Genomic DNA, 236,935 nt, shown 5'->3' with positions numbered 1-236,935 from the left:
GACAGAGAGCGTAGGGAAGAAGTGAATCTAATCCAACCACATCCCCACGAGTTGCACGCTTCCAATTAACAACTGCTTGGTTTATCAGTCTCCAACGGGTGATTGCTGTTTTTAATCATTTTCTTTCTCTACACGTTTTTTCCCCTCCCTCCACTCTATCAGTTCTTCCCACTCTTATCATCTAACCCCCTCCCCGTGCTGTCTCGCTTCCCACCCCATCTCCGTTGAGCGCTGCCTCTGTTTCATCGTTGTTCTCGGGGAGCTGTTCTCTCACGCTGAGTCCAACATTAAAGCCGCGTCTGACTATAAAATAAAAACTTTGATGTGTGACTTAAAAACCTGCCTGCAGTTATTTCTCGACCACTGACGCAGCACCTTCCACAGTGAATTATCGCACAAAAGTGAATGAAACTCCGAAGCTATTGTGTGATGGAGACACAACACCTGAAAAACAGGAGAAAAGAGCAGAGACCCGTGCACTGACCCACGGTATTAGGTAAAGCTTGAGTCTGTGGCTCTCGCCTGTTCTCCTGACTCATCTGGAAATGTAAGGCGTCTGTGGCCCTTTACAAACATCTCCCCTTTCAGCTGCCTTTGTTAGTCTGATTGATTTGAAGACCTGAAATGTGCCTGTCACCCTGATCGATCTGTCCATTTCACATAGGGAGGGTGGAGTTATCCCTCCACCCGTTGGCATGGTAATAAATGGGGGCTGACAGGCAGGTGACGGAGCAGCAGTTATGGCTTCTTTAATTTACCCGACGCCTCACACTGACAGAGACTCATAACAAGGTGACACGGCGCAGTAATGGTTACGCTCAGTCACCTCTTGTCGGGCAGAGAGATGAGAGTGGGGGCGGAGGTGTATGATTTGTGTGGATTTGGTTCGTGTGGCGTTCGCTGATTCGATGCCGCTGCCTCTCCTCCCTCTGGTCAAGGTGTTATTGAGAGCGGAACCATTATCTCTGTCGATGAGGTCGCCCGCTGCCTCACTAACGGGAGCAGAGCAGCCACACCAATCCCCGCGAGCTCAGCAGTGTGTCTGGGTGGGTCGTTGCTAGCCACATCCTCCTGGGTGGGCCATAACTCATCCTCATATGGGGATAGGGCCTTATCTCAGTCCCCCTCCGCAGGCCTGCCCCTCGCCTGCTCTGTCTTGGGGAAAAGATTTTCTGGTGCCCCGGTGTGTGAGTTATAGTTGGGGTTAAGGTGACTGAATGGGCCCGTCTTTCTGGGTTGTCTCCGTGAATTTATGTCTGTGTGGGCAGAGGAATGTGGAGCTGCACGCGTGCACTGTGATCCTAAGATTTATTCATCATGCAAACACCCCTAAGTTGTGTATGCCTCTATTCTATGAGGTAAAACATTATTGTCACAAGTTATTCAATCATGTGAAGGGCATCGTTACAGTTACATCTGAGGGTCGTACCCCACCACCACCACCTCTGCATGCACATGCACACTCCCCTCACCCACCTACCCTATCCTCACCGCCTCTCTCTGTCATCTGGGCCTATCAATCAAAAATGTATTAAGTCCGGAGTCGGGGCCGATCAAAGGCAGAATTCCTGGGAGGAGAGCAGATAAGGCCTATCTCATTAATAAGTGCTTTACCATCGTAGGGGCCTGCGCGCCTCGCCACACCCAGCCTGCCTTCCTTTGATATCTAATTATCCATCCGTTTCATTCTGTCAGAGAGGGAGGAGAGGGATGACTCAGTGTCATCACAAGCAAAATACTGTTGCGCGCGCGTGTGTCTGCATGTATCAAGATACGGGCAAGGGGCTGCACCAAAACACTGTGACATGCAGCAAATCCAAACATGCAGAGAGTGGCACATGTAAACAAATGCAAATAAGATGTTCTTGCAGAAGTGGCTGGGCCCGTGTTTGTACGGCACCCCTCCTGAAAAGCTGTCACGCATACAGTGTGAGCCTGAGATGGAGAGAGGGATCTGTTTTTCAAACTGTTATTCCAAGAGCCAATCGCTGCTTAGAAGTGGCTTACAGACCTACCTTTTAACAATCTCTAGGAGCAATGGCTTCTCCAAAGAGCTGAGGAGGGATAAGGTTGTTGTGGGTGAGGAGAGAAACAAGACATTAAAACATCAAGGTAAGATATGGAGGGGAGGGGACAATGGGAGGAGGTTCAGGGGTTAAGAGGATTTTTTAAGAAACACTGGGTAAAGACCAATGGACAAAAGAAGAAGAAGAAATGAAGAAGGAAGGGAGAGGCAGACAGGAGAAATGAGAGAATGGGAATTGGGAGGGAGAGAAAGAGCAGGGCATTCTTTTCCCTCCTCTCCTTGGTTTTCTGTAAGAGTAGCTCAGGAAGATAAGGCTAAAAGGTCCGTCAGTCTGTTGTGGAACAATTCGTTCTGTGTCTCTCTCTCAAGATACTGCCTTTCTCTCTGTCTAATGGCACAACTCAGATTTCTAGCGATGCCTCTTGTGATATGGCTCATCTCTGGTGGCACAGTTTACTGACATCACTTGTCCAATACAATATAGTCCCCTGCAATAAAGGAACAAACCAGCCTCGAGTCTAATGTGACAGAAAAATTCTTAAAACACTTTGGGCTGTATCTCTTTAAAGAAAAGCCCTTTATTATAGCTAATATTCAAACCAGTGTCATTTATTGATATAAAGAAAGACTATTCAAAGGCACAATAAAGGGCTGAAATTATGTCTTCATTCAACCAAGCTGTTTAAACCCTCGTCCCTAATCGCTCAAAGCAGAGCTCGGAGACAAACACAAACCAAGGAGGATTTAGAAGAACAAAACCAACACAAAACACAGGCCCACGTGCCTAACAAAGACTCCAAAGTCTGCCTCCCATCCCATGTCCTGTTTTAAAAAGAGACCTTCATCTCTTGCTGTTCCTGTTATGAAGAGACTTTCTTCAAGGAGGCGTGTCAAAGACATGGGTCACAATGTTTACAAAGACGACTTTTAATCCAGTCAGAGCATCCCCACAGCTTTTATTTCCTGTTTCATGGGATTAAAATTAAATGAAATATATTAAAACAAAATTAATTTATGGCTGAAAAACATTTTTTTTTTCCAGTTTTAAAGGTTTTAAAGACTGAGCGGAAATCTACAAAGGTAATAATTAGCCAAAGAAGTACATTAGTTTCAATTCTATTTTGCATTTTTCCAAAGAATTTCTAATGCGAGTCCAGAAAACAATGTAAGACAGTCTTTGAATATTATTCAAAAAGACATCAAAAACTCTCAGTTTTGGTTTTCCCTGATCAACAAAAGTGACTTTCCCCATCCAATGTTAACACACCACTTTAAAAAAAATCTGTTTTTATATGAAACAAACCAAGAGCAAAGGAACAAACAAAAAGTACAAAAAAGATACACACAGACACACACACACACACACACACACACACACACACACACACACACACACACACACACACACACACCCTGCATCAGTACTCAATAAAGATACATATTAACACAATCCACTCCCTAGGACCTATGCCTTATGCATTGCTTAAAAAAAACCTAGGTGAAGTCTCTACGTTTGCCTCTGTCAATGAAAGTTAGTGTCTCCAGACGAAACAAGGCATAAATGGATTCACCATCATATTGACGGCGAATCTGAATTCTTTCAACACAGTCCCAACAGTCTGGTCTTTGAATTCAGCTTTTTTTTTTTTTTTTTTAAATACTCCAAGAAAATAGAGTTTGGGGCATAACTGGACTTTTATATATGTATATTTACATGTTAGCATACATCTCCAAAATATTAACAGGAAAGATGTAGCTCGACAGCAGTCATATACGTTTGCATCAACGCCTTGTACTGACAGTTTAAATATTCTGTGTATCATCTGTTTTTTTACTTTTTGCCTTTACTACATAGTCAAGTGAAGATGAAACAGGGAAAAGGGGAAACAAACGGGCAGCAAAGGGCTTTGGGTCAGGCGCAAACCGGGGAAGCTGCATTTAGCCTTGTAGCATATGGTCACCTACTCAACCTGTGAGCCAAACCAGGACCTTGTTTTTTTCGTTTTAAAACAGGCATACAGTGGGGCAAAAAAGTATTTAGTCAGCCACCGATTGTGCAAGTTCCCCCACCTAAAATGATGACAGAGGTCAGTAATTTGCACCAGAGGTACACTTCAACTGTGAGAGACAGAATGTGAAAAAAAAAATCCAAGAATCCACATGGTAGGATTTGTAAAGAATTTATTCGTAAATCAGGGTGGAAAATAAGTATTTGGTCAATAACAAAAATACAACTCAATACTTTGTAACATAACCTTTGTTGGCAATAACAGAGGTCAAACGTTTACTATAGGTCTTTACCAGGTTTGCACACACAGTAGCTGGTATTTTGGCCCATTCCTCCATGCAGATCTTCTCGAGAGCAGTGATGTTTTGGGGCTGTCGCCGAGCAACACGGACTTTCAACTCCCGCCACAGATTTTCTATGGGGTTGAGGTCTGGAGACTGGCTAGGCCACTCCAGGACTTTCAAATGCTTCTTACGGAGCCACTCCTTTGTTGCCCGGGCGGTGTGTTTTGGATCATTGTCATGTTGGAAGACCCAGCCTCGTTTCATCTTCAAAGTTCTCACTGATGGAAGGAGGTTTTGGCTCAAAATCTCACGATACATGGCCCCATTCATTCTGTCCTTAACACGGATCAGTCGTCCTGTCCCCTTGGCAGAAAAACAGCCCCATAGCATGATGTTTCCACCCCCATGCTTCACAGTAGGTATGGTGTTCTTGGGATGCAACTCAGTATTCTTCTTCCTCCAAACACGACGAGTTGAGTTTATACCAAAAAGTTCTACTTTGGTTTCATCTGACCACATGACATTCTCCCAATCCTCTGCTGTATCATCCATGTGCTCTCTGGCAAACTTCAGACGGGCCTGGACATGCACTGGCTTCAGCAGCGGAACACGTCTGGCACTGCGGGATTTGATTCCCTGCCGTTGTAGTGTGTTACTGATGGTGACCTTTGTTACTTTGGTCCCAGCTCTCTGCAGGTCATTCACCAGGTCCCCCCGTGTGGTTCTGGGATCTTTGCTCACCGTTCTCATGATCAGTTTGACCCCACGGGATGAGATCTTGCGTGGAGCCCCAGATCGAGGGAGATTATCAGTGGTCTTGTATGTCTTCCATTTTCTGATGATTGCTCCCACAGTTGATTTTTTCACACCAAGCTGCTTGCCTATTGTAGATTCACTCTTCCCAGTCTGGTGCAGGTCTACAATACTTTTCCTGGTGTCCTTCGAAAGCTCTTTGGTCTTGGCCATGGCGGAGTTTGGAGTCTGACTGTTTGAGGCTGTGGACAGGTGTCTTTTATACAGATGATGAGTTCAAACAGGTGCCATTCATACAGGTAATGAGTGGGGGACAGAAAAGCTTCTTACAGAAGACGTTACAGGTCTGTGAGAGCCAGAGATTTTCCTTGTTTGAGGTGACCAAATACTTATTTTCCACCCTGATTTACGAATAAATTCTTTACAAATCCTACCATGTGAATTCATGGATTTTCTTTTCACATTCTGTCTCTCACAGTTGAAGTGTACCTCTGGTGCAAATTACTGACCTCTGTCATCATTTTAAGTGGGGGAACTTGCACAATCGGTGGCTGACTAAATACTTTTTTGCCCCACTGTATGTCTGTGAAGGTTCTCAGTCATCTAGGTCATTGTAGTCTAAGTAGCTTGGAAAGAAAAGTGTCTGGACTTCCTTAACTTTCCTTGAAGACGTTTCCCATCTCATCTGAGAAGCTTCTTCCAATCGCTTAATTATCCTGTGATTATTCATTAGGATACATAGCTAATATCCCATAATACTTACACATGTCCTCTCCGTAATTTCCTTAAGTGCTGATGACAGTATGCACATTACGTGTTTATTCTTTAAGAGCATAATGAGAATATTATTTTAGCTGTAAATACTTGAAGAAGTGTTTCTTTTGAATTTGATATCTCTGAGACAATTGGTCAAAGTTGTCTTAGAAAACTACCTAAAGGTGCATTTTGTGCCAGGTATAAACTGTTTATCACCCCAGATAGGTGTAAACTGGGACAATGAAGGTCTGTCAATCATATGTTTCTGTGCAGCATGCCAGACTGTAAATGTATTTTTAAAGAAAGCATCCATGGTAGATTTTAATTCTAGTCTTACCCAGGCTGCGGTAGTGTTGTATGGAAATAGTATCATGCTGAAGTCAGCTGGGCACCCATTTAGCTCTCACAGGGCAAGTATAATAACCTAAGGCCAGGTCCAGGTTTCCTAATGTTCCATATGAGCCGACTAAATAATCTTTTATAGTTACTATAAAACATTTTTAGTAGCAGCAATGGGATTGTTTGAAAATAATGCGGGGATTTAGACATAATAGTCATTTTTAATATATTTATACATCCAACAATGGAAATACAAGAATTTGTCCTGTTACAATTTCTTTTGTGCATATTTGCCCCACTTGACATCACATCACATCACATCATGAAACAAATGTTAATGTTAGACAATGACAGCCTGAGTAAATGCAAAATGCAGTTTTAAATGAAAAACTAATCGCCCCTAAACTAAACTGGTTGTGCCGCTCTTGGCAGTGAGAACGGTTCTATCAATAACAGCAAGTTATCCATGTCCTGAAGCAGCAAAGCAGCCAGATATAAAGGGACTCAAACCCTCCAAGACGTTCACCTTTTATCTCGTCAGTCCACAGAAGTTTTCACTAAAAGTCTTCGGGATTATCAAGATGTTTTCTGGCAAACGTACGTTCTGAGATCTTTTGATCTACCTCACAGTCGAATCAGGATTTCCCTCTTGTCATCATTTAAAAACTACATGTTTTATTTAATTGTGTTATCTTTGCTAATATTACATTTTTTGGATGGTCTTAAAAATTTAAGTGTGACAAATGTACAGAATGTACAGATCAGTAAGCGTCCAATTATTTTTGCATTTTGATTAGTCAGAAAAGATATGATATAATCTGCAAATACAGAAATGTGATGCTGCCCTAAAATTGTGGAATCCTCGCCTTTTTGCACAAAGCTTTGTTGATAATCGTTTATTAGCTGGGGAGCTTCTGTGCAGATAACTACAAAGTATTCTAAGGATTTTTGTGTTAAATCCAATTTAAACTAATTGGTCTATATGATGAACATTCAGTTGGGGATTTATTTGGTTTTAATATGAGGGTTATTAGAGCTAATCTTAATGAATCTCAAAGAGTTCCTCTATCAAGGGACTCCTCATACCTATCAAGATAAGGGCTAGTGTATCATATTTGATCCATACAAATATTTTAATATAAACATTACTGTCACAGTCTGGCGAGGGCAGACTGTATGAATTGAAAAAAGGACCCAAAATGCAGACTCCAAGGAACAGGGAAAAAAACTTGAATTTTAACAAAAAGCGAGCCGTTTAATACGGCTGGTAAAAAAGGTCCAAACAAAGGGCAAGGCAAACTGAAGCAAAATTAACACAAACCTAAACTGGGAAATCTAAACAAACAATAAGCAAAACCTAGACAAGGAACTTGGAAGCATGGCATAGCATAGGAAACATGGTGTGGACAACAGACAACCTGACAATGACACACTGAAAACAGAGGACTTAAATACACAGGAGGTGATTAGGGGAAGTGGAAACACATGGAGGAACAGCTGACACTAATCTGACATAACGAGACAAAGGAAGCAAAGTTGACTACACTGACATAGGACACAGACCTTCAAAATAAAACAGGAAACATGAGACACAGACAAGACAATATAACCTTGACACAACTTAAGACACGCAGCATGAAACACATAGGGTGAGGGAAACTTAAATACAGGGGAAGAAAACACAAGGAGTCTAATAACCAAATTCACCTGCTTGCTGCTACTACTGCACATTCACCCAGTGTATATACTATATGTATGTATATATATATATAATGTTCTTCCTCTACACTTGTTCCTCCTCTGATAATGATGGCAGCTGTAGCCGGTCAAGAAATGCATTCTGATGTATATAGTGACATATGAAAATATATAACTGTATCATTTATCTATCCAGGATCCATCCCAAACTACCAGACACAGTCGTTATACTACTTACTGTTAGCTCAGCTTGGATTGTCTTTAACATCAAAGCGAACAATTTTCCAGCCTTTTCCCTCTTGGACATAGTAGGCTTGATTGACCCGCATTAAACTTTTAGCCACTTTGTCAGCTGTTAGTTTGTCATAATTGTCTCTAAGAATTAACACAGCAGTTAATCAGTGGATAATCAGCTGCTCTCTGTCTCACTCACTCTCTCACTAACCCTCTCTGTTTCTGACCTGTTGTGTATCTGCCTGAGGGTTTGAATAACTGTCTGGTGCCAGGCTGCCTCACCCCAAAGGCCTTGTGGGAGATGAAGAAGAGGTCAGCAGAGGTGTGGGGGAGTGTTTTTGGTGTGTGTTAATGTGCGTGTGTGAAAGTGCATGTGCTTGACTGATGCAGTTCATATACCCCGGATAGACAGAGAGAAGGAACGGAAGAAAAGGGTAGTGTTTCACTGACAAGACATGGGAATAGGTGGAAAATGAGATGACTGTACACAGTCATGGAAGCTAGAACGTTTCATAAGTAGTAAAAAAATAGGTACCAAACCATTATTATACACTCACATTTGTTCTCAAAGCTAAGCAAAGCTAAAAGGAGTTTTGATAATTATAAATTATTACATAACACACTCAAGACACAAATGCGGCTGCAACCACAGCTCATCCTTTCACCTTGAATGGTGACTGGGTGTGAGAGAACACATCTGACCCACATGCACATGAAAGCGAAGTCAGTTCACTGGTATGAACCTCTGATAGAGCTCCAGGGTTGCCTACCTGGGTGGCAGTGTGCCTTGCCCAATATCCGCGAATGAAAAAGTCTGGTTGTGATTTGGTTCAGCAGACACCAAGCGAGAGCAGAATCTTCCTTCACTTTCTTTTCTTTTTTTTATTCCCAGGATGCCTTGGCTAACGTGGGGTAGGAAGGGGTGACAGAGAGGTCAGGGGGGCTCCAGTTGACTGTGCCCGGAGGGGGAATCCTGGGGAGGGATAGTAGAATAGTAGGTGGGTGGATGGGTGGCGGGGTGGGGGTATCCCTCAGGAGCTTGGCCCCTCCCAAAACAAAACAAATAAACAGAGTGGTCCTCTGATCTAATCTGGCTCTAAATCTGCCCTCCAAACAGGCTGCCTGGAAAGGCTGCGACGCCGGACAGCGGCTTGTCGTATCTTTTACAGCAACTTTAAAGTAGCACGACCACAGCGCTTTACAGGCTCTTATCACTGTGATTTTACAGTGAAGCCGAGGAAAACACGTTTACACTGATGCAGTTATGTAATCAGTGTAAACATGAAGGGTACCTGCAATATTCTCCAAAGACGCACTGTATGTTTGACTCAACTATTACCGCAGACACCTAGATTGAATTCACTGACATTCAGTCATGTAGGATTATTTCCTGAGCTACTGCCTGAGAAAGCTCAGTGTTTGGCTCTTTAAATTCCCGCTCCAAACACTGCTTGTTTTTCTGTGTTTTGAAGCTTTGCTACAGTTTAGACTGTGGACTAAACTTCTCACTGTCTAACTGCTACCCCAACACAGCGTTAAACCAATTCCTCCTCCTTAGCCGAGCGCCCACCAATCCCAGCGCGGCGTTCTGTCAGCTGACCAGTGAGAAAAGATAAGGGTGAGATTAGACCAATCAGGGGTCAGGCTGAGGTTATCACAACCACTCCAAAACTAAAACAGATGGAGAACGGAGCGCAGCACAACTCAACATCTACTGTCAGACTCATATTTGTAGGCCATGTATTCTCTCGCTCTGCTGGACTGGAAGAATGTCAGGCTTAGTTTTGGTTTTGAATTCTGGGTCATGTTGCTTTAGCAAAAGTCAGAGGCATACGATACGATACATGATAAGATTTGTAAGTCCTACACAGTAGTTAAACCTCTGCATAGCTGCACTTACATACAGATGCACATTGAGGCAAGGTTTCATCAAGTAAAATGTTAAAGTAATCATTTGTGATGCCCAAAACTCCCCTCAAGGGAGCAGAAATAAAAACGTGTCCAGTTTGGCTTGAACATCTCTTCTGTCGTCTGTCAGTCTGCTTGTGCCTTTCCCCCCTACTTTGTCTATTTTTGCATAATTGTTTGCTTATTTTCTTCATTATCTCAGCATCTGGAATTCAACTCCCTGCAGTGATAAACATTAGGCCCCTCTCAGTCTCTTTCTCCTTCCTTCTCTCTCCAAATCCTTGCACCTAGATCAGATGTAATTGTGATTAACAACGCTGTGACAAGAGGACACAAGACTTTCGTCACGACGGAAAAGCAAGCAAACAAACAAACACGATGAGATAAAATAGCAAAAATATGTTCAACATCTTATCACAGATGCTAACTGTTTCCGTATGCGAGGAGGAGGAGGGGAGGCGGCGGCCATGGAGAGGAGCGGAGCGGTGCACGTGAGGGAGTGAAAGAGGAACTTGAGAATATCCTCCCTGTGCCTTTGGCCTGCGCCTGACTTCAGAGCTAAGCCCGCTCTCAAGAGAAGGTCAACACCAGGTTCAACTTTTCACCTCGGCAGCCTGAGAGAACACACTAAATACCAAGGATTACACCAAGGTGCGCCGCAATATCGCCCAGCCTTCCAGGGCAATTCAGAACTGACCTACACAGCCCATTTAAAGAAAGGAAATGCATTTTGAGTATAAAATGTCTACTGCTATAGGGTTAGATGCACTTAAGCGTATGAGCTCAAACAGCATTCATAAAATAAGCACAGAAATAAAAGTATTATTTCATTACATGTGTCACATTTAGCCAGGTAGACAGTCTACAGTCAGGAGTCACGCCTTGTCCTTTATGATCTATATGTGGTTACGCACATGTGTGCTGGTACAGCAATGTCAGCGCAAGTCAGGTGTAACCGCACCGACAGACAGACAGACGGGCAGTCGGCCGGCTGGCGTCAGCAGCCACACGCCTGTCACAACACACTGCACGGCAAGAAGTCACATACCGCAGCGCCCACACTGCGTGCGCACAATGAGCGCTCAGTCTCCCGCATCACGCACCAGCGGCAGCAGCAATGTGAAATATTCACACGGGGACAAAAGGTGGAGAGACGGGTGGGCGAGGGGGGAAGACCTGCGAGGGGAGGACGGAGAACATAGTTTAAGAAGATCAAGTTCAGAATGGAAAGAAGTGACAAGAAGTAATAACGTGACAAACTCGGGAGATTTCAGAGAGATGCCATGTTGTGTGACTGAGGCAGGCATTCTTGCGTGTTCGTGGTTTGTGTACAATGAGGAAGAAAAGTTCATGAGGGAGAGATGATTAACGATAAAATAAGTAAGATGTACATTGATGAGTAAAGAAAAGGACAATGCAACTATTTTTACTTCCATGATTTTCAGTAATAATCAACTTCTGCCTGAAGCAATTAGTTACAAGTCGTATAGAACACAAAGCCTCCTATATGTGAGGATTTTCTGCTAGTCTCTCTTTTTCAGAGTTAACTGAATGTTTCTTGATGGGAATGAATTATTTCATTTACATCTTTAGTTTGGGCTTTGTCATTATAGCACAGGTGACAGGTAACTGATTAATCAAAATCCCAATCAACAGATTAGGCATCACCAATCAAATTAAAAACTTTTTTCTATTTTGCATGGAAAATTTGCCTTCTTCTTTAAAATATAATATCTATGCTACAATAAAATGTGAAAATAATTGTACATCTGTACATGAGAAACTGCAAAGCTCACTCAGGAAACTGCTGTATGCAAGCCTGAGTACAGAGCCTGAATTTACAGATACTACATGTTTGAAGTTCTCCTGCACTCTAGTGGAGGACCAGGAGATCTACACTTTAACCCTGCTGCTGCTCCACAAACTCCTTGTTAAAACCTCCTTTAATTCAGATTGACTTGATGTTAGTGACCTTGTGGAGATCTGTGAGACGAATGGCAAAGATATTAATATCAGCCATGTGTGAAGAAGTCACTCGGGCATTTTCTGCAACAACGGCCAAACAGAGTACAGGAGTGGGCCCTCTGAAGCTACTGCCCACACTGTGAGCCGTGGACATCTGGCGTTGATCAGCAAAGCTTACACTAACACATACATACAAAGAGATGGACACACATAGGCAAACACTTCTGCAAAGAACCCCCTTCAGAAAATCCCTCTCAACTCCTGAACTTCCGACATGACCTGAGTCAACACACTTGCCCTGGACCTGTTGGTGCACACACTGTGTAATAGGAGCTGGAGAGTTGTAACAGTACAAGGAGTTTTCACACCCTTCATACAAGTTTGCACAGCTATTCTTGGTAGTATATCACTTGGACTTCTATTCTCTGTGGCTAGCCAAACCTCAGTCCAAACCACCGGGGTTTTCCCTGCTCAGAATGTGCCTTTGGGGGGGGATTGAGTATGCATGTACGCACAACTGGTCAGTGCACTGTAAAGGTAATCAGTCTGTGTTACCGTATTTAACTAAAATCCATGCATTTTTCTGTTATTTCTGACCACTTTAAAAACAAAATTGTCTGTAAAGCTTGAGTAAATGAAACCCCAATTAAAAATAATTTTATTATAATGCTGAAAATTTTACTTTGGCTCTGGCTGAAACTTATTTGAAGGACAATTTAAAAAAGAATCCTTTGTGCAGTAAAGACCCCGACCAGGACCCTAAATTACCGTTGGCCTCATTAGGAGCAGGGATTGGTCCCCAAGAGGACCACTGGCTCTGACGGGATCTGTTTTTATACTGGATAAGGTCCCAAAGACACAAAGAAAACAAAACCGCGTAGACACACAAACACAATATATTTCAGGCTCACTGCGTTGGGGCAACTACAGCACCAAACCACCAATGCATGCAATAACATACAACAAAACTGTGGCTGTGATTGTTAATAAGACAACTACATTTCAAAGTGAACATCCTGATAGCTCAACATGTCCTGAACCTTTCTGCTAAAAATGTTTCCACTGTGTAGTAAATGCCATGCAGTGAAAGTCAGATAAACAAATAAAATTTCAATATTAGACACATAACCAGAGTAAATACAAATTGCTGTTTATAAATGATGATGTCATTTATTAAGGGATAAAAGCTATGAAATCTATCTGGCCCTGTGTGAAAAAGCAAATCCCCCCTAAACCTAATAACTGGTTGTGCCACTCTTGGCACTAAGAACAGCAATGAAGCATTTGTGATAACTGGCCAAAGGTCTTTCACATCACTGTTGAAGAATTTTGGACCACTGTTCTTCACAGATTTATTTAATTGAGCCACATTAGGAGATTCAAGTATAAAAGGCCCGTTTAAGGTCATGCTAAAACACCTTAGTCCTGCTGCTTAACCCGCGGGTGCTTGAACTTCAGCACATGAACTGATTCCAGACATTTTTCCATTGAGATTTTCTTGCAGAGAACAAAATTCATGGTTCCATCGATTACAGCAAGTAGTCCAGGTCCTGAAGCTGAAAAAAGCCCTGTTTTATCACACTACCGTCACTATCTTTGACTGTTGGTTAGTTTTACACCAGATTCAACAGGACTTAAATCAGAAAGTTGAACTTCAAGGTGCCTTAAAGCAAATGTGAGCCATGCCTTTGTGTTCTCTTTGGTCAGCAGTGGTTTTCTCCTTGGACCTCTCCCACGGATGACATTTTTGCCCAGTCTCTCTTATTTGTGGATAATGGCTCTCACCGTGGTTCACTGGAGTCCCAAAGCCTTAAAAATGGCCTCGTAACCTTTTCCTGACTGATAGACGTGAATGATTTTGGCATTATGTGCTGGTTTTTGAGATCTGTAAGCCTACTTTGTCAGACTGGTTCTATTTAAGTAATTTCTTGACTCAACAAGTCTGAAAGTAATCAGGCCTGGGTGTGGCACACCTTTCTTTTGAACAGACCTCTGCTCAGGTGGAGTTCTGTATGGAGTTAAATAATATTGCCAAAGAAATTGTATTTCTATCCACCGGCTATCTAGACTAGGCCAACTAAAAATCCCATTTATATTCGGTTTTGTCCAAACAAACAAACACAAGGTTTTCTAATTATGTGTCAGTGACCGCAGGTATGTTCACTGTATCTGCGCTGTAAGGGCTTTCTAAAGGATATAGCTTCGATTATTTATGACAAAATAATATTAACTAAAGAAACATCTGTAGTCAGTGAGAGGTGATACAATTTTGAACTGTTGTCACTGCCTCCTTTGTGTTTTTTTCTGTTAGATGTTTGTCTCTCTCTCTCTCTCTCTCTCTCTCTCACACACACACACACACACACACACACACACACACACACACACACTATACAGCGTGATAACCATTTTGCTGTTTTGCAGTCTTGGAAGAATGACGTACCTCATATCCGCGCGTTTAAATCAGGTCTGCCCCATGTTACCTGCCTCAGGTGAGTACCGTGTTCAGTGGGACACTGCCTGTAAACAAATGGCTGTACTTGCTGAAGGTGTTTGTAAGGGTAGCCTGCACCGCAGGGCTCTGGCCTACACATAAGGCAATATTTATTTCAATGTGACGTCGTTATAATCTTTCCTAAAACAATTCAAAACCGAGTAAACATAACAAAGTAATTCTGGGTTGTTTATGAGATGTGATATTAAGCATATAAAACACGTAAACAAGACGTTCGTGCATTAGCATCTTATAAGCTAGTGACCAATTGGACCGTTCGCTTTTTTCTTTGTAACTGAAGGCACAGGTTTACCTGAGCTGTTTTTCATCGTCTCTCCATGTTTGTTCATTTCAAAGTATTTCCACTGCTCCTCATCTCTCTCTGTAGTATCTCACTAAATATGATTGTCCCATTGTGAGTGGTGTATATATCTTTGACTTCCAGTTGGTGGCGCAGTCGCACGTTTATATGAGCTACTAATGATGAGTTGAACGTGTTGCTGCGCTGATTTACTGAGGACACATGTAAACGATCAGCTGTCGTTAGTACGTCCAACAGTGCTTTGTCAGCATACAATCACAGGTTGTTTTGAGGCTGAAAGTTTTTACTGAGGATGCATGACGTCAACGAATTTAGAAAAGTTATATAGATATGGTTTTTATCAAATGTGAAAACATCAAGTCACTGTAACGAGTTAGTCATTGTTTAATTAAAAAAAATGTTTTTAAGTGCACGAGTAGTTACAATGATGCATCTACTACTTACCAAGCACAACTCTGAATAATAATAATAATAATAATAATGATAATTTGCACGATTTACACAATTTACACAAACACATCCTTTCACGAAAAGTTAAAAGTTTCGCAATTTAGCATCGTCAAGTTTAGTTTAAACTTACAAAAGACCATCTTGATCCTTTTTGCCATATTCAATAATCAGAGCCATAAAACATGAAAGTCTTGATCGTGCCAGATGTGTGTGACACATTTCATAACTTTTTAAGCTTTCCAAACCCCACCACTTCACATTGCAGCGAGCCAGAAGGGCAAAGATTCAGGATTTTACTTAATACATTTTACACCAACATACATTTTCTTATAGAAACTGTATCACAAACTCTTTATTACTGGTTGAATAAAGGGAATTAGTGTAGACAGCTTGAGCTAGGAAATTAATAAAGCAATTAAGGTAATGTTATTCAACCAACAGCAGCCTTTTAAAGGAACGTTTTAAAAAGATTAAAAGATTTAATAATTGATAAAATTATAATGTTAATTATATTATGATAAAAAATTGGAGGATATGCCCTCTGAATAGGGCTGGGCCATATTATACCGTTCACGGTAATACCGGTATAATGTTAGGCAACGATAGGAAAATGAAATATCGCGATAGAATGGGAGTAAAACGCGCATGCGCAGTGCCTTTGTTTTCATACGCACATGGCCGATTGTTGAGTGAAACAGATGAACCAGAATTGGTTTGTAAAAATGGTGCAACTTCAGTGATGTGGAACTGGTTTGGTGTTTGTCCGTCAGATACACAACAAAGCACATTTTTTTGCAGAACATGCAAGCGGCCGTTGTTATTGTCATATTTGTCGGACTAAGATGCTCTTAAATCTGGGAGTAATCTGGGTCCTAAACTCCGTATTCTTCAGGTCAAACAACACTGCAGCATCACTTAGAGTTAAAAACTGTCTAAATTCTTTCATCTTTAATAAAACGATCAGCATTGCTGCTTTACCAGGTGTAACTATAAAGTTTAACTTCCAGGCATCCATGAAAACAAAAGTTATTACATTTAACGGAGTTAGAAGTTAGCAGGAAGCTAGCGGAAGTTAGCTCGCTAGTTTCGCTAGTTACCTAAGCATGATATTGCATGTTCTGACTGAGAGATTTCTGAAAAAAATCAAACGTACAGCTCTGCTATCACTTCCAACATAAATGAAGACAGGAAACTAAACAGCAGTGACGTTTGTAGGGTTACTGAAGTTGGGCTAGCTGGTATATAATGATGTGCTACGTGATCGCTAGCGACACAGCTATGTTAGCATAACATAAACAGTGAAGCTGGAGGACGAACACTAACACTTTTCCACTTATAAAAGTTAACGTGAAGGTTCTTCATGGTTAGAAACAAATGCAATCGCATGGCAGGATGCTGTAAACGGACCAAACTTCAGTCAGGAGAACAACTGAGATAATCCATCCACAATACGAGGTTAGTCATTAATATACTGCAACAACATGGGAATAGAGCAGCTGCAGAGAATTCAACATTAATGAATCAATGGTACAGAAGTGGAGGAAGCAAGAAGAATGAGTTTAATAAAGTTTGATTTATCTGACTGCTTTGTTTCGCTTAATGTGCCTTATAATCCTGTGCACCTTATGGTCCGAAAAATGCGTACTGCACACTGCAGTTTAATGTTGCAAAGCACCTCTTTTTAACCATATAACCATATTATACGTGGTTATGCTCAGGATATGTCAGCCCATTTCTACTGGAAATGCCTTTTGGTTAAACTTTCAGCAAGGAATTTGCATTTGCACTGTTACATTTTTATAAAGCTTTAATGTACATAAAAACCAGCTTCTTGTTTAAGTGAAAATAAATGGAAGGTTGTCTTTTTGCGCTAGTAATGTTGTGGAGTTGTATTTTGTCTCGCATCAATTATATCGTCGGTTATATCGTTATCGCAAATTTTCAAATATATATCGTGATAAATATTTTTGGCCATATCACCCTGCTCTACCTCTGAAGTCTGAGAACTACTGCTTTAAAGTCAAAACTAACTTTCCAAATATTTCTAAAAAGGACTGTCATGAACCAAGCAGCCAGGAACACACAGGCACAAATGTAATCTTCAAAAAAAAAAAAAAAGGGTTTTATTATGCCTCAAAAAGGACAAGATGATTCCAAAAATTCAAAATGACAAAAAATAAACTTTTTTTAAGAACCAAGTGGGCCCATAAAAGAGGTTAACTTAACAAAACTCAACTCAAAAGTCACTTAACAAAACATAACTCAACAAACTGACCTGCCCAAATGAGAAACAGCTCCAGTTATATAGCAAATGAATAAACCATTATATACACCAAAGGTGAAAACTAGAGATAACAGCTAACCATCATTCAAGAAGAACCCCATTCCCCCTACATGATCACAATAGATGGTCCAGTCCATTCTATTGGCTTTTGCATTTAAACCAGCTCCATCCTCAGCCTCCTCTTTCAGCCAAACCAGGAAGGACTGGAGCGGAGGCCAGGTAACTCAGAAAGAACAGAAATATAATTAATATAACACATACCCATATAAAATAACAAACTGCAAAACAGAGCCTATGCCACCCTTTGGACTATAGCCTAGTGCCGTCATGCATTACAGGTAAACTCAAAATATCAAAAGTTAACTTATGATCACAGAAGCTTTAGAGCATAATGTAAACATAAGACAAAAAGATCAAATGAATATTACCCAAGTATTTCAATTGTGTGGTTGCATGCAGCCATCACAAGGACAACCCTACCCAGTGGTCCTGTTACACGTATAACCCCAGAAGATCACAATTTATCTGAGTTCTACACTGAAATGGAAAATGTATGTGTATGGGTGCATCAGGTCAGACAGGTACTGCAGGGCCAGGGCATTGAGGGTTTTTTAAGTGAGAAAAAGGATATAAGTAATGCGTGATGTGACCAGGAATCAATGGAAATTTATGAGGGTGGGGGTGATGTGTTCCCAGAGCTTGGTGCATGTTAGAAGCCTAGCAGCTTACCTGCTGCTTTCTGGCAGGTAGCTCCATGCCCTCCTGGGTTTTAAATGCACCTTAGAACACACATGCATCAACACTACAATGAGCGGGTGGAGGGAGGTTTGGAGTCTTCTCTCACCCCCATTCTCTGCGACCTGCTGGAGCGGGGGGGCTAGGAGGAGGAGTTGGCCGTCCGACTGCGGTCTGGAGTGTGGGGCCTTCCTGCTGCTGCGGAGTCGGGGCGGTCTGCCTCCCCCCACCGCAGGGAAAAGGGTAACACCACCTGGGTCTGGGTGCAGCTCCCCCTCCAGGGGCAAGGGTACCTAGACCCGGTTCGTAGAGTACGCTTGGGGAGTGTGATCGTGTGTACAGCGTCTCTTTATGTCTGTCTCCACGTTGGTTGAGTGTGGAGTAAGTGCATATGAGAGCATGAGGGTGGGAATGGATGTTTGTATATGTGTGTGCCTGTATTGTGTGTCTATATGTGTCTATATGTCAGGTTGGGTGTCAGGCGCCACCTCTCTGGGGACATCTTAGGCCCTCCAAGGTTTGGAGGCCTATCTCCACCTACCACCACTTCCCCTGCCAGTGGCGGACTCCCTCAGATATCGGTGCGTTGGTGGTTCTTTGTGTCTGGGGATGGGCGTCCAGGTACACACCGGCTCACTCCTTGGCGGCCGCTTATCGGGGCCTGGAGCCTGGGGCTCGCTCGGGCCACTTCGGAGGTGGAGTGCCCCTGGCCTCTCGGCCTGGGGCTCGGTCACTCAGGCACGGCTGGCTGCCGGCGGAGCTCACGGGCGCGTCACTGCAACTCCCCCTGGCTTCTGCTCCGCGGCTGCTGAGTGAGCCCTCATCTGGGACTCTCCTCAGCTCTTTCTGGGACAGTGGCGCGGCTGCCCCTCTGGTGGTCTTCCTTGGTCTCTTGTGTTCTGGGGGCCTCTGGATGTCTGGAGTTTTGATCTCCTCCACACCTGCTTCATGCCCTGGAGGACGGGGCTGTGGCCCCCCCACACCCTCTAGCAGATCATTACATGAAGGAACCTTTAAAAAAAAGGTCCATGCTCACAGGTGTACACACGGGTGATCACACCCACAAACTACACCCTTTCTGGCTCCTACCTCAAAGCACACTGTGTTCTGTTGATCTTATGTGCTGCACAATAATGTTTAATATTTAGTATTTACTGTCATATTCCCATATATCATTGTGATGCTGTTTATTCTATTACTCTTGTTCTCTTCTGCTTGTTTTCTTTTTTCTTTCTCAAATCAAATCAAATTCAAATTTATTTGTCACGTACACAGTCATACACAGTACGATATGTAGTGAAATGCTTGGACAACTGCTCGTGACCTAAAGAGAACAAAAAAGGAAAAGGCTATGAATAAGATAGGAAATAAATATGAAAAATTAAAAAGGGTAAATTTAACTAGGAAGGAATAAAATATAAATTAAGGTTAAAAATGAAATAACTGTACAACACAAATTAGAATGAAGGGTGATCCAGGTGATTGATATATGCATTTTTTTCTCTACCCATTCTGTTGGTTTATGTTTTTTGCCCTTCTCCCCCGTCCCTCTTCTCAGCTGTTTCTCTTTCCCTCTTTCTTTCTCCCCTTCTTTCCCCCAGTCAAGTCTGTCCCGTATTCAGTAAGTGAAAATAAAATAAACAATAAAAGGTGAATCAAATAGACCATTACGGCAAGGCTGGGATGGTCAATTTGGTAAAGTAAATCCGTTGGGCATCTTTCTTTGCCTTTAGACAACAATTCTGAAGGCAAAAGAGCCAAACGGGACAGGCAAAAAAAAAAAAAAAAAAAAAAAAAAAAGCCTAGCAGCTGAGTTTCTGGACATACTGGAGCCTGTCCAGGACTCCAGGACCTCACTGCAATAATCCAGCCAGTTGGTGAAAAAGTCATGGATGAGGGTCTCTGCTCATCAGGTGACATTTCATTTATATGAGACTGGAATGGAAGTGTGAAACTCAAAATTGTCACCCAGATTGTGAACTTCTGGGGATAGTAGGATGTGGCGACCGACTATGTCAGTGAGTAGATCGCCAATCTTCGGGAGTACGGCTTTGAAGGCCACAACAATAAGTTCTGTTTTATTACTGTTGAGCTTGACTAGGTTAGATGACATCTGTGTTATAATTGCAGCTGACATGACCAAACTCAGCCTGCTAACCAGTTTTTCAACAGCTGAAGCACAGAAAATGTGAACACTGTGTGCCATTCTCAAGTCTAATATCTTTTTTTTTTTTTATGCTGACAGGGAGCACTTTTTTAAAAAGCAAAATATTTATTTAATTCCAAGAAAGCATGGAGAAATGAATGCAGTATGTCATATATGCAGACTATTCAGAAAGCTTTACCTGCCATGTTATTTGTGTCATCATTAAATCTCTTGACTCACACACTGTCATTGTGTGAGTAAAGCAAACTATCTCACTGATGCTGTTTGACTAAATAACATTTAGCAGGAGAGGTTCGATTACACTCTGTAATGCCAGACGGACACAAACACGTACACTCAAAATATACTGTAACGTGATATGCTTGCATTAATATAAACATGCACTTGCTTTCAGTTTTTGCATGTGTCACTTTGAAATAGAAAACACCCAGCGACTCACTACAATGGCTTCTCATCACACACCACCCAGAGCATGTAAATCTACCCTGCAGCTCCCAGTGCAATGCTGATCGCACTTTGCGTTTTCAAATAGCCGTAAAAAGGTCTGACACGGTGTAGTCTGAGGCTGTTCCATCGATCAGGCCTCTTCCCTCGTTGTCAACAAACCAGCAGGCGATGCTTTCTCCATTCTTCACATCCTTGTTGAAGTCTTTTTGCCAGTGTCTACAGAATATATAGATGTTTTTTTTCAAGGATGATTTGCACATACATGAAAGGAAACTAACTTTAAGGCTGAGTGAATATTATGCACACTTCTAAAATTTAAGAAGTCGCCTTACCTTGTCACATTCAGCCTTTGCCCCTTCACGTACATGGTGGCATCCAGTTTCTCCTGGCCTTCACCTGGATGCAGGTCTGTCAGCTCAAACACAACCCCACGGTAGAACTGACCTGCAGGAAAATAGCTTGTGACATCTTTTGTTTCTGTTTTAAGAATTAGTTTTTAGTAAAAACAAAAGAGCTACACCAGGTGTGTCGAACTCCAGGCCTCGAGGGCCGGTGTCCTGCAGTTTTTATATCTCACCCTAGGTCAGCACACCTGAATGAAATGATTAGTTCATTACCAGGCCTCTGGATAACTTCAAGACATGTTGAGGAGGTCATTTAGCCTTTACGGTGTGTTGTCTTGTATCAAGGTTACATCTAAAACCTGCAGGACACCGGCCCTCGAGGCCTGGAGTTCGACACCTGTGAGCTACACAGTCACTTTATTACTATATCAAAGCTTCTTGCAGTTTAATACCTAGCAGACCATGAACTGAAGCAGACAAGTGCTGGCTGTCCAGAGTGTAGAAACCCAGGTAGTCTTGGTGGTCGTGGCGTCTCTTCCAAACCTTTGTGTGTCGGATGACCCTGAATTTCACTGAGTGCCTCAGCGTCACTGTCAGACTGCAGTTTTTAACTAGGTTGAGCTCCATACTTGGTCAGAGGCATCCAAGTTGGAAAACACATGAAAAAATGAAGGAAACAAACTAACGTCATTTGCAAATGTGATTAAAGTACATATAGTAATTAGTGGGACTGAAAAATGGTTTAAAATATTTAATAATTTCAACTTTACGCATGTGTTTTGCCTGGGGATTTTACTCACTTGGCATCTCTGAGTGAGGTGGCATCAGACCACAGCAGCTTGACCTGCTTGTCATTGTAGAAAACAGAGATATCCTGAATGCTCACATCCAGTCTCACCCCCAGGTTCTGATGTGTGATACCAAAACGGCCAAAGTAGGTGTTCACGTTACCATCCAGAGCAACTTTCTTCTTGCTAATTATTTGGCCATTCACCACAAAGCCTGAAATGAGGGAGGATAATGAATTTGGAAAATTTGAAAAAAGAAAATTCTCCCATTAGAACGAGTCCTTCAGTATCTTCTTGATGCATGCTCAATCGTCCAGGTAAGTAAATCCCCAAAGTTTGATTCTGTTCATCTGGACGTAGTGGGAGAAATGTTTCATCTCTCATCCAAGTGACTCAGCTGACTGCAGGTTTCCCCAATCTTATAAACAGTACATTTGCATAATGACTGAAACCAGCCCACTGAAGGAACAATAGGCTGGGAGGTCAGTTCCTTGATCATTACAGTAGTGCTAGTTTCAGTTGTTATGCAAATGTACCATTTATGAGACTGGAGAAACCTGCAGTCAGCTGAGACTGAAGAAGTCACTTGGATGAGAGATGAACCGTTTCTCCCACTGAAAACGCTACCTCCAGATGAACAGAATCAAAGTTTGGGGAGTCCTTCAGAAAGACTCAGGACAGACCTGATTTGGGGTCTCTGACCAGACTGAAAATGGTTCCTGGTTTGTCGTTGATGTTGAAGCACAGAGCGTCGTTTTTATCTGGAAGCTCTATCATAAAATGGGGATCTCCATCAACTGCAGCAAGTAAGTCTAGAAAAAAAAGGTATATCTGAGTAAAAAGCTAATTTAATTATTGAGCTGACAGGTGTGTTATTATAATAAAACAGAGTCTGCACCAACAGTAAAACTATCTTACCTGCCCTTATGACAGCAGTGTACAGCCTGGTTTTTCAGAATTAAATGTTTTCAGTTAAATACACTTACTTAACATTTTATTAGGTACATCTTGGTAGTACGAGGCTGGACCCCACTTAGGTACATCTTGGTAGTACGAGGCTGGACCCCACTTACCTTGAAAGCAGCCTTAATTCTTTGTGAAACGTGTTAAACAAGGCTCTGGTAACAGTTCTCAGACATTTTGGCCCAAATTGACATACCATGACCCCATTAATACATTAGTATTACTAATATTGTAACATTGTATTTGATATGGCAGATGTCTTAAATAATGACGGTCAAAACATTCACAACTCCTGAGTTTCTTGAGTCTTCTATGAATGTTTTCATTAACTGTATAAGGAAGCTGTAATGCTTACCTATTATAATAGCATGAAATGAAACAAAAACAAAACAAAACACTGAAACCACCTGTCAACTATTTAAGTCCGTAAAAATGTTACATATGAAACACTTACCATCAATTACACGCGAGCCGACAGCAGGCGATGCATGTGCACCTGCTAAAAGCACAGTTTCCTTCATATGCATTGTGCAAGTCAGATAAGATAAGAAAGGCTTTACTTTACCCAGATTTGGGAAATTCTTCTCTTATAGCAGTTTAAAAAGTAAATGAAAACACATTAAATTCCATTCAAAGACTTCCCATACCCATGTGTCTTTCTGCTTGCTGTCGCTGGCCTGTAAAATAGGAAAGAAATGAAAAAGAAAAAGTTAATTTTGCCAAAGTGATGGGAGAAGAATGTTTCTGCTAATTTAATAAGCGGTGGATTTTCTTTCTCCTACTTTCAGTCAGCTTGTCAGCAATGAAAGAGCGATCAGCTCCATTCTCGTTTTCAGGCTTGGTGACCACCAAGGATGTGAGAGGGGTGACAAAGTTATACTTCAGAGACAGGTTCAGAGCCTTGGCTTCTATATTTCCTCTCTCCTCTTTAGTACTGAGAGCACTGGAAGAGAGACAGAGGACAAGATGGACATGACGTTAATAATTTATTATGATGTATAACATAATGTTTAACGGAAAAAAAAATCACCATCAATAAAATTTCTGCACGGTAACAGAAAAATTTCCCCATGAACCAACCTGTTCTCCAGCTGCTGCTGGATGGTGAGGTAGGCCCACATACGCTCAATGAAATCTCCAAAAATGTACCCCTTTTCTGGGTACACTGTCTGCCAGTCAGCCACACTGGCCTTTCCCTGTGCCACAAAGTTCTCTTCAGACTTGTTAAAAAGGAAAGATTAAATGACAGACATTATTCTGTGCAGCCACTCAATTTTTTTTTTTTTTTTTTTTTTTAGCAAGCTGACATCAGCATGCTAATATTGTTTCAGATAATTACGTTTCATAGATATTCAATTATTAGAATCTGAGATGGTGTCGACAGTGTTTTCCAAATCTGCAGAGTAACTGCAGCATCTAAAGTTTGTTCAACTTGCTGGCTAAATAACTCAGCTTACAGTAAAGTACATAAATATCACATGAGCTTTGAAAATGGGCCTTTATCCCATCATCCATCTTAACACATTTTATGACTTTAGCATTAAACATTTTTCTTATTCCATATATTTATTTATTCTTTAAGTCTTTAACGTAGGGTCTTTACCTTACAATATAAAGTGTCTTGAACTGACTATTGTTGTGATTTGTCGCTATATCATCATTAATTGAATTGAACACCACACACAGATTTGTTTTCATTTTAGTTTAAAGAGTTGAAGTTCATGAAGCACTTACAGTTGGTAAGGTGGGTAGATATATGCTGGTAGGAACGTAGTACTAACTTTGTCATAGTTGTTTAAGGTATTTACACAGATCTGATCTTATAAGCATAAGTATTGTGCTTCACATAAGTATAAAGATGGATGAAAGCCACTAGCTTAGAATCTTAAGTTGAAAGCAGAAAAGAATGAAAAGTAATGAGACTCCACTTGATGTTCGGACTACAACAGTCAATTACAGCTCGGTTCATTTACAGTTCGTGAAATTCCATATTCAGCCACAGTAAGACTGAATAATAAGGCTCATTTGTATGAGCACTAACATAGATCTGAAGTCAAACTCATGTTGTAAAGGAAATACTTTAATAATGTGCTCTCCCTTTTCTCACCCCGTGGGCAAACACTTCCACCGAGAAGTTTTCCACGTCATTTTCCTTCAGCTGACCAGCGACCACGATCTCTGAGCCGTTGAACAGCTGGCTGTAGTGAGTTTTGGTTAAGAAGTCTGTATTCTCTGAATAACGCAGATCCACCTCCAAGAGCAGAGGGCTGGACACTTCCTCGTAGAAACCCTGCAACAAAGACACAAAATTGTTGCCATTTATGTAAGGCACAAACTAGCATTTCTACGCTTGCATTGATTTTCATGTTACAGTCATTAACGTTCTTAATTTCTTGCCTTACCTTGAGTTGAATGGCAGCATCTGAACCCTCAAAAATTCTGCGGGCCACTCCTTTATTTTGCCTGCACATAACATCCAGGAAGGAGTAATCCACATCATTTCCAAATCCAAGACAGAACAGAGACATGATTCCTCCAATAGCAGAAAATACATTCTGCTGGATTAGCTGGGGGCTGGTCACCCCTGCAGACACAAACACACTTACATATGAGCATGCATTAAAAAGCTTCCATTTCCAATGAAATTGTCGAGTTGGGTGTCAGCTTTACATAACAAATCAGTTCCATCTTACTCCCTAACATTGTTAATATTCATTTATATGCTATTATAAATGAGTAAAAAAATGCTGCGGGATACAGGTTCCTCTCGCGTTCTTAGCTCAGGGTGAGCAGGTGGGTGAGCTGGTGGTGGGCCCAGCAGTTGCTTCGTGGCTTCCTCCGGTGAGCACCTGCCAGCCACATGCCGCTCCCACCTAAGGAGTGGGGATGGGTGAGGCAGCAGGCAGCGTCCTGGCTGATTGCAGGCCCCGCCCCACCACCTACCCCCATCGCCTGACTGAGGCCGCTGAGCCTGGCGGCCCTCCCCCTGGGAGCCGGCACGGGCGCCGGAGCAGCCCGGACCCCTGTCTCTCCCTGCTGTCCCATACGTGGATCCACCACAATTTTCAACACACAGAATGTTTAAGATTGTCTCACCACTGTTTGGCATCCCGTCAGTCAGTAGAAAAATCATATCCATACTCCTCTCTGGAACTTTCTTTTCTTTTCTTTCTTTCTTCAGCAAACTAACTGCATCCAGTATAGCACTGTTGATGTTGGTGCCTGAAAAGCAACAATGCTTTGAGTAACATGAAAATCTCATCATGTTCAAACTTTTACTTTACTCTTTTACTTGTTAAGCCTTGACCAAAAGATTGATAATATTCTCTCTATGCAGTATGACTGGATTCTGTTTAATTAGACTATAGCTCTGTACAAAAGTTCTGAAGACGTTTATTAAAGTTCTGAAATGAAAACACCACCTTGATTGTTTAATCTACACAAAACCTAAAAGTGTAAAAAAAAAAATATTACTCTGTTTTCTATGGTATTTTGAGCATGACTCTTTCTTGGCCATGGCAGCTACTTCCTGTAGCTGTCTGTGGTCACTAATCATTGAATTATTCTTTGTCCAGGGTAAAACAATTGTACAGGATAATTGTTTAAGAAATAAATAAAATTAATAAATTTCTCTAATCTACACATGGATAAATTATATATACATACACCTGCGTAATATTGGATTAAATATCACTTAGCAAGTTGCACCTCAACTAGATCCAATTGATAGCCATCAACAAGCTTCTGGCATAATTCTATATCAAATCACTCTTCTTAGCAGAATTGGTACAGTTCGCTTAAATCAGTTGGTTTAGAGGCATAAACCTTTAAAATGTAGCTCACAGATTTTCAATAGGGTTTAGGCTGCGGCTTTAGGAAGTTAGAAAGTTAATTTCAGAAGGTCATTGTTGCCCTGCTACAAATATTTTCCTGTTGGAACACCCGATTGTGTCCAAGTTCAATCATTTAGCAGCTGATCTGAGGTGAAGTTGAAGAGTTTGGAGGTAATCCTGCTTCTTCATTATTCCACCGATGTTGTGCAATGTACCAGTACCTCTTGCAGCAAATATATGATGATCACCCTGCTTGACAGCCTGTTCCGTGTTCTTAGGTTTGAAAGCCTCTCCTTTACTTCTCCAAATATTCTTCTCGTCATTGATATCAGATAGCTCAATCTTTGTCTTGTTTGACCATAAAACTTTTCCCTAAAGAACATCTGACTCGTCCATGTGGACTGCTGCAAATTTCATTTGAGCTTAAAGATGTCGATTTTGGTGCTGGGGTGTCTTTCTTGGTCGGCACCCTCTCAGTCCTTGATAGTGACGGTGGTGTTCCAGCAGTCTCCAGTTCACTGTAGCCTTGAGCCTTTGTGGTTTCTGTGACGTTCCTCAATATTCTGATGAATTTCCTCCCATCTGAAGATGACAGTTTGGGTCTTCTTACCAGTGTTGGTCAAGTAATCATGTTACTTTACTGATTACTTATTTTCAAAAGTAATTAATTACTTAGTTACTTTTTAAAAACATGATTTACAACCTGAATAGGTGATAAAGCGATAGATCATTCAGCCCAATTCTACTTTTTCTGCATAATCCATCATACAAAATGTAATCAAATGGAAAAGTCTCTTTTTAAAACTTGTTTTATTAGTTTTAATCCTTTAGCTTTATGCATCAAGCAAAAATGTAATTATATGCAACATTCTCTGACTGGAAACCTATTTTCAGCACATAAAATATTTTTTTGTGTTTACACTCACTCTTTCAAATATTTGCGAGGAAAACCCAGCAGAAAATAAATAAAATCAAAGACTAGCGGTCCTGTTGCTCTATTTTCACCTGTAAAGCAGGAGTGGTGTAGGCGGAGGTTTACCCTGGTGCAGGTGTGCCGCAGCGGTCAGTTGAAGAATCCGCGAGTTTCTCTGTGAATTTCCCATTACGTCGTTGCGCACTCGGTGCTTGCTTGGAAGTTTAGGGGGTTTTTTTTCGCTGTAAAAAGAAGTTTTCTTCACACGCACAACGGACACTAATGTTTTTGTCACTTTTTATGGAATCAAACTCAAAGTAAGGTCAGTACTTCCACACTTTAAACGCTGCATGCTCATACTCTCTCCGTACTCGATATATTATCCATTGTTGATCTGCACACAGCTGTTGCCACGAATGTCACACTCGCTTAGGTCACTGTCATGAGACATTCTCAAAAAAAATAAAAAAATAACGGTTTGAGTAACACAGTGTTCCTACGGGAAAGTAACGGTAATCTAATTACCGTTTTTGCAATAGTAATCCCTTACTTTACTCGTTACTTGAAAAAAAGTAATCAGATTACAGTAACGCGTTACTGCCCACCTCTGCTTCTTACAGACCTTGGCAAAAAACTTGTGCAATTGAAGTGATGATCTTGGAATCTGCAGTCGCTTAGAAATTGGCCCGAGAGACCTTCCTGATTTGTGTAACTCTACACAATCTTCGCTGAGTTCCTTGTATATTTTCATTGTTCTGAGTATTGTTCAATCCAGTGAGGGATAACAAACTTTTTTTTTTTAAACTGGCAAAGAACTAATCAGTCATGATGACTAACAAGAAGTTAAAAGGTCTTGGCCTTGTCAAAACAAGATTTAAATGGGTGTATGTATACTTTTGCCCCAGTGTGGACTAAAGAAATTCATAAATAAATTAAAACTTGTCTATTTGTTTCATTAAAGTATGCCATACAATCAATCCACACTGGAAAAAGAATAGTTTAGAGAAGTCATTAAAAGCCCAAAATTACCATGAAATTCATGCCCGTGATGACTATGTAAACGTCTGATTACAACTGTACATGTTTAGTGGCAACCTCACACTCAAAACTTGACAAAGTTGCTTGTTTTAGCTATATAACAGTAACAGAGCAGAATGATGCCAGCCTTGTTGTGCAGTTGTCAATGACCCAGAATTTTGCCATTTTTCACTCATTCAATAATGCAGATAATAAGCAGAATAAAGAAAAAAAAAAATCACTGTACATAAAATTCAGCAATACTTACTTCCACTGTCCTGTATTTTCTTTACATAGTCAATGGCGTCAGAAACATTTCTCTTTGTTGCTTTGGTAAGATAATCCTTCCAGTAACTAATCTTACGCTCAAACAGGAGGATACCAAAGTGGTCCTCTTCGTGAAGGTCTTGCAGAATGGCAACCATTGATTCTCGGGTCTTTATATGTTTACAAAACATATATGGAGATGAACACACTGTCATGCATACAGTATGTAATTTGCCTCTAATTAGTCCCCTACCTGTTCAATCTTTGCTCCATGCATCGATCCACTAGTGTCAATTACATACACCACATTCTTTGGGACTCTGGCCAGGTCAGGGGGAGAAAAGAAGTGCACAAAGTATCCATTTACTGCCTGAAGGGAAAGAGTACTTTGGGTTAAGATGAGCAAGGAAATGTATAGCAGACAAATACAGCTAGGGAAGTAAACGTAAGACTAAAAGCAAAATAATGATTGCAGCTTCCAGTTCTATAAATAAAACTGCTGTCTATAAGAGTGTGTTTGAGATCAGTAAAAATTCTGTGCTTTAGCTGAGATAAAGGCTGCTTGTGTGCTGCTTTAAGTTCTGTCTCATCAGCTGACCTGAACTTCCCCCAGGCTTGTTGCTCGTTTCACATCATACTTGATGATGAAATCTCCATTAATTAATGAGCCCTTACAACCTGGACATTTCTGTTGCTGCTCCACTGTTGGTGAGAATGAGATGTGTGCCTGAGAAACAGAAAGGTTTCATTTCACTTTAGATTATTGTAGATATATCCTTTATACCTAAATGCTACATTGTAAAAACACAAGGACAGACATCTTGCCAAAATATCACCTTTGTGTCTGTGACAGTTTTCTCTATCAGAGGGATCAGCTCATTGGTGAGGAACGTTGCAGAAGCCTCAACAAAAGCAATGCCTTGAGGCTCATAGATGTCTGCCTCAATCTGTCACACCATCCATGGAAGTAAATGAAGCATAAAAGAAGAGGTCATTATGGCGTAAAGACTCACTAAGTCAACGCAAGTTCCTTACACAAACTACTTCAGACAGCCCATCATTAATCATCATGAAGAACAATAAAAGTGAAAAGTGAGTTCTACCTGAAACTCCTGCACTGGTTGTTCTACTTTGACTCGGATCAAGATCTCATAACTGCCCAGTGTTCTCTGAAGGAGCTCCTCGTAGATCAGAATGAAAGACACGCTGCTCTGGGCAGCAATGTTTACAGATACAGAAAACATTTCCATCTTTCTTCCAGAAGCCCTGCAATAATAGATATGGATTACATTATTGCAGGTTAAGGGTGGAGGTTGGGATGTTTAATCTTTATCTTATTCCAGTATACTTGACAAGTCCAGCAGTCTTTCCAGAAGAAACAGCCTTCTCATACTGCTCCTTGGCGCTCTCTTTCTCCTTCACCTCTCCAACATACACCTGACCATCAATTTCCCTGTGACCCACGAGGATATGTGTCAACATTAAAGGAGGATGCGCTCTATGATCATTGTCAAAAATGCTGTACTATTGACTGACATGCTAAAGTTGGTGATGAAGGCCATTTTGGGCAACTCTACTTCAAAAAAGATTTCCTGGGATGAGTTCTCCTTGTTTAGCGCCTTGGAAGACATGACCGTGTGTGCGAAACGAGACGACACTGTGCAGGTGATTCGAATGCTTTGCACTTCCACCTTTTGAATAAATGGAAAATGTAATGTGCTGACAGAAAAAGATTATTAGTGTAGTTCAAGAGAATTATTGTTAGGTCTGTCTGGCACAGACCCACCGCTGGAACGAGACAATTTTACTACAACAGCAAAAAGCATTGGACACCAAGCAGAGCTCTTTGTTTGATCTCGTGCACGAGGGAGAGAACTGTGACGAGCGCCATTCCTTCTGCTCGAACCCCAGTCGCTCTCGTCTGCTCCCTCGTAGCACTGCTCTTTATTGTGGTTACATGAATATGCATAAGTTCATTAACATGACGTCTTACACAGGTATACATGTGAACAAAGAGTACCTTGTCTGCGTGTACGTGTGTGTGTGTGTGGTCAAGATGAGACCCTGTGAAGACTCCCCAAAGCTGGTGCCAGGAGTCCAGCGGTCCACCTAAACAAAGGGCTCTTATACTTAAGCAGATACAAAGTAGGTGTCCTCCTATACCATAAATCAGTAAGAGAAGGTACGACCGCTCTCATGACCTTAAGATGTGTGTGTTTGCCAGAGTGCTCCGGGAGGCACGCAAAGTCTTTGCAGACTGCTAAGGATCAGACCTCTATCATTATGCAATCAATTATAAAACTAAGTATATGTGAGCATTTATTTCTAAGCATAAATGACAACCCACATGTTAACCCAACAATTATAAAATTTTACAACAACCAATTTAATAAAAGCACAAGAAAAATTAAAAAGTATTTGCCTCTTTCTTGATTTTTTCATACCGTATTTCTCACACTTACATGCTTCAGATCATGCAGTTTATAAATGATGATTTAATTTATTAAGGGAGACAAAGTTATCAAAGTTATTAAATCCATTTGGCTCCCTACTCTTTCCCTCCTAATCCTAATAACTGGTTGCACCACCCTTGGCAGCACAAACTGGAATCAAGCATTTGTAATAAGTGGCAATGAGTCTGAGCCATTTGGACTTGCTAGTATGTTTCAGATCATTGTCCTGCTGCATAACCCAGGTGTGCTTGAGCTCCAGAGAATGAACTTTGTGATCTTCTGGATGAGTTGTTGATGGCTTCTGGGGTAATTTTGGTCAATTTCTGGATATTGGCTCTCGCCATGGTTCACTGGAGTCCCAAAGCTTTAGAAATAGTTTATAACCCTTTCCAAACTGATAGATGTCACTGACTTTATTTCCCAGCCATTTCTTCAGATTATGGCATGATAATGTCATAGTTTTGTTTAATCTTTCTGCCTGCTTCACTTTGTCAGACCAGTTATACTTTTAGCGATTCCCTGATTCAACAGGTTTGATAGTTATCACACTTGGGTATGGCTAGTGAAATTGAATACAGCTTTCCAACTAATGTTGTTAATTCATGATTTTACTTTTTCACATAAGGCCAAATAAGTTTGGTTTTTACATTAATAAATGAAATCCTCATTTAAAAATTGGATGTTGTATTTATTCTTTGTCTAATAATAAAATTGGTTTGATGATCTGAAACATTTAAGAGTGATAAATATGCCAAAAAAGAAATTAGGAAGAGGCAAGTACTTTTTCACAGCACTGCATAGCCTAGACCAGGTGTGTCAAACTCAAATACACAGTGGGCCAAAATTCAAAACTGGAACAAAGTCGCGAGCTAACGTTAATATTTATTGAAATATATTTATTCCTCCAGATATAAGAATGAATCTTTTCTTATGGACTCAAACACGTTTTGCTGAAAAACTGAATATGGAACAAGCAAAGCTTAATACTAAACAATATATATATTAGCTGTATAATACCAGTAGGCCAGGTCTAATAGTAATTTGGTGTGGCTTCGCGGGCCAAATGTAATTAGCCAGAGTTTGAAACCTATGGCCTAGACCCTAACATTAAAATTGCATGTAGTTTCTTATAAGCAGAGAGTAAATAAATACATTTTCAGTTGGCACCAGGGGGAGGGACAAGTGGGACAAGTGCAGCTGGAAGCGATAAACTTTACTGGAAGTATGGACTTAATTTTGGAAAAAGCTGGTAACACTACTGTAAGTTAGAAGCTATAAGTCATGTTGACCAGGGTCTATTTTTGAAAATTGTCCGCCTCTGTTTCTTACATTTGCAGAGCTTGAACTTCTTTTCTGTAAAAAGAAAATTGATAAATAGTTTCATGAACTAGCAGGGTCAAAACATAAATGAATGACATATAAACAATGCACAGAATGAAGTATCAGCAAATGTGTCTACTTTCATAATTAGACACTGTGACATGAGTACCTTCATCGACCTGATGCCCACGGTTTCTTTGGTTTCCTGGAACACAGCACAGAATGACTGTAATGTTACTAAACAATTAAAAAGATGACTGTAAAAAGACAAGTATAAAAACTGCTTGTATCACCTACAACATGCAACGACACCTCTGCATTGAATTCTCAGAGCTTTATTTTAAACCATGTACCAATTATGCCAATCTGAAAAATTGGTGCTTTTGAAATATTTAATCTCAACTAAAATAACCTTCTCTACGTCTTGTAGAGGTTTTCCAGACACCGCGCTTCTAAAAGATTCTCAGATGTAAATGCAATAGTCACTCCCTGAGTTGTGACTCATGCTCTGTCCTGTATAAACTGAAGAAGTATTGTGCAATACTCAAGCGTATTTATTTTCAAAAATAAAAGCCTAACTCCAGACTACAAGTCTCTGCAAAAATGTGAAACCATGAAAGAAAACAAGACAAGAAACAAAGTTTGTAACGCTCACAATTTGAGTTACAGGTTAGAGTTATGTCTTCAAGTAACTATGTCACTTCTTTCAAAAGAAATGTTTAGATATGACACCACAGTTTTTCCCAATTTTACTCTATTAAGGAATAATGAAAAAAAAGTATGGACTGAAAAAGAAAACATTAAAACAGGAGTCTCTTTACATCCAAAAAGTGTACATAGCTTATTTAAGATACCTGTGTTAGAGCATCTCTCCTGGAAATAACCAGAGCTCCATAGGTCTGAGCTAGAAGACTGATGTAGACACAAGCAGACAGTAGCAGGACTCTCCACACCACAGGCATGTCTGGGAATGCAACAGCCTTTCCCGTGACTGAAAACAAATGTGGAAGGAATTCTTAGCATTTGAGGAGTTTGTTCCTTCAGTGAGACTCCACCCACACTATGGTTGAAAAAGAGGAGGGTTACTCTGCTCCCACAACTGTTTACTAGAATATTGTCCTGTAAATTAGTGTGTGTGACTTCCTTAAAATAGTGTGTGCCAGGGACATTGGGAACACAAGGAAGCGAGTTAAAATTATCCAGTTCCAACTTGCCTATCCAGTGCCTGACTTGTGTGTGGGTGTGAAATTCATATTCTTTACGAAACTTTTACTTTTACAATACTTACTCACAGTTGTCTATTAAATATGGAAATATGACTCATGAAAAAAAGAAAGTAAATGTCAATAGCATGATGCTTGATAACAGCAAACATTTTAACCATGATTTTTAAGAAACTGCGGTTTTCACTTTTTAAGAATCATACGATTTTTAAAAAGTGTTTTCATATTGTGAAAAATCCTGTAAAACAAACTAAACTATAACTTTGATTTGGCGCTATATTAATAAAATTTGCTTGTTTTGAATTATGGGAGAGTTCAGGTAGAAGAAGGTGGAGGAATTATACTCTTAAAGTTATTTACAACAGACAGGCGGTTACATCAGAAAGTCATTTACAATGAAATGTATTCCCCACTTCTGTGTAATCCTTTATTGTAAATGTAAATGTTATTATGAAGTGATCAGACAAAAGAGGGTTTTCAGAGAATACTGTTATGTTCAATGTCTATGCCATATGTCAGAACAAGATCTTGAGTGTGATTACAGTGATGGGTGGGTTCTTTTACATTTTGCGGGAAGACAATTGATTCTAATAATAGGTTACATACATTTTTGAGGTTGTCATTTTTAGCATCTATTTAGGGAAATAAAATAAAAGAGGCCTATAAACCAGATAAAATATGATTAAATCCATTTGCAATCTGAAGAAAAACAAAATAAGAAAGAGTAATAAATATTGAAAAACAAGGCAATAAAGCAATAAAGATCCAGCTTGAAGATAGAAATTGAGTATAGATAACTCTATCTGAACTGTATATGGTGTACTTACCAAAATAATTGTAATCCCATGAATACGACTCCATGGGCGAATCATCATAATCATATTCTTGAACAGGGAGAACAAAAATCCAAATCAACACGAATACAACAAATTGACTTTGTCCCATAAATCTTTTTTGTGATTTATCGTAAAGACCATACAGATATTCATTATCTGAGAGCAATGAAGAGCATTTCCACACATCTTTGGACCAGTTAGTGCAGCAGGACTTGAAATAATAATTAGCAATAATTTAAAGTGGCACCAAATTTAAACTCAAGCAGTCACCAAGTCCTCCTATGTTTGTGAAAGATGCCATGGCATTTTATCTAGTTAACTGTGCCTCTTAATGCAGATCTGTAAATATCAGCAAAGTCAGACGTCATAGCTGGAGCACAATCTATCCTATCTGAACTGTATATGATGTACTTACCAATTGCGGGTGCTGGCTGGTAATGCCGTGGATGCGGCTGCGCAGGTATATAATTATATGCTTTGAACAGGGAGAATAAAATCCAAATCAACACGAATACAACAAATTGACTTTGTCCCATAAATCTTTTTTGTGATTTATCGTTAAAAAAAAAAAATCACTTACTCATTTTTTCAGCCTGCTGTCTTTGCTCTGTGAGAAAAAACAGACAGATAACAGTTTTAAACTGGAGCTCCAGCTTCTGCTTTTATACTTCACTAAAGGGGAATAATATGTGGAAAATGTAAACTCAGTCACCAGTTCTCTTTATGAATGAGCTGCAGCCATGCTTTGCTTTTGTGGTAAAGCTTGACTGCAGCCATTTCAAAGTGACACTTGACAAACACACACAACCACACGCACACACACCCCTCAGATTCATCAGTCAATATAGTTTTTGTCTCTTTAAGAAAAGCCAGTCCAGTGTTTTACATTTTTAAACTCTGTTTTCTCCAGGTACCTTCAGTCAGCTTGTCAGCAATAAGAGGGCTGCTTGTCGAGTCTTCGGTTTCGGGCTTGGTAACAACCATGGATGTGAGAGGGGTGACAAAGCTGTACTGCAGGGACATATCCAGGGCCTTGGCTGTTGTGTTGGCTTTCTCATCTGGTGTACCGCTCTTGCTGCCAGAAGGAAAATATATGTATTACTACAGGGAAATCTATAAAAGAACATCAAATGATTAAAATGAGCGTCCTGGTAAAAGAACAAGTGTCATCAAAGACTATATATCATACCATATTTCTTATGAGAACAATGTGCCTTAGCAGCCAAACTGAACTGATTTAAACTGACCTCTTGTCCAGTAACTGCTGGATAGTGAGGTAGGCCCACAACCGCTCGGTAAAATCTCCAAAGATGTACTCCTCGTCTGGGTAAAAAACATCCCAGTCTGCGGCACTCACTTGACCCTGGACTCTGAAGTCTTCTTCGAGCTTCAGGAGAAACAAAAGATAAAATCCATATGAACCAGAGTAAAACAAATAAATATAGGCTATGTCTACTCAATGTCTCAATGTTTCTGCCATTTCTTTTGTTTTTCTTTTTTTCCTCACCCCCTGTCCAACCACTTCCACCAGGAAGTTGTCAAGGTTGTCGTCAATTAAATGGCCAGCCACAACAATCTCTGTGCCATTAAACAAGTAGCTAAAGTGGCTGGTGGTCAGAGAATCCACTGCATTGTCAGGATAGTGCATGTCCACCTCTAAAAGTAGAGGGCTGGCCACTTCGTCATAGAAACCCTGAAATAAAAGCATACACACACTTTATCACTTTTGCTTATTCCAATTTTCTGTTATAAATTTAGCATGAAATATTGACTACATAATTCATAGGAATATGGCATAACTGCAGTGCTTTAAATGAAGATGTACCAAACATAAAATCAAAGAAAAAATGACAATGTTTGTCTGGCGCCAGAAATCAAACCCACAGAAGGGGTGCCTGAAAGCAGAAGGTTCAGCCTCCCATTCTACTTTAAAATAACCTAGGAACCACAAGTAAGAGAGCTCTAAGTGCCCTACTGAGGTGCTAAATTACTATGAGGTCTTTAAGAGAAGGCGGGGCCTGAGTATTTAAGAGCTTGTATGTGATGTAACAGGGAGCCAATAAAGAGAAGCCAGTCCCAGAGAAATATACTCTCTCTTTTTAGTCAGTACTCTCACTGCAACATTTTGGATCAACTGAAGTCTTTTAGAGAATTTTTTAGAAGTTAGAAATGCATGAACTAGTTTTTCAACATTATTCTGAAACAGGATTTTTGAAATTTCAGAATCAGAATCAGAATCAGAATGGGGTTTATTGCCAAATGTTGAGCAGGTTTACAACATTAGGAAATTGCTGCGGTGCTTCAGTGCAAACATGCTGTCATAAATAGCACTTAAATAGACATGGAAAAAAATAAAAGTAGGGATAAGAATTAAAAGTGCTACGTGGAAAGATATGTGCAAGAGATATACATGAGATATATACATGAGAATAAGAATTAAGAGTGCTACGTTGAAAGATATATACATGAGTGCAGGTGGTGATCAGTGCCAAACATAGAATGATGCAGTGACACAGCGTAGGGTCATGTGTTAGTGGCGGGTACAGTCATATGGTTATTGTTCATGTGTCCAACAGCAGAGGGGAAGAAACTGTTCTTATGGCGAGAGGTTCTGGTGTGAATGGACCGGAGCCTCCTGCCTGAGGGGAGCAGGTCAAACAGACTGTGTCCAGGGTGAGAAGGGTCAGCTGAGATCCGAGCTGCACGCCGCAATGTCCTGGAGGTGTACAGGTCCTGCAAAGATGGGAGTCTGCAGCCAATCACCTTCTCAGCAGAGCGCACAACACGCTGCAGTCTCTGTTTGTCCCTGATAGTGGCTCCAGTGTACCACACGGTGATGGAGGAGGTGAGGATGGACTCGATGATTGCGGTGTAGAATTGTATCATCATCCATGTTGGCAGGGTGAATTTCTTCAGCTGCCTCAGGAAGTACATCCTCTGCTGGGCTTTCTTGATGACGGAGGTGATGGTGGGCTCCCACTTCAGGTCCTGGGTGATGGTGGTACCCAGGAAGCGGAATGAGTCCACAGAGGTGATGGGGGTGTCAGTCAGGATGATGGGGGGGAGTGGAGCTGTGTGCTTCCTGAAGTCCACAATAATCTCCACTGTCTTCTGGGCATTCAGCACCAGGTTGTTGTGGCTGCACCAGGACACCAGACGTTCAACCTCCCTCCTGTAGGCAGACTCGTCCCCGTCCGAGATGAGTCCAATAACGGTGGTGTCATCTGCAAACTTGATTAGCTTGACAGACTGGTGGGTGGAGGTGCAGCAGTTGGTGTACAGGGAGAAGAGCAGAGGAGAAAGAACACAGCCCTGAGGGGAGCCGGTGCTGATGGTCCGGGAGTCCGAGACATTCTTTCCCAGCCTCACATGCTGCTTCCTGTCCGTCAGGAAGTCAGTGATCCACCGGCAGATGGGATCAGGCACATTCATCTGGGAAAGCTTGTCTCGGAGATGGTCTGGAAGGATGGTGTTGAAGGCAGAGCTGAAGTCCACAAACAGGATCCTGGCGTAGGTTCCTGGGGAGTCCAGATGCTGCAGGATGAAGTGTAGGGCCATGTTGATGGCGTCGTCTACAGACCTGTTGGCTCTATATGCAAACTGCAGGGGGTCCAGGAGGGGGGCCGTGAGGGTCCTGAGATGGGAGAGAACTAGGCGCTCAAAAGACTTCATGACCACAGATGTCAGAGCCACGGGTCTGTAGTCATTTAGTCCAGTGATCCTAGGTTTCTTGGGGACAGGGATTATGGTGGAGGACTTGAAGCAGGCAGGCACATGACATGCCTGCAGTGAGGAGTTGAAAATGCCAGAAAACACTGGGGCCAGCTCGTTTGCACAGTGTCTGAGGGTGGCAGGAGACACACCGTCTGGGCCGGGAGCTTTCCGAGTATTCAGGTTCTTAAACTGCTTCCTCACATCTGCTTCATGAATATGAAGAGTTGTGGTGGGAGGAGGTGGTGTGAAATCCTCTTTTGTGTGGGGTGAGGAGGGGGGTGTTGTAGGTGAACGGTTTGAAGGTGGTGATGGCTCTATGTAGGGGGGGGGAGGTGGGGGAATTAGTGTCCAAAGTGTCTCTATTGTTGGGGCCGTTGGAGGTGTGAAGGCTGCCTGATGGCTCGTCAAAACGGCAGTAGAAGTCGTTAAGGGTGTTGGCTAAGAGCAAGTCATCAGTGGAGTGGGGGGTTTTAGGCTTGTAGTTTGTGATATTCCTAAAACCTTTCCACACAGAGGCCGAGTCATTCTCTGAGATCTGCTGCTGCATTTTCTCAGAGTGCTGATGTTTAGCAATGTCCACTTCTTTAGTGAACCTGTACTTGGCCTCTCTGTAGCAGTCCCTGTCTCCGCTTCTGAACGCCTTTCTCTTTTCCAGCCACAGCTTTTTGAGTTTAGGAGTAAACCAGGGTTTGTCATTGTTATAACTCACCCTGGCACAATGCTGTCCTCACAGAAGTGGATATAGGAGGTGACAGTGTCCGTAAACTCGTCCAAGGACCCCAAAGCGCTTTACATATCCAGTCATCCACACATTCACACACTGGTGATGGCAAGCTACATTGTAGCCACAACCACCCTGGGGCGCCAAGACAGAGGCGAGGCTGCCAGACACTGGCGCCACCGGGCCCTCTGACCACCACCAGTAGGCAACGGGTGAAGTGTCTTGCCCAAGGACACAACGACCGAGACTGGCCAAGCCGGGGCTCGAACCGGCAACTTTCCGATTACAAGGCGAACGCCCAACTCTTGAGCCACGATCGCCTCCAAGAAGACTGTTTACTTAGCCTAGCAGGGCGAAGGACACTGTCTCAGCTGAACTCTGGACACGCACACACATACATATACACTGATATGCACACACTCATCCCTCCTCTCTTTCCAAACGCCTTCGATGCTTGTTCCCTCCTGGGAACACGGCGGATCTGAATGGTAGCGCTGGGCAGTGTGGAGATACAGAAATTCTTTTATTGCTGCCATATAATCTGCATCATTATAATTGCATTAATAACATTCTTTACAGCATTATTTCATGTAATAATATTTCTCACAGTATTGATACTGCATTACATTTGTTTATTGAAGATGTCCATTTGAGGATCCTTCTATTATGTTAACTTTTATTACAAGTACGGTTAGAAGTATTTTATACACATTGCATATCTGTGCTTATTTTGAGTTGATGTTCAGTTCATTAAGGGTCTTAAGCTTCACTGGCGTGACTGTCCAGGTGATACATGCTGAGGGAAACTAGAACATAGAAGGATAACTGCAATGCATGCCTACAGTACATATAATACATATAATCTAGGAATGTGTCCGGCCTGAGGCCTCAACTCATTTGGTGTCTTACTATATTTTATTCTACTTGGTAATAGATGATCAGAGTCAATAATTAGCCTCAGAGACCCTGAGGGCTTGAAGTTTATTACCTTGTATGGAAGGTATTATAGAAAAGAGAAGTTCTATGTCTGCTTATAGCTATTAAAGATGTACGATTAACTGTGACTAATGTCTGGAACCTATTTTAATCTGTCATTGACGCCATGGGGGGGCGTGTACCCCACTGCTTTATAAGTAGCCAAAACATGCATTTTGGTCAGAAGACATATGTTGATGTTTTCTCCGGGCTGTTAATAAACTCATCGGTTGATTGCACTTTTCTGGGGCCTCCGTGGTTTGTGACACTGCTCTACATTGATTGATTTCGCGACAGCAGGATGGCTGCTGCGTTTGCTTCAGATTACTCCTCACCCCCCACCCGACCCTGTGGCTTGTCACGTGTTCCATAATGTTGTGCTGTGGACATTTGTGCTTTTTTTCCCCAATTCAATTCAATTTTATTTATATAGCGCCAAATCACAACAAAAGTCGCCTCAAGCCGCTTCATAGATACAGAGAAAAACCCAACAATCATATGACCCCCTATGAGCAAGCACTTTGGCAACAGTGGGAAGGAAAAACTCCCTTTTAACAGGAAGAAACCTCCGGCAGAACCAGGCTCAGGGAGGGGCGGCCATCTGCTGCGACCGGTTGGGGTGAGAGAAGGAAGACAGGATAAAAGACATGCTGTGGAAGAGAGACAGAGGTTAATAACAGATATGATTCAATGCAGAGAGGTCTGTTAACACATAGTGAGTGAGAAAGGTGACTGGAAAGGAAAAACTCAATGCATCATGGGAATCCCCTGGCAGCCTACGTCTATTGCAGCATAACTAAAGGAGGATTCAGGGTCACCTGGTCCAGCCCTAACTACCGTAATTGTCGGGCTATAAGCCGCTACTTTTTGCACAAGCTTTGAACCCTGCGGCTTTTAGTCAGGTGCGGCTTTTCTATGGATTTTCCATGATTTTTGTGATATCGTAAGACGATTTGTTTTGTTTGTTCCGCTGTTGTACGGCACTACGTTGCCTGGCGGAAGGATCGGGGTTCAAGAGTGGTATGTTAGTCACATGTCCGTCCGCCAGGCAACGTAGTGCCGTACGAAGTAGCGCGAAAAACAAACTTCAAAGTAGCGCTACGCATTCAGCGGGAGGCGTGGATGACGAACGGCGATAAACTTGCGAAAAGCAAGTTATGCCCAACTCCACCGGTGGATTCTGACAGCGTGGAAAAGTGCGAAAACATCCACGATCACCAACGGATTTTGAAGGGCTGGACTGCTGCATGATGGAGAGGAGGACACCGCCACGGCCCTTCTGAGGGTGTTCGACTCTGACACTGACAACGAGGATTTCTTTGGTTTTGAAAGTGACAACGAAGGAGAGAAGCGGAGAGTGGATGACGAAGCCATCCTGAGCCTGTTCGTTTCCGACATTGGAGAAGAGGACTTTGGTGGTTTTAGTGCGCAGGAAGAAGAGAAAGATGGTGAATGACTGACTTTTCTTCTTGTTAAAGCTGTGTCACTGCACCTGAACCTAAAAGGTAGTCCGAATCTATTTTTCTGGTGTGCTATAGGTTACTGTTATGTACTACATGTGCAAATATGTACCCATAACTTGTTTTTCAAAATATTAATAAAAGGGGTGTGTCTCCAAACAGCCATCTCTTTCCTGGCAATTCCCTTTGTGCATATTCTCTTATATATGATAAGTCAACATTGAAACACCTGCGGCTTTTAGTCAGGTGCGGCTAATGTATGTACAAAACAGGATTTTCCCCTGATTTTAGCTTGTGCGGCTAATATTCAGGTGCGCTTTGTAGTCCGGGAAATACGGTATATGCTTTAGCAAAAAGGAAAGTTTTAAGCCTAATCTTAAAAGTAGAGATAGTGTCTGTCTCCCGAATCCAAACTGGAAGCTGGTTCCACAGAAGAGGGGCCTGAAATCTGAAGGTTCTCCCTCCCATTCTACTTTTAAATACTCTAGGAACAACAAGTAGGCCTGCAGAGCGAGAGCGAAGTGCTCTAATAGGGTGATATGGTACTACAAGATCATTAAGATAAGATGGGGCCTGATTATTTAAGACCTTGTATGTGAGGAGCAGGATTTTGAATTCTGGATTTAACAGGAAGCCAAAACAGGAGAAATCTGCTCTCTCTTTCTAGTCCCTGTCAGGACTCTTGCTGCAGCATTTTGGATTAACTGAAGGCTTTTCAGCGAGTTTTTTGGACATCCTGATAATAATGAATTGCAGTAGTCCAGCCTGGAAGTAATAAATGCATGAACTAGTTTTTCAGCGTCACTCTGAGACAGGATATTTCTAACTTTAGAGATGTTGCGCAAATGAAAGAACGCAGTCTTACATATTTGTTTAATATGTGCGTTGAAGGACATATCCTGGTCAAAAGTGACTCCAAGGTTCCTCACAGCGTTACTGGAGGCCACGGTAATGCCATCCAGAGTAAGAATCTGGTTAGATACCATATTTCTAAGCTTTTCAGGGCCGAGTACAATAACCTCAGTTTTATCTGAATTAAGAAGCAGAAAGTTAGCAGCCATCCAGGTCTTTATGTCTTTAAGACATTCCTGCAGTTTAACTAATTGGTGTGTGTTATCTGGCTTCATGGACAGATAGAGCTGGGTGTCATCTGCATAGCAGTGAAAATGTATGCTATGTCTTCTAATGATACTGCCTAAGGGAAGCATGTATAATGTAAATAGAATTGGTCCTAGCACTGAACCCTGTGGAACTCCTCAGTGTGTGAAGAGGACTCTCCATTTACATGTACAAATTGGAGTCTATTAGATAGATATGATACAAACCACTGCAGTGCAGTACCTGTAATACCTACAGCATGTTCTAATCGCTCTAATAGGATATTATGGTCGACAGTATCGAATGCTGCACTAAGGTCTAGCAGGACAAGCACAGAGATGAGTCCACTGTCAGAGGCCATAAGAAGATCTTTTGTAACCTTCACTAAAGCTGTTTCTGTGCTGTGCTGAGCTCTGAAACCTGACTGAAACTCTTCAAATAAACCATTCCTCTGCAGATGATCTGTTAGCTGTCTGACAACTACTCTTTCAAGGATTTTTGATATGAAAGGAAAGTTGGAGATTGGCCTATGATTAGCTAAGACTGCTGGGTCTAGAGATGGCTTTTTGAGTAAAGGTTTAACTACAGCCAGCTTGAAGGCCTGTGGTACATAGCCGATTATGTGCCGGGGTGGCTGTAGCTCAGGTGGCAGAGCAGGTCAGCCACTAATCAGAAGGTCGGTGGTTCGATCCCAGGCTGCATGCCAAATATCCTTGGGCAAGATACTAACCCCATGTTTGCCTACTGGTGGTGGTCAGAGGGCCCGGTGGCGCCTGTGTCCGTCAGCCTCGCCTCTGTCAGTGCGCCCCAGGGCAGCTGTGGCTACAATGTAGCTTGCTATCGCCAGTGTGGGAATGTGTGTGAGAATGGGTGAATGACTGAATGTAGTGTAAAGCGCTTTGGGGTCCTATGGACTAGAAAAGCGCTATACAAATGCAGGCCATTTACCATTTACCATTATTAGAGATAGGTTGATCATATTTAAGATCGAAGAATTAATTAATGGCAGGACTTCTTTGAGCAGTTTTGTAGGAATGGGGTCTAAAAGACACATTGATGGTTTGGAGGAAGTAATTATTGAAGTTAACTCAGAAAGATCAACTGGAGAAAAAGAGTAACTTAACATCGATGGTACTAAGAATAGCTGTAGATAATATTACATCTGTGGGATGATTACTGGTAATTTTTTCTCTAATGATAAAAATTTTATTTGTGAAGAAGTTCATGAAGTCATTACTAGTTAACGTTAAAGGGATGGTTGGCTCAAAAGAGCTGACTTTTTGTCAGCCTGGCTACAGTGCTGAAGAGAAACCTAGGGTTGTTCTTATTTTCTTCAATCAGTGACGAATAGTAAGATGTTCTGGCTTTGCGGAGGGCTTTCTTATAAAGCAACAAACTATTTCTCCAGGCTAAATGATGATATTCTAAATTTGTGACACGCCATTTCCTCTCCAGATTACGAGTCATCTGCTTTAGGGTACGTATTTGAGAATTATACCACGGAGTCAGGTACTTCTGATTAGAGACCTTAGTTTTCACAGGAGCTACAGTATCCAGAGTCGTACGTAGTGAGGAGGTAAAATTATTAACAAGATAATCGACCTCTGTTGGAGTAGTATTCAGATAGCTGCTCTGCTCTATGTTGGTACAGGGCATTGAAGATGATAACAGTGGGTGGATTATATTCTTAAACTTAGTTACAGCGCTTTCAGAAAGACATCCACTTTGATAAAGTCTACTCTCCACCGCTGTGTAATCAATTATTGTAAATGTAAATGTTATCAGGAAATGATCAGACAGGAGAGGGTTTTCAGGAAACACTGTTAAATGTTCCGCTTCTATGCCATATGTTAAAACAAGATCTAGAGTGTGATTAAAGTGGTGGGTGGGTTCTTTTACAATGAGAGAAGCCAATTGAGTCTAATAACAGATTAAATGCCATGTTGAGGCTGTCATTTTTAGCATCTACATGGATGTTAAAATCACCCACAATAATTATTTTATCTGAGCTCAGAACTAAATTAGATATAAAGTCTGAGAAATCAGACAGAAACTCTGTGTAAGGCCCAGGTGGACGATAGATGATAACAAGTAAGACTGGTTTCTGAGTTTTACAGCTGGGGTGGACAATGTTAAGCATCAGGCTTTCAAATGAATTAAAAGTCTGTCTTGGTCTTTCATTAATTAATAGGGTGGTGTGAAAAATTGCTGCCACACCGCCCCCTCGGCCTGTGCTTCGAGATTTCTGGTAGTTAGAATGACTCGGGGGTGTTGATTCATTTAAACTAACATAATCATCATGCTGCAACCAGGTTTCTGTAAGGCAGAGTAAATCAATTTGTTGATCAATTATTAAGTCACTTGGAGGAGAGAGACCTAATATTTAATAATCTACATTTCACTGTTTTACTCTTTGGTTCAGATGTGGATACTGTATTGTTCTTTCTTTGTAATTGTTTATGTTTAAGTTGTTTGTTGCTGGTTTTTAGTTTGTTTTTTGTCTTTTTGGGAGCTGACACAGTCTCTATGGAGACGGGTTTTTGGGGGGGGTAGCAGGAGGAGAGAAGCTGCAGAGAGGCGTGTAAGACTGCAACTCTGCTTCCTGGTCCCTTGTGCAGAGGAGTTTTTTTGTTTCCTGTTCTCATGCTGTCCTCCCAGGAGCCCAGCATGAGTGGAGGTCTCTTTTTTTCCCTCTTGTACTTTCCCATTGTAGTGTATATTTCAGTGTTTTTTCTGTAACGCTACCGATCTCCGACCTGTATCCCCATGTGATGCTATTTCACAGCAGGGCAACCTGCACGTGGCGAATAAAGCCTTGATTGATTGATTGATTGATTGATTGATTGACTGATTGATATGAGTGCTTGTGTATAAATACACAAACAATACACATATGCTTTCAATTGTATAATTTAAGTGATCTAGATAGCTCTGTTTTGGAAGTTCAGTTAATGCTAGAAATGCGCATTAGAATTTGTATGTGGTTTTTGTAGTTTGTACGTGTTTTGTCTCTGGGGCCACCGCATATATTTATATATAAACATATATAAATAAACCCACTTTTTTATATTAGTAATTCCTTTTGTGCATAATTTTATATTATTGTTAATAATAAATTAATTAAAGCAACAAAACAACCTGAAGAGCCGGTTCGGAGCTGAAAGAGCCAACTCTTTTTAGTGAGTCAAGCCAAAAGAGCCAGTTCTCTAAAAAGAGCCGGAAATCCCATCACTGCTGCTGCTCTGTACAAGCTGCTGGGGGGCTGTTAACGATGGCCAAGCTATCGTTGCCCACATGGACTACAGGGCTCTGGCTAGCTGCAGGATTTTCAAGGGTCTGGAGCTGGGATTCCAACTCAGTGATTCTGGTTTCCAAAGCTACAAACAGGCTGCATTTATTCTAATTATAATTTGCAGGTGATTTAGCAGAAAGTATGTTTGGATAAAGCACACGAGGTTACACTGTGGAAGAAGTTATTATCTAAAGGTTTCTAAATAAGGGAGCTACACAGATTAGTGTGGAAGAGGAACTCGCACCTGGAGCTGAGCAGCAGCATCTGAAGCTTCAAAGATTCTGCGGGCCAGGCCTTTGTTTTGTTTGCTCATCACATCCAGGAAGGAATAATCCACATCATTTCCAAATCCAAGGCAGTACAGAGACATTTTTCCCCCAATAGCTGTACGCATATTCTCCTGGATCTTGCCAGTGTTGCGCTCTCCTAAAAATGCATGCATGCAACACACAATGATAAAAATGCTAAACGCAATGTAATGTTAAATGCTGAACAAACATAATCTAGCCTATGGTATGTTTGCACTCTACATACTTACCCTCATTTGGCATTCCATCAGTCAGTAATATAATCATATCAGCACTTCTCTCTGGTAGCCTCTCCATCTGTCTGTCTTTGACCAGCATGTGTACAGCAGTCAACACTGCATCATTAATATTGGTTGCTAAAAGAAAAACACAATTCATGTTTTAAAATGCATAAACTATTAATGTTTTTGTGCTGTTAGGTGTTTGTTTTTTTGTTTTGTTTACTTGTTTTTTTGTATTTCTTACCTCCTCTGCTATGTATTCTTTTGATGTAATTCATGGCTTCAGTTATGTTTTCCTTTGTTGCTTTGGTAAGTGAATCCTTCCAGGTTTCAATAACAGAATCAAACAGGATGATGGCAAAGTGGTCGTCTTCATGGACTTGTTGAAGAATGGCCAGCATAGCTTCTCTTGTCTACAAAGAGTCAGAGGATGACGTGTGTCCACATGAACTTTGACATATTAGAAGCACATCAGGGGTCAGAACAACTTCTTACCTGCTCCATCTTTCTTCCATTCATTGATCCACTTATATCAATTACAAAGACCACATTCTTTGGGAGTTTGGGTAATTCAGGAGCAAAGAAGTGCACAAAGTATCCATTTACAATCTGAAGAAGAGACAGATTCCAAAAAGTAATGAATTTTAAAACAATGGTGTAATAAATCACTTTTTCAATTTGATCTTATTCAGTACTTGAAGCTTTCACTGACCTGTATGTCCCCAAGGTTCTTCTCTCGCTTCACATCATAGCTGACAATAAAATCTCCATCAATAAGTGTTCCATCACAACCTGGACACTTCCTCTGCTGCTCCATGGTTGGTGAGAAGGAGATATGCGCCTGAAAAGGGAATAATACATACACAATTATGATCCCAACTGAGATTCAACCGTGCAATAAAATGCAGCACAATAATCAGAAGGTTTATTATTGTATGAAGGTACCTTTCTGTCTGTGACAGTTTTCTCCACCAGAGGGAGCAGCTCATTCGAGAGGAAGGTTGCATGGGCGTCAACATAAGAAATGCCCTGAGGCTCATAGATGTTTGTCACAATCTGTTTCCACAAAGGCAAACATGGAGACAAGAGATCATTTCTAATGTAAATCAGGAAATCACCCTATGGGGGTTAAAATGTCTTAATGCAGGGGTCACCAACCTTTTTGAAAGTGAGAGCTACTTCTTGGGTAGCGATTAATGTGAAGGGCTACCAGTTTGACACACACTTCTCAAATAACAAATTTCCTCAGTTTAACTTAATTATGTGTTATCATTAATAATTAATGATATTCATCTATGTACGGACACTAATTATGTTAATTATTTTTCACCATAATTATAAAGAATGCAAGTAGGAAACAAGGTAGGAAACATAAATATCAATATGCAACGCTTTATTTCTATATATCTCTGCAAGTATTTACATTTTGAAGTGATCACTTCTACAACATTTTCACTTACCACTAACAAATTTTAACAAATCATGCACTGTTACATACATTATTTTTGTATGTATGTAACATACAAAAAATCAACTTTCAAATTTTACAGAACTTTTCACCAAATTGGCAGCATTTTAAAGCAAATTGTCACATGTTACACTTAACAAACACATTTGTTTTTCAATAATTAAATTCAACTTTGACATGACACTGTAATGTTGCCACTGAGAACATCTAATATGGCTTTCTTTGTCTGTTAGTGGGAAACCTGGCATTGCATGCTGTTCACCAGTGTGTTGTAATCTGGGGTATAACTTGACACTGCAACTCTGAGTGAGTCTTGCAGATGTGCATCGGAGAGGCGTGTTCTGTGTTTGTTCTTGATGAAGTTCATGTCAGAAAAGGCTGATTCACAAAGATGGGTTGAACCAAACAGGCTGGCAACCTTCATAGCTGCTGTGCACACACCACTGTACTTTTCTGTGTCAACAAGGCACCAAAAGTTTGGTGCACCCAGATAGGCTTTGAGGTGGACGTCATTTTGCAATGTTACAATTTCGATTTCCACCTGTCCAGCATCCAAGCTGAACATTGAACTTAGTTGCTCAGCAATGCATGTTGTGTCTACATTCATGAAAGGATTGGAAACAAATGAGACACATGGCTCAAGCTGATCAAGGTCACAAAACCTGTTCTCAAACTCTTGACCAAGTCGGTTTATGACTTGAGTGTACTTTTCTGCAACTTTGTCAAAAGTCTCAGATGCAGAAGCATTGTCTTTCAGCACCATCTGCACAGAGGGAAAGTGCAGCACCTTTTTTCTCTGTAAATGCACAGAGAAAATGTTCATCTGGGCTTTAAATCCATTTAAAGCACTTATCATGTCAGCAACAGTCTTACCTTTGCCTTGCAGCTCACAGTTCAAATGGTTCAGTTTCCCAGTAAGGTCTGTTAAAAACGCAAGGTCAAGTGTCCACTCAGTGTCCTCCAGCAGAGATGTGTCTTCCCCTTTGGATTGCATGAACTCCTTGATTTCACCCAAAAGTGACAAAAAACGAAGCAAAATCCGTCCCCTGCTGAGCCATCGGATTTCCGTATGTAGTAGCAGGTCACCATATTCAGCTGACAGCTTCTCCAATAGCACCTTGAATGTTCTGTGCTGTTTAGCTCTGGAGCGGATGCTGTTTATGATCTTCACGACGGGAGTCATGACGTGCTCGAAGCCGATCACGTTTGGGCATAACGCCTGCTGGTGAATGATGCAGTGGTAATGCATGAAGTTTGGGAACTCTGTGTCACCTTTACAGTGAGCGATGAATCCCGTATGTCGGCCGATCATAGCAGGAGCCCCGTCGGTAGTCACTGATACCAGCTTTTCCAACGGTACCTTTTTCTTCGCGAAAAACTCCTTCACCGCGTTATAGATGTCAACTCCCTTCGTAGTTGTCTTTAGCGGCAGTAGTGTCAGAAGTTCTTCTTTTGTGGAGAAACCATCAAATACCATCTGGATAAAGACCATCAGCTGTGCTGTACTGCTGCTGTCGACGGACTCGTCACACTGGATGCTAAACCAACTGCACTTTGCCAGATCCTGATCCAACTGATTGGCCAAGTTCCCGGACATAGCCGACACTCTTCTAACAATTGTAGTTGCCCCCAGCTGGACATCAGAGAGAGTGGAGATTACATCGTTTCCATATTTCTCGTCTTTAAGCACAGTTTTTGCAATTATCATCATTGCTTCTTTGAAATACTCCCAGTCTAAAAATGCCTTCTTTTTCTTAATCATGAAATGTGTAGCTCTAAATGAGGCTTCGGTTGCTTTTTGAGAGTTTTTCACCGGTCTCGTGAAAAAAGACTGCTGTTTGCTCAAACCTGCCTTTAATTCGCGGGCCTTTTCCGCTCGCAGTGTGCTGCCCTTTGGGTAGTTAGCATGGTAGCTTGTGTGACACGTTCGGAAATGTCTCTCCACGTTGTGCCGCTTTGCTGTTGCCACAGTTGCCCCGCAAATGAGACACACGCATGAATCTTTCACAGTGGTAAAAAAGAACTCTTCCTCCCATTAACTGTGAAAATTATGTTTTCTTCCTTTTTTCCGCCATGTTTTCCTCATCTCCTCACCTTTGCCTTTGCTGGTCTTCACGGCAACTGTTTCCGTGGAGACCAGCTAGCACTATAAATATTAGATCATGATCTAATATTTAATAATAAACATTTTTTATATATTATCTCTAACAAATTAACACCAATGCAATTGTGATTAAAAAAAAATAGCAAGAAAAAATAAAAATAGATGCAGCTTACTGGTAAGTTGTTATGGTGAGCTATTTTTAGAACAGGCCCGCGGGTGACTCATGTGGTCCTTGCGGGCGACCTGGTGCCCGCGGGCACCGTGTTGGTGACCCCTGTCTTAATGCATGCTCAATCATCCAGGTAAGGAAATCCCAAAAAGTTCATTTGTGGATTCTGTTAGTGTGGACCTAGCGTTTTTAGAGGGAGAAATGTTTCGTCACTCATCCAAGTGACTTCTTCAATCTCAGCTGATTGCATGTTTGTGCAACCTGGATTCACCTGAAAGTCCTGAACCAGTGTTTTGGGTTTGACTCTGGTCAAAAGCTCATATCGGCCCAGTTTCCTCTGAAGGAGCTCCTCATATGTCAGGACAAAGGTCACGTTGCTTTCAGCTGCAATATTGACAGAGACTGAAAACTTCTCCATCTTTCTTCCAGAAGCCCTGGAAATAACAACAACAAAAATGTCGCAGAGATATCTGAGAGCTGTTCCGGTGAATTTACATGATCTGTGTTTCTGGTTCATCTGGACGACTCACTTGACGAGTCCAGCAGTCTGTCCAGAGGAAACAGCCTTCTCGTACTGTTTCTTAGCTTTCTCTTTGTCCTTCACCTCTCCGACATACACCTGACCCTCGATTTCCCTGTGAGGCACAAAGATGGAGATAGACATGAGGGATGTAAAGCACATAAATGGACACCAAGATAGTGAGAAATTCAGCTTTGGAGCACAGTTGTGAAATGAAGGACTGGCCTATAAAACTGTCAGAATGATTAGAGAGGAAACAGACTAACATGCTGAAGTTTGTGATGAAAGCAGTCTTGGGCAGCTCCACTTCAAAAAAGATTTCCTGTGACGAGCTTGCTTTGTTGAACGCCTTGGAGGTCATGACAGTGTGGGCAAAACAAGAGGTCACAGTGCAGTCCACTGTCACACTGTGCACCTCCACCTGAGACAGAGAGACAGAAGAAAATGTAGGAAGATAAAAATGGGTTTCTCTCTATGAATCTGATTTTTTAATCTGAATTAAATCAACTCTCTCACATGTGTAATGAATCAGCATATAAGAAAAGAGCTGCCCTTTTATTTTCTGTTTAAAACACAATTGTTCCTCTGCTCAGATCTTCACAAAAGCAGCAGGTGTTGCATAAATGTACAATTTATAATCTCTTGACCCTTTTTTTAAACACTCCTTGTTTGTATCACATCACTAAACTGAGCTGAGAGTATTTTACAAATTTTACCTGTGTGCTGTTCATCTGGATGGACTAGCTTAATATGTCCACCTGCTGTTTAAAGGAGTTTGCGTTCTCCTTTCATGTTGCAGCATTGTTTTGGGTGGGATTTTTTTTGCCAAACTGACCTTTGGTAACTCACATATTCCTATTTGTTTATACATTAATGAGGTCTAGTTTATATCAAGTGTAGTGTTTGAATTAAAAAAGCCTTTCAAAGTAATGAAAGGTAGGGCTGTTCGATATAACGATACATATCGGATGACAATATAAAAACATCTATCGTTTCATTTTACGCTGTCGTTTGTTTCGTGGTGTCGCAAAATAAACTGTTGACGGCAATATTTTTTCCATCGTTCTGATGGTCACTTTAGTCAGTGGCGTGTCTAGAAAATTTTTGTTGGGGGGGCCAGGTATGGGCACAGATTTGGAGAAGGGTGGCAGATGTAATTGGCAGATAATGTTAAAAACAATTCTACCAACCATTAACCATAATTCAATAACCCTATAAACCTAATAACCGAATGCGCTTTTAACGCTTATTAGAATGAGATTTTAACCACTACGGTTTTTAGATACTGCGTCGATAAAGTACAAGAGATACAATCAGTGCTTTGTCAGTGTTTATTCAGCATTCAAGGACAGCAATATTTGCATAGTATATTTACTGAGATATAGTGCACATATGTTTTGGGCAAAAACATTATTGAATATTAAAATACGAACATTTTTAACATACAATTGGGCAAATTAGCCAATGCAAAACTTTATCTGCCTGTTAAAAAAAAGAAGATAATCTTCTCACAAACTGGTGTTTGATTTTGAAACAGGAAAAAAGTGGGGAAACAACTGAAAAGACTAACATTTGAATAAAACCTGAAAGCAAGTAAATACTTTCTATGCTGCCTTATGGTAAACTTTGGTAGTATTGATGTATAAAGAACAATACTGGCTGATGATGAAATACAGTCAGCTGGCATGGTGACACTGCCAGTATTAACCTGCAGGGCTGGACTGGGACAAAAAAATCAGCCCGGGCATTTTGACTAGAGACCGGCCCACCATGTATTAAAGCCATAAAGCCTTTGAATGAAAACAAATGCTGTTGTGACAGTGATGTACAGTCTTGTTGGTATATGCATGATTTCTATACATTTTATGCCAGATAAAAACTTTGTTTGCAAGATTCAGATAATTATTTAATAAAAGTGAGACATTTTAAATGAGAATAAGAAAGTAAAGTATTTCTTTGTGCCCCCCTCTCCCTGTTAATGCCCTACCTGGCCCCCTGGAAACACTTTGCTAGATCCGCCCCTGCACAGCTATCAGCTGTCAGCTACTTAGAAAAGGATCCTGGTGTTATTTGTCTCTCAGAAACCGTTCATAACTTCCCTTCAACTCATTCATGTCACCTAAAAGGTAAACCTGTTTCTCCATCACCTGTTCAGCTCTGATGATTCAGTAAGGACATCTCCTGGTTTCATCTTCATGTTTCCCTCTCACCACATATCCAAACCGACATCATGACCAGCAGCTTTACAGCTGTGGCTCCAGCAAACATCAGCTGATACTAGAAATTAATATTAAATAAATTCTAACAACAGCTGATCAAGCTTAAACATGCTGCTGTTGTTTAGCGGGAAATCCGCTGGTTTCCTCTTTCTGGCGCAAAGTGGGCGATAAACAAACAAGAGAGGAAAGCCGATCAGCTGATCATTGATCAGTTTCATGATTGAAGTAGAAACAGGAGAGGGAGGGGGAGAGAATGAGAGAAGAAGAGGCAGCTGTGCAGCAAAGACACAGAATAAATCCAGCTTTGTGTCTTTTTTTTCATTCTAGCTGAAGTACGGGACAAACTGTGTCCCCTCTCAGCTCAATACGAAACATGTAATATTTTCTCTGAATGAGGGACCATTCCATTTTTTAAGGAGCCGTTGGCAACTCTACTAACTAACCTTATGAATAAAATAAAGTTCACTATCAATAACATCATAGCACCCACCCAGCTGTATAGAAACTCCGTCATACTAGCTAGCACGCAGAACGAGTTATTGTAACTGACTGTAAAAAGTCAGCACAACGAAAATAAACTCCACCTAAACTTGGTTTATATCTGACCCAGACAGACTGCAGGTCATAACTTCTTACCTGAAATTCAGTTCACCTGACACTTGGGCCGGCGGCCTCCTCGGGTCTCTCCTCCTCCTGCCTCCCCTTCCCTCATCCACCTGCTGGCCTCTGTGGAAGCTCCGCCATAGCCACCACCAAACAACTGAGTTATTTTTACACATCGGCCAGCATCTGGCCAGCCCACCACCTGTCATTGTTCATGCCATTACAAAAAAAAAAAAAAAAAAGAAAAAGAAAAAAAAGTCATCAGGCCACTGGGTAAATGCCCGGTATGCCTGATGGCCAGTCCAGCTATGTTAACTTGTTAATCTTTTGCCGAAAAATTGTTTTTTGCGGTGCCGGCTCTCCTTCCTTTGCTAACATGATGCTCATAGTGCAGAAGCCGATGCTGCATTCACTTACAATCGGATATCTGAGCTTCACTGTGAAAACATAAATCGTACATTTGATATTTCATTGAATTTTATTGTTTTAGCTTCGGGGTGGCACCTGGGGTGGCCAGCCTGGTTGCCACCCCAGGCCACCCCGCTGGCACGCCACTGACTGTAGTGACTATATTAATTTCTTAAAGTTCTCTCTTTCTCTTATATTTAATATAACCACACTACTGACGGACAAGCGCCTGTTTTTATGCGTTGTCGTTAGCAACAGCGACGGTAACACCTTCGCGTGTCCGCTTGTTTATGTTCCACATAAACCTTTCACAATAAAGCTCAAGATCCTGTTGGGACTTTTCATAAACTGAATCATGTGAAAGAGCAGATTATTTACGGATGAGAAATAAAAAAGAGCCGTCAGGTGCTAAAAAATAAACCTTAGACTCAAACGTTAGAACAGGCTTTTCCCCGCAGCACGCCGTCTAATGAATACAAAGAAAACAGCGGCAGTTACAACTTATGTCTAAAAATGTATCGTTTCATGCATCGGTTAAAACACTCGACTCCAGGTAAAGGACGCGCAGCTGGAAATGCTTCACGCAAGTCGAGCTGCCCGAGATTCACAGAATTTACAGAAAATGTTAAATTTTTGTGATTTATATCGTTATGGGACGATAGAATTCTTATATCGGGATATGAGATTTTGGTCATATCGCACAGCCCTAATGAGAGGCTGTTATAATGAGTTTGCTCATTTGGGGAAAGTAATAGAAGACAGGAGAAATCTTTACAGATTAATCAGCAGCCCCGACACTACACTTTGATCACACAGTTTATTTGGCAGCCATCACTTCAGGTCCCTGTGAGCTTATCCACACATCCCATCGAGAACAACAAGCAGGTTTCTCTCCATGAATCTGATCTGTTAATCTGAATTAAATCAATTATCTCCCATCACCATTATCATCACCAGGAATATGAATGGATACATTTCTTACCATTGCTTCATTTGTACTTCTTTTCTGTAAGAAAAAAGGGCGATAGATTCAGTTCACACATAGTCTCTTTGTCTTAGTGAAAACACCTCATTAGGTTTAAATCACTGTTAAACTGCAGTTTCTAGTACTGCATCATATCAGCTCAACTTCATAACACAGATCACACCATTTTTTAAGACATATCTACTGGTAAACTGACAAATACATAAATATACGATGGAAATGTAGATCTTAGTGCTGCCTTGTTTTTTTTTAATGCGAATCGTTTGCCAAGTACCTGCAGTGATCTGGCAGCTCCTCTTCTTTCCTGAAATACACACACAGGATATTATGGAGAATACATGAAGTAAGTTTTAAGAAAAAACTCAGACAGTTTGTGATTAAGTTTTGCTTTGTTGTTTTAAATTAAATTACAGGACTACTTTCTGAGGACAATGCTGTCAAAATCATACCAAAATGTTTTTTCGGTTTCATATCACAAAAGTGTTTGACGTTACCTGTATGGCTTCATCGTGCCTGGAGATGACCAGAGCTCCTGAGGCTGAGCTGCTCAGCCAGAGGCAGGCGCAGCCCCACAGCAGCAGCAGGCGAACACCCAACAGTCCAGACATGATCAAACTCTGACTGAACACTGGCTGACTTCAGTGCAGAGCAAAACTCTCAGTGTCCTGTGGGAGGGACACGTATCTGTGTGTTTTCCTATATTGACCAGCTGCCCTAAGCTCAGTGTCCAGGAGGCTGTGAGGTGCTGTGAACCACAAAGATAATATTTGCTAGTTTGTGGAAGTCTGGGAGAGTGAATCCAATCGACACTTATTTAAACACTTAGCAAAGTGACAATAAAATCGACATCCATGGTTTCAAGATCAAGAAAGAAATCTGAAAAAGTTGGTTCTGTTCATCTGGACGTAACGTTTTCAGTGGGAGAAACGTTTCATCACTCATCCAAGTGACTTCTTCAGGCTCAGCTGACTGCAGGCTTCCCCAACCATATTGACAGAGACTGAAAACTACAGTGCTTTCTTCCAGAAGCCCTGTAAACAAATAAAAACAAATTAAAAAAGTAAAAACACAACAACAACAACAAGACTATCACACTATCACACATTAACAGCTCCAGTTAATTTGTACAATCTGTCTTTCTGGTTCATCTGGACAACTCACTTGACGAGTCCAGCAGTCTGTCCAGAGGAAACAGCCTTCTCCTACCGTTTCTTAGCTTTCTCTTTCTCCTTCACCTCTCCGACAAACACATGACCCTCAATTTTCCTGTGAGGCACAAAGATGGTGATTGACATGAGGGATGTAAAGCACATAAATTGACTGCATGATAGTGACAAATTCAGCTTTGGAGCACAGTTGTGAAATGAAGGACTGTCCTATAAAAACTGTCAGAATGATTAGAGAGGAAACAGACCAATGTTGTTCCCTAAAACAGGGGAAATAGTGAGGAGAAGTGAAAGAATGGCACGGACACGCAGCTCTCACTCTCACGCGTCTGTATATAGTGACAATACTTTACATAACATTAACGGACAAAAACATATTTTTAACTTGCAGATGTTAGCTGACACAGTCACGAACTTTCCACAGCAATGAAATAATACTTTAAGTACTGCATGTCGTTCAGTAGTTAACTTTTACAGACAGTAACAGAAAAAAATCTTCACACAATATGGCGGAGTAATAGCGAAAACAAGCATACACAGCAACAGAGGTTTTCAGCAAAAACAGTCCGCAATTCACATCTTCCGCTACAACGAACAATGATAATGGGCTAATAAGCAACAGTAACACATGCTGCCACGTTTATACAGATCTGTGCATGGCACTTACTATAAACAGGGGAAATAGTGAGGAGAGCCAGATCTTTGAAGTGAGCGACGCGAAACCGCTCCCAATGGATTTTTATTATTTTTATTTTCCTCACGCTCTCTCTCGCACTTTTTTCCGCTTCTTCTTCTTCTTCTTTTACGTATTATTGGCGGTTGGCAAACAACTGCATGGTGCATTACTGACACCACTGGTATGGAGTGTGGACAGAAATCACGCTAAAAAACAAAACAAAATAAAAACAAACAAAAAAACCCACTTCATATCCTCCCAAACAACCTTCCTTCTCTCAAAAGCTGAAACAATGCCTGATAACATTTATCCCCTGACTCCTTCTGCAGTAACTCTACAAGATCAAGTTTCATATCTATGTTACTGAGATTTTGGACCAACCGTCTCCTCTCTACTGTATAATTCCGACACTGCAAAATAACATGCTCCAAAGTTTCATCTGCTCCACAATAATCACATTTCCCTGAGGCATGTTTCCCTATCAAGAACAGTGTAGAATCCAAACCCGTATGCCCAAATCTCAGTCTTGACACCACCACCACCTCCTCTCGCCTACTCCTTCTTGTGGATCTCCTCACTCCCACCCCCCTTTGAATTTTATATAACCACCTTCCCCTCCTGTCTTCTTCCCACTGTTTCTGCCATCTACCTGCCTAAAATCTTCCACCCACTGCACTGCTAATAGAATCGCTATCATTTCTCCTGTAAACACAGACAATCCATTATTAATCCTCTTCCCAATGTTAACCATAATGTCCGGAATTACTATTGCCACCCCCTCTTGACTAGCTGGATTCTTTGAAGCATCCGTATATACCTGCACATACCCATAATACTGATCTATGAAACCCTGAATTGAGTGTAGACCACCTGCCCCGTCCTTACTCTTCTCAAAGAAAAATCTACAGCTGCTTCAGGAAGTATCCATGGAGGGATTGCAGGCACTCTCCGACATATGTCTAAGTGGTCCAATTTAAGTTCCCTAGCCCTTTCCCCCACCACCCATCCAAAGCTCTTTAACTCCCTCCTGCCCTTCTCTCAGCAAGGTCTAAGTACATCCAATGTAGGGTGACCTGTCCCCTGACCCTGTAAGTTTGCCCAATACGTCAATGTAAGCTGTTCCCTCCTCAACCCTAGTGGCATTTCCCCCATCTCCACCTGCAAGGCTACAGTGGGAGTTGTCCTAAATGCCCCTGTACAAAGTCTCAACACCTGGTACTGAATCAAATCTAGCTTACTAAGAGAAGTGTCTGCTGCCAAATTATATGCCACACAACCATGATCTAACGTTGACTTTATCAATCCAGTGTATATAGCCCTCAGGGACTCCCTATCCGCGCCCCAATCCTTCCCAACCAAACACCTCAAAATGTTCAAAACTTTTTTACACTTATCCATAGTGGTGCAACGGATCAAAAATCTCACGGTTCGGATCGGATCACGGTTTTAAAGTCACGGATCGGATCAATTTTCGGATCAGCAAAAATAAAAAAAAGACAAAAATTCTACTTGCCATTTACTTATTTAAGTATTTTTTGCCTATTAAAAAACATTCAACTGAAGACTCATTCCACGCACTTATATAAAAACAAGTTAAGGTGCAATATGGACATTATGGACCATGCTGGGCAGCCTCTGCATCCTCTGCACAGAGCCATAAACAACCAGAGGCAGTGGCGGTCCTAGCCTGTTTCGCGCCCCGGGCGAACCCCCCCCCCCCGCCCCACACACACACACACACACACACACACACACACACACACACACAAAACATATCAAGGATTATACATTAACATAAAACTGTTGTCGGAACCATAATGAATTTCGCCAGAGACACACACACACACATATGAAGAGAGGGAGAGTATGCATTGTATGCAAACGGCTACCAAACAGCCATCATAATTCATCATACAATGAGAACAGGACGAATCAACAATTAACAAGGACTAATTAATATTAAAATCTGTAACATAATGTATTGTTTGGAATTTAGTCTGTTACTGTTAGTATTTTTACCATTTCTTTTTGGAGCAACTGTAACCCACATAATTTCCTTAGGGATTAATAAAGTATTCTGATTCTGATTGTTTCAGGATGACCTGCCATTATCCAATGACACATCTGCTTACCTGTATCTTTTGCTCGTTTCTCCTCCTCTTGTTTTCCCTTTTTTCTAAACTGAGCACCTGATGGCTTTGAACTTTTCTTTTCTATCTTCCATTGCTTTTAATTTTGCACTCCAGTATGAACACAAATCCCCCAACACGAGGATCACCACAACATAACCTAATAGACCTACACCTTAGTTCACAGATTTGCTTTGTCTAAGGTTTATTTCTGGGATTTCACACAACCTAGGATTCAAATCATGAATACATAATGGACTTGGATTTACATCATTATGAATGAAATGTGCTCTATTTGGAAGCAGCCGGCCCCCTCCCCTTTCGACGGGTTGTGTGTGAGACTTTAAATCATCAAACTGTAAATTATAAATTTTAAATTGTTATTGATCCCTTTACCCCTGGTCCCTAAAGTGTATATTTATTTTCTTACTCTTCTTATATATATTGTTTGTTTACTTGCACTGCTGTAACTGGAGCCTAGTCTCGTCTCTCTATATACTGGACTGTATGTAGCGAAGATGACAATAAAGTTTACTTTGACTTCAGCAGCGAGCAGGTGCACCGAGGGCTAAAGAATTTTGAAAAAACATCGGTGCAAATTATAAGTCTGTATCATAATGTCTGGTGTTTTCGTGTTTGTTGTTTTGTTTTTATTTTGTTTTATTTTGCGAGTTGGTTATTAGATGCTGCTCCAGCCAGCTAGAGAATCCCCCGCCGCCCCGCCCTCTCCTCCCAGTGCCGCAAGCAGCAGGCGCACCTCGCAAACGTGTCGCCCGTATCAAAACCCGCTACTGACCAGAGGAGTCTGTTCAGTGACATGTTGCTTCTCCCAAAGTCAAGGACCAGCAAGTCCTTTGTCCCACACGCCAACAAACTGTTTAACTCCTCGCTGGAGGGGAAACGGGGACAGAGGAGGGGGAACAAGTAGCTGTAGTGCCTTTTCACTGTGCAATAGTTTTTGTTAATATCCAACGGTGTAATAGACTCACAATACTTAAAATGTGCCGTTCCCTTGTATTCTTATTCCTATTTATTCTATTTATCTCTTTTGCATTCTCTGTATTTATAAATGTGTATATATGGTATATTTCTGCTCACATTCTGCAACTTCTGTTGGTGCTGTGCTACTGGAAACTGAATTTCCCGGAGGAACCCACCCGAGGGATAAATAAAGTTTCATCTAATCTAATGTAATCTATAGTGCAGTGCAGGGCTTTGTACCACCCCGCTGTGACGGTCACGTGGCTTTCCGTTGCCCTGGAGCTCCACCCAGGGGCGATTTTAGCCCATTTTTGGGGCATGAATCAAAGCACCCCCAAAGATTTCTTACTTTTTCGACTTTTTTTTTTTGACAATATTTGCTGTTTGTGTGACACACTACTAAAAATATAAAAAGCATACAGTACTTGGTTGAGACGTAACATTTTAACAACAAAAGTATAGATAACCCCCCCTCCCTCCCAAAATGGTTTGTTCCAGCTCTCCCCTACTCTGGCTCTAGCGTCCTTTTTGCCAGAGTGATGGTGGCTGAGACGCAGCTGAGTGGATGTGTAAGTGCCTGGCTTAAAACTAGCTACATTTAACCTTCAGTTACTCTTTATATAGTTAGGAAGGAGTCAGACCATGTTTCTTTTTAGCTGAAAAACATTACACCAGGTAACCTGCAGTGTTGAAAACGTGTTTTCCGACAATGTTGGCTACCCTACAATCCGTCCTGCTCTGTAGTAAAATCAGCGACATTTGACCGTCCTGTTGCTCCCATTGAAATGTATACAGCCTATTTAAAATCTAAAACTTAAAATTGTCCGTAGCCTAAAGTTGTTACCACTGTCCTGTTAGAAATGGATACTAACTAGCTAACTGACTGAATGCCCATTAACCTTATAACTCCTGTTGTGTGTGTGTACAGAGAGACAGCCAGGTTTATAAGGGATATAAGGAAGTTTTTTTCAAAAACAGGAGCCACATTCAAGTAAAAGTGTAAAATCAAATGATCCGTGAATCAGGAATAATGTTGGATCAGTGTTTGAATAATTATATCTTTTATTAGATGTGGTTTGGTTATTTGCCTTTTGGTTGAAAGTACACTGAGAGAGGACTTTTTCATTAGTGATCTTAATAGTATTTTTTTATATTAATGTAATTTTTCATCTAATTGTATGCAATCTATTTGTGTATGATTGTCAGTCCAAAGAGGGAGAGAGGAAAGAGGGGAATGTGAGGGGAAAGTAAGAACCAGGTAAGAAAACAGACAGGGGAACAGTGACAGGCAAAACAGAAACTGTTAAACTGACAAAGAGAAAAAACCTGGAAGTTGTGTTCCCCCTATATTAAAGGTGCTATACAGAATCTGCTAAATAAAAAAAACTGGGTTGAAACATTTTTGACCCTCTTTAACAACATTCCAACATAACATTATCATTGATTGGGGAGATTAAAATTAATGATATATTTTTATGTAGTTCAGCCACAACTCTACTAAAACCTCAGCCAGTAATAGGTAGGCCAACTTTTGGACCGTCCAGTTGTCTGTATGACTGCCGCAGTACTAGGGGTGGATTTTAATAATCAATTCATTGATTAAAATTGATTCTGGCTTGGATAACGTGATATCGATTCATTAAAATCCTGAATCGATTTTTTTTTTTATATAAATGTATTTTTCCCAAAATTCCAGAATCTCAGGTGAAACGTCACAAAATTCTGACAACCACCAAACATTTAAAACAGTAAATGAGAGCAGGTACATGGCTTCTGCACAAAGACGTAAACACAAAGAGCGGACCGCGGATCAGAATCAGTGAGATGTCGCCTTTCTCACCCGACGGCACGGACACGGTCGGGGCTGAAAGCTGACAGCTCGCTGATTCAGATGTTTCGGCGGATCCGCGCTTTGTATTTACGCCCTTTTTGCGCTGATTCTAAAGCTGTTCGTTTTATCTCTCTCCAAACAATATTGACTGAACCAGCAGCAAAAGAAGATCCAAACTAAGCTTCACATAAACATTGTCATACTTTTGCTGTTTTGCTTCCACCACAATAAGATCACACTTCATGCACAGCTCTCTCTCTCTCTGTACTTCAAGAACAGTTTCCCGTCTATCCCCGAAATTTGTTTTCTGCATTATTCATTTGCTTGTTAAGCACAAGACTACCGTTATTTACAGCGCTGTCGGCCGATGTTTTTTTTTTCCTTTTACTTCCGAAAAGAAAACCTAATTTCTGCCGTTCAATACTGAACAAATCTAAACTTTTTAAAATTATGCAAAATACAAAATGCTTAGCCGTGTCTCTAATAAAACCGCTGTAACTTCAGAGGTAATGTTCATATGTTGATTAATGTTTTTCTTTCGTTTTTGATGTACTCCAGAATATTTTTTAAAAATCCCAGGAAAACCACCTTCATGTTTTTCTGTGTTTTATCTTCAGCTACTTTGACACAAAGGCATCTGCTGTGATGCTCACACCTTTGATAAAGTCTCGCAAGTGTCAGCTTCCTTTTTATAGATACAAAAATATGTAAACGTACTGATTTGAATTATAATATTTCTGACTGTCTGAGGCAAAATTTCCCAGATTCAAATTGAATTGAATCAAATCGAATTGAATTGTATCGAATCGAATCGTTGATCGAATCGATTCAGGACCTTGTGAAACGGAATCGAATCAATTCTAGAAATCAGTGACGATACCCAGCCCTACGCAGTACGTACATCACATTTGCACACTATCAGAAAGTGCCAAATGGTGCCCTGGTGGAGTGAGGAGCTGTAAAGAGAAGCAGAGTGCTCTGTTTATATTCTAAAAATGTTTTAAGCTTGTTTCAAAAGATTCTGTACAGCAGCTTTAAATGTTTTCCAAAAGGACACTTACCTTTTCAGTGTTTCTCAAACTTTTTACAGTGTGTACTACCTGATAAAAATGTCAAGCTCTCCCAAGTACCACTATGAAAGCATGAAACTCATAAATCTTACAACACAAAATTAGTATTATTAAATTAGTAAAATTAGTATCTGCAGTAAAGATTTTTTCATACATTGTATACATTGTACCACAGGCAAAGTTGCCTCCATTTTTATAGTTTTTTTTATTAATATTTTGTAATAATTTATTTGTAATAATTTATTCTGTTTTGGGAGTGTTTTTTATGTATCTGTATTATATTATACATACACATTAAAAGTGAATCTCTGTCCAAAAAATGCAGTCAGTTTACTTTTTACTCACTATGAGCATCATTTATTATTCTCCCGCAGTAATTAAGGTTAGGATATGTTTTTTTTTTATTCCAATCCATTCTTCTTTTGCAGCATTTAAATAACCTTTATCAGATTTGATGGTTTTGTTACAGACTTTTCAAATAGGTGTTTTGTTTTTCTTTCACAAATGTGGGATTAAATTGTTAAAATGTACAAAACAGTGATGTCATGTTTTGTGATGAGGACCCAGGCACAGAGAGACTTGATGAATTTATCTTATGATTTAATAAAGAAATTTGCAGACTTGCACAGAGATGGTAAAATTATGATTACTGATAACGGAGAAGAAGACAACAGACGACGAGGACAGGGAGGAACAGGGGTTTAAATGCACCAAGGAGACAGTCATAGAGAACTTGGGACAACTGGAGACATTTAAGGATGCAGGGATTGACAGGGAAGAAGTATCATCGTGACGTGTAAAGTTTATCTTGCCTGGTTGGCTGTAGGGTGGCTGTAGCTCAGGTGGTAGAGCAGGTCATCTACAGATCGGAAGGTTGGTGGTGCGATTCTTGGCTTCCCCCAGTCTGCATGCCAAATATCCTTGGGCAAAATATTAACCCCAAATTGCTCACCGATGCAATGTGTGAATGTTACTTAGAAAGCACCTAGAACAATGTGCTTGTGTGAATGGGTGAATGCACAAGTTGTGTAAAGTGCTTTGAGTGCTCAGAAGAGTAGAAAAGCGCTATATAAGAACCAGTCCATAGTTGGGCAGCTCTCTGGGTGCTCAGCACCCCCAAAGCTCTAATCCTAGAATCGCCCCTGCCCACAGCCATCTTTGAAACATTGTTCAGGCATAACTGTATATATTGCATGACAAAGATGTTAAAAAAGCATAAATAACAGTAGTTGTTAAAAAAATACATTTTATTTGTAGCTCATAAAGGTCGATTTGTACGTATTAAAAAGCATTTGCTTTGATGATCATTACTGCTGCTCAAGTTAATAGAAAGATGCAAAATCTTATTTTGAGTTATTTCATAATGCAGGATTTATGTAAATCAGATTAGTTTTTCTATTTTGTATTTCTTTACAACTACAGTTTTACCACTTGTCAAATGAAGATTATGAGAGTAAAAAGTCAACTCTACAAACACCAAGCTAAACCTTTGTATTCACTGACAAAGGTTCCAAACATTGTGGAGGGAGTGTGTGTGAACAAACATCCACAGTTGTTAGGATGCCTGGGTCGTTGACCCAGGGTTTTGAGTTTATTATATTATTTCTAGTCTTTGGTTTCTTTGAGTTCTGTCTTATGGTTTATGTCTCTGTGTTCTCTAGTTGTTCTGTCTCCCCTGTCAGCTGTATCCCCTTGTCAAGTTCTCGTCTCTGTGTTATGTTTCCTGTTTTACTTTCTAAGTCCGTGTCTCATGTAAATGCATCTGATTTTGCTTCCTTTGTCTCGTTAGTCCTGATTTGCCCCAGCTATGTTTCCCTCCTGTTACCCATTCCCTGATTGCTCCCTCTGTGTATTTAAGCCCTGTGTTTCTCTGTCTCCGTGTCACAATCTACCCTTATCTAGCTGTGTGTTCTGGCTGTGTAAGTGTATTTTGTATTCCTAGTTTTGTTACACTTTTGAGTAGTGATGGGCAGATGAAGCTTCATGACGCACTGAAGCTTTTCATCCAATTGGTTCACCCCAGCGCAAAGTGTCTTGAAGCTTCATTTGCTCTAGTAGGACATCTACTGGATGTAAAAATATTAGTTGGCATGAATTTGAAGACTGTGGCCTTTTGCACACAGCCTGTAAATGTCAACAACAAAAGGAGTGTGTAAAACATCTATATTGTAGTGATGGCAGCATACTTTGTATATTTATACTGGCAGTATGGAAAATGATCATTTGGAAATGCTTAAAATGGAAATGATCATATACAGTGAGGTGAGGTGTGGTTGGGGTGTGGACAGTAGTTGTGCTTTTGTAACGTTGAGGTATTGACAGCTACACACTGAGGCTTTGAGCCTCAGTCCTGCCCACATTTTATTCTGTAAAAACTAAATTTTCACTGCTTTTATGACCTTTTTAGTGGGGAGAACATAGCTAGGATTTAATGATTTAACAAATCTTTTAAATCCTTTGTCCTCCACAATGCTAAATGGCTGGGAGTCCTCCATCACCATGCTAACCAGGTCTTCATCTATTTGAGATTGTTCTCCTGAGGAAAGACAACAACAAAAAAGCACAAATATAAATATCACACACATAACTTATTACACTTGTATAATATTGTTATATCATTTAGTAACATTACGGCATGCTATATTATCATGGCATTTGATGGTTCACCTGGTCTTGCTCCACAATTAGTGTTCCCCCTATTCTCATGCAAAGCTCTGTAGCGCCTAAGCATGGATGAGGTGTTGTTGTTATATCCCAGCCCCCTGGCACATAGCAAACACTTCACCTTGTACAAAAGTAAAGCCGCTTAACATAAATTGTATTGCACCACCAGTATTATGAAAATACATCTTCTGTAGAAATTTACATACCTTGTTGGGAGGAATAAAATCAAAATGTTCCCACACAGGGGAGGACATCCTCCTCTTCTTAGCTGGCTCCATTCTCTCCTGACTTTCTCTCCTCACTCTCATAAACCTCCAAACTGTCTCCAAACTGTCTCCAAACTGTCTCCAAACTCTCACTAACCGCAACTCTCCATCAAACACCTACATTTTGAATGAAGTCTGAGGGGTTTATATCGCTGTCATAGCTCGCGGCAAAGTTCGAACCACTTCATGAACCAGTCACGTGGTAAAGCCGGGCAGCGAGGCTTCGGACGTCATCATTTTCAGCTCCTCCCATAAATCAAGCAAGCCTCGATACGCTCATCGCAGAAACGCCCCCTCAATTACTCGACACAAGCTTTGAAGCCTCGATACAGAATGTCACATCACTACTTTTGAGTTCATGTTCCGCCTCTGAGTGTCTGCACATTGGGTCCTCCTACTACCACTTCTGCCTGCACACAGCCTTCACATAACAGAAGATCGCGACCAGAACATGGACCCCGCAGACTCATTTTCCTCGGAGTTCAACGCCGAGATGATGCGGATGGTGAGTCTGCTCGACCGCATTGCCCAGTCACAGGATTTACGGACTATGGCAGTCGGGCTAAGCGCAGTAGATGCCATCATTCGGCATAACCCTCAGCTTTCTCAGTTTGCTAAGGACACTAAGTTGGATGGCACCATTACTGCCTGGAGAGAGCAAGTCAGGGTTGGTGAGCTTGCTCTCTCACTCACTAAATCTTCCCCATCGCTGCTTCAGCAAGACACACACTCTCCACCTGCCTCTATGCTGCCACGGACTTCCTCTCCTTCCGGGACCTTGTTCACCTGTCCATTCACCTCTTTCCTGGCAGCTATGTGGTCGGAAGATCAGGAGGAGGTCTCCATTTCTTCACCGGTTCCTGTTTCCTTGTCCCGAAGGAAACGGCACCACCGCCACTCCTCTCCCCAGTCATCTGTTCTGCAACCTGGTCCTGCTGGAGGGTCCGAGGAGCCCGTCCGGCCTTCATCTGTTGTTCCCGCTGGGGGTTCTGGAGAACCGCACCAGCCTTTGTTTGCCTCTGCTGGAGGGTCCGAGGGGCCCGCCCAGCCTTCTGCCTCTGCTGGAGGGTCCGAGGGGCCTGTCCAGCCTTCTGTTCCTGCTGGGGGTTCTGGAGAGCTGCACCAGCCTTTGTTCGTCTCCGCTGGAGGGTCCGAGGGGCCCGTCCAGCAACCTGCCTCCGCTGCAGTGCCATCACCTGCGGCTCCCACGCTGTCGCCTGCAGCGCCACCACCTGCGGCTCACGCCGTCGCCTCCCACAGCCTCAGCTACAGCTACAGCTTTAGCTTCGCCTGGTCCAGCCTCAGCTACAGCTTCAGCTTTGCCTGGTCCTGCCTCGCCTGGTCCTGCCTCGCCCTGTCCAGCCTGCACGTCCTCGCCCTGTCCGGCCACCTTCCAGGCCGTTGGCTAGACATTGTTGTTGTTGCGGCCGGCCTCCGGACCTGCCCCGCCGTCGCCGTCCGCACGGTCGGCCCCCTGAACTGTTCGGGCTCCTGTGCTGTTGGCCCCCGGGCCGGCCCCCTGAACCGTTCTGTTTTGGACTCTGTTTTCTTGGGTTCCAGTGTGTTTCTGTTGTTGTTGTTGTTGTTGTTGTTGGGTTTTTTGTTGTTGTTGTTTTGGACTCGTTTTGTTTTTTGGCCCTCTTGGTGCTCTTTTGGTTTGTTTCGATGTGCTCGTTCAAGCCCAAAACACACTAGATTTTTACATTTTCGTTTTTAACATCATGCATCAGCATTGTTTTGGGAAATATTGATTAGATAGTAATAAAATGTTGGCATGTTTACGATGCCTGTTTCACATTTTCATTGCCCAGTTATAGCTCCTACTCTTACCAGTAGCTGAGATTACAGTTATAAAGAGAACTGATTTCATCTTATTGGTGCTGCCCTCAACAACAGTCCCAGTTTCTCATGTACCCCGTTGGGAAAATTAATTGTCCAGCCCTGTTTTGAAAGTGTCTAAGTTAAATACATTTTCCAGTAAATAGGAGGAAACACGAACAGTGTTTGAAACCATGAAAAAGGGACACATATTGACCAATCTTGAGCACATCTTTAATGACTGTTTTGCACATATTTTAATACAAGGAAACACTGAGACAGTCTCCAAGTACTTGACACTGTTGAGATTATTATGTATGCAGCACTATGAATGAAAGCTGTCTTGTGTTGGTTGCTGGTTATTGGTGCTGTAAGTGCCTGCGGATTTGAATATTTATTTAAAAGAATTGCATTTTGATGATTTCAGCAGCTGGTACGGCCGTGTGGCCTCTTCTTAAACAGATTTAAAAAGGCCGGAAACAATGTAGTCTCTCACATGTCCGTCAATGAGGCCAGTCCCATTATTGTGAATGAACCAGCACGGAACATTTTCCCCGTTCTTCACATCGTTCCTGAAATCCCTCTGCCAGCCTCTGTTGACAGAGAGAGATGTTTCATTTAGAAGATTCACACTGCGAGAGCACAAACACAGCAACAACACATTTAAAATTCATTTTGCATGCAAACACTTCCAGACTGAAGTCTTTAGTGTACCTGGTTACATTGAGCTCCTGTCCTTTCACATACATGGTGGCATCTGGTTTCTCTGGGACTTTTCCTGGATGCAAGTGTGCCACCTCATAGTTAATCCCATGATAGAACTGACCTGGAGGATGGTAAACCATTTAAATTATAAAAATATTTGAATTTGGACCCTTTCCAACACTGGTAATTGTAAATTATACCTAAATAATTTGAGTTTTGCTGTATTTGTTTTACTGATGCAAGAGATTAGTGGTCCTATATTGTTGTTAAATATTATTTATTAATAATTGCATTAACATAGAACATGGAAACATCTTCAAAATCATCAGTGATAAACCACAAATTTAGAGAAGAAATGTGTCATGTTGTACCTAGCAGGCCATGAACACCAGGGGACAGGAGGTGACTGTCCAGGGTGTAGAAACCCAAGTAGTCCCGGTGGTATGGGTGCTTCTTCCACACTTTGTGAAGCAAAATCACAAACTTAACTGAATCTCTTAGTGTTACAGTTAGGCTGCGATCCTTGGTCACAAGAAGATCCACACTGTAGGAGAAAGAATAAAAATCAATCATAAGAGCTTGAAAAGAAGGCAGTCTGACTTCTTTCAGTTTCATGGAAATGTTTCATCTCACATCTAAGAAACGTCTTTGATTCAAAAACCAAAAGGTGGAGAGTCCCAGGTATTTAAACCACAGTGAGGGTTGTGCCTTAGGAGGTGATCATTGGCTCATGATTAATCATGCAGAAAATCACATGAGCCAAAGTGTGAAAAAAAGCAGTGGATCATTACCACCAGACCTTTTGAGAGAAACCACTGTGAGACCTTGCCTCACCTGTCATGTGGCATACTCGTAAGACTCCCTGGATGATGGAGAAACTATGTAGACCTTTTTTTTTTTTTTTTTGCTGTGACTTTAACAATGTAATCACTCACTTGGATCCTTTAATGGAGGCTGCGTCAGACCAAAGCAGTTTGACCCATTTGCCATCCTGGAACAGCGAGATGTCCTCAGTGCTCACCTCTAGCCTGACCCCAAGGGTCTGGTGGACAATGCCAAAACGCCAAAAATAGGTGTTTATTTTCCCATCAGGGGGCGTTTTCTTGTCTCCAATAATCTCACCATTCACCAAAATACCTGGAGACAGTGGGATCCAGTCAGTCACATGATATCGGGACTTTCTGGCACATATTGCATAACTCATGTATGAACTGAGGAAAAAAATATCAGTACAAGTTTTCGATCTATAAAATTATACATGAAGAAAAACAACGACGACACTAAGACTGCATTTCCTAAGTCTTAAGACAGCTGTGTACACGGGGCTGACCTGAATTTGAGTCTCTGACCAGGTTGAAAATGGTTCCTGGTTTGTCGTTGATGTTGAAACACAAAGCATCACCTCGGTCTGGTAGCTCTATCATGAAGTGAGGATCTCCATCCACTGCAGGGGCCCCAGAATAGTGTGACAGGAATAAATACATATTGCAGAAAAACACACAAGCAACATGAAGGTCATGACGTTCCACCCATGAAAAGTCCACACTCATGGGTGGAACCACGTCCATATACTTCATTTTAGTTCCAGCTACATAATCTTAAGTGTTGTTGTCAGTGTTTTGAAACACTGATACTGTTTTCAAAGAAAATCTGTCCATCACAGGCTCTATATTAAAGATGGAGATAGTTTCTGGATCCAAAAAGAGAAGCAAATATGGAGATGTCTTAAATCTGCTGTCATTCTTATGGCCAGCAGGGGGAGGCTTGTCAGGGTTTCAAAAAAAAAATTATATTTATCAATATCTTTGGGAAATGGCACACGGTTTCAGTGATCTATTTCCTGACTAATTTATAAACATGGGGTTCATTTTGTAAACTGTCCCCATTAGAATAAAAAGGAATTCAAAAGCAGCATATTAAGAAAGGACTACAAGTGAGCCTTTCCTTACTCAGAGCCAAAAAGATTGCTCTCCTTAATGTTTCATCTGCATCTATCCATTTTAACCAGAGTCTAAACATGTCTTTTCATTCAAAGAAATGGCATCTTTCTGGCATACTATTGAAAACATGCCAACAAAGCTAAAATTTAGATGAAGCCAAAATTAGTCATTATCTGAGAGCAATGAAGAGCATTTCCACACATCTTTGGACCAGTTAGTGCAGAAGGACTTGAAATAATAATTAGCAATAATTTAAAGTGGCACCAAATTTAAAGTGGAGCAGTCACCAAGTCCTATGTTTGTGAAAGATGCCATGGCATTTTATCTAGTTAACTGTGCCTCTTAATGCAGATCTGTAAATATCAGCAAAGTAAGACATCATGGCTGGAGCACAATCTATCCTATCTGAACTGTATATGATGTACTTACCAAAATATGTGGGTGCTGGCTGGTAATGCCGTGGATACGACTGCGCAGGTATATAATTATATGCTTTGAACAGGGAGAATAAAATTCAAATCAACACGAATACAACAAATTGACTTTGTCCCATAAATCTTTTTTGTGATTTATCGTTACAAAAACAATCACTTACTCATTTTTTCAGCCTGCTGTCTTTGCTCTGTGAGAAAAAACAGACAGATAACAGTTTTAAACTGGAGCTCCAGCTTCTGCTTTTATACTTCACTAAAGAGGAATAATATGTGGAAAATGTAAACTCAGTCACCAGTTCTCTTCATGAATGAGCTGCAGCCATGCTTTGCTTTTGTGGTAAAGCTTGACTGCAGCCATTTCAAAGTGACACTTGACAAACACACACAACCACACACACACAACCACACACGCACACGCACACACACACACACACCTCTCCGATTCATCAGTCAATATAGTTTTTGTCTCTTTAAGAAAAGCCAGTCCAGTGTTTTACATTTTTAAACTCTGTTTTCTCCAGGTACCTTCAGTCAGCTTGTCAGCAATAAGAGGGCTGCTTGTCGAGTCTTCGGTTTCGGGCTTGGTAACAACCATGGATGTGAGAGGGGTGACAAAGCTGTACTGCAGGGACATATCCAGGGCCTTGGCTGTTGTGTTGGCTTTCTCATCTGGTGTACCGCTCTTGCTGCCAGAAGGAAAATATATGTATTACTACAGGGAAATCTATAAAAGAACATCAAATGATTAAAATGAGCGTCCTGGTAAAAGAACAAGTGTCATCAAAGACTATATATCATACCATATTTCTTATGAGAACAATGTGCCTTAGCAGCCAAACTGAACTGATTTAAACTGACCTCTTGTCCAGTAACTGCTGGATAGTGAGGTAGGCCCACAACCGCTCGGTAAAATCTCCAAAGATGTACTCCTCGTCTGGGTAAAAAACATCCCAGTCTGCGGCACTCACTTGACCCTGGACTCTGAAGTCTTCTTCGAGCTTCAGGAGAAACAAAAGATAAAATCCATATGAACCAGAGTAAAACAAATAAATATAGGCTATGTCTACTCAATGTCTCAATGTTTCTGCCATTTTTTGTGTTTTTCTTTTTTTCCTCACCCCCTGTCCAACCACTTCCACCAGGAAGTTGTCAAGGTCGTTGTCCATTAAATGACCAGCCACAACAATCTCTGTGCCATTAAACAAGTAGCTAAAGTGGCTGGTGGTCAGAGAATCCACTGCATTGTCAGGATAGTGCATGTCCACCTCTAAAAGTAGAGGGCTGGCCACTTCATCGTAGAAACCCTGAAATAAATACACACACTTTATCACATTTGCATGTTCCAATTTTCTATCGTAAACTCAGCATGAAATAGTGACGCCATGTAATTCATAGGAATATGGCATAACTGCAGTGCTTTAAATGAAAATCTAAGAAATCATGACAATGTCTGGCTGGCTCCTGAAATCAAACCCACAGAAGAGGGCCCTGAAAACTGAAGGGTTTGCCTCCCACTCTTCTTTTAAATAACCTGGGAACCACAAGTAAGAGAACGAAGTGCTCTGTTCAGGTGCTACATTACTTTGTTTTGGTGGTCTTTAAGAGAAGGTGGGATCTGAGTATTTAACACCTTGTATATGAAGATTGAATTTGATTTGGGATGTAACAGGAAGCCAATAAAGAAAAGCCAGTATGGGAGAAATACTTACTGGCTTTTAGTCAGTACTCTCACTGCACCATTTTGGATCAACTGAAGGCTTTTAGTGAGTTTTTTTAGAAGTTAGAAATGCATGAACTAGTTTTTCAACATCATTCTGAAACAGGATGTTTGTAATTTCAGAGATATTGCGAAGATGCAAGAAAACAGTCCTGCATATTTGTTGATTATGCACATTTAAGGACATATCTTGGTTAAAAACAACTATGGCTTTAGGGGTTTTTTTTTCTGCAGCCGAAGTAATTAGTGTGTATTATCTGGCTTCACTGATAGATAAAGCTGGATATCATCTGCATAGAAATGAAAATGAAATGTACACTATGCCTTCTTGTTTTACTGCCTAAGGGAACCATGTATAATATAAACAGAAATGGTCCGAGCACAGAACCCTGCGGAACTCCATAACGAATCTTTGTGAAGAGGATTCCCCATTTACATGAACAAATTAGAGTCTATTAGATAGAATTTATTTAAAACGGTTACACTGCAGTACATTTGACACCTAAAGCATACTCTAATCGCATCTTTTAAGAGCAAAAAACTCTTTTTCCAGGCTCAATGAAGAACTTCTAATTAGTGAGAAACCATGTTCTTCTCCTCTTGAGTAAGGTATGCATTTGTGAGTTATAATAGGGTGTGAGGTACTTCTGATTTGAGGCTATTTTCAGGGAAGCAGTCAGTGGCAGGTTTTGATTTGGGTGACTTGGGCTGTTGACCAGGGCGGTATCGTGGTTGGGACGGCATCATGGCATCTGCAAAAAAAAGTTGCTTGCACCCATCCTGCCTTGACATCATGCCAGCACATTTTGGAGATTGCATAGGCACATGTCTATTTGCGAGGAGTAAGGGTGCCCTCCATTTATGAGGTGCCTGCTCCTTGCTGCACAGGGAGGAGAGGGGTGGAATGGCAGAGTACTCTCTGGCTGGCTAATGCGGCACCTAAAACCAGCTTGCAAAATAAAACTAAATTGAAAACCAAACAAATCAGGGCTGTCAACGTTAACGCCCTCATCACGATTAACACATTTAAAATTTTTAACGCAATTAATCCATCTGGAGCGCAGAATGACTCAAAATCGCTGGCATGTCTCTGTCAACGCATTTCGGTAGTTTGTCCAAGTTTATGTTGTAGGGTTGGGTGTTGATACTGGAGTGCAAAATTACTGATGGAAGATGGAAAAGAAAAGTTCAAAGCCATCAGGTCCTCAGCTTAGAAAAAAAAGAGAAAAGAAGAGAGAAACGAGCAAAAGATACAGGCAAGCAGATGTGTCTTTGGATAATAGCAGGTATTATGTATGACATGTATCCTGAAACAAGATAGCATTCATTAGTAGGGATTGGGACAACTTCTGTTTACCTTTCTTAGCCACTTGGCTATGATCGTAAGCAGTAGGCAGACAGTAGACACTGATGTGGTTTATTGACTCTTTTGGACTGTTTTCAGCACAATATTAATTAGCCATTAATTGGAAGAGCTGTAATGTTGATTTGTCTGCTATTCTCAATGCATGACGAATTATAATGACTGCTTGTTAGCCATTTGCATAGTCTCTCTCTCTCTCACTATATAAAATATTTATCTTGTTAATTTCAGTACGTTTCCATCATCAGTTTTCACAATAAGATATGTTAATGTATAATCCTTAATATGTTTTGTGTGTGTGTGTGTGTGTGTGTGTGTGTGTGTGTGTGTGTGTGTGTGTGTGTGTGTGTGTGTGTGTGTGTGTGTGTGTGTGTGTGTCAGGGGGTGGCAGAGGGAGTGTTTGCCCAGAGCACCAAACAGGCTAGGACTGCCCCAGGGAGCAGTGATGGTAATAATGCCATTAAAATGGTAAATGGCCTGTATTTATATAGCGCTTTACTAGTCCCTAAGGACCCCAAAGCGCTTTACATATCCAGTCATCCACCCATTCACACACACATTCACACACTGGTGATGGCAAGTAATGGTGTTACTTTTTTCAGCAATTAGTAATCTAACTAATTACTATTTCTGTCATTACAATGTCGTTACTGTTACTAAGAAGAAAATGCAGTGCAGACGCCTTACTATTTTTCAACACACAGAAGAAGGCTGAAGCTATGGTGGCCCTGAGAGGCCAAATGGACTGCAACTTCAGAAAACACTTGCAAAAAGAAAAATGCTGCCAAAAGAAAAATGCTGCAAAAAGAAAAACACTTGCAAAAAGAAAAACACTTGCAAAAAGAAAAATGCTGCAAAAAGAAAAACGCTGCAAAAAGAAAAATGCTGCAAAAAGAAAAACGCTGCAAAAAGAAAAACACTTGCAAAAAGAAAAATGCTGCAAAAAGAAAAACACTTGCAAAAAGAAAAACACTTGCAAAAAGAAAAATGCTGCAAAAAGAAAAACGCTGCAAAAAGAAAAATGCTGCAAAAAGAAAAACACTTGCAAAAAGAAAAACACTTGCAAAAAGAAAAATGCTGCAAAAAGAAAAACGATGCAAAAAGAAAAATGCTGCAAAAAGAAAAATGCTGCAAAAAGAAAAACGATGCAAAAAGAAAAATGCTGCAAAAAGAAAAATGCTGCAAAAAGAAAATCGCTGCAAAAAGAAAATCGCTGCAAAAAGAAAAATGCTGCAAAAAGAAAAATGCTGCAAAAAGAAAAACACTGCAAAAAGAAAAACACCTGCAAAAGCACACAAGACACAACGGAAATGTTTCTGGGGAGACAATAACCCGACAGACCAGTTGCACGAACCAAAACATGCTAACAAGTGCACTGGGACTGGGAGACACTTCAAAGAAGTGGAAGCGGGGCGGCCAAAGAGTAAGCTTTTGTAGGTTTTGCTTATAATAACCAGTCCGCTGTAACTGTATGCCAGGCGTTTATTATCAGCCAACATGAACGTCCGTACACTCGTTTTTAGGAAGTACACATAACATCTAGAGAGAACCACAGCGACACCTGCTGGAACTCTCCGTAACGGCAGCAACAGGAGGCAGTATGGACAAACATAACATTGCTGTTATCTACATCCCTCTTTTCAGTTTTTTTTTCTTCTTCTTAATTTTGCACTTTTCAGGCAAACCCAAATCAAACAACACCACCGTGATGGAAGAACTTATCAGGTTATGGATTACACAACAAAATGAGGCTTCAAATATCAAATGAAATTCACAGTAATCATTGTCATAACTGCGACAAATATGCAACAACATAACACGAGATAAAACACATTTCAAAACAGAAAATACAGCACCGGTGTGCTTTTAATCCACGTATTTACTATTCGGTTTAGACACTCTACCAGATCTGGTTCGGTACAAGTTGTCATCAGAGCGTACTTGGCATTTTGTAGGTGTTATCACCTGTTCTGACTGTTTTGTGCCATGTTGTGGTGGGTTGAGTTGAACTGTTTCATGTTTGTTGGTTTGTGTTTCATTAGGTTCAGTTTCATCCGCTCGTCGAGATGAGTCCAGTTCATCTTGTGTTGTAGCGAGCTTTTCGGGTTGAGGCTCGCTCACAGGCAGAAGATGTTGTCTGTTGCGCCTGTATTCTTTTCCACCCGACTCAACGACATATGAGCGAGGTTCAGCACACACTCTACTTACAACTCCAATCTTGTCATGTCCTCTCTGTGTTTGTAGTCTCACCACCTCGTTTGGTGTTAATGGACTGAGCAGCTTGCTGGACTTGTCGTAGTGCTGTTTTTGAGTTTTACGCTTTTTTGTGAGTTGAGTTTTGATAGTGGTTGTCACTTTTGCTGTTGGTGTTAGCAGTTTTTTGCACACAGGAAGGGTTGACCGCGTTCGTCTTGATAGCAGCCTCTGTGCTGGTGAGCCAAGAATGTTGTCTCGTGGCGTGTTGCGTAGATGTAACAGGTTCAAATAGAAATCAGTTCCATCTCTTTTTGATGTTTCAAGGAGTCTTTTAGCACTCCGGACAGCTCTTTCACTGAGTCCATTTGACTGAGGGAACTCAGGGCTGCTTGTGACGTGTATGAACTCCCAGTGTGTGGCAAACTCACGAAAGGTCTGGCTGATAAACTGGGTGCCATTGTCTGAGTACAGTTTCTGTGGTATCCCATGTACTGAGAAGTGGTGTTTGAGTTTGTTAATGACTGAGGCCGATGTTAGGTTTTCAAGTTTATCTATTTCAAACCATCCAGAATATGAATCCACGAGCACAAGGTAGTGGCGATTGTCCCATTCGAATAAGTCTGTGGCTGTGATGGACCAGGGAAGATCAGGAATTTGGTGTAGTTTCAGGGGTTGTTTTTGTTGGTGAGGCTTTAGACTGTTGCAAATGCTGCATGATTTGACTTTGTTCTCAATGTCAGAGTTTATTGTCAGCCAGAATACGCTGTCCCTTGCTCTCCTTTTTGTAGACTCCATGCCTGGATGTCCCTTGTGTAGTTCCTGCAGATAGGTTTCATGTAGTGATGCTGGAACGATGGCTCTGTTGCCTTTCATAATGACATTGTTGTCGATGATTAGTTCATCGTGGTAGCTGAAGAATGGTTTTATTTCTATAGGCACACTACTTGCTTGTTTTGGCCACCCCTGCTGGATGTAGCGAGCAAGTGTCTGTAGGGTAGCGTCCTTCGAGGTGTGTTCGGTGAGCTCTTGTAGGCGTTTTGGTGAGATGAGCTGAAGTGACATTACCTCAAAGTCGCGCCCCTCTTCCTTTAGAGGTTGCTCATCCAGCGTTGGTGTGCGAGAGAGTGTGTCTGCGATGTAAAGGTGTTTGCCTTTCTTGTACACCAGAGTCAAGTTGAACTTTTGTAATCGTAGCATCATGCGCTGTAGCCGTGCCGGGACTGTGTGGAAAGGTTTGTTTTGGATTGTGACCAAAGGCTGATGGTCAGTTTCAATCACCACTGGCTTTCCGTAGATGTAGTCGTAAAACCTGTAACATGCGAACACTACAGCTAGTAACTCCTTCTCTATCTGAGCGTACCATCTCTCCGTTGGAGTTAAAGTTCTTGATGCATATGCCACAGGTTTGTCGTCCTGAAGGCATGCAGCCCCCAGACCATGCTGGGAAGCGTCACATGTGAGAGTCACTGGCTTGTGCATGTCATAGTATTGAAGTACTGGTGGGCTAGTGAGGCATGCTTTAAGTTTGTTGAAAGCATCCTGCTGATGTTGAGTCCAGCTCCACACCACATCCTTGTGAAGCAACTGACGAAGTGGTGCCGACAGTTCACTTAAGTTTGGGATGAACTTGCCCAGGTAGTTGATCATTCCCAGGAAACGTTGGAGAGACGTCTTGTCCTCTGGTGGTGGCATTTCATTGATCGCGGAGATTTTAGTTGGATCTGCTTTTAGTCCTTCGTCAGTGAATATGTGTCCCACGTAGCTCACTTCTTTAAGTCTGAACTTGCACTTTTTCTGATTCAGTTTGAGTTTTACTTGTCTGGCTCGCTCCAGAACCTTTTTTAAATTTTTGTCATGCTCCTCTATTCCTTTGCCTCCCACTATGATGTCATCCACTATCACTGCGCATGGATATCCCATGAATATTTGTTCCATGGCTCTCTGGAAGACTTCAGAAGCGGTGTTGATGCCAAAGGGCATCCTCAGGAATTTGAATCTGCCGAAAGGTGTTGCAAACGTAGTGAGAAGAGATGAGGCAGGATCTAGTTTGATTTGCCAGAAGGAGCTCTTTGCATCCAGAACTGAGAAGATGGTTGCTCCCGACATCTGAGCAGCTACTTCCTCCACAGTTCGCATGGGATGGTGAGGTCGCATTAGTGCCTTGTTCAGATCCCTTGGATCAATGCAGATACGAACATCATCTGTATTCTTTTTGTGTGTTGCGACCATGTTAGATACCCATTCCGTGGGCTCCTCCACTGGTTCAATTACTCCCAGGGCCTGCATTCTTTGAAGTTCCTCTTTAACTCTTTTCTGCATAGGAACAGGAACGCGTCTTGGAGGGTTGACGACAGGTGACATGTTTGGAGTGAGTTTCATTGAGTAAGTTATAGGTAAGTTACTGACTTCATCTTTAAACAGGTCTGTGTATTCATGAAACACTTTCTGCGCCAGTGTCTCATCCTGATCTGTGTCAACCTGGTAGACTTCCTTGCTGAAACTAACCAGTTTCATTCGCACGCTGTCCTTTAATCCGATGATGGGTTGCACATCGTGTTTTACAACTTGGAATTGCAGGTCATATAACTGTCCAGCTAGCTTACACTTGAGAGTAACTGTGCCTGTGGTCTTGATCTTCGTGCCTCCGAAAGCAACAAGATTTACCTGTTTTTGTGACTTGAGTAGGGTTTCGTTGTTGCCGATCTTTCTGTAAGTGTCTAGTGAGATTACGTTACATTTTGCCCCAGTGTCTACTTTTAGTTTGAGGGCCTTATCAGAAACTTTGACTGTGCAGTATCCTTCTTTGTTGTGATTGTTCTCACCCTCCATTGTTAGGTGCTCAATGCAAAATGTCTCATCACTGTCTGGGTCAGCATCCTCTGAAATTTGGTTCACTTGTTTGCCTCTGTGATGTGGTTTTGCTGATCTGCATTGTTTTTTGTAATGATTGTATTTTTTGCAGACGTGACACTGTTGTCCGAAAGCAGGACATTGCTCCCTTTTGGCTGGATGCGAACCACCACAGTTTCTGCAATTTTGAATGTTCGTTAGAGGTTTATTTATTTTCCTTTTGAACTTGCCATGTTTAATCTGTACAGTGTCCACACTAGCAGATGTAATATGCTTTGGTGTAGAGATGGACCGATCCGATATTACGTATCGGTATCGGTCCGATACTGACCTAAATTACTGGATCGGATATCGGAGAAAAATAAAAAATGTAATCCGATCCATTAAATATCACGAAAGCACCTCACAAAACTTGCAACACGCCGTAACTCACCTCAGAACGTTAGCACGTCGGAGCAGTATGCATCACGTGATAGAGCGGCTGTGGCATGCGGGACCTGTCGGTGGTCTGGATAGCATGTGGAGCTTCGCTAGCAACCCGGCATTTCATCTCCGACAAAGTTATCCCGAGAGAGGTGGTCTGGATAGCATGTGGAGCTTCGCTAGCAACCCGGCATTTCATCTCCGACAAAGTTATCCCGAGAGAAGTAAAGCAAGTGTGTAAGTCCATCTCTGAATGTTTGTAAAGCATTCCTGCGTTAAGCTTAACAAGCGACTGCCTCTTCTGGCTGCTACTTCAATCATGAAACTGCTTAATGATCAGCTGATCGGCTTTTCTGTCGCGAGTCCGTGTCTCTGGTTTGTTTTTGGCCCACTTTGCACCAGAAAGAGGAAACCAGCGGCTGAACAACAGCAGCACATTTAAGCTTGATCAGCTGTTGTTAGAATTTATTTATTATTACTTTCTACCCAGGATCTTTTTCTACGTAGCTGACGGCTGGTAACTGTGCAGGGGCGGATCTAGCAAAGTTTAGCCAGGGGGGCCGATAGGGCATTAACAGGGAAAAGGGGGCACAAAGACATACTTTTCTTTCTTATTCTCATTTAAAATGTCGAGCTTTTAATAAATAATTATCCGAATCTTACACCCAAAGTTTTAATTTGATGTAAAATGAATAGAAGTCAATTACTGTATATAGTGACTATTAAGTCTAATATATATACCCTAGTAAGCTATAGTACTTTTTACTTTGGGAAGGTACCATCTGTGCAGTCTGCAATTTTGTTGAAGAAAGATGTTGAATCTATTTAATATTTCTTGAAAAATAATTTATTTCTGTGCATTTTTTTTCACACTGCATCAAATTAAGGTTGATTACGTTGATTAAGCATCATGAGGTGGAGCGTGAGGGGTGGTTCCCTATTTTTTATTTATTTTTGTTGTTGCTGGGAGTTGGAACCCTATTAGTTAGGTTGCTTACTATTTACGCTAAGTACTCTTTAAAATACCAGAATAGGGAGGATGGTGTAGGTTTAAGTTTATTAGATTGATCAGTATTGCTGAACTATGAAATTTTTTTTTTTTTGCATAGGGGTATAACAGAATAGCTTTAGTGTAGTTGTTTTAAACTTGAGTATGAACTTATACAAAATGCAGCAAGATATTTAAAAAAAAAAACAGTTTTGTTGATTAAAAAACACTATATCGGATTCATATCGGTATCGGCAGATATCCAAATTTATGATATCGGTATCGGTATCGGACATAAAAAAGTGGTATCGTGCCATCTCTACTTTGGTGTAGAGAGGGCTTTGCTATGTTGATCTGTGAGCTCGCTTATTTGGCATATACGCACCGCCTTGGCAAGAGTGAGTTCCGTCTCTTTAAGAAGGGAACGTCTGACGCTGTCACTGGTTATACCACATACTAATCTGTCTCTGATTAACTCGTCTTGTAGTGCACCAAAGCTGCAGGTTCTGGCCATGTTCTTTAACGTGCTCACGTATGCTTCAATGGTTTCATCGGGTTTCTGTTGTCTTTTGTTAAAGTTATGCCTCTCCATTATGACATTGGTCTCTGGGTTGCAGATTTCCCTGAACTTTCTCTTTAGGCATGCGGGGTCTTCCCTCGATTCCGCGGCGACTTCTACTATGCCTTCAGCTGATATGACTGCGGGGGCATACGTGAATGATCGCTCTCTTTCAATGGCCTCTGGTCCCGCCAGATTGAGGAGTATATAGGCCTTAGTCTTAGCATTTTTGTCACTGTGGGCAGCGGCCATAAAGATGTCATATTCGCGCTCGAACTTACACCAGTTTTCAGCGACGTTGCCGTCAAAGATGAGAGGATCTGGGCGCCGGAATCCGTCCGCCATGTTGTGCGGTGATTGCTTTTTTCGTCGTCCTTACCGGCTCCGCTTTTCTTCTTGGACTGTGCAGGCTTTCTAATATATCCCACTTCTGACACCATGTAGGTTTTGCTTATAATAACCAGTCCGCTGTAACTGTATGCCAGGCGTTTATTATCAGCCAACATGAACGTCCGTACACTCGTTTTTAGGAAGTACACATAACATCTAGAGAGAACCACAGCGACACCTGCTGAAACTCTCCGTAACGGCAGCAACAGGAGGCAGTATGGACAAACATAACATTGCTGTTATCTACAGCTTTCAAAAGTTAGTTCTGAATATTATGTCACTTATTTATGTGCAAATGTTTAATAATGAAGAACATTAAAACATTACTGTTGGCCACATGCCGGCAAAGTTATGTGACATTAGCGATGTTTGTACTTTTAGCGTTTACTTTGTTTTAAAGCCTATACTTTATACGCCGTTCGATAGTTGACCTTAATCTTACAGAGAATCTGACGATTTTGTGGATAATTAAAGTCAGTCATATATCCACAAACACAACAAGCTGAAAGTCAGTGAATGCTGCTCAGTTTGCGGTCCTGAATATCACGGCACAAGCAGGATTCACTACACTGTTAATGTTAGCTATGTTATATTGCTGCCTCTGTTCGGTGGTGTCGAGCCAAACGGACTTTAACGTGTGTTTGAACGAGCTGACGGTTTACTCGTTAAGCTGAAAGATATATATATATATATATATATATATATATATATATATATATATATATATATATATATATATATATATATAAACCAACACCCAGCACGCCCCTGCGGGCGGTTTATCCTTCAAGCTCGGGTCCTCTACCAGAGGCCTGGGAGCTTGAGGGTCCTGCGCAGTATCTTAGCTGTTCCCAGGACTGCGCTCTTCTGGACAGAGATCTCCGATGTTATTCCCGGGATCTGCTGGAGCCACTCGCCTAGCTTGGGAGTCACCGCACCTAGTGCTCCGATTACCACGGGGACCACCGTTACCTTCACCCTCCACATCCTCTCGAATTCTTCTCTGAGCCCTTGGTATTTCTCCAGCTTCTCGTGTTCCTTCTTCCTGATATTGCTGTCATTCGGAACCGCTACATCGATCACTACGGCCGTCTTCTTCTGTTTGTCTACCACCACTATGTCCGGTTGGTTAGCCACCACCATTTTGTCCGTCTGTATCTGGAAGTCCCACAGGATCTTAGCTCGGTCATTCTCCACCACCCTTGGGGGCATCTCCCATTTTGACCTCGGGACTTCCAGGTTATACTCGGCACAGATGTTCCTGTACACTATGCCGGCCACTTGGTTATGGCGTTCCATGTATGCCTTGCCTGCTAGCATCTTGCACCCTGCTGTTATGTGCTGGATTGTCTCTGGGGCATCTTTACACAGCCTGCACTTGGGGTCTTGCCTGGTGTGATAGACCCCAGCCTCCATGGATCTTGTACTCAGAGCTTGTTCTTGTGCTGCCATGATTAGTGCCTCTGTGCTGTCTTTCAGTCCAACTTTGTCCAGCCACTGGTAGGATTTCTGGATATCAGCCACCTCCTCTATCTGCCGGTGGTACATACCGTGCAGGGGCCTGTCCTTCCATGATGGTTCCTCGTCTCCCTCCTCTTTCTTGGGTTTCTGCTGCCTGAGGTATTCACTGAGCACTCGGTCAGTTGGGGCCATCTTCCCAATGTATTCTTGGATGTTCGTTGTCTCATCCTGGACTGTGGTGCTGACACTCACCAGTCCCCGGCCCCCTTCCTTCCGCTTAGCGTACAGCCTCAGGGTGCTGGACTTGGGGTGAAACCCTCCATGCATGGTAAGGAGCTTTCTTGTCTTTATGTCAGTGGCTTCTATCTCCTCCTTTGGCCAGCCTATTACCCCAGCAGGGTACCTGATCACGGGCAGGGCGTACGTGTTGATGGCCCGGATCTTGTTCTTACCATTCAGCTGACTCCTCAGGACTTGCCTGACCCTCTGCAGGTACTTGGTGGTTGCAGCTTTTCTAGCGGCCTCTTCATGTTTCCCATTCGCCTGCGGGATCCCCAGGTACTTGTAACTGTCCTCTATGTCTGCAATGTTGCCTTCTGGTAGTTCAATCCCCTCAGTTCTGACTACCTTCCCTCTCTTTGTTACCATCCGACTACACTTCTCCAGTCCGAACGACATTCCAATGTCATTGCTGTATAGCCTGGTAGTGTGGATCAGTGAATCGATGTCTCGTTCACTCTTGGCATACAGCTTGATGTCATCCATGTACAGGAGGTGGCTGACAACTGCTCCGTTCCGTAGTCGGTATCCGTAGCCAGTCTTGTTAATGATCTCACTGAGGGGGTTCAGGCCTATGCAGAACAGCAGTGGGGACAGAGCATCTCCTTGGTAGATCCCGCACTTGATGGTGACTTGTGCTATGGGCTTGGAGTTGGCCTCTAGTGTTGTACGCCACATCCCCATTGAGTTCCTGATGAAGGCTCTTAGGGCCCCATTGATCTTGTACAATTCTAGGCATTCCAGTATCCAGCTGTGGGGCATTGAGTCATAGGCCTTCTTGTAATCAATCCAGGCAGTGCACAGGTTGGTCAGTCTGGTCTTGCAGTCTCGGCTGACTGTTCTGTCTACCAGTAGCTGGTGTTTTGCGCCTCTGGTATTCTTGCCAATTCCTTTCTGTGTCCCGCTCATGTATTGACCCATGTGCCTGTTCATCTTAGCCGATATGATGCCTGACAGGAGCTTCCATGTAGTACTGAGGCAGGTTATTGGTCGGTAGTTGGAGGGGACCGGTCCCTTCTTGGGGTCCTTGGGGATCAGGACCATCCGACCTTCGGTTAGCCATTCCGGATGTCTCTCGTTAACTAGCAGCTGGTTCATTTGTGCTGCCAGACGCTCGTGGAGTGCAGTCAGCTTCTTTAGCCAATAGGCGTGAACCATGTCGGGCCCTGGTGCTGTCCAACTCTTCATACTGGAGACCCTTTCTTGGATATCTGCCACTGTGATGGTTACTGGACCCTGTTCAGGGAGGTCGCTGTGGTCTGCCCTCAGATCCACTAGCCACTGAGCATTGCCGTTATGGGTTGTGTCCTTCTCCCATATGCTCTTCCAGTATTGCTCCGTCTCCAGTAGGGCTGAACGATTATGGAAAATAATCTAATTGCGATTTTTTGCCCCAATATTGCGATTGCGATGCGATATGCGATTATTTTTTAAGGTCTTTGTCTTCTGTATTATTAAACAAAGACAAGCAATACATCATATAGTATGGCCAATACTATATTACATTAATTTTAAACTGTTCTTTCCTGGAAGACAGACCTCTGTTATGATGACATGAGGTGATGCATGAATTGATGACTGACATTTTTATTTAACTTCTTCAATCACAACAGTATATTTGAACATACACAATAGTTAATTTTTAGCTTACAAACATCTGAGCATAAAGTGCTGACAAGGAACCCTGGTGTAAACATTAAAATGAAAGTCAGTACAATGTGCAGATTGCAGAAATATACATAAAAAAAATCAGTGGCTTTACCACACTCAGTTTTTCGACATCTGTGAACTACTACAGTCATTCAATTAAAAAATAATATTAAATAAATAAAACTAATAAATAAAAAATACACACATCTTACTGATCTCTGCAGTCAGTAACATTACACATAAAGTGCAAACATAATAGCAATTGTATAAACACACACACAAACACGCCTTTCAAATTTAAAGGCGTGAAATTGGACGGTCTAGCCTTCTGATTAGCGTCACCGCTGTCTCGGTGGAGTTTAATAAACTCGGCCGTCTGCTTCTTGCTATCTAAAATATAACCAGACACTGGTGTAAATTCTCGACTGTCTCATACTTCTGTTTAATAAGTTTTCTGTTTGACGTTTAGTCAGCTGTGTGAAAACCAAGGAGGAACCCACCCGGGGGATTAATAAAGTTTTATTTTATCTAATCTAATAACTTTAATCTCAGCCAAACCGATTTACTCACGAACAAACAAAACACTGAAAAAAGCCCAACAATAACATTTTTAGGTTGTCTAAGTGACTTATATATTACGTTTAACCCGAGCAGCGAAACTCCGCGGTGATCTGAAAATGATGTGCCGGGAGTTGTGCCGTTCTCGGCCGCATCAGTAACCCTCGAGCTCCCGGCTAGCTGTCGAGCTGGTGGGTAGCAGACGCCTCTGAAAACGTCGAAGCACTTTTGCAAATATGGGATATCTTGATAAACCGAGCAGATATTTGATGTTTACACAACTACTTTCTCGCCTGAAAATATGTTAAAAGTTTATTTTGTGACCCTGAAAGATTAGTATGAGTAATTTTAAAACTTAGTAGCGGCCGCCATTGCTGGAAACTGGAGTTTGGCTGGGCCGCGCTATGAATTCTGGGATATGGTAGTAATTTGGACAGCCTTCGGCGCGTCGCTGTGACGTAATCGGTCTACAAATGCGGCCTCAGGAGGATGCAGCCCATGAATTTGGACATGTCCAGAGTATAATCGCAGCCTTTGCGGTTAGAAAATTGCACTTGATCATGTCGCGATATTATCGCAAATGCGATATATCGTTCAGCCCTAGTCTCCAGCCTTGGTGGTGCTGTTCTCTTATTATTATTGTTCCCTTGCCACTGAGAGTACACCTTTGCTGGTTCTGTGGAGAACAGCTGGTTTATTCTCCTGCCTTCTATCTCTCTGGTGTACCTCCTCAAGCGGCTGGCCAAGGCTGTGAGTCTTTGCTTGGCAGTTTCCAAGGCCTCAGGTATGGACAGCTTGCTGTATTTCTTATGCACCTTCTTTGTCGCACCTTTCTGCAACTCCGTTAGTTGGCTAACCTCCCTCCGTGCTACTTTGATCTTGCCCTCTAGCCTCCTTCTCCATGGAGAGTACTGCCCCTTGTGGCTGTTCAACTTGTAGCCAAGCATCTCACTGATCACTGCTGCCGTATTGTAGATCAGCTTGTTAGTGTCGGTAATCGTGGTTGTAGGTATTGTCCGTAGTGCTGCATTAACATCATCTAGCAGACCTTCTGAGGGTACTTCACGTAATCTTGGTAACCGGCTACGGGGGATCCAGGTTTCAAGCTTGGCCATGATCCTATTTTTCAGGTCAGTTCCTCTCGCACTCAACAATCCTTCTCCTATCGCACTTGGGGCTATGTACCCAATCTCGGGTGGGGGTGATGATATCTCCCCCCTGACCTGGCGTCCTGACTCCTCCTTGCCGTAGCATTTGTGTTGTACCTCGTCAATCTCTAGCTGTGAGAGCAGTCCCTTCTTTCGAATGTTGGAACACTGAGCTACTAGTTGTTTCGCCGTCATTGTGGATGTTGGGTATCGAAGAATCCATAGGTCCCTCATCCTATTCATGTAGCCCCTTCCGCCGGGGTTACTTGCGTAGTAGCATTCCAACAACGCCCTGTTTTCGTCTCTTGCCCACCGATGCCTTCTTGTTCCAGTAGCCCACTTTTCGTCAGGGTGCCCTGGTTCCTCCGGGCGACGTCTGAGCCGGCATGCCTTCATATTTATCTGTCTCGCTCATGTCTCACATCAATCACATGACCAATTTAAGATCACATAGAAACAAGATGCTATATACCATATAGCATCTTATATAATGCTATATAAATTGTGTTGATAGGCCAAGTAAAACCAGAGCCAGGATTAAAAAAATTCATAAAAGTCATGATAAAATAAAATATATGTGGTGTTTTCTCCAGAATACTATCGTTGCGTTTACTGTCTAAGGACAGCGCTTGCAAGCACTCTCTGCTTATGATTCCCCCCCCCCCCCCCCCACCTATTGGTGGAAAAATGTACCATGTCGACCAATAAAAAAACTGGTATGGTCACATAGCATTTGGTTCTTTAGGGAGAGGGGGATGTTTTAGGAGTGAAGGCGGTGAGAGAACGAAAGAGAGAGAGAGAGCTTTGAGATGTGAGAGATTTGTGATGTTTAGCGTGTCTGGAGTGTGTAGTTAGTGTGTCGTGTAGTTAGTGTTTAGTGTTTAGTGTAGTCTCCAGGTGGAGTGATACATCTCCTGCTGTCATGCATTGATGTATCAGGCTTGTGAAGTGCTCCTTTATCTTATAGTGGATATGATTATTTTTTGGAGTGGCACAAATAATTTGTGCTGAAAAGAATGACACCAAACAAGGCAAGATAAATACTGTAGTTTTTAAAGGTGAACTGTAGAGGTAAAATAACAGCAATTATACTCTCGCCCCAAGGGGGTTAGACTTTTTTTTTTATTTACACAATAGTTACTTTTCCCAGTAATTAGTTACTTCTATAATATTGCAACTCAGTTACTAACTCAATTACTTTTTGAAGAAATAACTAGTAACTATAACTATTTACTTTTTGAAAGTAACTTGCCCAACACTGCAGGGGAGCCAGAGTATTCAGAGTCATATCCAGTGACAATCTATCAGATAATCAACCTCTGTGAGAGTTTAGGTAGCGGCTCTGCATTGTGTTGGCTAAGAGTCAGGCTTTCAAATGAATTCAAACTGTCTGTGTTGTTGTGGGCTGTTGTGGGCTGTATATATTATCTGAATGGGACAACTAAGGAGAGAGGGGGGTAGGGCAAAGTGCGCTGCAGGAGAGGAGAGGTGTTTGCGTAGATCTGTTTGTTTTCAGATGCAACACACTCAACCTTTTAATGAAGAAACAAATTCAAATATCACTCTGATAACACTGTTAGTGTTGTTATCAATATTATCAATATTTGGATCAGTCCACCCGACTCTAACTGGAAGACAATGGTCGCTGGTGTCTCTAGTTTCACGCATCTCAAAACAGTTGCCAATAACGAGAATATTTTCCTCACCACGTGAGGCAAAATAATTCACACTATGGTTGTTTGGTGAATGGGACAATATGGACTTCCTGCTTACTGTTACCCAGCTGGCCTGATTTATTGGCTACTCTGTACAAACCGCCCGGGGAGGCAGTTAACGATGGCTAAGCCCACATGGACTACAGGGCTCTGGCTAGCTGCAGGATTTTCAAGGGTCTGGAGCTGGGACTCCAACTCAGTGATTCTGGTTTCCAAAGCTACAAACAGGCTGCATTTATTCTAATTATAATTTGCAGGTGATTTAGCAGAAAGTATGCTTGGATAAAGCACACGAGGTTACACTGTGGAAGAAGTTATTATCTAAAGGTTTCTAAATAAGGGAGCTACACAGATTAGTGTGGAAGAGGAACTCGCACCTGGAGCTGAGCAGCAGCATCTGAAGCTTCAAAGATTCTGCGGGCCAGGCCTTTGTTTTGTTTGCTCATCACATCCAGGAAGGAATAATCCACATCATTTCCAAATCCAAGGCAGTACAGAGACATGTTTCCCCCAATAGCTGTACGCATATTCTCCTGGATCTTGCCAGTGTTGCTCTCTCCTACAAATGCATGCATGCAAAACATAAAGAAAAAAATGCTAAATGCAATGTAATGTTAAATGTTAAATGCTGAACAAACATAATCTAGCCTACGGTATGTTTGCACTCTACATACTTACCCTCATTTGGCATTCCATCAGTCAGTAATATAATCATATCAGCACTTCTATCTGGTAGCCTCTCCATCTGTCTGTCTTTGACCAGCATGTTTACAGCAGTCAACACTGCATCATTAATATTGGTTGCTAAAAGAAAAACACAATTCATGTTTTAAAATGCATAAACTATTAATGTTTTTGTGCTGTTAGGTGTTTGTTTTTTTGTTTTGTTTGCTTGGTTTTTGTATTTCTTACTTCCTCTGCTACTCATTCTTCTGATGTAATCCATGGCTTCAGTTATGTTTTCCTTTGTTGCTTTGGTAAGTGAATCCTTCCAGGTTTCAATAACAGAATCAAACAGGATGATGGCAAAGTGGTCGTCTTCATGGACTTGTTGAAGAATGGCCAGCATAGCTTCTCTTGTCTACAAAGAGTCAGAGGATGACGTGTGTCCACGTGAACTTTGACATATTAGAAGCACATCAGGGGTCAGAACAACTTCTTACCTGCTCCATCTTTCTTCCACTCATTGATCCACTTATATCAATTACAAAGACCACATTCTTTGGGAGTTTGGGTAATTCAGGAGCAAAGAAGTGCACAAAGTATCCATTTACAATCTGAAGAAGAGACAGATTCCAAAAAGTAATGAATTTTAAAACAATGGTGTAATAAATCACTTTTTCAATTTGATCTTATTCAGTACTTGAAGCTTTCACTGACCTGTATGTCCCCAAGGTTCTTCTCTCGCTTCACATCATAGCTGACAATAAAATCTCCATCAATAAGTGTTCCATCACAACCTGGACACTTCCTCTGCTGCTCCATGGTTGGTGAGAAGGAGATGTGTGCCTGAAAAGGGAATAATACATACACAATTATGATCCCAACTGAGATTCAACCATGCAATAAAGTGGGGTGCAGTATTTGGAAAGTTTATTATAGATGATCATCAATTGTATGAAGGTACCTTTCTGTCTGTGACAGTTTTCTCCACCAGAGGGAGCAGCTCATTCGAGAGGAAGGTTGCATGGGCGTCAACATAAGAAATGCCCTGAGGCTCATAGATGTTTGTCACAATCTGTTTCCACAAAGGCAAACATGGAGACAAGAGATCATTTCTAATGTAAATCAGGAAATCACCCTATGGGGGTTAAAATGTCTTGATGCATGCTCAATCATCCAGGTAAGGAAATCCCAAAAAGTTGATTTGTGGACTCTGTTCATGTGGATGTAACTGTTTTCAGTGCAAGAAACATTTTGTCACTCATCCAAGTCACTTCATCAGTCTCAGCTGACTGCATGTTTGTCCAACCTTATAAACAGTATCTGGCTGTAGTGCTTTCAGTGGGAGAAATGTTTTGTCAATCATCAAAATGTATCTTTGCACAATAACAAAACGTTTCTCCCACTGAAAGCACTACAGCCAGATACAAAGAATACATTTTTTGGGACACCCTAAGTAGGGAATCTAATCAAACATGGATTCACCTGAAAGTCCTGAACCAGTGTTTTGGGTTTGACTCTGGTCAAAAGCTCATATCGGCCCAGTTTCCTCTGAAGGAGCTCCTCATATGTCAGGACAAAGGTCACGTTGCTTTCAGCTGCAATATTGACAGAGACTGAAAACTTCTCCATCTTTCTTCCAGAAGCCCTGGAAATAACAACAACAAAAATGTCGCAGAGATATCTGACAGCTTCTCCAGTGAATTTACACGATCTGTGTTTCTTGTTCATTTGGACGACTCACTTGACGAGTCCAGCAGTCTGTCCAGAGGAAACAGCCTTCTCGTACTGTTTCTTAGCTTTCTCCTTCTCCTTCACCTCTCCAACATACACCTGACCCTCAATTTCCCTGTGGATGTGAAAGATGGAGATAGACATGAGGGATGTTAAAGCACATAAATTGACACCAAGATAGTGAGAAATTCAGCTTTGGAGCACAGTTGTGAAATGAAGGACTGGCCTATAAAAACTGTCAGAATGATTAGAGAGGAAACAGACTAACATGCTGAAGTTTGTGATGAAAGCAGTCTTGGGCAGCTCCACTTCAAAAAAGATTTCCTGTGACGAGTTTGCTTTGTTGAACGCCTTGGAGGTCATGACAGTGTGGGCAAAACGAGAGGTCACAGTGCAGTCCACTGTCACACTGTGCACCTCCACCTGAGACAGAGACAGAAGGAAATGTAGGAAGATAAAAATGGGTTTCTCTCTATGAATCAGATTTTTTAATCTGAATTAAAACTATTATCTCTCATCACCATTATCATCACCAGGAATATGAATGGATACATTTCTTACCATTACTTCATTTGTACTTCTTTTCTGTAAGAACAAAGGGCGATGGATTCACATTAAAAAATAATAAGGCTGCACTAAGCTCTTAATTTCCACTGCATGTTTATGTAGTTATTGGTTTACCAGCAGATATATCTTTAAAAATAGTGTGATCTGTGTTATGTTGAAGTTGAGCTGTTATGACGCAGTATCAGAAACTGAATTTTAGCAGTGATTAAAAACTAATGAGATGTTTTCACTAATACAAAGAGACTATGTGTGAATAGTTTTCCAAGTACCTGCAGTGATCTGGCAGCTCCTCTTCTTTCCTGAAATACACACACAGGATATTACGGAGATTACACGAAGTAAGTTTTAAGAAAAAGCTTACAAAAAACTCAGACACAGTTGGTGTTTAAGGGTTTTGGGTTAAAAAAAAAAAAATCATAGAACTACTTTCTGAAGTCAGCGCTGTCAAAATCATGCCACAAAGTTATTTCAGTTTCATATCACAAAAGTGTTTGACGTTACCTGTATGGCTTCATCGTGCCTGGAGATGACCAGAGCTCCTGAGGCTGAGCTGCTCAGCCAGAGGCAGGCGCAGCCCCACAGCAGCAGCAGGCGAACACCCAACAGTCCAGACATGACCAAACTCTGACTGAACACTGGCTGACTTCAGTGCAGAGCAAAACTCTCAGTGTCCTGTGGGAGGGACACGTATCTGTGTGTTTTCCTATATTGGTCAGCTGCCCTGAGCTCAATGTCCAGGAGGCTGTGAGGTGGCTGTGAACCGCAAAGATAATATTTGCTAGTTTGTGGATGTTTGGGAGAGTGAATCCAATCGACACTTATTTAAAGACTTAGCAAAGTGACAATAAAATCGACACCAACTGTTTCAAGAAAGTAATCCGAAAAAGTTGATTCTGTTCATCTGGACGTAACGTTTTCAGTGGGAGAAACGTTTCATCACTCATTCAAGTGACTTCTTCAGTCACAGCTGACTGCAGGTTTGTCCAGCCATATAAACAGTACCTTTACACAATGACTCAAACGAGGCCACTAAATGAACAATGGGCTGTGAGGTCAGTTCCTTGATTATTAATATGCAAATTGTCATGACCATTGATCAACAAACACTTTTCAAAGACCATTGATCAAAGACTACAGATTAACGGGCAAGAGTACCATTCACAGAAAGCTGGAGAATGGCTGCAATCACAGCATTGTGAGATGGGGAAAGATGTCTCTAAATCCTTTAGGTTTCTTGGCTGCCGCCTGGAAACTCGAAACTTTATTTTTTACAGGCCTGAGGTCTGGAGACTGGCTAGGTCACTCCAAGATCTTCCACATCTCGTCTTCATTGTTTTGGCTGAAGGAAGGAGGTTCTTGTGTGGGACTTTACTTTACAGTCTTTTTATGCTCTTGGAATTAAAAAGTGAAGACCTGTCAGAAACTACAAGAGGCTTTTTATCATTTCTCATCATCAGCATTTATGTAAAGATGTGTTTGTCATTTAGCCCAGAAACATAAGTAGACATAATCTCCGCAGACAGTAAACTAGATTTTTGTCTGCTTATTTGTTGTGTTGCAATTTTGGCAAACAACTATTGATGTTGGCTCTTCTCTATTCCAGACCTAGCCAGATCTGGTAACTCATTTTGTGGCACTATGCTGACCAACCCCCACATTTCTATTTGTTCACTAGTTAGGGATCAGCGTTTAAAATACAACAAATGAACATTTATTTTTTTGATACTTAGGGAAGGCCTCTGAAAATCTAGAGATTTGTTAACACATAACTTTAAAAGAAAGAGCTTTACAGTCCTGTACAATAATAGAACATCAGGATTTATCACACATTTGTATTTTGGTGCAGATGTGCACATTTGCATTAAAAAACATTTGTTCGAAAGTGTTTTTTTTTTTTTAACTTTTACAATAATTGGATTACAATAAGCAGATTATAATATGTTGAAATAAAAGTCTTAAGGTTGCTTGTCACAGTGAGAGTTTATTTAGGAAAATGCTGAACACAAGTAAAAAAAACAAACATTTTTTTCACAATATATAATCATAGCAATGAACCACATTCATCTGTCTTCAATTAATCTTTCTTACATTTTTCATTAAAGCAGGAAGAAGCACACACTTAAAAGTCTCTGAGTCTGAAGCACAAAGCCAACAGTGTGCATGTTCATCCTGTGCTATTTGTTTGGTTTCAGGTTGCAGTGTGCTTCACTTGCTGAACACACTGGCTCCAGGAGCTTTGGCAGATGTGGGCTGGTCAAGCACGGTCTCCTTTCCTGTCCTCACACCACTGAACACAGATGGAGCAACTTTGCCCGCGCGTTCTGATCACAGAACGAGACAGAGACACAAGACACGTGTCAGAAAAACACTCTCTATTTGTGGCACTTCCTCGATTCATAGTTGAGAATTTGACATTCAAATTTTTAATCAGGCACTTCTTAGTACCAGGCACCAACCCCAAAGGAATACTAATCATTCAACGTCATGTCCAAGTAAGCTGCTATTAAAACTATATCAGACTATGAGGTGTTTGGAGTGTGGACATCTAGTACACTTATATGGATGTGTATGTGTGCAATGTTCGTGAGATAGTGCTGTCGTAGGACTTTTTTTCTGTATTTACTTCTTCATAGAGTCCAATGTCAATGTTTGAAGAAGCTAGAAAATGTCCCTCCACTCACTCCGACAGAAACCATTGGTGATTTATGATCAAGAAAACTACACGAAACACGGGGAACTCATCGTCGGTGTGTCCTTTAAAAGTGATACATGTTTTCGTAGCTTCAGCTCTCCCTGGTGGTCTAGTGGTTAGGATTCGGCGCTCTCACCGCCGCGGCCCGGGTTCGATTCCCGGTCAGGGAACTCGTTTTTTTCCCCCCCCTCTCTCTCTTTTAAACAATCGGACACGAATACAACACAAAGTCAACTAGTCTGTTTTTACGAGATATACATAGTCATGTTTACGGTCTATGCGCCCATGAGTTCATACTTGTTATTCCAGGAAGACATAATGCCTTTGCAGACAGCAAAGACTTTACTCACCACACTCCACCATGACCTCATAGGTCTTACTCTTAACCTCGCCCTTCAGTCCCAGTTTACTGCGGGCTCCTTTGAGGTCCTCTTCCTTCATCGGTGGGCGCTTCTTCTTTTTTACCTCGCCTGGCTACAGTAAAGAAAATAAGGGCAAATAAAACGTATGTGACTCTCTGGTTAAGCGTGGATTCATTGTGTATTCATTTGCTGTATGTGAGGTGATGTAACGTACCTGTGACATGGCTGTTGGTGTTGGTGCTCAGATCCCGCAGACAGTGTAATTGATTTGTTGGTTGTTATTCTGTTGTGTGTGTGTGTCTGTCCCCCAGACATTATATATAGTCCTGTGTCAGCCTGCAGTGAGTCAGTCAGGCCCCCCCTGCCATCGGTTCCACTGCCTGTTGTCACAGTGTATTATTAGGTGTGACGTGAAGGATAGTACAGCTGGAATGGGGTTAACGTTAAGCTTACAGGCCAACAGCTGACAATTTCAAGACACAACAGGAGTGGCAGAAGGCTACACCTCCTCCTCCGGTTAACCCTGCACTCACACCCTCTTTTGAAAATGTCTCTGTAGAGCTTTGCACTTTGGACTACATTAAACTAGTGATCACCACCCAGCAGTACCGCCTTGTAGAGCCAGTTCTTGGGAATCTGCTTACTCAGTTCAATAACTTGATTTAGGCAAGAGGATGTTTCTTGTTGGGATGTCATAAAAAGCATTTTCAGCCAGTTAACCATCAAAATAAGGGCTGGACCAGTAAGAGCCGCCCAAATGTCAATCTGGACCAGTTGTGTTTTCAGTACGCATTCTCTGCCAAATCTGTTCGTATGGACCATTAGGACTTAATATCATGTTACTTTATGCACTCGATCCGGATTGTTTTAAATGCGTTTACACTTTTCTTTTTAGCCTGGAACAAGTAAGCAAACAGTTTAGGCAATATTACTCATTAGACTTGGCATCAGTGTTTAAATTCAAGGTGTGAGCTGTGGGATCATGGAAACACCGACTCATCACTGTTTTAACTCAGTGACACACAGTAAGACTCGTTACTGTTTGTATGTGATTGTTACCCACTTAGAGCAGTCAAAGCAGTTATAGGACTTTTAGCCATCATTTGGATTACCCGTTTGTGCAGATGATGATTATGATGATTATTAAGACTTTTCCCAGTGCGATGTTTAGAGCATCTCATTACGCATGTATGTTTATGCTGGCCCGTTAAATATATCCTTCACCCTTAAACAACTGGCTTGGAGCTCCATCATCAGCATTTAAAACCACAACACTTAAAATATCAAACGCAACAAATTATATGTTTTTGAGCAGAACATGGTACTTACAGTAAAAGTAATAAATAGACAAAAAGTCTTAGACAAAGAGACAAAAGGTGCCTTTTAAATTAAGCTGTTGATCCAACATGTCGTGAACTGTAAAGAGCCCCTAAGAATGGCTCCTGGTGCTTAATTACTGCATGTGTATTTGCTGAAAGCAGATCTATTTCTGGGAACACAATCATTACCGGTCGACTCTGATAAGGAAAGCGTTACCCCTAGTGGTAAACAGCAAGCAATCCCCACAATTAAAGAGATGCTGAAATCATCACCGTGTTGTAATTTTGTTGTTTAAACATGGCTTTAAAAAAACAAAACAAAACAAATGCAGATATCAATGAATATCTTTGAATCTCACTTTTATAAAATAAATACAAAGTTTAAAAGTCAAGGTATGAAAAACAGTTTTGGGATGAACATCATCCCCCTTTGTTTTTTTTAACATAAATGCGTTTACACATTTTATGACGTCACACCGTGGTCCCTTTCAATCCCTGGTGGTCTAGTGGTTAGGATTCGGCGCTCTCACCGCCGCGGCCCGGGTTCGATTCCCGGTCAGGGAACACCTTTTCTCTGCCACAACAGAAAGGTAATCCACTACTTTCATTCTGTATCATACCGTTTATTTGGAAAGCATTTATATGATAACTTATTTCCATCAGATGTTGTTCATGAAGTAGATTAAGCTCTGCAAAATACTAAAGCCCTCTTTGTCCTAGTTCAGCTGACAGTTACCATGACTTCTGCACTGTCCCGTACTTTCCCCTTTTTAAAAACGCACAGTCTTTCCTTCTTTACCAACATGCCAAAAACATCAGAATGAAATCATCAGCAGCACCGTAATCATTGTAGTTTAAGTCACGCCTTTTACTTTAAACAGGACCAGCAGTCACACATATATTCAGGACATGCCAGTTTATATACACACACTAGTGTGTGTGTGTTAAATCACACACACAAGCACACCCTTTCTCTCAGCTGCCTGGTCTGCACTTACTGTTTACAGTTTAGAGGTCTATGTACGTCACATTCTTAAGATTAGAGCCTGCTGGATGGTGCTTCATGCCTGAGGGGTGTACTGCAAAGTGAGATTAGTGGTTTAGAAAACTATGTTGAGCATAAACTCAGAGTTTTGTGTCACTAATGTGACTCCATTACTGGACAGGAGCAGGTTATGTTCTGAGTTTCAGTTTAAAAATTAGCAGAAGTCTCACATTTTCACTTACAGCATGTGTTAAGCGCAATGTAGATGCTATGCTAGGGGAATGTATTTCATTTGTGCAAGTTGTTAAGCTGTATCTTAATAAACCACTGAATGAAGTTCCACATTTTTACTGGAATGTGCATGTACTAATAAGATGATACTAACACAAAGAAAGCCTGGCTGTGTTAAAACTGTCTTCGTAGTATACCCCTCTGGAGATCTCGAGCTCTGCTTAAAACAGTCAAAGAAAACAAAACCGAACCAAAACCAAAAATAAAAAGACTGCTGGTAATTTAACTCAGGCACATTGTTGGAACTACAAAACAAAAACACAACAATAACAAAGGAAAAAAACAAAACAAAAAAACCCCACACATTAGAACGGGGAAAGGCAAAAGCTGAGAAAAATGGGAAATTGTGCAAGAACCTGTTCCCATATTTACTGAAAAAACACTTTTGGGATGAGCATACTCACCTTTTTTGGCCCGAAAGTAAAACACTCAAAACTTAAAAAAAAAAAAAAAAAAAAAGTACATTCAAGGACTAAAACATACAGTCAGAGCACATCAGTAAAAGAGTCAGACATGTTGCAGTCGTTTGCTTACAGAAAAAACAGTGGCTGAGCTGACATTAGAAGGATGCTGCAGTGCAGCGCTTGCAGTCTTACAGGTTCAACAGTTCAAAAGAGACTTCAGATGTCTTTGTTAAAAGAAATGGAAGATTGCTGCAAGGATTAATGTGCTCCATTCGACTAATGTAACATCACGTACAAGATATACGGTAGAGTCAATACAGTGATTCAAAACCTGACATAATGCTCCTGTTAAAGTTAAAGGGTGTGCAATTGTACACACCGTCACAGACACACGTATAACACAGGCCATGGTGGGGCATCTACATGTGACGACAACAGGACAGATGTTAACGTGGAATGAACACAAGGAATACATCTTTTTTTTTTTTGTTTGCTCATTTTTGTTTGTTTGTTTTGGGGGGAGGAGGGTGCACTTCGGAAGGATATCAAATGTAACCCAGTACATCATATTTGGCTCTGCTGGAGCCAGTTCAGTTTTCCTATTACATTAAGGATTTAACAGTAACTTCACTCATTGTTTTTCCCAGTGTCCTGAAACACAACACTCACATCATGAGAGCCATGTTTAAAATAAACAATGATAAAAAAATAAAAAAAAACAAAGGAAAGAAAAATGGTCGACTGCTAAAAAAAAAGTTCATATAGCTGTCCTCCAGGAGCCAATGGTAAAGGAGCTTCAGATACAGTGTATTATTTTGTAATTGAAGGTCACTGATTGAAGGCAATATCACACAATCTGTAGGGGAACGGGGAAATGTACGCAGACTTTTTGATCCTAACAGTAAAGCTAGGCACGCAGGTCAGACAGGGATCCCCATGCGAAGCTTCTTCTTTTTCACCATCTTCACACCAGTGAGTCGACGGACATCGTCTTCATCAGACTCATCCATTTCGTCATCTGCAGAGAAAAGGATCTGAGGAAAACGAAGGAGAGATATATCAAACCTCAAAGGTTAGACGAGGTTAACGGTTACATTTAAAAAACAAACAAACAAACAAACAAACAAACAAACAAACAAACAAAAACAAGAAAAAAAAAAAGATCCACGATGACTGCCATCATCATTATCATGTTGACTCCCAGGTGCACTGTTTACTCTAAAGTGCTTGATCACACAATGGGGATAAACACAGAAATATTTATTTTTATATTTGCCCTCCAGATGTTTTAGAGCCCGTTCCCATAAAAGCACAATCATATTCCAATCTAGCCTCACAACCTCATTGCTGATGTAGCTTTTTTTGTTTTTAACCTTGCTCAAAAAATACATGAAAAGAAAGTCTGTGGGGGGGGGGGGCAGAGTAAAGCACATAAACCTAACAAAGAAGACCTCCCACATAAAACTCGAGCTCCCAAATGAGCATAATACGAAAGCATGATAGCATAATTTTATATTGTCTAATATTCTCACTAAGAAAAAAAAAACAAAAAAAAAAACAGTGGGAATGACTGTTTTATTTTACAAACTAACAAAATCTAAAGCAATAGCACAACTTAATACATGAAAAGATCACAAGCCAGCGAGGAGTCGAATTAAAGTTTCACTTAACAACTGTTTAAAAAGCCAATACATGTCTGCATCATTTCATAATCAACCCCTGCTAATTTTGTATTTTAACATGTGGAAAAGGAAACAAAAAAAAGAAAGACTTTACTGAGTACTACTGTCAATGTAACCCCAGAAAGAAAAAAGAAAAGCTCCGAGCCAGCCAGGAGTCGAACCTAGAATCTTCTGATCCGTAGTCAGACGCGTTATCCATTGCGCCACTGGCCCCATGGTTCAACCACTGTGGCCCATCCCCCACAGTTGTGCCCTGGGTGCAAGGTCCACGTGTAGCAGCAACACTTTCTCAGAAAGGGAAGCTAAACTGCACTGCTGTGACCTTTCATGCTTTCAAAATCCATTTGATGTTGTTTCACAATGTAAACACATCCTAACAGAAGCTGGAGTAAACACTACTTCACAAATAAATAGGAGGGAAAAGATGACTGCGTTAAAGGGGACAAGAAACGCTAGACATTAACAGCCAATTAATTAAAACTCATTGTTGCAGCAAAGACAGCACAAATGTGATCCCCTTAAACTGATTTTTGGTTTTAGTGTCTTTATTTTCCTCTGAGTTATTGATTCTGTTACATCCATGTCAGTGGTTGAGAGCAGTGCTCTATCGTGTAAATTAGCCTTTATATGTGCAGTGTTTCAGGTCCCCTTTAAGGAGAGTTGTTGTGTTTTTCATAAAGAGGAATTTGGAGAGTGATTAAATACTGGACTTGTGGAGGTCTGTGCAACCTCATTAACATAACTATAGTTATTAATAATTACATCTGTGACTGTTAACTGAACTGCACTGTTGCTCATTTGCACACCATGTAGTAACTGCCCACATATGTTCATGTCGGTTTATGCTCAATATTGTGGTCACAAAATGCCCTAAAATCTCTCCACAGAAAAGGTTACAAACTCCTGAATCTTAAAAGCTAGTCATTGTAGCTTTATTTAACGAAGTTATGCTGTAATTTTACTATAGCGTTAAGTAGGTCAGAGAAAATGTATTCATAGTATGACTGTTCTCATCTTATGCAAGAATAACAATAATTGCTTCTATTATTTCAACCAAATCAAAGCAACCCAGAAAATAAAACATATACGAGCCAGCCAGGAGTCGAACCTAGAATCTTCTGATCCGTAGTCAGACGCGTTATCCATTGCGCCACTGGCCCGCAGTGGAATGCAGTGCCTCCCTACAGGAATACATGCGTTTTACTACAGCTCAGCCCATCCCCCACAGTCTATTGCTCTGCTGACTGCATGTGGTATTCAACAGCAACACACAAGAAGAAGGAAGTAACACAAAGCTTGCGTTTGTCAACGCTGCATGACTGCTACAGTGTTCAAATGCCTCAAAAGTAAGCCTGATATTGCTTTGAGATTGAACATACATACATCAAATATATACAAATCTGTAACACTGCACATGAACTTATAAACAACCACCAATTTTACAGGCCAAAAATCATTTCAGTCAAAGGATAATAATATGTGTATTGATTTCTGAGTCCTTGCTAAGATAACATGAAAATAATAATACGCATTTATACTCTGCCCTACTCTACTTGGACCAGCCGGTTGTTGACTTTGTGGCATGTTTCTAACAGCAAAGTTGCTGAGTGCCCTCTGATGAACAAACATTGCAAAGACTATTTCTCCCATGTATCCTTTACTTTACTTTTTAAATTTTAATCTAACAACTGTTTAAAATGCTACACCCTGTCTGGATCATTTCATTTTCCTAATCAACACCTGCTAAGGAAACAAGAACACTGCCCCCCCTTCAAAAAAAAAAAAAAAAACTTCCAGCAAGGGACAACAGTCACTGAGTACTACTGTCAATCTAACACAAAAAGGAAAAGAAAAGAAAAAAAAAAAGCAAAAAAAAAAAAAAAAAGCTACGAGCCAGCCAGGAGTCGAACCTAGAATCTTCTGATCCGTAGTCAGACGCGTTATCCATTGCGCCACTGGCCCACTGCAGAACAAAGGAGCCGCCTACACAAATACGTGTGTGTCCACAACTCTGTGGTATGGTAACAGCATGCGCATAACAGTATAAAATTCCAGAAAATCTAGGGACTATCTCATCAACTTTATTTATAAAGCACTTTAAAACAACCACAGCTGACACAAAGTGCTGTACATTGGAACTGTAAAATAAAATTACATGAGATATAAATAAAGAACAAATAAAAGAAGAGTGAAATCATTAATTAAATAACTACTTCAATTAAAAGAGAAACTAAGTCTCACTGAGGTTAAAAGCCAAGGAATAAAAGTGGGTTTTAAGACGTGATTTAAAAGTGGACAGTGAAGGGGCCTCTCTAACATGCATGGGCAAATTATTCCATAATTTTGGAGCCACAATAGAGAAGACCCTGTCCCCTCTGAGCTTCCTCCTGGATCTCGGTACCTCCAGGAGCAGCTGGTCAGCTGACCTGAGAGACCGACAGGGTATTGTGGGTATGTGGGGATGAAGAAGCTCAGAGAGGTAAGGCGGGGCAAGACTGTGAAGGCATTTAAAAACAAACATAAGAATTTTAAAATTAACTCTAAAAGACACAGGCAGCCAGTGCAGAGAGGCCAGCACGGGGGTTATATGCTCTCTTTTTCGAGTTCCTGTTAGAAGTCGTGCAGCCGCATTTTGAACCAGCTGCAGACGTGAGAGCAATGACTAACTGACCCACACATAAAGTGAGTTACAGTAGTCCAGGCGGGAAGAAATAAAAGCATGGATCACTGTTTCAAGGTGCTGCCTCGAAAGAAAAGATTTTACTCTTGCCAGTCGCCTTAAATGATAAAAACTGGACTTCACCACTGCTCTGATTTGGTTGTCCAATTTAAAATCACTGTCCAACTTAAAACCAAGGTCAGTAACAACAGATTTAAAATAGACTTCCAGGGATCCTAAAACAACAGAGGAGGACTCACAGGGACCACTGGGTCCAAACACCAACACTTCTGTTTTCTTTTCATTAAAATTTAAAAAGTTTAGAGCCAACCAAGCTTTAATGTCATCTAGACATGTCAAGAGAGGTTTTATGGAGATGCCATCCTATCTGTCCTAACATTTGAAAAATGTTATTGAATGAATGATGAATGAATACTGTGTGTGTGTGTGTGGAGAAGAGATATGTAAACACTAGTTTACCAGCTATAAAGTAAACCACTAGTTAGAGGACCACAGTAGCACTGAAACATTTACTGTGTAAATGTCCTGAACAAAAAAATCATTATACACACTTTATTGTACTCTGTTGCTTCCATATATGACTTATTGTCTGGAAATATGGGGTAATGCATATAAAACGAACACTCTTCCTATTTTCAAGTTACAAAAAAGAGCTATAAGAATTATAAACCAATCAAACTATATAGAACCAACTAACATTTTGTTTATTAATCTGAATACCCAGAAATTTTATGATTTAGTTGAATATAAAATGGCACAGATAATGTATAAAGCACAAAATAACTTGCTTTGCCCCAGTACTCAAAAGCCGTTCAAAGTCAGAGAGAGTCAATATGACTTAAGGGGAACAGATTTCTTTAAAAAAAACAAGATAAGGACAAATATAAAGCAGAGATGTGTTTCTGTTAGAGGAGTTAACCTGTGGAATAGTTATGACAGTGATTTAAAAAAGGTGTAGTTCATTTTCCTTGTTTAAAAGTAGAGTATTAGAAAAAAAAAAAAAAAAAAAAAAAAAAAAAAATTATATATATATATATATATATATATATATATATATATATATATATATATATATATATATATATATATATATATATATATATATAATTTTTTTTTCTGAGGTAAGTTGATCTATACACACACACATACATATATATACACACACACACACATACATATATATACACACACACACACACACACACACATATATATATATATATATATATATATATATATATATAAAAACACCCAGCACGCCCCTGCGGGCGGTTTATCCTTCAAGCTCGGGTCCTCTACCAGAGGCCTGGGAGCTTGAGGGTCCTGCGCAGTATCTTAGCTGTTCCCAGGACTGCGCTCTTCTGGACAGAGATCTCCGATGTTGTTCCCGGGATCTGCTGGAGCCACTCGCCTAGCTTGGGAGTCACCGCACCTAGTGCTCCGATTACCACGGGGACCACCGTTACCTTCACCCTCCACATCCTCTCGAGCTCTTCTCTGAGCCCTTGGTATTTCTCCAGCTTCTCGTGTTCCTTCTTCCTGATGTTGCTGTCATTCGGAACCGCTACATCGATCACTACGGCCGTCTTCTTCTGTTTGTCTACCACCACTATGTCCGGTTGGTTAGCCACCACCATTTTGTCCGTCTGTATCTGGAAGTCCCACAGGATCTTAGCTCGGTCATTCTCCACCACCCTTGGGGGCATCTCCCATTTTGACCTCGGGACTTCTAGGTTATACTCGGCACAGATGTTCCTGTACACTATGCCGGCCACTTGGTTATGGCGTTCCATGTATGCCTTGCCTGCTAGCATCTTGCACCCTGCTGTTATGTGCTGGATTGTTTCTGGGGCATCTTTACACAGCCTGCACCTGGGGTCTTGCCTGGTGTGATAGACCCCAGCCTCTATGGATCTTGTACTCAGAGCTTGTTCTTGTGCTGCCATGATTAGTGCCTCTGTGCTGTCTTTCAGTCCAGCTTTGTCCAGCCACTGGTAGGATTTCTGGATATCAGCCACCTCCTCTATCTGCCGGTGGTACATACCGTGCAGGGGCCTGTCCTTCCATGATGGTTCCTCGTCTCCCTCCTCTTTCTTGGGTTTCTGCTGCCTGAGGTATTCACTGAGCACTCGGTCAGTTGGGGCCATCTTCCCAATGTATTCTTGGATGTTCCTTGTCTCATCCTGGACTGTGGTGCTGACACTCACCAGTCCCCGGCCCCCTTCCTTCCGCTTAGCGTACAGCCTCAGGGTGCTGGACTTGGGGTGAAACCCTCCATGCATGGTCAGGAGCTTTCTTGTCTTTATGTCAGTGGCTTCTATCTCCTCCTTTGGCCAGCTTATTACCCCAGCAGGGTACCTGATCACGGGCAGGGCGTATGTGTTGATGGCCCGGATCTTGTTCTTACCATTCAGCTGACTCCTCAGGACTTGCCTGACCCTCTGCAGGTACTTGGTGGTTGCAGCCTTTCTGGCGGCCTCTTCATGGTTCCCATTTGCCTGCGGGATCCCCAGGTACTTGTAACTGTCCTCTATGTCTGCAATGTTGCCTTCTGGTAGTTCAATCCCCTCAGTTCTGACTACCTTCCCTCTCTTTGTTACCATCCGACTACACTTCTCCAGTCCGAACGACATTCCAATGTCATTGCTGTATAGCCTGGTAGTGTGGATCAGTGAATCGATGTCTCGTTCACTCTTGGCATACAGCTTGATGTCATCCATGTACAGGAGGTGGCTGACAACTGCTCCGTTCCGTAGTCGGTATCCGTAGCCAGTCTTGTTAATGATCTCACTGAGGGGGTTCAGGCCTATGCAGAACAGCAGTGGGGACAGAGCATCTCCTTGGTAGATCCCGCACTTGATGGTAACTTGTGCTATGGGCTTGGAGTTGGCCTCTAGTGTTGTACGCCACATCCCCATTGAGTTCCTGATGAAGGCTCTTAGGGTCCCATTGATCTTGTACAATTCTAGGCATTCCAGTATCCAGCTGTGGGGCATTGAGTCATAGGCCTTCTTGTAATCAATCCAGGCAGTGCACAGGTTGGTCAGTCTGGTCTTGCAGTCTCGGCTGATTGTTCTGTCTACCAGTAGCTGGTGTTTTGCACCTCTGGTATTCTTGCCAATTCCTTTCTGTGTCCCGCTCATGTATTGACCCATGTGCCTGTTCATCTTAGCCGATATGATGCCTGACAGGAGCTTCCATGTAGTACTGAGGCAGGTTATTGGTCGGTAGTTGGAGGGGACCGGTCCCTTCTTGGGGTCCTTGGGGATCAGGACCGTCCGGCCTTCAGTTAGCCATTCCGGGTGTCTTTCGTTAACTAGCAGCTGGTTCATTTGTGCTGCCAGACGCTCGTGGAGTGCAGTCAGCTTCTTCAGCCAGTAGGCGTGAACCATGTCGGGCCCTGGTGCTGTCCAACTCTTCATACTAGAGACCCTTTCTTGGATATCTGCCACTGTGATGGTTACTGGACCCTGTTCAGGGAGGTCGCTGTGGTCTGCCCTCAGATCCTCTAGCCACTGAGCATTGCCGTTATGGGTTGTGTCCTTCTCCCATATGCTCTTCCAGTATTGCTCCGTCTCCAGCCTTGGTGGTGCTGTTCTCTTATTGTTCCCTTGCCACTGAGAGTATATATATATATATATATATATATATATATATTCTGCATAGGCCTGAACCCCCTCAGTGAGATCATTAACAAGACTGGCTACGGATACCGACTACGGAACGGAGCAGTTGTCAGCCACCTCCTGTACATGGATGACATCAAGCTGTATGCCAAGAGTGAACGAGACATCGATTTACTGATCCACACTACCAGGCTATACAGCAATGACATTGGAATGTCGTTCGGACTGGAGAACTGTAGTCGGATGGTAACAAAGAGAGGGAAGGTAGTCAGAACTGAGGGGATTGAACTACCAGAAGGCAACATTGCAGACATAGAGGACAGTTACAAGTACCTGGGGATCCCGCAGGCAAATGGGAACCATGAAGAGGCCGCTAGAAAGGCTGCAACCACCAAGTACCTGCAGAGGGTCAGGCAAGTCCTGAGGAGTCAGCTGAATGGTAAGAACAAGATCCAGGCCATCAACACGTACGCCCTGCCCGTGATCAGGTACCCTGCTGGGGTAATAGGCTGGCCAAAGGAGGAGATAGAAGCCACTGACATAAAGACAAGAAAGCTCCTGACCATGCATGGAGGGTTTCACCCCAAGTCCAGCACCCTGAGGCTGTACGCTAAGCGGAAGGAAGGGGGCCGGGAACTGGTGAGTGTCAGCACCACAGTCCAGGATGAGACAAGGAACATCCAAGAATACATTGGGAAGATGGCCCCAACTGACCGAGTGCTCAGTGAATACCTCAGGCAGCAGAAACCCAAGAAAGAGGAGGGAGACGAGGAACCATCATGGAAGGACAAGCCCCTGCACGGTATGTACCACCGGCAGATAGAGGAGGTGGCTGATATCCAGAAATCCTACCAGTGGCTGGACAAAGCTGGACTGAAAGACAGCACAGAGGCACTAATCATGGCAGCACAAGAACAAGCTCTGAGTACAAGATCCATAGAGGCTGGGGTCTATCACACCAGGCAAGACCCCAGGTGCAGGCTGTGTAAAGATGCCCCAGAGACAATCCAGCACATAACAGCAGGGTGCAAGATGCTAGCAGGCAAGGCATACATGGAACGCCATAACCAAGTGGCCGGCATAGTGTACAGGAACATCTGTGCCGAATATAACCTAGAAGTCCCGAGGTCAAAATGGGAGATGCCCCCAAGGGTGGTGGAGAATGACCGAGCTAAGATCCTGTGGGACTTCCAGATACAGACGGACAAAATGGTGGTGGCTAACCAACCGGACATAGTGGTGGTAGACAAACAGAAGAAGACGGCCGTAGTGATCGATGTAGCGGTTCCGAATGACAGCAATATCAGGAAGAAGGAACACGAGAAGCTGGAGAAATACCAAGGGCTCAGAGAAGAGCTCGAGAGGATGTGGAGGGTGAAGGTAACGGTGGTCCCCGTGGTAATCGGAGCACTAGGTGCGGTGACTCCCAAGCTAGGCGAGTGGCTCCAGCAGATCCCGGGAACAACATCGGAGATCTCTGTCCAGAAGAGCGCAGTCCTGGGAACAGCTAAGATACTGCGCAGGACCCTCAAGCTCCCAGGCCTCTGGTAGAGGACCCGAGCTTGAAGGATAAACCGCCCGCAGGGGCGTGCTGGGTGTTTTTATATATATATATATAAATCAAGAATGAAAAGAGCAAAAAAAACAAAAACAAAAACCAAACTCTTGATTCTTTTGCTTTGATGTAGTTACTTATCTTGTTTGTTTTGTTTTTGCTTTGTTTTATTCTTTGCTTCGAGCCCTGTGTACAGGAGCTGCATGCAAAAAGATCTTTTGTTAAAAGGGTTGGGGTAATAAGCAAATGCTTCAGCCAATACCTTTTGATTAGCCTTGTCTCATGCTTTCTTGCTTTGTGGTAATCTTTATTATGTCTTCAATGAGATATTTGAATGCTAATCAATAAAAATCAAATCAATCAAATCAAAAAATGCGATGTACCACTTTTTATTAGGTTTGAGCTCAAAAGAAGATTACTGGGTTAAAAAAAAAAAGAGAGACAGAGAGACACAGATGGACTGAAGAAATGAAAATGGTATGTGTCAGTTGAATCTGTCTCCTTTAGCATTAGCTTTCCAGTTAAACTTACCTCTGACTCCGAGTCATCATGGGAAAGAGCTCTTCTGTATCGCACCTTGCCGTTCCCCCGTGAGTCCTCTTCCCTCTCTTCAAGCTTTGCTTTTGTCCTATGCTTCTTCATTAAGAAATTATCTACTACCCAGAACATTAGGGCCTACGTGACACAGAAAATACAGGTGGATGATTTTTCTACAGAACTGATTCAAGCGGTTTTTAAAAATCCACCAAAACTAGAGAAACAGCTTTTACCTTTGTGTGCATGCAATACAATGGGCACTGATGATTTTGGTAACCAATGACAATGTCTCACTGCACGTTAGTGACACAATATTATCGCAGTACTTCACTCACTTCATTCATGTAATTGTGACTTGTAACATTTTTTGATTTGTTGAGTAACATACATTGTGATTTATCACATTGTTTCAACTACAAACTAGGTCCTCAAATTAAACAATTTTTCTTCCACCCCTGCTAGACATGTAATATTGTTTTTGCAGGAGATGTAAAATTCAGACAAAAAAGAGAAGAAAGATAAGATAAGGGCAGACTTACATTTACGAAGAACGGAACGATGAGCATAACGATGGCCAGTTCCAGGGCAGGATTGTGTATAGGCTTGAGGAGTGCCAGCTGCCACACAAACAAACACAACAAGCACAAATATAATGTTGCACTTAGTGACAGCATTAACTTTTGATGGTTAAACATGCAGCCCATAATATTATTGTACAATGACAATATTATAGTCTTAAATGGGGTCGGGACGGGTCTGTCATATTCAAGCGAAATATAAGCAAATATAAGCAAATGTGCGGCATTTAAGAAAACAAGCTGAATGGAAAACAGCTGCTGCAAATACAAAGGAAAGAAAGAGGAAAGCTGGCAAATCTGCAGACTGTATAGTATGCATAGATAGGTATCAATGAGGCATCATCCCTGTGCTGTAAATCGCGGTTACTACAATTACAGCAGTATTACCGTTAAATTAACGTGTTGCAGATAAACAACCTTTTATTTCTATTTATTTATTTATTTTAGCTGTAACCCCGTGGTTTTAGACCATTATTTCACGCACAGACTAAAATGAAAATTACTGTTACTTTAACCGGACACAAAACCACAGAACTACTAAATTTTTTTTAAATAAAAGAGGCGAAGACGCCAAAAGATGCTCTCCCACCTTGGATGTGCTCTGCTAGCTAGCACGTTAACGCTGCTGTTATTCGGTGAAATCTGGAGAAAAGGCCACATTTTTACCTCACTGCCGTAACGACACTTTACTCTGAAGGCTTTTTTTTTTCTTTCCCGACAAGAAGAACTTTTCTATCATGTATAGAAGTTGTCAACGACCGACTCTCATAGTGAGACGAGGGAAAGGCGGATCCCGCACGTAATTTGCGTAGCTTACGTAGTCACCGCATGGCCTGAGGTGCGTTCATCCCCCCCCAACACTGAGGTCTCAAATAATCAGTGCGCCACAATTGCTAAAGTACAGCACAACAAACTGTTTTGGGCATGAAAAAACTGTCTTTGGAGGCCCAGTGGTTAGGAATTAATGCTTTCAGTGCCCCTGGGTCAAGTCCAGCAGGGGAATGAATGCAATAGTTTCTCAATTAAATGCAAGCTGCACCCTGGGCCAGGAACAACTGCTGCTCACACCACACAGACTCTGAAAACATCTGCAGAGCCAACAAAGGTAGTACTGAAGAACCCAGAGTGAAGTTAAACCCGAGTGTACACTAACCCCAGTCAAACTGCCAGAGGCTGACCTTCAGCAGGTAACAAACACAGTGATGGATTACAGACTCTTTTTCTAATGCTGCAATATTAAAATCACAGTTAAGTGCTCTTTGGACAACTTGCTTGGCTGTTAGCTTTGTGCTCATACTGAAACACCCAAAGAAAGATGCTGTGTGTCCTCATCATTTGTGAGATTAATTTAATTATTAAATGGTAATTATGTAAGTGTATATCTCAATGTGAAAGTAAAACTGTTAGTAGCATAACAAAATACCTTCTCCAGGGAATACTTAAAAATATAAATCATTACTTACAAATGCTTTTGAGTAATGACTCAGAAAATGCTGTTTAAGTGTGCCTTATTGTATACACAGTGATGTAGGACCAAGGTTATTATTGTTAAATATAACTAAATAAAACCTGAAACTATATAAATATAAAAACTACACATTTGAAAAAACTAAACTAAAATATAGCACAAAATTTGTATTTGTTGGATTGGTAAAAAAAAATTAAATTAAAAGTTGCTTCATGAGGTTTAATATATTATTTACTGAGACTTGATGTCGACAACACTGAGTCAACTGCTTTCAAAAAGTGTTGTTTGTTTTTTTTAAATATCTGTACTGATTTTTGTAGATCTTACCACTGATATATGCCCTCCAAACAATAATTAATAAAGACTAAGACTGAAATTAACATGAATTAAACTAAAACATTTCCAAAAAACTAAACTGAAACTCTGGAAACTAGCTGAACCTAAACTAAATTGTAGAAATTACAAAAATATAATAACTCTCTATAACCATGCTTTACTGTATTTACACAAGTTCTCTGGGCATCATCTTTGTGTACTAAACTTCCCAAATTACTCCTAAACAAACTAGCACAACACCCACCAAAACGTTCAGGTGTAGAAAACAAGACCAGAGCAGCATGCCGAGTGAGAGGCAGGGCTGACCCGTGTAAAGTGAATTTACCTCGCATGTATAGTATGATCATGTACGAAAAACACACTCTTCTACTGACCTGCTTCCACTGGGGGATGAGGAGGACCAACATGATAAGGACTTTCTCAAACATCATGATGAGAATGTAGAGGATACACTGCCCCAGCCACGCTGTGCACTGCACTGGCTCTCCTGGGGAGACAGATGATTGTCTAAAACCATGATTATGTATTTCACATATATACACACACACACACACACACACACACACACACACACACACACACACACATATATATAGTACAAAAATATTAGATGTCACTGCTTTGGTGTTACATAATTGCCAACAGAACAAAGTAAGGCATTGAAAGGGTAGGAAATGGCACTGAAGCGCTATAATAGCAAGGGCAGCTACTGCCCTCCACTGGACATCACAGGCACTGTCCTCACCGTATTCTCCAAAACGCAGGGAGTCCCATTGCCTCCATTCTACAATAGCACTGACGGCTCTTACCCCTGCATAGATCAGCAACATGCCCAGAGAAGCATCTAACAAGAAATTAATGAGGTATCTGGAGGGAAAATGGAAAATTAATGTGAACTGAGTGTCTACAAAGTTAAATTATCTTCATTTTAAAAAGATTACTCTGATTTATCAGAGACATCCAAATACTCACAATGAGCAGGGATCCTCCTCTGTGAGGTCCGACAAATAGACATTAGCAAAGTGGATGAAGAGCATCCCAATTGCCTGTTTTGAGGTGTCCAGAAACCTGCACATACACGCTTACGTTACTTCCAAGGCACTCCAGTGGGTCTCATGCGGTTTCTTTGCATAGAAATTTATTTAGCGCTGGCTCGATTCCCTTACCAGATCTTCCAGGGTCTCCTCTCATGTTTGGGCTCCCTGAAGCGCTTCACTGTAGAGGAAAGAGAGTGCCACACAGATAGTGGGATTTTGCAAACAGAGTTGCACACATTCAAGCATTCTCTCTTGTTTTCATTAAACAAAGTTACCCAACCCTCCTCTGAGCCATCAAACCTCCAGTGAGCATTTTATTGCTTTCGTATATGAATACCGGTTTATTCTAAGACTCTTGCCGTCGTTGCCCTGATATCAGTCAATTAAGTGAACAAGCGAGAAATCAAAGAGTTTCTAATCAAGCTGACATGAAACTACTAGCTATGAGAGTTTAAGTGAAAGGGAATGGATGCTTCTTTCAAAATGTCGCAAAGGGAGAGAATCAATAAATCAGTGTTAGAAGGAAAACTGTTCATCTAGTCTGCCCAATTTAAAGATACATGAAATAAAGTGGTACAAATTAAGCTATTAGTGAACTGTTTGCTAAGCACTCCTGCTGGGTAACAAACACTAAAGCCACTGTATGTGTGCATCGGTGTGACTGTTATTCTGGGAAGCAATCTGCTTCACTCAAGTCTTTGCTTTATGGCTCCATCATGGAAAGTGGACATCAAACTACCTCACTTTTGTAAACTTAAACTAAATGTTGTTGTTGCTCTGTCCAAATATATACTGAGGGCTGCTTTTTACGGAAAACGATGAGCTCAGTTTGTGCTCCGAACGAGTGTGACTTCATAACCAACACACCCCACTTACAGCTGGGTGTGATGTGAAGGCAGACAGAGGCCTCTGCTTCCTCCTTCTGCCCAGAAAAAAAAACAAAAAAAAAACTACTCACTGCTGCGAGGCTGCTGAGCCACATAAAACTAAGGCTTCTCTCATTAGGTCACACAGCTGCCAGTTTGGTGCCAGACACTGGCTGAACCCAATCTTCTGTGCCAGCGTTTCCTTGTCTGTGTTTATGGACATTTGCCTGCCAATTTCTAATGTAAAGCTACCTTAGCCTGAGGTGTAAAAAGAAAAGTTTTACAGTCTGTCCACATGGAGAAGTAAAAGAAGATGAGCTTAATGACAACAAGCAACTAGAGACAATCTAGCGAACAGTCTCATGCTGCAGTAGGTGTCACCAAGATGACATTTAGCCATCACGAGACAAGGACAGCCAAAGAAAAAAGAAAAACTAGATATAGTGTTGCACTACAATCTATGTTGACTACATAAGACAGCATGTTTGATAAGGTTTACTACATGTTTTGTGTGTGTGTGTGTGTGTGTGTGTGTGTGTGTGTGTGTGTGTGTGTGTGTGTGTGTGTGTGTGTGTGTGTGTGTGTGTGTGAGAGATGCATTTATAAAACTTTTCAGGTGTGTAGCTGAGATCAAACTAAACGTCCAGTCTGAAGAGGTGAAGTGAACCATGAGTGCTCAGTAAAGGACACTAAAAGAAGGCAATCAATGGGGTTGTCCTGCCATTTCATACCCATGCCCCACATTTTAAAGTATTACATTACTGTAAGTATTATTTCAGTATTTCTAACTCCCAGTATGAGAGCTCTCTGAGTTATAAAGACATTTATACTTCGGTGCGCTCTTAACATCAGACCCATTAGGAAGGACCCTCATCATGAAATTAAATACAATGCTCATTATGAATGCAACCTTGAAACAAGATTGGTTCAGGTCTGGGTTAATGATGACTGCCACCGGTTTGTGTTGACCAGGAAGGTGCTGTTAGAAACTATGCTACTGCTGCAGACAAATGAGAGGAATGTTGTTGGACTCTGCACCATTGCACATATTATTGTCTGTGTCATGTTGCAATTGTGCGTCTGTTCTGTTTACATTGAGAGCTTATGTCAATAAAGCTAATTCTGATTGTGATTCTGAGGTTGTGAGAAGAACAGAGAATGTTTACAGATGTAGAGAAGAGGGACATGCACAGAGGCGAGTTAAAGGGTGAGACAGAGGCAGGTGATCCAGTGTGGCAACCCCTAAACAACTGAAAGAAGTAGTGTTTTGAAAACTCAGTGATACTTCAGTTTTCAAATCCTATTTAAGATGGTCTCTCTAAATAGTTTATTAAATAAATAAATAAATAAATAAATAAATAAATAAAATAATAATAATAATAATAATAATAATAATAATAATAATAATAAGATGATTTCTACTTCTGAAATCCATATATGCTAGTTGAGACAAAGAAACCTCATTAGTAGCTGTTACTGTGAAGCACCTACAGGATATATAGAGTGACCATCACTTGAGATACAGCACTTTATTTAAAAAACATATTCTGAAACAGTTTTCTATCTGCACATCACCCAATCAAAAGAAAGCAACATTTTATATCTTTCTTCCCCACTGCGATTGCTTCCTCAACTGACTGCCAAGCAGAAATGTGAAAACTACAGCAACATCCAAACAAAGTCATTTTCATTTATTTTTGCAAAGTTCAGCAGTATATGGAGTACATGCAGCATGAGAGGTCAAATGTGCCAGGAAATGCAGAGAGGAAGTATTTTTTTTTTTTTTTTTAAATGATCAACACAGCCAAAAAAGCCCCAACAAGTGACTCTAATTGGTATGCTGTTACAGTGAAGTGAAACCCCTGCATTTAGATTTACACATATTAATGTCGTTTGTCTGGCTCTGTATAGATTTACCTCAACCCTCCCAGCTGAAATCAATATCACATTTGATTATCAGAGTGTTGCTATTGGATGATACCCGCTTACATCAGCAGCTGGTGTCAGATATCTGACACAGCAGAGCATTAGCCATACTTACACATGAGCGTGCTGAAAGCCATCACAGCGAGAAGACCTTGCAGGAAGATCCCAAAGGAGTCCATCAAGGCGCCGTTCTCGCACCCCCGGTTATTGGGATCTGGTGTCGGTGTAGAAGACACCGATGTATTGGTAAGAGACACCGCGGGCATCCCTGCTCCTCCTGGACCAGCCAGTGCCACCTCTCCGTGATGGGACAGCATGTTGACCCCGCTTGCTGCAGCCATGGGACAGAAGATCTGGACGTGACTAATTAATAAAGTGAAGAAAAGCAGCAGCAGCCGCTCGGACCCAGTTCTGTTGCGAAGTTGCCGGTCAGCTAATCGATACGCTAAGCAGGACAGTCTTCGGTGAAAGATGGTGACATCCTCTCCATTGAAAGCTCGCACTCATTCTCCTGCTTCAGGCATCCATAGCTTCTTTGTCACTGGACAAGTGAAGCCGTCGGCGCTGGAAGTTGCAACGACGTATAGCGTGGTCCCAACTGAGCCGTGTACACAGTTTAAAACGGCAATGCAACACTAAAAAAAAAAAGCTAGTTTAAAGGTACACGCACACAGTGGAGCAAACACTTCCTAGGTCGACCTGGAATCTTCTAATCTGGGAACTAACATCGGCAACAAACATAAGCCCGGCTAAACAGCAAGTGTTTAACGCGTTATACGGACATGTCAGCCACTCGGAGGTAAATTTCAATTGATGGGGAAACCGTCCACCGTCTAGCGACTGAGGTGCTGCTATCGTTATCTACCTAGCTAGCCTCGGAGCGAACTACTGAGTTCAGTTAAGCAAAAGCTTTCAGACAAAGTTATACTTCCTGTAAGGTTTAAAACGGCGCATGTACCGGCATCTCGTGACAGTCGCGCACAATACCAGCTTGTCTGTTTAAAAAGTACAGAAAAATAAATGTGAATAACTGCAGGTCACAGCTCCCGTCTCTTATCCAGCTGCTTCCCCTGCCCAGCAGTGCCCACTCATGTTGACAGACGCTGGGTCACGTGGCGCGCACGTAGCCACAAAGTGCATGCCGGGAAAGGAGGAACAAACACGAGCCGCATAAAAAGTGTTGTTCAGCTTTTATTGCAGTGTTGTCTTTAAATAGCAGTGATAATAATCTTCAAACGAGGCCTGTGCTATTGTTCTGAGCACAAGGGAACTACGAGAAAATTAGTAAACACATAAACATCACACAAACTGAAGAACGTTACATCAAATCGCACGACACGGACTGAAAAAAACGAGGGGAGAAACGACTTACAAAAGCATGTTAAGAGTATCATCTTGCTTTAAAACTGCTAATTTCATTTAGCATTAGCAATTAAAATAACCCATTGCTGTTAAAAATGTTTTTATCAACTGTAGCTAAACTGACTCGCATCATATACCCAATATTGCAAAGTTTAGACCTATTCTGTGCAAATATATCATGTTGTTTGGGCATTTACACATATGCACAAAGACGATTTTTTTCCCCCCTTTCAAATCACCCTGTTGCACTAGAAGATATTTGAATATGTACACTATATACAGACATGCACGTGTCATAATTGCATACCACCATGTAGTGCATGGTTTTGCTTGTGCTTGCAGTACAAAATCATTTCACATATTGAGACTTAAACCAGAGAGCCATAGTCTCTTAAGATCAAGACCCCATTTTACATTAAACATACAAATTTGGCATAAAGTATTCCATCTTAAAACTAGCAACGGATCTTGATATACATGTTGCATGTTTAAAATAAAATCTAATGCAGTCCCTGCAATGACTCAAACTATCGCTTCACAACTGGGCAGCAGACTCTTTGCATCGTCTAGTTTGATTTCTGAAGAAACGATTACTCTTTTTCTTTAACTAATACACCGAAATACATTTTTGAAGACACTTTAAATATTCTCCACAGAAGTCACCAGATCAGAAGGCAGTTAATCTCACTTATTACTTAGTGAGATTATTACTTACTTATCCCATAGTATTACAATTTAAAAGCTTTGATCCTGTGGTATTGCCCTAAGCGGACTGCAAAGTATGATTAAATAGAACAAGAGTTCTAGAAGTGGCGCTAAGTCACTTTTTAAGTGGGTAAGAAAAGGGGGAAAAAACAAACAAACAAACAAAAAAAAACAGGTTCACAACACTCTGAAGATACAAATTAGTCAAACAGCATTAATTAAAATAGATACAGAAACCAAGCTCTTTTCTTTTTTAAACCTAAAGCAAGTCCTTGGTGATGGTTTATTTTGATGTCAAAATATGTTGAATTTAAGGAATTTATACTTATGTGTCTTTACATTTATTTGTGCCATCAAAGAGCCACAAGTTCCTTCCTTTGGGTCTTCTACTTTCTCAGCTGTCTTTCCCCCTCCCCAAGGATCAAGAAATGTTGCTTCGTCTATCATGTCCACGCAGGTTGTGGAATAGGAAGGATTCTAAATGAGGTCCAGTGTTAGGGGGGAACCCCACCCCCCTAAAAAAAAAAAAAACAACCCATTGATTTTGAATGGATTAACACACAGAACAGGGTGCAGTCACATCCCACATCTGGTCCCCCGTCAGCTACGTAGCAAACTGCTGATAAAATGCCAGCTTGACCCGCTCGATGTGGTGGCACAGCTTGATGGCCGGTCCCAGCTTCAGGTCCATACACTCTTGCACTGTCGGGAGGTTCAGCAGCAGCAGCGCCTGTCCGTCAATCTCCTGCCAACACACGAGTTCATGTGAGATGCATTCTATATATAGCTTGTTTTTGGGTTAACACACAAGAAATGTTAAAATGTTTCAATTTCTAACCATGGATACAGTACAAGTGTATATATACACTTATTGCACTGAAGCAGAGTGAGCTCTTATCCCTAATGGCCACGGCCATTAAGTCTGAGTATTTTTCATACCTGATCCAAGAAAATCCTCGCAAGAGGCGCACAGTCAGTGGTCCTGATAAAACGAACCACATCAGTAACGCTCCACTCCAGGGGGCTGGTATCCAAACAGAGTTTCTGAGGAGGCTCAGCTTTTGGCGTCTACAAACACATAGACAGTGTGAGTCAGACAGACTGAGATTTCCCTGCCAAAGACGAAAGGCTCGCAGCTCATTTTAACCCTTGCAATTGATGCTGAGACGGGTAGCAGACCTAAACCTTTCATTAAAGAAATAATAGCTGTGTAAAAGCAGTAAAAGGTCACAGTCAAACAGCCATTGGAGACATTTTTGTTTCTTTCAAGCAGCATAATGGGACAGACCGTAATGCGGCAGAAACACCTTTTAAAATGTTACTAAAATGGAAATGTTAGAAAGCACAAGACATTTATTTAGAGTGCAACTGGAGGGGCAGAGCGCAGAACAAGTGGAAAATCTTTGTGAACCTGCTGAGTATTAATTACAGATACACTGCTTGGAAACATAATTAGAAATATTGCAAAGCTCCTCTCTGTAATTTTCATCACCTTTGGTGAAGGGGGGCGGTTCTCATCATCAGAGAACGAGGGGGAGCGGGGTTTCCGGCGTCTGCGTGTCGGCCTGGGAGTCGCCGGCGGGGAAGGGGACGGTGTGGTGGGCTGAGATTTCCCAATTGACTGCTCTGAATCATCCTGGAGATCGTCCTGCATCTCAGAGCCAGAGTCTTCACTCAGGGAGTCATCCTCATCTAAATCTTCCTCCTCCCCACTGCCCTGTGAGCAAAAGGATGACAAGCGGTCACTTCACACAGTTCGTTTAACCTAAAGCTTAATGCAGAAGTAACATGAGTTCTGGGGTACCTGTGGAGAGCCGGCAGGTGTGTTGTCAACGGAAGCTGATGAGCGTCTCTTTTTATGGACAAAGAGCTGCTTCCTCCTCTTCCTCCTCCGCCCCCTTCTTTTCACTCCAGCATCCAGATTAGTTTGGCCTCCAGGTGGACGACCAACACGTTTACTCTTCTTCTTTCCATAGTAATATGCTGATGGTAAAACAACAAACCTGTTGTGTCATTATCATGTTGCATCTGGCATGTCTTATAGACTTGAATACACCACTGAAACAGATGGATATTAATCTGACTCTAATGCTTGTATTCTTAAACGCTCTCTATAAGAAAAGCACTGATAAACAGGCTGTTCAGTAGGTCTGAATGAGATGAAAAAAGAGAAAGCATAATCATTTGTCTGTTGCTATTGAATTGCATCAGTTAACCACAACACTGTGATGCAGCTGCAGTAAACATATCAGCAAATCTGTGGCTTTGTGCTTCAAAAAAAAGAAAAAAAAAGAAAAAAGTTTTACACAAGATCAAAGAGGCCAACCCTGACACCAATTTTCTACCAACTCTGTGTGCTCACTGAATACCCGCTAAGCCAAAAGGTTATTGCAAAATAAATAAATAAATTTCTCAGAATATTCACATTCAAGGCACAGATCATTTCTATTCACGAGCTACACAAATGAACTGAAGGTGAATAAGCTTTGGGCAAAATGAGAACAAGTTATGGAGCCATGAGAGCACCATAAAAAAGAAAATTGTAAAAGGAAAAAAAATATTCAGAAATTACCAAATTAAAAAAAAAAAAAAAATTTATATAAAAATAAAAATATATCACTTAATTAAAATCTCTAAATACCTACATTTCCATATACAAGTTTTTATATATATATATATATATATAAAAAAAAACAAAACAAAACAAAACACATTTGCAAAAACAAACTGCCCCAAGAGATGGCAGACAAAAGAGGAGGAGACATGCACAGAACACACAATAATATTATTTTGGAGTGCAAAACCTCTTTAGTAGACAACTATGGAGCTCCACACATAACAAACAGATAATGAAAAGTAACATTAATCCTATTAAATTTAATATATGCGTTCTGAGACTTCTACAATTTTCAAAACATTAATTTCTAGCAATTATGTCATGGTTGGGGCTTTAGAGGTTTACACGTGCCACCACAATGCTGAGCATGTATTACAAATATTGGTTGGAAATGTTAGACATTCCGTATCACGTCTGCAATGGCGTTCCTTTTCCTGATGAACGCCACTGTATTCACAGTCTTTCAAATGCCAAATGCTGTCAGTTACAGAAACACGTTCTACTGGATTTCCACTGTATCACTGCATGATCTGAGTCTTTTATTAGCCGGGTAACGTCCAGATTGCACATATACTTTCTAATTCAATTAGAAATCTGTTGAGTTTTCTAATTGCATCTCAAAAAGTTTATAACAGCTGATCAACAAATACAAAGATTTCTAAGATATTATACATGAATATCAGAGGTTGTTTATATTGCCTCTCTAGCTATTTAAACAAACACTTCAGATGAAATGAGAAATAATTTTAAGTCTCAATGACCTGTTTGCCACCTACTGTATTTGGTCTTGGTGAGGACAGAGCAGTTCTCTGAGCAGTGCTCCAGAACCATGCGAGGTCCAAACAGGTTCGGGCAGCACTCTAACTTAATGCAGGTTTTCCTGCAGAAGTCTGCCACACGGTCTGCAGTACGGACTATTTCCACGGTGGCCCGGTAGCTCTTTCCCTTGTACCTGATGTTTAAAGAAAAGCAATGGTAAATGTGACTAATTTTCCACAAAGTGCTGGGCTGGAAAAAAAGTTTCAGTTACTCAAAACCAAAACCGCTTCGATATGTAATCTAACAAGATCTCGCCTTACAGAAACCTAGATGCTATCATCTTATTCACCACTTTACTGAAGTATTAGTGGGTTGCCCCTGATTCCGGTGTGAATACACCCATGTCTGTACCTATTTGTGCTTTAAGTACACTTTTAAACCAGCTTGTTCTGTCAAATATGCCAGCTGGAAGCACTTGTTCTATTCCTACAGGTTCTTCTGAAGAACTGAGTATTTTGAGTGAAGAATTAAATGACGCGTCTCCTCACTTTGCTTTGAGTGTCTCTCCATGGCCCTGCCAGCGGCTCTCCTGGTCCAGCTGCAGCTCTCTCAGCACACGGCTGGGCTTGTAGGCCGAGTTTATCAGCAGAGTCAATACCTGGAGACGAGATGAAAACGATGAAAAGAATTTGTTATTTTATACTTTAGTAGCACTATGTGTTTTCTCTTAACATCAAAAATCCCTAATCAGCCTGAGACAAGATTTTTGCTGTACAGTATAACATTGTTGTTAACTAATAGGCATAATTTCACTAGTTTCTGAGGAAACACAACGAGCTGAACAATTTCAGAACCTGGGTCTAGCTGTGCTATACAGTGCTTTGGGTGAAATCCTAACTTGATTATACTCACAGTGACAAAGCTGCCACCTTTAATTTGGCATTTACATTTGCAGTGTTCAGTATGACAATTTAGGACATTGCTAACACTGACTAATTTGCACAAAAGAAAGATGTAACGCAGAACAATGGCTACTGCACACGTTTTGAAGGATTCTATTTCTGGAAGTGAATTCCTTATTCATTTTCTCCATTAAACAAAAAATAAAAAAATGAAAAAATCCTTGTACCAAGAGTTTCAAGCCTTGAACCAATCCAACCAGCTACGAGGTGAAACATGACAATAAAAATAAAAAAATAAAATAGAAATAGAAAAGAGGCCAGGCACAAGACTGTGCAGATAATTACTTTTACTGGTGAAAGAATTATTAATCCCATAACCCCTGATTCCACAGCAAATTACTTCCTGACCCTTGAGTGCTAAGTGTCCATTTTTTATATGGCTGGACATTTAGTAGTCTGTGTTGTGTATATGTAGTAAACTACAGCATAGTTGCATGGTTATTGGTAGAGTGATTTATTCCTGACTGTAATCACCGCTCTCACAGTTTCTGAAGTTTGGTGTTCTGGCATTTGGTGGGGTTTAAACATTGCTATGGTAACAGCAACCTCCACCAATCAGAGTCATCACTGTTTTGATTGAGGATTGTGGGTAAAGTAGTTCCACAGCATCACAATAAAAGATGTTTCTGTTAAAACAAGGCGGATATACATGCAGACTTGTGGTTTCCATTGAAACACTTTCCGGCATTTCATAATGCTGTAGCTTGTCCTAAATCTGCTTTGGATGTTTGCAACTTTATGGCTCATAATAAAAATCTCTATGGAGAATATGGATGGGATTTTTACTTCTGGAACGCATTCGCTTTGTTGATATTTGGTCATATAACAATGTTTTGGATATCAAAATGGCTAAAATATCTGACATGTCACCAGCTGACCAAGCCTTCTCACCTCTTTGAGCACGAGGACGCAGTTTCCAGGGCCGATGAACTGAGGCAGCTCAGCGATGCGTCCCTTGTTAAGGTAGGGCCCTGAGAAACAGCGGTGGTTGAAGTAGATCTTGGGACAACAGTATTTCCCGTTGCCCTGCCCTGCACACGTTCACACAAGAACATATATATGATGGAACCACCACAGTAGATAAGCAGCAGACCGAACATAATATATAGGGTCTTAAAAACTGATCAGACAAACTGACCTGTCTCCGACTGGTTTGTTATCTGCTGCTTGACAGTGTCAGGTGATGAAGACTTGGGGGGAGTTCTGCTGTAAAAGGATGAAAATTAAATGAGATGTTGAAAGGCTGTTGAGCTTAGTCCACTTTACCACCAATCACACACCCCACCCCTCCTCTCATACTTACTGTTTCTCTGGCTGCACCACAGCAATCTTCTTTTCTTTCTCAACTGAAAAGCAAGGAGAGATTAACGTGTGCCCGGATGCACTGATTTTCATTGCTATTTATTCCAACGTCACGATAAAATGAAGATCGTATTTTGTTTCTATTTGTGTTCTTAGTAAAAGGCTTATTCAAGCTGCTGGGTAACCACCACTACCATGAAACTCTACAATGATGAGTCATGTTGTATACCTGAGGGCTTAATAGGGTAGACAAGTGGATAGCCATTTGTCTCACACCAGCTGACAGGAAATATATCGAGTGAGTCCACATGAACTATCAGCTCTGGCATGGGCTGCTTTAGACCTGCAAGAATACACACACACACACACACACACACACACACACACACACACACACACACACACACACACACACACACACACACACACACACACACACACTCTTTATCAGACATGAAACTGCTTCTTTTAAAATGAAAGATTATTTTCAAAATAGAAGAATAGAATAGGCTTTTGTTGTCATTGCACATGTACAACTAAAGTGTGGGTGCTCCACACCAACTGTACATGGAATAAAAATATAAATAGTAGGACAACAAAAATAAATAATAGACAAGAGGAGTACATACAAAACAGGAGGAAGGCACACAATAGAGAGGCACAAATGAACTTTGCCTTTTGCGTAATTAGCTGCAAATTTGTTTTCTGCTGCCATTCAAATACTATGTCAGCATTTTCTTCTTAAAACAGCAGAAAAAAAACTGTGCATATTGTAATTGTTCATTTGAATCCATCTACTAAAGTTTCAGTAGTCATCTCACCTTCAAGGCTCAGCCAAATGTATTGCCCTTTGACCCGGGTGACTGTGGCCACGTGAATGTTCTCAGGTGATAGTGGGTTGACAGCCTCTAGTTTCATGGCCTCTTTGAAGCTGTGCTCACACTGCTCCTGGGAGGTAAACAGAGAGAGCTGTTTCACGGCGAGGGAGGATGGCTGATGGTTAGTTTTTGTGAAATTTGTCCATTAGGAAAACAACATGCTGAGTCTCCCGTAAAAAGCAAGAGAAGTCACAGTGGGTCACCTGCTCTACAACCCCATTACACAGTTGGGATACATTTCATCACTGGTATCCGATTATGCCGTCAGTCACATGGCTAAACTGAAAAGTGTAATTTCTCATATTTGGTCATTTATGACAGGCAAAAGGGAAAAAACAGAATAAGCAATGACACAATCAAGGAAAACCAATATTTCCACTATTTGTTATCTTTTTTATCTTCGCTTCCTGCAGTCTCTCTCAAAACTATATCAGAAAAATGTTTTATTGAACTATTTTCTCCCCTTTCCTCAAATTTTTAACTTAGCCTAGTTTTTAGATGCACCATCATGTAAATAAACAACATTATTTTATTTAAACTCAATTCATAAAAAAAAAAAAAAAAACTAACAAACAAACAAATAACCCTCAATTCAGAAGCATGAATAAATAGTGAGACCCAAGTTTTTCTTTTTTCTTTTAATCATTATTTTTCTGGTCAGTAATCTGCAAGACAGATGGCTAAAAAAAAAAGAAAGAAAGAAAAGAAAAAAGGTTTACTTACAGTTGGGAAGCAATGTTGAGGAGCAGCTTCAGCTTCACACTGTTTCAGGTAGTCTGCCCAGTCAAAGTCTGGACCCTGGTATCCTGTGCATGATACAATAAACACCAACAAGAGAAGGAAATAAGGCAATTTAGAGAGAAAGCAAGACAGCACAAACAATCTCACCACTGTTATCATGAACTGTCTGATTTCAAGTTGTCAAAAAGTGATAAGTGACAGAACAAACCTGGTGGGGGGCTGAGTGGGAGCCCGTTTTTGAGGCTCCACTGAGCAGGGAAGATCCCCGGACTGTCTCTGTGACACAGGAAGGATCGCCCAGCACTCTCTGACTCCTCAATATCACAAAGGTTGTCCATTGTCACCAGGAAGTACTGCTCATTATACACCTGGAATATACAACACCGGACCCAGAGACTGTCAGATGTTTTATCTTGTAGTCACACTGAGCTGGTTGAGTTTTTAGCAATTTAGCATTTCTAATATGATCTATTGTTTCAGGCACATGTAAGCATGTTGGATAAACATTTTTTAACGGAATAAAGACATTTTTAACTGAATAAAGACAGCATGGACACTCTGGGTGCTTTGTGAGGCTCCCCCAAAGTCCTCTGGTTTACATGTCCTTCCCTCTGCTTATATTATTTTATGCCAGTGGGCTTATTTTAAAAAACCAAACAGAAACACTCAGATTTTTTAGCTCTGATAGAGCAGAGCAGCCACACTTCTGTGTAAAAAGATCAACCTTTTCACAAGTTAGAACCTGCTGCCCAAGATGCTGCAGAACACGTTGCAGTGATGAGTCACTTTCACATATAATTTAAACACTGGAACTCGATCTGATAAAATTTAAGTTTCTTCCCTGTACGCAGGTTTGCAGACGTGAGTAAACGAGGGGCCATTAGCTGTGCTTAGCAGAAAAGCAGGGAGAGCCCATCATCAAAGCAGACCATTTTCTTAGGAATCTACTGTAGAGAAATATTTAGCATTTTTTAAATGACAGCATTTTGTGCTGTTAAAATTTGAGATTATTTCACATACAAATATTAAAGTAAAATGGCATCGCTGCCCAACTCAAGCTAACTACAAGGAAGCTTTCATTCTGGCATATGAAACTCTGTTGTTACATTTGGCTGCATCCCCGGTGTCTGAAGAGGAAAGACTGAGAATAGTGCAATAATAATAATAATAATAATAATAATAATAACAACAACAGTGTATTGAATTGTTTTCACACTGCACATATAACAATAAAAAGATAAAAGTAGTGCTGAGCTGATGAAAAAATGATTGATTATTGATTGTGTTACATATATTGTTGTAACATATAAAGAAAATAATGATTAAGAATAGTACATAGTTTAAAGCGTTTTCTATTTCCTGCTCTGAAATAGAAAGTGGATGGCAAGCCAATAACTCGCTGTAAGTTGAGTTTCACTGCAGTATGATAGCAAATAAATTCTCAGTAAACAGAAGCAAAACTGAGCACAGAAGACACAGATTTAATGGGAAATTCCGTTACCCTGGTGACAGTTGCAGGCCTGATGGAAATGGGAGCAGCAGGGTCAACAGCTTCTAGTTTCATCCCTTCTTTGAAACAATGAGCAGAGATGGCAGGTTGATCCTGAGACAAACAAACGCTTGTATGAAGAGCCATTTCCAAAAGCCTTGGTCTTAAAAATCTTTCAGCACCCGATTTGGAGAATGTCGCTTTCAGTTAAGCATAAATATCAAATGTTAACTCGTGAATAAACAGAGGAATGTTCTGCTCGGGAAGAACAAATAAAGAGCGCAGTTGACCGTACCTTAGTTAACTCTGCAGTCAGAGCTTCATCCTGAGGCAGGTCACTGATCCTCTGTCTCACGTCCTCCCACTCCTCCTCTGTCCGCAGACCTAACAGATCTGAAACAAAGACCAACTGTTAAAGATAACTGTGGTAATGTTTGATTATCAAGGGCATGCTTTTGAATTTGACTAAATAAACACAAAGTATAAAGCAGTACTTGGTAAAACACAGCCTGTATGTCAGCTTGGTCTGTAGCTGGACCTTTAAAAAGTTGCTCCCAGTTAATTAAACAAGGGAAGCAAAAAAAAAAAAAAAATCGATGTCGCTCTCCACAATGTTGCAACCACAAAACAGAAACTTCTTATCACAGGATATTGGACTCCAGACAGAAATTAAATGGCTGAAATCAAATTACTGCTTTTGAAAAAAAAAATACAATAAAAACATCTTACGAAGAAGAAAAAGTAATCTAAAAAGATCTAATTAACTCCTTTTACTAACATTGTTCTGTATCTGAGCTATAAAAAGACTTTTGGTGGTACTAGAAGACAGATCAGTAAGGATAGAGCAACAGCCTCCAGTGCCAACAAACTGTATCCACTTCAAAAGTATTAGCAGTGATCTATCAAATCCTGCATGGAAAATTAATTTCAAGGTCTAGCAGGAAGTACTGAGAAGTTTTGTTGCTGGGCCAGTGTATAGAAAAATAATAGAATTACACTTGATAATTAAAATGCATTCATATAGTTCGTCCACGTGTCCTTTCTTCTAAACTGTCACTAATGCATGCAATGGCACTTTGCTCAGAAACCTATAGATGAAGAAGAAAGGAACTTCCTTTACTTCTGGAAATAAAACCTGTCCCATGTCGATGCCACTGACCTGAAGGAGGCCTGAGGGTGCAGCCGTGCTCTTTGGCCCAGCCGGGTGGGTGTAGGCGTGGGTGGAGATAAAAGAGCCAGAGAGTTGCGGGTGTGTCTGGGAGACCCTCTGTGCCTATAAGCCGCAGTTTCAACCTTCCTCCGACATTTTCCTCCACCTCAGCAGCCCAGGCCAGCCCCGGGTCAACGCTATCCTGGAGCTCCACGTAGCAGCCCGCACACAGGAGCTCCACTGGGTCTCTGCCACGCTGGGGCTGGAAAGGGGCCAGGAGTGGTAAATGGCAAGGCCATAGCACACTAACACAAACACACATGAACACACGCCTAGACAAGGAGAGGAATTTGCAGTGGAGAGAATGCACTGCATGGCTAAGTGGCAGAACTGAAGCACGGTGACTGAAAGCTAACTAATGGATGTGAAGAATTTCACAGGCTGCTCCTACAGTGTATTTGCTTCCAGCAGCACATCATTCATGGTGTAAACAAAAGCTCAGAGCCTTGTGTTTTGTATACTTCAGACTTCAGCAGATAAAATCTTATTTAGTTCAAGCTGAGATGTATTCTAATGTTGATTTTTTTATTATGGCTCTTAGAGATATAAATCTAAACTTAAAATACAGATAGGAAAATACAAATAACTAAGTAGCAACAGTGATGAATGCAATATCATTAAAATTTAAAAGCAATTCATCTCTAACAACTGCCTTATTTCTGTGCCCGTTTCCTATCATAAACACTCAAAATATTCAGAGATACTATATTGTGAATACAGACCCCAAAGTAGAAAATCAATGCAGCAATCTGATACTGAGAGTTCACAAAGACGGAAAAGGATAGAGGAAGATCAGGGGAAAAAATTATTGGAACACATTTCCACAGTAATCAGAAGTTACAGAATAAGCCAAGAACCACTTGTACAAAAAGAACTTTAAAAGAAGACTTGGCACAGAGTTTTTGAGTAGAAATGAGATGCTCTGCAACAGCTCAGACAGTGTGAAGCACGCTGTGCTGATGTCAGCTTTTATGGATACCAGCCAAGAAAAAAAAAATTCCCCTGCTTGCTCTTTGGCACAAAATTAAAAGATTAAACTGTGCTAAAGTGCACAAAAAAGCCTTATTAATAATAGAAGCGCATTCTTTGATCAGATGAGACACAAGATAAATTTGTTCAGATGGTTTCCAGCATGGCTGGCATGATCCTGGCCAAGAGTACCACAGTGAAACCAAAGTTCTGACCGCGAAGCAAGGGAGGTGAGAGTGTGATATGGGGCTGCGTGAGGCAAAGTCTGTTTGGGATGACATTTATAGATGAATGCCTGTGGATACACTGCAACACTGGTTGATAGGTTTTACATAATATTTGCAGGAGAGACATTTTCTAGCTTGACAACAATCAAAGGCAAACTGGCCAAAATGTAACAAATAAAATAATCACAGAAAGAGTTGACAGAAGAGGTAAATGTGGATGTCACAAAGGTAGAAGAGAAACTCTGCGAGCAAAGCACAGCTTAAAAAAAAGAAAAGTCTCTGAAGGATGGCATTTCTCCACAAAAACTGGAATTGTCCATGTTGAGGGAGTCTGGCATCAGAAATGAAGACAGAAAAGCTAAGAAGTGGGAAAAAGGAAGAAAGACACTGACTTCTGCTGCTTTAAATTCCTTCTGCTGGGCCTGAATTTTAATATAGTAAATCTAATTTGTTACTTTGTAATTTGGAATAAGCTCTAATATTACCCCATTACTTTCAAAGGTAAGTCAAATATTGAGAGAGGATCTCCTCTCGGCTGCTCCCTTTATCGGTTATCACAGCTGATCACCTGCCTCCGTCTCTCCACATCCCTGGCAGCTCTATCTTCAACATCCCTTCCCTAATATATCCACAATTCCTCAACTGCCCGTCTAATGTGAGAGAATGTAACTTGTAATTATCTGACATTTAAGTGATTTGACACATGGGAGTGCACAGTGTGTGCCGTAAATTTGCCCTGATAGAGGAGACTGTTGTTGGCACGGGTGGGTACCGAAATGCCAAAAGCTAACACCCCACCCTGGGTGTGAGTAGCCTTTTGGAAGGACAGCTGCTTCCTTCCCCTGCCTTACCAATTCCAGCAGGCTGGCAGGCGCGCTGCACTCCTCAGCCAAGGCCTTTTCCAGCAAAGCCTCCCAGTCCTGATGCTTCTCACGCACACCTGAGGTGGATGATTCACACACACCATTTAGTTTATTAACCAAAAAAGCTGGTGGTCTTTAGCATTACACACATCCCAATTCTAATTTTTCCTCACACAGCTGCTTTGAAGCATCACATCAATTATAAAACAGAAAAAAAAAAATACTAGCGGGATCATATACTGAAGGTGAGATGTTATCTTAATCAAACTTTCATCTGTGTCATCTACCACATCCCATAATGGTAAATCAAGTATTTGGTTTTGTTTTGTTATGTTTTCTGTTTATACACACAAGTATCAAGGTTTTTTTTAATCTCCATTAATGTAAAAAATGCACAAGAAAAAAGTTAATTTCCTTCAGTGTTTCGCCTACCCATTTTGTGGGAAATCTATTTTTCATGAAGCGAGAACATCAGAAGGGAAACCCCAGTGTTTCACCTTTGGGCAACTGTGCCAGCAGCACATCAGGGGAACAGAAATATTCATTACTTAAATCTAACTGATGAACAAAAGTCCAATTGCCTAGTTGAGTTCCAACATTAAATTACATTTTGGCATGAAAGAAAACCCCCCAAAATCTTACATTGTCTCTGCAGAGCTCTCTCCATTTAAAAGACAGAAAGGTTACTTGACTGTGATTTATGAGATCAGTCAGCTCTAACTATGCGTCCCACAATTCAAAAATCACGATGCCAATCCCAGCAGCGCCTCACCTTCAGGGGGCCTCATTGTCTTGTCGTGCTGCCGGCTCCAACCCAAAGGGTGGAGGTCTGCCGTCATGATGTCACACCAGAAGTCTGCACGGCGGTCATCCTGGTATCCCTCGTAACGTAAAAGCAGCAGCTGTCCACATGTGGTGATGATGTTTGCCACCCAATAAGGGCTGTCAGGCTCAGAGCGCACACATACCTCCAGCTTCATGCCTGGAGTCAGCCCTGTCTGCAGGCCCTGGTCCACCTGAGGGGAGAACGGAAAACAGGAGCTCAAATCAACATAAGAGAAAAGACTTTTATTCTATTGGTTTTCATCCTAAATAAATCTACCTACCAGCTTTCAGCTTAAGTAACATGGGTTAAAACACTAGTTTTATGAGAGAACACAAGGACTCTCCAATTGTTTGATACAAGTAACGTATCCAGAGAACACAGGGTTGGATTAGGTTTCTTTAAAATGAGCACAAAGCACATGGAAATATTTAGTCATATAATCCACTGGATTGCAAAGAACATGTGGTCAGATTTCTTTGGATTACTTCAAAACCTGACCCACAGTTTTCCTCAACATCTCCAAACCTTTTCAATGCATTTTGCATATTACAGCTGGTCAAATCAAAACAACCTAAAAAAAAAGGCGCTGCAGTATGGACTGCCCATATGTGAGGCACATGTTTGTAATTAGTTAATAGAATTAACAAGAGTTACTATGAAAAAGGGTTTAATTTTCACTCACATTTACTTGCTTTGGTTATCTGACAACAGAATAACTTAAGTTGCGCCTATACAGGAAGTAACTTGTAACAATGTAACAGCTAGAGCCAACTTTACACTAGTCGGGAAAGAAAAAAATGGTGACAGTGGTGACTCTGTTGTTACTACAAAAAGAACATTCAGACATGGTGCTGACTGCTTGTTTTCCTCATTCTATGCCTTCTAGCACATTAATGAAACACCATATGGGCAGTTTAAAAACTTCAATTTAAATTTTAATATGACATTTGACCCCACCAGTCTCTCTGAAGACTTTACACAGAAGCTATGTAATTCATCATAAATAGCTAGCACAAGTTTATCCAGAAATGTGTGTAAGCTGTCAAGGTTGTCGACACCCACATGTTTGAAGCTGTGATGGGGCACAGCCACGGCTTCAGTCTCCTCCAGGTAATCATCCCAGTTAAAGTCAGGAGCATCCTGAGCAGAGTCTCCATCTGGAATGCAAACGCATTTTTCTTCATGAACCTGCTTTCCAGCATTTTGTCCTACACAGGAATGCACAAATATCCACGGGTCACTTGCAGTTTTATATATATTTTTGGGTTGTTGTTTTTTTGGGTTTTTTTTTTCCATATTTATTTTGAGCACAGTCCTTGTAGCTAACCATTTCTTGTAGGAATGTTTTTTGTTGTTTGTTGAGTCACTTAACAGCAAGCATTAAAGATAACAACTGGAACACAAGGGATGATGTAGTGCTGTGTCTACGTACTAGCAAGAAACCAATTTAAATGGGGCCTTTGTTACTAGTAGCCTGTTGCAAAAATGCATACAGGAAAGGAGGTCCAACAGTGAATGTCTGCATCCATCTGTAAAACATGATGGAGGTTCTGTCATAGTGTGGGACTGCATTTCAACCACTGGTGTTGGGCAACTATCAAAATTGCTGAAAAACCGCTTACTGGAAAAAGCTTCATTTTTCAGCAATGACAAAGATCCCAAACACACTGCCAGTGCAGTAAACTGGATAGCACCTGGGCAGAAAAACCATATCAGTCATGGATTGGCCCGGACCTCAGCGTGGGATCATCACGAAAGATTAAAAGTCAGCCAACATCCAAAGAGCTTTGAATCCCCTTCAAGAAGCACAGTTATTAAAGCTTTTGTATTTTCTAACTAGTTTCTGTTTCTATTTCGTTTTGACTTTCTGTTTTCAATTCAGTTCAAGTACATTTCCAGAGTGGGCTTGTTTGTGTCACTTAGTTTTTATTGTTGGAAAATTATCGGTTTGCTGTTTCATTTTCATTAGTTTCAGTTTTTTTACGTATTATGTATGGAAGGCACATGTCAGGCATAAGTAAAATCAAAAACTAATACAGAACTTTTTAAAAGCAATTGACTCGCAGACAAGTCTCAATAAACATTTCCATGACAAATATTGCCTACTGACAAAGACTAAAACTAAGGATATTTCTATATTTGAATTTGAATTTAGTTTGTTTTCCAAATTCACACAATTGGTTCGGTTAATTTTCTGTTCTACAAATGTCTATTTTTTTTAGTTAATTAAAATGTGCCCCTTTTCCACCTCTAATATTTCCTCATATACTATATTTACATTAATTTTTGTCCATGTTTAAATGAATCGCTGCATCTATTAACACTTATCTAGCTCAATATAAAGCAATGAGGGGTCACTCCAGACTTTTGTGTAGCCAAACTGTTATTTTAAATGTCAATTATGGTTTTGAATTTCATAATCAAAACCTCCCTAAACTTTTTGCCTTTCACACATTTGTTCACACAATTGTTCTTACCAGACACCAGTGTCTCCTGGCTCATGCTGGTGCCCTCGCGGCCAACTAGGACTCCAAAACTCTGGCAGAAGAGAGAATGAAACACAGAAATGAAAACAGTGCACTCATCCAGGCTCCAAATAGTCATCTGTGGCACACCACTGTTATGCCTATACCTTTATTTTAACACCATCTATATCATTATAATATATAAACATCGGTATCAGTTAACAGCATGTAAGCCACTCGCCATAGACAATAGAAAGCATCACAATGGCAGGCAGAGTAACCTGCATTACTGGGTCAAACAGCAGACATAAGACAAAGAAAATTCAACAGCATTAATTTGCAAACTGTGCTTCAAAACAAAAACAAAAAAAGAATTTGCATTAGTTTGAATCCCTGAGCCATTTGAAAATCAAGGACTGCTGCCTCTTGATAATCAGGCTGCCAATGTCTTTAGAGAAGATCTAACATTAATATTCAAAGTGCTTCTATCTGGTCCCGGACTTACCAACTAAGTAACGCACCAGATGGTACGATAGCTGGAAAATATATGTAGCTATGCTAATCTCATCCAACCTCACCTCTCTACTTGTGAAACTCATTTGGGTTCTTCTTTTTAAAACCACAGTCATATGCCTTTTCCTGCCCAATGTGAAAACGAACAAACGCATGAATGCGGACTCGCACGTCAATCTCGGACACATGAAACCCAACCCAGGGCATTGTGAGAGCCAGATGAAATAAGTTAATACAACAAGAGAAGTGGCATGAATGAGAAAGAGCGGAGCGCTGGGCGTGACGATGGTGGAGAGCACGCTGTATGGGATGCTGAGTAGAGCTTGTCTGTCACTGCAGCTCCATTCAGGCGCCCTGTCAGCCCGTCTTTGTCACATCTGATGTCTCTATTAAAACCAAGGCCGCCATCAGAAGCCACCCCCTCCCGACCGCGGGACTACCACTGCGACCCCCGTGCTCCGCCGGGACCAGTGCCGCCTTTCACCCGCGACCCTGTCCCTTACTCGATCTGCCTTTTTCCCCCTCCCTCCAGCACATACACAAACACGCAGCAGAGGACCTCATTGTCCTGGGGGGGCCAGGGGGTTGCACACTCCTTACACCAGAGTGGAAAAAGAGCAGTAGAGATAGGAGCAGAGCTACAAGCCTTTAGTAAAAAAGCTATATTCCAAGGGGTCCTAGGGGCCTCGTTCTAAACTGATATCTCTTTTTTTATTCTGTACTTAATTAAAATTAACATTTTGATACAACAGATAAAGAAAAACAGAACCCTAAAAAGGGTCTCACAAACTCAAACAATGATAATGCATTATGTCCATCACCATCCATAATGACATCACACAAATGTAGCACCCACTTTATGTAAACAGTCTGTTTTTCTCCTTTTCTTGAGAAACCTGCATCTCTAGTGCACCCTTTCCATCACAAAGATTTCTATGTCCATCCAGTGCTTAGGGACTGGAGCCTCAGATTTCTTTGCATTTCTTTGTAACTAGAAATAAGCACAATTTTACACAGATCCCAGGCTGTTCTAACAACTACACTTTCACTTATTACACAGAAACACTGTCAGACCTGTGACTCATTGGACACTTCATATCCAAATATCTTTTAGACCGCTTTATTTTTCCTTTAATTAGTTGATTATTGTTATTTTTTTTAAATATCAGAATTTTTGGATTCTGATACTCACAAAGCTAAGGGAATGATTGACATTATTGTGGCTGCAGCATTTCTAGCATTTCTGCAATAAAGAAATTACATTTTTCTCAGTTTCTTCAAGTTCAGTGATTAATGATGTGTGCTCAACAATGAGTCCTCCTGTGAGGAGTCTGCTGGTGCTTCTTTTCCTCATTTTGCTTAAACACGTGAGGTATTTTCCCTTTCTGCTTCTGAACACCCTGTCAGTTTGAAAACTGTTTTCTTGATGACTTTTACACCCTTCAGTCAAACAGCGAGTGCAGCGCTCATCTCAGATCAGTCTTATTTTATTGTTCATATATGAAGAAGTCTGTGTTTTCTAATTGAAATTCTCTTTTCGATTGCTTCATTTTTCCCTCCAAGCACGCGAGCACAATACCTTGATAATTTTGTTCACACATGGAGGATTTTCAGGTAACATTTACGTTCTGACGATGTGAGTTTGCATTAAAAGTTCCTCATGCTTCCTGGTCACTGGGACCCCTTAGAGGATAAATTTTTAAAGTACTCGCTCAGAATCCTAACCCTGATCATGCAAATACGTACCACTAATTATACCCTAAAAGCCACAGGAACTATTTTGTTCTAAAACTGTTCAATGTAATGACTTGCAAATTTAAATTTTCAATGTAACCATGTTTTACCACTTACATTTTTTTCACATTATAGCCATTTTGCTCAAACTGCAGTTAAAAGTCAGCCTGACAGGATTAAAGCTCACCTTGGCTGTTTTCATGGCTTTATTCGCTAGCACCCGAAGACACGATATATTTTAAAGTCTTGTCAAATCAATTGCTAAAATATTTTGCAAACTAAGGGCTATGGTTTTTCTAAGAACGGGTACTCTGTACTGTAGTCTGAACAACTTCCCTATTACCTTCTTGGCACAACTTGTTTCCTTTAGCCCCTAACGCTGAGATTTGTGAGGTTTCTGTATTGCCTTTCCTATCTTTCCATCTTGTTTGCTAGAAATAGAAGCATCTACATGGAATCTTACTTGAGCTGTGTAAAAATACACCCACAAGCAAGGCAGAGACATCCAAATTCATGTCATTCCCATTCTCTTTTGTGCCTACATGAAAGACCCAAACCTAAATACAGTTATGTCTAGCGCTGATTTTAAAAGCACCATAGGGAATGCAGTGAAGGAGACGTATGGACGTTTTTCTTGAGACCACTAGTTTTAAATTATACTGTATATAATTATGTAGATCTTTTATTTTATGGTACTTGTTGCATTTTTTTTTTTGATATTTTGGAGTTTGTATGGCTGCTACCTTGGCCAGATTTGGTCTCAATAGGATTTTCAGATTAAATAAATACATTTGACAAAAATCAAACAACATAAAACTGAATCATGTTTTCTTGAACAAATAGGAGGACGTCAGCATTTGAGAATCACTATGAGTGGAACATGGATACATTTCCCATGCAGTTGGTTATTTCACAGGGAATTGTTGAGTCCATGAGGTGCAGCACTTTTGCTGTGTAACTGCCACAGCAGACAGGAAGAAAAGCAACTTCCCCTGTTTCATATAAAGTAAAGTGGTCTGTGTGGACCACAGCTCTGCCTGAATCTTTCTACAGCCAAGACTCTGACTGAACCTGAAAGAGAAAGAGCCAAATGCACACACACCCACAACTGACATCCACACTACATCCTCTTTACAAGCACTCACCGAATCATACTCTCATCAGCACTTAGCATGCCACTGAGCGTTCTCAATAATGCCTTTCAGGGCCTCTGATGTCTCGGGGAGGGAAACGCAAACCAACTAAATAAGTCTTTACACATTGTGTGGCTTTTCTAGAACACAATCTGCTTTCGATACAATTAAATTAGTCACTTCCCCAAGCACTATTAAATGTCATCCACCAGTGACTGAAAATGTATTTCTACAGTTAGCAGCCCACACTCTGACCTTCACAAAACCTAAAACGTATCTGTTGCATTTGGTATAAATTTACACCTGTAATGCTATCAAATCTTTCATGGTTTCTTGCAAACCAGAGTTCTGTTGGTGGTGTTCAAACCAATGAAATGTGACAAATAAAAAAATAATAATAAAAAAAATCACCAGCAACAAAGCCATCTGGAAACTGTGACAGCCCACCATGCTCTAAATAACCCAATGTGTTAATAGGAGCATTTTATGTGGTAAAAAAAATAAACTGTGTACAATGAAATATGAGGTTATGTTAAATGCCAGGAGGTGTTGCAGTAGAATAATTTCACATCACAAACAGAATGATCCTCTATTGAGTCTACAGAGGCAGAACTGTCTGACTGATACCTCTTGGTTCATGACACGAAAGCCACACGGTTTATAGGTCAATAATAATAGCACAATAGGAAAGCGAGAATAGTTTTGGTTTTAGGCGAAACCACCTTTAAAGGGTAAGGTTGAAACACATAAGGTTGAAACTCTATGTCATTCTTGATAACGCATCTTAAAACGATACCATTAAATTCACAACAGCAGCCTTTTTGGTTGTTCCTCAGACACCACCCCCCATCACCAAACACACACCTCTCACCCTCCGAGGCGATTTAAATAACTTCAGACACCCTGACATCTTCAATGTGGAGGTAATGGTTGTAAACAAGAGCCCAACAAATAAGAGTTGGCCTGCTCCCGTAAATCACTGCGACATCCCAGCGAAACCTGCGACAACTACACATCCAAAGAAGAAGAAAAATAAAGAAGAAGAAAAAGAAGAAGGGGGAGGAGGCAAAAAATGGAAAAGACCAATTTCCTCAATACAGCACGCTTAAATAACACCTATTTCCTTCAGGTGCTCGATTTAGTTTCAGTAAAGGCTGCTCGTTGCACAGCGGCACGTCAACCCGAGCAACCGCTGCCAGCCAGCGGATCACTCAAGTTGCACAATAGGGAAGTTAAGGGGGCTGATGAATAATAGGGTGCATTAAGTGAACGGTGAATCTGACGGGAAAGCGCAGACATTTCGAGCATCATCTCGTTTATCCGCGTTAAAAAGCTAGAGGAATTTAAAAAAAAAAAAGAGAGAGAAAGAGGGATTTGGGGGGGGGGGCAGTTAGTTTATGCAGCCTGCTTGGTGGTAGCAACACAAATCGGATGAGGTCGTGCAACCTTCATTATGCAAGACTTAAACACGGTACAAATATACGGAGTTACACGAGGGCACATCCATGGACACTTCCACACGGTCCTTGAACTGTAACTAGCTTAAGATTGCGCCGCTTTTTCCGACTAACCGCAGCATTCAGAGAGGGAGAGAGAGAGATGGGCCATCAACGCAATGGCTTTGCAGAGAGAGAGACTACAGCGCCAACGGTCTAACTTTCACACTGAGCGGAACATGACACAGGCAGCCGGAGAAATGTGCTCAATTTCCGTGTAATAAATTAAAAAAACACGAGGGTAAGCGTGTAACAGCCGTGCGGGACTCCTCGGACACATGGTTTAAAACCGCCTGTGTCCGAGTCAAGTTACTGAACGTCACGGCTTGAGCAATAAGAGCAGGCTGACGAGCAATAAGGGCGCTTACACTCGACCGAACCCGACTCATCTTTTTGAGAGACGGGAAAAAAGGCGAATGCGCCACCCCAGCACAAAACATCGCCAGGAATTTGTGCGCAACAACGCGTACCAAGTGAATATTTAGTCGCAAAATCGGCCCCTTACCGCTAAGTAGTTTTTCCAAGTCGCTTTTTAGATGCCGTTCCTCTCCGCCTGCTTGCTCTCAGCAGCGTTAGCGTAGCGCGAATAAAAAGCCGAGGCCCCGGTGGGACGTTTCACAATAAAACCGCCTTTACGAGCCACCGCTTTACAGCCGTTGCCCGAGCAACGAGCGGGGCTTTTGCTGTGACGAGGATTAATCCGCAGATACTTCCGGCTTTGTTTCGGCAGCGTGCCGTTAGCTTAACGCAGTTCTCGTTCACGACCTCATTCCAATATGGCACGAGCGGCCACTGCGCATGTTCTGCCGCCTATATGCCTCTGAGCCTGGCTACATCACACTGACTTCCATCTTCACACACACAATAAAAATGACACACAACAGGAGTGAAGACTCAAATCTATAACACAAAAATAAAAGAAAAAAAGCTAAATGTTTGCCGTGTTCGTACAGAAGGGGAGGGTCAGCCTCACCAGCCGTTAAAGGGCTTCTTTTATACCCAGCGGAATCAACACTTAGTTAATGGCTGAGCCGGAATTAATTGCACGTATAATCGACACAATTTCGATAAGTGGAATAGGCTTCTTTTTCTGCTACAAAAGACAAGCAATTCATTCTGTATTAAAGTAGGCTATCGGCTGTGTTATTGAAGATGACCTCGAGTTGATTTATTTCCATTCACTGTAATATCTGTTAAGTAAATAAAATAAGCTCACAGACAATGCCTGACATACGTCCCGTACTTTTAAAATGGACAATCACACTGAAGGATACAATTCTACGCGTCTTTGCTGTCAGGGTACTCAAGCTGCGCAAGGATGCCAAGCCGTTTATTTTTTTTTGTGGGTTTTTTTGGGGTTCTTTTTTTGTTGGGGGGGAGAGGGCGGGAGAAACTGCTGGAAATATGCGCTGACACTGAGTGCGGCGCACAAAGTCTACCTATTTTGTGCAAGAAAGGCGCTTTCCTTATGAAACAAGTGTACACCTCGTTTCGATAAACCCGTCTTCAGCTCTTCAAGCCTCACCCGGTATCTAAAACACATTTTGCCGCTCACTTGGAACATATAAAGGCAACTGCCTCATATAATCCCCCACAATAGGCAGCCTTACGGATGCCTACAAATATTTTTAAAAGCGTTTATTTTTTTTCTTTTTCAGGTGGAAACAACACAGTAAATGTTGGCCACAGAAAGGCGATCGGATCTTGCACAAACAGTCGAAACAATCGCAGAGCCGTGAATAAATTTAAGTGACAGGGACTGGGGGAGGGGGGCACGCATTTATTTCCAAAATTTATCTGGTGATTTTTATTCCAGTGTGGAGCTGCCTTGCACTAAAAGCTTTCGACTAGACGAGAAGGAATTTGGGTTTCCCCAAATAAATCTGCTGCTGAATGAGAAAGTATTAGTTAACCGTGCCGCATTTTTCAATTTATCTTTTTGATCGTGTTATTTTTAATTTGTCATTTGGGTTGGGTCGTTTTTTCTTTTTAAAATGGCCTGCAACTTTAACGCTGCATTAGGCTTAAGGCTGTTTGCATAGAGAGGCAAATCTCCGAACAAGTTGAACACGTTTGCCTCCCAGTGCAGCTTTCAGTTTCCTGTCTCTTGTTTGCTATTTGTCCACAGTCTGCACTAAGACTTAAAACACCGAAATGCGTCGGGGTGGGGTGGGGGACAGAGGACGAGGACAGGTCATAAAAAGGCGAGCGCGCTGCATGAACGTTTCCTCGCCTTTTTTTTTTTTTCACCCTTCTAAGGCACGTTAAGCTGCAATAAAAACACCTGATCGCTAGGTGGCGGTAAATTACCACAGGTCTTTTCCTAACATAATGCCAGTAGTACAGAGGTGCACGTGAACCAAGTAAACGTTTTCTTAACCTGTATCAATAATAACTGGGATGCAAAATTGATTTAAAGCAGAAGAAAGGGCATGACTTCTCAGGAGTTTACAGTATATTTATTCAGAATCAAATGTAAAAGATGAGAGTAAAAAATAAGTCCACCCATAACTTACAGAAAGCTCATAGTAACATACATTTTAATCTTCCATATACAGCAATATTATTTCCATGTTAAAATTCCTGCATTCAAGTAATATAAGACATATTAAAGATCTGTCCTTACAGTGACACCCCCCCTAAAAGCACATCCTTCAGCACATACAGGCATGGTGCCAAACGGCTGCTGCAAGTCTTTCATGAAATCTTTTGCAAGCCCAAAGAAAAACATAATGCTATGTGTGGAACAAGTGTTTGCACTGTGCTTGAGTCTGAGGTAAAGAATGAATTTTAACACCAGTGTTGGATAAATAACACAAGAAAAGTGGGTATCATGGGCATTTTTTTAAAGTGAATGTGACACTGTGGGTAATGCATGTCTAGTTTCTAAACAAGAGTGCAGTCTATGAGGGAAAATGTCAATTCTAGCATTTAAAAACAAAACAAAACAAAACAAAAAACAACTTTATTTCAGCTAGACTTAAATTCACGGCACCTTTACCTGGACCAGCTGAGAATTCGTACACCAACAGTTAATGTTACTGGCTACAGAGGCACCATTTACATACAAAAATACCTGCACGCACCCACAGGCTCTTATGCATGCACCACACACACTCTGTCTTTCACACAAACACAAACACGGCTTGACTAAGCAATGCTAGGTGTATTAATTTCTATGACTAAACAAAGATGCTGCATTTCTGTCTGTGAATAAAAATTTATGATACAGTACACTAAATGATACTTACAGATTCAAAGTGTGATCATGTGGAAAAGGGAAAGAAAAGTGCCCAAAGATTGAATATATTCTACTATACACACCTGTCCCCAGACTGATAATGGTAACACTGGTTTCTGATGAAACTCCCTTAATTTCCAGACACTATTTTATACACCTGTACAAGTTTGATAGCTGAGATATTATTACACTTAGCTTCCAACAACATCTTGGTTTTATTTGATCTTTTCCTCTTTTGGGGAACTGAAAAAACAAAACAAAAGAAAACTTCATTGTCAAGCTCAGGCCCTCCACCACACGAAGACAAAGGGAATTGGGTAAGAAGCCTGCTGGAAGTGATGAGCCATCTGAGGATGCCATTTTTACTTTCTTATTTGGTTATTATGGGTTCCAGTTTGGGGTTGATGAAGGAAAAGCCAGCGAAAGCTGCCTGGTCCATAGAATCAATGAGGTTTTTATCAGCATGGGAGAGACGCGGCTTCTCATTCAGGAACTCACGATCAAAGTTGCTGTGGTCACTGGGGGATTTCTGTTGGTGGGAGGTTAGGCATTTAGTCAGGTTAAAGTAAAAAAGAAAAAATAAGATGAGGTATCTGATATCCTAGAGGCAAGCAATTATATTTAATGACAGCTCTAATTAATAGCTGTGAACTAATGTTAATTAAAACCAAAATTTTAGGCCCATACCACTTTAGGCTTGAAAGGAGGCTCCACTTGTCTCCTCTCCAGTGCTGTCCAGTTAATGTTTTTGAAGAATGGGTGTCCTCGGATGTCCCCCACAACACCCAATCTGCGAGTGGGATCTCGCTCAAACAACTGAAATAATAACAGAACACAATAGATCTCATTATGTAACTATAATTCCACAATACGCATGTTTGCCTAATAATTTATTCATTTATATTTTTACCAGGTCAAGCAGGCTCTTGGACTCCTTGGAGATCCACCGAGGGTAGTGAGGAATGTCCGACCTGATGGATTCAAAGAGCTCGTCCTCATCGTCACCTTGGAAAGGCGACTGACCAATTAGCATCTCATACACCAGGACACCAAAAGACCACCAGTCCACTGAGAATGTGTACTTCTGTCCACACAGGATCTGAGATAAGAGACAAATTGATCAGAAGCATAGAAGAAGAATGAGGAAATGTGATGTCTGGAGTGTTCTGTTCTTGTTACATAGTATTACAAAGAGACTGCAAACAAACGATTCAGGTTGCCACCTGAATGACATACAGATTGTGGCTTTTATAAAAAGGTGAAAGATTTTGATGGAAAAGTAAGGTATTGAACCCTTAGCCGGGCAAACCAACCTCCGGTGCGATATAATCTGGTGTCCCACAGAATGTGCTCGCTTTGACATCTCCAAAGACATTCTCTTTGCACATGCCAAAGTCTGCTATCTTTATGTGTCCGTCCTTGTCCAGCATCACATTGTCCAGCTTCAGGTCTCTGTAAACAGATATAGGATGATATTTAAACAATGTAGGACTGTCACAGTAAATTCAGTTTGAAGCCATGTAATCTAAAACGAAATTTCAGTTTACTCTGCTGCAGTAGCAGACTGAATGCAGAGAATGCAGGAAGTAGTACAGAGAGCCTGTGGGATTTTACCTGTAGATAATTCCCTTTGAGTGGAGGAATTGCAGTCCCACTATAATCTCAGCAGCATAGAATCTAAAAGTTGAGGAAATAACAGTTTTAGTACGATTTAAGACCCAATGACGCTGAAAAGGATAACTCATACAACACTTGTAGCTTTTTTTCTTTTCTTCCTTTTTTAAAACACTCTATCCCCATGTACTCACGTAGCTCTGTTGAGATCAAATCGTCCCTTGTCTTGGATGTGAAACATCAAGTCACCTCCATTCAAGTACTCCATTACAAAGAAGAGGTGCTCCTGTGCAAATAATACATTATTGTAAGTTAACCAGCAGACGTAAAGGGGATATGGAGAGCGGGGTAAGTTGCTCACACTAATCCATTTTCTCGGTACGCAGAGAGTCCACACTAATCTGACAATTAAGAAGTTCCAAAAACCTTAAAAGAGTTTTATATTAACACAGGGTCATTAAGTCTTGAAAGGCAGAAAAAGTAACTTTTTAAAATAATTATATCGATGCCAAGGCTCGCTGCCTGACTGGCTCTCATCAGTTATTACTTACTTACTACTATTGCATGGCACTAAATTTAATATAGATAATGACTTACAGGCATTACAGGTGTTGTTTTCTATGCCCGTAGCTGTTGTGCAGATAAATTCAATATTTTACCACTGCTGTGTGTTCCTTTGAACTGAAACGCTGTTAAAACAGTGTTTATTTTAAAACAAACTGAAAGAATTGAATTGTTGAGGATGCAGCCTTTAATGACAGCTTGGAACTGTGACTCTTATTGCTGCAGCCTAGACGACTCCCCATCAGAGAACATGTTTTATGAACTTTACTAGCAGAGGTGTTTAGCATGTGTGCACTTACTTTTGACTGGAATGTGGCATAGAGATGAGTGAGAAAAGGGTTGTTCCAGGCGAGGGAAAGGACTCTTTTCTCCACCATGGTGCACTCCACATCATCATCCATGAGAACGACGTCCTTCTTCAGGACCTTCACAGCAAAGTACAGGCTCTGTCCCTTCAGCTCTGCAAGCAACACCTGGGGTGTCAGAACCACATTACTGTCAGTAACATCATCAGGTCAATCACACCTGCTTCATAACTAGAGTATAACAAAACAAACTGAGCTATGTTTTTGCATTTCTGTGTAGATGTTTCACTTCAATGCAGAGCCCACAATGCCCACACTGGGACTGGATATAAATAAATTTGCCTTCTCCTTTTCTTGTAAATCATTCTGTGTGTTAAATGATGTCTGGCATCTGTGGTGACAGATGAACAACTTGTTATTGCGCTTGAAAGCAGTCAAATGCTCCCATTGCAGAGTGAAGGAAGTCATTTCAGAAGCAGCGGGGGGTTGTACAGATCTTATAAGCGAGACTAAAGATCAAAAGTGGGATAAACTACATCTGCCATGTAAATCAAAATGTGCTTTAGTTATAGACTTAAATTAACAAAAAAAAAAAATTAGCACATGAGATTTTTTTCCCTTCAGAGGTTTCTTCCTTTCAGAGGTTCCCTTCATCTGAATTTAAACATCTTCACTTTTCCTTAGTAATGTTACTTTTAATGGTTTTGTCTTCTAAAACATGTGAATTTTTACTTTGTATACAGTTTTTTCAAAATATTTTACTCCCATTACCAACATAATAGTTCATGGTTAGCATCAGCAAAAATTCCCATGTGGACAATTGAAGGACTACTTTGAGTTTATTTTCTTAAGCAAACATTCTTTTCACATGCAAGTCTGAGTAACATTATGGTGCCTTACAGTCCATGATAAAGACTTAAAGATTTAAAGACAGCAACATGGAGCATACCTTGCCAAAGCTGCCTTTTCCCAGAACCTTGTGGAATATTAGCTGGTTGAGGGAGAGGCGTGCCTGGGAAACTGTAGTTGGGGCTGGGGCGGGGCTAGGGCTAGGGCCCTTCCCATTGCCACCTGCTGTAAAATTTGCAAACTTTAAGTAAATGAGTATGCAAACCTGTAAACAAACATGCACGCAAACTGAAACAGCAAAAAGGTCATTTTAAGGTTGATAATAAAGACATAATTAATAAGGAAAGAATGATGTTGGGAATGACTGTTTCAACACTGCATTTTTAAATATGCCCAGCATTCAGATAATGACATTATTATATTTGCAAGCAATTGCTTTGATCCAAAACCTACAGTTTCAGATTTGCTTTACACCGTGTTTTCTTACTCTTGTTTCTTAATTATGTTATTTAGAGGGTGTATTGTTAATATGGCCATCTCAGACACAGCAGCTTCTCCCACCTGCTGTTCAAACCTCAGACTTTAAACAGCATCTGGCCTTAAAATCAGAGGAGGTAAAACTGCATGCCGCAGACAAAGCATCACTCAGGTCTAGTAATAGGTCCCCTAAAGCTGATACACCATTTTAGAAAAACTTTGTATTACAGTCAGTGCTACAATGAAAGCTTCTCACCACTAGGGTCCACTGTTGCATTTCTGACATCTTGGTAGATTCCAATATCTGGTGCAGGGGAGTCATCAGATTTCTTCACAGATTTCTATGGAGAAAAAAAGAAGTTTGGCAACAGATTATTTCATATTTTTAATTAGTTTTTCTTAGCTTTTTAATACAATGTTCACCCAATGACTGTGCAAACCTGGGAGACTTGAGACAAAGCCTCTGCTAGTAGTTTCTGGTTGATTCCACAAAGATTGCCCACTTTGCTTGTGCAGCCACTATGTACGTTCATGCCACAGTCTGGTCAGTGGAGTCAACAATGGAACGGCCCAAGCAAAGGAAAAGATTCAGAGAGAAAATATATTAATAAAAACGAAAATAAAAAAACAACAACAAAACAAACAAAGAAACTCAACACACCAGACTTACCTTCACATTTAAGGCCCTGCTTGTACAGACCCCACAGTAGACTTCCACAGTGGTCACAGAAGGTGGGGCTCTTGTAGTTGTAAGTTTTAAAGCGATGTGGCATGTCAATATTGAAACGTTCTTTCTGGAACTACAGACACATAGAAGAGCATTAAACCCAGAGAATGCTGGTACCTGATGATTAAAACACGCAAGATTATATGTTTCGCCTGTCTAAGCTAAAGTCACATAGAACTTCTACAGACAATAAGCAATCACACGTTTCAACTGATTTGAACACTGAATCCAATACTGATGATGTTTGTAGGTTTGGGTGGATGTGTTTGGCTCAGTATTCATTTGAGTCAAAGATATGTGTCAAAGTACAGTGTTAAAATGACTGTTTAGTTGACATAATAGTGTATCACTGATATATTACTACAAGATAAAATACAAAATCATCCTCAATTCCATGATAAAAAGAAACCAGCAGAGTGACTGTACTCGTCCATACACAACTTCGCTCACCATAGTCTCACGACTGTTGGTCGCTGTTCTAGTGCACTTGCCAATGATTTTGTCGCTGCACTTCCTGTGGATTGCTGCATTGCATTCTGTGTGAAATAAATAAATCGATAAATATTGTGTTAACTGTGAGACTGAAATATTAGCAGTCCATTCACTTGCAACTTTGATGGTTCCCCTTTTCCTGGAGGTGAAAGGTGTTTATGTGTAAGTCTGACAGCACATGAATTGGTAACAGTCAAAGAAACACTCACGTTTGCATTTGTATCCTTGCTTGTTGAGCCCCCTGCATGGGGAAAAAGGGAGAAGGTAAATGGCTGAGCTATATCCAATTTAGAGAATATATTATAATATTCTCTGCTAATACTGTAAAAGAGTAATATACACGGGATGATTTTAATTGTAGGACTGCTGATGATAGTGATATACTTTAGATCGTGTGGAGATAACTAGATTCTCCTCCCATCTTAGGTCATAAGATTGAAACTATGGGTGTAAAAATACCAGCGTCAGACAACAGACTCAATAAACTTCAGACTTCCTCCTCCCTGTTTTACAAGATATAGATAATACTGAAGTTTGAGTACAAGGAGGAGTTTGGTTCACAGATTAGTGCTGCTGACACTGATATAACAGCCTTGTGGGATTTCCCTAGGAGGTGACTCATTCTCACAATAGCACTCTTACAGGTTTTTCCCCCCTTAATTCCCTTAAACTGCTCCATTAAGCAAAACAAAATAACCAATCTTTTAAAAAAGACATTTGAAAGTATGGACTACTTGTACCAGTGAAATAAAACACGCATGCACGCACACACACACAAAGCAAAGCAGAAAAGCAAGCAAACAGACAGGCAAACTAGCTGCCTCTGGATTAGTCACGTTCAAACAAAGTGGAAGGAAAAACATTCATAGCCTCACTCTGAGACTCTACTGAGATTTTAAAAAAAAAATACACCAGTGAAAAACTAAGATTTAATAATAATAGTGGCAGCTGCCATCTAACAAAGAGGGACTTTTGCATCTCACCAGAGAAAGTCTCTACAGACAGAGCAGAAGGTGGGCTGGTGGAAGAAGGTGGACGTGAACTCATGGTTCTTGATGACAAGAATCTTGGGCTGCTTGACTGCGCCCCTCCTCCTGTTCAGGGTCATCAACCCGTCTTCAGTAGGAGCCTTCAGGGTCGGCCTAGCAGCCACTGTGGGGAGAGATAGAGTTAACAATCAAATAATTGCATGTCCATTAAATTTTAGAAACATAATTTCTGTCAAACGTTACCTAAATTCAAACAGTTTGGCTGATAAACCTTGAATGTTGCCGCTGTGTATTTTATCACTGTCAACTGTAACAGAAAACTATTTGTTAAGAATACCTTATGAGCTAAGGAAAGGGGAGACATGAGCTACTGCCACTGCTGAATGGAGGCTAAACACTGCAAAATGCCTCCCTGGATTAGCTGCTCTAACTGATGCAAATCAAATGGGTGGGGGTCAAAAGTCAATCAGAGAAGACAGCGAAAGAGGCGTGAGAGTGGTAAACAAAGACATAACAGAAACTATGGAAGAGACAAGGGGGGTATGTGGGTGGATGGGAGGTGGCATTTTGGGACAATTCAAAAAAAGAAGCCGCCTTAAAGACAACAGAACAGACGGGGGGAAAGTGGGAAGAGTGATGAGGTGAGGGACAAACTTTTTTCTTATCTGCCAGTCTACTGACAGATGTTTGTTTGGACAGCACTTTGGTAAGTTGAGCCAAGAAAGTGGGAGCGAGTGAGAGGAAAAGAGAATGACAGAGGGGGCAGATACTGCTGATGACTGTTCACACGTGCCTAAAAATACTCCGGGCTGCTTTTCAGGAAACTTACAGAGGGTGTTGGAAGGAGACAAGATGCAGAGTATGGAGTTTTCATGACCCAGTAACAGCAAACCCAGACTGTGCCACTCCCACACTGAAACTCTCATTACACAGAACGCAGTTTGGAAATACCACGAAATGTTTGTTGTGTTAACAGTGACTATGCGGGCTGGCCTTGCCATCCGGACCAACTTGGTACCCTAAATGCAGCATGAAGCCAGCTAATGCTCTGCTATTATTAATATTATTATTATTATTAAGAATGTACTTTAATGGGTTTCACAGACTGACAATGCTGCAGTGTTTTTTCATTTTAATTTAGGCCACAGACATCAACAAAAACAATTAATACAGTGTAGGTGTTTGTTTACCCCAGTTCTTAGTAAACTCACTAGTGCGGTGTATTAAGAAAAACAAACATTTACAGTCCTTGTCAGAAATAGTTGAACTGCAGCCCAAGCCACAGGCTAAATTTGTAATGACACCAGAGGATTAGTTTTATTCTGCAATGGTTTCATGGCACACCTAGTCAGCTGACCAGACCAGTGTGAGGTGTGAAACCAGCATGCAGATTAATCATCAACAGCCTGAGGCAGACAGATTATTTCAAGGCACTTTAGAAGCGTGGCTGCTCCACAAACCTCATAAACACATGTAATCTGTGGCTGGTTGTAGAAAAATAAGGAAAAATGAAGCCTTTCTACCAGTAGAGGGTGATGTATAGCAAACAGAGTAGACAGATGGGAAAATGGTGGTGAGGGACGTGGGTGACTGTTGCCGGAAAAGATCTCAACTTTCACTGAGCGCACATCTCCCTGGTGGTCTAGTGGTTAGGATTCGGCGCTCTCACCGCCGCGGCCCGGGTTCGATTCCCGGTCAGGGAAAACTCTTTTCATATATTGTCACTACTCGCGCGTTTCAGTCAAGTCTCAGGTTATAAATTAAATCTGTCCAAGAGCAAACTTTATCTATTAAATGAAGACGCGGTTCCAATAGATTTGTCGGGTTTCCCCTTTAAAGTGGTCAAAGAGCAGTTCGCCTACCTGGGTATTACAATTACAAGAAAGTATAAACAACTTCTCAAAGCCACCTTTTTTACGCTATTGAAGAATGTCAAACAAAGCCTTCAACAGTGGTCGCCCCTGAACACAACTCTGGTCGGACGAATTAATTCAATTAAAATGAATATCCTTCCTAAATTCTTATACTTATTTCAATCTTCACCAGTCTTCATCCCCAAGTCTTTCCTTACAACTCTAGATTCTATAATCTCCTCTTATATTTGGAAGGGTAAATGATGTCGAGTAGCTAAGGTGCATTTACAGAAACCTAAGATTGAAGGTGGCACTCCCCAACTTCCGCTTTTACTATTGGGCTGCCAATATTCGATCTCTGACCTACTGGTTACAGTCTGGGGAGGGTGTGGGCCCCACCAGCTGGCTGGCACTGGAATCAGACTCAACTCATGGTATTTGTCTTGCCTCCTTCCTGGGTTCTTCTCTTCCTTTATTCATTGACAACTTTGGATCTAATCAGATAATTCGGCAATAATAATATTAATATTAATAATAATTTTTCACTTCAAAGTCCCATCCTTTCAAACCACCTATTCTTCCCCCCAACTTTGGACAACTTGTTCCAGGTTTGGTTTAGAGCAGGTATTATTTGCTTTAAAGATCTCTTTATACACAATAAACTAGCATCATTTGACCAGCTGTCAAAAAAATACAGTCTTCCCAAAACGCACTTTTTTTAGATACTTACAACTGAGACATTTTTTGCAATCCCACCTCTTCAATTTTCCAGAAGCTTCAGCTGCTAACTTACTGGACAAGCTCCTTAATTTGAAACTATCAGGCAAAGCTGTAATGTCTTTATAATAAACTGTGCAGTGTAACACCAGCTCCCGTTGTGGGCCTCAAGTCCACATGGGAGAAGCAGTTAAACATATCTATGTCACATGACGTCTGGGACTCAGTCCTTTCTCTGGTAAACTCTACATCACTCTGCACCCGTCGTTCCCTGTTACAATTCCACATGTTTTGGACCTGCCCTGGCCTAGCAAAATCTTTGGGAGGAGGTTTCCTGCACTTTGAACAAGGCTACCGGCCTGAAACTAGCTCTCAACCCCCTACTTGCTCTCTTTGGTACAGCGGGAGAGGATGATAAGTATATTCCCAGAGCAAAGCGTAGGGTGCTGTCTTTTGGTTCCCTCCTGGCTAGGAGTGCCATTTTGATGAGGTGTAAGGCTGCTGCCCCGCCCTCCCATGTTCAGTGGCTTGCTGATCTCATGTCATGTCTCAGTCTGGAAAAGATCCACTGCTCCATCCAGAACCAAAAGGGCACATATGATAAAATTTGGGGTGTCTTTCTGGAAAACTTCTCTAAACTTCAACTTAAGGATGTTCCAGCTGAGTAACGGATTTGCTGATCTGATCTGATGTTTGTCTGTGTTAACGGGAACGTGAAGCTCAGCGATATCGTAGCTAACTTCTGTGTGGTTCTTATGGAAAGGGTTAGTTAATATCATAATCCCTCCCGGGTTGTGGCTTTTATTTTGTTGGGGGATTTTCTTGTTTTTGTTTTCTCTCTTTTTGTTTTTCTTCTGGGTTTCTGCTTGTTTGGTAAATAATAGGAGAGGAAAACAATGTTCCAACATGAGAAGTTCTGTTTTGTATTCATTCATTTTAAACAGTTTGTGTTTTCCGTCTTCTTTTTTTCCTTTGTAAACTATATCCAGAAATACTCAATAAAAATATTTTGAATTAAAAACTGTTTTCTACAACCTGTAATATATATTTTTTAAATGTAAACCTACTTCAAGTAACAGACACTTTGATCAAGTTGGATCCATTTCCAGCCATTTCACATTAGACAACAGCATGTAGAACTCTATGTGCTTTATAATCATGCCTGAAATGGGCTGGACTCAACTGGCGTAAAGGCGATGTCACATGTTTCCATGCACCAATATCACTATCTGAATCTGAAGGTGACACCTGTTTGGTCACATGTTTATGTTTCCACAAATCCACTGCTAATGATCAAAAGACCTTGCATGTTTTCTCTCCCCCAAGAAGAATAGAAAACTAGTGATTGTAAACTAAACTTGAATCACATTACCTGCATCACCATCCTCCAAAAAAAACTGCACAGCCATCTGAATCTTCCCAGAAGGCTGCAGGTCCACCCAGAACTCAGCACGTCCGCTGCCTCTAGACTTGGATTTGCAGCGCTCTGCCAGCACAGACACGCCCATTGTGGCCTTGGCCAATGGCTCCTCATTACTCTGCATAAGAACAACTTCTAGGACACGCCCCTCCTTGATATGAGCATCAAAATTGGACTTCCAGGGGGGGTACATGGTGGGCTTCCTCTGAACCAGGGTCTTCCCTCTCTCTGTAAAAGAACAATGACATCATCATCATCATCATCATCATCGCTGCATTAAGGAGTGGTTATAGCTCAAAGATGTTTGTTGAGAATCAGTTTCCTTGTGGACTTTTGAGGGCAGTAGATAGTGACAGTCAAACTGATGTTGTAAGGTCTCTTTGTCAACTGTTGCACTTCTTGCACAAGCACAACTGTACATACCTGTGTCGATAGACTCTTTTATCCTGATGGCACAGATGGGAGCATCAGAAAGAGGAGACAGCGCGCCCACATCGTAATTACTGAGGGTGATACGCAGGAAGGGTGGCATGGTGACCACTCACCAAAGGCTCCTGGGGGCGAAAAAAAAAGACTGTGATTTAAGCCACTCTGTCTAGACTTTCTAGAGAGAGATCTTTGTCTCTTGCTCTCACACACACTCACACATTGCTCAAGTTCTGTGCGTAAAACAAGAAGGAAGAGGGTAACAGCGGCTAGCAGCATCCTGCAGAGGAAGTAGTGGTTTTCTACTTCACACATAAGTTTGGAAACTACCTGCCAGTAACGAGGGAAGAAGGAACAGAATGTCAATCCTAAACTGTACTCTAGAGAGGCAGACAGCGAGAGAACATTTTTCAAAACAAATATATAATTTCAACCCTTTTGTGAATTCTTTTCAGCAGATGTTACCATCTGTTGCTCTGACCATTCTTTAAAAGGCTCCATAACTGTCAACACCAACAACAGCCCTGCTATTTGTGAGCGGACAAATCTGGAGCGCTTTTAATGTTTTATTGGGGGGGCTTGTGTTTATCCAGCATGTTAGCGCTACTGGCTGAAATTCTGGGGCCTGTAGGTGAGTGGCATAGCAAAATGTTCAAACAAATGCATGTCTCCTTTTTCAGTAATCTCATCTCTTCTGTCTAATACTTCTATCTAGTGTAGTCTAATAAAATGAATGCTTCCATCTAAATTTTACATTTCCTAAGTCCCTAAAACTGTTGTTGTAACAAGACAAGTCATCTACTTATTAAAACTCCATTTCTTGTGCTAAACCATTCTTCGGATGTTGTGTCATAGTGGAAGAGTAATTCCTCACTTCATTTTCTGTACATGAGATTCACAGAAATGACATGCCGCCTTTGTGCGTCTACATTATCGGTCACTCATAAGAAGACAAGGTTTGTTCGTGTTCACGTTCCTTTCACTTTGCTGAATGAAACATGCTCTGAGGTGCCAATTGAAGAACCTGGTATGTGTTTTTAATGTATGTATAAGCATGCTGCTCAGCCTGCTAAAAGGTAGACTAGATGCTATTTTGAGCTCAGGCTGGAAGTAAGATCACATCTTGTGCTCGCTGGGGTGACACTCAGAATTTCAGAGAGAGAAAGCAGGAGAGTTTTTTTTTAACTATAATAAAGGGATGTGTAGTGTCTGGGAGGCAGTGATGTCCTACACAGACAGGCCTTGTGATTTGGAGGTCAAGGCTTGAAATCCAAAACAAACAGTCTGGGTGAGGAAATGAATAACTAACTGTGATGTCTCAGAAATCGTCTCCAATGTGCTCTTTCATTGCCAACTTCTTCAACAGACAGAAATTATTCAGTAACCAGCACATATATGCCCCTTTCACAGCCTCGGGCACCTTAAATGTTTATATAGTTATGAAATAATACCATCGGGCAGACGATGAACTGAAGATTGCTAAACAAATGACTGTTTCTGACTGCGGTCAAGACTGCTCTTAAACAAGAGGAGAGCATTTGAAAGTTCCTATACATGTACTCACACAGGCAGGCATACAGGAATAGGAAGAAAAACACATAAACACTTACTGGGAATATATACTTTTCCAGTTTTATCAGGACTTTACACACACTTTTTCCAATGTACACATGCACAGACATTATGTGCAAAAGAAGGCCTTGTTTCCCCAGAGAAAGTGGAAAAAGTGAGCATATGCAACTGGGGAAGGGGTGGGTAGGGGAAAAGAGCAAGAGAGAGAAAGAGGAAGAAAGAAAACAAAACAGACAACACACTGACAGACATGCCACTGGACATGAGGGGGAAACCAGAGTCGCCCTCACTAGACTGACTCATACAATAGAATCAAACTCCAGTGAAACAGATACTGTACATACATCTGTCAGTGTGCGTCTTTGAAGAGATACAAAGTTACTCTTAAATAAGTCTTTAGTACTTTTGGAGAGCCAGAAGATGTAAGGCTGGGCTGCATACCTGTACTGTCTCTCTTAACTTCAAAATGCTCTTCAGAACTAATTAGAAGGATCACCAGTATGAGGAAAACAAGAGAACAAAAAGATGCTGGTAACTAGGGCTTTAGCTGCCACTTGGCTTGGGAATTGGGAAGGATTTCTCTTCCAATAATCACACACGGTGATTCATGTCAAAGTCAGTGTTTAATAGGAACAAATACAGAAACAGCAAACCCTGTAATACGCACAACAGCAAAAAACACACATTTCGGTATTAAACAGTACAAGAAAACCAGTGGCACAATAGCCCTTACTTGAAATGACATAAAACAAATATTCTATTTTTGTGCACTGAGTTAACGTGACATAGTCCTGGAGAGGGACGTGCGTGACTGCCTACAAAAGCTAGGCCATCATTTAGTTCATGCTCAGCGACGCACCACGGACAAGTCAAATGTTTGGCATGAAGTGAATTTGTGGAGATGGCGAAGAAATGATCAAGCCGGTCTAGCAGGCTGGGGAGTAACCTTTAATTGTGCAGGTCGGAACAAAGACGGGTAATTTGAGAAATAAACAAAAGTTGGACAACATACAAGAATCAGAAATATGGTTCAAGATATTACTGGCATTGCTTTAAATCCTTGTTCCCTCTTGCTACATAATTACAAGGAAGATTTGTTTGTTTAAAAAAACAAACAAACAAAAAACAAACAGCATGTGATGTTGTCCACATAAGGTTAGCAGTTTAGAACTTGTAGACTAATATAAACTGTCTCTCAATATTAGAATATTTTAGCAGGCTCGAAAAGCCAGCCAACTCATTTTTTAAATGGGAAGAGAGTTTAATTTAGTCAAGTTAGTGACCTGATCTTAGCCCAGTTGGCTCCAACCCCTCGGACAAAGCATGAGCATGCTGGACGAATAAAAGGCAATTAGAGCCTCTAGCATCAATAAGGGTCTGTTGATATCTAAAGGTTGTAGACTTCAGACAATCACTGACTGCAAGAAGCCAAAGGCACTTCATTTGGTAGTCGATAAAAATTCTCTTGAGATGTTAATTTAAAGACCATTTTAATTGTTGCCACAGACACAGTTTAATTTTAAAGTCTCTGTGCAAATGCTAGAAAATTGGAACTCTCGAGATACTTTGAGTGCACTTTATGCCCATATTTTATATATACATATATACAGTATGGGAATGGGATGATCCCAAAACAGCTGTGTAAGTTTTTATGTTTTACTTTAGAAGACTTTCCACACTTACGGTACTTTTGAATTTCAAATGGGTGAAAAATGGGCAGGTGTAACTAACATAAATAAACATGACTCAGCTGAAGCGATCCAAAAATAACCCTGTAAGCCGGCATGGCTACGGTAAAGACCCTGAAGTACATCACTTAAATGGAATGTAACCATTGTTAATGCTGACATTACATCACCTTATCGCCACTGACACATCACAATGTCCACAAAACAAAAGATCTGCGCAGATTTAAATACACCAGTATTCTCTGCTTACATACTGAGGGCTTTTTTTATTTCCACAGAAGATGTTTGAACATGTCACAGGCGGAAAAGCACAGGTGGAGAACTAGAATTACTGGCTCTTGGTTGTACGACGCTGCCAACAAGTCAATTTGCAGCTGACATCTACATCTGCACAGACTTATACAGAAAACAGGGATCTGGAACAATTTGTTTTAAGTGCTTTTATGCTCAGCCAAGAAAACAAATCTGTGAGGACATATCTTAGACGTGGGAGTAGACAACAGTTAAAGGAGAAGAAGTGAACTGAAGAATAACATTTTAACCCAGCAGCACAGTATCCTATGTACAGCGCAATATTTCGATCATGATTTCTTGAGTTTGAGCTCAGAAAAGAAAAAGAAAAAAGAAGAAGACCACATCTCCTGTGAGATCACGATGACAATGACCTCTGACCTCCAGGTTCTAATCAGTTCATCACGGAAAACAACGAGATTTTAGGCATATGTTAAGAAACTTCCTCAATACATTCCAGATTTACATCATGTTAACGAGACTGGGAAGGATGGGAGATAACCCGTGACCTTGACCTTGACCTTTGACCGAAAATTATTTCATTCTTCAGTTTCCTTCGTGCTGCTTTGGTTTCATGGTTCTGCACTGTGCAGGCCTGCTCACTGTCACTGTTTACTGAGACTAATTTAGAGTTGAGTCATCATTAACAACCACTGACAGCTGAGATACAAGATTGATGTGTAAGAAATGCTGAAAATGCATCTGCAGTATATTCAGTATGCCTTTGAGTTTCATACATCATGCATTTGCTTACTTAAAAATAAAAACTAAACTAAAATGTGGCTGTTTCTCGCAGACACTTTGTCTGCCTTTGTGCCAAAAGATGACCCAGAGTAATGAAAACTAGTCTAACAGGATTCTATATACAAACCAGTGAAGAGTGTGGATGCAGGCAACAGAAATGGAAATGATCAGTCAGCCAGTGCATCTCAAAAGAATCCCAACATTAATGAAGATAACTCAAACAGCTGACAGGTAATATCACTAAAACCACAGTGAGAGGACGCCAGGTTTAGTTGCTGGTTCTATTTCAGGGCAGATGATGCTTACATGAAGTAGATTTGGCATGTTCCCATACTGCATGCAACATATTCAGTTAGAATTATTGGGAAATTGACCACAGCGTTAAAAAAAAAAAAAATGAAATGGAAGAAAATCTGCCCTGTGAGAAACTTTGGTTCTTGTGTCCTTATTACTTCAATGCACAACATGCACTGAAAGAGAAAAGAGAGGGGGATGCAAGACTGAATGGGAATGCAATCTGCACACATGCACTGCAGACCTGAACTTCTCTAGGCATTACCCAGCAAAGCTGTATGGTTGAACACTAATGTCCTAAGCAGCCAGGCGAGACATTAAATATCCTAAACCAAATGGCATATGTCCAGTCGTGAGAATGTGGCTGATGTGAACGATCTCCTGTTGTGTTTATTCATTATCATTTACACTCAATGCGTGACCCGATTCCTAACATTTTCCAGAGATCATGTATGAATAAGACTACGGACAGACCCAGAACAGTCTTGCTAATGGAGTTGGTCGAGCCAGTGAGAGCTGAACAAACACAAATTATTATGAGCCGCTAACTTCATAGTCAGAGTCAGTCCTAGAGCAAATAACCTGGTGTGTGCATATGTGTGTGGCTGTGTATGTAAACATCCATTATTAATCACAAAATGGCACTTAATGCTGGCTGAAAGAGAGAGAGAAAAAACCCTCTCCACACTGGAAGTCAAACTGTGATCATGGAAAAGTGCTGTTCCTAGCTCCTACACCACATTTGATTTAAGAGCAGGAAACTTTGAACTGCTCAGCAAAAACTAATTCCTATTTTCTGTTTAAATTACAACCCGTCAGACGTTTAAAGTCAAATTGTAGATCCAGCTCTGCATCCTGCATGCACAAAGAAAACCATGCAGCATTTTCTGTGGATAAACTGAGTAAACTTTCATGAGAGTCAGACAGGGATTGCTGACTTTTGGTCATTCATTATGATGGCAGTATTGACAGCTTACTGTCCACGTACAAATTTAGCAACTAGTTACAAATGAATGCCACGGTACATCAAAACAACGGTATGCCAAAAAACTAGGCAGGACTAGTAGCGCAAAGTTTCAAAATCTGCAGCTGAGGAAAGGTGAGTGGTTGATACAAATATAAAGGGACAGGCAGAACCAAAACCAAGACCTTCCTTGGTGGAGGTAATAACATTACATGACATAGGTAAACCTCTGAACCTAATCAATTGCTTGATTTCCTTTCTCAACCTCAGTTTTGACAGAAAACTTCATCAATTCCACATACCTCACTTAAATCCACAAGTCTTTCATTGAGGCACGGTGGTGTGCATTATTACCGCATTACCTTCTGGAAAGCACACAAGTGTGCTCGCATAAGCACATACTAATAACCTTGAACAAAGGGGCCTTTAATGAATTTCAGCAGAGTGTGGCTTGAAGAAAAATCAAAGCCTTCCTTTCTTTCACTAACCTGGGTTAATAGCTAACACCCCTTTCCCAAACACTGTCTCTCTCTCTCACACACACAGGTAATACTAACAGAGAAGTTATACTGCGATGTTAAATTCTGCCCGACTTTCCCCTCTATCACGAACTCATAAGACACACATGCACCACCAATATGGTTAAATTAGGACAGGGGAGAAAAGTGAGAAAGATTTGGAGAGATGAACTGATGTTACCGCTGCAAGGTCAGAGACACAAATCGCTACAGTGAAGCACCCATGCCTCTGATCATTCTGGATCTGGGAACTGCGTCAATCAAACCAGTACAAGCTGGTATTAAATGCTTGAGGAACAGTACACTTGAACTTGAAATTTTAGTGCAACTGTTAAATGGGAGGGGGGCTTTTTGTTATTTAAGAGGAACACTGAGCTCTTTGGCACAGTTTCAAACCTGCTACCACAGCGAGGACAGAATCCTGCCCCTGTCTGCATACGTGTGCGAGAGTCCTCTCTCCACATGCATTAAAAGCGGTGTCCATTTCTGCCCCTCTCACAGTTTACAAAACCTTAGTTAAGTTGAGCAAAATAGCATCAGAGCAAGGGGAGCCAAGCAGGATTGTGATGTGTGTGTGAGAGACAAGAGGGACAAGGCCAAGGGCAAGTAATGAGCCAAACTATCATCACCCGCAGATGAATTAGCAAAATTTGAGCCCAATGCCCGCGATTCTTGCTCTTTCATTGTTTACTTGTGTGGGGGGGAAAAAAACTGCATGTGTCCTATTACAAAGGTCCACATCATATGTGAGTGTGATGGGACACACTAATCAGAACACACTTTCCAAGTGTGCCATATTATTTAAATTTTTGGAGAAATAAAGAATAATGATTTGTCTTTAGTATTTCTCTAGTTAATTCTCAAACATAGCTGGGTTGGTAATTAAAAGGTTTAAGCTGTTTAAATGTAACCAGCTCTTAGGTACTGTCTTTAAACAATGTTTTAGTTATTCATACACAATGAATACGCCCTGCACATTGTAAGGCTTACGTGAATCTGTAATGTTTGTGAGTTTCGTGCAATTGGCGGGATCAGTGCTGTTCCTCACTGAGCAGATGTCCCAACCGCGTCCTCCAAGCAGCTCATGATGCCACAAGCCAATATTGACAAACCAGTAACTGCAGGCAGATGCAGTCAGATAATGTTACCTGCAGCCTCCGCAACACAAGAGGCTTGTTTTGCAGTGAGTGACACAAGACTTTTGCAAGCAATGGATGGAATATTTCAACATGGGATAATGGGTTTAGTGTTGCCGGTCAGATAAGAAGTTGTGTTAACCATTTCCTACTGAGAAGGCCGAGTTTTTACAGCCGCAGGAACGAAGGGTAATCCTCACACAGACACATCCCCACAAACCAAAGTGAGCCATCATATGTACTCTGGGTTGTGCTGTCATGTCAAAGCCACATGTGATTCTGGCAACAAGAAAGAAGTTACATTACCGCAGGATGACTAACAGCAATGACAGCCGCCTAACGTGAGGGAGGACCTTTGATATTTCGAGCTGGTGGACTTTAGCCTCAGCTGAACAATACAATCCGGTGTTGTGCCAAAAAGTGATTGTCTGCCAAAAACTGATTTCCAGTCTTTCTGTGTATTTTTTAATGTGTAATATCTTTACGTATGTTCGTAAATAGACTTCGGTGAACAGGGTTTACAAAGGGGTTATATAGAGAATTTAAAAATTATCCGTTTTTCAAGTATCTTCACAACTCTGTGTTATTGTACTTACATTATAACCAATCCGGTCCTTTATCCCCACTTAAAATATTTTTACAGAACTATTGTAATATTTTCTGACATTTCTGCTGTGCTCTTGGCCAACTTACTCTTACAAAATACATTTTAATGTTAATGAGATTGTTTTTAACTGCAAAAATAAAGATTATATAAAAGTCACTGCCAAAAACTGATTGCGGCTTCTACCTTGTTACACGAATGTTGTTTGTGGCTCAAGATGACTTTATGTCATCCATAAGGGATGCATTTGGCATATGTTTCACATAGTATAGCCCAACAAGTTACTTATAGCAGTTTAAATACGAGCAATCAGTTTTTGGCAAATACCGGAAATCAGTTTTTGGCAGACAATCACTTTTTGGCACAACACCGGCTTCGGTACAAGTGAAACCGCTTCGGCAGACGGCTGCTGTTTGTAGTGACGGTGAGACTGTCAGCACTCTGTCCAGCCACACCAAAAACCTGCGATTTAATGGAAATCTACTAAACACTCACCCAGTACTGTACCGCTTATGTCACTATGATAGCTGCAGAACTCAGTTTTATGACGTTTAAAATAATAATTAACAGCACTTGCATATAAACAGTGGTAATAATAACTATGAAAATATGGCGTTTATGACACTTTTACACACACGAATTAGGCCTATACTAAAGATCACGCGTGTACCCCATTTAAACCGTCCCTTTAGCTTCTGCGGCAGGTGGATTTGATATAACGAGAAAACGCCCTGTCCCTGATTTTCACTATTATACGGGTTAACTTTTGTGCCAAATTGTAGTAGTTACTCGCAGGACCTATAAGCTTGTTTCCCCGGTTATTACCTAGCTCACTGATTCAAGCTCTTGCCACAGTACGCGAACCTGCAGCAACGATACATGGCTTAAAGTTTCCCGGTCTAAGTGACAAAAACACGATAAAACACACAGAGAGGCTTTCTGCGACAGCAGCATTCCTCTTTCTAGAAACCACACAGCCCTAACCATCAGTTTACGGCTAAACAATCGAGGTTTGTAGTCACCAAGTGAGACTAAACACCAGCCAGAGTCGTGCCAAGGCAAACGCTGGGGACTCCTGACTCCCACTACACTGCAAGCGAGGAAGGACTGTTGTCTCGGTGTTGTCAAATACCGAGCTCAAGCTTCTTCTTCTTCTTCTTTTTAACGCAATTAAGTTTTTGTTGCTTTATAAAAAAAAAATGCGACTTACCTCGTTAGCCTGACTCTAAGTTTCTTTTTTAAGTTTTTTTCTTTTCCCGGAGCTTCGACTTTAAACGGTTGAGTGGTTTTAAGGAAGTGTTCAAGTCCGCTGCTGTTACTCGAGGCTCTCCCTCTCTGTTTGTCTGCCAGCTTTTGTGTGTCGCGGCTCCTAGCGGTGCGCGCGGCGACTGCGTGACGTCAAACAGGTGCATTCCCGGAGACACGAGCACGAGCGACTCTGTGATTGCCACAAACCCATTTAGGCGTGTTCACATATTCATTTACAAACCGAGCGCGGTTGCTTTGCAAAACTGGACCGGCAACATTTAAAATCTGACCTCCCTCACGGGGAAACCAGCTTTTCTCAGCGCCTGAGTCTTCCCATAATTCGCTTTGTATTTAACGACACCTTGACCTGAACCTGACGCACGGTATCGATAAAAGCGGAAAGGCAAACACGGAAGCAAGGGAGCTTTTGAACAGGTGCTGATTAAACCTCTTTATGTGGAAAAATATGAATTTGGTAGATCAAGGGAACCGGATATTAGGGCACTGTGGGCTCTCAGTACTCAGGTCAAGTCAAACAGCCATGCGTTTCCACATCAGGTCTTCCCACAGCACCTCCACGATCCCATTTCTCTCTCGGCCTACACAAAGCCTGTTGATCCACGTGGTGTTGAGTCATTAGCCCCACCTACCAAAACTGCATTGCTATAAGAGAGAATGGGTTGGTAAATTCAGTAAGTCTCCAAAAGGGCTATTTATAGCCACGACAATAGGTATAGCAGTGTCATGCTGGTATACCTACTGTTGAATGACAGATTACTGAGAAGACCAAACAGCTATTCAGCACTCAATCCTTATGAAAAACATGTCAGTTAAAAAAGAGATGAGGGATATTATGATTTTTTTAAGGGGCGAGGGGGTGGGCAGGACACCACATTATAATATGGTTGGTTTTAAATCACTCTATTATAAACTTATAGGATATGTTATGTAGCTTAGAGTGATTTAAATTCAACTGTGTGATAGGATTTTAATATCAAAGAAAGTTTTATCACGCTGGTCATCAGTCAAAACAGACACTCAAATCTCTTATAAAAGAAAAAGAACTTCTTCAGATTGTGACAGGAAAAGACGACTTCTTTCCACTACTCTTACTTCCTGGAAAACTGTTTATATTCACCAATGACCTCATGCTGCACCAGTGCTGTAATAAAAAGAAAGAAAGAAAAAAAATCTCCCAACAAAACTATTATGGACTTTTGATCAGTCATTCCTACCTGCCATTCCAATTACGTTAACCTGCCTCTTAGTCATAATAGTGAATATGTACTTAAGTCACACCTCCCTCTGTTTTGTAACAGCCAGAATTCAGGTTTAACAGGAACTACATCAAAATGGGGAAGCAAGATTTTCTTCTTGACATGAACAAGCAATAATTAAAAAACAATGTCACCATCACCACCCTCAGAGAGAGGCAATGTAGGTCAGGGTGCTGCACGGTTTTCTGATATATTACAAGTCAAGTGATGTTTGTGAAGGTCTGCCCAGTACACTGGAAAAGGTGAAAAAAAAATCAACAAGTGATTTAAAGTTGAAATCAGAAACAGCATTATTGACTGTGGGAATTCCACTTCGGCTACAGTCTGTGTGGGTTATGCAAGTTCACAGAAAAACAAAAAAAGAAACAGTAGAAGCATGTTATGACACAGCAAATGTTTGCCTACGAAGGCTTCAGATTTTATGTGTGAATTAGCCATATAAGCAGGCTGGGGACCCAGACGGTTCCTGTTGTGGTGGCCATTTCTGCAAGCTGAGCCAGTGCAAACACTCCAGTGAGTAATGAGAGGAACAGACAAGAGGGGCGGTGGGAGTGAAGGGAGGGACGAAAAAACAATCCCTAAAAAAGGAGAGAAATGGTCCTTTCATCAAGAGACATGCCACAGACTAAATCTGCCTTTTTCTAACTGTCCTCATTTCCATCCCCTTTTCTCTTCTTATTTTTTCTCTCTCTGTTCTCTGCATGCTCTTTTGCCTTTTTTCAGATTTCAAGACTGAAAAGTGTGTGCTTGTTAACACAAAGAGCTGTCAACTGTTGCTTAATTTAATTGACCTTGATGTAAACGGGGCCAGACATGGCAACATGAAGTCGTCAAAAACATCACGTTAGGGTTTGGGTTATCTAGCAGTGCCACTGTTGCAATGAAGTTTTTTTTATCATCACTGTGTGAAAAAAAAACAAAAAAACAGAAGCACATCTACAAGTGTTTTGTCTTGTCTGTGGTTAAAATGTGCCAGTTGCGAAAGATTGCTTGAAGATCAGTGAGGTTTTGGTGTGTTGCATCCATTAGTGTACTCGGCTGCCCCTGTCATTTATGCCCATCCTCTGTTGTGTAACAGATTCTATGCTCTAACGTGACTAATAGACAAGAAAAAAATGTAGACAGAGCACCTGCCCTTCGAAAAAAACCCTCAGTGTTTTTTTCCACTGTGCCTTCAGTATTGCACCAAGACAGGAATTTCAGATGCCGGCATGGAAAGTTGCTAATCTGCCTACAATGCTTCCAATGATGTCAGTGTACTCTTCCAAGACAAACAACTCTTCCTATTGACATTCTACATACAGCTCTAATAGCAGCACTGCATTGATCTGATTTTTGTGTTCTTTTACTATTTTTAGAGCTTTTTTTCTTAAAATTTTGGAGAGACTCCAGAAATTGAAACATATTGATTAAAATGCACCGGCAGTTACTTGAGGAAAGGTCTGCTGAATGAGTTTCTGTGCGACAGAAGCTGCAGGATGTGAGTTTGGGTCCGAGAGGTGGGAACAAGGTGACTTTTACTATCAGATGTTTAAGGGGAATGAACAACTGTCATCGCTTTCATTGCTGCTCTCACTTCTCTCTTTCTTTTGTTACTTCAAGTTAAGTATTGGGTCATTGAGGCTCCTGGGATCGTGTATCTAGAGCAACCCCAATCTTCCTACTTTCTGTTCTGCCTATTTCCTGACTCTTCAGCTTTAGTCATTTGATTGAAAATAACCTTTCACTCTTGATCTCTATATCCAGTCCTCAGCAAACACTGTCCTCTGTTCTCTTACTTCCTTATTATCAATATTGACAACCTTATAAAATTATTAAACAACAAATCAAATGACTGCTTTGAGTCATTAAAGGATCCATTTCCAGCTGATATGAAATTAGACCAAAAAGTAAGGAAATTGATTATTTCTTTGTTGTAACAATGTTTCTTGGCAATAAACCTTATACTGTTGAAAGCTTGTGTATTTCCCCTTAAATGGTGTCACATCTGTAAGGAAAATGCACGTGTAGGTTGAGCAGCAGAGTTGTGGAGTGTGCCAATAAAAAAACTTACTAAATCTTCTCTGCCAAACAGCTTATTCTCTGCTTGACTCTTGTTTGTTGTGTTCATTGGATTGGATGGTTGAAGTCTAAAGAATCAAGACATACAAGACAATACATTTAATAATTTATTCATTTATCAGACAGCCTCAGTTGCATGTGGAAGCACCATACACAGGCACAACAGTAGCCCCAGTGTGGTTGTGTTGGTTACTCTGGCATGCCTAAGCTGATCCCACAAGTGTTCAGTGGGTTTGAGTCCAGGACTGAGGGCAGGTCATTCCATCTTCACTCCCAAATTCTGGAGGTATTCCCCGATAAACTCCAGTCTCTGGGGTGTCATCTTGGAGGATAGAGTTCAGTCTCAGACTGTGGAGATACAGGATTGCCACTGATTGCAGATCTCATCTCAATTTTCTCTGAATTGAGATTTCCTTTAATGTCGACCTTGTATTTCCAGTGAGCAAGATGCCATCCCACACCACCACATTCCCTTCACCAAAAGTTGTTACCCTGTAAGTGCAGCAATCAGCTTAGTGTTCTCCACATCTTGTCCACAATTTGACTGTCACAGACAGAATCTGGACTCATCACTGAACATAACATTCCTCAACATTTTCAGGTTCCAGTGCACACTTTGCTGACCCCAGCACAATGGTAAAGGGCAGGCCTAGGACAAGGGACAAGTCCTGCAAACTCTGACTGCAAATCAGTGGAGGACTGCCTATCCTTCCTAAGTGCTGACAGGGTGAGGAAACAGTCATCTTTTTGGAACTCCCAATTAATGGTGTGTCTCTGAGATCTCCCATTATATGGAAATTTGGAGATGGTACTGTGCACTCCAATGCTGTAACTTGGTTTTGTAGACTACCAGCTTATAGATACCTTATGGGATGGGCACTATCCAGATCAGAGAAATAGGGCTGCTCAATTAATCGAATTTTAATGACGATTACGATCTGGGCTTTCAACGATCATTAAAAATGACTGAGCCGATTATTAGCACCTCCCTCGTGCTTTACTCTCGCGCTGCTCCGTGTGGCAAATCGAGCGCACCTCTCTGCATTTCGAACACATCACAACAATTGAGAGGACCCAAGGGAAGCTCGGAAAGCTAAGCAGAAGTTATTTGGAGAGGACAGTGACTGCCGTTGGTTGAAAAGAGAGGTAAAAAAAACAAACTTCAATGGTGTGGAAACATTATGGGTTCGTGGAGTCAGACGTGGATCAAGTAGACGTAGTGTGTAAACTTTGCTACAGTGTCGTAGCTGCACCACAGAGCAACACTGCAAAGTTCACTAAACATAGATGTTTACATTTTTCATTTATTTCTTATATTGCAAACATTTGCACACTATTTTATAGTATTTTTTTAAAGTCATTATTCAATACATTGTTATTGTTAACCCTTTAAATCCCTGTAGAACCTGAACCGTGTAAGCTAGCGCAATAATTTGTTTTGCATATGAAACCAGAGGAGTTGTACTTACATCTTATGCCATCAGCTTGTCCTCGGTCACGGTTTCCTTCCACATAAAGCTTTGCAAAAATTGCATAAAAAGCGCTTGCAGGAACAAAAACATAATATTCCAGAAACACGCTTTGCCGATCCGATCAGCTGTTCATAACACTTCCCACATTGAAAAAGATGTCAACACGAACTATCTCATGTCCGCCATTTCCTGTCCGAAACCGGAAGTCACATCATTTTTGCGGAAAATGTAGTTTTTTTACTTGTAGGTCTTAAAAGCCTATACTGGTGTTTTTATAAGTCATGTTTGACTTTTCTGAATAGTTTCTGGGATGCTTGGAACTCGAATTGCACTGCTGGAAATAGTTTATTTTGATGAATATGCAGTTTTATTTGCAAATTTGCATCATAGGATTGTTTTTTGTTTTTCCTGCAGTATATAAAAATTGCTGTATCTCCAAAATAAAACTATGAAGACACTCAAAATAAATTTCCTGTTGTTGTAAACTAATTTTTGCAACTTTTTTGTATTTAAAGTTTTGAGGGATAAACCTCTTAAATTTCTCCAAGTAGAAATATATGTAAAACCAAAACAAACGATTTTCAATTTTTTTGTAGTTTATTGCACTTTTTTGCAATTAATGCATACATATTAGAGATGGACCGATCCGATATTACGTATCGGTATCGGTCCGATACTGACCTAAATTACTGGATCGGATATCGGAGAAAAATAAAAAAATGTAATCCGATCCATTAAATATCAGGAAAGCACCTCACAAAACTTGCAACACGCCGTAACTCACCTCAGAACGTTAGCACGTCGGAGCAGTATGCATCACGTGATAGAGCGGCTGTGGCATGCAGGACCTGTCGGTGGTCTGGATAGCATTTGGAGCTTCGCTAGCAACCCGGCATTTCATCTCCGACAAAGTTATCCCGAGAGAAGTAAAGCAAGTGTGTAAGTCCATCTCTGAATGTTTGTAAAGCATTCCTGTGTTAAGCTTAACAAGCGACTGCCCCTCCTGCTGCTACTTCAATCATGAAACTGCTTAACGATCAGCTGATCGGCTTTTCTGTCGCGAGTCCGTGTCTCTAGTTTGCTTTTGGCCCACTTTGCACCAGAAAGAGGAAACCAGCGGCTGAACAACAGCAGCACGTTTAAGCTTGATAAGCTGTTGTTAGAATGTATTTAATATTACTTTCTACTCGAGGATCTTTTTCTACGTAGCTGACGCTGGTAACTGTGCAGGGGCGCATCTAGCAAAGTTTAGCCAGGGGGGCCAATAGGGCATTAACAGGGAAAAGGGTGCACAAAGAAATACTTTTCTTTCTTATTCTCATTTAAAATGTCTAGCTTTTAATAAATAATTATCTGACACCCAAAGTTTTAATTTGATGTAAAATGAATAGAAGTCAATTACTGTATATAGTAACTATTAAGTCTAATATATATACCCTAGTAAGCTATAGTACTTTTTCCTTTGGGAAGGTACCATCTGTGCAGTCTGCAATTTTGTTGAAGAAAGATGTTGAATCTATTTAATATTTCTTGAAAAATAATTGATTTCTGTGCATTTTTTTTCACACTGCATCAAATTAAGGTTGATTACGTCGATTAAGCATCATGAGGTGGCACGTGAGGGGTGGTTCCCTATTTTTTATTTATTTATTTTTGTTGTTGCTGGGAGTTGGAACCCTATTAGTTAGGTTGCTTAATATTTATGCTAAGTACTCTTTAAAATACCAGAATAGGGAGGATGGTGTAGGTTTGAGTTTATTAGATTGATCAGTATTGCTGAACTATGAAATATTTTTTTTTGCATACAGGTATAACAGAATAGCTTTAGTGTAGTTGTTGTTTTAAACTTGAGTATGAACTTATACAAAATGCAGCAAGATATTTAAAAAACAGTTTTGTTGATTAAAAAACACTATATCGGATTCATATCGGTATCGGCAGATATCCAAATTTATGATATCGGTATCGGTATCGGACATAAAAAAGTGGTATCGTGCCATCTCTAATACATATTATTAAAATATGGGCTATAACAGTTGTATAGCAACTTGAAATGCTCCCAAAAATGGCACTACAGCATGTAAAAAAATAATATAAGCTCTGGCGGACTTGGTTCTATGGTAGGTCTTAAAGGGATAAATAAATATCGTCAAATAATTGAGATCTCAATTTCAGTGAAAATAATCGTGATTATCATTTTTGCCATAATCGAGCAGCCCTACAGAGGAATGTGGTACGTTTGGAGTAAACAGCAACTGACTGTTGTGGAACAGTCTAAGCTAACAATTGCTGACAATCAAGCTCCATTTAGGCACCTGACTGTCAGCATGTGGAAAACAAGAGGCTCAAAATAAGAGTCAGTAGCAGAAAACACTGATTTCCAGAGAGCATTTGGCAAGTTTCTCATGGGTGTGACCAAAAATGAATTTTCCTTACAAAAGTGACACCATTTAAGGGGGGAAAACTGTATAAGGTTAACTGACAAAAAGAAATTATCAACCAAACACACGTTTCCTTACCCTTTGTGCAAATTTATTAAAACCTTTTAGTTCAGAAAGCTGATCTGTTTTAACTCATGCTCATTAATACTGCAGATGCTGAAATTGAAACAGGCTGAAATGTTTTGCGCTGTTTTCTTAAGCAGTCATAGTTTTTCTATTTGGTTGGACGCTGAAGTCAGTTGTGTTGGGTTTGTGGAAGTCCTTGGTATAACAAATGAACTGTAATGGATACCAGTGAAAAGCTTGAGAAAAAAGGGGGTTGATGCTGGTAGTAGCATGTTCTCTATTTGGCCAAATGCCATCTCCAACATACACAAAGCCTAATTACACAATGGTTGCCTGAACCTATTCTTGTTAAATGATGAAAAACTCAAAGGCACGTTTCAGCAGTGGATGAAAATATGGGCTATTGATTCTAAAAGCAGAAATCGCAACAAGGTTCAACATTTACTAAAACCGCAATTCAATCATCTGAGAATCTTTACTCATTAAATGATAACAGTTAGATGAAGTTATATGCAGTGATTTACTGATCAATGATCAAAGGGGAGATTTATGCCACAAAGAAGATTGTCATGAAAAGTGGGTGGCATTGGATCTCCTGTAGCCTGTTTAGCTAAGCTGTCTTTCCAGCTCCACTCTTTGATTTAAAAAACTTTATGTTGTCAAAGTTATTTGATTGCAAATGTATTTTGGAAATCTCGCCATACATTTTTCAATGTCAGTAGTGCAAAAACCTGCACTGATCTGACCTCATTTCTTCCTCATCCTGATTCCTGACCTTGGAAGGGAGAGAAAAATATTTTTGTTTTGTTTTTGTTTGTCTTCTTGTTTTATTTAATTCCTTGTAGGATATGGATCCAACAAGTAAAGTATGCATATTATGCACACACACAAACACACATGCAGCTATTACCCATTACTTGTATTCTTGAACAAAGCCATTGATCTGACACATTTAAAATGCAGTCAATTGTTTTTATTGTTATATTATTAAGAAAAAAGAAGGGGAGGGGGGGGGGGGGGAAAACAGAGAGAGAGGGGAGGGAGATGGGAGAGGTGTTAGGAGTTAAAGGCAGAGGGGGAGGATTAAGCTGGAACAGAGGTGGGGGAAGACGAGGTGACATCGCAGTACTGAAAGAAGGAGTGTTCCTCCTCCAGAAGAAGCGGAAGCGTTTTTTCTTTTTCTTCAGCTGCTCTTCCACGAGCACCTTTTTCTCGAGGATGAGGATTTTCAGCTCCTCGATTGTTTCGGTGTTTTGCTTCTGCAGCTTGTTGCATTTTTTCTCCACTTCTTCTATTACGGCTTGTTTTTCTTCCAACCTTTCTTTCAGCACTTTAGATGTTGCCTCCTGTTTCTACAGTTTTTCATATAAACACAACTGTCAGCCCTTCACTTTTGGTGCCGACAACATTTTGAGCATTTTCGACAGTTTGTGAAATGGTCGTCATTGGCATTACATGCCAGTAGTGTTCGCTAATTGACTTTACCGGGGATTATTATTATTATTATTATTATTATTATTATTATTATTATTATTATTATTATTATGATTAGTTTCCCCACCGGAAGAATGCGACGTTCTTGCCAGAACATTCCCAAATAATTGACCACGTTTATTAACAGATCAATTTTCTCCACAGTTTTAGGGTGAGCTAGAATAGATATATGGTTTCAGTAATACGAATAAGAGCGCAACAGCATAGAGACAATGACGATCACTCTCATAATTTCATTACGTTAGTGCACCCATTGCTCCGCGTCCTGACCCCCAACCTTAACGCTACATTGATGTCGAGAGTCTCTGACACAGCTGTGCTCTGCAGCACAGACACCCTGCTTATCTGTGATTCGGCCAGACTGGTGTTGAACTCCAAAGACATGCGCGGGGTTAGGTTAGTTGGCTGTTGGTGTGAGTGGTTGTCTGAGTCTCTCTAATAACCCTCCAACAGACTGGCGACCTGTCCAGGGTGTACTTTTGCCCTATGACAGCTGGAATACAACCTGAATAAAATAAGTAGGAGAAAATGAATGATGTTTATGAACTGTAGTTAATGTAGTCAGACAATAAGTTACCGAGCAACAGGCCACAAGTCTTGGTGCAGAATCATACTAAGATTTAAAAAATAAAATGTTGGCACTGGTGTTTGAAACAGTATACTGTCAGTAAGACTGGAGCAACTGCACACATCTGGAAACTAATAACTAGAGTAGTTAGTAACATTTTGTTACTGCATCCATTTAGCCAGGTATAATTAGCATGTCTACATACATGTCATTTCTAATGTGGTCCTATGTGGTATGTTGTAGGACAGTGAAGTGTCTGACACTGACCATGTACCTGAGAACACTGGTATGGAGGGGGAGAACGCACCTCTTTACTGTATTTGTCGGAAACCAGACATCAACTGCTTCATGATGTAAGTATATATCAGTTTTATATTTGCAGTACGTGCAGTAGGGGTGGGCGCTAGCTTCCGCAATGTTATCAGAGTTTGTTTGTTTTTCTTAAATGAAGATCTTCTATTTCGAGAAAACTACCAATAAGGATATATGCACAGATCTAGAAAACAATACTGTAACATTTTATTGATACTTGCAGTTTGGAGGAAGCAGTATTTGCAAGTGTAACTAAATTCCAGGCATTTTTCATCCTTCTTTTCCTATCTGTCACGGTCTGCAGAGACAGGCCATGCGGTGGTGTGTGTAATGGACCCAGGTGGGTACACAAGTGAGTAGACGGGAGTGAACTTAACAGAAAGCGAGCCTTTATTATGGCTGGAGACAAGGTGTACAAACAAAGCAAGGATAGCGTGGCTAGGCTATAACTAAACTGGGAAAACTAATACTGTGACAAACTAAGGAAACTCAGAGACTATGATGTTCGCTGCAAAGACTGACCGGGAAAACATGGATGTGAAAACACAGACGACGCGACACGGACTGTATGAAACACAGAGACTAAATACACATGAGGGATGATCAGGGGAAGTGGCCACACATGGGAGCACAGCTGACACACATGAACCTAACGACAGGACAGGAGAGGTGAAACTAAATACACTGACATTGAATACAGACTTTCAAAGTAAAACAGGAAACATGGAGATTAGACATGACATGAACTAAACATAACCATGCAGACATGACTCATGACAGGTAAACGCACGAACCAGGGAGTCTCATTCTTTTCCCTATAGCTTTTTTCTAGTTGTCAGTGTGAACCAAGGTGTCAGCAGCAGCATTCATAGTGCAAAAGTAGTGACCCAGCATAGATCAAATGTAAGCACAAAAGTAGCCAAGGTAGTGTTTTTCCTGGAAATTTTAAGTGAAAGGATAAAGTAACTGCTTACCACTTTAGTTTAACAATGATTAATGAAATGTAACCGTGTAACTCATCAGCAGTCTGCACAGTATGGGTCACATATTAAAACTGAAGAATATGTTTGTACTTGTTGTAGTGTTTCATCATGGGTCCAGTTTTTACCCAGGTGCTTAAAGCCCTTCTTTACCCTCATGTAACACCAACAGTAACTTCCAACCACTATTTCCTGTTCCTGTCAGTCAAACAAACAGACGACAAACATCTTCTATAAACAGGAATAATGTCATTTTATCGGATTAGAAAACATCTAATCTAGTGTTGATATTACACTGCTGTTTAGTGTCTGGCTGATCTCAGTGTCACCAAAATATCTGCCCTACATGTCAAACAATGAGAGAACTTGAAACAGTACCATCACCTAGCAGCTTATTTTAATTAGTGCTAACGTTTTGTTTGCTGGCTAACATTGCTATTATTATAGTCACAGTTAATTGACTTTGAATAGCTTTATTTCAAAAGTAATTTTACAATTTCACAGCCATTTAGCTGTGTTAACTGTACATGCTGTAGGTCATAAGGCGTGCATGGATCATTTTTATAATCAGCCTCTTATCTTTTGTCCACCACAGACTTTGCCATGATAAATTTGTCAGTTGACAACCAGGAGCCGTACACCTTAACCTCAGAGGCCAGGACATCCAGGGGCAGTGTGAACACGCACTTGCTTAAATGGGACGCAAGACGGACTATAGAGGGCCACGACTTTAGATGATAAATCAGCCTGGTGCAACATGTAAGGATTGGCACAATTTGTTAAGATTTTGAGGAGTTTGAGAAACTAACCTAAAGCATAAAATAAAATTTACTATCAGTAACTTCATAGCACCCGCCCAGCAGTATATAAACTCCATCATGCTAGCTAGTACGCAGTACCAGTTATTCTAAGCGCCTGTAAAAAGTCAGCACAACGAAAACAAACTACAACTAAACTTGGTTTATATCTGACACAGACAGCAGGTCATAACTTCTTGCCTGAAGTTCAGTTCCTCTGCCACTATGACCGGCGGCCGCCTCGGTCTCTCCTCCTCTTGCCTCCCCTTTCCCTTATCCACCTGCTGGCCTCCACCACTTGCTGATGTTGCTAAATCTGTGGAAGCTATGCCATAGCTACCGCCAAACAATTCAGTTATTTTTTACACATTTGGCAGCGTCTGCCTGAAGGGCTCGTTTCTTTTTGGTCCTAATTTTTTCTGCACCTTCTTTCCCCGCTTGCCAGACAACCAAGTGCTGTCCCTGTCCACGGCCAGTGTGAGAAGGACTCTCACTAAAGTCAACCCACACAAAGCTGCTGGACCAGACAATATACCTGGACGCGTGCTCGGAGCCCGTGCTGACCAGCTGACTGATGTCCTAGCGGGCATCTTTAACATCTCCCTGAGTCAAGTGTTGTGCCACAGTGCTTTAAAACCACCACCATCATACCTGTCCCCAGACCTTCCCAAAGCCTAATTCCACAATGATTGCCTGAGCCTATTCTTGTTAAATGATGAAAAACTCAAAGGCACGTTTGGGCAGTGGATCTGTGTGAAATCAGCAGCTTGCAAAACGAAATCAAAATGTGTGCAATTGATTCTAAAAATAGAAATCACAATAAAGTTCAACATTTACTAAAACCGCCATTCAGTCATCTGAGAGTCTTTACTCATGAAATTATAACGGTTAGATGAATGTATATGCAGTGATTTACTGATCAATGATAAAAGGGGAGATTTATGCAATAACGAAGACTGTCATGAAAAGTATTTGGCATCTGATCTCCTGTAACCTGCGGAGCTAAGCTGTTTTACCAGCTCTGCTCTCTGATTTTTCTTTTTTCTTTTATGAAAAAACACAAGTTGTCAAAGTTATTTGTTTGCAAATGTATTTCAGAAATATCGACATACTTTTTTTAATCAGCAGAAACTTTATGTCAGTAGTGCAAAAACCTGCACTGATCTGACCTCATTTCTTCCTCATCCTGATTCCTGACCTGGGAAGGGAGAGAAATATTTGTTTTTGTTTGTCTTCTTGTTTTATTTAATTCCTTGTGGGATTTGGATCCAACACGTAAAGTATGCATATTATGCACACACACAAACACACATGCAGCTATTACCCATTTCTTGTATTCTTGAATAAAGACATTGATTTGACACATTTAATTAGTGACCAATTGTTTTTATTGTTCAATTATTAAGAAAAAAGAAAAGGTGGAGGTGGGTGGGTGGGTGGGATGGAAACTAAAGGGAGAGAGGAGAGAAAACCCCAACAATCCCCTCTGAGCAAGCACTAGGCGACAGTGGATAGGAAAAACTCCCTTTAAAGGAAGAAACCTATGACAGAACCAGGCTCTAGAGGGGGCAGTCAACTGTCGGGACTGGTTGGGGGGTGACTGTGAAAAAACGGGAGGGAGATGGGAGAGGTGTTAGTAGTTAAGGGGGGGGGGGGATTAAGCTGGAACAGAGGTGGGAGAGGAAGAGGCGACATTGGCAGTACTGAAAGAAGGAGTGTTCCTCCTCCAGAAGAAGCAGAAGCGTTTTTTCTTTTTCTTCAGCTGCTCTTCCACTAGCACCTTTTTCTCGAGGATGAGGATTTTCAGCTCCTCGATTGTTTCGGTGTTTTGCTTCTGCAGCTTGTTGCATTTTTTCTCCACTTCTTCTATTACGGCTTGTTTTTCTTCCAACCTTTCTTTCAGCACTTTAGATGTTGCCTCCTGTTTCTCAAACTCCTGGAGAAGAAGTTTTTCTTCTCTCTGCTTACTGACCAGCTGTTCTCTCTCTTGAAGCAGGTCTTGATATTTGTGCAGTGTCTCTTCGAACTTTACCTGCAGCATCCTGTTGTTTCCCTCCATGAGCTGGAGTTGGCACTCCATGTCTCCCTGCTTTCTGTCCAGCTGCTCTTTCTCTTGCAGGATTTCTTTATTTTGTCGCAGAGCTTTATCAAGCTTTCCTTGCAAGCTTTCATTTTGTTGCTTGATGCTCTGCAGATTGGAATCCATTTCTTTTTGTTTGATTTCTTGTTCCCTTTTCTCTTGGAGAAGCTTCTCATTTGCTTGCTCTGTGCGATCAAGCCTTTTTTTGTCAACATTGTACATTAGCTCCATGTCTCGGAGATTGGAGTGCAGCCCTCTCTTCTTCGTGCTGTCTTTCATCTTCTCCTGGAGGAGTTTTCTATTTTGCCGCAGAGCTTGATCAAGCTTTCCTTGCAAGCTTTCGTTGTGTTGCTTGATGCTCTGAAGCTTGGAATGCATTTCTTTTTCTTTTAACTCCTGTTGCCTTTTCTCTTGGAGGAGCTTCTCATTTGCTTGCTCTGTGCGATCAAGCCTTTTTTTGTCTACACTGTACATTAGCTCCATGTCTCTGAGATTGCTGTGCAGCCCTCTCTTCTTCATGCCGTCTTGTTTCTTCTCTTGGACAAGTTTTTTATTTTGTTGCAGGGCTTCATCAAGTTTTCCTTGGAGCTCCTGGTTCTTTTTGTCCATGTCATGGAGATCCTGTTGTTTCCCCTCAATAATAGCTTCCTTTTCTTGAAGCTGGAATGACAACTTTTTTAGTTGAGCGCTCTTTTGCTCATTTTCCTCCATCAAGAACTTAATCTTCTCTGCGTTTCTGAGCGCTTCATCCTCCAGTTCTTCCAAACGCTTTTCCTCTAGTTCCACTTGGTCACACCAGGGAAGAGAGGAAAGGGAAGAGTCTAGTGGCTCATCCCAGGGAAGAGCGTATGGGTCAACTTCTTGTCCCTTTGGATTTTTTTGAGACATGTTTGGTCTGGATACAGTTACAACTGCAAAGGATCCAAATATTTCAAAAGGCTTTTCTGGCGAACGGTTCAATGCTGCACACATCAAGGCTGCGAGAAACGGACTAAAAGTCGTTGCTCTTCACCCCTATTTATAGGTTTTTGGATCAAAGGAAAGAATGGTGGTAAGATTCTACGTGTGTGACGTCATAATTCTGTAAGGCAATGAGGTTGTCACGTGATATTTTTGGAGGAGGGCATTTTTCAACTTGGACAAATTATCAGTAAAGTTTCAATCTCTGTTATTTTCCCCCAAAAACGTGTTGTCGCAATCATGTTTTCTACTGTAATTGGTGCCAACAGATGGCGCAGTTTAAAGTTGGCTGTTACTCTGCCCAGGCTGCTACCATAGAAGAAGAATGTAGACCAATAGTACTTTAACGATGTCCGCTGATCGTTTTCGTGTAAATCTTAGCATTGCTTTAGCCGTCAAGCTAAAGGTTTAGCTTCATACTGCCATATTTTCAGAGTAACAAAATATTTAAACGGTCTCAGATCATGGTGAGTATTTGAAAAAATGTTTATTTAATGTGAAGCCTGTGATGTGGAAAGGTTAGCAAGCGTAATTTTGCCTATTGTGTTATACACGGGTGCTTACATCCGAGTAGTGTTGATCTTTTCTAAGGTCCATGGGTTTATCCAACGAGCAGCTAAGTCACCGTTATATCTGTAATTTTGTGTGCAACGTCTTAATGCAAAAAAACAAAAAAAAAAAAAACCCCACAATGCGTTTTTAAGCTCTCTCTGCGTTCACTGCCTCTGCAAGTGTCAAACTTCCTCGCTTTAGCTGATGCTAACCAACATTAGCGCTTACGGTTCGTATATAAACACAACTGTCAGCCCTTCACTTTTGGTGCCGACAACATTTTGAGCATTTTCTACAGTTTGTGAAATGGTCGCCATTGGCATTACATGCCAGTAGTGTTCGCTAATTGACTTTACCGGGGATTATATTTATTACAACGTTACTGCGTGGAAGTGATCATAGTGTATGCTTATGAACGTGAGTGGTAGGTGTTATTAGTGCGACTTTACCCTTAATTAGTTTTCCCACCGGAAGTAGAGTTGTTTATGCGACGTGATGGCTAGAGCAGTCCCAAACAATCGATTGCGTTTATTAACAGACCAATTCTCTCCAAACTTTTAGGGTAAGCTAGACTAGAGATATGGTTGCAATAATACGAACAAGGGCGCAACAGCATATTGACAATGGCGAGGACTTTAATATTTACATTGTGTTAGTGCACCCATCGCTCCGCATCCTTAACGCTACATTGATGTCGAGAGTCTCTGACACAGCTGTGCTCTGCAGCACAGACACCCTGCTTATCTGTGATTCGGCCAGACTGGTGTTGAACTCCAAAGACATGCGCGGGGTTAGGTTAGTTGGCTGTTGGTGTGAGTGGTTGTCTGAGTCTCTCTAATAACCCTCCAACAGACTGGCGACCTGTCCAGGGTGTACTTTTGCCCTATGACAGCTGAAATACAACCTGAATAAAATAAGTAGGAGAAAATGAATGATGTTTATGAACTGTAGTTAATGTAGTCAGACAATAAGTTACCGAGCAACAGGCCACAAGTCTTGGTGCAGAATCATACTAAGATTTAAAAAATAAAATGTTGGCACTGGTGTTTGAAACAGTATACTGTCAGTAAGACTGGAGCAACTGCACACATCTGGAAACTAATAACTAGAGTAGTTAGTAACATTTTGTTACTGCATCCATTTAGCCAGGTATAATTAGCATGTCTACATACATGTCATTTCTAATGTGGTCCTATGTGGTATGTTGTAGGACAGTGAAGTGTCTGACACTGACCATGTAGCAGTGCCTGAGAACACTGGTATGGAGGGGGAGAACGCACCTCTTTACTGTATTTGTCGAAAACCAGACATCAACTGCTCCATGATGTAAGTATATATCAGTTTTATATTTGCAGTATGCGCAGTAGGGGTGGGCGCTAGCTTCAGCAATGTTATCAGAGGTTTTTTTTTTTAAATGAAGAGCTTCTATTTCGAGAAAACTACCAATAAGGATATATGCACAGATATAGAAAACAATACTGTAACATTTTATTGATGCTTGCAGTTTGGAGGCAGCAGTATTTGCAAGTGTAACTAAATTCCAGGCATTTTCCATCCTTCTTTTCCTATCAGCTTTTTTCTAGTTGTCAGTGTGAACCAAGGTGTCAGCAGCAGCATTATAGTGCAAAAGTAGTGACCCAGCATAGATCAAATGTAAGCACAAAAGTAGCCAAGGTAGTGTTTTTCCTGGAAATTTTAAGTGAAAGGATAAAGTAACTGCTTACCACTTTAGTTTAACAATGATTAATGAAATGTAACCGTGTAACTCATCAGCAGTCTGCACAGTATGGTCACATATTAAAACTGAAGAATATGTTGTACTTGTTGTAGTGTTTCATCATGGGTCCAGTTTTTACCCAGGTGCTTAAAGCCCTTCTTTACCCTCATGTAACACCAACAGTAATTCCAACCACTATTTCCTGTTCCTGTCAGTCAAACAAACAGACGACAAACATCTTCTATAAACAGGAATAATGTCATTTTATCGGATTAGAAAACATCTAATCTAGCGTTGATATTACACTGCTGTTTAGTGTCTGGCTGATCTCAGTGTCACCAAAATATCTGCCCTACATGTCAAACAATGAGAGAACTTGAAACAGTAACATCACCTAGCAGCTTATTTTAATTAGTGCTAACGTTTTGTTTGCTGGCTAACATTGCTATTATTATAGTCACAGTTAATTGACTTTGAATAGCTTTATTTCAAAAGTAATTTTACAATTTCACAGCCATTTAGCTGTGTTAACTGTACATGCTGTAGGTCATAAGGCGTGCATGGATCATTTTTATAATCAGCCTCTTATCTTTTGTCCACCACAGGCTTTGCCATGATAAATTGGTCAGTTGACAACCAGGAGCCGTACACCTTAACCTCAGAGGCCAGGACATCCAGGGGCAGTGTGAACACGCACTTGCTTAAATGGGACGCAAGACGGACTATAGAGGGCCACCCGCTTGCCAGACAACCAAGTGCTGTCCCTGTCCACGGCCAGTGTGAGAAGGACTCTCACTAAAGTCAACCCACACAAAGCTGCTGGACCAGACAATATACCTGGACGCGTGCTCGGAGCCCGTGCTGACCAGCTGACTGATGTCCTAGCGGGCATCTTTAACATCTCCCTGAGTCAAGCTGTTGTGCCACAGTGCTTTAAAACCACCACCATCATACCTGTCCCCAGACCTTCCCAAAGCCTAATTCCACAATGATTGCCTGAGCCTATTCTTGTTAAATGATGAAAAACTCAAAGGCACGTTTGGGCAGTGGATCTGTGTGAAATCAGCAGCTTGCAAAACTAAATCAAAATGTGTGCTATTGATTCTAAAAATAGAAATCACAATAAAGTTCAACATTTACTAAAACCGCCATTCAGTCATCTGAGAGTCTTTACTCATGAAATTATAACGGTTAGATGAATGTATATGCAGTGATTTACTGATCAATGATAAAAGGGGAGATTTATGCAATAACGAAGACTGTCATGAAAAGTATTTGGCATCTGATCTCCTGTAACCTGCGGAGCTAAGCTGTTTTACCAGCTCTGCTCTCTGATTTTTCTTTTTTCTTTTATGAAAAAACACAAGTTGTCAAAGTTATTTGTTTGCAAATGTATTTCAGAAATATCGACATACTTTTTTTAATCAGCAGAAACTTTATGTCAGTAGTGCAAAAACCTGCACTGATCTGACCTCATTTCTTCCTCATCCTGATTCCTGACCTGGGAAGGGAGAGAAATATTTGTTTTTGTTTGTCTTCTTGTTTTATTTAATTCCTTGTGGGATTTGGATCCAACACGTAAAGTATGCATATTATGCACACACACAAACACACATGCAGCTATTACCCATTTCTTGTATTCTTGAATAAAGACATTGATTTGACACATTTAATTAGTGACCAATTGTTTTTATTGTTCAATTATTAAGAAAAAAGAAAAGGGGGGGGTGGGTGGGATGGAAAGTAAAGGGAGAGAGGAGAGAAAACCCCAACAATCCCCTCTGAGCAAGCACTAGGCGACAGTGGATAGGAAAAACTCCCTTTAAAGGAAGAAACCTATGACAGAACCAGGCTCTAGAGGGGGCAGTCAACTGTCGGGACTGGTTGGGGGGTGATTGTGAAAAGAGGGGAGGGAGATGGGAGAGGTGTTAGTAGTTAAGGGGGGGGGGGGGGATTAAGCTGGAACAGAGGTGGGAGAGGAAGAGGCGACATTGGCAGTACTGAAAGAAGGAGTGTTCCTCCTCCAGAAGAAGCAGAAGCGTTTTTTCTTTTTCTTCAGCTGCTCTTCCACGAGCACCTTTTTCTCGAGGATGAGGATTTTCAGCTCCTCGATTGTTTCGGTGTTTTGCTTCTGCAGCTTGTTGCATTTTTTCTCCACTTCTTCTATTACGGCTTGTTTTTCTTCCAACCTTTCTTTCAGCACTTTAGATGTTGCCTCCTGTTTCTCAAACTCCTGGAGAAGAAGTTTTTCTTCTCTCTGCTTACTGACCAGCTGTTCTCTCTCTTGAAGCAGGTCTTGATATTTGTGCAGTGTCTCTTCGAACTTTACCTGCAGCATCCTGTTGTTTCCCTCCATGAGCTGGAGTTGGCACTCCATGTCTCCCTGCTTTCTGTCCAGCTGCTCTTTCTCTTGCAGGATTTCTTTATTTTGTAGCAGAGCTTCATCAAGCTTTCCTTGCAAGCTTTCATTTTGTTGCTTGATGCTCTGCAGATTGGAATCCATTTCTTTTTGTTTGATTTCTTGTTCCCTTTTCTCTTGGAGAAGCTTCTCATTTGCTTGCTCTGTGCGATCAAGCCTTTTTTTGTCAACATTGTACATTAGCTCCATGTCTCGGAGATTGGAGTGCAGCCCTCTCTTCTTCGTGCTGTCTTTCATCTTCTCCTGGAGGAGTTTTCTATTTTGCCGCAGAGCTTGATCAAGCTTTCCTTGCAAGCTTTCAATGTGTTGCTTGATGCTCTGAAGCTTGGAATGCATTTCTTTCTCTTTTAACTCCTTTTGCCTTTTCTCTTTGAGAAGCTTTTCATTTTCTTGCAGTGTGCGATCAAGCCTTTTTTTGTCTACACTGTACATTAGCTCCATTTCTTGGAGATTGCTGTGCAGCCCTCTCTTCTTCATGCCGTCTTGTTTCTTCTCTTGGACAAGTTTTTCATTTTGTTGCAGGGCTTCATCAAGTTTTCCTTGGAGCTCCTGGTTCTTTTTGTCCATGTCATGGAGATCCTGTTGTTTCCCCTCAATAATAGCTTCCTTTTCGTGAAGCTGGTATGACAACTTTTTTAGTTGAGCGCTCTTTTGCTCATTTTCCTCCATCAAGAACTTAATCTTCTCTGCGTTTCTGAGCGCTTCATCCTCCAGTTCTTCCAAACGCTTTTCCTCTAGTTCCACTTGGTCACACCAGGGAAGAGAGGAAAGGGAAGAGTCTAGTGGCTCATCCCAAGGAAGAGCGTATGGGTCAACTTCTTGTCCCTTTGGAATTTTTTGAGACATGTTGGGTCTGGATACAGTTACAATTGCAAAGGATCCAAATATTTCAAAAGGCTTTTCTGGCGAACGGTTCAATGCTGCACACATCAAGGCTGCGAGAAACGGACTAAAAGTCGTTGCTCTTCACCCCTATTTATAGGTTTTTGGATCAAAGGAAAGAATGGTGGTAAGATTCTACGTGTGTGACGTCATAATTCTGTAAGGCAATGAGGTTGTCACGTGATATTTTTGGAGGAGGGCATTTTTCAACTTGGACAAATTATCAGTAAAGTTTCAATCTCTGTTATTTTTCCCCAAAAAACGTGTTGTCGCAATCATGTTTTCTACTGTAATTGGTGCCAACAGATGGCGCAGTTTAAAGTTGGCTGTTACTCTGCCCAGGCTGCTACCATAGAAGAAGAATGTAGACCAATAGTACTTTAACGATGTCCGCTGATCGTTTCCGTGTAAATCTTAGCATTGCTTTAGCCGTCAAGCTAAAGGTTTAGCTTCATACTGCCATATTTTCAGAGTAACAAAATATTTAAACGGTCTCAGATCATGGTGAGTATTTGAAAAAATGTTTATTTAATGTGAAGCCTGTGATGTGGAAAGGTTAGCAAGCGTAATTTTGCCTATTGTGTTATACACGGGTGCTTACATCCGAGTAGTGTTGATCTTTTCTAAGGTCCATGGGTTTATCCAACGAGCAGCTAAGTCACTGTTATATCTGTAATTTTGTGTGCAACGTCTTAATGCAAAAAAAACAAAAAAAAAAACAACCCACAATGCGTTTTTAAGCTCTCTCTGCGTTCACTGCCTCTGCAAGTGTCAAACTTCCTCGCTTTAGCTGATGCTAACCAACATTAGCGCTTACGGTTCGTATATAAACACAACTGTCAGCCCTTCACTTTTGGTGCCGACAACATTTTGAGCATTTTCTACAGTTTGTGAAATGGTCGCCATTGGCATTACATGCCAGTAGTGTTCGCTAATTGACTTTACCAGGGATTATATTTATTACAACGTTACTGCGTGGAAGTGATCATAGTGTATGCTTATGAACGTGAGTGGTAGGTGTTATTAGTGCGACTTTACCCTTAATTAGTTTTCCCACCGGAAGTAGAGTTGTTTATGCGACGTGATGGCTAGAGCAGTCCCAAACAATCGATTGCGTTTCTTAACAGACCAATTCTCTCCAAACTTTTAGGGTAAGCTAGACTCGAGATATGGTTGCAATAATACGAACAAGGGCGCAACAGCATATTGACAATGGCGAGGACTTTAATTAGTGTGAATGCTTGAAAAGCATTCACAGTATTGTTCTTCTAATCTTTATTATTATTATTATATTTTATTCTGTATTCCGTACGTTTTTTGTAATCCTACTCCTTCAAAACCGTTCAACTTAGAAAAACCATTCCAACACCGTTAGATTCCTATTCTTTTGGACAACACTGCTTCCATTTTTCATATTTTTAACATTTATATTTTTAATTTTATTCAACTTTATTCAACAAAAATTTATAATGTATTTCAATGGGGAGACCCTTCAAATCCTCATTCAACTTACTCATTTTTAAACTCTTACTACTTCCACATACATTGACATAGAGCCACCATTCAAACTTTAAAACGAAGACAAGACATTCAACTATTCAACTTGCATTTATCTTTTCAATATGTATTATACTTTTTCTTCAGTTCCAGTTTAAGTTTCATGATGTTTTTTCACCCGTTTCAGAGTTTATAATGGGTGTGTATGGGACGGAATGTTGGGGCTAGAGTGAGGCAGCTCAACTGCTAGAGTGAGAGGAGCAAAAAAAATAATCTTAAAATCTTTTTTAAAACTGCTGCTGTGTCCGCAGCGTTTGCTCTACAGGTATGATTTTACCCTCAAAACGTAGCCATGGCTGTCCTCTTTCATCCAATGTGTTTACTATTGTACTAGGTGTTATGGTTCTTTCATAAATGTCACCAATGCACAGCCTCCTCCCTCCAACTCTTCCATAGACTCTAATGTTAAAATGGCTCAGAAGGTTCGTTTGAAAATCAGAAGAGCATGGTGTCTTTCCACTGTCACCACGTCCATATAATAAACTCCACAGACATGAAAACTGAGAATTTGGTAGACTAGACATTGCTGTCGCTCACAGTGAAAGAATTTTGTCAATACGACTTTTACTTTTCATTTGGGAACGATTTGTTTCGGCCTGACTTTTCTGTTCATTTTAAGCAGCAAAAGTGAGGTGCATGTCTGTGTCCGTGTGTATGGAGCCATTGGGTGCAGTCACTATAGCAACCAGGCTCACACCTGCCTGCTTAACGAGCTCTCTCTCTCTCTCTCTGCCAAGATTCATCTTAAACACTTCTCTTTCAACTGCTGCTGTGTCCACAGTGTTACAGCCATCATTTTACCCTCAAATTGTCGCCATTATTGTTCTCTTTCCAACACCGTGTCTTTCAAAGCTCAGACTTTTAAATTTTTTAAACTGTGTGGATCCAAGCGGAGGGATCACATTTGAGTCATTCAGTGATTCAAAGAATATGAACTTTTGATATTCATTCAGATGTTTTCTGACTCTAAATGTTCTTTTCTCATTTCTTAGGGTTTTCTAATTTACAATTAAAACATTTTCAACTTTTTTCCAACTTCTTCTTCTGTCTAACCTTCAGCTTTTAGCAGTTCAGCACTTTTGTTTTCAGGTTAAATTCGGACTTTTTTTTTTTATCTCATTCAATATTTTTAACTTAAATTCAGTAATTAATTCATTTCAGTGCATACATTCAGATTCAAGCATTCACACTGCAGTTTCTTCAGAAAATGCACTTTCTAGTATTTACATTGTGTTAGTGCACCCATCGCTCCGCATCCTTAACGCTACATTGATGTCGAGAGTCTCTGACACAGCTGTGCTCTGCAGCACAGACACCCTGCTTATCTGTGATTCGGCCAGACTGGTGTTGAACTCCAAAGACATGCGCGGGGTTAGGTTAGTTGGCTGTTGGTGTGAGTGGTTGTCTGAGTCTCTCTAATAACCCTCCAACAGACTGGCGACCTGTCCAGGGTGTACTTTTGCCCTATGACAGCTGAAATACAACCTGAATAAAATAAGTAGGAGAAAATGAATGATGTTTATGAACTGTAGTTAATGTAGTCAGACAATAAGTTACCGAGCAACAGGCCACAAGTCTTGGTGCAGAATCATACTAAGATTTAAAAAATAAAATGTTGGCACTGGTGTTTGAAACAGTATACTGTCAGTAAGACTGGAGCAACTGCACACATCTGGAAACTAATAACTAGAGTAGTTAGTAACATTTTGTTACTGCATCCATTTAGCCAGGTATAATTAGCATGTCTACATACATGTCATTTCTAATGTGGTCCTATGTGGTATGTTGTAGGACAGTGAAGTGTCTGACACTGACCATGTAGCAGTGCCTGAGAACACTGGTATGGAGGGGGAGAACGCACCTCTTTACTGTATTTGTCGGAAACCAGACATCAACTGCTCCATGATGTAAGTATATATCAGTTTTATATTTGCAGTATGCGCAGTAGGGGTGGGCGCTAGCTTCAGCAATGTTATCAGAGGTTTTTTTTTTTTAAATGAAGATCTTCTATTTCGAGAAAACTACCAATAAGGATATATGCACAGATATAGAAAACAATACTGTAACATTTTATTGATACTTGCAGTTTGGAGGCAGCAGTATTTGTAAGTGTAACTAAATTCCAGGCATTTTCCATCCTTCTTTTCCTATCAGCTTTTTTCTAGTTGTCAGTGTGAACCAAGGTGTCAGCAGCAGCATTATAGTGCAAAAGTAGTGACCCAGCATAGATCAAATGTAAGCACAAAAGTAGCCAAGGTAGTGTTTTTCCTGGAAATTTTAAGTGAAAGGATAAAGTAACTGCTTACCACTTTAGTTTAACAATGATTAATGAAATGTAACCGTGTAACTCATCAGCAGTCTGCACAGTATGGTCACATATTAAAACTGAAGAATATGTTGTACTTGTTGTAGTGTTTCATCATGGGTCCAGTTTTTACCCAGGTGCTTAAAGCCCTTCTTTACCCTCATGTAACACCAACAGTAATTTCCAACCACTATTTCCTGTTCCTGTCAGTCAAACAAACAGACGACAAACATCTTCTATAAACAGGAATAATGTCATTTTATCGGATTAGAAAACATCTAATCTAGCGTTGATATTACACTGCTGTTTAGTGTCTGGCTGATCTCAGTGTCACCAAAATATCTGCCCTACATGTCAAACAATGAGAGAACTTGAAACAGTAACATCACCTAGCAGCTTATTTTAATTAGTGCTAACGTTTTGTTTGCTGGCTAACATTGCTATTATTATAGTCACAGTTAATTGACTTTGAATAGCTTTATTTCAAAAGTAATTTTACAATTTCACAGCCATTTAGCTGTGTTAACTGTACATGCTGTAGGTCATAAGGCGTGCATGGATCATTTTTATAATCAGCCTCTTATCTTTTGTCCACCACAGGCTTTGCCATGATAAATTGGTCAGTTGACAACCAGGAGCCGTACACCTTAACCTCAGAGGCCAGGACATCCAGGGGCAGTGTGAACACGCACTTGTTTAAATGGGACGCAAGACGGACCTCACAGCCCTTTGTTCCTTCAGTGGGCTGGTTTCAGTCATTATGCAAATGTACTGTTTATAAGGTTGGGGAAACCTGCAGTCAGCTGAGACTGAAGAAGTCACTTGGATGAGTGACGAAACGTTTCTCCCACAAAACGCTACGTCCAGATGAACAAAATCAACTTTTGGAGATTTGCATAATGACTGACTGTCACGGTTCTGGGTCCGTTGGACCCAGTATTTTGAGTTTATTATGTTTTGGTGTAATTTTGCATCAGGGATTGTTTTCTTGTTCTCTTGTGTTAATGATGATGATGATTATGATGTTTATTATTAGAGTTTCATGTTTGTGTTTAGGATTTGTTCTTCGGTTGGGTCTGCTTAGTATATGTCTAGTTCCATGTGTCATTTTCTGTCTGTCTCTCAAATGTCAAGTCTGTGTCTTAGTATGATGGTTTCTTGTTCCTGTTTTATTGTGAAGGTCTGCGTCTTATGTTAGTGTGGGCAGCTTGGTTCCCCCCGTCTCGTTAACCCTGATCTCTCCCAGCTGTGTCTCCCTCCTGTTGCCCATTCGCTGATTACCACCCTGTGTATATTAGCCCTGTGTTTTCCTGTGCTCAGTGTCGCGTCGTACCCTGTTTCTGTTTCATGCCAGCAATAAAAGCTGTGGTTTTAGTTACATTTCGTCTCGGAGTCCTGCATTTGGATCCACATTTCCACCTGCCCGCACACAGAGCCCTGACACTGAAACCAGCCCACTGAAGGAACAAAGGGCTGGGAGGTCAGTTTATTCATCATAATTATGCAAATTCTCATGCCCATTGATCAGCAACCACTCTCATTCAAAAAGGCATCTCTAAAATGTAAAAGTGAGGACAAGTGAAGTTTTGCAAAGTACAATTAGATTTCCAGACATTTGATGATACAGTCACGTTGCACTAACTCTTAGATAAGTGGCTAGGGGTTCTCCAGAAACTTTGTGGGATCTTCTTGAGTTTAAAAAAATCTGCTATTCTGACCAGACAGCCAGCAGGAAAGGTTTGCAATCAAGAGATAAGCTGAGAGCTCAGTGTCAACATTAGTGGGCCTATATTGAGGAGAAAAGATCTATTCCAATAGAAGGAAATCAAACACTTAAACACTTGGAGGGGTGGAGCAGTGAGTTCAGGGTGTGGTGTTAGAGCAGGCTGACCCACACAGCTGTTCTCCATTACCTGGTCACGCCTTCCCTGCTTCAGTAGGATGCTGGGGTCTAACAGGAGAGCAGTGTGCTGTAATGGGACAAGGCAGCTGCACAAGAAAATATTGTAAATAAAATCATCCACGTGCTTACAACGCGGTGTGCCTTCTTATTGTGATTTCGTTTACAAAACTCGTGCAACATTACTGCATTACTAATTTTTCTAGTATCTGTTCTTGAGTAATTTCAGATCTCTCAAACTAGTGGCTGACCAGCTGGAGGGGTGGGATAAAAGTCCTCTCTGGACAAAATGTCACTTTGATACAGTAATAGAGAAATGCATAGTTGAGTTAACTCGCATGCCTTTGAAGACACTGGAAAACCGAAAGGCAACATGGTGAACATGAAAACACGAGGATCTATAGCTAAGACTTGCACACAAAACTGTGCTGTAGCTGCTCATTTAAACATATGTTGGTACAGCTGCTTCAATGGACAACATAACTGTAAATGAGTGTTTGACAGAGTAACGTTTTTTTCCTCATTCGGGAGTGAATCCACAAACTTTAAAGTAGCGCCACAGGGTATGTAAACTTTCCTTGCAGAGAAGGAAACTACATATGCATTTGATGTTGGATAAATGGACACTGTACCCATGTCCTTTTACTTATATGTACATATACTTTTTATTTTACTCCAGCAATTGATCCTCCAGTTCTAACCATAGCCTCTTTTTCGTTTATTTTTTGATAACGCTCATTCTTATATTAAAACTTATGTTAAACTTCTTCAAATTAAATCTTGGATGATTAGTCACTTATTTCCTGATCGATCAGCCTTTATCTTGATTTTAATCTGTCATTACCCCACTCTTTATCAGGAAATAAAGAAAATTCAAAGGTCATCTGTAAAAAAAAAAGAAAAAAAAAGCATGTATTAGGACTCTAACGTCAGCCACAGAGCTGCATTTAGGCATGTTGCAGTTCAAATTGAGCATCAGAATAGGCAAAAAAGGTGATTTAAGTGACTCTGAACATGGAATAGTTGTTGCTGCCAGACCAGCTGGTCTGAATATTACAGAAACTGCTGATCTACTGGGATTTTCCTCACATATCAATCTCAGAATAGGTTTTACGGACGGCTTTGACCTCATAGGAATACAACAGTAGCTCAAATAACCACTTGTTATAACCAATGTATGCAGAAGAGCGTCTCTAAATGGACATCACACTGAACCTTGAAGCAGGTGGGCTACAGCAGCAGAAGACCACACTGGGTGTCTCTCCTTTCAGCTAAGAACAGGAAACCGAGAATACAATTTGAACTAAACTGGACAGTAAAAGATTGGAAAAACATTGCCTGATCTGATGAGTCTTGATTTCTGCTGTAACATGCAGATGGCAGAGTCAGAATTTGGTGTAAACAACTTGTATCAACAGTTCAGCTTGTTGATGGTGGTGTAATGGTGTTGGGGAACACTTTGGGCCTCTTCATACCAACTGAGCATCATTTAAGCACCACAGCCCGCCTGAGTATTGTTACAGACCACAGTGCACTGTGGTCATAAAGTACTGTGTACTGTCTGATGGCTGCTTCCACCAGGATTACACTATGCCATAAAGGTCAGATCATTTGCAACTATTTATTTTTTTTTTTTAACATGACAGCGAACTCATTGTACTCAAGTGGTCTCCACAGTAACCATCGCAGTCCACTGAGCACCCTCGGGATAGTGTGAAATGGGAGATTTGCATTAGTGGTTGCTATGATGTTAATATGGAGCAAAATCTCTAAGGAATGTTTCAAACAACTTCATCTATGCCATTGAGAATCATACTGCACAGCTAAGCTCAGAAGCCAAAATTTAATGCTTTAAATAGGATGCAGGGTATGCAAATTATCACATGATCAGGCTCCTCAGGTGCTTAGTCACCCTTAAGATGACTGTACTCAGAAACATGATGAGCAACCAGTGAGAAGTATAAAGGGCTCTATCTAAATCCCCATTTCGGCAAATCGCTTTTTGTCTGGATTTTAACTGAGATCATTTACACCTGGAACTCTGAGTAATGCAATTCTGGATGATCTGCTGCTCTCTATTCAATGGTTTTCTTGTGACTTGCCAACTTTGCTGTTGTTCAGTTGTGAGCTGTATTGTGCAGACTGTGTGTTGTACTACCTCTGCTGTGTTTGTGGTTGAGTTTCATGTATTTGAAAGACCACGGGCCTTTGCAAATAAGCTACGACTATAAATTCAGTGTTGTGTTTCTGGCACACGCTTATACTGATACACGATAAAACAATAAAACAACAAAATGAATCCACTTTCTTTCTTTCTTTCTTTCTTTCTTTTAAAACCTTATATTAAAAGCAAAATATTTCCATCCATATCAGTGGGCTGACAACTTCATTAACATTACCATGTAAGTCCACTTTTTCATTGATTATTAAATCTTATTTTCACTTAACACCAGTTATTTCCTCATGCTCACACAAACAGGATTTAGGCTGGCTAAAGTTCATATTAAACCAGTTTGACACGATGTAGTGCTGCCCCCTTCTGGATTAAAGGGTCACTTAACCAAGCTGTATTTTTCCAGCACCACAGGCAATAGAGGAGGATAGGTACATTGTGTTCTCATTTCTCCATCACCCCGGTATTTATGACCAGGAGGAGATAAGCACAGCGTGAACATCAGTACAAAAAACACACAATGCATAGCAACAAGACGTGAATAAATCCTAATAATACAACAGACAATTCTGTCGGAGAGAAGAGGATGAAGTGCACAGCCATTTCTGAGCATCCAGTGCTGTTGTGCTTGTAACTAACCTCAGCAAAGCCAGAACCCCACACACATACAAAAAGTTACTATGCTGTTGCAGTGGGTATCATTTTACAGTCGCTCGTTATTGTTGATACTGAATTATAATGCAAAAAAGAAACAAGCCTGCAGCACAGCACAGCGAACGCCCACTAAGTAAGCATTTTTAATGTAGTTTATTTTTTTATATGCATCTATATACATAAACATTTACAATGCAGTATATGCTATAGAGGTACAACGATAGTAACACTGTAGGTGTGAGCTATAGGAAACGGGTAGAAAAGCTGAACAGTACTCAAACATGTGCTTTTGATATCATGCTGCTTGTCTGATGATGGATCTTCATTCTGAAAGGAACAGATAATGCCATTGGATGGGTTATTTAAGAGAAACTGCATCTGATTATGAGTGAAATCCTGTGGCACGAGTGGCTGAGATCACTCTAATACTGTGAGGATGAAGGTAGTTTGACAGCATTTTTAAGAAGCTTTTGTATAATAAAGCAGCCAAAGTATGATTATATCTAGCAGCATATATATACAGCATTAAAAAAGGCCCTCATAAAAATGGCACAATAACATGTTCTTATGTGAGTGCACAGTAACTGACCTGTTCAAAAATACTATAAGGTTAAAGTATATGTAAGAATAGATTAAAAAGCAAGGTCCCTCCGTACAGTACTGTGATAACATAAAGAGTGAGGCACATTCATCATCACTTGCAAAATGCACTGCATTCAACAGGAAGAAAGCAACTGGCACTTCAGAGCTGTGTGAAAAATTTCTAAAAGACTTTTAAAAAATACAAAGTATCTTCAAAATTGTTCATCCTTTGACAAATGCTTTAGAGCGGACGGCATGCCGAGGGTCATTTCTTCACTTTGCAGATTCAACACAAGAGTAAAACTGTGTAAAACTCCACAAGAACAATAATGTACACATACTATGATGATTAAAACGAACCCTTATTGGGGACATCGTGAATCACAATTTTTATACAGATAAATCATCTAACTCACTTCAGTATCTGCAGCGTATACTTCACAATATATATTCAGAATACCAAGTATCTCTCCGTTCCTCCTTTACAAGATATGCATACTACCCTGAAGCAAAGGTTATTTTTCATGTCTTTGCAGTTACCATGCATAACTGCAACGAAACTGATATGAAAGGACGTCTCCTGCAGAAGACAAAGAGTGGTTTAACAGTCCAGTGGAAAGTCGGGTAAAATACACCAGAAAAGCAAAAAAAAAAAAAAAAGGAAAAAGTGCAGACATCTGAAAAAAAAAGGTGAAAACAGAAGAAATAAAATTTTTTCTCTCAGGTGACGTATTTAAGGTATCTGAGCTGCTCCTGAAGGCTCTTGTGAAATCCGACTCGAGGATTCTGCTGCTCTTCTCCATACAGCAGAATTCCTTTGAGGAAAAATCTCCCAGGTGTTTGAATTGTCACTCAATATCCCACAAAAGGCCTGATGTGACGAATCCTTACTGATGGACTGAGTTCACATGCAGCAGGTAGCTTTGCTGCAGTCACGGAGTGGATGCGTCATTTATTTAACTTAGCAGATGCTATAAAATAGTGGCCTCCTCCATGGCATTGACCCATCTGAAACACAAAGAAGTGGAGCATTAGACCTTCGAACTCATTGTCTTTTTTTTGACTGGATTTGAAAGTCAGCTTATGTCACAGATCAGAGGTCAAGGTGTGTTTTTCCCAGTGTTTTTCTGTTTTCTCATAATTATGATACTAAATTGTTAATATGAATATTAACCACTTTGTTTTTCGTGGAATATAATCAACAAATTAAATCTTACAAACTAGATCATAAAACTCAGCGGCTTCTTTGTCTTTTTTTATTTAACAGGTTTGTATGATTTGCACTCGTGTACACCTGCTCATTCTCTTTATCAGCTTGTTTTGATTTCAATAGACTATTTTACTGTGAAACACTAAAAAAACATGATTAGTAGTTTAGTAGTACTTTTAGTGCCATTTTTATCAGCAAAAACTTGAAGTAATCATGTATGACTTTATCCCTCTCCACATCATTGTGGAGGAATTTTGCCCACTTTTCTTTACAGAGTTTCTTCAGTTCATCGAGATTTACTGGCATTCATATATGCACAGCTCTCTTAAGGTCCCACCAGAGCATTTCAATCAGGTTGCGGTCTGTGTCTGAACTTTAAATGTTAAAAAGGCTCTCTTTTATTGTTGTGACACGCTTATATTTAACTTTAAGCAGAAAAAAAAAAAAGGATGCAAATCTTCGTTAGGGAGTCAGAACAGATTTCACGGAGCGCCGTGGGAATGAATCCATTTTATTTGATATTTAAAAGAAAGTGCCTTGGAGTTATTTTTCTTTTTATGTCATCCCATCCCAGGAGCCCCTCAAAGGAATCCAGTTTAAATCTTGGAAGACCTCCTGCTCAAATACTTTTCAAAAATAAATATATATGCACTCTTTTGAACTGTTTTTACAAGCAAAAAAACCCGACAACCTACAAAACAGGGCTGACAGTAAGTAACAAGTGAATTCAAATAAATTGTCATGGCCCATTATAATAATTGATGCCTTTTGTAAATCTCAAAGTCAGTTGGAAGAGAAACGAATCCACTTTAACAAACACAGCCTGCCACCTCCACTCTTTGCCAGTAAAATGGGGATGCTGCAAACTGCCACGTATTTATTAAAACAAAAAGTGCATTAATAAGCTTGCTGTCAGCCTTCACTGAGTCACACATTCTACCAAAACAGATCAGCAATAGAGGACATAAATGCAGATAAACGAGTGCAAACATTAAGAGAAGACAGGAGACTTGTTAACGGTCAGTGCAGCAATCTTACACGAGAAAGCGAGAATGCATGGAGAGTACATTATGCTGCACTGCAGGAGATCAGCTGCTCACTGCCTGCTGTCTAACATACCACACATGCCTTGCTACAGCTCCCTGGTGGTCCAGTGATTAAGATTTAGAGCTCTTGTTGCTGTAGTCTGGCTATGATTGCTAGTCAGAGAATGTGCTTTTAAAAGACACTCCATGAATGTGCTTGTAAAAACTTTTGCACTGACCTGCGAGCAGTGTTTTGATCATCTGCTTTGAAGGTGTAGTAGAGTGTTTTCTTGTGGTACAAATGGAATACGTTACTGCTTTCTTCTCCCTCTGGCCTCTCAGTCAGCTTGACGGTGAAGCCCTGCAGAGGCAGACTCTCTGAAGCCACTTTATCCTGAAGGAAGCAGGCACAAGTTAAAAATGCCAATCTGGCCGTCAGCAGCAACAACAACTTAATAAGTTGCTCGTGCTTTGAGGAAAACAAAAGACAAAAGAAACAGAGAGAGAGAGAGGGAGAGAGAGAGAGCACAGAGATTCCCTTTATTAGTCCATAAGTGTTCTGCTCATGAGGCTGAAAAAGTTAAAGAAGTGGATATGTAGTTAAATAGCTGTCATGCACTCGAGAAGAGCTGGATAAAGGCAATAAGAATGTGTGAATGTGTTTGGGGCTGGTGTGGGAGACTCTGTGCCCCCTCACCTCACTGGCTGTGAAGGTGTAGAGCACCTTGTCTTTGAGGAGGAACCACAGTCGCTTCCACTTCCTTTTGCTCTTCTTCCTGCGCTGCAAACTCCCACTCATGGTGGAGCCCTCCACACCAAGTGACACCTGCAGATAATTGTAATTTATTAGACATTCAGAAACTCTAATAACAGGGATGATGAGTCAGCTGTTTGTTGCAGCTGTAAAGACAAATGAAAGGGTACAAAGTAGTGTGAACCCTAGTGGCAATTTCCGTGCACTGCAGGAAGCAGCTGGACTAGATTCCAGTGATGCCAGTACACACAGACATCTTCCATTCACACAGCTCCCTGGTGGTCTAGTGGTTAGGATTCGGCGCTCTCACCGCCGCGGCCCGGGTTCGATTCCCGGTCAGGGAATAATCTTTACTTTCCCCAATAATACAAGAGTATGTGGGATATGAATGTTTTTACAAGGTTTGCCTAAATATCACAGTGGTCCGTGTTACTTTGGTAATAAGAAGCAATACTCTCTTGCTTATAAAATAGTTATCAGGGTTTGAAAAAAGGGTAGAGATAACAGGCAGCGAGTAGTTCACCTGGGTCAGAGGGGATATGCTCTTTCGGGACTTCCACAGACTAGGCGGCTGCAGACTCTGGAAGACAGCGGAGAGGGGACGACTGGCCCGGTGAGTCCGAGGGCTGGCGTTATCACAGGCAGCTGACACACTTCCACCTGCAGGCAAATGCAAACTCATTTCCTTATCGAGGTAAACAACTGGAAATAATAAGGTTTACATTGTACAGTGAGTTTTGAAACAGGCACCAGGAAAGCTAAGCTTCACCTCTTTTCCTGAGCTCGGCATAACAGTGATCGCACACTTTAGCCAGTCTGTCTTTGAGGTACTTCAGAGGATATCTGTTTCTGGAACAAGCCCGGCACACCACCTGTGCGGACACATCAGTGACATCGTGATACATCTACAGTGAAAATCTCCAAAGTAACGGTAAAGTATGGTAAGATTATGTCCCCAATATCCCCAAACAAGTTTACAGCTAAACGCCAACCACGTTCGAGTGAGAGCAAACTTTGGGTCTGACCTTGCCACACGCATTGCAGTGGTGTCGTCTGAGAGTGAGGCTGAAGTCGGAGGTGCAGTTCATGCACATCATCACATGAGAAACTGGCACGAGGACAGGTGCAGCCTCGCCCAGCGCCATCCACAATTTCTCACGGGCCTGATTGGACAGCGATGTTGAGATGTTACAGCACGAATAAAGCTCGCTTTTTCAGAATTCAACTCTTAACCCTGTAAAGCCCGAACCACAAAATAATTGCCAGAAAAGTCTTTTTGTTTTCAAAGCCGAGAGAGTTTATTGAATCTTCTGACAAATACATATCATAGGAGTTGAACTGCAAGTTATTGCCAGCAATAATAAGTAGACAGGGCTTATAAATGGTAATTTATTTAAAAAGTGAATCATCAAACCCTTCTCTTAGCTAATTCTGCACCCTTTCTTACAATGACTCAGATGAAAGTTCTCTTCTATGACAAATCGTATTGTGTTACACTGAAGTTATTTTTCCTACCTCACTGCAGGGCCCGCCAAATGTGCAGAGTCCCGCCGCGTGGTCCGCTATGGCTCGACTTAGCGTGTGGAACCAGTCCTCCCTTTCTCCAACAGAACTGAAGAGAAATACAGAAATACAACACACCTGATGCCCCTGATGTGCCTGACTGAATGTGTAGATTTCTTTGGAAACGACAGCCATTGTTCACATCAGAGTTCTGAATGTCAGCGGCTCACCTGGCAGAGAGTGTAATAGTGATGTCGGACACCTCAATCTTAAGACAGTTCAGCACATTGCCCAGCGTGGGTTTGCTCACCTGTGTGTGACAAACAAGACCAGATCACAGTGCAGTAAAAAGCAAAAAAGCAAAACGTGTTTATGAAACTTGGAAAAGTTCATGTACCTTCATCCCTGACAGAGACAGTGTGTTCTTGAGCCTGTATTTCCCATCCTGCTGAGGGTAGGTGTACAGCATTATGTCGTTCATCTGAAGGAGAAAAAGGAAAGAAAATATAAGAGGTATAGAAAGATTTCACTATTTGAGATATGATGGCTTATTCTCACAACATTTACTGAAACTGCCAACATTTAAAAAACAACAAAAAAAAAAGAGAAACAATAAATTAATTCATAGTATTTTTTATTAACTGATTTATTTGTTGACTAAACTTTTGATTCGTTGTAGATTTTTACAGTTTCTTCTCCTGATGAGAAAATTATTTACCTCGGATGTAATATCACCTGCTAACACAAGGTGGTAGTGTTATATGAACTTAAGCACCACAGCTGCCCAAAACAGCACCGAGGGTAGAGCTGGTTAAGTACTAGGCTGTGTTTTCACAGCACACTCACCTCTGTGCATCCTGTCAGCACAGAATTCCCATGTATGCACACAACAAAATTAGGCATTACTGTAAGGAAAATGTTTATTTTCCTGTCAAACCTGAGGTATTTGAATCCCCTGAATTCACCAAGAGTCTATTGTGTTCTCACAACACAGACAAAAGAAATGACATCATCGGTCACACCTTATGTGTGCTCTAAACATCCGCTGGGGCCTTATAAGCAGCATCCAGGAATTCTCCACCCTGCTCTGGACTCCGGGCCTCCCCTCGCCTTCACAGCCTTCTTAGGCTACGCTGAGAACCAGAGCTGGGTGGAACTGGCCTCCTTCACCACAACAACAACACTAACAGCAGCAGTAACGCATTTCATTGGACGACTGGCTGGAGACAAAACACTGCATGATAGCCAAGCCCGAGCCCTGCCTACGACCTCTGTGCTCGAGCCGCCGCAGCTCTTCTGCTCCACCCTGCACTACTCATTTACTCATTCCACAGAAATCCAAGCAAGCGCCAAGTTAACAGATTTCACAGACATGACCCACGAGACGCAAATTATATCCACTTGAGCAACCAAGACATTTACTTTTTTCGACAGTGGCATTTCATCTCCTTCCCTAAAAGCATCACCTCCTTTACCTGCCCCTTTTACTCTTTCCCTCTGACATCTCTCTAGATCTCCATCCTCCCTCTTAATCCCTCCTCTCACTCACTCAGCCTGCTTTTCTTTCTTTTGTGAGCCCTGGCTTGTGACATGGGTGCTGCTTCTCTCTGTCACAGAGGTGGTTGATTGCTTTCATCGGCGCCGTTTGTATTTCAGTTTCCCATTAATAACACCTGAACCTCTGGAGCTGTTGGCTTCAAGGGAGCAAATAGCTTTATAGTCCTAATAGCCTACAAGTATCAACCACTAACATTTTCAAGCTAGAGCTTATCAGTTTAAAAACAGCAAGAGACTGATGGAAGAGAACAAAATGAATCCTGAGTGTCTCAAATGTTACATGCTACCTGGAACACTCTATGGCAAATATGCTGCCCATGGAAATTCATAACATGAGACAGCACTGATTGCACATGAAACAATAGATGGGACTTCTCTATTTCACATTATGTGTTTGTGTAGCACCACCACCCCTCCTCCCTGCATTCTACAGGGTGTCTGGCCTTCACTTCGCTGTCAGTCCCCTCCCAATACACAGGAAGTCGGCATCCAGTGACCCACACCAAACATCCTGTAAGGAAGTGGGGCCCTGGAAAACAAGTCCTGGGAGGGGAGGAGGGGAGAGGAGGAGAGTGGAGAGGGAGGCCCTTGGCTAGATGGGTGTGGTGTTTAGTCGAGGTCTTACAGCCTTGGCCTTGTGCCCCCCACCCTTCCCCAAAACCTCACCTAACTTGTGGCACAACCCTGTCCAACATTCCTCCACATTTTCTGCAGACCACGCCAGCATTCATTTTAACATTACCTAAATAACACTGCAGGTGTTTTCTGTCCTCGTGCTGTCCATCCACACCTTGCTTAAAACCACACAAGTTTCTTTTGAACTCTAACTGAGATGGCACTTTCCAAAGATACTGAAATCACGAGGCTTTGTTTTGGTAAACGTGTGTGAAATAATGCAAAAAGCACTTGAAAGAAAGGTCAAGCTATAGCCAAATGTTTGATTAAGTCACTCAGGATAAATATTAAATACGCTACTTTGAACAAAGATTGGCACCCAACTGATTTATTGGTGAGGTAAAACTATTGGCTGATATTAGATATTTACCAGTCTTTCAGCAAAGGTTAATAAGGCTAATACATAAAAAGAAGAGATGGGAGAAACAACCTTCCACCATGTTACGAGTGTTTACATTGCACAGTTTGTCCACCACATTTCCTTTAATCTTTCCTATGATTAGCCTTTTTTAAAGATAAGCTAGGCTAATCACAGCTAATATTAGACCATTTCAAACTACTGAAGAAACAAAATAGTGAAATACTTTTAAGCTTTAACACCAGTAGTGTCCGATGTAATGCCATTACCAGAAACAGGTGCCGAGGTTGCCTACTTTTCCTGGAGACCTTCATGAGTGTGCCCTCTTTGACAAACATCTGCCAAAAGAAACAGTATAAAAGCTTTGCATGTTAGGTTGATGTAATGTTGTTAACTAATCCTTACAAGGGTGGGGGGGTCATGACCAGTCTTTTTTATGCTTTCAAAGTGACCTCAGAGATCTGGCATTCAGATTTTGGTGTTGCTTTGTTTTTGACAGTGCAGCAGTAACGCTGTCAGACAGAACTACACGATGCTCACCCTTCCAGGTTTCAGAAGGTCCCTCTTCCCTTTCACGCTGTATTCAATGTGGACCAGACGCAACAAGTTTTCCTGCAGAAGAAGAGAAGCAGGAAGTTAGCGAGAGAGAGATTATCTAGTGATTGATGGAAGAGAAGACAAAGAACTGAACCATCCCTGTTTCTCTGTGTCTGCCATCCCTCACATTTTTAGTATCACATCCCTTTCCGACTCCCTCCCTTTCATGCCCAAAGAGAGATGTGCTACCACCGTCTGTCAGTCTCTGTGTGTATGTGCGTGTGTCAGGGCTTGTGCACAAATGAGAAAAAAAGTGTGATAAACACAGGAGGTAAGCCAAAGAGCCACATGGGAGCTCAGCAGTGAGGTGGGGTTGCCAGTTCATTCACAAACCATTCCCTCCCTTATAATTATCTCCATGAAGAGATAGTGTGTGTGTGTGTGTGTGTGTGTGTGTGTGTGTGTGTGTGTGAGGGTGGGGGGGTCATATTCACCCTTTACACTGCTCCCTTTGTAATAAACACCTGGGACTTTCTGATGACATCATCTTTCCTTGCCTCTTGCGTAAATCAACAAGCTAAATGCCAAAAAAAGAGGAACAGAGCTCCCCTTCACTCCTGCAAGTCGTTTGGAAGAAGGATTCACGTGGGAGAAAAACCTCAGCTGTCTAATCTTGTCACGCTTGAAAATTGTTCTTTCATTGCCACGCAGAATAAAGACGCAGCAACTGCAACGGTGAGCTGTGAATATGTCAAACTCAACAGGGGCTACACAGTCTGAATGTAAACTCGCGGGGTGTATCCTGACTCAGAGACTCACCCCTTGTTTCAGATTGTCGTTGGCCTGGTCGGCTACCTCGGACACAATCACCAAGGCAGCTGCAACACAAACAGAGAAAGAAAAAGAGAGAGTGTTGGAACTTGGAACCGTCTCATTGGCTCTGACACAACAGCCAGGCACCGATACAGCTGCGTGCAAGTGTGCACGCGTGTGTCAGCACAAAGCATGCAGATTTACCCTGAGTGTCCTCGTATTCTTTGGAATCAGGAGAGAGGTTGTTCAGGTAATCTGGAGAAATCAGAGAGAAGATATGAAAACAAGACAAGGTAAAACAAGGTTAAATCTGAATTTGCAGGTGTGAAGCATCTACAGTTGTCTGGCCATAACTAGTGGTACAAATGAAACTGTATCTTTAAGTCCAACTTTTGCAAAAATACACACTGTTGAAAATGAGTGGTGGACCCCAGACAGCCCCAGCCCAGTATAACTCCTGGGATGCACAATACTATGCTGAGTGGCTACTGTTAGCTGATGTCAGCAAACCTGGCTGGTTAAGCTGCCACATAATTGCTCCAAGTGGAAACAACAGCTCATGTTAAGCATAAATAACACTTTGTCTTACAATTAAATATGTGCATATGTGCGTTTATGTGTTACCTGTGAGTAGCATGCGGTATTGAAGCACTCTCACTATAACCTGCAGCAGCTGGTGTTTCAGTGGGACTTCTGCTTCTTCTGGGCTTCTTGTCTGCACAGACACACACACACATATTGGAAATTTTAGAGGCTTGTAAAAGATCATCCATGACTAGTCTACATGGAAAAGTTTTTATTAGGGGTCATTTGTTGAATTGTACACTGCAGACATATTATTTCCGCAGAACAAAATTATTGTGAAATTAAATACCTTCTCCCACAAAAGATCTCACCCACATAAGAGTGCAACGGTGCCCCTGAGCTACACACAAAGAGCCGCTTCTCTGGCTCCCAAATAAGGTTAACCACTATTAGTCAGTGTTGCAAGTCAAGGGCACAAGTGACCAAAGGAAACCTATGGGACAGGATGACCTTAAAACATCTTTTCCACCAGTGTATAAAAACCTGAAGCGACTCCCATTCTTCTGCTCGGTGCAGTCATTTGCAGGTGAAAGGGGACAAAAAGTGGCACAATCAGAGAGAGCTTTAGAAAATCAATCAGGATCTAATTGTCTCTGACAGGTATTTATGCCCTAAGCGGTGGAGAAGCAGTGGGGGTCTGTGTACTGTCTGTGTACACACACACACACACACACACACACACACACACACACACACACACACACACACACACACACACAGAGTTTTTTTTCTAATCCAATGAAGTCCCATCCTTCATTAGCGAGGCACAGATAGCACCCTGCGGGAAACAGCATCTTCATCTTATTTACACCACACAAACGCATACACACTCGTGCACACACAGGAGCCCACGCAGACACAAACACCAGCTCTATCATCCAATTTCAGACGCATTCACACGTGTGTGCAGTGTGCAAATGATGGATCCCTTCCCACGTACACCCAGGCTGTGGTTGGTGATGAGATAACGCTGATTGGGGCTCTAAAAGGGGAGGGATGCGATATGACTTAAACACACCGCTTTGTCTTCATTATCTGAATTGCAGGAGTCAAAAAGTAACAGAAAGCTGAGGCCTCTTCTAGTGACGTCCACTCACCTACTCCTAAGGTTTCCGTGTATGAAGGTGTGGTTGGTTTTTTTTACCCCTCAGCTTCAGCCTTTACTTTTCTGTCTTCCTTCTTTCCTCCTCTCCCACTGATCACTGCATGATGCATTGAGAACAATAATAACTAGCTCTCCATTCTGTTTTCAGAGCATCCGCTCCACTCAAGTGTTGCTTGTAAATTGTCATCCAATTGACACTTGTAAAGAGGAAGTAGCTTTCGAGAGATGGTAATTAGCCTGCAGTTTGTTTGGGTGAGACCAAACGAAGGGGGAGAGAGGAGCGAATGTGCGATGCATTGTGCTGGCAAATAAACACCTCCACAGAAACGCAGAGATAAAAAAAAGAAGCCCCACACCTCTCACACTCTGTCACGGCCAGCTGATTTGCTGCCTGCACACAGAACTGATCTAATTGGGGAGTTGTAAAGGAGGCTGTGGCTCTAATTAGCTTCTGTCTGCCTCATTGCCCAGCTGCCTTTACAAGGATTTCACTCCATCGCTCTCTCTTCCCCCTATCGCTCTCTGTCCACCTGCTGCACAGCCTCCCACTGTCCCCCTAGGCTTCTGGCACAGGAGGAAACACGCAGCGTTTACACACATCTACGCTACCGCATGAATACTAATCCAACCCGAAGTGCTGTGGAAGGAGATTTCTGAAGTGTTTGCAGTTGAATGACATCCATGCAATTTGTGAATGACAATCGCCCTGCAAAGACAATCAGACACACACATGAAGGGACACAAATGAATTGGTAACAGAGGTAATGGGTAACACACAAGCACACCACGCTGTGTTGGCTCACGTGGTAAACGAGCAACACTGGCCGTCCAGAGGAGACTGTAATCCTGTAAGGGTCGAGCAGTGATCTGATCAGGGTCTGTGGCTACTTTATCACTGTCATCACCACATCCACAATGAAATTGCTAGCACTTATGCTGCAGCACTTTGGCTTGTGGCATTAAAAAAGCAATTGGCCGGGAGAGTGGAAAAAAGGAAACGGAGGTGTTGAGGGGAGGTAAGCACTGAAAATAGCCAGATCTAATGAAGATTGACTATTTTTAAATGCAGAAAAAAGAACAGCAAGCTGTGAGTACAATTACCCAAGTCAATGCTTGTGCTTTTTTGTAGGTATAATGACTTGAGATGTGCCACACAACCAGTATTAAACAACAACACAGCATCTCTCAGGAGCAGGAGCAGGTACAGTGTGCCTGTATGATTGTCTTTGCTCTCCCTCAGCCCTCTTTCCTCCTGATTACAGTGGGGTCACAATCACCATGTAACTCCCAAAGCAGTCCTTTGGTACAGCACAGCATTCATCACCCACACATAATGCCCTGGTGTGGGACTGTGGGAAGGACAGACTCCAGGTTACATGCTTATATGTAATAAGGGAAAAGTAAATGCAGGTTGAATATACAGTGACAGCTGGAGCGATCCTCCCAGGAGAATTTAATAGCGACTGCCACTCCGGGTGATACTTTCGGAGATGTAAGGCCAACCCCACATAAATCATTCAGACCAATCAAGCCATTCACGGCATATATTCCGGGTAAGCAGCAGTTTACGATGTGAGAAAAGGAGCTTATAGCCCCTTCATGTTGAGGCACGTAATTGACTTTGATCAAGGATATTTAGAGCCGAGCTTGTCCAAGTGTGGAAACATGTCGCAAGATTACGAAAGGTCGGTGTTTACTGTCCGTGGCTGCGAGTCATTTCTCAACTTCGCTCCCCCCTATTTATATTTGATCGGACAGAGCCAAAGTTTTTCTTTCTGGGAAGAGGCAGCTGCTGTTGAATATTCATGAGCGAAGACAGTTGGTGCCTTGTCCATTCATTTTTCTTATCAAACCACAAATGCTCGGGAGCATTGTGTCAGGCACTCATGGCGAATCAGCACACGGCATGGAGCTGGTGACGCATGCATTTGGTTACAGAGGAGCTGAGCTGAATAGGTAACATGAGGCAGTGCTTTCTAATGATCTGTACTCTGATGAAACCAGAGGCAGATGAGGCTTATATAAAGACTCAATCATTTGAATGCTGTGTATGTGGGTTTATCTATATGCTTTCTTAATATACTGCGTCTTACTCAAAATATGTCAGTCGTGGTTGTTACCCGCTCAAGCTGTACATGTTCATATTCAGCAGGAGCACAAAGTAAGGATTATTAAGCGGACCATGCGTACAATTTTTTGAAAACAGTGATGAAATTAGACCACAGATCCTATTAGACTGAGCCTTTGCTGATCCCTTCACCCAAATCCAACCTCCTGGATGAAGAGACACGCTGGCAAAACAGTGAGTATTTGCTGTGGAGTGGGTATAGTATATGCGAGCATGGCAGCAGAAAGGTCAGTTAGATGAAAAAGAGAGGGGATAGAGGGGGTTTAGAAAGGCCAGCGTCTCCCTGTGGAAGCTGGGTGACAAAAATAAAAGCAGAGAGCTGTAAAGTAAGCACCAGGGGAAACACTAGGTTTGATTTCTGCACCCTGATTTACTTTCCCTCCATGAATATTTAAAGTAAACCTGAGATTTTACTTTTGTTTATGTTTTAAAAAAAAATACTGGATCATTTTTAGTGAAGGCAGCACGGTGACAAGGTGGTTAGCACTGTTGCCTCACAGCAAGAAGTTCATTGAGTTCAATTCCACCATCAGGCCAGGGTTTTCTGTGTGGAGTTTGTATGTTCTCCCCGTGTTTGCGTGGGTTCTCCCTGGGTGCTCCGGCTTCCTCCCACAGTCCATAGACATGCACTTAGTGGGGATAGGTTAATTGAAAAACGCTAAACTGCCCATAGGTGTAAATGTGAGCGCGAATGGTTGTCTATGTGTTAGCCCTGCGACAGACTGGAGACCTGTCCAGGTTGTACCCTGCTTCTCGCCCTAAGACAGCTGGGATAGGCTCCAGCCCCCCCGCGACCCTGAAAAGGATAAGCGGAAGCGAATGGATGGATGGATGGGATCATTTTTCTGAACACAAGCTTGCAGAAACAAGAAAACAAAGGAAAAATTGCAACAGAAAGAGAAAGTTGGCAGGAAGCACGACAAAGAGCTGTCTTTACTATGTGTATGCATTTTAGTCAGTCTGTTCAGTGTCTTACCTCAAACGTCTTGACGATTTTGGCGAAAGCCGGGTTTTTCCTGCAGCTCTCCTCGAGCAAAGACATGCTGCGGTCGTACTCGGAGATGTAGGTGTCAAACGCGCTGAAGTTGTCCCGACGTGACAAGATCACATCTGCAACTTTTGGACTCTCCTCCCTTCACAGTGGATAAAATCAGCGATTAAGTGCATGCTCTTTAATCACTCCAAGTCATTTTCTTGTTAAAGAAAGAGTCCCACACAAACATCCAAAGTCTGTCAGCTGAGCTCCAACTCGACATGAACTTTATTCCAGCAACGCTTCAGTTACTCAAGCCACACATTTCTCATCGGGATGTTTGAGAACCTTTAATGAGCAATTAATATATCCGTTGTAGTTGCAGCTTAAATTTAGTGTATCAACATGAGCCCATCATCGCTCTTTCCATCTTGGCTAAAGAAATTAATGCAGTTTTTTTTTCCAGAAATCAGGATGCAGCAGACCGTAGAAGAGCATAGATCTATGCTTAGCAGCAGGTAACAGGTGCTACCTTTGGTTGAGGAAGAACCCCTCTGTAATGAAACGATTATAACTGGCCTTTTAGAGTGGTGTTTTTTTTATTTTTTGCCTGTCCCATTTGGTTCTTTAGCCATCAGAATTGTTGTCTGAAGACCAACAAGGATACCCAATGGATTTATTTTGCCAAATGGATCATCGTGGCATTGCCGTGTTGGTCCATTTGATCGACCTTTGTTTTTATTATTTCTTTTATTTTATTTTCAGTTGTTACAGACGGGACAGACATGAGTGAGAGATAGGAAAGGGAGAAAGAAAGAGGAAGGAAAAGAAAAACAGAAGGGGAGAGGGACAGTGAGAAAGGGGGGGGGGGGGGGGGGGAAATCTCCTGGATCACCTGTTGAGAGAAAAAGAATAGAAAACAAGCAAAAAAAAACCAAAGCAACATACTAAACACAACACCATCGCATTAATCTAGCTAAGTGTAAACAGCAGTAAATACTAAATATTCAATGTTGTTGTGCAGCACGCAGGACAGACAGCGCACAATGTGCTTTGAAGTAGCAGCCAAGAAAGGTGTAATTTAAGTCTACGAACAGTGAACACGCGTGTGCACACCTATGTGGATCAGCGCGCTTGTATTCAAATGGTTTCCACATGTAATGGTCTGCAAGAGGATGTAGAGAGCCATAGCCCTGTCCCCCAGGGCATGAAGCAGGCATGGAGGAGATCCAGGCCCCAGACATCCAGAGGCCCCAGAGTGCGAGAGCCCAAGGAGGCGTCACCCAGTAGCCACCGAGCAGAAGCTAGAGGGGGCTGCACCGGCGTGCCCGCCGGCTCTGCCGGCACCAGCTGTGCCAGAGTGAACCGAGCCGCAGGCCCAGAGGCCAGAGGCCTGAGTGGTGTTTGAATGTTTCAGAGTGATTATTAGAGTCTCAGTGGACAGTAAATTAACACGACTGTAAAAATTTCTACAGTTTCTCTCTTCTTACCATTGACTAATACGCTCTTCCAGCTCAGTAAAGATGCTGCTGTGCAGGGTGTACACCTCAGGCAGCACTCCCAGTATTTCCCCCAGCCTCTGCTCCTCCAGCACTGGCTCTCCTTCCTCATCCACCGCCTCAGTCACTGCTGACCTAAAGTCCTGCATAAGAGAGGGAAAACAGGATTAGTGAGAAGAGCGTTTTTTAGTTGTTGTTCTTTTATTTAAGAAGACAAATGTATGGAGCAAAAGGGGGAAAAAGGTTCAAGGTTCAAGGTTCATTATTTGTCACATGCATAGTTATACAAGTATAACACACAGTGAAATGTAACCTGACACGCTCCTCGACATGTGCAAAAATTGTGTGTGTGTGTGTGTGTGTGTGTGGGGGGGGGGGGGGGGGGGGGTAGAGGAAGAACATTATATATATATATATATATATATACACACATATAGTATATACATTGGATGAATGTGCAGTAGTAGCAGCAAGCAGGTGAATTCTGTACATTAATATGAATAGACATCTGACTTCAGACTATTTTACAGAAATGGAGGAATTTGTCGAGAGGCTTGAAGAAGGAAGTAGGTGGTTGGGGGGAAGGGGTGTGAATAGGCAGGAGAAATGAAAGGTACAGAGGAATGAGGAACCAGGAGAAAAATGGAAGGAAGGTCAGATCCTCCTTAACATCCTTCCTGCTGCCCTCTCCTCGTATCATCTCATTACTTTGGTCTTTGTCCAGGCATTCAGGAAAAGTGGCCTTGCTTGCACAAGAGCTGTGATCCAGGTGCTGTTGCGTAATGACCTTACTTAATGATACACTCTTATTCTGTACATAGTTCATAGCTTTTAATTTCTAAGTGTACACTAATATACAGTGAATTAGGGTCCCTTAAATCCATTCGCTCACATAAATAATGTGCAATATGTAGTTATAGCTGCGGCGTCAGTGACTAAAAGGATGAATATGAGGAGTTATGGCAGGGAAAACCAAGATCAGAGGTAATTTATCTACTCAGCGAATAAGTAGGTGAGTCATTTGGAGCTGCCAACACTGGTTAAAAAATATCAGTTTCCTTCATAAGCAAAGCTTTGTGTGAAACTACTGTCTATAAAGGTGAGGTGAGTCTGTGAGGTAGAAGTGCATCAATTCCTGTTCTGGGTAAAGCGCAGCCATAAAACAAACAGAGATGTCCCACAGACCCGTCTGATAACGTGGTGACACCGGGCGCTTCGCTTCACGCCGTCCATCACACACAATCGATCTTGGTGCGAGTTAACATTCATCACTTCTCACACCTGCTTTTACGGTTCAGGTCAAATTCCTCTACACGCACACAAACACAGACACCCTCCCTCAGATCCATGGATGAATGAGCTTTAACCAGCTTTTTTTGTTTGTTTGTTTTGTTGCCCATTAACTTGCAACCTTCTCTCAATTTTCCTCACGTAAAGCAGGTCAACAAGCACCACGTTAAGCACTCGGCTGAGCAGCCAGTCATGCTTGGTGATAATTCGGCACAGAGAATCTGTTCAGAGGTCAGCAGGTGATAAATGAGAAAAAAAATATAAAAATAATGATAATAATAATAAGCCCGGGCTTCATATGCTGAAGCAGTTATGGGGGAAAGTCATAGAAGAGGAGCACAGCCTCCCTTCCTATGTGGAGGCACGGTCCTGGAAATTCTTTGTGTTCTTGTTATTCCTTATCAAACAATGGAACAATAGCTCATGTGCCTCTCACTTTACGCTGCGCCTTGTTTTTTTTCCCAGACTGTGTGTTTGTACATGTTGTGCCGCTGGAGCGTTCCGCGGCTGGAATATCTCTGTTTCATTCTAATTATGAGATCAGCCTGCATAAAAACAGTGACTGATATCTCAAAAGACCACATTTCTGAAGTCTGAAGAATAACAACACCCCCATGCATTATGCAAATGCATGATTAAAAACCTGAAAAGCCTCAATGTCACCTCTGAAAGTTGTCAGAAAAGGTGGTGTGGTGACACTGAGGAGGAATGCGAGGTTACTCGGTGTCTATTAAATGGCAATTTCTGGTAACATAATAATAATTTACATAGAAGAAAAATGTTCATTAATTACTTGCTGAAACGTCTCATCGCTGATGCACTGATGTCCAGCATATGTCTCTGCCTGCACTTTGCCACACATCCTGCTAATTAGTATGACTGAAGATCATGATGAGACTGCAGATATATGATAATGAATTGGGCCCATTGCATAATATTTATATTAGTTGCTGTTTAATGGCATCAAATTAGCCATTACGCAAAGCTGCTACGGTGCACTCACGGCAGGCGTTCATAAATCATGGTGAAGGGCCACACATAAGAAATTCAGGTTATGACCTTATTCAAGGTTAGAAGGTACAGGCTGACTGATGGGCTTCCCCGGCTTCAATGACTCTGCCTGTCAGATTTGTACTGGCAACCATCACCTTAATAGCCACTTCTCCACACCGTGTTTTCACTTCTAATGCACGAGTTCTTTTTAAAAAAAAAAAGTGAATTAAATAAAAGTTGTCACTAAAGGTCATTTTAGGTGTCAAATATCCTTCTTTGTTTGTACCTCTGCGGGGATGTGCTCTTGTTATGACAGGCAGTGAGTGAGAAACGATGGGAAGAGGTGACAACAGTTGGCTGCGATGCGTGGCCGCCCTCTGGCTCATCACGGCTCACTTTCAAATCCTCTGTCCAACAATAACTTTACTTGTTCCTCTAATGAGAGGGAAATTCTCCACTGGATGACACAACACGGTCACGAGGAACTTGAGGTGCGCGCAAAATATAAAAAAGGACCCTCCTGCTTTGTTTTTTTGTTTTTTTTTCGTGACCTTCGGGTGGCAGATTGCCATTCGAGGGTGGGGATGTGCACGCACACAGTGTCAGATGAGTAAGGACGCAAGGACGGCATCATTAGGAACGCTGCGTCATCTTACAACTGACCACGCCAGAGTACTACATGTCAACTTTGTCAGAACCAGGAAGTAGATCTTGCTGCAACAACACTGATAAACCTGAACGGACCCATACAAAGGTGGAGGGGGGTGAGGGAGTGAGAAAAAGGAGACAGAGACTGGGGAGCAGACACACAGGATATGATGTTATCAAGACAGTTTAATAGGCCTTCAAGCAGGAGAGATTTTAAGCCTGTGTGACACTTTTGTGGCGTGTGCTGGTGAATGTCCTCTTACCTCCTGAAGGTGCTTCAGGCCGCTGATGTGTCTGAAGACAAGAAGAGAAGAGGAGCATTAGATCTAATTAAACTGTGGGGAGGAATTTACAACCTTCTACACAACTAAGTTCTTTTTTTTCCATGGGACTCATTTAATTATTTAAATTATGCATGATGGAAAAACTACATCAGTGGAATGGTTAAGTGGGCAGCAGGGCAGGAGCGAGACTGGTGAAAGACACTTGTGTAATTGGCTGTCAGTTACTCTGCATGCAGCTTGATGAACGAGGGAGAAGAAGGCGGGGATGCAGTTGGATGGAAATGGAGAGCAAAACGGGGGGCGGGGGCATAAAAATAACAATATTGTATTAAAAAATAAATTAGATGTCGATAGAGGACGATGCTTGTGATGACGTGGAAGAGATGTGGCTCAAATTGGAGGAATCCACAAGTGCGGGCAACTCACAGTCTCTCTGAGTCGACGAGCTCTTTGGCGATGTAGAACGCTCGGGATCGGCCATCAATCTGCGTGACAGGGAGGGAGAACGGCGGGAGACGAATGAACACGGTGCATGTTTAAAGGCTCTCTGTGGACACTTACTGCTCTCGAACGCTAATGCGCAGCCAAGCCACGCGGCAGACGAGGAGCCCGACAAAAACTCAGATCCACTTTTTTGTAGATTCTTGCTGTCAAAATAAGACTGATTATTTCATTACGCTGCAGCGCAGACGTGAAGGTTTCCTGAAAATACGTAACTTTTAAATTGAGATGCATTATGTATGAGAGCCTGTGTGTGTGTGTGTGTGTGTGTGTGTGTGTGTGTGTGTGTGTGTGTGTGTGGTGACAACAGTGCTGCCCATTGATTTAGAAGCTAATCAAAGGGCTACAAAACATCCGAGCCAAAGCATAACACCGGAGCCTTTTAGGGATTTACCGGTACAGCTCCTGTGCTTGTCGGCCTTATTTTTGTTCCTATGTGCTGCATTTCACAAATACTGCATTAAAGTCACACGATCCTCATTTCCTTGAAATAAAACCAAAACAAAATGCAATTAAATGAATCTGTTCCTGGGGCCAACAACTAAAACCTCACTTTTTTCCTCGTTGCATTCTCTTCTCATTTATTGTGGCTTTTCTTTGAAGAAAGGGAGAACAAGGAAATGAATGTCACATAACGAGAGCAGGGGGCTGATGCAATTGTGATAGCAGCAGGATGGGTGGGGTCCATCTTTGAGCTACTGTAAAATGTCTGTTTTCTACTATACAGAAATTGTTTACCCCTCATTTTTCGTTTTTACTTTTGTCAAAGGTCTGATAATTCAAATCTAGCACTGTCAACAAAATAAAGCAGGACTTCAGCTTTTCATCTAGAGCTACTAAACCAATTAGCAGGTCATGGGGCTAAATAAACCACTTTCTCTCTCGCTTTCACTCGTTTTCACATCCCACCACCACTCACCTGTCGTTCATAACCCTGCTCTACTGCCCCCTCTTCCTCCTCAGAGGTACGCCCGTGGTCCTCATCCGCTGACAGCCCAGCAGAGACGGGGTTCATTGGGAAAGGCTCTGTGTAGGCACTGCCAGGGGGAGAAAAAAGTATGAAAGCAGCAAGACAGCACTGGTAATGAAATATGACATATGAATTATCTAGTTTGATGAGAGGCTTTATCATAAAAGCAAATCTTAACCAGGAAGATGCTGAATATATTCAACTGGGATTTCAAGGTAGCACAGAGGACGCATTTAGCACATTTACTGTAAAAAGCCACCGTATTCTAATGGGGCTTCCTTTAAAACACTAAGGATTACTGCAAACTCCCTGTAATTGTGGGTTTTGCTTTTTCCTGTGTGCATCTCTAAGCATTTCTGTCCTCATATGGAGCCCTCCAGAGGGATACTGTAATCCCTTTCCTGATTTGTGCTCTTCACAGATGGCACGTTTGTGTATGTGCGCCGGTAATCCTTTAGTGAGCTTCTACACCTGAGAGGGGCACGTTGTAGGTCACTTCACATTTAATCCCTTTAAATGCAATCTGTGCTAATTATTAATGCCCTCTGGCCCATTAAGACCCATTCAGTATCCTAACAGTCACACTGTCAGTAAGATACCTGAGTAACAGTTACTGGCAGAGCAGCAGTATGACATGTATAGGACAGGTATAATAGGTGCTGGGAGCACTGCCTGTGCTCTAATGAAACACACATTACTACACTTTAAATTCTAACTCATGTTAGTGAGCTCTACTTAATATTAAATAAAAAGCACCTCAATATACATGAGTTTAAGTGACTAGAAAATAAATCAGTTCACAAAATATACTCTCACACTATTAGTAGAGCCAAGATCTCATTTTTGTCACAGTCACTGAGCCTCATACATGACTACAAGAACACAGCTTTAATTAGCATTAAAAAAATGACCCTGAATGTGAACACTCGCTGGCACTCACTAATAGCTACAGGAGTCTCAGTCATGGTGGCCTAAACAAACCTCAGTGCTGTTCTTGGCAGACACTGGAAATCACATTACATTACTCAACAATTACAGCATAGCAAAGTTCAGAATTTTAACCCAGGAGTAAAAACTGATCATATTGATCAGTTTTTACTCCTGGTAATGACTCAAGGTGGAATATAAGTAAGAGCTGTTTTGCATTTAGGTTGTATTTTATTATTTTAACCATTATGCTGAAAAAAAAAAATCATAACTGGGATAAAGTTTACCTTCAGAACTTTGTGACAGAAGCTTAGCACTGGTAAACATCTTCAAATATTTTCATTTCTTAGACCTAAAAGTTTAAAAATGGTGTGTCTGAACATTTCTCACACCACAACCTTTTTGCTCTTTATTACCTCACTTGACCTCAGAGTAAAAGTGGGATGGCAACCTCCTTGTGACTAGGAAAAATTGGTGGTTGCCTGGTGATCACATTGAATTATTTTGTTGTTTGAGATAAATGAAAGCAGTTACAAGGACCAACTGCTGACCCAGAGGTTGAGGCATGGTGAACCTCTGGGTGTAATCACAAGGCGACTGCACTGGTTGCCTGGTTGAGTGAGTATTCAGTCAGTTTAAATCAAACTCTGGTTTAGTTTCCTCGTTGGTGCAGTCTGTTTGTGCAGATGTGAACACGGTAGTCGCACTTGGGTGCGGAACGAAACAATGGCACTGAGACCCTTTGGTGGAGGTGGTCTTGGTGCGGTTCTAAACGAACTCCAGAGCGCTTTGTTTAAGATGTGAACATGATCGGACCTTCAGTCGAACCAACTACCAGGTATGCGCTGCAAGCATAGCTAAAAAACTTCCCATAGCCATGAATACTTTGTATTCTGGGATGCAGCAAGGCACTATAGGTGTGCACAGGTCTGTACAGGATAGCAACTATGTATGAAATGAAAAGACTACTGGGACCAGAGTAAATGAACTACAGGTGTGCAAACTTGCCTCTTTACACTGGAGGACTCGATTCCACTGGTTGCCAACTGCTTGTATTCTGGTTATATTCCCATGTAAGAACAAGATTGCTGAGTTGCTGTTAAATCGCTGTTGTGAAGCAACTACATCACTATCTGTGGAGGAAGTTTCACATCTATCTATTTTCTGTCTTATTGCCATTTTAATGCTGTCTTGGTGCACCAATGTTGCTTCAAGACAGTAGCTGACTGGGAGGGATCGCAGACCTGCCTCCTGTCACATCAGCCACAAAGCTCTGGAGACAAACGTCTCCCCCTAGCATTGTGTGATTGGCCACATTTACCTAACCTGACTAGATACACTGTGAAGCACGCAGTTCAAAATACTGCTGTGAGCTGGAAAAACACGCACTTTAATCTAACTATCAAGTAATATTTAATCTGTGACTCTTAAATGACATTGAGTGTGAATCATCGTCTGACCCTGTGTGACCTTGAATTGGACCTGTTGGAGAAAATGTAAATGACCTGATCTTTCCTTGTACCTTTTCCTCATTACTTGCATTTGCTGCTGTGTGTAATGCTTTTGTTTGGTCTGCTGTTTGTTCTTGGTGTGGCATGCCATTTACACGGCCTGCTGCCAATCCTCCCACAGACCTGAGGTTCATTAGTCTGCAATATTTCTAGCCAGGCTGTTCCCTCCAGTCTCTGCCACACTTATGTGTTACTAAAGTTAAGTCCAAGTAGACATTCACAAGTGTTAATAGTTATCGCTAGCTGACCTTGTGTCTCTGTGCATCCGGTTCTTGACCTCTCTGTTTGTCTGCCTGCCTCACTCAGGTCTCCACTCACACTACTGTTTTCTTCACCCCCACCAAATTCAAGCATGATCCTCCTTCAGTGACACAGTGAAGGAGGAAAGCATGCATTCCTTTAATCAGTGTTTTTATTGATGCCTCAAACAGCCCTCAGCGCAAACTGAGAGTAGACCAAAGGTTAAAAGAGGTATCCCCCTGGACTTCAACTCCGTTCACTTACACATACTCAGTCACTCACACACACACGTGCACACACAGACACCAATTGACCTCACTGGTTTGGCTGGTGAAAGCACCTCCAGCCTGGTGACCTTAGAGAAGACAGGTCAGCCTGGATTGCGTGGGTGATGCTGTGAACAAAGAGAAACGGTGGGGGAATGGATAGCTCCTAAGCTCAAAGTGAGATCAATTACTTCAAACATCCAAGACAAACTCTCACCTTCACCTTTTCACCTTCAACCTTGAACGGCAGAACAATCTTTGTAAACAAACCCTCTGTGTGCGTTATGGATACTTTACACTGGCCAAGAGCCGTTTCCCAAACAAGAAAATGTGAAAGGCACACACACACACACACACACACACACACACACACACACACACACACACACACACACACACACACACACACACACACACACAATGACTGCTGATTTAAAATATACTGACACTTTAAAAACAGCCCATTTTGCCCTATTTTTACTCTAAAGAGTAGCATGCCAAATTTAAACTTCAACCAACTAAATACATAAATGCCATTACCATATTTAAACCAGCAAATATGAGTTTTGTAATATACTAATTCATTAGGCCTTTCACAAGACCATTAAGGCAATGCTATTACGCCAGCCGACTGCAATGTCCCCTGTTAATGCGACAAAGTTAAATCTACTGTGTCAAATTCCGAGGAAGACACAATGGCTCTCTGCTAAACGGCCGATATTCCACCAATCTGCTGCGAATTTGGCGATGCTTGTAATATGTAATTCAATTGAGCTAAACGCTGAGTGTTAAAGTATATATTTGGACCAATGAGACAGGCCTTTTCCCTCTCCTAATGGCACTATTACAAGAAATAGGACCAAAGGAAAAGCTTCATTAGCTTGCTAACTATTGAAGACTGGGATACTAATGGGAGGATTAAGAGTGTGGGAGCAGTGCTAAATAGCTGTTTTTCTGTTTTTAGAGAGGACGATTACATATAGCCTGTGGCTGTTGTGTAGCTGAAACTGTGAGAAGAACACTTGCTGTATTGCTGCTGTCTTCCCTGTGATGTGATCAATAGGTTGAGGTTATTAATATTTCCACATCGTAATTGGTTGCAATTCCTTCCATCCGTATATAGAACAGCATTATAACTCCTGTTCACTTCTGGTTGATTCATCCTTAATGCTGCTATACTTTGGGCCAAGATGCCGAGAGTCTGGGGATGGTCTTGATAAACTGGAACAACAATAACATCGGACCTGACATTCCTGACTGCACCACACCTCGTTCTGCTATTCAAGGGAAAGTCTGCGAGCCTCCACCCCACCTCGGTGACCCCCTTCTTCCCACTTCGTTCTATCTGTCCTCCCCTCTCTCCACCTTGCTGCCTCCCACCAGAGCCCAGCCCTCGTCCTGCATTTCCTGTAAACAGGCTGGTGGGAAGCTCCTAGGCTGGACGCTTCCTCCCCGGGGATGACCTGGCAATGACCTCAGAGTGACTGGCACCAGGCCTGGCCAAACCAGTGACACACCCTGTCCACCACCTCGCTACACAGCCACCACCCAGTGCAACAATGTACTTAAGATGTCTCCCTCATCACTACTAACACTAACATAACAGTGGGTGGAGGAGCTGTTTCAGAGGCCATGCCAAGGCTTTGTCATCACTCTGAGGAGGTTCACGTTGAACCGTTTGAAGTGAAAATGATGCCAAAAGATAAACCACAGATGCATGTGTCACTGAGCTCAGTACAGTGGAAACCTTTTACTGTGTGCATAGTGTGGGCAACATATTTGCATTATTACTGTAAACCTACCTGGAAGTGCTTTGAGGTACCTGAAGGGACACTTTATGCTTCGTAATTTGAGCACAGTCCTAAATCCTGGACTTTCCTTGCTAAAATGGTTGTTTGCCAGCTCTCATTTGTTACTGCAAGGGCTACTTGGCAAACATTATTCTGCTGAGGCTGCACACTCAGCATGAGACTCATCTTTGATAAAGCACACAGAGCTGTAACTTAGTATGCGTGCACATATGCATATACACACCACTTACAAACAAACATCTTGTATAGGGCTTGGAATAAATCATTAGTGCACCTTTTCCTTATCCATTGTACACTATGGTAGCTTGCTAATGAACATGTCTCTTTGCTTTGCCTGAATGCCTGTGTTAAAGTAGCGTCTGAATGCTGCTGGACATTAATCACATGCGTGGAAACAAGCCAAGCCTGTAAGGTCTCCTTAAAATGCATGTCTGCGACTGCAGGCATGGTCCTTTTGTGTGCACTGCTTTGGGGCCACTTGGCCATTTTCCTCACCACAAAAACACACTTTTTCCTCTGTGGGTCTACAACCACATTGACTGTTGAATCTTTCCTCAATAAATCACTGCCTCCGTCGGCTTGGTGGCCTGGGACAGTGGCAAGTGTCAAGATTTGAAAAGAGTTTTGGGCAAGATGTACACATACACGCAGACAAAAGCACCTACACCAACTATACAGGACTTTATTACTGTGGGCAGTAAAACATAGGTACACACATGCGGTATATACACTCTGACATGTATGGATACACTAAAGAGTGACCCTGGCAATAGATGCCTCTCCAGGGGAACGAAGAATAGGCAAGGTGACTGGACAGATAGGCTTTTTGCATCCTTGTGAGCGCTGTGAGACCTCTGGCACACAATGAGCCACATTGATAGCATCATCAGGAGACAAAAAGCCACGGGAAAGGGCTTGAAATGCAAATGATTTAAAATGATGTTGAAATATGTATATAAATATGTATGTTGGTATGGGGAAAATGAACAGCTGCATACCTGGAGAAGAAGCTTTGTGTGGCTAAGTGTTACGAAGGACAAAATTTGCTAATAAACCCATAAAACAAACTGTAGATTTGATCATTAAATAAAAAAACAAAACAAAGGACACTGCCAGAAATAAGGGCAAATTAAGGAGGAAGCATTCTGTCCCAGGATCATCTTAAACATTTCACAGAGCTCTTGGTAATGACCCATCTCTTTGACCACACAGAAGTCATCAAACACGACTCTTTTATTAAGACTGGGGAAACACTGAGGCCTGCAGTGGCTGAAGCTGTGCCACAGGCTGGGGTAATTTGGCCCAGTCTGATCTCGGTGATTCCTCACTCTATCACGCACTGCAGTAAACCCTGCTGCCCCTCAAGGGTCCAATGAAAGAGGAGCACTCAGGAGAGAGCTACTTTAATAAAAGCCCTCCTGAACTTAACTATCAGTGTCAGGTACAGGAGAGCAATTATACCACAACTGTTCTCGCTCTCTTTTTCCTGTTCCTACTGCCCCCACCCACCACCTCACTTGATCGCTATTCTCTTTGTTTTCTTACTGATCAGCTCCTTTTAGTCACACCTCCCCTCCCCTCACGCTCTCACACTTTCTTTAGTGTTCGCCACTTCTTACATGTGAAAAAAAACCTCCTCTCAATTTTTGCACTTTTAATTGCATCCATAATGACTTTCTCTAATGTGTGTAACCTGCACTCTGCCAGCTACGCAATTGCCATTACCTGTTCTATCTGCTCAGACTTGCAGAAGAAGCAGCACCACCACCAGATGTGACCTCTAAATCCACCAAATGGAAAATCAGGAGTAAGCTCTCCCATAAGCATTGTCTTTCTTCCCAAAGCCAGTGATGCCTGACATAGCAGGCTGCTCATCTCTCACACACAATGTCTGTCAGCTGTTCTAGGGTTAAGCCTGGACTCTTGCGTGTATTGCGCTGCCCCTAACAACTCAAGCTTTACTCACTTTAAAACTGATTCCAGTGACAGATGCGCTCTCTTGTTCTGCAGACTGCAAAATGAACAGGCAGAATAAGCTTTGTTTCTAGACTGGCTGTTAGTAGTTTTTTGTAGAGATGGCACGATACCACTTTTTTATGTCCGATACCGATATCATAAATTTGAATATCTGCCGATACCGATATGAATCCGATATAGTGTTTTTTAATCAACAAAACTGTTTTTTAAAATATCTTGCTGCATTTTGCAAGTCTGCAAGTTCATACTCAAGTTTAAAACAACAACTACACTAAAGCTATTCTGTTATACCTGTATGCAAAAAAAAATATTTCATAGTTCAGCAATACTGATCAATCTAATAAACTTAGACCTACACCATCCTTCCTATTCTGGTATTTTAAAGAGTACTTAGCGTAAATATTAAGCAACCTAACTAATAGGGTTCCAACTCCCAGCAACAACAAAATTAAATAAATAAAAAATAGGGAACCACCCCCCACCCTCCACCTCATGATGCTTAATCGACGTAATCAACCTTAATTTGATGCAGTGTGGAAAAAAAAAATGCACAGAAATCAATTATTTTTCAAGAAATATTAAATAGATTCAACATCTTTCTTCAACAAAATTGCAGACTGCACAGATGGTACCTTCCCAAAGTAAAAAGTACTATAGCTTACTAGGGTATATATATTAGACTTAATAGTCACTATGTACAGTAATTGACTTCTATTCATTTTACATCAAATTAAAACTTTGGGTGTCAGATAATTATTTATTAAAAGCTAGACATTTTAAATGAGAATAAGAAAGAAAAGTATGTCTTTGTGCCCCCTTTTCCCTGTTAATGCCCTATCGGCCCCCCTGGCTAAACTTTGCTAGATCCGCCCCTGCACAGTTACCAGCGTCAGCTATGTAGAAAAAGATCCTGGAGTAGAAAGTAATATTAAATACATTCTAACAACAGCTGATCAAGCTTAAACGTGCTGCTGTTGTTCAGCCGCTGGTTTTCTCTTTCTGGCGCAAAGTGGACCAAAAACAAAGGAGAGACAGACTCGCGACAGAAAAGCCGATCAGCTGATTTAAGCAGTTTCATGATTGAAGTAGCAGCCAGAGAGCGAGAGGCAGTCGCTTGTTAAGCTTAATGTGGGAATGCTTTACAAACATTCAGAGATGGACTTACACACTTGCTTTACTTCTCTCGGGGATAACTTTGTCGGAGATGAAATGCCGGGTTGCTAGCGAAGCTCCACATGCTATCCAGACCACCGACAGGTCCGGCATGCCACAGCTGCTCTATCACCTGATGCATACTGCTCCGACGTTCTGAGGTGAGTTACGGCGTGTTGCAAGTTTTGTGAGGTGCTTTCGTGATATTTAATGGATCGGATTACATTTTTTATTTTTCTCCGATATCCGATCCAGTAATTTAGGTCAGTATCGGACCGATACCGATACGTAATATCGGATCGGTCCATCTCTAGTTTTTTGTAGTGTATTAAGGCCAGTGCACTCCAATTCATAGCATATGGAGATTACATTTTCTTTAGCCTAGATGTTGGGATGCAGCTTTAGCCCCAGTGCAGTACAGAAAGATGTGATATCCTTTGTGGTGCTCACAGCCATAAAAAAAACACTGATAGTTGTTTGTATTGGTCTATATCTGGGATTCTAAAGATACACCCACCAGGCAGGTAGCGGTCCTCGGTAAAATACACTAAGGTACATTTCATTTATCGTTATTGGCAGAAAATGACAAAGGAAGCTTTTTGATTGAATTTCTTTAAGCCTCGTTCAGCCATCAGATTAAACATTTCCAGTGTACACAAATAAAGCTGGGGTCATGACAACTCTAAAATGGTTAAAAACCTATAAATCAGCAAATACCAACAGAGGAACCAGATCTGACCAAATACGTTTCATATAATAACCAAATATTTTTAATGTTTGAATTTTTCTGGCTGTATAAACTAGGCACTCAGTTACCGAACCTTTAATAACTTTGGTCTATATTGTGTAGCACTTGCGTGTTCATCTTTGTATGACTGTATGCATTTAATGCATTTAATAAGATGCCACTATAGATGGTATGGTGTGAGGTAACATCTCTTTTAGAGCTCAGATGAAACAAGCTTTTCAAAATCTTGGTTTTGAAACTAAATCATTTGAAGAGCAGCTGGATTTTTAATCTTACCTTTCATTGTCCGATTTCGATGGCTGGGGTTTGCTGTCAATCCCAGGGAAACTGTTCATATCCACATAGCCATCATTCTCATTGCAGGGGACTGTTGAACGGTTTGGATCCTCAAAAAACTCAGTAACAGTGTGGGATCTAGTGGGTCTGCCTGGGATCTGGATGTTCTCATAGTCTGAGCTCATGGCTGGGATGTTTTCGTAGTCTGAGGTATCTGCACTGGGGAACGAGATAGAGCGGGGTTTGGTCAAAGGCAGCGGCATGGCAGAGCGGCGAGAGCGCTCCTCGAAGGACTCCACTCTAGAGACGCTCCTGCCATAAGCTTTGGGGTCTCCTTTCCTCCTGTGCTGGTCTTTATAAAGGAGAAAGGTGGATGGGAGGTCTGAAGGACGCTGCTGAGGTTTCACCATGCGGGACTGGGGCTGAGGAGAGCTCCCAGTGCTTCTGCGATCAAGCTCGATGACTCTCACTGGACCGTGGTGGCTTGACTCAGAGGAAGAACGCGAAGAGCGGACACTTCCATCACTGAATCCCTTTGAATCTGTCTTTTTCTTGAACTTCAGAGCTAAAAAGCGCTTAAAGGAGGACTTCTTCTTCTTAGGTAGGTCACTGGGTTCGTGTTGGATGAGGAGGGATGGGGAACTCTTGGTAACTGGTCTTTTAGTGATGTAAGCCAGCTCAAATGGTGGAGGGATGTCCACTAGAGAAGTTGGTGTGGAAACACCACTGGAGGACTGATGGCTACGCTGGGAGAAACTTCCAGAAGAAGTTATCATACATGGAAGGGAAAGGGTGTCATCCTTTCTCTTCATCCTGATTTCATCTTTCAATGATTGACCCATCTCAAGTGGGCTGCTCAAGGACACGTCTGGGCCATCTGCAGACCGTGAGTATAACAAGAAGCGGCGAGACTTCATAGATGGAATCACACAGTTTATACCTGCTTGCTGGGGGTGGCTGGTAGACTCACTGTACTTGTCCAAGGACACCGTGTAGTAGTCATGGGTCTGGTATTCCGTCCCTGTCTCCTCTGGTACCGTTTCCGGGACATAACCAGGAACTTTCCCAGAATAGGATCGTGATCGAGTGACTATTGTCTTTCGATCAAGTGTCACAAAATTCTCCCCTTCTGAGTCAAACCCTGCCTCTTCATAAATATGCTCTTCACTATCGGAGTCTGTGTCTTCATAATAAGGCACAATATGGCAGTCCAGTTCCTCTATGTCTTCTTCAAAGGCCTCGGTCGTGTGGGCAAACACCACCCTGTTGGTTAGCTCTGGGGTTCGGCCCAGGTCTAGGTCAGCTGGCACTGTGATATTACACAACCTGAGCCGAGGCTGGCAGCTTTTTCTTTGGCTGCGCAGAGCCTGCTCTCTTTTGGCGTTTCTTTCTTTTGCACTTTTTACTCGGAAATGCTTCTTTTCCTCTGCTTCCTCTTCATCTTCATCACCTATCTCGATGTAATCCTCTGATGAGACACACTCTACCTGCTCAAGGTCATCGTCTTTAGGGCAGAGTGAATCATCAATGTTTGCATACTCATCTGCTGACTCGCTGTCCTTTGTCTTTTCTGTGTGCTCGTTTGACTGTTCAGTGGCCTCATCGATGTGCCCCAGTTCTGAAAGTGCCTGCTTATCCTCCAACTTGTCCACATCATCTGATGACACATAGTAAGGTTCCTGGTTAGAAGCATAGCCTGTTGTGTGCTCTTCATCTGTGGTAGAAGGCTTCCCATCAGTATCATCCTGATTCCACTCAGGGTCAGCAGTGTCAGTCAGATCTCCCGGAACAGCTTGTATGACAGAGTAAGGCCCAAACACATCCTCCGTGCTGGATGTGAATCGGAAACAGCCGGAAGGATCCTTGGTTGCCCGTTCTGGTTGCCAGACCTCGGTGTCCCCTGTTTCAGCTGGGTCGCATGACTCACATGTATCACTAGCATCGTCTGTGGGACCAATCACATCGTAGGGATATTCCTCAGTTACAGTTGGAAGCATGCTGAATCCAAAGGCAAACCCTCCACCTGTCAGTTCATTCTCATTTATAAGTGAGTCATGGTGCAGATGCTCGTCACTTTCTTCACTGACTTCCTCCTTCGGTTCACTGTTGTTGAGTGACTGGGTTTGATCAGCGTCTGATTCCTCTAAAGCTTCATCTGAGTGTTCTGCAGGCTCACAAAGTATTTCAGTCTTTTCAGTTAATCTCTTCTCCTCTACTTCTTCATCCTCCTCTCCTGCTTCTTCTTCTGTTTCAGTTTGAGAAGGTGCTGGTGTATTCTCATCATCATCAGTGCGACTGCCATCTTCAGGGGAGTTCAAGTCAGTGTCATCATTTTCATTCTCAGTAGTGTCAACAGTGGAAATATCATCTGCTTTGACTGTGTCATCAGAGCCGATGCTGTCTACATCACCGTTATTATCTAATATTTCTTCTTCATTTTCTGATTCCTTTTTAGTTTCTGTCTCTATTGTGTCCCCTTTGTCATTATCCCCTTCCTGTGCCTCACTTTTCTCCTCTTGGTCCTGATTCTCCATTTCATGGAGCTCTTCAGTCTCTCCATCAGAGTGAGCCACATCTCCATTACTGAGACTCTGCTGAGCACAGGGCTCCCCCTGTGGGTAAGGCTCATACAGGGGTCTGGGCTTGGGGGCAACAGGAGGTTTTGGACCTTGGACAGTGGGACAAGGTCTCGACATTAGCTTGGACTGCACTTTGATGGTGAGATGACTGCGGACCTTTGGTAGAGGGACTTGCAGTGGATTTTGAAAATCTGAAGAAAGTGAGAAAATTTAAAGAAATTAGTGACGCAAATAATATTTGCCATACTTTGCAAGCTTGCGCTGAGATAAAACATGTGGCTTCTGCTGCTGTGTACACTGCTAAGAGGAAACCTTGTACACTGTAGTAGTCAGTGACACGCAGAAAGCTGCAGGGGACACAATCAGCAGGAAAAATAACAGAGCCACAGGGTACTTAGAGAAGGAACAATAACATTTCCCATCTAGGAAATGACACATGCAGATTGGCCAGTTAAAGCAGGATTAGATAATGATGGGCTGATTACGGTGAAAACTTTTCAACTAAATTCATAAGAATTCTTCACACTGCCATATGTGTATTTAAACAATCTCATAAGATATGATTAAGGTGGTCATACCTATAATAACTTTATTTTTTTTACTATTAAAATGAAGTAGGTGTTAAATTGTGTTAATTCAGTGAAGAGCAATGCTTGTGAAATTTATAATTCTAATGAAACACACCCATACTTAACAAAGTGTGTATACACCCCTGGTCTCTTCCTGTTATTTAGTACCTGCCCTGACGCACATCCTATTAAACCCTGTGTGCACCCTGGTTATCTCTTAGTGTTCCCTCTCTCTCTCTGTGTGCCAGTGCACTCTCCGTCTCGTTTATAGCATATTCTTCCAACACTTTGACTTTTTTTCAGTAATGAAAAAAAAAAAAAGAATTCCAGGTTCATTAATCAGGCCAGCCGAGACAACATGAAGGACTCCACGCAGGTTAGGGAAAGGACATTAACTACACCCCCCATCATTCCTCCATAAACCTCTTTAGGAGTACATATTTTCACAACACAAATGCACTTCCTTCTCGCCATTCTTCCCAAACACCCAGAAACACAAGCGCATATGTAAGCACACACAGTTTTTCTTTTCTTTTTTTCCTGAAAGAGTGTGTCAAAGAACAATAAAAGAGGAAGAGAAAAAAAACAAGGATGCCAGTCTGACAAAGCAACCGACTGCAAACAACAGGATATGGATTACGCAACAAGAATTCAATTAGAACAAATGCTTGAAAAACAAAGGAAGAGATAGACACTGGGACCTTGACAGTGCCAAACTCTCAGGATATGATTTCAGACTGAGTCCTTATTATGAATACCAACCATAAAAATCACACCGAACCAGCCTAAAATCTAAAGCGAGGAGGCTGTCATAAAGAAACTGATAATTACTGTTGAGATTCTATTTGAAATTTTTCACTTAAACTGCACCCGGTTACTAACTTTCTTTCTTTTTTTCTTTCTTTCTTTCTTGAAGGCTAAACCTTTCAGGACAGGTGACCTTTTATCCAGAACAATTGGTTTGTGCACTTTCATAGAGATGGATTATAATCCTAATTCCAAATCTAATACTATAACAGGACATTTTTCCTAGTGGAGCCCTCCACTGGGAACTGGCCATAACGGGTCTGTGATTTAAACCACTCAAAAAGTGTTATAAACAGATAATTCACATGAAAAAAGATCAGTAGACGTGTGACCAAACTATCAAACTAACTAAAATGTAACGGACCAGATCATTTCCAGTCATACAATGAAAATCATCCTGTAACGTGCAAAGCAAGTAGGTGCAATATAACTCCAGGCACCATTAACCAGATTCACAGTTTAACACTCTTGCATTAACACACTTTTCATCATGTAAAACCAAAAGTTGCCTTTCTGGTGTGTTCACGCAAAAGCTTATGTATTTCACAACCAACCTGCGTTCATTCTTGGACATCATCATACACGGTAAGCGAAAGTTATCCTCATTTTTGCCCACACGCCGATCGTGCTTCTCCAAATGACGCGGAAACTTAATCCAAACGCATCGCCGGAGAATCAAGTTGTGGAGGAAGAGGAGCAGAACATGTCATCTTTATCTTCTCCAGTGGTGGTCGACTTGTGCAAGGTGCCTCTTCTCGCAGAATGAGCAGCTGAGCTTTGAGCTCGAGTGCTGATGCTACAGCGGACGCTGCTGTGTGGAAACGGGAGGTGCTTCCTGGCGCTTCCTGAAGCAGGATTACAGAGCGCAGCGCGGACTCGAAGCGCGATTCAGCCCCACTCAAAATGCACTGCACACCAATTTCTCTCAGCTACTGTGGAAGTTTTGGCACTGACGAATCAGTGTACTTCACCACACGAGTGGCCGTCCTTTGCTCCACATATGCGTGTAAATGTTGCCATACAGACCAGCAGGGTCAGATGGAGTTGAGAGAGATTTGTTCAGTAAATATGAAACTATAAGCCACAATTCATCTTCAGCACCGTATCGTCCCGATGGACATCTTTAAATCTGCAGCTACATTTTTATTGTTTTTTGCATGGAAAACAACATCTGTTCTTTGTGTGTGTGCGTGTGAGGTGTCTTTTCATTGACATGTAACTGATGACAGTTGGAAGATCCACAAAGTTAGATAAGCTGTTCAGCTGTGTCGCTGCATACTTGTCGTGCTTGGAGCATCACTGGATTATCTAATCAGAAATGAAGCAGTTTTTCTCCAGTGTGTTTTGCTCATGGAGCATTTCCTGAACTAGAACAGTGCATAGAAAGGCTCCTAAAAGCAGTTTCCAAAAACAGTTTCTCTAGGACGCCAAAGCTTTTGCTATTGGCTGGGCTTCCTGGCCCGGCATCTGTGGCATGATTGAATGAATGCAACCCTTTAAAAACCTCTCTTCATAACAGGAAACTGCTCTCCCAGTTTCCTGCACAACAGGCACCACTTCCTTAGCAACAGATGGGAAAGGTTGGTAATGTTAACCCCTTAGGTAACCTCCAACAAAGATGATTGACTGGTGCTCTGCAGAGCACGATGGTTCGAGGAATAGAAAAACTTCAAACAGCTTAAAAGTGGGGCTTATGGTGGGATTCCAAGGACACCTTGTGCAACATGGGGGGACTGGGACCGTAGCCCACTTAGGGGTCTCTGATTTGACAGCTCCCAATGCTGGTTAAATGCCCACACTTAGAATAGGAGGAGCTCACCTCTTTCTTCCTGCTTTTCTACCCACTTGAAGGTCAAACAAAGCGGCATACCTCAGGGATTTCTACAGCGCAGTTGAAGTGGATAGTGATAGAGCAGAGAAGCACAATGAAAGAATCATCTAGTGTATCACCACAGGGCTCTGGTCTTCACTGCTGCGCTGGCGTACAGACCCATACATTATACACACTGGAAAATTCCCATTCCAGATGGTTTGGTGCAGAAGGGACCAGACTTTGCTGCAGGTGCAAAGAGAGTGTTCATGTCATAATGACTCCATGTTATCTTTGCTCTTCTGTGGGTCGTCTAATTAAGAAATATAAAATAAAATTACTGCTTGCTATTATACAATTCCTGAATTATTAACTGTATCACCATAGAGGATGTTAAATATGAGATTATTTCACTTGGAAATGTGACCGCAGCATTTGGTGCAGTAATTAAACTCTTTATTTGTGTATGATGCTGACTAATGTATTTTTCAATACGGTACAGCAAAACAATTTGATCACTGTGACTCAGTTGTTCCGCTGCCAATTGTTAGATTGTGAGGCTGTAAAAAAAACATAAATAAAACTATTGTGGTATGCTGAAGCCAAGTGGGGTTTTTTTTTGTCAGTAGTAGCACATTTATAGCTGCCGTAAAGCAACCTTTTGTTTTTCAATTGGATGACTAAAGATAGCTCCGGTCTGGTCTTTTGGCAGTGCCAATGTGCCACCCTCAAGAGTATTTTATTCACAATTGGTGCGCATGACCTTTTTTTTGTGTGCTTTCATTTGTGCAAAATGTGTTTTGCTTTTGCTGGGTGTGCAAATAGAACCTGTCAAGAGTATTGTGTCATGCTCTTGCAGAAAAGAATGGCTTCAGTAGTAAATATCTCCACCAGATGTGGCACAGACGGTCAAAACATGTTTTTGGATGGAGAACACAAATTTCCTGGACAGCCTGTGGCTGTGCACTGCGCTCTGTCACCCCACCTGGAACATGGCTTGACTGGAAGAGAGAAGGGGACAACGGTGATATTATTGAGAAAAACACGCTGTAGTAGCAGAAAAACAAACTGACTTGATCTCACCCCGCACTCGCCAGCACACCCAACACCAAACAGGAAAGGGATTGGGCAAAGGGGTCAGCAACTTGTTCCCAGAGCTGACACAATCCATAACACCTGCTTTACAAGCAAATCACTAGACTCAGTGGATGGTTTGAATGTATTTATTCCTCTGAGAGAGCTGCGAGATATCACAGTTTAATGCAGCTGGTTGCTAGAAAGCACATGTGTGACACAGATATGTGTGTCAACGAAAGAGAAACTTTTGCACTGAATAATTTTCCAAGAAAGCAGACCAGTGAATTAAGCAGCCATGCAGTCAAACTGCAGTGCATTATTGATTAATGTGATGCTTGAGAACAATCAGGCAGAGGTCTTTCACCCTTTAAAGCGACCTCTAACACCTTTATAATTGGAAGGCAAAGCGTTTGACTCCTGCAGCGGATCGAACAATCATCGACGTGTTTTATTGATCCCCAACTGTGAACCAGTAAGGACAACAGTGCTCTTCAGAGACTTTTGAATAGACTCTGATTTTGAGACTTCACAGCAGACGAGGTGAATATGACAGGACAACAGACTTCATTACAAAATGCGAGGGGAGATTATTTCAGGATTATTTTTCTTTTTCCAACAACTGTGGCAAGACAAAGAAAAAAAAAATCATGATTCATTATTAAAAATGAGCACATCAATGTCTCTTGAAGCCATCTCGAAATTTTTATACCTAAAATACACACAAAAAACATTTTTTGCAATCTGAAAGAAAACCCTGCTGTCAGCAGTGTTTCCTCCAACTCTTTCAACAAGGCAGACCCCATCTCCAAACTCCCTCCACTAATTTTGCTTGCACACACAGATACATATATATATGGCTATACTGCATGTATAAATGCAGCTGAGCTTTACAATAAGCAGACAGACCCTGGGCATCAGCACAAATAAGCAGCAAATACAGGTTTCATTCCCCAAAGGGCCTTTAGGAGTCTACAGCACATCAATCAGATTACCTCGTATCACCACTGACATCTTAACAATAAAGTACATTATATCAAATTTAGGAATATTCAAGCTCTGTTACTGTTTCAGATCTGTCCCTGCCACACTGTAAATTTCATGCTCTCGTAAGCACTTTGTAAAAATGCCACATAAGTTTTCCAAATCATGATTGAGTGGTGCGTCAGTGGCGAATTAGGTCATGCTATCTTTCAGAAGGTCTGTTTGTGTTAAGTCTAGGCTACTCAAAGATAAAGTGAAAGCACTGTTGCATTCCCAAAAAAACAAAGTATTATTGCTCTGTAGTAAAAGGCCATGGCTCTGGAACAATAGCTGTCATATTGTCGTTAATTAGCCTGAAGCCCAGAGACTAGGCCAGACCCTGATAATGGATGAATTTGTTATTCTTTTTTCTATATTGCAGTGGAGGCAAAAACAGTGCACCACTCAAGGAGTTCTATAAAAAGGAGCATCTGCGTCCTCAGAGGCCTTTCATTGTGACAGACTGATGAGTTATTGTCTTTATCTCTGCAGGTTCTTACCGAATTATATATTTCCGTAATCTGTGCAGCGTGCTTTTGTTTATCGCTTTAATAGCGCTCAACACTGAGGTCCCATGTGACAATAATAACATGAATTCCCTGGACGGGATCCGCTCTGAGCATGTAAAGGCGCGTGTGTGCATGTGCTGTGCGTGTTCATGCAATTATGTGGCGTACATGTCTCCACACGAGCACACATGTGTTGTGTGCTATCCACTGTGACCAGTCTGCTTGTGTATGCCACTAAAGGAACTGGAGAGAAAACAATAGGATCGTGAAAAAAAAGTCCCGAGCCAGAATTTACTCTTCCTGTGAGTGTTTTCACATTTCTCAGCCAAAGGAGACTGGGAGGATGCAGATACTCCTGCTAGTGAAACACACGTCTTTGGCAGAGCTTTTATATAGTCTCACGCAAGTCTGGATGAAGGTGCAAGCACATTGTGCATTGAGTTATGCAACAACGTGGAACACAAGAAAGGATTTCATTTAACCCCATGGACAGGAGTTAGATGTATTAGAATGGCCGTCATTAGCTAGAATGCCTCCACTCCAGTTTATTTTTGACAATACGTCAAAGCTGCAAATGAAAATATCATGCTTTAGGCTGCTTGAAGCCGTCGCATAAATAAGGAGACACATCCTGTTCAATGGCAGCACTAAAACATACGTCAAATCTCTGATAAATATAAATGAGCACTATTCATTCCAAGCAAACGCCTGCACAAAAACTTTTTGTTTCAACAACAATGGTAGCCACACACGCACGTTGCAGCAACAACATATAACATATCAGCGGGGCTTTCCACTTTCTTCTGACAATGCACCTTTCAAGATATTGTCCTCGGGTGCAGATACGAGTGACCGATGTCTGCGTGCATGCGTGTGTGCGCTCAGCCCTCCATTATCCAGATAGCTGCATCAGAGTGTGTGGAAAACACAGATGGCTGTTGCTTTTGCTTCTTGTGTGACCTTTTACACAAAGATAACAGGGTGGTCTCTTATCCCCACGACCCCTCCCCCTCTTCCCCCGAGCCCCCCAAAAAACAGCGAGGCCTGGCAGCTCAGACAGAGGACTTCCTCCCTTCGAGCTGTCTGATAGAACAATATCAACAGCCAGCGCCACAACCTTCCTTTTGTGTCTCCAGTAGGCTTTTGTTTTGGAATAATTAAGTCCTTTCTAATCACGATGGGTCCCTAACTGACAGGATATGAGAGATCTAGAGTACATTAAAATAAGATTAGGTTCAGGTAATGATGTAAGATACATTTAAACTATCTGGTCATATATACATGCATTTTTCACTGGCATTAGACACACTGTTCCCATCACTGCAGTGCACTGCAGTAAGCTTAAGAGCCTGAAACTGATATAAGATTGTTTTATAAAAGTTGCATTGCACTTTTCCTCTTATAATTTGTCGTTTTTAAAAAGAACTGGCACTTAAATATCACTTTATTTTAATTAACATTATTAACACTATAAGCTACATTTATCAATAGATTCATAAATGACTTTAAGCACTTTCTCTCACACACACTCACACTGCCATGGATGCATCTGTGACAATTCAGGGTCCAGGATTTTGCCCACTTCAACATGAAAACTGAGCAACAGTTTTCTCATTTACCATCTTTTACCAAACATCAGTTGATGGAGATATTATAGTTGATCAGATTTATTTATGCAATTACTCCAAATCTACTCATCATAGTTTGCATCAGGCAACTTTTGCTCTTTAAAGGAATTTCGTGAGGGTTATTTTGCCCTTTTTTCACTGCAAACTGATGCACAACTTCCCTTCATATCACCGTGACGCTCCCATTGGCAGGACATTACTTCCCTGGAGCACTGGCATTTATTTGGAAACACAAGGTGACTACACCAGAGCCTGTTACCATGTAGACTTGAATTGAGAAAAAACTTGACTTTGAGTCTTCTTTGTTTTTCAATCCTCTTTTATGCTGTTTTTTTACTTTTTCTTTGTTCTTCGTTTTATCTCTTTCTCATGAACAAACACCCAAGGGGCAAGAGCGGTTTAGCTGTCCTGTCTCTGGTCAAAAATTTTGCTGAGGCGGTTCCAGCTGGGGCTTTCTGTGTAGTCTCACACACAGAGAGAGCCTCGGGGGACGAGTGTTGTTGGGGGGGGGGGGGTTGCACAGGATGCTTCATATACAAACTGGAGGGTTTTCGACGACATCAGCACAAACAAAGCACGCTCAATTTTCAATTATGGAACACCGCAAAACCAGTAAAGTGTAGAATATGCAGGAGCATATATATGTGATCATGTTAAAATCATAATAGCAGCGCATAGGTCACAACATCGGCTCAGCAGTTTGGTTAAACTAATGATTATGAAAAAAGAATCTTTTGCAAATTGTGTCTAAAACTAATTTGCAGCAGCAAAAATCCTTTTAATTACAACGTTAGTATAATTTGATCATTTTTTTTAGCTGGAACAGAAAATGTTGTTAATTTATGCATTTCATAAGTTGCAAAAATATCAGTACTGAAAATACAGATATAATGCTCAATGACAAACTTTTGAAACTATAAATAACTGGTGAGACCACAGCACTCTGCAGTGTTTTATGAATCATAAAGATTGTGGCTTGGCTTAATTCTGAAAACATCCACAGCAACCGGACACACTGTTTATTTGCATTAATCTTAAACAAGTTGTGATTCTTTCCATATGCATTAGCCTTTATCTATAAAACAAACAAACATTTGTGTGCCAAAATCAAACCACAGACCACAATCCAGTCACTGACTATGTTGCCATCTAAGCATAATTGGAAGTACAGCTTAAAAGACTGTAAATTTTGGCTATAGGGCGACTGTTGGTGACAAACAGAGGAAGGAGAGTGCACTTAAAAGAACATTATCTGAAAGTGATATCTGCCCCAGGTGACAGGTGTCAGTCAGCAGGTATTGCTACTATATAGTGTTTCCATAGCAACATGGAGGTCAAAAGGGTGAACTTTGATACAAAGAACCACATTCGATCGTTACTGTCGTCACATCGCATTGGCTTGGTGATATTGTGCTGTCATTATTTGGAGCAATGAAAATCCTTCTTGCACGCTCTCCTGGGACTCACTTCTCTCCTCACCCCTCATTGACCCAGTGGCCATTGTCTGCAATGCCCACACACTTGAGCGTGGTCTAAGCTCTGCTGTGTTGTATCGCCTTATGAATCCAACACTGTGGCGCCAAAGCAATAACAAAGATTTAGATGTCAGGTGATGGAGCCACTTTAGGCTTAAGTAGGTAATAAAGATGTATCGCTGTGAAAAAAAAGTGTCTCCGTGTCAAGAACGTAAAGGCTGAAATATCTGTTTATAATTCATGTGTCTGTGTGTGTGCGTAGGCAAACAGATATTTTATCTATTGTTTCATTGTCCTCTAATGAGGTTAAGCGGCACCTAGATGCAGAGCACAGCTGAGGTCATAGCCAGACAGCCAGACAAAATAATTCGGAGCATTCGTATATGTCACTTTTTTAATTCAGTCGAGCTTGCGTCCTTAAGAAGCCAAATTCAACCCAAAGTACTAAGTAGTAAATGTGCAAACCCTTATTCCTTTAAAATTTTGGTTCCAAGGAGCCATACATTCTTGAATTTTTTTGAAGTGGGCTCCATCAAAAAGCCTCAAGGGTTTATGAAGGTCTTCCAAAGTTCTTCTTTTAACATTGGGTGCTTTGTAACTCATTTTCAGTCCAGTGCCTATACCAGACCGTTTTTAGAGGAATGTTTTTTTTTTCATTGTTTAACACTGACCTATGAACCATTCAAATATTAAAAAAGAAACCTAACTCAAGGGATGAACCACTCTACACATAACAGACAACTTAGCAAATAACCAATTTTCAAATTGTATATTTGGGTGGCCTGTTGCAAAAACACATCATTTGTTCCCAATTTTTTGAATATATGAAAAATGCCAAAGATAACACAGTTCGACAGGCAAACGATCAACAAACAGCCATTAGCCAAACTCTTGGCATGTCTTGGCATGGTCTGCAGCAGAGCCATTGTTAAGTAAGGGAAATGGGGATAAAAGGCTGAGGTGTGCCAAATTACACAAGAACTGGACTGAAAGTCAGTGGAAACACATCTTATGGGGTAAAATTTTGGGTTCAAAGTCATCAGCTGTTGCCAGTGTGTCCATGGGAGGTTCAATAGTGAGTGTCTACAGCCAACTGTAAAACACAGTGGAGGCTCTGTCATGTTTTGGGACTGTATTTCAGTCAGTGGTGTTGAGGATCTTGTCAAAACTGAGGAATTATGAACACAGAAAAGTGCCATCAGACTTTAAACCGCCATGTAATACCATCTGGAAAGCATATGTTTGGCATTACAATGATCCCAAACACACTGCCAGTGCAGTAAAAGCATATCTGGAGAGAAAAAGACACCATGGAGCACACAATTAGTCAAGGATTGGCCTCCCCTGACCTCAGACCTTAACTTTACTCAAGCAGTGCGGGATCTTCTTGGCAGACAATAAAACAAATGGAAGGCAATATCCAAAAACCTGAAGGCGGTTACAATTGTTTCTATGTGTATTTGCACATTTTTTCAATCATCCATCACCTATTTCCCATTATCCTTGCAAAAAGAAGTCACGAGTGGCTCAAGACTTTTGCACAGCACTGTATCTAACTGAAATACATTTTATAATGGAAGTGACACCCAGACCAAACTAAAACGACTGAATGAAATGTGGGCGATCACATTAGATATAGCTCTTTTTCGGGGCACAAAGCTGTCGTTATCATCATCAGAGACTGAGTGAAAAAGCTATTTGTGTATAGCTTGTATCCTACATTAAAACAATTCAGCCTTGGAGTGAGTTGTGTAAGACGTCAGTGTTGTAAGTCATAATATTTGAATACTCCTATCATATGTATCATTTCAAAATGTAGCTTCAAGAGTATCACTATCAAAAAAATTAAATTACTTATCAATTGTTTTTACATTAAAATGAAAGTGATAAAAAAAGTAACATTTAGAAAAGTACAAGCATCAGTGCTCTTTCCATTGTAGCAGCCATAGGTCCCCACTGTGAGAAAATCTGTGTCTTCAAGCAGTATGCACATTTTATGAGGTCCATTAAAAAGTTTGTGCTAACACCGACATAAAGAGGCCATAAAATGCACAATATCATCCTTGGGGCAACCCTCGCTATTGGATTCCTGTTTTCTCAGGATGGACACATGCTTATTGTGCTAAACCAAACCTTGCTCTCTTTAACACCTTTCAGCGCTTTTCCCCTTCATGCCTTTGGGATATGTGTATTTGTGTGTGTACATGCGGGGAAGCGGCCCACATTTTATCTACAGCGGCACTTTTCATTACTCTCATAAGGTGAGGTCAAAGGGTCAGGTCTTACAGCGTGGGTGCACAAGTATTGTCAGTGAAATGAGATGTAATATGTGGCAGAGCAGTTTTTATATATATATATATATAAAAGTGGCTTTGTGGCAGACACTGAGCCGAGCAGATGGTGACAGGCAGGGAAATGAAGCTTTAGGTGACAGCTGAGATGGAGCAAGAGATGTCTCAGTCAGATAGATAACAGCAAACAGCAGAGCCGCTGATCCCTGCAGAGACCGTCAGCGGAGCGAAACATAAATCACAAGACGGACACATTTACACTTGTAGGCAACGTGATGACCAGACAGGCGAACAGAAATTTTCATCAGAGACGTGCTTTGAACATTTGAGATATCAAATTTGATGATATTAAAGCAAACTTCTAAAACACATTTCCTTTTACGCAGCTGTGACCACTGTCCTAACCTGCGGAGGACAAGGATGTCCCAATCTCATCTCAGATGTGCATCCATTACTGTGTGGAATTATAATGGGACAGAGTCACCACAAGGGCAGAGTCAAACACTAACATGATTATGGTAATGACTGCCAACAGCTACTCCTCCAAGCGCAAGGGAGATGGCACTGAAAAAGCCAATTCCTAACAATTAATCAAAACACATAAGTAGACATAATGTCATTGACTTTCACTTTTGGCAGACAAGTGATTGGTGAATATTGTTGATACCTCTAAAGCTATTCAATCACTGTGATGCAGGTGGTTGGAGGTGGAGGAATTTGGCAGGCTATGATACATCATGTCAACATTTACCTTACACTTTGTAAGCAAATGTAATTAGCCAGTATCACAGTTTCTCAGGTCTCTTGCATGTAAAATGGTTGGTTGCATTTCGGATTTAACTGACCGAAGGTGTTCCTGCTGTGATGACAAACTGCAGTTTTCCTCTAATGTGATGTGGAAAACTGCTGAAAATGATGCTTTTAACCGTGTAAAGCAGGAGGGCAGCGAGAAGTTTTGACAGTGAAGAAATAGAGGCTAAATAAACTTGAGTCCTCAGCTATGCTAACAGCTCTATGAGAGCTACCTATAGAGTGTATATGAAAGATGAATGAAGCCACCATGAAATCACCCACTAATTCCTGCACTACACCTCTTTGTCCAGAAGTGAGGCCTAGCGTGCAACTGTTGGCTACAGATGCCTTTGTCAGCACACCGGTCAATCAAAGCCCAACTTTAGGCCTTAGCAAAAATTCAAATGGATGAGTTCTTTAATAATAATGGATTGGATTTATATAGCGCTTTTCAAGGCACCCAAAGCGCTTTACAATGCCACTATTCATTTAAGCATCTCCTTAGGAGTTATTAATTATTAAAGAGGAAACTATTCACTGAGGTTAAGACCTTTTTATATCACTTGGTAAACTTGCTATTAATGCTGTTAGCTTGGATATTTTAACATCGGAATTTCTGGGGACTGACTTATTTTTAGAGCCAGTCCCATGTGACCAGGGACCTGCAGCTTTGCCACTTAAGCAGTGGTTTAATTTTTCAGTTCTGGGAACTAACGCTTGACTTTCAGTCATGCTAGCAGCACTGTGAAGTTGCACATGCACAGCTGAGCTTTTAGCTAAATGCTAACATGGCAGCAAAGGTAATCTGTCCACATGTTTATCTTAGTTTAGAATGACCAGAAGGGATGGAAATTATTAGAAATAGATTAGTAAGAGAGGCAAAGATGAGAAGGCTTAGACATGCTGAGTTGAGAGACTGTGGATATATGGACAAAGAAAGTTGAAGATGGAGCTACCAGGCAGGAGGAAAAGTGGAAGACCATGGAAAAGATTGGATGTAGTGACGGAGGACATGCAGAGGGTTGGTGTGACAGAAGAGGAGGCTAAGGATGGATAAAAAAATTTTTTGTCTTCTTCGTTTGTGCGTCTAGGTTGATCTTTGCTTCTAGTCCTTGGTTCTTTATGATTTTAGTTTCTTTCTATGTCCAGTCCTTAGTCTAAGTCTCATTCTGCGTCTCCTGTCTTGTGTGTGTGATGTTCAGTTTTCTTTCTCCAGTCTCATCAGTCTGATTTTGTTCAGCTGTGTTCCCCAGGTGTGTCCACTCCATCCCAATCTCCTCTTGTGTATTTATTGACTGCCTCTCCCTTGGCTCTTAGTCGTGTTCTCCCTGGTTGTAGGTGATGTTCATCTGTTTTCCTTCCAGTCAGTACATCATGTCCTGTTACTGTTTACTTTTGCATTTTGTTTTTTTTTTTTGTTTGTTTGTTTTTTTACCATTTTACCAGCAATTAAACTGTGATTTTGAGTTTTGTTCTGTTTAGCTGAGTCCTGCATTCTTGGTTGCCACACACTTGCTTAAATGACAATTTGCTGAACGCAAAATACAGCCAAGGCAATGTCAATGTCTCTTTGGTAATGACCTTGGGATCAAGTGAAGTGAAATGGACCAGTGTCAGCAGTAATGCAGGCATGTACTCATCTTCTGAACAAGAGCTGAGTCAAAAGGTGAAGCTTTCAATTTACCAATCTAAATTTCAGCCCTCACCTACAACCATAAGATTCGAGTAATGATTGAAAATGTAGGGTTACAGAGATGTGGCAGAGTCAGCATTAGACTTTGCATTAGACTCTACAGTTGACTCTGCCACAGAGTCAACTGTAGAGTCAGCATTAGAAATAGAGTGAAGCACTTGGACATCCAGACAAAGCTCCCTGTACAGGTGTTACACATTGCTCAAAGGAGACAGTTGAGGTGGTTTGGGAATATGGTCAGGATGCCTGCTGCCCACCTTCCTTTGAAGGTTTGGAGATTATAGATCGCATCTTGCCTAGAAAAGCCTTGCGGTCCCCCAGGAGTATCTCAAAAGGGGTGACAGGTTTAAGTGGAAGATGATGGATGCTCAGTGAGAAACCAAAGAAATCTTGATGATGGTATTAAAGGTCAGAGAATGAGCAAAGAAAATACATTCCATTTAAAGGAGGACACGAATGCTGATGTTATTAATACAGCATTATAAAAATGTCTTGTACACAAGGAGCTTTTATCCTAAAACTAGGCTTATCTGAGTCAAGTGTAAAGCTTATTAAAGCAACACTTTCCTGGCATGCCATCCTTCTGATTGGGTCTGCTCACTAAAGCAGCAGTTACCTGCATTGGGTTTAAAATGCCACCTTTTTTTTTTCACGGGAACATCCCACCTCAGCACATACGCTTGGTGATCTGTGTGATCAGTCGAACATATGCTTCAATGCAAGTGTTCAGTACTTTGTCCACAGAGACAGATGGTGCTGTCTCTTTTTCACCCCCCCCCTTTCTCTCCCAATCCTCCCCCCTCCCCCCCCCTTTCTTTAAAAAAAAAAATACATGGCTTTGATTTATGTTCTCCACCCATTAGCAACTTTCTCTTTTCACCCCCTTTCTTTTTAAATGCCACAGTATTTTAGTCTGTCACCACTTTCTCTTTAGGCTTTTGGGTAGGAAATAATAGGAGAAAGAGCTATTTGTAAGGTTACAATAAAGCTGTTGTAGTATGTGGCTGCAGGGTTTGAATTTAGTGATAAAGCCTATCTTGTGCTTTTCTACCTGAAGCTGCACCTAAGGGCAAGATTGGCATCTAAGAGGATTTTATATATATATATATATATATATATATATGTATATATATATATATAAACACCCAGCACGCCCCTGCGGGCGGTTTATCCTTCAAGCTCGGGTCCTCTACCAGAGGCCTGGGAGCTTGAGGGTCCTGCGCAGTATCTTAGCTGTTCCCAGGACTGCGCTCTTCTGGACAGAGATCTCCGATGTTGTTCCCGGGATCTGCTGGAGCCACTCGCCTAGCTTGGGAGTCACCGCACCTAGTGCTCCGATTACCACGGGGACCACCGTTACCTTCACCCTCCACATCCTCTCGAGCTCTTCTCTGAGCCCTTGGTATTTCTCCAGCTTCTCGTGTTCCTTCTTCCTGATATTGCTGTCATTCGGAACCGCTACATCGATCACTACGGCCGCCTTCTTCTGTTTGTCTACCACCACTATGTCCGGTTGGTTAGCCACCACCATTTTGTCCGTCTGTATCTGGAAGTCCCACAGGATCTTAGCTCGGTCATTCTCCACCACCCTTGGGGGCATCTCCCATTTTGACCTCGGGACTTCCAGGTTATACTCGGCACAGATGTTCCTGTACACTATAACGGCCACTTGGTTATGGCGTTCCATGTATGCCTTGCCTGCTAGCATCTTGCACCCTGCTGTTATGTTATATATATATATATATATATATATATATATATATATATATATATATATATATATATATATATGTTTCATATAAAGTACCCTAAATATCTTGAGGGATGTTTCTGTTTATCTTGCTGGTTCCAAGTTATTGAAAACTCTAAAACCACACTAAACAGTAATCTTTTTCCTTTAGCTTCATTTATGTTTCTGTCACTTTCCTCGTAGCACATGGTGTAATACTTCAACCTCAATACTGCCATGGGGGATGTGCAACCAAGACACATATGGCACTTATCAAACAACAGTATCTGTATTTCAGCGAAGGCCTATCACCACTGCATTATCTGAAGATCCCCCCCCCCCACACACACACAATATGTGATGTGTGCGACCACATCAGAAGAGAACAAAATTTACTAATCCCGCAGGATGGTCAGTGTGTTGTGGATTTGGTTTGCTCAAGTGGTCTTCAAGTGGGTGATGGTTTGCATTTATTAGAACTGAGGGAATGGCTTAGTCCTGATGGAGTCCTATTGATCCTCCGTCAACATCCCACATGCTAAATCCTCATCTTGACAGCTCTGATTGAACACTTTACAGATATTTGCCTGTGGGTTGTGTGTGACAGTTCTACGTTAGAAGTACAAATTGACTACAGCACTTCTGCACTTGTAGTCCAGGTCTTAGGGCCTGAGAGGAGGTTGTGTGGCCTCCATCTTAGTGCAAATGTGATATTGTTGTCTCAGTCTGACTGCCATTGCATGTCTGATATTGTGAGGGTCTTGGCCTTGTGAAGAAGACTGTGATTTTTTTGTTTACTGATGGACTCAAACTGGAAGCCAAACCAGGTACTACAGTCGTTTTCAGTTGAATACTGTAGTGTGCTGAACCATTAATTAGTGTTGATATGTTTTTCCAGATTGGTATTTCAGTGAGAAGCTTTCATTTTAGATTGCTAGTGCTTATCAAACAAGCTAATAATGTGCATGTTACGGTCTCCAAAATATAGCATAGTACTAACGACAACCATCTGTCCCCTGCTGTGTTAATAGATTACTTCACTTTGAAAACAAGTAAATTAACTGTAGGGAGGCAAAATAAGAAACTCAAAAAGCAAACAGATACATTAAAAACTAAAGGGCCTGCTCTAGGCTGCTCATAAATTGTTTGCAGTGAAATCTGTGCACTTGAGTCAATTGCCATTTTTTTTCTACATACCTGTGTGCACAAGCTGTTTGTTGTGTAAATGATTTTGACTCCCAGCAGGAGTCTTTTCCTAGTATCTGATTCAGTGAGCTTGCATGTACACTTTAAGTAATGCTGGTTTTGCAATAGTAGTTGCTCCAGAAATGCACCCACCAGGACATTTTAGGAACAAAAACAAATGTGGGATGATGTTTTTAAACCATAAATTTTGTATACGTCTTATTGTCTTCTCTTCAGGGTAGCACTTACTTACCTTTTTCTATCCTTACATTTTATGCCCGTTGTTTATTACTTTCTCTTTACAAGAGACAAACAACTGTTGGCAACTCATAAACTAGGTTTTCAATAAAAAAAAGTTATCCAACTCCCCCAGTGGCAGAAGATTTCAAGGGCTTCTTTTATAATCAAGCATTCTGGTGACTTTGTGCCGACTATTGTGATCACTGGCAGAACCATTATCTACTTCTACAGAGAGATATAAACTTAATGAGTCAGCATAATCTCATTTTCCACAACATTATTAATCTGTTCCTCTGCAGCTGTTATCAGGAGGGGAAATCTGTTCAAAATGAATGGCTATATCATGCTTGTTGCAGTCACGGTGCAGGGTGTTCGTCGCGTCTCACTAGCTAATAATGAACAAAAAAAGGTATGATATCGTCTGTGAAAAATATATTAGTGTTATGAAACAAGAAGAAACCTTAACTTATACTTTTTGATCTTGCAGTGAAAGACATGAGATCCTAGGAAAAGAATAGCAATATGCTGATTCAGATGAGCTTTAATTGTGTAAATAAGCAGCTGCGAAGTCTTAGTGTCCATATGCACAAAGACAAACATGTGTGTTGAGGGTTAATCTAGCATTGTAGCTCTTCCACCAAATTCAAAAAGTTACCGTGTGCATGAAAATATACTTATAATGGATAATTTGAGATCAAACTGCCTGGCACACCCCTCTCACCCACAGGCGAAGACTACAGCTGTGGGCATGCTGTTTTTGGAAAAGCTGTAAATCCCCACTAGATGAGGTGTAATGAGGGAATGCTGAGCTGATCCCCTCTGTCTGGGCTTAATATGGTAATACATGCCCCCACAATGCCCTGGCCATGGGCAGAAAATACAAGCAGGATTTACTCTCTTTATTACCTCGGTAGAGCATTTAATTTCCTGGGCATTTGGGTGGGTTTGTGGTACAAGCAGGCGGGTGTCATGACTGGCAATCACTCAGGGTGATGCTGGGAGACAGTGACATACTGAGAGATACAGAGAGAGAGAGAGAGAGAGAGAGAGAGATACAGAGAGAGAGAGAGAGAGAGAGCCTTTGTTTGTTATGTTGAACCACAGCTGCCCTGGGTTGAGAAACGGGATGTGTGCAATGTATACTTGTAGCTGTTAAATATAAATGTGTGGGTGTCCCTTTGTTTCTGTGTAATGTAAGATACATTCATTAATGCATAAAGAGACAGCTATTGCTTCACTGAGAGGCCCACAGGAGCAGATGACACTGTTTGCCCATCATCCTAATAAATAAGTTAGCATCCAAATTGCTTTAATAAACATTCTCCTTTTAGTTGTGCATTTGTTATGGTGGCAGGGGAGAATGTGAGCTAGACACTAGCTGGCACTCTGCTTGCATCTGCACAAGGAGAAACACAAATATGCCATTACAGCTGAATGAGTGAAGTGAACGTACAGGTATAATAGTTTCTACAGGTGAGAGGATGGGGTAGGAAGCTTTCTGTTTACCCTGTTAGTTAATTTAATCTTCTTTTACACTTTTTTCCCCCCCACAAGTGATTTTTTTAAGTGCTTCGCATGCTGCAAAGTTCACCTCTCATTTATTGT

The 236,935-nt window shown here is 41.4% G+C and overlaps 7 protein-coding genes, 1 long non-coding RNA gene and 7 other non-coding genes across 21 annotated transcripts; 5 read left to right on the top strand and 10 right to left on the bottom strand.

Moving 5' to 3' along the window:
- Positions 1-20,508: 20,508 nt before the first annotated feature.
- On the bottom strand, positions 20,509-57,043 carry LOC113022831 (inter-alpha-trypsin inhibitor heavy chain H3-like). The gene is made up of 42 exons (XM_026168691.1): positions 56,926-57,043; positions 56,254-56,358; positions 55,587-56,123; positions 55,367-55,396; positions 55,090-55,113; positions 51,144-51,298; positions 50,888-50,992; positions 50,629-50,791; positions 47,562-47,672; positions 47,329-47,457; positions 47,112-47,225; positions 46,861-47,029; positions 46,626-46,751; positions 46,332-46,513; positions 36,335-36,520; positions 36,075-36,214; positions 35,742-35,902; positions 35,408-35,434; positions 35,243-35,302; positions 34,819-34,875; positions 33,623-33,759; positions 32,938-32,973; positions 32,778-32,801; positions 30,532-30,686; positions 30,344-30,448; positions 30,099-30,261; positions 29,832-29,942; positions 29,594-29,722; positions 29,249-29,365; positions 28,997-29,165; positions 26,062-26,187; positions 25,368-25,549; positions 25,073-25,255; positions 24,046-24,185; positions 23,748-23,908; positions 23,613-23,642; positions 23,420-23,464; positions 22,686-22,814; positions 22,015-22,216; positions 21,667-21,842; positions 21,203-21,314; positions 20,509-21,086 (listed from the first exon to the last, which is right to left on the bottom strand). The coding sequence occupies exons 3-42, from the start codon at positions 55,698-55,700 to the stop codon at positions 20,948-20,950; spliced, it is 4,824 nt and encodes a 1,607-aa protein (XP_026024476.1). The 5' UTR covers positions 55,701-56,123; positions 56,254-56,358; positions 56,926-57,043; the 3' UTR covers positions 20,509-20,947.
- A 10,862-nt stretch (positions 57,044-67,905) lies between these two features.
- On the bottom strand, positions 67,906-91,700 carry LOC113022833 (inter-alpha-trypsin inhibitor heavy chain H3-like). Its single transcript, XM_026168695.1, has 22 exons — positions 91,535-91,700; positions 91,303-91,332; positions 91,028-91,051; positions 90,735-90,889; positions 90,477-90,581; positions 90,218-90,380; positions 89,697-89,807; positions 89,450-89,578; positions 89,233-89,346; positions 88,982-89,150; positions 88,748-88,873; positions 88,447-88,628; positions 71,891-72,076; positions 71,631-71,770; positions 71,298-71,458; positions 70,934-70,960; positions 70,768-70,830; positions 69,729-69,842; positions 69,334-69,535; positions 68,770-68,942; positions 68,408-68,519; positions 67,906-68,286 (listed from the first exon to the last, which is right to left on the bottom strand). Exons 1-22 carry the CDS (start codon positions 91,646-91,648, stop codon positions 68,148-68,150), a joined length of 2,739 nt encoding a protein of 912 aa, XP_026024480.1. The 5' UTR covers positions 91,649-91,700; the 3' UTR covers positions 67,906-68,147.
- A 1,294-nt stretch (positions 91,701-92,994) lies between these two features.
- LOC113022854 (store-operated calcium entry regulator STIMATE) lies at positions 92,995-114,490 on the bottom strand. Of its 3 annotated transcripts, XM_026168737.1 has the most exons (10): positions 113,493-114,490; positions 110,715-110,763; positions 110,521-110,616; positions 110,294-110,415; positions 109,923-110,035; positions 107,706-107,783; positions 107,161-107,304; positions 98,013-98,120; positions 94,076-94,199; positions 92,995-93,354 (listed from the first exon to the last, which is right to left on the bottom strand). In XM_026168737.1, exons 1-10 carry the CDS (start codon positions 113,716-113,718, stop codon positions 93,239-93,241), a joined length of 1,176 nt encoding a protein of 391 aa, XP_026024522.1. In that variant the 5' UTR covers positions 113,719-114,490; the 3' UTR covers positions 92,995-93,238. The 3 variants fall into 3 exon arrangements, with proteins under 3 accessions (XP_026024522.1, XP_026024521.1, XP_026024520.1); XM_026168735.1 differs by lacking the exons at positions 92,995-93,354; positions 94,076-94,199 and having other exon boundaries at positions 96,014-98,120; positions 109,923-110,415; XM_026168736.1 differs by lacking the exons at positions 98,013-98,120; positions 107,161-107,304; positions 107,706-107,783; ... (3 more) ...; positions 110,715-110,763; positions 113,493-114,490 and adding an exon at positions 94,302-94,534.
- Positions 93,824-93,895, top strand: trnae-cuc (transfer RNA glutamic acid (anticodon CUC)). The gene has a single exon. It is a non-coding gene; the product is annotated as a tRNA-Glu (tRNA).
- Positions 95,899-95,970, top strand: trnae-cuc (transfer RNA glutamic acid (anticodon CUC)). The gene has a single exon. It is a non-coding gene; the product is annotated as a tRNA-Glu (tRNA).
- Positions 98,909-98,981, bottom strand: trnar-acg (transfer RNA arginine (anticodon ACG)). Its single transcript has one exon. It is a non-coding gene; the product is annotated as a tRNA-Arg (tRNA).
- Positions 99,856-99,928, bottom strand: trnar-acg (transfer RNA arginine (anticodon ACG)). Its single transcript has one exon. It is a non-coding gene; the product is annotated as a tRNA-Arg (tRNA).
- trnar-acg (transfer RNA arginine (anticodon ACG)) lies at positions 100,658-100,730 on the bottom strand. The gene has a single exon. It is a non-coding gene; the product is annotated as a tRNA-Arg (tRNA).
- Positions 114,491-114,550: 60 nt separating the features above from the next.
- On the bottom strand, positions 114,551-136,365 carry sfmbt1 (Scm like with four mbt domains 1). 4 transcript variants are annotated; one of them, XM_026168696.1, is made up of 21 exons: positions 136,134-136,365; positions 130,765-130,825; positions 129,350-129,495; positions 128,234-128,477; positions 127,450-127,538; positions 125,352-125,604; positions 124,488-124,585; positions 124,205-124,306; positions 122,912-123,071; positions 122,686-122,768; positions 121,906-122,032; positions 121,314-121,427; positions 121,086-121,128; positions 120,921-120,988; positions 120,674-120,813; positions 119,369-119,478; positions 118,823-119,013; positions 117,249-117,427; positions 116,937-117,161; positions 116,384-116,512; positions 114,551-116,189 (listed from the first exon to the last, which is right to left on the bottom strand). In XM_026168696.1, exons 2-21 carry the CDS (start codon positions 130,787-130,789, stop codon positions 116,049-116,051), a joined length of 2,667 nt encoding a protein of 888 aa, XP_026024481.1. In that variant the 5' UTR covers positions 130,790-130,825; positions 136,134-136,365; the 3' UTR covers positions 114,551-116,048. The 4 variants fall into 4 exon arrangements, with proteins under 4 accessions (XP_026024481.1, XP_026024482.1, XP_026024484.1 ...); XM_026168697.1 differs by having other exon boundaries at positions 118,838-119,013; XM_026168699.1 differs by having other exon boundaries at positions 129,350-129,444; positions 136,134-136,364.
- A 1,700-nt stretch (positions 136,366-138,065) lies between these two features.
- LOC113022837 (protein kinase C delta type-like) lies at positions 138,066-158,694 on the bottom strand. The gene is made up of 17 exons (XM_026168705.1): positions 158,324-158,694; positions 149,300-149,430; positions 148,829-149,104; positions 144,881-145,049; positions 144,107-144,138; positions 143,856-143,941; positions 143,349-143,478; positions 143,119-143,219; positions 142,935-143,019; positions 142,302-142,426; positions 141,347-141,520; positions 140,678-140,769; positions 140,484-140,546; positions 140,183-140,321; positions 139,780-139,968; positions 139,557-139,685; positions 138,066-139,398 (listed from the first exon to the last, which is right to left on the bottom strand). The coding sequence occupies exons 2-17, from the start codon at positions 149,406-149,408 to the stop codon at positions 139,240-139,242; spliced, it is 2,058 nt and encodes a 685-aa protein (XP_026024490.1). The 5' UTR covers positions 149,409-149,430; positions 158,324-158,694; the 3' UTR covers positions 138,066-139,239.
- Positions 146,518-146,589, top strand: trnae-cuc (transfer RNA glutamic acid (anticodon CUC)). Its single transcript has one exon. It is a non-coding gene; the product is annotated as a tRNA-Glu (tRNA).
- Positions 158,695-171,339: 12,645 nt separating the features above from the next.
- On the bottom strand, positions 171,340-178,915 carry LOC113022132 (flagellar attachment zone protein 1-like). Its single transcript, XM_026167207.1, has 3 exons — positions 177,099-178,915; positions 174,083-174,225; positions 171,340-172,900 (listed from the first exon to the last, which is right to left on the bottom strand). The coding sequence occupies exons 1-3, from the start codon at positions 178,485-178,487 to the stop codon at positions 171,487-171,489; spliced, it is 2,946 nt and encodes a 981-aa protein (XP_026022992.1). The 5' UTR covers positions 178,488-178,915; the 3' UTR covers positions 171,340-171,486.
- LOC113022865 (uncharacterized) lies at positions 173,132-176,811 on the top strand. The gene is made up of 3 exons (XR_003272455.1): positions 173,132-173,336; positions 174,632-174,747; positions 175,744-176,811. It is a non-coding gene; the product is annotated as an uncharacterized LOC113022865 (long non-coding RNA).
- A 9,360-nt stretch (positions 178,916-188,275) lies between the features above and the next one.
- fgd5a (FYVE, RhoGEF and PH domain containing 5a) lies at positions 188,276-220,729 on the bottom strand. 2 transcript variants are annotated; one of them, XM_026168686.1, is made up of 21 exons: positions 220,436-220,729; positions 215,927-218,696; positions 206,968-207,085; positions 205,974-206,032; positions 205,527-205,557; positions 202,324-202,475; positions 200,837-200,993; positions 196,667-196,757; positions 196,247-196,297; positions 196,049-196,107; positions 195,233-195,304; positions 194,962-195,030; positions 192,500-192,583; positions 192,333-192,412; positions 192,115-192,211; positions 191,625-191,762; positions 191,369-191,471; positions 191,123-191,259; positions 190,543-190,671; positions 190,085-190,239; positions 188,276-188,618 (listed from the first exon to the last, which is right to left on the bottom strand). In XM_026168686.1, the coding sequence occupies exons 1-21, from the start codon at positions 220,443-220,445 to the stop codon at positions 188,582-188,584; spliced, it is 4,599 nt and encodes a 1,532-aa protein (XP_026024471.1). In that variant the 5' UTR covers positions 220,446-220,729; the 3' UTR covers positions 188,276-188,581. The 2 variants fall into 2 exon arrangements, with proteins under 2 accessions (XP_026024471.1, XP_026024472.1); XM_026168687.1 differs by having other exon boundaries at positions 190,570-190,671.
- trnae-cuc (transfer RNA glutamic acid (anticodon CUC)) lies at positions 190,872-190,943 on the top strand. Its single transcript has one exon. It is a non-coding gene; the product is annotated as a tRNA-Glu (tRNA).
- Positions 220,730-236,935: the final 16,206 nt, after the last annotated feature.

Source organism: Astatotilapia calliptera, chromosome 5 (assembly GCF_900246225.1).
Source record: "Astatotilapia calliptera chromosome 5, fAstCal1.2, whole genome shotgun sequence".
Lineage (NCBI taxonomy): Eukaryota > Metazoa > Chordata > Actinopteri > Cichliformes > Cichlidae > Astatotilapia > Astatotilapia calliptera.
This window is presented reverse-complemented; position numbering and strand designations above follow the sequence as displayed.

Coding starts and splice junctions, on each gene's coding strand:
- LOC113022831 (XM_026168691.1), bottom strand. CDS start 55,700: ATGTCTGGACTGTTGGGTGTTCGCCTGCTGCTGCTGTGGGGCTGCGCC. Junction 34,876..35,242: donor CCAGCCAGCACCCGCAATTG/GTAAGTACATCA, acceptor TCCCTGTTCAAG/AATATGATTATGATGATTCG. Junction 30,687..32,777: donor GAAGTTCAAGCTCTGCAAAT/GTAAGAAACAGA, acceptor TTTATTCAAAAG/GTGGAAGTGCAAAGCATTCG.
- LOC113022833 (XM_026168695.1), bottom strand. CDS start 91,648: ATGTCTGGACTGTTGGGTGTTCGCCTGCTGCTGCTGTGGGGCTGCGCC. Junction 68,943..69,333: donor GCCTCCATTAAAGGATCCAA/GTGAGTGATTAC, acceptor TTTCTCCTACAG/TGTGGATCTTCTTGTGACCA. Junction 68,520..68,769: donor TGGTGTTCATGGCCTGCTAG/GTACAACATGAC, acceptor ACCATCCTCCAG/GTCAGTTCTATCATGGGATT.
- LOC113022854 (XM_026168735.1), bottom strand. CDS start 113,718: ATGGCTGCAGCAAGCGGGGTCAACATGCTGTCCCATCACGGAGAGGTG. Junction 110,764..113,492: donor GGCTTTCAGCACGCTCATGT/GTAAGTATGGCT, acceptor TTTCCTCTACAG/TGAAGCGCTTCAGGGAGCCC. Junction 110,416..110,520: donor GAGGAGGATCCCTGCTCATT/GTGAGTATTTGG, acceptor TTTTCCCTCCAG/ATACCTCATTAATTTCTTGT.
- sfmbt1 (XM_026168696.1), bottom strand. CDS start 130,789: ATGAGCCAGGAGACACTGGTGTCTG. Junction 121,129..121,313: donor CTACCCTATTAAGCCCTCAG/GTATACAACATG, acceptor CTTGCTTTTCAG/TTGAGAAAGAAAAGAAGATT. Junction 119,014..119,368: donor GGAGAGACACTCAAAGCAAA/GTGAGGAGACGC, acceptor TTTAAACATCAG/GTACAAGGGAAAGAGCTACC.
- LOC113022837 (XM_026168705.1), bottom strand. CDS start 149,408: ATGCCACCCTTCCTGCGTATCACCCTCAGTAATTACGATGTGGGCGCG. Junction 140,770..141,346: donor ATGCCACATTCCAGTCAAAA/GTAAGTGCACAC, acceptor TTATTTGCACAG/GAGCACCTCTTCTTTGTAAT. Junction 139,969..140,182: donor CAGATTATATCGCACCGGAG/GTTGGTTTGCCC, acceptor CTCTTATCTCAG/ATCCTGTGTGGACAGAAGTA.
- LOC113022132 (XM_026167207.1), bottom strand. CDS start 178,487: ATGTGTGCAGCATTGAACCGTTCGCCAGAAAAGCCTTTTGAAATATTT. Junction 174,226..177,098: donor CCTCTCCCACCTCTGTTCCA/GCTTAATCCCCC, acceptor TCACACCAACAG/CCAACTAACCTAACCCCGCG. Junction 172,901..174,082: donor TTAAGGATGCGGAGCGATGG/GTGCACTAACAC, acceptor AACGACTTTTAG/TCCGTTTCTCGCAGCCTTGA.
- fgd5a (XM_026168686.1), bottom strand. Junction 205,558..205,973: donor CTCGTCGACTCAGAGAGACT/GTGAGTTGCCCG, acceptor TCTTGTCTTCAG/ACACATCAGCGGCCTGAAGC. Junction 191,763..192,114: donor TTGGCGGGCCCTGCAGTGAG/GTAGGAAAAATA, acceptor CTGTCCAATCAG/GCCCGTGAGAAATTGTGGAT.